This window comes from Phocoena phocoena, chromosome 6, assembly GCF_963924675.1.
Source record: "Phocoena phocoena chromosome 6, mPhoPho1.1, whole genome shotgun sequence".
Lineage (NCBI taxonomy): Eukaryota > Metazoa > Chordata > Mammalia > Artiodactyla > Phocoenidae > Phocoena > Phocoena phocoena.
Window position 1 is genome coordinate 85,049,907 of NC_089224.1, and position 288,358 is coordinate 85,338,264.

The following is a 288,358-nucleotide window of genomic DNA, read 5'->3' on the forward strand; positions in this document are numbered from 1 at the left end:
TTCTCAATGCCAGCCCTACTAAGGAGGCCTCTGACAAAAATACTATAACCACTCTGAACCACCTAGCCAATAAAGGATGTAACGTGCCCCCCACAAAAGGCTCAAATATCACAAACTAGGGTGACCCACCTAGGCTTCTTTCTCACAGAAGGTCAGAGAAGCCTACGCCAGGAAAGGAAAGAAGCCATTTGAAGCCTCACCCTTTCTAAAACTAGTAGACAGCTTAGGGGTTTTTCCTGGGGATGGTCAGGTTTTGCTGCATCTGGATCCCTAACTATGGTCTAATAGTTAGGCCTCTACATGAAAAGTTGAAAGAATGATGATCTTTTTGAATGGAATTCAGAACGCAAAGGAATCTTTCAAAAATTGAAAAAGCAATTACTTCAGGCCCTTACGTCCCTTTCAGATTTAGCTAAACCTTTTGACCTCTACATTAATGAGAGAAGGGGAATCGGTCTTGGGGTATTAGCTCAAAAACTGGGACCCCTTACTCCGGTGGTTGCTTATTTCTCTAAACAATTAGATCAAAATGTTAAGGGATGGCCTCCTTGCCTACAGGCAGTAGCAGCTACTACAGCCTTGCTAAAGGCGGTTGAAAAGTTAACATTTGGTCAGCCAATCACCATATGGACTTCATACCAGTTGCAGGGTTTAGTAAGTTCGAAGGAAACAAAATACCTATCTCCCAAAAGGTCGATTCAAGTTCAGGCTATGTTTTTAGACAAGCCAGCGGCTACCATAAAAATCTGTCACTCACTAAATGCTTCTACCCTGCTATGCACAGAAATGGGACCCCTGGAGCATGATTGTGTAGAAATCATAGAGATGATCTTTTCCATTCATCCCGACCTAGGAAGTGAGCCTCTCCCAAATGCCAAAAAGGAATGGTTTCACGGATGGGAGCAGTTTTATGAGGGAGGGAAAAGGTATGGGGGGATATGCAGTGACCTCCCACACCTAAGTCATAGAAGCAAGCCTACCCGCAGGGACTTCTGTCAAAAGGCAGAGCTGATAGCCCTCACCCAAGCCTTAGAGCTCAGGACAGAGAAGACTTTAAATAGTTTACACAGACTCTTGGTATATGTATGCCATCCTACACACACCTGGGGCTATTTGGAAGGAAAGAATTATGCTTATTGTGGAGAATAAGCAGGTGAAACATGGCTTAAACATATTGAGACTCCTAGGAGCAGTGCAGCTTCCTAAAAAAGTGACAGTGATTCACTGTAGGGGTCACCAAAAGGGGACGCAGAGGTAATAAAGGGAAACAGTAGGCAGAGGCAACTGCCAAAAGGATGGCCCTAGAACTACTAACTTGGCAATTACCACTCATACGTAAGAGGCCAGATCCATCCAATTACTCCCCAGTCTATACAAAGGAAGAATTAGACACAGCCCCCAAATGGGGCTTCAGTAGAGATCTAGGAGGCCCTGGGTGGCTACTTAATGACCATTGGGCAATACTTCTTTCCCCAAACTGCAGCTTGTCAAGCCATCAGGGAGGATCATCAAGAAACTCACTATGGAAGGGAATTCTTATATAATTGGTTAGTTGGGGTCATGATAACTTCTGGCATGAAAAATACAATCGGGCAGATAGTTGAGACATGCCTCACCTGCACAATGAACAACCCCAAAACCAGACCTCCCAGAGACCCCTAGATAAAAGGCCAATTCAGACCAGAGGGACATATCCTGGAGAAGACTGGCAGATTTATTTCACTGTCATGCCAAGAGTACCAGGCAACTTCAGCTATCTTTTGGTGCTAGCAAGACACATTTTCCAGGTGGAAAGCATTCTCTGCTAGAACTGGAACCACAGCTGAGGTGGCTAAGGCATTACTAAAAGAAATAATCCCCAGGTTTGGGCTCCTAGGATCCCTACAAAGTGATAATGGTCCAGCATTTGTGTCTCAAGTGACAAAGGGGATGACAAGTGCCCTGGGCATAAAATGGATCTTGCACTCAGCCTGGAGACCCCAATCACCAGGGAAAGTAGAGAGATCCAATCAGACCTTGAAATGGGCCTTAGCCAAGCTATGTTAGGAAACTTAAGAAAATTGGATTAAGTTGCTTCCGATTGCCCTGCTCGGCATGCAGTCAGCCCCAAGGGATAAGTTAAAGTTAAGTTCATTTGAACTCATGTATGGTAGACCCAAGACTGAGAGAAGGGACACCTTAACCCTCTTGAAATGGAACAACTCAAGCATGCCCTCCAGGTAGGAGAAACCATGAAAGCTGTCATGGAACATGGTAACCAAATGCTGCCCACACCCACCGAATTGGCGCTCTACCCGCTCAAGCCAGGAGACTGAGTGCACCTAAAAACCTGAGAAACCGGTAGCTTGCAAGGTCAGTTCACTCCTAAGGGGAATGGACCCCACCTGGTGATCCTAAATACCCACTCTGTCCTGAAGTAGCAGAGAATCACTCTGTGGGGACATTACACTCAAGTGTAGAGGGTCCCTGAGCCCCAACCTCCAGAGAGACAACCTGGGGCAACAGACCCCCTTGACTATTTGAGAGTGAACCTCTCTGACCTGAAGCTTCTCTTTCAAAAAACTACAAAAGTGTAACCAGAGAGATTCAGGCCACGGCAGTGAGCCTGCACATTAGGGCACACTTTTGCCTACAGGCAAAAGACCTAGATACCTTCATGCTAGGAAAATATGACATGTGGCAATTATTCTCTTGCTAATATTTGGGCCACATATCTTAAATTGTCTGGTGTTCTTTGTCTCTAAAAGGTTAGACAAAAGGGGGTTGCTCAGGGATACCAATGCTTAGGGCTGAGCCCTGGCGACAATCAAACACATCTAAAGGTGGTTGGGGAAAAGTTCTGCCCCTCTCCCCGGGGTTATAACTACATGCCAATTCAACAGGAAGCAGTTACAGAAGACAGACCTGCGCCTCTCAGCGCCCCTCAAGAATGAGGGGCGGAACTAGCGATGGAGGCAGGATTTGTCATCAGCAAAGCCCATTAACAATTCCCAGGAAGTAAAAATAGAATCTGGGTAATTAAATAAAATCTAACCTTTTTTTTCTTTTCCTTTGTGCTTAGTCTAGTTTCCCTTGCTCATAAGGTGCTGTGTGTAGAGGCCTCACACCCAGCACTTCAGACCACAGTTCCGAGTGAGAAATGGCTGTCCAACACTTCAGCTCAGGACCACATGCAGCAGCTGCGCGACACTCAATTCAAGATGGCGGCAGCGGGTCGTGTGCAGAGATGCTCCTCGCGCTGTGAAGTGGAGCGTGAGCAGAGCAGCTTCACCGGACAGGTGAGGACTCCACTTCTGCCCTGCTGTTGGGAACCCAGTAAAGCAGCACTGTCCATGGCTTGTGGAGATGTGAGAGAGTGTGTGCTCTAGAGCACAAGCTCACACCCTCCATTCTTTGATCAGATTCAAGCTTTCCTTGGTCTTGTTCAATTGCCGGCCGGAGAACACCTGTTGGGATATGACTCAAAGGGGTCAGTAACAAAATCTCCTAAGATGTGCATCTACTGGCAGAAAGATGTTGAGTGTGTGAAAGTTTAAAAGTGTTTCTACTGACTACTGTACATAAAATTGATAAGTGGCAAGGATTTAATGTGTAGCACAGGGAACTTTACTCAGTATCTTGTAATAGCCTACAATGGAAAATAATCTGAAAAATAATATATATATATATATAACTGAATCACTTTGGTGTACACCTTTAACTAACACAATATTGTAAATCAACTATACTTCAATATTTTAAAAAGTGCTTCTACTGAATGTGGCATGTAGATTCTTAAAGGGGAACCCATGGCAATTTCTTTGGTTGCTTTGAGTTGGAGGGCAGTAGCAGAGAAAGCTCTTAAAGAGGGAGTTCTCTAGCAACAGGGTCTAGTTGGCTATAGTACCCAATTGGTCTTCTATGGTCCCCCTATTAATGGACTAGGATGCCCAAGACATTTCCTTCTCATTCACAGATGAAAAGGGAAGGGGAGGGCTTCCCTGGTCGCGCAGTGGTTGAGAGTCTGCCTGCCGATGCAGTGGGACGCGGGTTCGTGCCCCGGTCCGGGAAGATCCCACATGCTGCGGAGCAGCTAGGCCCGTGAGCCATGGCCACTGGGCCTGTGCGTCCGGAGCCTGTGCTCCGCAACAGGAGAGGCCACAACAGTGAGAGGCCCGCATACCGCAAAAAAAAAAAAAAAAAAAAAGAATACATGACAAGGGCCTTCCAATCTATGCTGGAGAGAGTCCTTTAAATGATGTCTTTTCCAGTATATATAATCTCCTGGTTGTAGGTTGGTTATGGGGTATCTGATCTTCATCCAAAGATATTTCTCTCTTTGATAAACTTCAGAAACAGACTTATAATGTCCTTTTAATAATTCAATTAAACTTTGCTATAATGCAATACAGCAATAAGGAGCCATCTAGGAAGTGAGTTTAGGCTGTAATTGCCTAACCTGAAATACAATTACAGCACTAGAACTTAATATCCACTAAAACATATTTTTTTCTCTAAAATTACTTTAATTTCCACCAAACATAGACAAATTAAGACTAATTTATTTGCAAAATAAGTTTGGTTTCAGTAAGTTTGACCTGATTATTTACGTAAGTGTAACAAGAATGGCAATTGATCATGTAGGCTTCTGTAAATTTACTTCGATAGAACTTTTTATAAGGAATCTCAGATTGACTGTTGAAAGACTCCTGAAGCCAGGAACATCATTCCAAGGACTCACCATGAGATTTGACTGTAATACTTATAGAGTTGCCCCCAAATACTTATAGAGTTGCCCCACATGCCCCAAAATATCTTTAGGTTCTTACACCTGCCAGGAAGTGACCTTTCTTAGTCACCTGGTAAGATTGCTGGGAACTCTGTAAGCAAGGTATCAGACTGTTTTTTTCTAAGGAAATGGCTCCATAAAGTCCATCTTAGTTCTTTAAGGCTGTCTGGTTATATCTGATTCTATGTAATTCTCAAACATGACATTCCAGTCAAAGCCTTGGTAATATAACCAATGTTCCCATTTGTGTCCTGTTATAAGGAGAACACATTTTTATTGAACTTATGCAAATAACTATACTGCCATAAAAATAAGAATACTCACTAATAATTTCAAACTCTGGAGAGATGTTACAGAGAAAAAGACAAATGTTTCAATTCTGCTCACAAAGGTGTAATTTACCAACTACTCCAAGTTACAGTTAGCTTAAGTGGGAAATTTTCCTTATATCTGGAAAAGGAAGATTAAAAGACAGTAATATTTCAGACAGAAAGTCATAAAAATGATCATTCAGCCCTTTGTAACTAATTCTTGTTGATCATGATTTCCGTTAACAGTTTATGAAGTCATAAAGTTTTTCCATTAGTGTTCTGGAATTTCTTACCCAGTTCAGTGGTATTATCTAAAAGTTATCAGAAACCTGCTCTTGTCAAAAAGTCCTTTTTATTAATCTTCTTGAAGAGTTTCATCTTTGTAAAGACATCAGAGTAAAACAATAACTGTCTGTAAATGACAAAAGACTTTGAATGGCATGGTTAAAGACATGACCACAACGCAATTGAAAAGGAAATTTTGATATTTCTGTGACATACAAAATTTTAAGATAATAACCAGAATTATGACTGACAACATACCAACACATATCTGATTTTTAGGAATTTCATATAACTTCTAGAACATTTATATTAATAATATTTGCCCATACAATATAATCTAAGAAAATTTATCATCACTCATTTGACAATGCTTCCGACATAATTCAGCATACCAAAATAAGCCTCACTAGTTTAATACCTCTCTTTGAGATGTTTCAGGGAACCTCTGAAACACCCCAAAGTTAGCTAGAGGTCAAAAGGACTTCATTCAGAATCGATTTGGGGGGTTTGTCAAAGATATCAAAAGGTTTTAAAACACTTGGAAACACTTGGTCAAACAGAATCAAAGTCACTGTGAAACAATACTCAGTTAATTATTTAACCAAAGTGACACTAAAAGATTTCAAAGGTAAACTACAGAAAGTTATGAAAGGGAACTTAAAAGGTAAAGAAACTTTACAATCTATTATCAAAAGCAGATCAATACTCCAAGAAAACTTTGTCCTATTAACAGAGAGAAAACCAGACTCTACTTTTGTACCAGCTTACTTTTAATATTAAAACTTATTCACTCAATTAAGTTTATTCCAGTGTTAGCCAGTCCTGATCACATACAAAACTCTTTTCTCAGGGATTCTGTTCCACAAACCTGTAACTTCCTTTTTTACCTTCAGATTTTGTCCCATGCTTTCCCCTTTTCTCTATTTTTTAACTTCTCTTAGGACAAAATTACTTTCTTTTCCCTTAACGAAATGCATTTACGATCCTTAAACTCTTTTTTCTGTTGCATATGAAGATGTTTTCCTTATTAATTTTAGTAGTCCCAATTATATGTATTAATTGTATTCTTAAAACCCCTAATCTCTAGAGAAAACCAAGAAGCAAGCAATTGTGAACTGTCATACTAGCATTTCCTGATTGGAAAACTTATGAACATACTCCACAACCTCTAGAAACACAGATTTTCTCATAGCAAAATTTCTCTCCTTAATGTGGTACGAGATGTATGGGATAAACCCAAACATCTTTGGCTTCTTAATCTTATAAGAAGATAAAAGTAGTTAAACTTAGACATGCTCAACAATTAATGTTTCATTATTTTATCTTATTTGGAAATGATCTGGATATTCAATAAACTTCCATCATTTAGCTTACTTTAGAAAAACTCTAAAGTTTTAAATTACCAAAAAGATTTGGAGAAACTATTTAAATAGACATATCATAAAACATAATTTATTTTTTTAAAGACCTCAGAAAGATTTTTAAAAATTGAAGTAACATTGGTTTATAACATAATAGAAGTTTTATGTGTACAACATTATGTTTCAACTTTCATACACACTTACAGTGCACCTACCACCAAAAGTTTTCTTTCCACCCATCACCATACAGTTGGTCCCCTTTACCCATTTCACTCTCCCCCTGGTGACCAGTACTTTGGCCTCATTATCTATGAGTTTGTTTTTGTTTGGTTTGGTTTTATATTACTTTTTAAATATTCCACATATGAGTGAAATCATACGGTATTTGTTGTTCTCTGTCTGATTTATTTCACTTAGCCTAATATCCTCAAGGTCTATCCATGTCATAGCAAATGGCAAGATCTCATCTTTTTATAGCTGAGTAGTATTCCATTGTAAATATATATATATACACAAAACATCTTTTTTTCTCATGAATGCTGTAATTTTTATTGAGATATAACTCACATGCCATAAAATTCACCCTTTTAAAGTGTACATTTCAGTGGTTTTTTCACAGAGGTGTACAATCATCACCACTAGTTCTATCACCCCAAGAAGAAACTCTGTATCCATGAGCAATTGCTTTCCATTTCCCACTCAGTCCCTGGCAACCGCTAATGAGCTTTCTATGGATATGCCTATTCTGGATATTTCACATAAATGGAATAATTACAATATGTCTGGGTGCCAGCAGTTTTTACTTTTAAAAAGGCTTCTTTCCCTCTTTTTTTTCTCCCTTTAGATTTCAGGTTCTACCTGATTGAGTTAACTAGGCTCAGTCTCAGGCCATTTTGGGCTGTGTTTATATTTCTGATCTTGCAAATACTTGCAAGACAAAGACAGCTGCTTTCAATTTCCCAAAGAACTGGGGTGCTGCCTAAACGATATCAAAAGATTGACTTGCCCAAATCTTACTGAGTCCAAGCTCATACTGCTCACCACATGACAGACCAATCAGTTGAGAGACAAGATGTTTGGGCAGAGAATAGCAACATTATTTGGAAAACTGGTAGACTAAGAAGATGGTAGACTCATCTTGCCATAATTAGAATTCAGGCTTCTTTTACACTAAAAGGGGAGGGAGTAAAGTCAAACATTTCCTGCTTCTGGTCAGCTTCCAGAGGGGATGTGTTTATTTCTTCCTTCCTGCAGTCATTCACAGGTGGGCCTGGTCAGGATGTTTCCTGTGAACTAAACAAAGGTATTTTAGCTTAATGCTCATTACCTGGGAAGCAGCGTTCCCAGAGATGTTCCATTATGTATAATTTAACTTATAGGCAACATCCCTTTAGTGATTAACTTGTAATAGATTACAAAGGTTCTTCCCTATTACACAACTATATTTAAAAAATTTTTGCTTCCTTATATCCATGAGAAGATTTCCCACTAAACTGGAAATCAAAAGAGTTCCATGTTCTGGAACTCTAAGGTTCAATGTATCATGCTTTCAAAAGTTTGCACAAGGCATTCAACAAAGGCCCTCTTCCAAGGGACACAAGTCAAACCCAGACCAATTAACCCAAGAGGCAAAAGAATCTCCATTACTGTTTTTATTAGCCCCTGAATATTAGCCCCAGTTTTTACCTCATACTGTGTGGGCTCCAGTAACCCTACTGGTTCCCCTTTATTATGTTAAATTAACATTGCCTGGGGGGCAGATTTATATGCCCTGTTTTATCATAGCAGGTGGGGAAAGCATTCAACAGTTGAGACATAATGTCTATCTCCACAATATAATCAACCAAAAGAGATGCACCCGTCTTATATAAAACCATTCAAATAAACCAACTTTCTTATAAACTTCATCTCAATTCTATTAACTCTTACCCCCTTAACCTTAGCATCCATTAGGACCCCATTAACAAAGTCTTGGTCTCACAAGGAGCCCCGGAAACTTTTTCATCCCCTGGCAATTTTATCCATTCCTGTATAAAAAGGCTCTGGGGGGCTTCCCTGGTGGCGCAGTGGTTGAGAGTCCGCCTGCCGATGCAGGGGACACGGGCTCGTGCCCCGGTCCGGGAAGATCCCACATGACGCGGAGCGTCTGGGCCCGTGAGCCATGGCCGCTGGGCCTGCGTGTAAAGGCTCTGGGGTCTCTGGTGAGGGGTGGAGCCAAGGGACCCAGGCTTATTTGTCAATCTTTGACTTGATTAATTGGCCTAACTGTTGCCCCAAGCAATTGCTGGTCAGGTTTCTCAGTGTAATTTTATCTTCCAGCCTTTTAAATTTTTCTAAAGTGAAAGCGTAGACTTGTATCAACAACAACGACAAAATTAATCAGTTGATCTAAGAAAATAAATGGAAATTTTTATTCAAGCCAAATTGGTGATTATAACCTGAGAACAGTTCTCAGAAAGCTCAAAGCACAGTTACATAAGTGTTTGAGACAGAGGGTTGTCCATTAAATGATGTATTATTGACAGTTTACACAATCCAGATCTAAAGAAAGTACAAAGCAAGGAGTGCATGGGTCATCAAGCCCTTTACAAGATTAAGAAGGAAAATTATCTCCTGAAGAGCTGTGAGCCTAGATGAAGTTAAGAAATGTTATCTCCTCAGGAAGTCTGGTAAAGCAGATGCACAACACACACTGAAGGGGAAGGAGGAGGCCCAAATGGGCAAAGAAAAATTCTATGCTTAATTTTTTCTTGTCTTGCCAGAAAATAAGAATTTTATTTCATCAATTGTTTGGGGCCCTTTAATGTTGGAGGACCAAAGGGGCTCCTTTTGGCTCATCCAACTTTAGGCAGTGCTGTATTCCAACCCTTGTTTTAATCCCATCAATGTGTTTTATCTATTCGACTTCTTAATGGCCATCTAAAGACTTCCATTCTGCTGGGACAAGTCCTCTTAAAATTTTCCACCTTGTTGGAAAGAGTCTCTTGACTTTCTTTTCAGCTTTTTATTCCCTTGTTAACTAACCTAATTAGCATTAACTTAATATTTTTATTAACATATGTAAGACCCATTGAGGGGAAGGTGAGATCACAATTTCAATAAGTCTTCCCAAACCATTTTGTTTCTTTAAAATAAGGGAGTTCCTAAGGTTAGCCATTTTGTCTTTGTATCTACCTTTTAATTTGGTCTTAACATAGGTACCAATAAACAGTTATTTATGATGAGAGCTCTCTAAAAATTTTCCAGTTTAGAAGTTTATTACAATTTAAAGCATCCCTCATCCAGAGGATCTTAATAGCAACTCAAATCAACAACACACAAGAGGTGTCCCCACAAGAGAGTGCAAAGGATGTAGCCCTTACAAGATCTAGAAAGTTTACTCCCCTTCAAAAAAAGTCTGGAAAGTAAAAAGTCTTTTTTGTACAGGTGGATGCAATGAAGATTGAAATGACAAAGGGTCCCTGGTGGACTGGGACCCCTTATGACAAATTTTCCTGAGAGCTGGCATGGCCAAAGAGACTGTCTGGAATCCCAGTGTATTTGATTGGCTGCCAAATGTACACCATATGCATACCTTTCAGATGGCAGAGACCAAAGAGAATTCTCTCACTGGTCAACAAACCAAAGAGCGTACCTCTTTCCTGAACAGCCTAAAGTTCAAGGAAACCCTACTCCTTACAGCAAGGAGTTTATCAACCACCAGATAAAACTCAGGATTATCAACCAATATGGGAGGTCTGAGACCCAGGAGAGATATACCCAGGTGTCTGGACTCCCTGAGGAGGCAGATGGGTACAAGGGGCCCTTCCTGGTACCAAGGCTCTGGATCCTCATAGAGCTCAGTTGAAGGAGAGAATCTGCTCAGTTCCCTTCATGGTCACCCAAACTGTCCACTGAAAGAAAAACAGACAATCTAAAAATTGTTTCAGTTTTACTGAGGGAACTTACTGAGGATGAGAGGCTGGGCAGCAGCTCTGAGGAACGGCTCCAAAGAGGTAGGGGAGGAGCCAGCATATATATAAATTTTGGGGGCTAGGAAATACATGTAGTCAAGCACAAATCTTTGTAAAAGATTACTGCTAATCACAAAGAAAAGATATCTCAAGTTAATGAATTTAGTGCTTTTCTGTGTATGGGAAGATGCAAGAACCTGGGATCCTTGAAATTCTTCCTCAGATACGTATCTTAACTATGTAGGGACCCATTCCAAAGCACAAAATGCTTCATCCTGTTTTTCCATCTTGATTCCATTCAGGGTGCACTGTTGTTGGGCAACTGCAGTGGGTTTTGACTTAACCCTTTGTGTAACTGGATGATAAGTGACACCCTTTGTTCTTTCTTTGTTCACAGAGGTTTTAGTTCAATAAGTAAGGCGTAACAGCTTAATCCATATGAAGGGGAAAGGTTACCTACCAGACTATGCTTGGGAGGAAGAATAGGGAAGGGATGTCATCTGAACTCTCTCCCACCTGCTCCAAATAAGATCATGTGTCTCCTGCTTTATAAATGTCTCCAACAGGAAATATTATCATCATCCCACAGTAAAGATCAAGCAAACTGCAAATGTGAATGAGTCACTTGTGACAGGTAACACATCAGCTTAAATTCACTATAGTCAGTATGTGCATGTGCAAGGTCAGAGTGTTTCCTGATGTTCTGAGAAGGAGAAGAGAGAAGAGAGTTGGCTGAGGTATCACGGAGGTGACGGGAGTAGGAACAGAGCTTTGAGGACTTTACAAGAGCTGGAATGCTGGAGGGAGTCTTGGCCGACTTCACAACTCTGTAGTAACTGTAACGGAGTTAGTCATCAGTGTTGTCAGCCTTATTCTTCCTCTGAGGTGGAGAAGGAGTGCCAATAAGGCAAGATTCTAAACATCCATGGGGTCCTGGCCATATATTGATACTACTACTACAAGATCTCCTTTCAGCTAAGTTTGGCCACATGACTTCAAGCCCCAGAAGTTCGTAACTGAATATATCCAAATGAATGTGAGTAACATCTTAATACATGTAGTCTGTTAGAATCAATGAATATTTAAATTGATATACTATGCTAGTTATATTGATATCAATTCTCCTTTATTGATCTCAGAATAATTTAAAAGATAGAGAATGGGGCTTCCCTGGTGGCGCAGTGGTTGAGAGTCCGCCTGCCGATGCAGGGGACGCGAGTTCGTGCCCCGGTCCCGGAGGATCCCACATGCCGCGGAGCGGCTGGGCCCGTGAGCCATGGCCGCTGAGCCTGCGCGTCTGGAGCCTGTGCTCCGCAGCGGGAGAGGCCACAACGGTGAGAGGCCTGTGTACCGCAAAAAAAAAAAAAAAAAATAAAAAAAAAGATAGAGAATGAAAAAGACTAGAAATAAGTAATAATCATGAACCACACAAGACATATATATACAATTAAATAATAAATAGTATTTTTCAAACTTAAGTGATGTACAGATCCCTGTCTAAAGGAAAATAAACTTCTCATGGACCACCTAGTGCTTACGTAAATTATTTTTATTATAATGTTTGGTAAAAATATATCAACATAATCATGGTATAAATGCCTTATGCTTAAGCTATAAAACCAAAACATGTTTACAAATTCAATATAAATAAAGTCAAATAAGCTTCACCTGAGCAACATTTGATGTGACACTTGATGTCGTTTTGCTGAAATTAAGATCCTACCCAAAATGTGAATATGGTATGATATAGATTCTTTGGAGTTCAATGATCCATCTCATAACTCTTGACTGTGCATTGGGGAAGATGCCTGACCTCTGTCCATGTGGATTCTCTTGAGCCTCCTATAAACTCCAAGGGCGGGGACGGGGAGTTGTGCCTGGAAACCTGACTGCCCCAAATTTGTGCTTAGAGGGGTTGAACTGAACAAGCAAGCACAATTACCCTGGGCTGGGATAATGATTATTGCATTATAAAAAAAATTTTTGGGGGGGGTGGTGAGAACATTTAAATTCTACTCTTTTAGTAAATTTTAATTATAAATATGGTTTAATTTTTTTTTCATGAAAATGAGAGCATACTATTCATATTGTCATGGTGTTTCATATTAGCACTATAAATTGAGATATGTTTTCCATTGTGAAGCTGTATCATTATTTAGCCAGCCATTCTTGATATGTACTGTAAAAATAATACATCTAATCCTGCTTGTTTTCATTCCAGGTTCACAAAGTAGCCTTCTGATTATCTATAAATGTGGCTTCAAGCACACACCAGCTACAAGAAGAGAAATTAATAGCCAGAGAATGAAAATTCTTGTCTTGTTGAAATAATTAACAAAAGGGCATTTTTGTTAGAACATTACATAGAAGTTTGGATGAGTGTTTTCTTTACTCCCTGATCACCTTTGGGGGTCCTAAAACTCTAATCAGTTTTGTGTTTGCCCCAGAATAGGAAATAAAGTGATTTCACCTACATACCACCTGGAGAGATATCTTTATGCTAACCAGCCAGTCTTCCTTAGGGGATGCCTCCTTCTTGCATTGCATTTCAAGTTTTAACACTACCTTCATTGTCAGAGTTGGTGGGTTTCAGCAGCAAGAGTCTGGGACATGATCTGGAAAGTCTTAATCAAAGGAATAGAGATTTGAATTGGGCCTTAAAAGACAGATATGATTTAGATGGGTGACCCAGATGGGGCATGTTGATTAATAAATGAGGGTCACATCACACAAGCAAATTCAGCTGTCAACTTCTGAAAGACAGTATGTAAGGTGATTGGCATGGACTGAAAACAAACATGGTGGGAAAATACATGTGGTGGGGAAAAAAAGCATGAGGGAGGGAATCTTCAGTATCATCATTCTCTTCAAAACATAATGAGATGATAAAAGGAGTATACATATTGAAAAGGAAGTAAGACAACTATTATTATTTGCAGATTATATGGCTGTTCTCCACCCAAAAAAAGGAAAAGGAATCCAAGAGAATCAATAAGAGAGTTTTGTAAGATAATAAGTCAAAAGCTATATATACGTATATATATATGTGTGTGTGTATATATATATGCATATGTACACACATATATACATATATAATATAGCACTGTCCTATATAGCACTTATAAACAATTGGAAAATATAATTTAAAAAGTCTTATTCTCAATAGTAGCAAAACCTATGGACTACCTAGATATAAACCTAATAAGTAATGTGAAAGAGTTATAAGAAGAAAAACCATGAAATTTTACTGAAACATAAAGGAAGACTTGAGAAAATGGAGAGATATGATATGTTCCTGGTTGAGAAAAATAAATACTAGAAAATGTTCATTTCTCCCTAAATTAGTCTATAAATGTAATGCATAATACCAAAATCTCAATGGAATTTTGTTTGTAAAGTTTACAGATGGTTTTGATTCCCTGCTCCTGCCGTAGGCCCCATCTCCAAATACCATCACACTGGGGGACACATACCATCACACTAACAGTTTGAGGGGTGCACAATTCAGTCCATAGCACTGGGTTATTGGAAGTGTTGGGAAATGTGCTCTTCTTCCATTTTTATCTCTGCAGGAATAAAAACAGAGCCATAATTTCAGAGTAAAATATAATAATCTCCATACAAACCATCATCTGCTGGGATCAAGGAAGTACCTATATGCTAGGAGTTAGACCACTTTTCAGCAAAGACACCACACTTTCTTTTGCAGAAAGACTTGCAGAAGTCAAGTGGGAGCCCCCAACCTCTGTGTCTCTTAGAAGACTAAAGTGACATTCTTTCAACTCTCATAGCTCTAGGACCTCCAGCACTGATTACCCCATCCTTTGCTCAACCAGTGGATGCCATGGTGTGCTGCCAACATCTTCCCCACCCCTCTTTAGAACTGAAGAACTCATTTTCCCCAGCTGCTGGGAGTGTTGGACGTTGACAGCAGTGAGTTGAGTTCCCCTCCAGAGTTTGCCCTTGGCTGAAGGAAGCCACCTCGTTCAAGCTCCTGCCCCCTTCCCCAGGCCACCCAATATCCACATCCAATGACTGATTGATGTAGGGGTATAAAACCCTGGCCTCCGTGCCTCAATTCAGGGCAACTCTGAAAGGCTTTCCCAGTTCTAGAGCTACCCATCCTACCAGTAGAGGCCTTTGTTGTGAAAGCAACACAGTCCAACTTCTCCTTCTCCCCAGTCCTGCTTCCTTTACTTCCCTTAGGTATTAAACCTCTTGCACACACAAATCTCCATCTTAGAGTCTATTTCCTGAAGACTCCGATAAGGAACAATCTCTTGCTCCTATTTGGCTTTGCCCATGGCCTTTATGTATCCTTCCTTCACCCCTCTGCAGTCTTTGAAATTCTTTCTGAGTGCCTTCTGGAATTCCTGATCAATCAGCAAAAATCTTTATATGACGGTTTGAGACAGACAATTTTCTTTCAGTCCCTTGGATGTTAGAAGAGTTATATCTAGTTCACTCTTTTGGGGAGGGGCCTGTAATAGGCACCCAACCTTGATAGTTCCTGGGCTTTGTCTCCTGCCCCACCTTGCCCTTCCAGGCCATGAAAACCTAAGTTCATATTTGCCCAGTGTGACAAATACTGTGCTGCTGGAAATGAAAATTCCAAAACTCACCTTTGTAATTATGCTCTGTACCCCCACCCTGATGTAAGTACAGTACTCTCTGCAAGCAAAGTTTTACAAGAGGAACTGGGGGTGGAAGCATGTTGCCTGCTGCCACCTGGTGCAGAACTGTATATTTGACGAAGACAGGCAGCAAGTCTAAGACTTGGGTCCTTTGAGAAATATTCATCAACTAGGAAAAATCACTTGCAATCTTTATGACTCTGTTTGCTCCTTTAAAAAAAGGACTATTACCATATTACTTAAATTATAATGTTGTTGATACAAGCAATTAGAACTTTCGAAGACAAGTGGTATAAAATAGCAAGTATTCTTATAGCACAGCAAACGTTCTGCCATTTAGTAGTGAGGGCCAAAATTATTTTTCCAGGGTTATTCTTTTTTTCTCTTGATTACGATCGTGAACATGTGGTAGCTGATCAGAAACTGGAAACATGGTCAATGAAAGAGGTCTCTGCCATCCTCCATTTCATCTATTCCATTTTCCCAAATCTCTAGGGTTAGGCTATCTCTTTGGATCAGGACAGGCTATTGGGAAGGTGTCAGATGACTGTGGCTTTTGGAAAAGATAAATCTCACCAGTAGCTGAAGAATCTGGTTATCTACATGGTGAGAATTGAAAGGTTCTATAAAGGTCTGCTTTCTTCTCAATATCTTCTCCAGCACTCTGAAGTGTGGGTGGAGTAGGGGTGTCCTAGCTGAGTTGATCTGGTGCCTATTCCCTGTTAAAAAAGAAATAACAGGCCCAAAATGGAGTCACCTGTGCTAAAAGGAAGACTTAATACCTGACCTTACTGCAGTTACAACCTTCTCCAAGAATGTAATCCAAACTGGTCAGTGTGGAATTTTCCAGTCAGTACCAATGAGGTAATCCTTTCCATCCTCCAAAAGGAAAATGAGGTAACCTGGCACATAGATCCCCTTCATCCCATATAGATAGATTATCTAAGCCTGAAATAATCTTTATGTTTTGCTTTGTTTTTGCCTTCCTTGTCTTACCTTTAAAAACTTCTCCCTTTCTATAGCCTTTCAGAGCTCCCCTCTACTTGCTAAGTGGGATGCTGCCCAATTCATGAATCGTTCAATAAGCTAATTAGATCTTTAATATTTACTCAGGGTTTTGTTATTTAACATCCCTGAGATTCTCTTTCATCTCTGTGTTGGTTTCATTATCAAGCCGGGTAGCAAGAAGGCTCCAACAGTTTCAGGCCTCACAAGAAATTCAGAAGATAAGTAAACTGCTTCAGCCTTAGTATTCCAAGCAATTCACCCTGATTAAACTATCCACTGTTTAGACTAGGACTTTGGCTTGGGGAATGGGACTTACTATTTAAATTAAGACAATCCTTGGAGATGGAAGTGAAGTCAACTTCTTTCAAGACATATAGAAAATGAAGGGGTCTAAATGGATATAACTAATCATATGAATAAAATCCTGGTTGTGTTCTATTAAGAAGGTGAGAGGGGAAATGGATGCTGAGTAGGCAATCAACAACGTTCACTTAGTATCAGGGATTGACTTAGCACAATACAACACACAGGTGATAATGTTCAAATGAAATTCAACTAGTGTCAGGGAATCGATAATGAATAGTGGTGATCACAGCAAACAGGAATAAAAGAACAACCCAATTCTAGGCAATGTGGCCACGCAAGAATATAAACCCAGTGTTACTAGATCTTCAACATTTTCAAGAGAAGTTGGTAATCTGGATTTTTATGTAAAATATCTTATTTTAAACGTTGGCAACTAAGTCAGTTTTTGTTTTTAACCGTAGAAGGCAGCCGATACCGTCCAAAATAAGCAAAGCATACCTGTTGGCCACATACAGCCTGTGAACCTCAAGTTTACAAACGTTGGGCTAGAATCATTGCTTGCCATTCAGTGGCTCTGTGGATGCAAGGGTTGCCGAGAGCAGAGCAGAGCAGCCAAAGGAGGGAAGTCAGAGAGTGTCATTATTTCATACAATGCTTTTCCGTGGTGGGTCCCCAAACACGGTTCTCAGGCTTCTGCTTCACCTAACAAAACGTAAAGTCCATTTGGAGCCAGTTACTTCTTTCTAGGCTAGGCAAAGTGTGATAGTACCAGGAACAGTGAACACTTGTATCCCATTGTTTACGTTCTGACGTTATTAGGTAGTCTTTCATAGCTCTGCGAGGCATACAGCTTTTTATCAATACATTAGATTGATTACCTTCCTATCATTAAAACACATTTAGTTTAATTGAGCGGGAAATAGCAGTTTATTAACTATAAAAATCAATGCTTAATTAGCTTAAAATAGGCTAATGCTGAGATCAGAAACTACTTATTGATTTATTGATTTTGAAGCAATTTCTGCTTCAAAAGAAGCACAAAAGCAACTGTCAATCCCGTTTGCACATTAGAATCTCGTGCGGGTGCGGGAGGGCTGGGGAAATGCATTTTAAAGAAGTGTGGATGCTCAGGCCCTACCCTAGAGGGTACAGAACTCCCCGGGTGACTCTAATGTGTAGACAGAGCTTTTATACATTTCCCTGTAAGAAAAGTCTACAAGCTCCGAGACCTACCTAATCTCTTGGTTTTTCTCCAGAACCCTTCATTTCAGCAAGGGGCTAGAAGTAATACTTTCCCCAGGTGTCTGAAAACTCGTTCTTTCCCCTGGAGATTGACGGGGCCATCAGCCAATCGGCAATCTAAGGAGAACCCATTGAGTCTCGGTAGAACCAATAATAGGCAACAAAAAAATAGGCACTTTAAGTAAACAGGCACTTCGTCTCAGTAGAAAAAGCAGGTCTTACTAGCAATGGCCAACAAACGGAAAAAAGCAGGGGCACCCTCTCCGGCGTCAGCGAGGCCTCGGGACACCTGGGGATCTGAGCTGCCGCCGGGTCCCCAAGCGTTGCTAAAGAGACGGCGCTTACTTCTGTGCCGGGGCGCCCTGGAAGTGCGTCACTTCCGCCCGGTTGGGTCTTGTGGTCCACTGTGCCAGGTTGAAGCGACTTCCTCTTTCCTTTCCCTTCTTCCTCTCCCTGGCCCCGCCTCCCGGAAGTCTCACTTGGTCTTCGCTTGCGGGTAAGGGGTGAGAGGTGGGAGTGCTACGCGGACCTTGGTGAATAACTGCCCAGAGTTCTGCTCCCGGGCGGCGCAAGTTGGAAGAACTCAGGTTAGATCTCTGACAACGGTGGGAGGGACTCTGCAGGCAACGGGATCTCCGCCCTCTCCCGCTCCCAGGCCTCCCTCTCCGGGGCCTGCAGTTGGCCCATCCGAAGGCTGGGGTCCTTGGCCCCTCTCGAGTAGGATTGAGGCCCTTGTCCTGCTCCTCTCTCTCCAGGCGAGGTCCCACTCAGGTTGCTGCCACCGATACCCGTCTCCTGGAGCTTGAATTGGAAGCAGAGTAATTCTGATGGAAGTAGTAAAGTGCTTTAGCATCTATTCCGCCTCCTATGAGCTCCGAAACCTTGGGAGGCAAGCAAGGCAGACAATATCTGTTCTCTTGCATTGTGCATATAGAGAACTCACTCTTCCAAGGCAGCATGGCTCCCTAAAAGTTAGAACTGGGATTCACACCCAGGTCTAGCTTCCACAGGGTTGCACAAATTCGTGGGGAGAGCGTTTGGAAATAGAGAAGAAACTGCAAATATATAAAGGAGAGCTAGCATTTCTGAGTGCATACTTCATGCTAGGCATTATGCAGAATTCTTTCTGTACTTACTTATTCCTTATAAGGAGCATAGGAAGCTTATATTGTTGTTATTTCTGGTTTAGGAACTTGAGGCTCAGAGATGATAAATGACTTGTCCAGTATTAATAATTTAGTAGACATCTCCCAGGTCTCTTTCAGCTCTCTGATTCTCCCAACACTATAGAATTAACTTCTTTTCTAATCAAACTGAACTTTTCAGATGTTGACATTTCAGGAAATGAGATTCCTGAAATTTTTCTTGGTCTCTTCACCCTTTGCCCATTGGCTTATTTCTTAGCAGCATCCTATTTAGAAATTTGTAGTTCCGTAAATTCAGCTGTGACTCTTACTCCACAATTTTTCTCTTTCCAAGAGAAACTTAAGGATCATGTTGCTGAGTGTGGAATTGATGGATCCAGGTTAAAGGACTGGCCAGAAAAACTGCTAGTTTTTACATCACAGGTGGACCCTCTTTAGTTCTCTTTGCAAAACTTACCTAAGTTTCTGTCTTTTTTTTCTCTCCAGGAAAACAGCTATCATCTTGTGCCAAGATGTCAGGAATTGGAAATAAAAGAGCAGCTGGAGAGGCTGGCACATCTGTGCCTCCGGAGAAGAAGACAGCTGTTGAAGACTCAGGGACCACGGTGGAAACAATTAAGCTCGGGAGTGTCTCTTCAACGGTATGTGGAAACAATGCTGTGAGAGTGTGTTTTTCTTCTGTCCGTGGCCGCCTGAAAGTAATAATTTACGGAAGCCTTCTGGAGTAAGGGAAATTGATTTGAAAAGAAGAGGGAAATAAAACAGCCAGAAGTAGATGAAATGATGCATTGCTCATTTCTGAAGAAGAAATATATTGACATTTGATCTTTATTTTTAAAGGTATGTTTATATTCTCTGAAGATTCTGGTCCCTGATACAGCATTGAGGTATTTAGCATTATAGGTATTTAGTGAGGGAGTTATACACTGATTTTTCATTCATTGAAAACTTAGGTGCCAGGTACTAAGAAGCAATGTAGCAAAATCACCGAGAGAGTGTCTTCTTATTCACTGGGTTTTTGAGAGGATGAAATGAAAGAGTTCCTGCTAAGGAATATTACCTTTAACATGGTAATGTACTATTAATAGTTTTTATTGGGCTAGACATTGTGGCTATAATGGTGAATAAAATAGATATTGTCCTTGCTGTTATGGAGTTTGCAGTTTTATTAGACTGTTATACACCAACAGCTTATAGTAATGTTATATGTCCATTAGACATCAGAAGCTCACTATAATAGGTCAGGAGTCTGTATTTTGGAGCTCAGCCATGGTGATATGGTGTAAAAATACTTCACATTTGTATAGCCTACAAAACCACATCTACTCTTTGAAATTGAGGATCAGAGAGAATAATAGGAACATTCAGAGTAAATTGTTGATAAGTATCATTTCTGAAGTTGTCTGGGGTTCATCAGCCTCCTGTTGCCAGGAGGTGATTTTTGTCTTGGCACTGTCTCATGTCATGCATCCCAAGGACATTTATTCATTCAATAATAAATATTTGCTGAGAATCTGTTATTTGCCAGACACTGTGCTTTACCCTAAGGACAGCCCCTGGACTTCAGCTTGTAGGTTGGCACTGAGAAGGGAACAGACTGTCATAATAGAGTGGGAAACGTGCTCTTCACAGGGATAACCACATGTGCTAAGGGAAGCACTGAACACACGTCCCATTTTGGACTTTATCCAGAAGGCCATGAGGAGCTACTGGAAGGTTTTAAGCAGGGGAGTAACATGCTCTGACTTAGGTTTGGAGAATAGACTGTAGGGGAGCAAGGCTTGTAAGCAGGAGTTCAGTTAGCAAAATTGTTTCCTCATTCCTTCTCCCTCTCCTCCCTCCCACTCTCCCTCTCTAAGGGTGGGAAGCTGGTGCATGTATCCACTGATCCCTGCCCCAGTTGGTTGAAGGTTGCCCTTGAAGGCAATAACTCCTCCTTTGCACTTTGAGGTTGCTGTAGTAAACAAACTGAGATTGTGGAGCAAAAAACTTTGAGACTGCAAGGTATGCTTGAAGTGGGACACTGGTAGGGTGACTGGAGCTGTCCACCAGAGGTGTGCTGAAGTCTGGAAGGCTGACAGATCGTGGCATGGGGCGCAAAAGTGTCTGCTACGTGTAGGAGGCTGTTGCCGTAATCTTGAGGGATCACAGTGGCTTGGGCCACTGTGGAGGTAGTGTCGACAAGATTTGCTTGTGGATTGGGTGAAGTATATGAGAGAAAGGAGGCACGATGACCCCAGGATTTTGGAAGTATGCAGTTTTCACTAACTGAGCTAGGGAAGGGTATGAGAGGAGCAGATTTCTGGGAGCTGTGGGGGATGAATCATGAGTTTGAAACTGGACATATAAGTTTGAGGTATTTATTAGACCTATGAGTGGATAGGTAGTTGGATGAGGTGATCTGCAGTCTGTGGAGAGATCTGGGCTAAAGCTGTACATTTGATAATCATTATTTTTTTAAATGGTATTTAAATCCATGAGACTATAGGCTCTCCCATAAGGAATGAGCATAGATAAAGAAGTCTGAGAACAGGGCCCTGGAGCACTGCAACCCTTCACGTCAAGGAGATGAGAAGAGACTAATTGAAGAGGGACCATTGAAGTAGGAGGAGAATAAGAGAGAGTGGGGTCCCGGAAGTCAAAAGAAGAAAGTGTTTCAGGAAGAGGTTGATCAGGTGCTCCTGATGGGTTGAGCAAGGGGAGGACTGAGACTTAGATTTAGCCTTAGAAATTTCACTGGAGGCTTGACAAAAACCGTGTTGGTGGAGTGGTGGCAATGGCAGCCTGACTGCAGTGAACTTAAGAGAATAAGAGAGGAGGGAAAAGAGGGCAGAGATGTTGCTTTGGAGGAGTATTGATGTAAAGTAGAACCAAGAAAATGGGGCCTTAGCCAGAGGGAAATGTGGGGTTGAGGGGAGGTTTTCTTAATTTGTTTTTTAAAGTAGGAGATATTACAGCATTTTTATTTATTGATGAAATGATTTGCTAGAGAGGGTAAAGTTGATGATGTAGCAGAAAAAGAAGACAGTTACTGGTGTGATGTCCTTGAATAGAAGAAAGAATGTAATACGATGCACAAGTGGGAGAATGGGCCTTAACTAGGAGAGGGATGGTTTATCGACAAGAAGGAGGGCAAGGGATGTGGGTTCAGATGTAAGCAGGGCAGTAGTGAGGGTTGTGGGAGATGGAGGTGGACATGCTCTTCTGATTGCTTCTGTTTTTTTTCAGTGAAATCAGAAGCAAGACTCATCTGAGAGTGAGGATGGGGGAGGAAGTTTTGGAGGTGCGAAGAGACAGGAGAAGGTAGGAAGTAGTCACCTTGAAGAGAGAACGGACTAGAGAGAGGGAGTAGGGCTGCTGGGCAGCACTGAGGACCTACCTGAGTCTGTGAGCATGAGTTTAAAGTGAGACCAGTCAGCATGGTGCTTTATTTTTTCTAGTCACATTTAGCTTCATGGATGTAGGTGGAGAGTTGGATGTTACCAGGATCGGGGTTTTCAGCAGGCAAATAGGGAGCAAGGGAGGAGAAGGTTATAAAACAGTGTGACTGGTCATGGAATTTAAGTTTGATAAGGAAGTGAGGAAGTGAGAGGAGTGAAAGACATAGGTACAGGACGAAGGTATAGGACCAATGGATTGTATAATAGATCCTGGAGGAGTTGAAGAATTGTTGGAGTTGATAAACTAGAGAGAGTGAGCTGGAAAAACAGGTGGTAACTGTAGAGAATGGGTTGTTTGAAATTGAGTTTATAGAGAACATCCAGGTACAGCTAAGACCACGAATAGGAATAACTGGGAGTTTGGTGACTGAGGGAGGTAAAGGACAAGATCATTGGAGGAGAGGAGGTCAGGATATAGGATCTGAGATACAGGAACGATCATCTATATGGGAATTGAAATCAGTAAGAAGTACAACATGAGTAGTATTGGAGAGAGTGATGACAAGCCAGGTGCTAAATCTTCAGGAAATGTGGGGAAGTGACCTGGGCATTTATAGGTGAGTGCAGCAAGGCAGGGTGGCAGGTGGTCCAGACCAATGGCATGAGCTGCAAAGCTAGGAGGTTTTAGGGAGCAAAGTGGATAATGGCTTAGTGGCATTGGAGGGCAAGGAGGACACCCACCTGCCTCCAGGCACAGGGCTTCAAAGCATGTGGGAGAGAAACAGCCATCACTGGAGAAGCCTGCAGGGAAACAGTGTTCTTATCCAGGTTTCAGGTGGAGCAAAGAAGGGGAAGGTGATGCTCAGAAAAGAGGTTAAACATATAGTTTATTAATAGTATTCATAAACTGGTACAGTTGGGAAGCTGTTGACTGTTTTGGTGTATCGAGACTGTTTAACCAAATGGAAGAGAGGAAAGTAAAAGTGAAACGAGAAATTCGTGCTCTAATAAACGGTTCTTACTTTAAAATATTCATTAATTTCTCAGTAAAGTAAAAATGTAATCATTTCGACATGCTGTTTCTTTGTCTGAAGTTCTCCCTCCCTCCCCCCCCACCCCCCATCCCCCCACCAGCTTTTCTTAGAGAGAGGTTAAAGATACTGAGAGGGGTACACAATTACTGATGGAGTGACGTTTTTGCAGAAACAGGAGAGAATGGGATCCTCAGCACAAGTTGAGGTTTTAAGAATATGGGCATAAGTTGGTAAGTTGTGTGGATGGGTTTAGAAGATAGGAAATTGAAGAACTTTCCATCTGATGGTTTCTGTTTTCTCTTTAAAACGGAGGCCAAGTCACCTGCTTAGTGTGATGTGAGAGGAGTGCCTCAGTGTAGAAAAGGAGCTAGATCACTTGATCCAGAAAGAAACATTTCCGGACAAATGATAAGATCTGCTCAGGTTAGAATTCATTTTATAAAGGCACCAGTCTCCCTGGTTAAATGACCTTATCTAGAAGTCTCAGCATACTGGGTATAGGAATGGAATAGTCTAATACGTGGATTAATTCAGATTGGGGTTTGTTCACAGAGGTAGAATAAAAAGATTAAAGGCAGAGAACTTGAGGAGCCTGATAGGCAGGAGTTTGAAGGAATGTATTATAGGGTATAGTCAAGGTATGGAAGATAGTGGAGACAGAGGAGAAAGGAGAAAATTCAAAATTTTGGAGATCCAGATGAAGACTGGTATATTGAGATAAGAGCATGAGCTATCTGGAAAGATGGTTTTATTCAGAGAATGGAAAGTTGGAATTTAAGATTTCAGATGTGACACAGTTCCAGATAATGACAAAAGTCTAGGATGTGGCTTTTGAAATGTCTGGCTGAAGCACAGTGAAGGAAGTAATCATTGGAGTTAAGGAATTCAAAATGCTGACAGTGTAGATACTAGAGGATTGGATGGTTTGTCCACACAGGTACATGTCCACATGTATATTGAAGTCACCAGATGTGTTGACGGGGACTGGGATACAGAAGGACCTGGTTGTCAAAGTCTTGAATAAATGACGGGCAGTGGTTAGGAGATAGCTGATTGATTGGGGAAGAGGGTGATCTAGCTGGATGGTGGAGCCTCACAGTAGCAGTATTTTGTGGATGTACATGTGACTAGAACAGTGAGCTGGGTGAAGTCAAGGTTCTAGTGTATATGTGTGTGTCATTCTTTCCTCCCATCATCACAGACCTTTACCTTTATTTATTTCTTCTGCTTCTACTTCTTATCCCATTATTTGCTGTAAGATTTTATTAATAAATATCCTTTTTCATAGGAACTAAGTAATGCACATATTAGCCCCTGTTGAGTTTAACCACTGATTTGTCTAATTTCTTTATGGAGATTAATAAGACTGGTTTCCTGGGGCAGGAGGAGTTAGACATTCGAACACTGCAAGCCAAAAATCGCAAACTGGCAGAAATGCTGGATCAACGGCAAGCCATTGAAGATGAGCTCCGTGAGCACATTGAAAAACTGGAACGAAGACAGGCCACCGATGATGCCTCACTATTGATCGTCAACCGGTACTGGAGTCAGGTAGCTAGCTTGTTTTTATCTGAGCATTGTAGTTCTCCTTAGCAGACTCTTTATTTCCAAAGTTGTTTCCTTTTGTATTTTCGTAACTGTACCTTCCCTCCTCCAGTTTGATGAAAACATCCGTATCATCCTTAAACGTTATGATCTGGAGCAGGGTTTGGGAGACCTACTCACAGAAAGAAAAGCCCTTGTTGTGCCTGAGCCGGAACCAGACTCTGATAGCAATCAGGAGCGGAAAGATGACCGAGAGAGAGGTGAGTGTTGGTGGCGGATTTGCCACTTCATGCTTTCTGGCTGTTTGAAGTAGAGCTTCGCTTTGAGGCTCTCCATTTGAGGGGAAAAAATAGATTTTGATATTTCCAGTTTTATAACATTAGGGGCTTCTTTTTTCCCCCTGTGTCCTCAGGGGAAGGGCAAGAGCCAGCTTTCTCTTTCCTTGCTACTTTGGCCAGCAGTTCCAGTGAAGAGATGGAATCTCAGCTGCAGGAGCGCGTGGAGTCCTCCCGCCGAGCTGTGTCGCAGATTGTGACTGTCTATGATAAACTGCAAGAAAAAGTGGAGCTCTTATCACGGAAGCTGAACAGTGGAGGTGAGGCAAAAACCAGGAGACTGGAAGCAGAGGGGGAGAAATAGGAACTCACCTTTGTATGCTAGTTTGTAGTTTTCAGACTTACATATTTATTTTTAATTAAATTTCTTGGAGTCAGTTTTAATATGTCCTTGTTTTTTGTTTTTCTGTTATCTCTAATATTTCCAAAAAAAGTTGACTCAGGCTTTAGAATTGTTAGATTTTAGTGTTTAAAAAGATAAAACAAAATATTATAGGGATGGAAAAGTGTCTATTTGAAATAAAAGTATTATTTTATGTTAACTAATTAGATTTAATGCAAAAATTTATATTTGTTCAGTGTAGTTAAGTATTTGTGTAGTTATGTTGCATCTTCTTTTTTGAATTTATTTATTTTTGGCTGTGTTGGGTCTTCGTTGCTGCGCGTGGGCTTTCTCTAGTTGTGGCGAGCGGAGGCTACTCTTCATCGCAGTACACGGCCTTCTCATTGCGGTGGCTTCACTTGTTGCAGAGCACAAGCTCTGGATGCACGGGCTTTAGTAGTTGTGGCACGCAGGCTCAGTAGTTGTGATGCGTGGGCTCTAGAGTGCAGGCTCAGTTGTTGTGGTACACGGGCTTAGTTACTCCGTGGCACGTGGGATCTTGCCGGAACAGGGCTTGAACCCGCGTCCCCTGCATTGGCAGGTGGATTCTTTTTGGTACGCGGGCCTCTCACTGCTGTGGCCTCTCCTGTTGCAGAGCGCAGGCTCAGCGGCCATGGCTCACGGGCCCAGCCGCTCCGTGGCATGTGGGATCCTCCCAGACCGGGGCACGAACCCATGTCCCCTGCATCGGTAGGCGGACTCTCAACCATTGCGCCACCAGGGAAGCCCCAGGTTGCATCTTCTTAAGTGCCCTGATTTCATGCTTTAAATAATAATCCTGGTCTAGTTGTAATATATTAATTTCTCTGATTGTCATTAAGATGTTTAACCTTTCATTTCTGAAAGAAATATGTCAAATGCGATGGAGGTTGAACCATTGGATGGGAAAATAAGAATTTTCTTACTCTGTAGTTTTGTTTTTTAAGATACTTGGGCTAAATTATCAATAGAATTAAAAGAAGAGGCATATTAAAGACCTGTGAATATTTTGTGGGCAAAGGTTTCCTTTGCTTTTCCAATAGGGTGTTTGTGTATTTCTGTATTTTATTATTTGGATAACAGATACTTGTTTTAAGATATACAAATCAGAAATCACATAAAGTACACTACACAAGTCCTTCCATCTTACTTTCCAAAGACAGCCATTGTAAACAATATTATTCATGTCCTCCCAGACTTTTGTGTTCATATATTACATCTACTTGTGTGTTCCCAGCTCAGCTGTGTCTCTTGGTGCAGTGCCTTGCCTCACTCTTCCTTGTTTCTCCATTTTCTAGCACTGTTTCTGGTGTCTAGTGGGTGCTTACATAATGGTGAATGAATGGCTATAAATCTTCCCTGTCACCTAATGTAAACTGAGCTGTATGTTACTCCTTTCTCCCTTGGCTCCACTTGAATAGTTAGAAGGTATTATTAAACATTAGTAATATGCCACACGGATATACCATATGCATTATGATTTATACAGTATGCATGGTGTACCAGATAATATGCTATATGCAGAGGCTATGTCGTTATGAAACTTGATTTTATAAATGAATATCAAGTAAAGGAATTGCTGTATTTAAAAAGGAACTAAAATGAGTAACACATTAAACAGTACTTTAAAATTATTCTTTTTTTTTTTTTTTTTTTTTTTTTTTTTGTGGTACACGGGCCTCTCACTGTTGTGGCCTCTCCCGTTACGGAGCACAGGCTCCGGACGCGCAGGCTCAGCGGCCATGGCTCACGGGCCCAGCCGCTCCGCGGCATGTGGGATCTTCCCGGACCGGGGCACGAACCCGTGTCTCCTGCATCGGCAGGTGGACTCTCAACCACTGCGCCACTGGGGAAGCCCTAAAATTATTCTTTTTGATGGCATGCATTTTAAGGTAGGATTTGAGTTAAAAAATAAAAACATTCATTACAAGTTACAAACTGCTAAGCTGCTATTTATAACATAAAAGGCAATTGCCATTGATAAGCTGAACGTTCTAAGAGATAAAAGGTGTATAAAGTATGAATTGTAGCATCAACTGTAACTTTTGGCGGTTCATTTTTTTCCTCATGTTTATTTGGTCCTTGATTCAAAAGAATTACATTTATGAGCTTGTTTATTAATTCACTAAATATTTATTGAGCTCTTATTGTATTCTGGGCCTTATTCTCAATATTTTAAGATATTAAGAGGACTAAAATTCAGCCCCTAGTTCTTAGCTTGGGTTATGAATCAGAATCATTTTGAGAGTTTTCGGAGCATACTCTTTTTTGGCCCTGCCCATGTTTATTCTTATTTAGTAGGTATAAGATGGGTCCTAGGTATCTAATTTTAGAGGTTCCACAAGTGATTCTGATGGGTAATGTTGGTTGAAAACCATAAAAGCCACCGCATGGCCAACCTGTATTGTTTCTAAGAGTGGTGCCAATTTTACTTCCTGATAACTGTCTCTAGGGGCAGTATATAACCCGAGAGTATGTGGTTTCATTTACTAACATTTGGATTTCAGCTACAGTGTCTGTGACTGATTTTAAACATACTAATTTGGTATGGTAAGTTCTGTAGATTTACTACCTTCTTTGTAAATAACACTGCATACTTTGGTTTTTTTTATTTGTTTGTTTTTGTTTTGTTTTTTTAACATCTTTATTGGAGTATAATTGCTTTACAGTGGTGTGTTAGTTTCTGCTTTATAAAAAAGTGAATCAGTTATACATATACATATGTCCCCATATCTCTTCCCTCTTGCGTCTCCCTCCCTCCCTCCCTATCCCACCCCTCTAGGTGGTCACAAAGCACCAAGCTGATCTCCGTGTGCTATGCGGCTGCTTCCCACTAGCTATCTCTTTTACATTTGGTAGTGTATATATGTCCATGCCACTCTCTCACTCTTTACAAGCTTACCCTTCCCCCTCCCCATATCCTCAAGTCCATTCTCTAGTAGGTCTGTGTCTTTATTCCCGTCTTGCCCCTAGGTTCTTCATGACCATTTTTTTATTTTTCACACTTTGGTTTTTGAGCCTCAGGAGTGCCTCTGGCATAGTATACCAGAATATGATAAGTAATTCTATGCTCTTGTCTTTATTCTTCATGATTTTATAGGTGCTCATTTGAACAAGGAAATTACTGCTCCCTGCCCTGCCTTCCCTTCTTTCCCAACAGAGAGATGCTTCACGTTGGTGTTAGTGAATAATAGGAATTTGTGACAGCCTTAGAAAATAGAATTTTATTGCTATTAAGTCTGACATTGATTAGAGATACTTCTGTCTTGTCTACAATTCTAAAATGCAGGTTTTTTTGGTGATTGTGCCTTATCTGAATAAAGTTATAGGACCTCTCCTTTTCTTTTCTCAAGGCATTTTAATTTTATAGAAAGGGATGGGCGTTACGTGACCTTGCCTCTGTGTCTACCTCTACAGAAGCACAAAGTTGACTAATTTCCTTAAGCAAGTGCTTTAACGAAGGACTAAGTCCTCTACGCAAGCCTGGGTTCTTAATATGTCATGTGAAGATAATAAAAACCAGCCTACTTCTTGAAATTTTCAGGAAAATAAAGTGAGATAGCACGTTAATGCTTTGGTGGGATACACAGTTGTAAAATCTGACACTATAGATGCTAACTAAACTAAAGTACAGTTCTTCTCCCTCAGATAATCTGATAGTGGAGGAAGCAGTGCAGGAGCTGAATTCCTTCCTTGCACAAGAGGACATGAGGCTACAAGAATTGACAGACCTCCTTCAGGAGAAGCATTGCACCATGTCTCAGGAGGTACTTGACCAGAAAGGAGATGGCAGTTTCCAGTGGCCTGTGGCAGACATTGACTCAGAATACTAAGTGCTTCAAACATCATCTTACTCTAGAAAGCCTGTTTTTATACTGAAGAGCATGCAGGGCAGGTTAAAGCAACCACCTCTGAGAAATCAAAATCCGAGTAAAGGTTAAGGGAAGGAAATAATTGAACGTTTCTCCTTGACTCTGCCTCTGTTTAAGTGGACATTTTGGGATCTTAGTTTTTAGGAAGAATTACCATCATGGAGATTTGCAAAACAACACACCAAACCCCCAAATATTAAATTACTCCAAATATAAAAGACCATGTACAGTGTTACTGAGGAATAGGTTGGTAGAAATTTATCTGAGAATGGAGCAGTAGGAAATACTGCATTTATGATGACCTATGAACTTGAGGAATGTGGGTTTTCAATCCAAACTTGGCCACACATAGTGCCACGACCAAACTATGTCAAGATTTGGGTGTTTGTTTATTGTATAAAATGATTGAGACAATGTGGTGATAAGCCTTCTGCTGAAATTTGACCTACCTTAGCTTGGCCACCCAACTCTTACACTTATTGGTAAGTTAATAGTTAACCATTTACTTAGTGCGTAGCACTTAAGTACTTTACAAATATTATCTCTCATGGTCAAATAACTCTCATTTTACTGCTAAGGAAACAAATTCAAAGAAACTGATGACTGGTCTGAGGGCACACAGCCAGAAAGTGATTGAACTGTGATTTGGATGTAGGTCTGTTCAACTTCAAAGCCTATGTTCTTCATTATGTCCTCTTTCCTAAACTCCAGTGCCGGGGCTTCCCTCATGGCGCAGTGGTTGAGAGTCCACCTGCTGATGCAGGGGACAGGGGTTCATGCCCCGGTCCAGGAAGATCCCACATGTCGCGGAGCAGCTGGGCCCGTGAGCCATGGCTGCTGAGCCTGCGTGTCCGGAGCCTGTGCTCCGCAACGGGAGAGGCCACAACAGTGAGAGGCCCGCGTACCACACACACAAAAAAAAACTCCAGTGCCAAGGTGCATGCTGGGCTGGTTGCCTGGGAATCATTTGGGAAGTTTATTAATACTTCTCATCAACCTTCAAAGGGGTTAGAGTATAGTGGTGCTTATAAAGAAATTGGAGTGTAGTAAAAAAATCAGTATAACTTTCTGTCATGTTTTAAGGCATAAGCTAGGTGCTACCAAGATGAAAAGGTCTTCCTTTACCAGCCCTTTCCCAAATCTCATTTAGCATTACTAAGTTGGAGAGACATATTGCTCTGCTCAGCTGAGCTGATATCCAAGACGGCTCTCATGGCTGGTTGTTTTTTTTTGTTTTGTTTTCTCTTGTTTTTTGGGGTTTTTTTGGCCATGGCACATGGCTTGTGGGATCTCAGTTCCTTGACCAGGGATTGAACCTGGGCCATGGCAGTAAAAGCACTGAATCCTAACCACTGGACCACTAGGGAACTCCCGACTCATGGGTGGCTGTTGACGCTGCCTGTCAGCTAAGAGCTCATCTTAGTTGTCCACTGGAGTGTCGCCTCTCCAACATGGATGTTTCAGGGTAGTTGGACTTCTTACATGGCAGCTGACTTCTTCCAGAGAATGAGTGTTTCAAGAATATCAGGCAGAACCTGCATGGCCTTTCAGACATAGCCTTGAAGTTATGTAGCATCATTTCCACTGGGTCACCAAAGTTGACCCAGATTTAAGAGGAGGGGACAGTGACCTCACCTTTTGTTGGGAGGACTGTCAAAGTATTTGGGGGCCATATTTTAAAACCAACACAAAAGATATGTGTAGATTAATGTGGGCATGTAACAGTTTTATAATTAAAGTATTAAATAGCATTAGCTGTGTACATCTCCTAAATAAGCAGAGAACAACTTAGATTTTTGTATCTTTATAGCATCTGATTCTAGATTGCCCTGGGCTCAGCTTGAAAAAGAGAATGGAAGTTTTCCTTCCATTCTCTTTGGATTATCATTTGTTGGAATATGGGAAGGGAAAGTAGAGGGTAAAGATAGCTGTCTTTTCTAAATAAATATTTGAATTTTTATCTCCTAAAATATTTGTCTGGTAAAATCAAGGATGTTATCTTTTGTCTCTTAAAAAACATATTTTCTGATGGGTTTGTGGTCTATATAGGGAAATGGTGCTTCTCAGAGGTAGAAAAATTATTGAATCTTAAGTAGTCTTTTCTTTGTGAGAGTTCTTATAGACTTGTACAGTTTTCATAATTGTGACTTACCCAAACTGTTAAACCTGTGATTTCAGTTTTATACTCATGTGTTGGGAAGAGGGTGAAATAGCTTTTACTTAAACCTTTTCTTTAATGACACATAAGCAAGGGTTAATTTTGTGGGATTTGGGATATAAGGCATTCCTTTTCTAACCTGGTCTTTTTTTTGCTGTATTTTTCTGAACACCTGTGTTTGGGATGTAGTTCGCCAAGTTGCAGAGTAAAGTGGAGACAGCTGAGTCACGAGTATCTGTCCTGGAGTCCATGATTGATGACCTGCAGTGGGATATTGACAAAATTCGAAAGAGGGAACAGCGACTCAATCGACACTTAGTAGAAGTCCTAGAACGGGCAAGTGCTGTTTTATTCATAGTTTGAAGACTAGAATCATTTTAAGGAGTCTACTCAGAAAGGATGAACTTGGGTAGTAGTACTTGAAGAAAAAATGGACTTCTTTGAAAGTACTTTGGTTATCAGACTAAACTTTTAGGGCCTCTCACTAAAGAATCTTTGTCTTCTCCATAGGTGAATTCAAAAGGTTATAAAGTATACGGTGCAGGGAGCAGTCTCTATGGCGGCACAATCACTATCAATGCCCGGAAGGTAAAATCACGACTCCCCGAGGGTTTGTTTCTTTGACCTGGTGTCAGGAATTGTGTTAGGTATTGTGTTAGTGACAATGTGGGGTTTTGCTAGAAGAGTCGATCAGTGGAGCTGGAAGCTTAGGAATGGGAATGATTTAGAAATTCCTTTTCTTTACTCTCATTTTGCTATTTCCTCCTTTTCCCAGTTTGAGGAAATGAACGCAGAACTTGAGGAGAACAAAGAGTTGGCTCAGAACCGTCACTGTGAGCTGGAGAAACTTCGGCAAGACTTTGAGGAGGTCACTACGCAAAATGAAAAGCTGAAGGTAGGAGACACAACTCTGAGGGGCAGTAAAATGAAACTTTTTGCTGATAACTCACATATGTGTTATGAACCGTCATAATTTATTACGGAAAAGAAAAGTGTAAGTTTTGTTGCTATATCCATTTATTTAGTTATATATATACTTAATATTGGTACCCTGCCTTTTCTGAAAAGGATTTAAAGCAACCTACAAAAATACATTGGCTGAATCAAAGTGCACTAACTTAAGAATTGTTGAGAAAAAATGAGGAGTAGGGTGAACTAGGGTGAGGATCCAAAGTGGGTTTTAAAAATGGGGCTTGTATACAAGATACATGCAAGAAGCATGTAGCTACAGTACGTAGGCCACTCCCATGTCAGTAACTGCCAAATGTGGGCCACAGAAGTTGCTTCTGCAGCTTCTAACTGCCAAAACAGAGAAAGAAACATGGTCAGTGATCCTGTTGGTTTTCAAACCTGCCCATTAGAATTTTCTCTCCCTGGTTCTTGGGGAGAAGAAAGTAGATTCCGAAAGTCTTCCCACCCCTCTTTCAGTCACAACCACCTATCTTTTATAATTTTATTTGTTTCTAGGTAAATATATGAATAAAGATGTTTGAACTGAAAAAAAAAAGAACAAAAACAACCTGAGTTGAATCAGTTGATGTGTTTGGGTAATTAAAGTAAACAGTTACTTAGGAGAAGCATAAGTTGTTTTTTTTTTTTTTTTTTTTGTGGTACGCGGGCCTCTCACTGTTGTGGCCTCTCCCGTTGCGGAGCACAGGCTCCGGACGCGCAGGCTCAGAGGCCATGGCTCATGGGCCCAGCCGCTCTGCGGCATGTGGGATCTTCCCGGACCGCGGCACGAACCTGTGTCCCCTGCATCGGCAGGCGGACTCTCAACCACTGCGCCACCAGGGAAGCCCCATAAGTATTTTTGATACAATACCAAAAATTTTTTTCTCTGTGACTGTCAATAAAAAGAACAAGTTAGTGGCTAGGGTCCTCAACTATGTTCTTAAAATAAGTATCCTGACAAATTTCGTAGTGCTCTTCTCTGTCCCTAGATCTGACAGATTTCATAGGGCTTTTCTAGTGTCCTTGGATCTAGGTTGACACATAATGTAAAACATGTATGAATTAAAACAATCGTTGGGTGGAAGAATACAGGTACCAGGTACCACCTCTTGGACAGTCTAATTTAAGTTAGGATAGATTTTATTGTAACTAGAGGAATAGGTAGATAGATTTCATAAAGTTTGTCTCAGTTGCACAAGACGTCAGAGAGTTTAAGATTTTATTTCCAGGCTAGCATCCTAGATTCTGCTTCTGACTTTTCTTTTCTTTGGGCCCTCCTAAGGTGGAATTACGGAGTGCTGTGGAGGAAGTGGTCAAGGAGACTCCAGAATATCGCTGCATGCAGTCACAGTTCTCTGTCCTGTACAACGAGAGCCTGCAGTTGAAAGCCCACTTGGATGAGGCTCGGACCCTACTTCATGGCACCAGGGGTACCCACCAACGCCAAGTTGAGCTCATTGAGGTAACAGCCTAGCTTTGTCTTCTGTATATAAGCTTCCTCCCTCATAAATTTTATAATTTTACTCTCTTCTGCTCAATCTTTTATTCATTCAGAAAACATTTATGGAGTGGCTGTAGGTCTTTACTCTGCTAGATGGTGGGCATCCTGCCATCAGAGATCTTAGAGTCTAGTGGGGAGAACAGTATCCAGTAGAATGCAGTGTGTTGCAATAGAGTATATCCAAAAGGTACAGTGATAAAGGAGACAGAACATCTGATTTGACTGTGGAGCCGTCCTGATTCCACTTGCCAAAGTGCAGTATGACTCTTAAGGATAAATACAAGTTTACTCGTAGATAAAAATAGGAGAAGGGCATTCCCAGCAGTGAGAACAGCAGATGTAAAAAAAATAGTTTAGTATGGCTGGAGTCTTATGTACATTGGGGAGAATAGTGTATAGAAGCTGTATCACTGCTTACAAGCCATTATATCATATAATGGCATATGTAAATAATTTTTTTAAGGCAGAAACTTTCATTCATGTGTTCACTTCTGTATTTTCCATTGCCTTTAAGGTTATGTTTATAGTAGTTTGTCTTTTACTGTGTGTCTGCCAAAGAGCTGAGTATATCTTACTTTACTGTTTATATACTGTTTTCTTCTTTAGTTCTCCAACCAGATTGTAATATTCTCAGTTAGGAACCATTTCCTGTATTTCTTGAGTCTCCTGCTAGTTCTCAGATCAGTGTTTTGTAGCTGTCTGGTGCTCATTAAGTATTGATTGAATTGGAACTTTTCAGAGTAATCCCTCCTTTCTTGATGTTTTCTCTTTTTCTCCTTAGATCCTTATAGATCAAGGATCTATATACGTAGATAAGGATCTTGATCCTTATAGATCAAATTTAGGAAACAATAATAGAATATGATGACATGTCCACATTTTGATAAGAATTTTTGATTGGTTCCTTTTTCTGTGTGTAGCGAGATGAGGTTAGTCTTCATAAGAAGCTGAGGACCGAAGTGATCCAGCTAGAAGATACACTGGCCCAGGTCCGCAAGGAGTATGAAATGCTGAGGATAGAATTTGAGCAGACCCTTGCTGCCAATGAACAAGCAGGTACAGTTACTCTGGCTCCACCCTGTAGTTCGTCTGCTACACATGCATTCCTTGAAAGACACAGCGTGGTCACCAGGGTTTGTTATGGAGCTCAGAAGTCCTAAAGAACCTTAATTCAAATCCTGTCATTCATTTTGGTTTACAGCCTGGGTGCTTGTTTTTTAACTCAGATTGGCCAGTTTTGTTTTCATCTTCTGAGAAGGAATCTTCCTTTTGTCAATTCTCCCTGTTTCTCAGAGGTCCCTCATGTGTTCTACACTTTCTCTCCTTGTGCCTTTGCCCTTGTCACACTTCTTTCTGACATTGCTATTGCTGTATTTAAGGCCCCATAAACCGGGAGATGCGCCACCTCATCAGTAGCCTCCAGAATCACAATCACCAGCTGAAAGGGGAGGTCCTAAGGTATAAGCGGAAACTGAGAGAAGCCCAGTCTGACCTGAACAAGGTAACCAGGAGGAGGAGAATAAGTATTATTTTCTGTTAAGTTTGCAAAGCTGTCTTGGGGTGAGGAGAGTGGTGTGGTCACCACTAAGTGACCACTAAGTAAGTGTGGGTGCTGCTTTCCTTTCTCTGCCCTCCCAGACACGGCTGCGCAGTGGAAGTGCCCTCTTGCAGTCTCAGTCCAGTACTGAGGACCCTAAGGACGAGCCTGCAGAGCTAAAACAAGATCCTGAGGACTTGTCTGCCCAGTCCACCGCATCGAAGGCATCTCAGGAGGAAGTCAACGAAATTAAGTCCAAACGCGATGAGGAAGAGCGAGAACGAGAAAGGAGGGAGAAAGAGAGGGAGCGAGAAAGAGAGCGGGAGAAGGAAAAGGAGAGAGAACGAGAGAAACAGAAACTAAAAGAGTCAGAAAAAGAGAGAGATTCTGCTAAGGATAAAGAGAAAGGGAAACATGATGATGGAAGGAAGAAGGAAGCAGAAATTATCAAACAATTGAAGATTGAACTCAAGTAAGAGCAATGTTTAGAGTAACTGTTTCTGACTCAAAAGCTAAGGTTAGGACATCGTGCATGAAATGTTTGAATGATGGCATGGCTTATTCAATAATTGTAATGTATCAGGTGTAACTAAATGTACAATTAATGTACAATTCTTGATCAAGTGTACGACTTCAGTGGCCTGCGTAGCTATTGTATACTCTGGTTCAGTGATCAGGTCTCAATAAACCCCATTGTTGTAGCCTTATTCTTCATGAATCCAAATTAAGGAAAAGGATGTCATGATTGAGGTAACACTCATGAGAATTATTGGAAGTAAATACTGCTGTTTACTAGATTTGGGCAAATTGTTGGCATGAATTATAATTTAAATTATAGTAGGTAGAATATGTATCGCTATAACTTGAACAGTATTGATCTCTTTGCCTGGCAGTTAAGTAGTCTGTGTGTATATCAGATCATTTTAAGAGATTTCTAGGAGGTTTACTCCTACAGGCATTGAGACAGACCTTTAAGTCAAGAAACACTGCCGTAATCTCACATATCGCCGCTTCTCATCCTGCTCAGCCGTACCTTTTCTGATAGAACCGGTTCCTTCTTGCTCCCCATTGGTCATGGTAGAGTGTTTATTGATGTTTGGATTTAAGGGACTACTGTGCTCAAAACATTTGAACTTCTTTGGTATATAAAAGGATAGTTAAGAGGTTTGAAAATTTAGTAAGATAAAGTTTTAGCCTTTAGCCGATGGTTAATCACTCAGTTGTCAAATCTAGGATTAGCAGTATATTTTAAACTTAGAATTTTCTCCCTTTTTTTCTCTCTTCCTCTTGCTCTCTTTAAGGCAATTTTTTTTCCCTCCAAGTGTGGTATCAGAATTATTTGGGTGACTTACTTAAAATACATTCCTGGACTCCATCCCAGACCTACAGAGTCTCAGTTTCTAAGAGTGGCACCCCAGAACTTTGCCTATTTAACAAGTGCCATAAGTGTTTATTTTAGAACTATGTTGGAGAACTTGGTCTGACGGGAGAAATGAGTCTTTTATACAAACTTACTTTTCTATACTTTCTGAGTGTATCCAGAAATCTCTTGATAGTCTGTGCAAAAGTTTTGTCTTTTAGATGTGTTATGTAAAGTGTAAAATAGAACTGTTGTAAAATATTTTGCATAATTCAAAATTCCCCTCTCTGATGCCCTTTGTTTTCTCATTACACCATTCCCCTCTACCACCCTCATCATAGGAAGGCACAGGAGAGCCAAAAGGAGATGAAACTATTGCTAGATATGTACCGCTCTGCCCCAAAGGAACAGAGAGACAAGGTTCAGCTAATGGCAGCTGAAAAGAAGTCTAAGGGAGAGGTAATCTAATCTGCCATTACCTGTCATTCTGGTCAAAATCTTCCATTTGTGGGATTTTCCTTCACACTTCTGAAGGCTGTAGTTTCTTTAAAGTTAGCATTTAAGACTTAGCAACATTTTCTTCCCTTTCAAAGACCATCTAATATAAAGACTTCCAGATTTTCCACTAGGTGGTAAGGTATATCAGAATTACGGGGAATAGGAGTAACCTTTTCAAACTTTTTGTTCCCCTTTGTGCCATATAAATCATCGTCATACTGATTTTCTTTTTCTGGTTACTTTTGGGAAGAATGCCTTGTTCTTTTAAAATTGGGAGCCTAGGAAAAAAAAGGGTGAGGACTATTCTAAAGAAAAGTACATTTGCGCTCCTCAAAAATGCCGCTTGCAGGGCTTCCCTGGTGGCACAGTGGTTGAGAGTCCGCCTGCTGATGCAGGGGACACGGGTTTGTGCCCCGGTCCGGGAAGATCCCACATGCCATGGAGTGGCTGGGCCCATGAGCCATGGCCGCTGAGCCTGTGCGTCCGGAGCCTGTGCTCCGCAAAGGGAGAGGCCACAGCAGTGAGAGGCCTGCGTACCGCAAAAAGAGAAAAAAAAAATGCCACTTGCAGAAGCGTGTGACGTTGGAATGGAGTGATGTTAAAGCAGGGTTGTGATGTGGTGCACTAGTGTATCATTTGTCTCCTTCCATAATCCTATAAAGGTTCTTTTGGTGTTATGGGCCCTCCATCTGTGCACAGTATTAATTGATTTTTGAAATTGTATTATAGCTTTTTTGTTTTTCTTTTCGTGTGATTTCTTTCCTCCTATAGTTGGAAGATTTAAGGCAAAGACTCAAAGATCTGGAGGATAAGGAGAAAAAAGAGAACAAGAAAATGGCTGACGAAGATGCCCTGAGGAAGATCCGGGCAGTAGAGGAGCAGATAGAATACCTGCAGAAGAAGCTGGCCATGGCCAAGCAGGTGGGCATACTTTCTTTATTTAATGAGCTTTTTAAGTAAATTTTACTTGATAAGTAAGTTATTGACAGCGAAATTTGCCCTGTCATTCCAGTCTTTTTTTTTTGGTTAATATTTTTTTCTCCTATATGTTTGTTTTTACACTGAAGTCTCTCATCCTTCAGTTACTTTGTTTTGTGTATTTGTGAGGAAGGAAATTTACTTCTATTTTCAAATGGATAGACAGTTATTCAAAAACTGTTTCTTGAGGGATGTATCGTTTCTCTGCTGATCTGCAATCAGGGGATGTAATGAATATAAAATTTTATAAAAAGATATAAAATTTTATACACATTATGATTATAAATACATGAAACCAAGAAAAACATGTTCCCCAAATAGGTTACAAATAAATAACCAGTATGTCAACTGTAGTGGTTTCTGGATCATAGAACTATAGAGACTTGTCCCCTTCTCATAAGGAACATATATTTCTTTATTTTTAAGTCCCAATGGATTTTATTAACTTTTGATAATAAAGATACCAAAAATGGTTGGAAAAACCATATAGGTACATAAATAAACCAAAGTACACATGGGTATTTAATATGTGCAAAAGATATAGTTTTAAATCAGCAAGAAAAAGGAAGATGATTAAATGTGGTGGGCAAAAACAAAATAATTTTGGAAAAAAGTTGGAGATATATTTGAACACTCTACACTAAGATAATTTCCAAATGGAACATATATATAATGTTAAAGAAATCCATAAAAGAACCAGAAGAAAACAGATACATTTCTTTTTAAATTTTAAGTGGAGAAGACCTTTCTAACTATTAGTAAAAGTCTAAAAAGTATGAAAGATAAGATTGATAATTTTGACTTATAAAAAAGACCACACAAAACTTCTTCTACACGGCAGCAAAGCAAAAGGGTAAATGAGAAACCTGGAAAAAATATTTCTAACTCTTATCATGAAAGGGCTTATCTTTCTAATATATATTAAAAAATCCCCAAAAAATGATAGGGAAGAAAACTCAAAAGCCCAATAGAAGAACAGATGAAAGATATTAATAATTCATAGAAAAACAAATGGCTCTTAAACATATGAAAAGATGCTCTGTAATTTATAATAAGACAAATGTAAATTAAAACTAGTTTTACGTTCAGTTTTTCACCTATCAGATTGTTATGAAACAGATGTTTTCAGAGTTGAAAAGTCTGTAGATTCAAGTCAGTATTATAATTGTGGAAAAGTATGAGAAAATGTGAGGTTTTATGATAGAAATTTTCTTAACCAACTCCTACTTGATCAGTTTGCTAGATTATGGTGTGTATAATTTTAGTCTGCTTCAGCTGACCTCAAATACGGACCAATTAATGAGCATCAGACCAACAATCAATGCCAATGGCTTCAGATTCCTAGGGCTAACCTAGTGACAAAACTAAGCTTCTTAAAACTGTCTTCTCTGTCACTAGGTTATTTCCATAACAACAGTAGGAAAGTTTAGTTTCCTGTGTGCATTTCTTTGGAGTTAGAAGATTCCATTAAAATGAAGGTTCTTCTTCCTTATTTTAGGAGGAAGAAGCTCTCCTCTCTGAGATGGACGTCACAGGCCAGGCCTTTGAAGACATGCAGGAGCAAAATATCCGTTTGATGCAGCAGTTGAGGGAGAAGGATGATGCAAATTTCAAGCTCATGTCAGAACGTATCAAGTCCAATCAGATCCATAAGCTGCTGAAAGAAGAGAAGGAGGAGCTGGCAGACCAGGTTTTGACTCTGAAGACTCAGGTAACTAGAATGAAAAAAGTTTTCCAGAATCCTGTTGAAATAGGGTGCTTTCTACACGAAGATACAAGTAAAAAAAAAATGATTATTGTGGCATTTTTTGTAATAGGAAAAACTCCCCAAAACTAATGTACATGATTTGGGTGCCGGGAAATAAATTACACATCCCTACAGAGGAGCACAGTGCAGCTGTTTAAACAAAAGTGGATCTGCTAATAAGGAAGAGTGTTTAAATATATCATTGAGGGATTCATCTGTTTATCCCTTCTGTGTTAAAAATGTGTATGTCTTTGTGTGCACGTGCTGTGTATCTTAAAAATTTCTGTAAGGCTGCATGAGAAGCTGTAAGAGTGGTTACCTGATTACTTCTGGACGTTGGGATGAGAGAATTACCATAGTCTTGCATGTAATTTGAAAGGTTCATGGATAAAATCAGTAATAGTTCGAGTTTTCTAACAGATTCTCTTTTGTGGGCCTGTGGATTAACAGAGCCTATTCAATTTTTTGTGTTTTTCCTTCCTGCTTGTGTTAAAATGTGATTTTCTTTTTCTAAGGTTGATGCCCAGTTACAGGTAGTGAGGAAACTGGAAGAGAAGGAGCATCTGTTACAAAGCAACATTGGCACAGGGGAGAAGGAGCTGGGTCTTAGGACCCAAGCCTTAGAGATGAATAAACGCAAGGTATGATCGATTACTCTGTGGTCTAAAGTGACAGTTAGTCTTCAGAGGAACAAATAAGTTTAACACTGATAAAATTACAGGTTCACTTTATTCCTTGGGCGTGGTAACGTTTTGTCTCACTGGAAATAAGTGGTGATAAGATAATGTTGTTCATACATCCCTCATAGGCAATGGAGGCAGCCCAGCTTGCAGATGACCTCAAAGCACAGTTGGAGTTGGCTCAGAAGAAGCTACATGATTTTCAGGATGAGATTGTGGAGAACAGCGTCACCAAAGAAAAAGATATGTTCAATTTCAAACGGGCCCAGGTCAGTTGTTTTTTCTTCACTTTTTGCCTTTTAGGTATTTTCTGAGCTCTAAGATGACCTATGTTACAAAAGAGTCATTGGTCTGTCGTATCAATGTGTCATTTCCTATTTAACTGTAAGTTCCTTGAGTGAAGAGATGGAGTCTGTTTTCTTCACTGAAAGCTATCCCCAAAGCCTATCGTGGTGCCTGCCACCTAATGGGCATGAAATAAATATTTATTTATTTAAATGAATGAGTTAGTGAAATCGTAAAGAAGTAGCAGCAAAAAAAAACACTAGAGAATTTTAAAGTTCTTCTTTAAATTCTTCTACAATTTTTTCTATTTTTTGCATGCCAACTGTTCCTCATGCTGCCTTTCTATAGTTATCTATAAGTCTGTAAATTCTGATCCAATCTATCTTCAGCCTAAAAACTAATTGCCTTAAAATAAGGTGGCCTATCAAGTTTTCATCTTTTTTTCTTTTTTTAAAATTTAATCCCTCTAAACTTAGACTGGAGTTTCGCAGAACTGAACTGACAGTAGTTAGATGCAACTGAAGTTTGGTGATATGATTGTGGTTGCCTGTTCCGAAAAAAAAGAAAATAGCTTGTCATTTGCAATTCTCTACATTCCTAAAATATAGTTAGGCATGAAAGGACAGAAAGTCCTTTCTTTCTGCAACAGAAAGTTCAGGTTGGAGCAATTAATTTTTCTCAAAAATGACAGATCTGGGGGAGTGTGTAATGGGTATGCTATCCCACCACAGGAGGACATCTCTAGACTTCGAAGGAAGCTGGAGACCACAAAGAAACCAGACAATGTACCCAAATGTGATGAGATTCTGATGGAGGAGATTAAGGATTACAAGGTTAGAAAAACTGCCTCAGTGATTTGTGTGTGTTTTTTTGTTTTGGCCTACAGTGGCCTACTAACAGATTAGGATAATAAATACTGAACCTCTTTACTTGAAGGTAACAGAGAATGCTTTATTATGTGTGTGTGGTGGGGGCGTGCGGTGCTATTACTGTCTTAGTGCTTAATGGATTTTTTGCTTATATATAAGAGCCATTTGGGTCCTAAACCTTTATGGTTGCTCTGACTGTGATTTCTTTTTTTTCTAGGCACGCCTGACCTGTCCATGTTGCAACATGCGTAAAAAGGATGCTGTACTTACCAAGTGTTTTCATGTTTTCTGCTTTGAGTGTGTGAAGACCCGCTATGACACCCGCCAGCGCAAATGTCCCAAGTGTAATGCTGCTTTTGGTGCCAATGATTTCCATCGCATCTACATTGGTTGATCCAAGCCAAGAGAAGAAGAGGGGCAGGCTGGACAGGCACTTAGTCAATAACCACCAAACCTCTACCTCTTCTCTCCTTGACTGTCACCCACAGGGCAGTTTGTCCGTCAACTCCCTTTCCTTCACAGACCTTACGTCCGGGTTCTCCTCACTAATTCCTAGGTGACTTCGGGAGGAAAGGACTGGTAATGCAAGTCTTGGGTTTTAGAATGAATTAGAAACAACTTTTATTTGTCTTCCCTACCAGCTTTGTGTATTTCCTGCCTTTAGACTTTTCAACATCTTCAGGCTTTTACTGTATAATCTTGGATTGTCCATTCCTCCTGAAGAAGTCAAATTGGTATTTTTGACACAGAGAAAGAAACAAGAGTAGAGACACATGGCTACTTGCAGTGGGCGGTGATCTTTTAGAAATAAGCTGTCTGCAGGCATAAACAGTACTTGATTTGGGCAGTAAACTTTTTGTAAACTTGGATTATAAAATGGTATCATCATGCTACTTATTCCTGGATAGTTTGAAGCCTTAATGAAATTTATGTCCAGGATGATTCAATCCATTTCCTGTTCACTAGCTAAGTAATTTGTTAAGGTCAGCTGACCTTGTTACAGTTACTTAAGTTTTGAATGTTCTACTCATTGATGCCTTTAAATTTCTCGAGGCCAGAATAATTTCAAATTCTATAGCCCCTTTTATCTTATAATGAAATCAAGATTGGAGAGGATGGGGCACGGGGCTGCGATGGTGAAGAGATCTTCTGGGTACCCTGGGGTCTCGACACAGGGAGGCCTTGGTGAACTATGAATTACTCTCATATGCCTCTCCACAGGGGTTGTTGTCACTCCTGTTTTCCAGAAGATTCTCTGTAATGTTTCTGTAGGACTTTATACTCCACAAGCTTCAATTAAAGCAGGATTCAGTTTGCTTTTGTGTTCATGTTTTCCTTTGAAATTTTTCTATTTGTCAATATTAGTTGATTTTATACCTGCTGTTTTAGAATTGAATTCTCTTGAACAGAAATAATCAACTTAGATTAAGGGGCTAGCTCTGTTTAAAGTATTTATTTCTCTGATTAATTGAAGCACTTTTCTCCCAGTTGTTTTATTGAATCTGTTCTGTGGAGTGATTATGCCTAAAATATAATGGTTTATTTGACTATTTAGTTCTCTCTCATAGTTCGCTATGGGGGTAAGAGATTGTGATTTGTTTTCCAGAGGGTATCAGACTGCCTGGCACTTTAGTTTTAGAGTTCTTGAGGTATAAGATTTATAGTAACCAGAAAACCAGAGGTTTTCTATATCTCTGGTAAGGGGTTGTGTAAAATGGATCCCTTCTTGATCACTACCTGTCCTAGAAGAATGGGTTAGGACAAATTGCGTGTCCTTTTATGGTCACTACCTGTAATTAGAAGGACTTGCGATGGGTTCTACAGAGTCATGTGGAATGGGTTAATAAATGAGTCTAACTGAGAAACCTTACAGTGTCATCAAAGAGGTCACAGGCCTCTCGATCCCTCCACCCCCCTACCCAACACACACACAGAGCCATAAGGGGGTCTGGCCCTGCTTCAGGGTACATGGTGCCTTTGCATTCGTTAATAGGGCACGTCCCCCTTACTGTTCTCGTCTTATAAGGAAACTTGTGAGGGCAAACAGACTATTTGGGCAGCTAGTGGTTTGGGTTTGGATATTAATTGTTTATGACACTTGGCTAAGAAAGCCAGCTGCCCAGCATCAGGGGACCCTGGAGCCTGTGGAATGTTGTGGAAGGAACCAGGAGTCCAATGGGAAGCTGGATTTAGGGGAAGTTCCTCTAGCTGGAGAGAGCAGGGAGCCCCTAGTCCCAACTAGCTTCAGGTCCAGGCAATACAGGAGGAGCTCTTAAAGTCATTTTTAGATAACGGCCAAAAACGGTGGTGACTTGGTGCACTCCGGCTTCTCATTAGAGAAGAGGTCAATGAATGGGCTTCAGGAATACCCACAAATGGTATATGAAATCTTGTTTGTGTGTGTGTACATTAGTCATAGCTTTTTTCAGATCCTTAAAGAATCAAAATTTCTTAAAGGAATTTTGAAACTTAACAAATACCAAAAAGTTAAGAATCACTGCCCTAGATCCATAAGATTTTTTTGAGGATTTCTTTAAAGTAATGCCTATAAATGCCAGTTTCAAAGATTATTGTAGAAGTACTAGAGTCTCTCTCTCTCTTTTTTTTAAACATTTCAGGTCTTGTAGAGATGGTCTCTTATTCTTTTTTCTTTAGTTGTTACCTTGGAAATTATCTTGGCCATTTGGACCACAATCAGGGTTGATGTGCTCTAAGGCATATATCTTAACTGCATGGCTTGGCTCTTACCTTCTTACCTACTCTAGGGATCTTTTTCAAAGGTCTTTGGCTGTTTCTGCTAGTGGTTGCATTCTCATATGAATTTACAGTGGGATTTCTTGGTTTGTTCTTTTTAAAAAAAAAAAAATTATTTATTTGGCTGTGTCGGGTCTTAGTTGTGGCATGAGGGTTCTTGGTTGCGGCATACATGTGGGATCTAGTTCCCTGACCAGGAATCAAACCCGGGTCCCCTGCATTGGGAGCGTGGAGTCTTATCCACTGCACCACCAGGGAAGTCCCTAGGACTACGTTTTATTCCCTTGTTTAATGAGAGTTCCCATAGCGTTTTGTTCTAGCGTAGAATTGAACCAAAAGGATCTTAGATTTCTCCTTGCTCACCCAACCCGTTTATGCATTTGTGGAGTGCTTATTGTGATTCCAGGCACTATGCTAAACCTATTTCTCACGAAGTCAGACTTGGCTGAGTATGGCCCAACTGCTTAGCAAGTTACTTCAGCTCTCTCTGTTTCAGATTCTTCATCTATAAAATAATAAATACTTTGTAGGATTGTTTTGAGGATGAAATGAGACAATATAAACAAAACATTTAGCCCAGTGCTTGCACCTAGTAAATGCTCAAGACAGCATTTTGCAAATAAAGAAATTGAGAGGTCAATTTTTCTTTCTTCTGCATTTTCTTTCTAGGAAAAACAAGACTGACATTTTCTTTGGAATCTAGGCCATGTGTGTTTATCTGTGTCTGTCTGTCTCTAAGTCCACCTGTCCCTGTTAAATGATGCCATGGCCAAGTCATTCCAGAACAGCAAAAGGTTAATAACTTCATATGCTCACTGCCCTACAAACAAATGCATGTGAATGACAGCCAGGTCCTCACCTAGTGGTGAGGATCCCGATCTTTTCACAAATCCGTTTTCAGCTTAAAATCCTTGAATGGTTCCTATAGTCTTTGGGATACAAATCCAATTTAGCACAGTGATCTTGTCTCTGCTTTTCTCTTTCCAGGCCTGATAGCTTGCTACCCACCTTGTGCTTTATGTTTCTGTCATATTGTACTATTTGATGTTCCTAAGTGCCTTGATTGCCATAGTTTCCCAACTCCGGAACTGCACGTGCTGGTTTTTTTTTTAACCTGGGATGCCTATTACCCTCCACTCGATTTCTCCACTGCACGCACACACACACACACACACACACGAAAAAGGGAAAAAGTGTCTTCTTTGCTCCCGTAGTACCGGATGTGCATTTCTTTATCAGAGTACACGCCACATTTTTTTCCCAGTTTGTGTCTCCCCACTAGACTGAGCTCCATGGGATCAGAATCTGCTTTATGTCTTTCTATCTCCAGCAGCCAGCCCAATGCCTGGCTCAGAATAAGCATCTAAAAAATGAATGACTTAATGATGCTCAACAGCCTTGGGTAAGTTGGTGGTTGAACTAGGTTATATAGTTGGTCTATATTTTTGTAGGATTTGATTTGGGTATATGCCAAAAGATTGTGTGGGAAGAATGCATCCATCCAACTAGCAGATTCGTGACAGCAAGTTTTCCAGCAGCTAATCACAAAACGCCTGAGACTGCAGGACTGCTGAGTGATTTGCAGCTGTGTTTGCACCAGCTCTTGGTTGGACTAGAAAGCAAAAAGATGCCTGAAACAGTATTTCTGTGCTACTCAAGGGCTGCAGTGTGGAGTTCAGTGGACCATGGCAGGTGCAGTTACCACGTGAGCTTTCTGTGGAGCTGGGGACCAGGCTGAGGCATGGGCAGGAGGCAGTATGGCAGAAAGACTAGAGAGGGGGAGGGTTAGAGGAAGAAGGGGAAGTTGTAAGGAAATAATCAGTATTCTGACAACATAGTATGGTTGTTCTGGAATTGCACTGCTTGCGTATGAATCTCTGCCACTACTCTTATTAGCTGTGGGACTGTGGGCAGCTCACATAATTCCCTGACCCTTAGTCTTTCCATCTATAAACTAGAGGTCCAGCTTATCTACTCTAGACTAGGTCTAGAGTACCAATCTCACGGAATTTTAATGGAGATTAAATGAGATCACAGTTACTAAAATACGTGCTCAATAAGTGTCAGCTATTATATATAGTAGTATCAGCTTACAGGCTGTGAAAAGGACAGACGAGAAGGTCCTTGAGGTTAAAGACCATGCCCATCTTATGATGGTCTCCAGCACTTGGCACATAAATATAAATTCTTTAACAAATGTTTGTTGAATTACTAAATGAGGTGGTTGGAGCAGAGTTTTTTAAAGATCTCTTAATAGTGTGGCTTTTCCTAGAATGTCTCAGACGAAGCTATTTCAGTTTAACTGCATGATGCCAGGGCTCTGAGTTTGCTCAGCACGTTTTGTGTCGCTTTGGACTATACCAAAGAAGTAAGCATAAGTCACAGCATCACTGGGTCTCCTGTTAGGAAGGGGCTGGTATCATGTCAACATTTGAGTCCCCAAAGACAATGCCAGCAGTACATCTGGAAGTGAAGTTTTTATCTCAACATTTATTCCACAGTCATAGAAACTGAAAATGGAAAAGGCCTGAGGACATCTAGTCCATCCACGTGGTTGTACAAGAAAAGTGGCTGGAGCAAAACAGCCTGTTCACCTCATGCTCACAAGACAGCATTTCAGTTCGTCCTGGAACGGAGCAATTGCAAACACATTAAAGTGAAGACACAATGCAAACACTTTACAAACCTTAAGAAAATACTTATAGGTACGTTATTTTCATAAAATGATTAGGAACGAAACTTAAAGAATGAGGGAATCCTGGATTAGATGGGTGTGGGTGGGTGAAGAAAGGAATAAGTGAACAGTGCAGAGTGAAGTGGTTTTGATGACTAGAAAGCAGTTCCTTCTGAAGACTGGATGGATTTTCTGGTTTGCCTATCAAATATATGAGTTGGGAGGAAGAGAGGCTAGTGGTTTCTTTCCTCTTAAGTCTTTATCCATACCGAGGAAGTGGTCACTAGCTCCAAGGCTCTAACAGACCCAGCACCATCACTGAGAAGTCTGTTGCCCAGATGACATAGGTCTGTCCTGCTCAGCAGCTGCTCCACTTACGGCTTATCTGGTTGGCACAGAAGCAGCAGCTCCCATATAAGGTTTGTGCAACAGCAAGATCCGTGGATAATGGAAAGTCACCTCCAGGCACTTTAAAGACCTCGAATGGTTGGGTCCCTGTGGCTGCCTCACTTGTCTGTCCCAGTCATTCTTCCAGCTTGTCTTCAGTTGTTGGAGGGATCCCCCTGCTCCTCCACCTTGGGCATCCGCACTCTGGGGCCCTTATTTTCATTATTTACATGAACCAATAGCCCTATCTGTTCCAACTTGCCCAGTCCTACTTTATTATATGCTTCCTGTGCCAGGAATTCCCCCTTGGAAAACAGGGTTGGGTGGTGTGATAGTGGACTTGTCGTGCACCTGATTTCCTAGCATCAGAGCTTGGAAAAAAATGGAGGTCTTTTTTCAGCACTGTGGCTCAGTGGTTAAGAATCCGCCTGTTAATGCAGGGGACATGGGTTCGAGCCCGGGTCTGGGAAGATCGCACATCCCGCGGAGCAACTAAGCCCGTGTGCCACAACTACTGAGCCTGCGCTCTAGAGCCCACGAGCCACAAATACTGAGCCCATGAGCCACAACTACTGAAGTCCCTGCGCCTAGAGCCCGTGCTCCACAGCAAGAGAAGCCACCACAATGACAAGCTGGTGCACCGCAACGAAGAGTAGCTCCCGCTCGCCGCAACTAGAGAAAGCCCACGCACAGCAATGAAGACCCAACACAGCCAAAAATAAAAATTTAAAAAAAAAAAAAAAAAAGGAGGTCTTCCTGATCTCATGGAAGAGAAGCCCACAATAGGAGGCAAGGTAGCATCCCTTTTCTCCTTCTTTACCAGAAAACCACCCTCCACCTGAAGACTTCTCTGATCCTTGTGTTTCTTGAGCCTGAGGGGAGTTGAGAGAACAGAGGTGGAGCAGAACAGGAAGGAAGGTTTTCAAAGGACCCACCATTTCATGAAATCTTTTTACAAAACACAACACACTGTTTCACAAATTGCAAAACACTGTTCAATTACCATTCCTACTTAACATGAAGACTGCATCATTTCAACACAAGCGATTATGCTTTGTTTTTCTTTGTCCAGAACATGGGGGCATTTCAAGCAATGCTGACGGCAGTAAGCCTGCTTTCAGCTCCTGCTGCTTCTGGCCACATCCTGGCCGCAGTTTTGGCCAAGTAGTTCCTCAGAAGATATTCGAGGAGCCGTGCCCTGGTCATCTACATGTTTGTGGATAGGCAGGGTGATCTGGCATGTTATCACCACTGCTCAGAATGCCTCAGTAGAGAAGCTTAAGGTAAACCTGATATACAAAAATCCAAACTTACAAAACAAATACATTACGGGATAATTAATTGCATTACAAAAGGATTCTTTACAAAAGAATTCACCTCTGGGTTCCTTTAAGTAGCCAACTTCTCAAGTACAGTCAGAATCTGAGCTGAGTTATAAAAAATGTCCAGGTACGACATTAGGGTCATGGCTGTTACGTGAGTTGAGGTACACCTACACGTCAGCCTTCCAGGCTGCGCAGAGGTTAGGGGTGCAGAGCATGATGGCAGAGTCTCTAGAGCATCCTTAGCTGTTGCAGATGGGTGGGGATGGCTAAGGGGCATGCTCTTCCAAAGGCAGTTGCAAACCTACTTTTGTGTCTGGGGTGAGAACATGGGAGGATGAGCATTTCAAAGCAGAGCTGTCCTTTCTGTTTCCGGGGATCACTGTTGCCTCATTATTGAACTGTTTCATCTGTGAGGTTGATGAAGTCTAACCTTAGAACCCGTCCACCTCCCTCATCAGAATCTCTAAGCCTATATCCACCCCAGCGTTTTCTCAGACAGCTAATTGCTGGAGTCTTATCTAATTGCAGCTTAAAGTGTTATCTTTCCTTGGGGGACTGGGCAGCTCTTGGTGGAAATGCAGGGACTGCATCCAAAAGTAGGGGAAGAAGTTTTGTGATTGAGGAGCCTTCCCAATGATCTGCAGCTTACAGAGCACGGTGCTTGGCACAGTGCTGAGAACTCTTTGTAGGCCTTCAAACTGATGGGGGCGGAGCAAAGATGATAAGCAACTGGGAAGATAAAGCGATTAATTGATAGACAAGGAAGTCTAGTCCTACATGGTGTCCTGGGGTGGGCGTGGCTGTGTGGACCGTGAATCATCAGGTGTGTGCTGAAGCCTTTTGAGAAACTCTCAGAAAGGCTCTTCTCAATTCTCCCCATGCCTGGAGCAGCCAAATTTCTAGAACAATGTTTCTTGAAGAGTAATTTTTAGGCCGCATGTCAGTCACCTGGGAGTGTTGGTAACAGATTTCTGAGCCCACATCCACCCCCTTTCCCATCTCATGCAGTCAGCATCCCTAATGAGTTCCTAGGTGACTGAGAACTGAAGTTCTGTAGTTCACGTATTCTTTCCCTTTCTGCGTGTCCAAGCCTTTGCACACCGGAAAAGGGATGCCTAGGCAGAGGGGAAACAGCTTACTCACATCAATCTCTTGGGGGCATTAGATGGGGTTTGGGGGAGAATCAGAGGGACCAGTGCCTGTTCACTGTTTCTCACAGATGAGGGGGTGTGAGGCTGCAAGACTGACTTGCTAGTGATCCACATAGATATGGAAAGCACAGGGCACATTCCTGAACCTTTAAGCTTGTGGTGTTCACAGGCTTGAAGCTCACTTCTGGGATTCCTATAGCTAAGACACAGGTGACTGCTGATCTGAAAATAGCCAAATATATGGCTTGCAGAACATCGTCCCTTAACTCACAGTGGCAGCTCACATGTCCTATGCAGGCAATTAGCAGGAATATCCCAGTTTCATCCTAAGGCCACATCCTTGCCTTGCTTTTCTCACTTTCCTTTCTGAAAGGCACACACTATAGTGGAGATGCTTAATTAGATTAGAAGTATGGGCCTATTCATTCCTCAGCGAAATTGCTTTTCTGGCCCCGAGCTTTTGTTTGAAAAGCATGGTATACATTTTAATGCCTCTTCTGCCTGTGCTCTTTCTGCTCACCACATCCCTGTTCCCTTTCATAGTGGCGTGTAAACATGTTCCTACCAAATGTTAGTCAGGATGATGTTGGAGATCCAGGACCCTTTCAAAAACATGGCTCTTGCCTGATCCAATCAATCCTTGGCCTGCTATGATGTGAATTAGGTCAGTTAAGTTTTCTAAGTACCCACCTTCCTGTCCTAAGTTTCTCTAGCTCTTCCCTGGCTCCCCATTCAGACTGTAGGAACAAATCTACACTGGGGAGTTATAGCAAAAGTCACAACCCTGAATAATCCCTCTCTATACTAAGATTAAAACCAACGACCCAGTAAGACACAGGTATGAGTAACAATTTTATCTCTTGTTGATAGTGCAGAGAAAGGGCTAAAAACCAGAAATGTTACTGTGGCACCAGGTGAAAAGATTAACAGGAGCTGGGGTTGTCTGGTTATTCACAGATCCCTCACAAGGTGTTTACTTCTGACGAATGTAAGATTCCTGCTCTGAGGAAGACTCCTACCCTGGAGACCTAGGAATGAGCTTGAGAAGGCTGGCTGCTGCTTTGCAGGCTAGGGAGAGCAGACTTGACCTCTAAGAAGACCCAGACCTCAGCTTCCCCCCACCTTGGTCAGTAGTTACAAAAGAGCATTACAAAGTGTCTTAAGGGCTCAGAAGAAGGCCAGGAACTGAGAAAAGAGAGCAGCGTGGCCACTTAGGGCTCACAAGTCCGATTTGTCCTTTGGTACTCTTCCAGCTCCGTTTTCCTGCTCACAGCCAGCTGCAGCTCTTGCTGGATCACCTGAATCTGCTTCTCCAGCTCTGAGAGCTCCTGCATCACTGAGTTCCGAGCCCCATTTAGGGAGTCTGCTTTCCCATTGGTGGTCAGCGAGGCAGGAAGCTCTCTTCTTCTTGGTGGGAGAGGGATGTCTTGGTGGGTCCGGAGGCTCAGCTGGTTTTGTCCCCCCTCATCACTGAAGATGTATTTTCGTCGATTGTCATGACTCAGATTGGACGTATTCCACACAGTGAGCTGACAGGGTCCCACATTGGACCTAGGAAACCAAGAGACACTTTAGATTGACTTTCTACTCTGCAGCTCTCCCCATCTTTTAGCTACTTCCTTGTGAGTAATATGGAACTGGGTACGCAGATAGAGATGGAGTCACAAAACCACGGACAGACTGCCTGCTGGAGTGTCAGGGGAATAAAAGGAGCCAATGCAATTCTTTTCAACTGATGTTCAGTGATTCATCAAGTCTCATGCTGTCCTGAAACTGGAATGCGTGTTGCACCTGGAGGGCTGATGGGCCAGGGTATGGCACATTCTTTCATGAAGAACCTTAGATGCTTTTCTATTCTCTTCCTGCCAGTGAGGCTCAGAAAGCCACACTGACCTGAAACAGTTCATGGCTATGAAGATGATGCTTCAGTAGAAATGAGATTCTGTTTATTCAGCTGCTGGACTCTAAGCATGGTCCTGCTGGTGGATACTCTAATATGACTCATCCTTAGCCCCACAGGACAACCCTGATGTTTACTAGTTGAGTTTGAGGAGAATAAAAGCATACAAGCTGCAGGTTTCAGCCCAAAGTGTCCCATTATAGGGATGACTTTGTGAGTTGAGAATGACAGTTGAGGTCTGAAGCTTAAAAAAAATAAAAGACCCAAGAAAGCCTCAAGTTCTTGCTGGAATCATGAAAGTCAAATTGAAATAGATCCTCTTTCAGGATCCTCTTTCAAGCTCGTGTCGAGCCACCTACCACCATCCTTGAGATGGCTGTAGACAGCAAAAGAGTTATTGCTGACCAGGCACAGGAAGAGGGGGTCTGGTTTCTGAAATACACTTTGACAGATGCAACGAGAAGAGCTTCTTGCTATAAGAACAGATTAGAGCCCTAAGCACATGGCTGCTAATTTCTTCTAGCCTTGTTGAAGGAGAAGGAGGAAGAGGAGGCAGAGGGGGATTATGACCACTTTTGCAATCTACCACAGGTCAAAACAAAATAGAAACACTCTATTAAGTCCTTGTGTCTTTGTTCCCATCCATGTAACTGAATCAAGAATTTATTCCTGGACTCTTACTAACCAGGAGGAGAAGGGAAGGACCTGCAGGGGAGGGGAAAAGGGAGAGATAATTAAGTGTTGATTCAGTTACATGGATAAGAACAAAAACACAGGACTTAACTAGGGTGATCCTGTTTCATTTTTCTGTGGTGCGTTGCAAAAGTGGTCCTAATCCTTCATTCTTCCTTTCATCCATATCCCTCTGCAGTGTGACTTAGCAACTCACCCTTATCAAGGGGGATTCCACAGGAAAGTCTTCTTTCCCTCCCCCTTGAATTTGGCCTGGTCTCATGACTTGTTCTGGCCAATAGAAAGTGGTTCCAAGTCTTGCACACTTCCACTGCCTCTATCAGAACCCTACTGCTACAGTGGAACCAGTCCAGACTAGTCGGGTGGTTGATAACAGACCATCGGAGAGAGTCCCCAGTCTTCCCTGTTGACCAGCTGAGGTCATCCTAGACCAGCCAGCCCTCTGCTTCTCCCTCCTTTCCCCAAGCTGGCTGTAGACACAGGAGCAAATGTGACCATGATCAGCCAAGTTTGGCCCAAATCAGTAGCCTGCACAGCTGACACATAGATTCATAAGCAACTAGCTGTTGTTTAAAACATTATGAACTGAGATGATTTCTCACGCAGCAAAAACTGATTGATACGTGCTCCGAGCCATTAAAACACACAAACACATTCCAAACCACTCTGCAGTTCTTTAACATTTCTCATGGTTTAAGGCCCATATAAATGAGCAGGGAGTACCACAGCCCAGCTTTCCTGTGCCCTGGGCTGGGTAAAAGTTCTATAATGAGCTCACTTACAGCTCCATTGTCTTTACACTGGGTCAAAGGTGTGGTTATAATTTTCCTTCTAGCCTTACAGTTCCCTTTAATTCTTCCTTCAAATCTTTTACTATTGAGTTTGAATAATTTCAAAACAATCTTGTTTGTGGCATGTGTTATTTGTGTATATATATATATATATATATATATATGGTTTACAATTTTTGTATATCTTGAGGTGAGAGGAAAAAGGAAAGAGGAGGTGTGTTGGAAACCCAGTGGAGTGAAGGACAGACCAAAATTTACATGAAATCACATGTTGAATAAACTAAGGACTATATATATAGTCTTTTGCAATATCTACCTTTTTCCTCTGCTTTAAAGAAAAAAGGAGCAAAATCTTTTCATACCATGGCCCATAATTTCCCCAGGCCTTTCCTCAAACCCATATGTTAGTAATTCATTCATTTATCTATTATTTTATTCACTCAATAAATAAGAAACATAGGGGAGGGATGTCAAGTTGCGGCAGATAAAGGTATTTGCATAGATATTCTTCCAAAGAAAAAAGAGGGAGAGAGTTTTTGAGCCAATGGACCTAACTCTAGGATCATGGAATGATTCATAGTGGGGAAAACCTGGGAGTTAGGCATCAACACATTTTCCTGGAATGTCCAGGCGACCTCAGAAATCAGGCAAATAGAATTAGCCAATCTGGTTTTCTCCAGAGCTTTGTACATATATCTGGGAATATAATATAGGAGAATGAGCAAAAGCTGGTTTCCATGACATACTCCAGGTGGCAGCATCACAAGTGCTCTGATGATTGACATGCGCCTCTGAGCCACCTATGAATGCAAGGTGATAGGTGCTGAATGCCAGATATGGTGTCTAATTGGAAGAAATGAACATGTTGTATTGTTGGCCTCTACAGTGTTTTGATTGTGGTTTGCAAGCTTTCCTCAGCCTTAGAGTGTAAGGCGACCAGTGAGTTAACTGAATTTAACACTAAAAAGCTTTCACAGGACAATTTTGTAACGCTGAGTTTCAATACTCCACTAGACCATTCAGAAGAGATGTGAGAGCTGTGAGCCCTCAAACACTCACTGTGTTTGAAAGGTTATAGGTGGGTGTTGGGTTGTAGGGAGGTACCACAGGAAACATGGGCCCAATAAGCCATGAGGGTGTGTTACCTTAGCTCCTTCTCAAAATAAGGTATTTCAGAAGGGAATCTGCCAACAAAAATGGATAAGCTGAGTGAAAGATGCATTTGGTTCTGAATTTAGGTGAGAGAAATGCTAATAGGAGTCATCTCACAGTTGGAAATGCGATCACTGGCAGCTCCCTGTTTCTATTATGGCTGGAAAACAAATGCTTTGTTATTATGAGATGGTGTCTTTGCTGCTATGTCTTCTTGTGTTCCTCTCTCATTAAAAATTTATGTTAAAAATAATTATAGGGCTTCCCTGGTGGCGCAGTGGTTGAGAGTCCGCCTGCCGATGCAGGGGACACGGGTTCGTGCCCCCGTCCGGGAAGATCCCACATGCCCCAGAGCGGCTGGGCCCGTGAGCCATGGCTGCTGAGCCTGCGCGTCTGGAGCCTGTGCTCCGCAACGGGAGAGGCCACAACAGTGAGAGGCCCGCGTACCGCAAAAAAAAAAAAAAAAAAAAAAAAAAAATAATTATAGAAAAAAAATATATGTAACACGACATAGAACAGCTGTGACCTGATTGGTCTGCAGCTTGTTGCTGATGGGGCCGCAGTGTGATACAGGAACACCACAGACCCTGAGGGAGAGGGGGGTGTGCTCGCTGCCTGGAAAGAGAGGCTGTAAGAGATAACGGAAATGATTCTGACAAGCTCGATGCAAATTGCAGAGAAGGGGACCGCAGCAGTCCCCAAGGAGGTAAAAACAATGAAAAAGAATCATGTTTTCCACCCCCTTTTCCTTGTCCTCTATTGTGAATAAGAAGTGTGAGTGTCAGGTTTTAAAATTACCCAGAAAGCCAAGCTTGGAGCTGAGGATCTGCCATAGATGACAGAGTTGCTTGGAGGAAATGCTGTAAACCGAGGCCTCTGGACATAAGAAAGAACCAGGAGGCTGTCTTAGGCAGCATGAAACAGAGGCCAGCCAGGTACTAGACCCAAATACTTCTAACATCTTTAGCCACCATGAATGAGGCAACAGTCTTCCACAGGCTGGATGTGGGGAAGATGCAGAGTTTCAATTTTCAAATGTCAACTATGCATTTAATGCTTGTTGCTTCCTATTAATGAGATGCTCTTTTCTGGGGAGCTTGTAGTAACAGTGCCGGGAAATGGGTTAAACAGAACACGTCTGTTGCATATTTCAAATATTCCTAGAAGTGCTGGAAAGGAGTGGGGAGTGGAAACATGCCAAAGGGGCGATACTGCATGAAACTGCCTGTGGTACTTATGAATTAAGTCTAACTTGTATTTTGTACACAATAATAGCTAAAATAGCTTTGTTTTCAGGGCTTTAGATGTGTTATCTCGTTGAATTCTTATAGCATCTCTAGAAACTAGGTACTCTATTTATCTAATTTTCACGAGTGAGGAAATTGGGGCATAGTGAAGTTAAATAAAGGACTCGCCCAAGACCACACATATTGTAAGTGTCAGAGTCAGGATTTGGATCCAGATGCTTGACCTTAGAGATCACACCAGCACTTAAGCCACAACATATATTGCCTCTACTGCATTTCAGTGTCCATCTATGTACAGATATGTTTTTTATTTTGTCTGTGCTACTTCTATTTGAGACCACGTATTTTTACTGATGGTGTTTATCAACAACTTGGTCCCGATTTGATTCATTATACATAATTTCCCTTTTGAGCATGAAGTTTCAGTTACATCTCTAAACTTTTAACAAACATAAATGACACCTGGAACCGGCCTCTTCTTACCTCTTTTCCACACGCTTAGTCTTGAAACGCTGCCGCTTTTCCTCCACGAATGATGTGTTTAGTGCTCTATGTAATCTCTGGCAGAAAGAACAGATGCACACACAGAGACTGTTAGAAACACGCAACCAGGGGACAAAGTACCCCCTGAGATTTAATCTCTTCACTACAAACCTAGGCCTCTTTAAACAACTTAACAATGATGCCGGAAAAAAGATCAATATTCAGTCCCAAATCTCAAGACAGCACAAATTCTAATTCTAAGTTATTATTCTACCTGGAGGAAAGAAAAGTAATTTGATGGGAAGCTTAGAAATACTCTGAGTTGTAAAAAGTTATGTGATATAAAGAAGAGTTGTCATAATCAACACGTGGCAAAGGGCCTGGCACAATTGCTAAAGGTGAGTCAAAAACTTAAGTCTGACTTCTTAACAGCCAAAACAAAGAAGGTAAGAACTCCTGATTAATTAAATTAATCATGCTAACATACAATGGAGAGGATCAGTTGTCTGCAGAGTCCTCCTTAGGAGACCAAATAGGTCCTAGGATGAAAGTAGGAACAACAGGGTTCACATGTAACCAAACCAATGATAGTGACCTATCTAGAAAAAAAGTACTGTGTTAACAAAGCAGCGAGTCAGCATAACAATGCAGGGGGCAAAGGTGGCAGAACTGGCAGCCTCACTACTGAGAAGCTGAGATAGTGCACTGGGAAGTAGGAGGGAGTCGTCGGGAGGTCAGGATGGCTCCTCCGGCCTCGCTGGACAACATGCTGGGCGGGGGGCGGGGAACTGCTGCCTTTGCTAGAGCTCCTTCATCAGTAAGAAGCCTTCGGAGTACATTTTGGCTCTCAGTGCCAGTTTCCATCAGGGTGAGATGTGCAAAGGAATACGCTTGAATGGTGGTCCGCCTGACATTTTCAGTTCTCTCTGTAAGTGAGTGTGTAGGTGTCTGGATTACATGAAGGAACTTTGATCCTGTGAACTCGGCCTTGGCACCAGTGGACTTCGAAGCTCTGGACCGTTGAAATGCAGTGAGAACAGGGGCTGGTAGGTTCATCTAAAGGGAAATGGACTTCAAGCTCATTTAATGGGTTTCAATTTTGGCAAGAAAAGAGTCTATAGGGGGCTTCCCTGGTGGCGCAGTGGTTGAGAGTCCGCCTGCCGATGCAGGGGACACGGGTTCGTGCCCCGGTCTGGGAAGATCCCACATGCCGCGGAGCGGCTGGGCCCGTGAGCCATGGCCGCTGAGCCTGCGCGTCCGGAGCCTGTGCTCTGCAACGGGAGAGGCCACAACAGTGAGAGGCCCATGTACCGCAAAAAAAAAAAAAAAAAACAAAAAAAAAACAAAAAAAAGAGTCTATAGGAAACAAATCTTTCACATCATCTCTTCAGACTGTCACTAAGAGAAGCCAGGTTAAAAGCGATGCTATTGCTTCCACTCTGAGCAACAGTGGAGAGTTATATGAAAGGCACGAGCATTATGGGATAGCTTAATTTAAGGGGCAAGTGAATTAATGGTATAGAGGGAACTCCATCTTGTACATTGAGAGTGTCTACGCAACCCTGGTTCTCTTGGTAACCTGTCATTTGTCAGTCTGACTTGGGGCCCTGGATTCTCCCATTACTGGGAATTCTGACGTTTAGGAATATTGGAGGAAATGCCTGTGGCACTCACCTGACTGGTGTGGAGCCAGTATTGCAGCCTAGATTTGTTCCTGATGCGTGGGAGCAGCAGCCTGTACACTATGTGCTCACCGATGGTGGTCAAGACAGAGAGACCAAATCCAATGCACAGCAGCACGAAGAGTCCAGAGAAGTGTTTGATGCCCATTTGCAAAGTCTGTGGCAGAACAGGAAAGGAAAGGCCATGAATGTGATGCTCCATCTGGTCCCACGATTGTTCACTCTTAGATGCAGGTTCTTTTTTGCTGGACCCAAGGAAAGCTGGAGACTGTTCCTCTGCGTGCTCCGCAGACATCACTAAACTACACTGTGAAGGGAATCCATCCAGGACTGAGGGCTGCTGCAGGGCACAATTCCTGGGGTGCTACTCACATACAGTCCTATTGTATGAATGGTTTCTGGAGTTGTGCAGAGGCCCTGCATCTGGACTACCCTATGGTCTCAAGAGAGACACAGAGAGATAAGACATTGAGAGAGACTGAGAATTGAAACAATTTAATATATCAAAACATTAAATAGTTATCAAGGAAAGAACCTCTCTCAGGGACAGAGAATGAGTAGATTTAAGGGGAAAAGATGACGAGTTCAATAATTTTGACATTTAGATCTGCCAGGGAACATGGAGATCATCTAGTTGAATGTCCTCATTTTAAAGATGAGTAACCTGGGCCAGAGAAGTGAGGGGAATTGAGCCAGGTCACAAAATTAGACAGCCACAGAGGAGAAAGAGAAGGGACCGATTTGTTGATTGCTTACTTTTTTTTTTTGCGCCGAGATAGGTATGATAACTGCAATTTATAGTTGAGGAAACTGAAGTTCCTGCAGCATTTAAGTGACAAAGCTGGTCTATTAGTCAATGTTTGTTTAGCTCCAAAGCCTGGGCTCTTTCTACTCTACAACAAAAGAGCAACAACAACCATAAATATAATAACTTTAACACCTGTGACAGGCACTTTGCTAAATGATTTACACGAAGTCCTTATGAAATACGCATCATCCAGTCTACGACGTCGATGACCATCAGTCCCGCAGAAAGAAAGACATTTGACACCTTGAGTGCCTACTATGTTCCAGGCACTCTCTCAAGTACCGGGGGGTGAAGATAGGAGGGTTTTGTCCCTGCCTTCAATCAGCTTGAATCTGGGGAGGAAGCAAACATTTATACCCTGTGATAAATTGATCCACGCCTCCTGGGTTTTGCAGAGAAACTGGCTCATGAGATAAGACTTAAAGTAAGGGAGGTAGAATGTGGAGGCTCGGGTGGGAATGTAGCACTCTAAGCTGAGGGAAGCAGAAACAAAGAATGTAACAAAGACATGAACTTCCAGCACAGTGATCTGGGGGCTTGTGAAATAGAGAGCTGTGTTCAGGGGTAGGGTGCAGGAGGCCTGTGTCCTGAGGGAGAAACAGGCCCGCACTAGGCAAGCCTAGATTAAGCACCTCACCCAAGATCACACAAACCAATGCTAAGGAGCCTAGGTGTCATTCCTTTGCTGGAGGCTTTTGGTCACCATCATCATCGACAATTATTTAGCACTTAACATGTGGAAAGCACAGTTCTGAGCTCTTTATCAATGTAGCAACTTGCTCAATCTTCCTAAGGACCTATGAGAGAGGTAATGTTACTGCCTCCATTTTACAGGTGAGGAAACTTAGGAACAAAAGAATGAAGTGACTTGTCCAAGGTCACATAACTAGTAAAGATCAGAGCTGGAGTTCACACCCAGGTAGTCTGGCTCCAGAGCCTACACTCTTAACCACCTCATTTGACTGACATGAGTGATCCTCCCATCCTCTTGATGGGTATTCCTTTCTTTCATTCTCCCCACCTCTACCCCCAGTCCTGGAGAAGCAGCCATTTGGGATGACTCAGACATGGCTAGACCTCCATGGTATGCCAGGAAGTCTATCTGGGGGCCCAGACTCAGAGGCAGAGTTTGGAGATTTCAGTCTTTGGGGAGCCTGGGTCATGGAATCTCTTTTCCTCCATGACACTACATCTGGCAGTGGCTCTGGACAAAAGATGGGTGCTAGGATCCCTGAAGAAGAAAAGACTAGAGGTGAGCAGGGGCATACAGTATGCATCAGGTTTAGGAGACTGGGACACAGGCAGGAAAACTAGCAGACACCTGAGAATGAAGGAGGAAGCCCAGCCTTAGGGAACAAGAAATGCTGGTCTAGGAAATGTGAGAGGTGTATCGGACCCTGAAGGCTACTCGGGTACGAGGGCTTTTCCTGGGACATCTCTGTACAAGTGGTGACCAACCTGACCTCCAGAAAGTATACACAAATGTGTTTGAAAACCTCCCTTGGCCTGGGCCTGTTGTAATGTATAGAGGATACGGCTATTACAGAAGGATTCAATTACTACTGCTGCGGATGAAGAATGCACTGGGGAAATTAATTTTGGACTTTCACACTAACAGCATCAAACACTCAGCAAAACACTAAACAGACTGGTGTGGCTTTCTTATAAGGTGCTGCCAAGATGAAGAAGAAAAATGTAACTTACGGTGAATCGTCCTGCTTTTAAAAGCATGATGTTCCCTGTTTTTTTGTGCATAACAGTAATTAGTCTCATTTTCCTCTTATTATCCCAGTAACAAAGAGGCTGTATTCAGTTTATTTTATACATTTCTTTCTTTAAATTTCTGTTGTTTACATCCACATGCTAACAGACTAATAGAAGTAGTTGCTGTGTTTTTTTTTAATTGGACATCTGTGTGCCAGACACCATATATGCATATTATGATCTTATAATAGCATTGTAAGTTAAGTATTATTATCCCTATTTTACATTTGAGGAAGCTGAGGCTCATTAACGACCATACCCAAGATCATATAAGCCAATAAATGGGGAAGCCAGGCTATGGATCCAGGATTGTCTGATGCCAAAGCCCGCACTGCCTTCAAGCGAACACCATTCACAGGTACCCCTTGCTATCTGAACTCTTACTATTCCCTGTTACAACTTGCAAAAAATTTTATTCAGAACACACCATCTGAATAGAAAACACTATAATCTGCCTTTGGGCACCAATGAAAATGTTTATACTGTGTCTGGGTCTCAGTGATAAGATGTACCGCTGCAGTTGTAATTCAGCTGTCCCTCCCCTAGGACCACACTACTTCAATGTGTTATGCTTTACATATGTGCATCAGCCCCACGTTATCAAGTGAAAACTTTTTGTCTGATAGAGTGGAACTTGCTCAACTTGACATTTATCACTTGTCAGAGGAAGAAGAGGAGCAATGAATATTCAATGTCAATCTTTAAAATAAATTTAAGTGATGCAGACAAAATAACGACTGCAGGTGCAAGTGACAGGAGCAGAAACATCTCATTCAAAAATGTAATCACAGCCCAGTCTCACGTTGTCAAGAGCTGTATCAATGGAAGCAAAGAAATGTAAACAGACATAAGTTTTTTATTTTCTTCATCCCATTACTTTATCCCACTTGGTAGCTCACAGCCACACACTTCTGGAGTCTCAAGAGCCAAGGAGAGAAGACTGTCCCAGGATTTAGCCGCAGGCAAATCTCAGGCATTTATGGCTTCACTTAGTCCTTCATAGGCTCACTCTAGCCCATCCAATCTCACTCCATTAACTCTTTAATCAATACGTAACCACTCAAAAAATTGTCTTGCTTGCTTATTTTATTTTGCTAAATGTTATTTATACTTGTTATATTTCTTTAATATTTTATTTTATTGTTCATTTACATTAATATATATCCACTGTACTGTGGTGGGAAAGCATACTCTGTATTATGCACACATGAATAACCACTGATTAAGCATTGAAGAACTGGTGTTTTAAATGCTTCATATTATGCAGAAATCATTGGTGGATTGTCATATATAACAATCCATGCATTGTGCATTAGATATTAAACACTAATAAATGTCTAAGAATGTTTTAGTGATATTTAGGGAAACTGTCTGGGCTTTTTGGATAAGGTGGGAAGACTTTATTGTTCATCTCATACAAGATAACAGAAAGAACTCCTACCATCTGGAAATTTACCAGCCAACATATTTCCAGGAACAGACTAGATTCAGATAAAGGGTGATGCCTGTACTATCAAAGGTTCTGATTGGACTCTGCCTAGATCATCAGTGACATGTAGAGGCCAAGACCACCAATTTTGTTGCTGCTAAACCCTCCTTTGCATCTTGCTCAGATGTGGACCCTTGAAACATCTGACAGCTGTTTAGATAACTGACTAGGTTCTGAAAACTCCAGCAAGGAATGCAGTTAAAGAATTTCAGTCATCATTTGCCTCAGATGTTACTGGTTAAATCTTATGATCTAAGCCTCCCTAGCCCCCACTCCACATCACCCACTCCACAGCAGCTACCGATTTTCTCTGATCCTCTAAAGAGTCTGTAATCATTGCTTTCAATTCCTCTCCTAGATACTTGGAAGCAGGATGAGGAGCAAGCAAATGCTGTTTCTAATTTTGAAGACATGATTTCTTTTTTTTTTTAACACCCCACTCACTATTTTACCCAGAAGAGAAAGTAGCTCAATAAAATTTGGCAGACTCGTTGTGTCTGTACATATAGCCCTTTGTCTGGGCGGGAGGACGGGCACAGAAGATGGAGACCTCGACCTGCATGAGGTGTGGGCTCCAGAGGTACCGAGGACAGCTATCGCGGGAGAGAGTTTGCCTGGCTGGAGACAATGGGGTAAGATTGTGCGATGTAATCATGTAGGATTTCTAAAAAATTGTAACAACAATCATGAAAAGGGATAAAGAAAACATTCACTCATAGAATCTGAAACTTTCTCATCAATGAAGACTGAAAGACTGAAAGATTACATTTAACAAAAGAAACAAAAAATGATTTGCAAAATCCAGGGAGACACTGCATGAGTGAAGTTAACAGTGCTCACACATTTGGATAAGAAAATAATCTAGATGGACAGTAAAATTAGGGTCCGCAGGAACTTCCCATCACATCCCTGGTCCTGGGGGCTGTGGCACCTCTGTCTCTTCTAACCTGCAATCTGCTTAACAGCTCCTCAATATGGCACAGCCCAGGTTGCTGAGGAGATGCCCCCTTTCTGTTCCTTGTGCTCCCAGAGCCCCCGCCCCTTCTAGGTTTGGGAAACCATCTTTTAGCCTTGGACCTGGTGCTGAATGTGCTACATTATCTCCACTGTGCGGTCTTTTGAAAAGTCTTAATTTATTAATAAAATAACTCAGAAAAATATTTCTAAAAATTAAATTTGAGGTGATTACCATTATCCTTTTACTATATACTTTCAATTCTTCATTTTCTCTTCTGAACTACAACCATATGCGCATATATTTTCCAGAGTTGTAAACTCTGTTATATGTTAATATAACAATTATGCTTTTTAAAAAACTTAATCTAAAAATTTATGGATTTATACAGTTATTTTAGTTATTAACTTTAATAGCTTTATATTATCAGTAACTATTATTTTATCGTAATTGAGTTTACTCCCAAACTGTCAGGTATTTAATATTACTTATTATATATATATAATAAATATTGCCACAATAAAAAATCTTTTGCATATAGCATTTAAAAAGTCATTTTTGATCCTTTCTTTGAGATATATATTGCAATGGGTGGGATTACCAGGTAAGATCATATAACCGTTCTGATGCCTTGTGATGTGTGAAATTGTCCTCAAGAGTGTGAAAACCATTCCAAGTGATACCCAAGATGCCCCATTGCACAGGATGCTCACATCCTCTCCAACCCTGTTTTGCAACTAATCATTTTTTCCTGTTTTAGGTATTCTGATTTATATTTATTCAATTTTTCTGGCTACTTTTTCATGTTTGTTTTTCCTGTTGCCCCAGGTATGTATTATATATTTATATGATTTGCCCAATTATGCATTTCAGAAAAGGCATGGATTTTTACTGAAAAAAGCTATTAACCCCTTTCCTAACACATTACATATGTGTCTCAATTTTTAAGTTTTCCTGTTAGCTTTGTTTTGTTAGATTTTATTATACAGGTGTTTGAATTCTATATGGCTCTATTTGTTTTGATTATTGGAAACTCTTCTGTTGTTCAGTCATTAGAAATAGCAGTTTTGGGGATGTTTTATGACCAATTGCTTTATTTCTGAAAAATAATGAACACTTCAGTCCATCTTGAGCTTTTTTAACAAGAGTGGAACATATTGCTTTGTCTTTATTGAGACTTTTGATTTCAGCCCCATGCTGCAGAGGTACCTTAGCCAGTAAAAGGCCACTCCCATCCCGGGGTGGTTTGCATTCCTTTATACTAATTTTGATTTTTACTTAAAATTCTATTTTTAAAAAAAATGTTGGCAACATACCCATGCACACACACATACACAAAACATTGTGAGAACAAACACCATGTAAAACTAACAACAAAACAACTTATTTGTGTGTCAGATTTAGTCTAAGAGCTGTCAGATTGTATCCTTTATCTACACAGCTTTTATTGCTGCTCATGTCGCTTCAGTGTTATGGTTTTTCACTATGAATCATCTAGTGCTTTAAAGCTGACACATGGTTTGTCACTATTTACACAGTCACCAGCCAGTGGAAGAGCTAGGGCAGCCAATAGGAAAGGAGAGAGGTCCAGTTCCGATTCTCAGTCTAGCGACCTGACTCCTTTATCATGATGCCACCTTGTCTTAAAAAACATCCAAGCCTCTCCCTTTTCAAGGCATGCAAAATAGATAAAACATAGTAGCCAGACTCAGGAACCACTTTAAGTCCTAACAGAGAGAATCAATAAGCATAAGTGAAGAATGGAATTTGTAATAAAAAAAATTCCTGAAGGTTTTTCCTTGAGAATTCCTCTGAAGCAAGATAGATTTAGAGAATAAACCAACTACGCTAAGGCCATATTTTTTCCTACATTTCAAAAAAAAGAGAAGTGTCTAGTGGTTTGGGGATTGCAACATATGGTAGAGGGCAGACACAATCCATTAATATATGATTCACAACAACGTAGTGTTACTGGTGTCTACAGCCTCAAACATATTGGTTGCTGTTACCAGCTTAATCTAAATACTGTCACTTATTTCTCAAGATGAGATGGAGGTGGATGATGATGTAAGACTGCCTTGCCTAATACTTTTAATTTTTAATTTTTTGCACTGTATAGAACCAAAGAGGTAGAAGCTGCTTGCTCCTTGACAAGAAATTCACCTCTTTGTAAAAACTGAGGCTTGGTTTGATTATATTAATCAGACTATCAGGAATAATTTGAGGCAGGTAAATACAAAAACCATAAAAATAGGAAGCAATGGAGTGAGGTGAAAAAAGCTCAGCATTTGGGGTCACAGAGCCTGGTTCAAGTCCTCACTTTGCCACTTACCAGCTGGGATATCTTGGAGAAGATTCTAGATCTCTCCATAGCATCATCTGTAAAACTGAGATGATAGCACCCACCCCACAGTGTTGTTATGATGATTAAATGATACAACAAATGTAACAGGACCTGGAACAGCTGTTCAATATGCATTAACTACTATTATTACCCCGAGGAACTGTACAGAACTAGATTTGTTGGCAACTGGCAATTAACAAAGAGAAGAATCAAAGCATTCTAATTTGGAAGTAAATGTGATCTCTCTTCCCAAATATTCATACAGTCAGATCTTTCTAGTTGCTGAAGCTAGAAATAGGCTCACAGTTCCAGGTCACTGCCACAAAGACTTGGGTAACTATATTAGGTAGACTGATCAAGTAATTAGCTTGTGAATTCCAGCCACTCTAGGAGCTGAAATAGTTTTCCTCCTCTTGTTAAATTTGAACATGTAATCCAACATGTTTCAAACTCTCGGTCCTCATTTTTAATTTCCATATTTTAACATGCACATTGCAGAGTATACAAATAATGTCTCTCTTTCAGAAATCCTCTTCCCTGGCATTACACAAGCTCACTTTTCTCATGCAAGGTTTCCTCCACAAAGTCAAATAGGTTGGGCTAGAATGAGAGTCTCACTCTTTTAAACTTTCTCCAGTCAAGACATCTGTTATCCCCTCTGCAAATGCAGGGGTGGGGAAGATCTTGACATTATTTCCATTGTTTCCTTTCTGGATTAGGATCACACAAATGTCCAGCTAATCTGAGAGTGGGTGTGGCTAAGTACTAAGTAAGCGTTAGAAAGGAACCAAGAGGCCTCCTTCTCCCTTATATATTGATCTAGTAGAAGAGGACGAAAGGGGGAAGGGAAGGCCATGGGTAGCGTGAAAGTTTTGTGCTCTAGCACTTTACATGTTTAATCTTCTTGAATCCTCAAAATAACCTGGAGATGGATCTTCATTTTAATCAGGAGAAATGACACAAGGAGGTTAAGTAACATGCTCGTGCTCGCACAACTAATGAGAAGTGACTGTGTTAAAAACCCAGTTGTAACTGCATCCAAACCCAGTCTGAGTCTTTGAACTATGTTACCCTGAAATGCGGGTAAGACTCATATAACTACAGGATTGGGAGCATTTACTGATCATTAATACATTTATTTTAGGACTGCGCAGGAGGTTAAGGGGTTGGATACCTATTCTTTGTGGTTCATAAGTAATTTATTAAATAAAAAGTATGGCAGCGTGCCTTGGTAGATGGGTGCTCGGATAGTAACTCAATTTGTGGATTTACTTGTCCCACTTTTGGGTTTTATTTTTGCGGGGGGATGGGGGGCAGGGAAGACTAGCTACCAGCCTCTTCGAAATATAAGGATAATTAATCTTGAAACAGATCTTTCTTGTCCTGAGAAAAATCACCTGGGTTTTGTCCCTTGGCTTAGTACATGTAGGGAGAGTACGTCTCATTGTCCTGGTATTCTGAGAGCCTTAAGCACCTTCTACGGGGATTGGACCACTGTGAGAAACAGGCCTGATGTAAAGTGGCAGACATTGGGACCAGTCCTGTCCCAGCTCTTCTGAGGACAGCTTGTTCTCCGGGATCTGACAGTAGTAAGTTGGACCACAGAGAGCTGGTAACATCTAGGGTGCAGGCAGCAGTGTACTTACTGGTACACTGGCTCTCCAAAACAAGCAGAAGCAAAACAACTAAAACTTTCTGCTTTTTTCTGTGAGGTAGTTACTACTCCCACTATGGCTGATTTCAAGCGATCGACATGACATCACTGAACACGGGGTTGGGGAGGGATGTACACGCTTTGATTGTCACCCAGTATGAATAGGCTCCAGCACACCCCTTGGCTGCAGGTTTATTAGGGTGTGAGGGACTCTGGGCTGACTGTTACATTAGAGAAAAGGCTTCCCACCACGGGAGAGCTCTTGCCTTCCCTGCCAGGTGCAGGTCTGATTTTAAAAAGTAAGCTTTGTTAGTGTAGACAGCGTCCACCCCTGCTGCAGAGGTGTACCTGCTCATCTCTGCATCTTCTGAGTGCCAGGAGCAACACCGCTTCAGCATCCTAGGGAGAGTCCACTGCAGCTGGAATCTTCACTGCCTCTGCTTGTGGGAAGAATGACTCTGAATGTGGCCTATTCTCTCCAACTGGAGTGGGGCTGAGTATTGGAGGTGAGAGAGCTTCCTACGAAGTTCTCTGCCCTGTTTGAGTGGAAGCCCCATTAACTGAACTTAACACTGGAGTGGGCAGCCAACCCTTAAAACCCACCTTCACTGAGACTGATCGTTAGACTGGGCATTTAGTCCAGTCTTAGCATTTCTTACAAGAGCCCTGAGTTTCTGCTCTGAAAAGAAACTGTTCAGGAGCTGGAGCCATGAGATAGGAGGAGCCTAGCTGGATTCCTAACCCTCAAGACATGCTCGGGGATTTCTGGATGTACCATGGGGAGTGGGCTGCGGCTTTCAAAAGCGAAAGATGGGTTTTTGTTGCCCAGAGAGAGGTGATTAAAAGATGCTCAGCCAAGAGAAATATATTCATCCCTGTTGCTACAATAAGTAGATAACAATCTGTCAAAAGATGCCTGAACACCACAAGTAAATGAAAATAGTTCACCTAACACCTTTTTGGAATTTTTCCCCACATATGAAACCATGAGAAGTAAAGGAAAAGATGTATATTTTCTTATTTTTGAACTTTAAAAGTTATTCTTCACTCTTTATAGTTTGGCCTCTGAATGAAAACAAAGAAGAAAATACGTTCATAAAAGCCATTTCCTTTTCTTCCCCTCCATGCTCCTTCATTATGTTCTCCCTGACTTAGGGCATTCCCAGGAGAATGAATAACACTGAGGTGGGCAAGAGGTTGGTGTTAGAAAATGTTGCTTCACAAAGAGAAATACTTCCCAGCAGGTCAGAGAGACGGGTGCTGGGCCTCTTGAGCTGATCTTTGAGAAGAAAGAAAAAGTCGTTGTTGGGTGGTGCTCTTATAAAAGCTCACACAATTGTCAGCAACTTCTTGTGGCTCTCCAGGCTTCCGACCGCAGCACTGAATTCCTGGAAGGATATTTTCCCACCGCGATCCTTGCCCAGGACGATGATGGTTTTGTCCACGAGCTGCTGTAACTGCCAGTCTTTCAGGTTGTCCCCCACCATCATCGTCAGCACCTGGAAGGGCTCCCTGCTGGAAGTGTAGCCGTCTTGTCCATGTTGTAGATGCTGAAAGCAAACCTCAGCTTCTGCTCCTTGTCTCCCTTGACACTGAACTGGGAGGTCCCCAGGATGAATTCCCCGAAGTCCACCTCTCTATTTTTATTTATTTATTTAACATTTTTATTGGGGTATAATTGCTTTACAATGGTGTGTTAGTTTCTGCTTTATAACAAAGTGAATCAGTTATACATATACATCTGTTCCCATATCTCTTCCCTCTTGCGTCTCCCTCCCTCCCACCCTCCCTGTCCCACCCCTCTAGGTGGTCACAAAGCACAGAGCTGATCTCCCTGTGCTATGCAGCTGCTTCCCACTGCTATCTATTTTACGTTTGGTAGTGTATATATGTCCATGCCACTCTCTCACTTCGTCCCAGCTTACCCTTCCTCCTCCCCGTGTCCTCAAGTCCATTCTCTAGTAGGTCTATGTCTTTATTCCCGTCTTACCCCTAGGTTCTTCACCACCTCTCTATTGCCGTCTGTGTCGAAGACGACTGTCACTCGCTGCGCCAATGGGTTCTCCTGTAGCTCCGGCAGGGACATGAACTCCTCCACGCTCAGAGCGCCCGAACTGTCCGAGTCCAGCTTCTTAAACCGCTTGCCCAGCCGTTTAATTTCGTCTTGGTCAAAGTGGCAGCACATTTCTAGTGGGTAACTGGACTCATTTCCCATTGTGGAGCCAGTCTGCTCATAGGGTCAGGGGAGGGAGCAGGGGCGGTGGGCGCACGCAGGGCTGGAGAAGGACTGTTACGCCGCCAGGTGGGGGGGGCTGGGGGGGCGGGCTCGTGGGACCCCCCAGCACCGTCTCCTCTCACCCCTCCCTACCCGTTCGCACGACCAGGCAAGAAAATGGGCAGTTCTGGGAGCCAGGCGGGGGAGTGGGTGAGCAGGGGGAGAAGAGGGGGTGGGAGGGGGGAGTTTGCGGGGGTGGGGGGGTAAGATAGGAAGATAAGTAGGAGAGGGGAGCTAGGGGGAATGCCCGGGACAGGCTAAGGGCAGGGATACCTGCTTTCTTCCTTCTCTCGGTACCTTAACCCTTATCTCTCCTGCCATTTTTTTTTTTTCTCCTGCCATTTTTAAAAACTTTCTCGTGTCACTTTTCCTTCTTCCCTTGGAAATTAAACCCCAAGGGGGCGGGGCCGCAGCTGTATTAATCACCACGGTATCCCCAGCATAGTGTCTGAAATGCAGTATGTGCTTAATATATGTTATATGACTGTGTAAACGGCAAGCAGGGGCTCTTGATGCTTATTTGCAGGCCTAGTGTAAGGACTAGATGAGATAATACATCAAAGCATTGATGTCTTGTATACATCAATAGCTGACCCTTGAACAACATGGGTTTCAACTGTGTGGGTCCACTTATATGCAGATACTTTTCAATAGTAAATACTACAGTACTACAAGGTCAGCAGATGGTTGAATCCTCTGAGACAGAACCGGGGATACTGAGAAAGGATACCCAGGGCTGACTATACAAGGATTTTCCACTGAGCAGAGGGTTGGCACCCCTAACCCCCTGGCATTGTTCAAGGGTCAACTGTTTCTCCTAAATTTTCTGGGAGGGGAAGCCAGGATTGACATCCTTCTGGTACAGTGGCCAATGACCTTTTTTGGAACATGGGGTTCAGGGTCTTTGTAAGAGACCACCCAGATATTACACAAAATTTCTCACATGGATCATCTACAGACAGTAACACATTCTTGAGGACTATACACAGTGCTGAATTCAGGGCCCTTTTCAAGAAGACACAGGTCCCAAGACCATAGCCTCTGTCACCCTATTACAATACTTCAAATCCATCCTCTCATACCCAGTCTTTATCTTTGTTGGGCTAGTGCCTGGTGGCTGTCCTGCAGACCACTTTGGGGAATGGCTGTAATGTGTCCTGAGAAGCCTCTGCCATATTTTCAGAGTAAAAGTGGTCCCTAGGCTGTCTCACTCTTTCCCTCGTTGCTTCAAGTGGATTTGTCCTTTTTTGTTGAAGATGAATCTCACCCCTGCCTCCCATATTCCTTCTTCCTTTAGGAAGACATCAGTTACTCCAAATGCATACGAAATACATTTGGTACAAGAACAATGCAGCTCTAAGGGACTTGGGGGACTCCCAGGACACTAAATCAAACTGAAGGGGCCACACCCTCTCTCATTTAAAAAAAGGTGGCCACCTTTTCTGTGCTTTAGTTCAGCCAAAATATCAGCCTATAGGTAACCATGCTGAAACTGGCACAACAAAGCCATGGAATACCTTACCATTAGATCTACACAGTTAATTCCTGACTGAATTAACTAGGTCTTAAAGAAGCATGGTAGGGTGGAAAGAATTTAGAATAGTATAATAGGGGCGGGGCGGCGGCTGTTAGCGCGAGACCGAGATGGGTAGCGCGAGACCTCGAGACCGCGAGACCTCGAGACCGCGAGACCTCGAGACCGCGAGACCGTTAGTTTTTGGCGATTAGAGGTCTCGCTCTGCAGGCAGTCAGCCGCGCTGTGGTCCCCATGGTAGAGAGTGCGGTGAGAGGCGAATCGCGGTCTTCTCTCAGGGGCCCTCCCTTCCAGGCCCTCTGGCCTCGAGCTGGTGGGTGAGCCGGGGGGCCCGCGGACAGGCTGAGGGCTGTGTCCTGCAGAGCTCCAGAGCCCTCGCCATGGCCCCCTACTGGCCGGGCCCAGGCCTTGAGGCAGCAGCGAACCTCTGCCCCATCCCCACCTGCGCCACCTAGTGGCGGCGGCAGTCACCGTGGGTCACCGTCCGTGGGACCCGGCCCTCGTCTGGGGGGCCTGAGGAGCCTGAGGGCCGGCTTGGTCCAGGGCTCCTGGTTCCCTCAGTGATGACGGCTGCGCAGGATCTGGGGACCTGGCCCTGAGGATGCTGCCAGCTGAGCTCTGCCTCTTCAGTCGGGCTGGGCACTGGCGGGAGGACCCAGACTGAGTGCTGGACTAACGCTCCCGGGCAGGGTAACCGGCCCCTGCAGGGACCCACTTCCTCTTAGCCAGGGCCTGGGCCTCAGAGGGCGAAAGTCGAGCCTTGGGACCTTGTAAAATGAGGGGTAATGATGTTGCTTTGCTTACAGAATTTGTTAAGTGTTAAAAGCCGCAAGGAGGCATGGAGACAGAACTAGATGCCTACCCTTCCCTTTCTTGTCAGAACAGAGAATAGCATTTGTTTTGGTGAGGTTTACCGGAACACCATGACCTCAAGAACAAAGGATCTGACACCAAGAAGTCTGCATCAACTAACCACGCCCCTCCCTCACCTTTCCTATAAAAGGGCTTTGCTGAAAGCTTTCTGGGAGTTCGGCGTTTTCAAGGTATGAGCCACCCGTCTCCTTGCATGGCCCCGTAATCAACCTTTCTCTGTTCCAAATTCCAGTGTTTTGGGATTGTTTGGCCTCACTGCGCATGGGGCACACGGACTTGCATTCTGTAACAATAGGGCAATCAAATCTTAACTGTCCACTTAATAGCAGTAAACAACTTGGAGAAGTTGCTTAATGTCAGTTTTCCCCATCTGTAAAATAGGGCTAATAATATATTTTAAACAGTTGTATGAGGATTAAAGCTGTTACTAGCCAAAATGATAAATCATTATTATTGTTGTTATTATTACTATTTACCCTGCTGGTGGAGATGAAGGCTTAAAGAAAGAATACTTGGCAGCCTGGGCACTTAAGTGTATGTGCATTCATTTAATGAACACTCCTTGTGTACCGTGTACAATATGCCAATCGCTGCTCTAAGCCCTTAGCCAGCATTAACTTCAGCTCCTCCAGGGCACTGTTCTTTGGGGACTGATGGCAGATTTTCCATCGCAGGCTTGAGGAATGCAGTGACGGACCTCACTCGTACTCTTATGGAGTCCTCTTGGTTTTCTCCTGAGTAATGCCTTGATGGTTGTCCTTTAGGAAGGAGTCATCAGTGTGGAAACTCTTAAGTAAGTGTCTTCCTCTATACGGTGTGGTATTAGGAGGTAGCGAGGGGCAGTGGTGAGAGCATAGGAATTAAATAGACCAGGTTCCAGTCCCTGCTCTGCCCCATGAGCTGTGAGCTCTCAGAGGAGCTGTTACTGTCCCAGCCTCACTGTCCTCATCTGTAAAGTGGTGATAATAATCACCTGCTTTATATATTCTAAGAGTGAGATGAGGGATTGCATATAGAAATATTATGTAGAAGGAGAAATATCATCCCAAGAGTTAGCTAATTTAATGGTGAAACAGATATTACCAGGAAGATGGTACCACTTCTTTGAAATAAAATGGTGCACAATCAGAATTGCTTTACTCCTGCCTTGTAGAGGAGGTAATGTGATGCTGGATCTGAAATTTTAGTCAGTGTGAAGTCGAGTTCCCCATTGTTCCACATTTTATAAACTTTGTAGTTCAGCATTATTATGGGACTCAATGCCATTGTTTCAGTTTTCTCCAGCCATTATTCTTAGTCATTTCCATGGAAAACACTATTTGTCACTCTTTCCATTTATCACTGTGGGGGGATTTGGATTGCTGGACATTCACTGCAGGAAGCACATTAAAAGGACTGGCTGATTGTTTTGGAAGAAATCAGGATCCTGACACCACTTCCATTTCAGTAAGCCATTTTTTTTTTTCCTCAAGAGTTTTCAGGAAAAGGGCTGTGAGGGGTTACATGCAAATACAACTGACACTGGAAAATAAAATAGAAACAGAAGTAATGAGAATTGAGGCTCATATAAAGCTTCATCTTCCAAGTTATTCAGCAGAACAAGTTTCTGAGTAATTCACACAGTCACTCTGGGAGCTTTACAGTTGGAAGCCCTCACCTTTCTGTGATTTGCTGGGCACCATCTTTAACATCTGTTTGTATTGAGGTAGCCACTGTGTAGACTGTGGAACCACATTGCCGTGAGTTTAAAAGCATTCATGAGCATCAGAGTTCTCACCTGCAACTCAGAAATACTATAATGTGTCATATAATGTTATTATAGGTTTAAGTGGGATGACATCTAAAACTTAAAAAAAAAAACACAACTAAAAGAGCACACCAGCGCACATTAGGGGCTCAAGAAATTTTACACCTTGTCTCCTTACTTTTCCCTTTCCTACTCCTTTATTTGCTTTCTCCAAAGCAGAAATTTGACTCTGGCTCTATGTGTTTTATCTTCCTTGGATGTGACAAACCTTGTTTGAAGTTTAAATCCATTTAACAAATATTTCAACAACATGGATGGACCTAGAGGGTATTATGCTAAGCGAAATAAGTCAGAGTGAGAAAGACAAATACAGTTTTCACTTATATGTGGAATCTAAAAAATAAAATGAATGAATATTATAATACAGAAACCGAGTCACAGTTACAGAGAACAAACTAGTTGGCTCCCATTGAGGAGAGGGGTGGGGGGAGGGTCAAGGGAAGATAAGGGGATTTAGAGGTACTACTAGGTATAAAATGAGTAAGATTTAAGGATGTAATGTACAGCACAGGGAAAATACGGGCAATATTTTATAATATCTTTATACAGAGTATGATCTATAAAAATAGTGAATCCCTATATTGTACACCTGAAACTAATGTTGTAAGTCAACTCTACTTCAATAATAAAACAATCCATTTAACACATATATATTGAGCACCTACTATGTGCCAGGCCCTGTGCCAGGTAATGGAATTTTCTGTGGTGAACAAGACACAGTCCCTTGAGAAATCTACAGTTTAGTAAGTAGTATGGCTTTAAGGTTGTATCACTATTTGCTCAGTCTTTTATGTTTATCATGTATGTTCAAAAGGATCAAGAGTAATATGCTTGATTTTCTTTTGTAATTCTGGGATGGTGTTTAATATGAGCTTTGGAATATATGGTTTTTCAATCATAGTTTTGCTATTTAACAACTCCGTGATCTTGGGCAGAGTTACTTATCTGAGCCACTGTTTGCTCATGTGTAAAACAAGGATACAATTGCTAACTTATAGCATCATTTTCAGAATTAAATGAGATAAAATGCATAAAGTATTAGACTCAGTGCGTAGCACATAGTAGGTACAAATATGGTAGATATAACAATTATTGCCTACTGGAGACTTGTCTAGAAAATTCTAATTCTAGTAGATTGTTTGTATATATACACATGCAGATATACTCAAGTACTTATTTGTTTTCTACACAAATATCTATTGAGCATCTGCAATATGAGAGGCATATGGTAGTGACCTAAGACAGATACTTTCCCAGCTATTTCTGTCCTCATGGAGCTTACCGTTTTTAGGGAAGGTGCACATGAACCAAATTATCATGCCCATAAATGTACAGGGGCACCTGTGGTGAGTGTCACAGATGAGGAGTAACACAATAGGAATTTAATCTTAATCTAGTCAGAAAGATTAACAGAACTTTAATTGGGGAAGTGATGATTGAGCTGAAATCTCAGGGAGAAGTTAACTGGATGTTTAGGCAGGGATGCGTGTTCCAGGAAGAAGGACTTCCATGTGCAGAGGCACTGGAGCAGGAAGAGCATATCAAGTAGGACAAACTTAAAGCCAGTGTGGCCAGAACAGGGAGGTCAAGGGAGAGCGTGGTATTAGATGAAGTGAAGAGATGATCTGACCATGCCTTAGACACTGAAGAAAGGGCAACATTTATTCAATCATTCCTTTACAGGGCATCATTTATCCAATTATGTTTTGACGTATAAAGCATTGAGGGCATTCAGAGATGGTCCCTACTCAGAAAGCTTACCTACTGCTGAGTGAACTGAGGCATTAGAGATTGTGATTAATTACAGCACAAGATGGAAAAAGAAAGATGTCATCAGAGAGGTAAGGGCAAAGAGCTATAAGAATTCAGAGAACTGAGAACTTGTTGAGAACTTCCTAGAATTCTTGCTGGGGACAAATGGAGGAAGATGTTTTTCCCCAAGAAGTATTGTTTGATCCTGATGAAGACAAGGGTGACAAATACCATAATAATAGAAGTAGGAAAAGGAGTAGGCATAGATACCAGCAATTAGTTTAATGCGGCTGAAATACTTGAGCAAAATATGAGGTTAGCTGGAAGGAAACAGATCAAGGGGAGTTTTGAATGTTTGGCTGAAGACACTTGGTTTCCATATGACAGGGAAAGGACAGATGAGTGACCAAATCAGAATTTTATTCTAAAAAGATCAATCTGGCATTGTTAAGGGTGAGCTGAACAGGGGGAGTGCCTGGCAGTTGGGAGAGCGGCCAGCAAACAATGACAACTATGCATGTTTGTCTGGAATATGAGAGCCTGAGCTAGGATGAAAGAGGCACTAGAGGTGAAAGGTGAGGTGTATTCATTTGCTAGGGCTGCCATGACAAGTACCAGAAATTGGATGGTGCTTTCAACAGAAATTTATTGTCTCCCAGTTCTGGAAACTAGAAATTTGAAATCAGGATGTTGGCAGGGCCATGTTCCCTCTGAAACCTGTAGAGGAATCCTTCCTTGCTTATTCTTAGTTTCTGATAGTTTGCCAGCAATCTTTGGTATGCCTTGGCTTGAAGCTGCATAAACCCACCCTCTGCCTTCGTGGTCACATGGTGTTCTCCCTGTGTGTCTGTCTTTGCATGCTAGTTGTCTTCCTATAGGGACAGCAGTCATTAGATTAGGGACTCTCTCTACTACAGTGTGACTGTTTAATCTCATCTTTGATGACCCTATTTTCAAACCGGGCCCTATTCTGAGGTACCTTAGGACTTAAACCTATCTTTTTGGGGGATACAATTAGACCCATAACACTAGGCCCGGTGTCTTACTGGACAGAAGGACAGACGGAGGAAGCAAAGGTGAGACTCCAAATGTGACTGCACTGGCTTCCCAGGCTGACCAGTCCTGTGCTTGGATGTTGCAGGAAGCCACCTCTACTGTGTGATGAAGGGCTCACATGGTGTGTGTAAGGGCTCCAGGGCTCCTTGCCCCACACCCCCGTACGATACTGGCTTCTTATCCAACTCCCACAGCCACATGGGAGGAAGTGTCTTCAGAGGAAATGTCGGGGCAATTTCTCACATTCTTAGACTTGGTTAATACCATCTGTGAGATAAAAAAGATGGTTTTCTGATATTTTGTGACACTTCACATTATAGCCACTAGGTGATGATCTTCACACATTTCCTTCCCTTTTTTTTTTTTTTTTTCAAGCTGGAATCTTCAGAGCCTGGAGAGTTAATTGTTTAGCACTGGGAATAATTAAGGAGGAGTCCCGTTTCATGTGATTCCCCCACAGATTTCAGTGTATGGAAATCTAAAAAAGTGGAAGGAAGACTGTCTCTCACAATAGTCCTAATCAGTCTGAGCACTGTTCACACCTTTTAGTTGCATAGTAAATAACATTTCATAAATATTCACGAGTTCATTGAATTCAACCAGGGGAAAAACAAGGACTATTAACAGTATGCGATCATGGGTTTAACGGATGCTCGAGCATTTCTGGTATATAAAAGAGGAGACCCTTATTCCATGTTATCTGTTTAATTGCTCATTAGCATGGGTAAAGCGGGACACTTGCTAGACTTAGTTTTCACTGTATCAGAATTAAAACTTCTGTCATTTATAGTAACCAGAGAGCAACAGAGAAGCAGTCCTAGCTTTGTGATGATATGGGGTGATGAGAAAACAAGACTAGAGAATTGTAGGTCTCCAGCTTGTGCACCCAGCAACTGGACTTTGAAATACCATTGACCACATTTAAAGAAAGTAGTTACTGTTGTTTCTTTAAAGATCTGTTTTAAGTTCAGGCTAATGGTTTGTATAAGCCACCTTCATGTTTTCCCACTCAACCTAGAAGCTGAGTTGGACAAAAGGAATAACATGATACTGTAAATGCTGGTTAATCCAGCACATTGCAAAACAGAAAATTCCAGAATCATGTATTTCTCAAGTCCTCCCCCCAAAAGTCTTCAGTTCTAGAACATGTAAGTAATATAATATAAAAGAACATTTATGTTGGAATTATAAGGTGTTTCTGATTTTTTGGAGATGGGTCCAGGAGTAATATTTTGCATGTGTTTATTATTTATCAAATATTTTTTCTTCTATGTGCATAGCTCTGTACTCAGGGAAGGAGGGGGGAACATTTGCTAAGCTAGGTGTTCTCCATAAACTATCTCATTAAATACATTTTATTACTTACAAGCAGACTATTATTATCCCCAGTTTTGGGGTGAGGATGTGAAGTTTTAGAAGTTTCATGGCTTGCACAGACACAGTGATGGAGCCAGGAGTCAAACCCTAGGATGTCCACTTCCAGAACTGAAATTCTTTCCATTATTCCAGACTGCCTTCCATACTAGAGAGGATGTCCCTGCCCTCGTGGAGATAATGGTGGGCTCCAAGGTAGAACACAGGAAAAGTCAAAGACCTATAATTTATTCCTGGGTCTAGCTGTGGCTGCATAACAAGTGGGCCAGGGAAGGTGGCCACCTGTAATTTTAGAATCCCTGAGGAGGGCACCACTAAAAGCATGTGGAGTCCTGTGCATCCAGCATGGTTTGGTGCGGTGTCTCTGGAGGGTGGGGCCAAATTGCATTGCTTTTAATTTGGTGCCTTGGTGTCTTGCTCACGCTCTGACCAGAGGGCTCTTCACTCTACAGGGGCTTCCCTCTTCCAGAAAGCCTTCTCTGATTCCTACTTGCTCTTCTGTGAGTGAGCCATGGGCTTGCCTGTGTCACTGTTCCACCTTGCATCTTCTTCTACTGCTGCCCCTGTCGGGTGTGGTCTAGGGCAGGGGTCCCCAACCCCCAGGCCACAGACTGGTACTGGTACTGGTCTGCGGCCTTTTAGGAACCAGGATGCACAGCAGGTGGTGAGCAGCAGGTGAGCCAGCAAAGCTTCATCTGCTGCTCCCCATCGCTCCCCATTGCTCACATTATCGCCAGAACCATCCCCCTCACCCCAGTCCTTGGAAAAACTGTCTTCCACGAAACCGGTCCCTGGTGACAGGGGGTTTCTTCACAAGTCTGTCTCTACCTGCCTGTGAGCTCTGTATTCATCTCTGCATCAGCTGCACCTGGCTTGGAGCTGGCACACAGGGATTCAAGACATGTTTGCTGACAGATGAATGAATGAATGAATGAGTGAATTTGTCCTGGTAGCAGAGTAAGAGAAGGTGAGGCCTTTCTGGGACTGGGCTCCCTTTCTTCATGCACAATTCCACTCCACATCATAAAAGGACATAGGTACAGCTTTGTGTTTCTTCAGGTTTCCAGAAAGCGCTACCTGGATAGGTTCCATCTGACCTTATGCTTGGCTTAAATACTAAACTTAATTACTTAGGCTTGTCCAAGGGAAGCACTCAGCTGTCAAGGTGGTTCTTGACTTACACAGGTTTTCAATTTAAAGCAATCTACAGTCATTAACTCTCCCTGCCTCGCCAAACTTTCATCAGGTTGAAGAGCAGACAGTGACATTTTAAATTGAAAAAGGAAGGAGTAGGGATGAGAGAGGTGCAGGAGGCTGTTGAGATGTGACCTAGTTGTCAAGAGCAAAAAAGGACTGCATTAAGACTCCCCCCTCCCCCACTCGCATACCATTCCCTTTGGGTCTTTAAAAACAAACTGCAAAGAAAATTGACAGGCATTGAAGCTTCTTGATGGGACTGTGTGATCTCTTCAGAATTCAGTGTATAGTTGACTAACCCATTACTCCTTCCCACAAAAAATTAACAGAGGGAAGAATGGGTCTGCTGTGAGAAAGCGCCATTTTCTCAGTGAATAGATATTAATAGGTTTCACACTAGATGCACGTTTTGGTGGTCTGGGGCAGTGGTCAGGGATGGAGAGCCTACACTGGAGGCCAGTCAGTTCATTGTCTTCCTCTGTGCCCCAGGATCCAGATCTTCAGCTGGTTAGGTTGCGATCCCTCTAAACGCACCTGCTTGAGAACCACAGCACTCTCTTAAGCTGGACATGATGCTCGGCTCAATCTTAAGGGCAGGAAACAGGCTTCAGAGAATTTAAGTGATGTGCTGAAGGTCACTCAGTTGGTTCATGGCAGAGTCAGGACAAATATGGTAACTTACCATTCATTCAGCACCTACCACATGTCAGACACTTTTATGTACATTATCTCTGTTCCTTACACCAAGGCGAATCATCAAATATTCTCTCCATTTTGCATAGGAGGAAACTCAGAGAGGTTAAGTAATTTGTGTTCATGATGTTTTGATGTACCTTTTACATGTGGATATTTTGACACCGTGGTTGTTTTTGCATTTGTATCTCTACCGTGGTCCTAGAAACAGACCATTTACACTTCAGCTTAAAAAAATGGCCTAATAATGAGCTTCACAGACATCTTCACTCCACCCCTGTTCCATGGCCTCATCCCTTACTGGATGGAGTTCAGGAATGGGGAATGCCAAGGATGGGTAAGATTAAGAATGAATTAAAGGTCAGGTTGGGGTTGGGTGCCAGGAATGGGGTGAGGTCAAGGACTGAGTAAGTTCAGGGATGGGGTGAGGGTCAAGTTGAAGGTGAGGTCATGGGTGGAATGGGGCAGTTTCTTAATGTGCACTTTCCTTAGTAATAAAAGAACACTGAAAAGATTAGTGATTTATTTTTAGACTATTTCAACATTTCCTTTTCCTTTTCCCTACCCTATGTAATCGAGGTCTCTGGATTCCTGAAATAGAGCTCTCTCCAGTGCAGTGTTCCACTTCTTGCTTAGTACGTATTTGTTTCCCTAAATACGCAGTGACAACACAAGGAGACCCATGGATTCAGAGGCAGAAAACCTTGTAAAAACCCAGGAAGATATGGACTCAACTGAGGCTCACAGAGATTCAGTAACTTTCCCGAGGACATAAAACTGCCTCCTCACAGTAATGATGGGGCAAGGGTGACTCCCAAGACCAAGGTCATTCCAGTGGCCTGGTTGTCCTTCTCCCTTCTTCCTGATCAGTGCAAGGCATGATCTCCCTCCCTGCCGGTTGGACCTCTGCAGTTGTAGAAGCTGCACATTCATAGATGGTCAGGCTGCCAGTGCTTTCCTTCAGCTGGCCCCATCCCCACCTCCATCTGCCATGAGGGGCTGTTCTGGACATTCTTTTGCCCTTCCAGATCCACTTTTCACCTCTTCCCATCCTCCTTTGTGCACTGGGGAGGTCCTGTATGGACCCCATTGACAGGCTTCCTTTGCTTAAGGCAGTGGTGGAAGATGGAGGGCCAGAGGAGACTAAGGTCAGGTATTTACTTCCTGGCTCTCTCTCAGCCAGGTCACTGTGGCATGGCTATGTCCCTAACCAAAGGCTGCAGCTCCTATTAGAATGCCCTCTCCTGTGCCTCCCTGGGTTCTAGGAGTGGCTCTCTCCATTTTTCCCTTTGAGCTAAGGTGTGGTAATGGCTCCTTCACTTTACCTGCCCTGAGAGATTGCACTATTTCTGTTGGTTTCCTTAAACCATACCTCTGCCAAGAGTTTCTTGAAAACTCTCCTTAGACTGTTTGAGTATTCTATCCATTCCCTGCCCAAACTGTTTCCTCTTCCTTCTTGACTATTCCCAGTTGGTTAAAAGGCACATTATTCAACCCAGTATTTAAAGGAGACTTTCAAAAAGAGGTATCATCATATATCTTAATAATTCCTTGAAGAATTTTGGGAGTTTCCTAAGCTGTGATCTGCTGCCTTCCTTTTCCTGGTTTGTAAATAACAGATTTCACAAAACTGTTGCCCTGGAACTCTTAAATTCAGTCAGTGACTCAAAAAAAAAATTACATTTTTTTGCTGAGTCAGAGGGAAATGAAGGCAATTTAAAGCCTGCCATATATGTTCCCCTGTGGAATCGATCCATGAGTCCACTGTGGGAAGAGGCACCGCTATGCTAGGAGGATCGTGAAGAAACATCTAAGGTCAGTTTAAAATTCCTCTCTGAAAATTGCTGGAGTCTGGCCTGCAGAATTGGACCTGCAAATATCCTAGGTGACTCTGGGAGCAGATAAAGCCCTAAAATTTTAAAAAATGAGTTTATCCTCCAGAGAGATTGCAGCTAGACAGCTCTGGTGTTGCCAAGAGATGGGAGGTGAATAGATCAAGGTTCTGACAGGGGACCAAGTATTAATGTCCAACTGTGAGAAACAGGTGGAAAAAAGCATCTTTCATGTCATGTTACTAGGTGACCATGTATTATTCATTAGGCAAATGAGGATATTTTTTTCAGAGTGAAATTGTTTAATTGCTTTGTGACAACATACATGGACTAGGACTGTACCTGGAAAATGGGAGGTCAGAGGAATGTCTTTCTCAAGAGCACCTGTTGGGAGAGGTACCCTCCAGAACATACCTGCTTCTGCTGTGCTGTGCTCTGCACCCCTCCCCCTGGGGAGAACGAAGGAGGAGGGATGTGTTCATTAAACTACCATTTTATTAACTCTTCACAAGAAGTTACTGAAGAGATGAAGAAGCTGAGACTGAGGTGGGTTAGTGATTTTTCCCAAGTCAAGTGGATGGTAGAGGCAGGCTTCAAATATGGCTTCTCTGATTTCAAATCCAGTCCTACTTTCTTCACACTAATAGCCCAGCAACGTATGACATTTGAGGCAAAAGGGATGGCAAGCAAAGTACTGACAAGCATGCTTCCTTCTTCTGACCTTTTCTGGGAGAAAGCTAAACCGCCCACCCAAACAGCAGGTAGAGACTCATGGACTGAGTGATAGAAAATCCAGCAGGCACAGGGCCTTCAGAGGAGACTAAGCTCAGCCAGTGAGCTGAAGACGGGTTTCATTTAATTACATTGTATCTTTAGGTTCTGTGAGGGTGACATCCTGAAATTCTGTCTTAGGTTGTTCAAGACAAACATGCCGGTCAGTGCACAAGGATATGCACTCCGTTTAAATGCACACAGGTGAGCAACATTGCAAAGCAGATTGTTACTGCACAGACCAGAATATGCAGTAGTGCAGGCCACCATCGCTGAGAAGTGCTCCATACATGTTCTTAACATTCCCTGAAGCTGGGGGTGGCACCCCCATCTCTACACACACATGGATGTTATCATAATTTTTATTTTTGTCTCTGAAGTTCCAATTAAGGGTACACCTCTCTTCCATTCTCCTCATTCCTACCTCTCGCCCCCTTCCAAATTCAGCTGACCTGGAAAATGGGGCCAGGGCTGTCTTAACAACCATAACTTGATCCTGATATCAGCCTCTTATCCAGTTGCTTCCAGCTCACTACATCCAGAATTTCCCAAATGCCTCTCCCCTGAATTTGTCCCGTTAAAAACCATGGTTGAAAAAATATGTGGTGTGTTTTGCACATATCATCTGAACAGTTTATGGCTTTTGCTGATTATTTGTTTGTTTTTCAAAATCTGCCTTCTTTTTTGTCCACACTTAATTTGGTTTCGTTTGAAATTACTGATAAATCCATACAGCCCTGGAACAGTTGAAACCTCATCATCCTTAAGGATGTAAGTTACTTTGTGGTTATCATATTTGAGTATAGGCTCAGTATTTTATAAGCATTAATTATCTGCCTTAATTTTCACCACAATCCTATAAAGTAGACATTATCACCCCAATTTGCAGAAGCTGAGGCTCAGAATGGACAAGTAACATGTCTTGTATCACATGGGTGGTGGCGTTCAAACCTAGAACTGTTTCCAAAGCCCATGCTTTCAACCATTATGCTATACTGTAAATATATTAAATATTCTAATCTCAGGATGATGTAAAGGAAAGACTGTAATCACTGTATCAAAGGTGGGAGGGCTCTTGCATGTGATTAAATCCAAATACCTCATTGTAACGATGACTAGAAGTGGGTGGGATGGGAGAGAGTGTAGAAGAGGTGGTTGGTTGCCTATTTAGCATTCATTCTCCTGTCTCCTTCCTAAGGGAACCCTGCTTTCATTTCATTTCATTTAGAGAACTCCATTCTCTACGGGGCCATGTATTTCAAGGGAAGCTGCCCCTGGAGCAGCTAATAAATTCTGGAGGATGAGTCATGACTGGCTAATCTGTCATGGTGATCTCATTCCCCTCACCACTGATTGGCTTTAGACATGGACAGGTGACATAATTTTGACCAATGAATATGAGGAAATCTGGAGAATTTCTGGGAAGGTTTCCTTGTAAATAAAGCTGCAGAAAGATACCTGAAGATATCTGTGAACCCCAGGAAGTTCTCCTGATGGAAGGAGAGGAAGTATTAATATTTCTATTATTTACTATGCCAGGTTTTTTACTTGGTCTCTCCATAAATGACCTCTTATTCTCAGAACAAAATGACAAGGCAGGTTTTATCATATCCATTCATGGCTGAAGAAATTCAGACTTAAGAGCAGTTAAGTCACTCAGTTGTTAATTGGTAGAGCCAGGATGCAAGTCCAGAAATGTATGTCTTCAAATTTATCATGCTTTGTGTTAGATATTTTCACACTAGAATCAATAGATTTATGTTAGTGCTTGTTAGTCTCCAAAAGTATGTTCCCCTGTATGTGCCCAGGTGGAGTTAGGTTCTGAAGCTGAAGAGCCCTGCACCCTCAGAGGCTTGCCCTGGAAGTCAGTCCATCCAGCTGATGTCTTGGTCTGATGGTCCTCTGAAATGCAACAGCCTAGAGGTATGTTTGTGATCAGGGAGGTGCCAGTCATTCTGTATTGCTGGCTTTGGGGGCATGACGAGGAGGCTCCCTTCGTCTTGTCTAATGTCTTGCTGTCAACTTTGAATCACTTGGAGATTTTGGTTGGAGTTAACCATGGTCACAACAAATGGTAGGACACACGAAATGATTGTTGCTTTCTTTGCACAGTTTAAGCAATTGCTTAGTTTATTTTCTTGGCTGAATTAATTCAGCTGACCAGTGTAAGCCCAATTTTATTTCTTTTAGGAAAAGCCATGAAAATATCTCCAAAAAAATATAAAAATGCTTGCCTTACAGGGTTGTAGTGAGAACCAATGAGTTAATGTCCCTAATACAGTTTTTGTCATGTGATAAGAAACAGAGCATGCTAGTTCCCTAATTTGTTATTTTCCTCTTTGCTTTCTTTAAATCTTTGCTCAATGACCATCTTCTAAATAAGATATAATATGAGATTATAAAGGGAGATATGATTCAGGTTGTATCAGGGACTATGGGCAGGCTCTGAAGAAGGGAGATTTCAGCTGGGAGTTTATAATGAGAAGGCATTAGCTAGGTAAATGTCGGGGGGTGGGGAGAGGAAGAGTATCTGGGAAGGAGGATGCAACAGCATGTGCCAAGACCTCAAGGCAGGAAAGCCACTGGTGTATCTCCATCTGGAATGACCATTGTGGTGGGGTGTAATGAGCCAGGAGGAAAGTTGCATGAGATGAGGCTGAAGAAGTAGGCAGGGTCAAGTCCCTCAGGGCATTGCAGGCCATGTTCAGCATTTCAGATTGTTCCCTAATTAACATGGGAAGCCATCGCAGGCTTCTAAGTAAGAGAGTGATCTGCCACGTGGAAAACAAATTGGAGAACGGCAGGCATGAAAACAGAGAGACCAGTTAGGAGACTTTTGCAGTGGTCCAGGTGAGGGATGATGGCTTGGACTAGAGTGATGACAGTGGAGATGACAATGGGCATATTTGAGACATATTTTATAGAGGAAAAGATATGGCTTGTTGATGGATGCAGAAGGTGAGATGTGGGAGGCATTAAGGATCCCTGCCAGTTTCTGGAATGAGATACTCGACGGACAGAGGTGCCATTATCCAAGATGTGATGCACAGAGAGAAAAGCAGATTTAGGAGAGAAGAGCAGGGTTCAGTTCTGACAAGTTAAATGTCAGATGCCTGTAAGATATTCAAGTGGAAATGTCAAATAGGAAGGTAGATATATGGTTCTGGAGCCCAGAAGAAGAGTTGGTGTTGAAATACAAATGTGAAAGTTGTTGGCGAAGAGAGGCTATTTGGAGTCATTATTGTTGGCTTTAGATTTTTTTTTTCAAATGTCAGGCAGACCTCATACTGCTTTATTTGGCTTCTCTTTTAAATACTGGAGCCTGTGGCTCTTGTTACACCTTTTAGTCTCCTATCTTAATCATCCAATTTCTGGCTCACTTTGCAGGTTTCCTTCTAATTACATCATAAAGGCAGAGCATTGCAATAAAAAGATGTAGATTCTGACTGTTTGTGTGCCTTGGGCAAATCACTTAGCATCTCTAGATATTAGTTTTCCATCACTAAAAGAAGGGAATTGGTTGTTTTCAGTTTAAAAAATCTAGGATTATCTAAGAATTACCAGTTATAAGTTAATATCTATTGCTGTAAGCGGGATTCATCACTGGACCACTGGGAAGTTAGATCCTGAGAATATTTTGAAGTCCACATTGTGACCAGCAACAGTTAAACCAAACACTGTTAATGTCAATCTCAGATACTATTACTGTAATGCAGAACAGCATTTCTTCTGCACTTGTGGATATAACATATAGGCAAAAATAGAAATTCAGACATTTACTCATCAAAATAGCATCACAGTTAAATCCAAGACAAATCTGTCTTATGGAAAATTCCTATTGAATAGCCATCCTTCAAGTGAAATTAGGAGTAATCTAAATACCATGGTGAGTCTTAGGAGATGTAATAGCCTGGATTATTGGCCACATATGACAGCATTTCCTCATATTTTTCAAGGTAAATCTGTACAAAGCATCAACATTATCAGCAGATTTTCCCTTACCTCAGTGACAGCGAAACTTCTCTTGCCACAGGGAACCACCTTGTACCACTTGTCATGTAGCACATCCATAAACCCATGTGACTTGTATTGACTGATTAGCTCGGATATATTGGAGGTCAAAGGAGAGTTGGGAGGGAGACCAATGCCGTATCCTAGGAGAAAATATAATCTCAGTTGAGTGTTTCACCTGAGAGGTTCCTGAGATGTTGCCACCACGCTTGCGTGATATTGCTGTCAGGCCTGGTAACAAGGGCATAGTGAGCTTTCACCATCTTTCCTTCAAAGGACTCAAAAATGTCCAAGGTATATGGGAAGGGGGAAGGGTAAGCTGGGACGAAGTGAGAGGGTGGCATGGACACATACACACTACCAAACGTAAAATGGATAGCTAGTGGGAAGCAGCCGCATAGCACAGGGAGATCAGCTCAGTGCTTAGGGACCACCTAGAGGGGTGAGATAGGGAGCGTGGTTGGGAGACGTAAGAGGGAGGGGATATGGGGATATATATATACGTATAGCTGAGTCATTTTGTGATACAGCAGAAACTAATACACCATTGTAAAGCAATTATACTCCAAAAAAGATGTTAAAAAGATGTCCAAGGTATGATTACCTTGGACCTGCTACCTCTCTGAGTAAAAGAGATGAGTCTGGAAAGGAGAGGAATAAGCTGTGTACTGTGTACTGGGGTACATTGTATTCCAAGGCTTTCTGCCCTTCCCTTCAAGATATTCTTTCGAAGCCATCTTTGAGGTCTTTACCAGGGCTAGGATTCCCTATCTACTTCTCCCAGAACCCCCCCCCTGGACCTTAAATACACAAAATTAGATGAATTACAATCCCTGGTTTATGAAATACTCTTATCATTGGTCATGCATGACCCTTTTTTACTTTTATTTTATTTTTCAATAATAGAATGAGACCATGTGAATGTACAATATAGCATAAGTACTAAAACATCAACAAAAACTTGTCAAAAAAAGGGAGTCTGATAAAACCAAGTGTTGGTACAAATGTAGATCAATTAGATCACTTATTCGTTGCTTGTGGGAATGCAAATTGATGTACCCACTTTGGAAAACTGTTTGCTATTACTTTGTATAGTTGAAGATTTATAAGCTCTAAGACAAGCAACTTTAAATACATTCCTAAAGAACTCCTCCATAACCACACCAGGAGATATGTACAAGAATGTTCTCAGAGGCATTGTTCATAATAGCAAAAATTGGAAACAACCCAAATGTTGACAAGAGAATGGGTAAATAAATCATGGAATGTTGACACAATGGAATATTGTATAGTGTGAAACATATGAACTAGAATAACATGGAATAATATGGATGACTCTTAGCAACACTGAATGAAAAAGATCAATCCCAGAAGATTATAGCCTGAATCCATTGTGTAAATGTAAAAACATTCAAAACAAAACACTGTATTTTTAAGAATTCATATGTATTTGATAAAAGTATATTCAGAAAAAAATCAAGGAATTGATAAACCAAATATCTGTGACAATGGTTATTCAAGGCAAGAGAGGAAGGGGAAAGGATGAAGGAGGAGCATAAAGAAGATGTAATTGTTGTCAGAGTTTTATTAATTAGCTTGGACTCTATCCTCACTTAGTATGGGGCTTTACTTGCTTTCCAAACTGTTAATCTCTTTGAAGAGCCATGTGAAAGAGCTAATTACCTACATTTTGTCTGTAGCTATTGGATAGCATAGTTAAAAAAAGATGTATTGCCCTCAAGATGACTGAGGAAGACAAACTGAAACTATAGCTAGCTCCTTTTTTCACATATAAAGACCAAAAGGCTGTCAAGAATCCTAAGATACTTCATGGAAACAAATACTTGCTATAATGATTCCATCTTACAATTTATTTCCAAGGACATTAGTTTTTGTTCTTTTTTTAAATTACCGATACACAAATCCTTTTTTAAAAAATATAGGGCTTGAGATATGTGTATAACTAATAAAAGAGAGGAAATAAGTAATACAGAAAAAATTTTTGCGTTTTAAAGAGCTATATGTTTTTCTCCCCCTGGTAATTTTGTTTGTTCCTTAACAATGGCGAGTCAAGGAAATGATGACAGCGTCAAGAGCATTATTAGAATTTTCCATTCAAAGAGCTATTTTGAGTGCCTATTTTGTGCCTAGTAGTTTTGGTTTGAAAGGCAAGACTGACAATAAAAGACTTTACACAGGCAGTCTGTTCTTCTGCTGATTCTACCATGAAATAACATTTTTTTAAAGTAATGGGTAACTATAAGGAAGTAACTGATTTTCTTTAGAAACTTTTATTATAATGAATGCTATTGACAAATTCAGTTGCATAGATTTTCATTCAGTACCTATTTACATGTCAGGCACAATACTAGTCATGTGTATGATAATATTCACTGACTAATTCACACATTTATTCATTCACTCATTCATCCATTCAACGAATATTTATGAGTGAATAGGCACTGTGTTAAGTGGTTGGGATTTAGCAGTGAGCAAGGTAAATATGGTCCCTGCTGTCACGGAGTGTACACTCTCTTAGGGAGACAATGCACTGCATAATGATTATTTCATTACAACTGAGACATCCCAGCTTGTACCAGCTTGAGGGAGAAGAACTGGGACATATACAAACAAATAGTAGAAGATCTTGGAACTATCTGGTGGGTATGGGTTGATGGTCAGGATCATTAGGCCAGGTTTGCTGAATATTTTATATTTTTTCCCCTGGAGGCAATAATTTTCAACAACAACAATTTCTAATACTTATAGAGGGCTTACTATACACCAAGTACTGCTCTATAATAAACTTTTTACATGTCTTACCCCACTTTGTAGATCATGCACTAGTCTAAGATTGCATACTGGAGTGTGGCATACAGGTTAGTTAAATCACTCTGGGATTCTAATAATGAGAGCTAGAACATACTGAGCCCTACTGAGTGCCAGATACCATTCCACATGTGTCTAACCCCTATGTGAACCCATGCAGAATAGAAACTTAAAGATTGAATAAATATACAGCCGAAGTTCACACAGCTCATAGATGGCAAAGCTAGCATTTGAAATTAGGTCTGTTTGAGTCTAAAACCAATGCTCCCTCCACTGTATCCATTATAGCATGTGACCAAGGCACAGGAATACTTGACCTATTCCTCCCCTTCAAACAGGCCCTATCACTACAATCATATTGATATAATCTCCCTAAACCAGGCAATGCAGTAAAAAACTACAATCATCTAAACTGGTGGTTTGAATTCAGCAGACACAAATATATATTATTCACGGGCAGATTTTGTCATAAACTTTTCAATAAGTTGTGTAAATATAGTATAAGTACAGCCCCAATTGGTATATGATTGTACATAAATGACGAAATTAACTAGCAAGGACCCTCCCTGACTATATTGTGTCTCCTAAAAATCCCCTTAAAGCCGGTAATTCCAGCACAGGTTACTGTAATCATGGCAGAATTGTTTTCATTTGATAAGCATTTATTGCATTCATCTATTCATTAATTCCACAAATAGGGGTTGAATGCTATTCTGTCCCAGACACTCTGCCAAGTGCTATGGAATTTACCAGGTTAAATTAGACACCAAGTCTATCCATATGAAGCTCATGGTGGCACGGAGGAGATGAGGCATACATGAATAACTACACAGCATGGTAGGATGTTATAGGACTTTGCTTGAGAAAAAAAGAGAGGTGAGTCATAAATTCAATAAACATAAAATATAATGACAAAGATGCAATGAAGAGGATGAAGAAAACTGTTGTTATGAGGAGAGAGATTGCTACCAGATGAAATGATGAGAGAAGGCATCTTGGAGTGATTCTTGATAGTGGTATTTTGGATAGATGAGACCAAAATGCATGATAAGAAAGTTTAAAAATTGGAAATTAATATTTACGATAAATTTAAATATTCTTAGAATTTTGGCACTACAACAAAAGTATAAAAATTGCCATAGGGAAAAAGCTATGTTGAAGTTGCAGAGACATTTATAAAAAATTGCTACATAGGAGATAATAAATATTAAATCACTCCATTCCATCATGTCAAGGTTAATTTGTAATTGACCACTAAAAATAGATTCCTGTTCTTTAAAATTTTCTATGTTAATACATATATTAAATATTGATATTTTAATAATTATTGGCATAAATTATTATTATTATTATCTAATTAAAACAAACTATGCATATGGAACAAGGGGAGAAACAGAAAAACAAAGTTATGTGGCAATTAGAAGAGGTACGTGTTAAAAGACATAAAAATCAATTTTATTCAGAAACATAAAATAGTAAAACCATTTTTGTCCTCTTTATCAGCTGCTTTTCAAATTTGATTGTGTTCATTGGTCAAAGAATTCTTATTTTTAAATTGCTGACTCAACTTAGCAGCCTGAGTTGCTTTCATTATCATTAGAAACGTGGCTTTGCAATAAAGACGAGGTTGACTATTTTGTGGTTGATAGATGAAGCAAAATGGAATCCTTCAAGCCTAGAGATGAAGGCTTCAGGCACCCTTGAAATTGGATACAGCTTAATAGCCCAAGAGAACAATTTTCAGAATAGAATTCTGATCTTTTCCCCATGGGTAAATCAGCTTTACTCAGCTAAGAGTGGTGGAAATATATTTTGGCTAGCAAATGTATAGTTAGAAATTCATAGATTTCAAAAATCGTCCTGAAATGTGGTTGGAAAATAGATATTTTTAAAATAAAATCTTAGATAGGGTTAAAAAGACTTCAGGAAGAAAAATTAATTTCGTTTTACGGTCTGGCCTTGGAATACCATATTTAGCTACTGCTGGGCAATGGTTGAGAACATATTGGAATAGTCCTAACCTTAAAGGAGACTTTAAAAATGGGTTTCCCTTACCCCCAGCACATCAAAGTGGAGAGAGAAGTATGTGTGAGAAGCTGAGATATATGAACACTATCTATCCTAGGATAATTTATAATGAATTGGTCTCAATCTATTAATTCAATATAATGAATAATAATAATCATTTATCGGGCACTTACTGTGTGCTTCTACATGCTTAACATACATTATTTTACTTACTCTTCATGACAACTCTGTCATAGATGTACTATTCACAAATCCATTATGCAGATGAAGAAGCTAAAGAACAGATTAAGTGACTTGCCCAATGTAGCACAGTTAGTAGCAGAAACTCTATTCTAACCCAAGTACTCAGACTCCAGAGCTAGTGCTCCAAGCACTGTATTAAATAATTAGTGGAAAGCAAGTAACAGAACAAACTCAAAAACACGCAAAGTCTTCAGCAGAAAGGTCACAAATCAGTACTGTGCAGTTCCATTACTCTTTCTTCTCATTTGACCTTTACTGTCAGCTAACTCCAATGCATAAATTTGGGACATGTATTCATTTATCACAACACTTTCTTTTTTTCCAGAGCACACAATATGTCTTCTTGTCCCTGGTGTATGGTTTTTAATATGACCAGAGACTTTCCACATGCTCTTGAATTCTTAATTTTGGTTTGCTGCACTGAAGACTTACAAAAAGGTTTCAAACTCAGTGTGGACTATTATCTTTCATTTGTCCCACTTGACCTTTAAGCCTTAAATAAATGCAGGATGGTGAAGTTGGGAGGGGTATTCAGTAGTCACACCGAGTTGATATAATGTCATTACTACAGAGAGCGAATGTATATTCAGCATGAAGGAATCAATGGACTCCGTTTTCTTTCCTAAGTTCCCAAAGTCATTTAAGCACTTTGGAAAGTGTATGCAGACCTTCAGGGTGCTTTTGATTATCTACAATAAGTGAATTAGGTACTTATTTCAAATACAACCTAATGAGTTATATAATACGTAATACATCATTTATTACATAACTGTTATATGCTTTGCATTATACTAGGTCCTATGATAGGATTACAGATCGACATATGAAACAGTCCTGAAAGCTAAATGGGTAAAAATTGTTCATAAATTGCTTTTATGATATATTTATGCCTATGAAGTCTAATTAATTAATAATAAAGTCCACATTTTCATAAGTTCACAAATTCTAAATGTTGCTAAAGGAAAGCATATAATATTTTTAAAAAATTTCATGAAGAGAGAAATATTCCATAAAAATCTATGAGATTGACTTTTTTGTTAAAAGCAGCAATCAAGACTTTTACTAGTATCTCTATCATGTTGTTTTTCACTTACGTGACCTCGCTTTGTGTTTTACAAAGTTCTGCTTTTAGGTTGTAAACTTGTTCACAGAGGCAGTATTGAATTAAAATTTCTGATTTGCACCTCACCCAGAATAAACCTGCAATGTTTTTTTTAGAACAAGCCAACAATGATGAGACCTGTTCTCTGTATTCAAATCTGTAGTCTCTCTGCTCTCTTGCAGAGAGAGCACTTCCTTGCGCCATTTTGTATTTATCCCCTTTGAAAACAATGTGGTATCTGGAGATGATGGGAACTGAAAGACACAAAGTCTCAGGAGCACAGATGGAAATGTAAACAGGAAACCAGTGGGGAGTTAATTGTGTGGCATCTGGCACTGGGGTCTAGCAGAGGCAAACAAGCCATCTCACCACTGCCTTTTGACAAGATAGAGTTGGCCCCTAAGACAAAGGTGGAAACTAGAGTCCTTCATTCTTTTGCCCACTACAAATAATTCGTTGTTAACAGCTGCTAATGGCAAAAGGGACCTCAATTACCCAGTGCATCTAGGACAGAAAAAAAAAAGTAACATCTCTTCCATATCCCTAGATGCCACAAAAAATGGGAATTTTCCCATTGTTACATCAAAATGAGGTTATATAATGAATGTTCTTTGGTTTTCTAGTTTTTCTTTGGCTTTTCTTTTTGTGCCCTGCTACATCAGACTGTCATCCTTTTTTTTTTTTTAACATCTTTATTGGAGTATAATTGCTTTACAATGGTGTGTTAGTTTCTGCTTTATAACAAAGTGAATCAGTTATACATATACATATATTCCCATATCTCTTCCCTCTTGCCCTCCCCCCCACCCTCCCTATCCCACCCCTCTAGATGGTCACAAAGCACAGAGCTGATCTCCCTGTGCTATGCGGTTGCTCCCCACTAGCTATCTGTTTTATGTTTGGTAGTGTATATATGTCCATGCCACTCTCTCACTTTGTCACAGCTTACCCTACCCCTCCCCATATCCTCAAGTCCATTCTCTAGTAGGTCTGTGTCTTTATTCCCATCTTACCCCTAGGTTCTTCATGACCTTTTTTTTTTTTTCTCTTAGATTCCATATATATGTATTAGCATACAGTATTTGTTTTTCTCTTTCTGACTTACTTCACTCTGTATGACAGACTCTAGATCCATCCACCTCACTACAAATAACTCAATTTCGTTTCTTTTTATGGCTGAGTAATATTCCATTGTATATATGTGCCACATCTTCTTTATCTGTTGATGGACACTTAGGTTGCTTCCATGTCCTGGCTATTGTAAATAGAGCTGCAATGAACATTTTGGTACATGACTCTTATTTTTTGTTTGTTTTTTTGGGGTTTTTTTTTTTGCAGTAACATGGGCCTCTCACTGTTGTGGCCTCTCCCATTGTGGAGCACAGGCTCCAGATGCGCAGGCTCAGCGGCCATGGCTCATGAGCCCAGCCACTCGGCGGCATGTGGGATCTTCCCAGACTGGGGCATGAACCCGTGTCCCCTGCATCAGCAGGCGGACTCTCAACCACTGCGCCACCAGGGAAGCCCACATGACTCTTTTTGAATTATGGTTTTCTCAGGGTATATGCCCAGTAGTGGGATTGCTGGGTCGTATGGTAATGTTTTTTTAAACATCTTTATTGGAGTATAATTGCTTTACAATGGTGTATTAGTTTCTGCTTTATAACATAGTGAATCAGCTATACATATACATATATCCCCATATCTCCTCTCTCTTGTGTCAGACTGTCATCTTAATAGAATATCCCTACCACTAAATCTCTCTCTTCCTGAGTTCAATTCCTGGTTCAGGTGGAGGTAGCTTTGCCTGGAGAGGGGATTGATTTCTCTTAGGAGAAGGCTTGAAGAAACAGCATCAGCTGTTACATTCTCATTCATCACAAAAACGAAGACTGAAGTAAAAAATTTGCTGATGTGTTTAGGGGAGACAAGGACCAACTGTGGTTGGGGAATTGGAATCTGAATAGTCTCGATATACTAATTTACATACAGGAAAGTATAGTTTTCTGGAAGTAGAACTTGGGCACCCCCGTGGGATTGTTTCAAGTCAAAGTGCTTTCTGACAAGTGAGTATGGCTTCTTTTGGGAACCAGCATGTACTGTCAGAGGAGGGAAGCTGGGAACTGGGAGATGTGAAATTTGCTGGTTCAAACTACCAGCTCCATATATCAACTGTTGTCCAGGATGCAAGGAGCTACTGACAAAGCAATCTTTCTTTGGTCCTGAAGTCTGATTGATTGGTTGACCAAATTGAAAGCAAAAATTTGCTGCCAGTGGGAAGAAAGACAAACTCAAGGTCCCAAACAAGGTTTTGTTTAGGACTCTTAGAGGTTACTAAACCACAAAAGTTGATTTTTTTCTACTTATTTTTCAACTAGTGGAAACATTTATTTAAGGACCATGAGATTTGGATTCTAATTCCAGTATTATCATCTAATTGTGTGATTATGAGAAAGTGGTAAAATGTCTCTGGGTTTTCTTGTGGATAAAACTGAGTAGACTGGATTAAATCAACACTGGGGTCCTTCCAGTTATAATGCAATCATTCTAGTTTTAGCATCAGATTCATTACAGGATTTGGACATTAGAAAATACAGATTAAATTAAAACTGGAGTCCCTATTTATTATACTGTCACCACTCCCAGATATCTAAAGCAACATTGTTTGGATAACAATGGCGTTTTGGTTGTTGTTTTTCTAACAATTGGATGACAATATGTTGGTGGAGTAGGTAGAAAATAAATACCTAACTTCAGCAACTTAATAGCTGAGTGCTTAAGAGCTGAAAATGAAAACAAGGGAAGATGAATAGCTCTTTGCCTCTGACATTGGCATTTGTGACTTTCTAGGTTGGCAAACTGAGCACATTCCGAGTAAAAGTGAATCAAGAATGACTGATTAATACCTTCCATGGCAAATGGCTTCCCCACAGTTAGAAGTTTGCAGTCAGCGTCTACTGACACTTCATAATCCAGAAGGGCTTTGTCCATGATGAAGGCATCTAGTTTCTCTGGATCATTCCTAAATTTAAGACGAAGAGAAGAAAAGTGAAAAATGATTCATTAATAGACAGGAAACACTAAGGCTGACAGCTGGCTTTTGTTTAGGGAACAGAAACCTGGACAATAAGGGCAGTACAAGCTGGGCAGCTGCTGGCTCTGCCTTGCTGACATCTCACTGACCTGCAGAGAATAGACCAGGGGAAGCAGACACTCTTATAAGAGAGCATGACATCTTTCCAGTGGATTCATCTACCAGTTTCTTTCATTACTTCTAAATCCAACAACAAAACCAGAGCGACTATGAATTGAATGGAAAGGTAAATAGTCAAGGTTCATTTCTCTTACAATAACTGAATGACTTCTTTGTGTAAGCATTGTATTTATTGTTCTCCACACATTTTACCCCTTATAATAACCTTGAGGGGGGGTGGTAGTATCCCATTTTAACAGATGGAAAAATTCAGGCTCAAAGAGTCAAAGTAACTTAATCCAGTCTACATAGCCAGTAAGTGTTGGAGCTGGGGGTCTCATTAATCATTGTGTGAAAATTCTTAATTCTTTCTGTCATGATCACTATTATATTCTTCAGAGATCAGGCGTTATTTCATATTTGGGAGTACGTATTAAGGAAGTGCAAATAAGAGATCCAGCACTCTTGGGGAAAAGGGAGTTCAGGTCTCTTTAAAGTCCATAGACTGGTGTTCAGTAAATGGAATGGGAAGCATATGTAATAGATCTTTATAATCTGATTTATTAATATATCTCCAGAGATTCATGTTTCACTCCCATCCCAGGAGGCAGTTCAGGCAAAAATCATTTAAAGGCAGTTGTTTCTGGACTATATCAGTGAGTCGGCTGTAGGCTGGGCTCAAGGTGCCAGCAGACATCCTTGTGCATCCTTCACGTGTTCTCCCCAGTCTTTGGTCATAGATACAGAGATGGTCCCAAGGAAGGCGGTCAGCACTGGCTCAGCTCCACTTACAAAGGTGGCAAGGGAGGATGAGTTTCAAAGGGAAATGTTTAAGATGTATGCAATGGCTCTTGTTTTCAGCTACCTCAAACTTTTTTTGGAAAGATATAGGACATACATCCATTTAATAAGGGCTTTCTGACCCTCAGTGCCGTCCAAACAGCTTAGCAAAGAGAACAACTCTTCTCTATCCCATCTGGGTCCAGTCATTCCTCTCTTAGAGCCAAAAATGAGGCTGTTGGAATTCAGTACATAGCAGTAGCTTCTAAACTCAGAGGAGAACATGGCTAGGACCCATCAAAAATCTAAAAGAGAAAGACACCTTTAGACATCTCTAAGATTCATCATTGAGCAGCAAGTACCTTTTTGATGGCTTTTTCTGAGCCACACATGGACACACATTAAGTAGGTCAACATCCCTTCTTGGTGCCAATGACCATTGCTTCCTCTCTCTACTCTTTTAGGAGGTAAAATAGGCACTTCAAAATAAATCTCTTTTCCAGGGTTATTGAATTTAAGTTACAGTGAGGCCTATGTTTAACTATAGCCAAAATGAAAAACATCTCCCAGGTCCAGAGCTGTGGGAAGCTTCTAAAAGGGCTGGGGATAAGAACTGTCTCCTGGAAGCTGAAGATGAGGAACCTTAATGGAATCCTGGCAGTAAGATAAAAGTCAAGCTGAAAGATGCTTCTCCAGTCAAATCTTGACTGTCACAGTACCAGAATGTACCTTGTGAGCTACACAGGAACAAGTTACCATTTACTAATGCTCTGCAAATATTTGTGGCAGCAATAACAATACAAAAAATTAGGGCTCAGTTTTTCTAACCAGTATTTCCTGAGGTCCATCTCAGTGGTATCCCTAAATAACTCCTCATGATTTTGAATTGCAAAGTGAAGTTATCTATGGCAGGTCTCTATTGCATAGTAAGGCAAGAAGCAATTAGCTCACAGACTCCCATGGGGCCCTGAGTCACTGGTGAGGAAGTGGCAGTGTTTGATCCAGGTATAAGGACCTTCTAGACTGGTTGAATCATCCTTATAGTTGGCACAGCCATGGCCTACAGTTGTTTCTCCCATTATAAAATCATGCTGTCTTTTTGAGCATTCATTTAATAACACATATACCACAAAAACCATATAAACATACTAAAAGTAATTAATACTTTACTAGGGATTAATTTATTGGAATACTGTTACCTCAGAAAGCAGGGCCCTAAGTGAGTAGGATGAAGCCCAGGGGAATTCTGATGGGAGAGGGGAGGGACAGGTTTAACACAGGAACCTGTCTTTATAGGCGACTCCAAGGGTTGTGCTTGCAGGTCAGGGCACTGGGATGTCAGGGGGTAACTTGAAGACTGGTTCTTTGGAGTGGTGGCTAAGAGCATAGGCTTTATCTGGGCCAAAAGTAGAGAGAGAAGCCCAGAGAGAAGAAGGCAGAGGGCATTGATGATAAGCTCTGTTCCAATTTCACCTCAATCTATGAGTCACCTGGGGAGCTTTTTAAAATTCAGATTCTGGGACAGGGCCTGACAGTTTGCATTTCTCACATGCACCCAAATGCTATCTGGTACGCGGATGCTGCTGAAACATGGACTGTTTTTTGAACACCAAGGACCTACTTTCCAGTTTTGGTTTCCAGACTAGCCTGCAGCAGTGGTTGGATTCTAGAGACCTGGTTCTAGTCCTGACCCTGCCACTTGCTAGCTGTATTTCCATGGACAAGTTGCTTCTTTAGGAACTCAGCTCCTTCATCTGTGCCTGTTTTCCTACCTAACAATTTCTCCTGAGGCTAGAGGAGGGCCAACTCTGAGCACTTGGGCCTTCTAGATGAAGCCTCCAGAGTAAATGAATACCCTGAGTGGAATGCAACTGGAGACTGCAGCAGTGGCTTATCTCACCCTTTCACACTGCCATAAGCGCCCAGTTTGTCAGCCATTACTATCTAGTGGGGAGCTATTGCTGTCTCCCTGCCATCTTATTCTTTTTCTCAGCCATGAATTTCCCTAAAGGAGAGGATAAAGAGGAGGAGCTGGGAGGCAAAGGAACACTAAACTCTGTGTCAGAGAGGGACTCTAATGTTTTAATGTTCTTGCAAAATTGAAAGTGCCATTTCATAGTGCTTCAACACTATATATAACTCTGCAAATCTGAGAACACAAGGTTTCCTTTCTAGACTCTAGCTTAGTCCATAAAATTGTTTTAGGGGCTGATTACTAGCGCTCTTGAGAAACACTGAGCCTCTATGTCCCATAAAATTATTTATTTCCCTTTCTTAAAAAAAAAGTTTGAAGTGCCAAGTCTTGTTGTCCTTTGGGGAGATTATTGTGTTTGACAATAGAGAAACCAGTTTCCTGGTGCTGCACAATTCTAGGGACTGGAGTTTGAATGTATGTCATTGTCCTGAGACCATCAGGCAGGAGGGAGAGGACTGCTTGCCTGCATGCTGTGGTGCTTATCAGGAGCCATTCATCGCCTTCTCCCAGGCAGACTAGATGAGCAGACCTGTAACTGCACCAACCTCTTTTGCATTCAGCTTCACTGAATTACAGGCTCTGATAATCTGCCATGGTAATGTGATTGCTCTTGATTGCTTCTCATAAATGCCGATGAGAAGGATGCAGGCATGGGAATCATTGCCTTTTATCTTATTTTCTTTCTACAGGAAAGGTCTAAGATAAAGTCCACTTCCTTGTAATAAGAGGAGACAGTCCACATGCTTAGAGATTCACTGTGAAGGAAAGGGTTGCTTTGGGGCACTTTGTCCTCTGGCCACATTCCCTGAGTGTTTGATCATTTCAGCACCATTGTTTTCCCAAGTGATGTCGAAACAACATTTACTTCCCCCACCATCTGCTACACTAATGACTGCACTGGCACTTTGATCAAAGCTACGGCCAACTTGGGACTGTGCAGGAACTAGTAAACTAGGTCACATAATTAAATGCACACTTATTCCATACTGCCTCCTGGATCTCACATGGTGTGAGATATTACTGAGCACACAATGGATATATTTAGCTATCATTTTAGAAAACCGACAAACACTACATCAATAGCAAGGCTTCTTTTTCATTGAGAACTTTTTGGATGCAAGAGGTTGACGCTCACTTCAGATACTCCACTCCATCGGGTGTGGCTGGTACATTGTATCTTCTCATATACTCATGCATCTCTGGGAAGCTTTGCCTCACATAATCTTCAGCACTGCTTTCCCGGACAGTTCCAAAGCGGAAACCTTGAGAGGGATGATGTAGCTATGAGGCAGAAAAAGAAGTGTCTTTAATATAAATTCTTAGAGTTGTTTTCAAAATTTTCTTTTCCATCATTCTTTGGATTCTAATAATGACTTAGGATTTTTCAAATGCACACAGTCATAAACAAATTTCCATGTGTACATGCTCTTTCATACAAGCTTTCACATAAGTAAATGTTCTATCTTCACATAAATAATTGTTCTATCTTCAGAAGCAAACAGATGGAAACAACAAACACAAAGTACAAAACAGCTTTCTCCTTTATATTGAGAACCTGTCAGAATTCTTTAGAAACTATAAAACGGTGTGTAGAATCAAACTTGGTATTAAAAATTGCTTATCAGACAAAGCATAAAGTTAAGATAATAAATTAAAGATTGTGCCTTTCCTTAGTTAGAACTACACAAAGGCCAAGTTAAAACCTTGCATCCTGAGATTGAAATGTACATGACCCCAAAGAGTGAATACATCTCTTTTATGTTTATTGGTCTTTATGCTGCAGTATATTTTAAGTTTGTTGAGTTTGTTTTTGGTGTAATTACAAGATGATCTCTTTCCTTTAAATAACTGTATTACCAGTCATGCTGTATATTTGCTCAAATGGAATGGTATGTAAGACAATTAGGAGCAACAGAGGAGGAGGGTAGCAGGAATAGATCCAGTAATGGCACAGTTCTCTAGAATGTAAGACCTCACAGTGAGGAGAGGCAGTGTACTGGGAGTCCTGTAGAAGCTTTCTGTCACTAAGGATAATAAAAATACAGCACATGAGGCAGTATAGTTCATGGAAGTTGTACAGAAGTGTTAATATAGAATCTAGACTTATTTAAAATATAAGAATGAACTGGGATTGAGCTGTATTATGAAAATAGTCGAATGTACTGTAGTAAGCAGTATATTAGAGATTATACTTCTCCACAATTGTTATGTTAAAGTTCTTTAACTTTTTTGTTCTGCTTCGTGTTAACATATTTGATATCATTGGTTCTGACTGAAGCCTTGGGGACAGGAATTCACTGATGGGCTTCATGGAGTTTATAAGTCTCCCGAAATTCTAGGCAACATTTTATGTAAATATGTGTTTGTAATTTTCTTCTATAAGGAAGATAGTACAGAGTTTCATATTTTTTCAAGTTGTTTATAGCCCCTACAGGTTAAGAAATCACTGAATTTGGTAACAAATAACTTATATTTGAAGATTAATTAGTTTTGACACACACCAAAGGTCTAACAATATGGCAATAGTTAAATAAATTATATGCCACATCCTTATAGAATGTTATCTAATGTATAAATCATGTTTGTGAAGCACATTTAATAAAACAAAGCAAATGCTCATATGACAAATTGAGAAAAAGCTTTGTTATGGTCTGATCAAAATTAAATATGTATATAATTATTTTAAATGCTATGAACCCCCCCACAGATATCATATATGTACACACACACACACACACACACACATCTTGGAAAAAAATATATCAAGATATTAACAATGGTTGTTCCATTGATGGTGAAACTACAGGTGTATTTATTTATTTATAGATTGTTTATAGAAGCATGCCTCATGTTTGTAAGTAAAAAAACCCTTTATTTTACAACCAGTGAAATAAATAACTCATTAATTTATTCAGTATTTTTGGGGGGCAACTTTGTATAATTTTCAAAGTTACTGGGCCCACAAAGGTAAATACCTGCAATCATTGCCACAAAGGGACTCACCACTTGGTTTGTGGTATTTCTTTGGATATCCCACTGTTGAGCAGGTGATATGGCAAACCCTTGTGTTCCATACACTGAACAAATTCTGATGTTTTATGCCAGCATAACCTTAATGAGGCATCAATAATAATAATAGCTAACATTTATTGAATATTATGTGCCAAATATGTTTACCTGCATTATCTTGATTAATCCTCATAAAAATTTTATGAAGAGGGCTCTATTAATACTTCCTTTTTAAAGATTAATCAACTGAAGCTCAGAGAAATATAGTAAGTAATAAGTAAGAGTAAGTAATAAAAGTAATAAGATCACACAGCTATAAGTAGAAGGGACTGGATTAGAACCCATGTCTGTTTGACTTCAAAGCCCATGCTGTTACCGACCACATCACCCTGCCTTCCAGCTCATGGCAGCAAATGGAGAGAAGATGTTTATTAGAATGAACTCACTAGTCTTTTAAAATATTCTCCTTAAGCCTTAGGCCTAGGCTGCTCTCACAATAGCAAGCTGCAGCCCTATGGCTTGAGCAAGGCAAATTTATCAGCATTCTGTTTGTCCAACACCTATTCATTTTTTAAGGCCTAGAACAAGACTCTCTGTATGAAGTCTTTGGCCTTATCTAGCTTCACCCTCCTATCCAGGAAGAACAAAAACAAAAATAATTTACTGCTTATTTATCTGTGCTGATACAGCACCTTGAACATACAGAATATGTAGGCTAGGTACTTATTTAGCCATCTTTCACACTTTTCATGCCTACCTCCTTTGAGCCTTCCAAGAAACTTATGAGGTATTTCTATTATCTTCCTTTTACAGATAAAGAAACTAAAGACTAGAAAGTTTGTTATTTGCCCAAGGTCATAGAGCTAGTAAATGTTGGATCTGGAATTTGAACCCAGATAGTCTGATGGAAAATAGTGAGCTCTGAACACCATGAACAGAGCTTCTGACACTATGTCATACTGACTCTGGGTCTGGTCATTACAAAGCTTGCTACTTATGTGACAGGCAGTGAGCTAAGGGCTTTGCACATTTTGAATTCTCACAATAATCCTGCAAGATAGATGTTATTTTCTTATTTTACATATTAAGATGCTGAGGTTCGGGCAAATTAATAATCAAATTCTCGTAGCTAGCCATTAGCAAGATTCAGCTTATTCTTTTCCCTAATATGCAGACCAGGTTTCATTCATCTGTGGACCACAGTTACCTATTACGACGCTTGGCACCTGATAAGGGCTCTATACATGTTTGTCAAATCAATTAATTTTACCACTATTCTTCTATCCTCTCTTCACCCATTTAACTTCTATTCATCCTTCTTTTCTCAGCTCAGTAATCACGTCCCTAACTTGCTGTCTAGGCCAGATGCTCCTTTCCTAAGCCCTCATAGCACGCATACCTTTCTTTTGTAGAACTTATTACAGTTGCATTTTTAAAATTTAATTGTGTAATAGTTTAATGTCTAGACTGTCAGCTTATTCACTGGACTGGAAGTCTATGTAAAACATTTAATTAACTGTTGTATTCCAATGCCTTTTACCACGTAGTTGCTCAATAATATGCTTGATGAATGACTGACAGATTCTTTGAACCACAGGGAGATGAGAGCTTTGTCATCCCACTAAGCACAAAAGGGACTAATGATATAGCTTACAACTCAAGCTTTTGAAACGAACCCTCCTTTTAAGGTAAAAGGGTCTTAGGTCAGTAGTTAGAATACTTTTGTCTTACCCATGAAAATCATCCTTTTTAGAAGTTCATTTTTTCACATTATGCTGTGACACTATCTTTATGGCCCATGAACTATTTCTAGGCAAACTCTGGACCTCTTTTCTTTGCTGAGTGCATCAATACAGCACTCCTTCCCAAGACACTGGAGGGAGTTGTGAACCAGCAGATCAAAGCTCGGAATTCCAGAGGAGGACTAGCTAGCCCTTTGTGTTATCTCCTTTTCGTGTTTTCCCGCTGCCTTTTGCCCATGGGCTCCCACATCTCCCTGACATGGCTCTCATGCCTGTGAAGGAGCAGTTTTGAGAATGGAAAGTTCCTTCAACATTAACATAAATAACTAGGTTCTATGGGAGGAAGAATTTTGTTAGTCTGACAGGAACCCCACTCTAACCTGGAGATGTATTACAAACACTGCCACTTCTGCAGTCCAAGCCACCATCGTTTCTGCCCTCTGCACGTTCCCTCTCTTCCCCTCCAATTCAGTCAGGGTCATCTTCTTAGAGCCCAAAACTGATCATGTCACTCACTTGCTTCATACCTATCAATGGCTCCCCATAGACCTTGGGATGAACTCGAAATTCCTCACGTGGCCTCAGCATGATCCTTCTCCTGCCTTCTTCTCTCCAGCCTCTTCTCCGCACTCTCCCCCTGGCCTCTAAGCTTTAGCCAGTTCTCTCAGTTCTTCCAACATATACTTTTTGCTTCATCAGAGCTCTTGCCCATAGCCTTCATTCTGCCTGGGATGCTCTATCTCCTCAACCCTAACTTCCCTTCGTGTAGCTAACTCTAAAATGTCACTTCCTGGAGAAGGGTAGAGGGAAGGGATAGTTAAGGAGTTTGGGATTGACATGTACACACTGCTATACTTAATAAGGATAACCAACAAGGACCTACTGTATAGCACAGGGAACTCAGCCTAATGTTATATGGCAGCCTGGATGGGAGGGGAGTCTGGGGGAGAATGGATACATGTGTATGTATAACTGAGTCACTTTGCTGTGCACCTGAAACTATCACAACATTGTTAATTGACTATATACTCCAGTATAAAATAAAAAGTTAAAAAAAAAAAGTGTCACTTCCTCAGAGAAGACTTCACTGACCTCTAAACTAGATTAGGCCACCTGTAGCACCCTCCCATTGTACCCTGCAATTTCATATTGCGTTACTAACATTTGGGATTATTTGTTCAATGCCTACTTTTCCTGTGAGCTTATAAGCTTCCATGAGGGTTGGGCCTATGCCTGTCTCATTCGTGTAGTCATAAGTCCTCAACAAATGTTAGCTGCTATTATTCTCATCATCATCATCATCATCATGCAGCAAACACAGTGCTTGGTACAGAGCAGATGTTTGATAAGTATTGGTGTAATAAGTCTTCATTATTAACACAAATTCTCTTAGGTTAGATACATTACAAACTAGATACTTTTGTCACACTTCATGTTTTCTTTCTTTCCTTTTAAACATTAAATTTTTTCCTTTAGTTCTTATCTTAATTCTTTCAAAACAGTATGTTCTTTTTTATTTCTATGTGTGAGTTCCAATACCAAAAAAAGCATGAGCTACTGAGCAGTCACAGAATAATAGAATCAGAAAAGGGATCTAAGAAGCTATTGATACAATTGGATGGACTAGCATAGTCTGCCCTTTGTGTCCATGTGATGTGTAATTCAAAGAGCCAAGGATGTCAGAAAGCCTGCATCCAGGAGGGAGGATAAAAGTATACAAAGAGCTAAAGCAGTTGAGCTGCAATACAAGCATCACCAGGAAGTTCCAGAGAGAGAAAATTTTCTTTAAAGTTTCAGCTAAATATTTCACCAGCTCTTCCAATTCTGTTTATATTTGTGTCAGCCTCTTCAGGCCTTGCGGAAATATCTAAGGTTAAACCACGTATTTGTATGTGAATTGTTCGGTATTAATGGAGTACTGAACTCTACCCAGAGCACCTGTGTGGAGAATAATCAGATAGACATTTTGCAGAAAGCAGAGAAGTGGCTCAAAACAAGATGGAAGCAAACTCAAGAAATAATCAAGCTGCTCTGTCCATGGTAGATATGATGATTTAGATTCAAAAACAATCTCAATATTGAGTATTTTCATTTAAGCTCTACATTTGTATTTATCTGAGATTGTTACTTAAGTATGAGTGGAATGTAGCCACTAGATCTGATAAAATGTCCTTTGGAGGTGGGTGGAAAAGGCCATTCTTAATTTCATCAGTGAAATGGGATATACTAGGTATTGGGACCATAGTTCATCCCTGTGCCAATATAATGTCCAGTTAAAACCTATGGACTGTATAATGGAGGGTGGTCTCAGAGTTCGGAGGGGCTTTAAAAGTCATCTACTCTGTTCACTGATGCTTGAATCTTTGATAGCAAAGCTAAATATATTACTTGGAATTTCTTCAAAATGTAGATTCTGACTCATTAGGTCTGGGTTGGAGCTTGAGAATCTGCATTTGTAATAAGCTCCCAGGTGATGCTTATACCTTGGTTCATGGACCAGATGTTAAGTAGCAAGGCTTTACTTATAATGTCACTATTATTTGCCTGTTAAGTATCTGCTTGAATGTCTCCAGTGACAAGGAAATCACTTCTCTTGAAGCATATCTTCTGTATAGGAAGGATGCCTTTGTGTTCCATGCAACAAATCTATCTATTTGAATATGTAATAATAATGATAATAATAAAAAAAAACAGCTAATATCATTTTTGGTTATTGTGGGTGTTCTGTTCATAAAAGGTTAAAACAAGCTTGATGGATCGGCCAAGCTCCCTAAAACAAGCACATTCATCCTTGAGTCCCTGGGGGTCCAATACTTGTGTTCAATACCTAGCTGTCTTGGGAGTGGCCATAGGAGAACTGAGCCCTCCCCACTCCTTCCTCCCCTTGCTGGCATCACCACATCTTCACACACATCTCTGCTGCCACACTGGCCATCTTAATGCTTCTTTTTTCCACTTCGCTTGGGTACAGGTGGGGGCTAGGGACTGAACTTGAAGAGAGGTATCAAAGTCAGGGAGGCTGTAAAAATAAGGAGTCCAGACCTCAGGAAAGATGAGTAGCTGCAGGAAATGCTAGAGATCATTTAGTCCATTCATTTATATATATATCTTGCATTTATTAAGAACTTTCCATGTGTCCAGCATTGTGCTAAAACTTTCACATGGATTGTATATTTTAAGCCTCATAGCAACCCTATGAGGTATTTATTATCATCTCCAACTTTCACATAAGAAGTAAGGTATGTGTTTAAGTAACTTGCCCAAGATTGCTCAGCCAATATAGGAAGTTTCTGAACTTAGTCGGACTGCAGAGACTTTGTATGTAAACATTCCACTGTACTACTTCCTGATCTATACGATAAGGAGACTTACGCTCTGATGAAAAAGGTGAACAAGAGACTTGCTCCAGGTCACACAAATAATGCAAAGGTGAGCTTGAAAAACCTGAACTCAGGCCCAAGTAGAATCCTGTTGAATGTATAATCCCCTCCCCAAATGAGTATGGCTGATAAGAAAAATTGTTCTTTGTTTCTTCTTTATAGTAAGCTATGTTCAACAACACTTTCCCATCTACTATTTATGAAACCACAAGTTTCCAGTCTTTATGTCCTTCTCTAAAAAATAATTTCCTGAGTTAAATTTGCTCAGCAACATCCATAAATGGCACTATGGTACTCATTTACTAGGCTTTTGGAAGTCCTTGGTATTTCTCTGTCTCATGTATAGTCATGCAAGGGTAGGGTCTGTTATCATGGTCTTTGTAGTGTCTAAAAGCTAGATATTATAGGATTTCTAGAGGGTAATTATCACTATTCTGCTACAAATGTTCAATCTCTGTCTTTGTTGACTGTTCCCTTTCTTTGATGAAATTCACGTTGTTTTGCTTCTTCTCTGACCCTGGTCTAATGTGTCATTCTATTCATCTGGAGCAGGCTACCCTTTTCAGTTCACTGAGACAATTCCAATTTATTCAAAATCCCCTTCAAATCCCATTTTATGCTGTGTGATCTTTTGGAGCTATGTCCATTTCTCCCTTATATGCCAGATTAATTATTTCACTACGGGTACTGTAACACTACTGGTGTTTCCAAATACAGAGACATAGAATAATAATAATTGCATTGATGGTGATGATGATGATGATGTAGCTCACCCTGTGCCAGGCATTGTTTAAATACTTTGGACATATTAACTTTTATAGTCCTTACAACGATCATATGAGGTTGATTCTATCATTATATCCATTTTATAGGTGAGCAGCCTGAGGCGCAGAGCAACTAACTAACTTGTCTCAGCTTATGGAGCCAGTAAATGACAGAACTGGGCAGTCTGTGTGGCTCCATTACTTATGCTCTTGACTACCATTATACATAGCACAAAAGTTTTTGGCTTTACCAGCTATTCCCTTAATTGCTGTGAGACTCAGTTCCCTTATATGTAAAGCGGCTAACTGAAAGAGTTCAGCCATTGTACATGTAGCCCAACGGCCAGTGGGGGAGCTTAATTAGTCCCTAACAACTTCTTAATACTAGTAGCTATCTGTTGCATTGATTACATGCATGGCCTTCCATACTCATAATCTCATTTCAGCCTTCCTATATCCCTATGAGGTAGGTTCTATTAATAGCTCTAGTTCATGGTTGTGGGCAAGCTCAGAAAGTTGAAATAACTTTCCCCAGGCTCTTCAGCCCATGCTGTTGCTATACCCACTTATCAGCTGACTCTAGAACCCAGATACAGGTAAAATTATTGTCTTAATGGGATTTTCAAAGGTAATTATTATCACAGTGCAATTACTTTAGAACCATAATTCCTCTAAAGATGTAATTCCACTGTGACAGAATTGAAGTTTGAACCAGGTCAGCTGAGGCCAGAACCGACACCTCTTATAGAAAATGGGAGGATTCCATTTAGCTCATGGCATCAGAACAGCCCTGTCTTTTTGTTTATATAATTGACTTGCTATCCAGCCAAACTTCAAGGTGAAAAATGACCTGTGGACTGTGGAACTCAAACTTCTCACTTGAGTCATTGCACATCACCAGCAGTACTGTACCCTGCAGACTGAGCAGGCAGTAAGGTGCTTGCTGAACCTAGACTCAGCAATTCTGGGCTGATTAAATGCAAATGAATGAAAACAGCTATAAATTTACCTGCAGTCTAGTGATGTAAGCTTTTTGGCACAACTCTACCCAAATCCTTATGGCACAGGGACTTGTTTTAATGCCAGTTTTTATTTAATTATATAACAGAATAATTAAATATTAAAGTATGTCCAATTGGGCCTTCATTCAGGGTGGGCTGGATACGAAGGTACAGTAGGAGGTTTAGCCCAAAGGTCAGTAATCCCACAGCATCGACCCCAGGAAACCAGCCTCTTAGAGATCCGCTAAAGCAAAGCATCAAACAAGCAGAAAGACAAGCTACTGAATAACAGAAAGAAGAGAAATGCTTTCCTCTTGCTTTAATTTTCCCTTAGGCTAGCCCTTAGTGGTGGCTGTATTTAATAATTTTGTTTGCCATGGCTGAAGAGTCAATCTGTCTTTGCTCTAGAGTGCTCAGGGAATCAGTGATTGAGCCATTATGATGGAGGGGCCCGCAAAGATTCAAGCATCTATCCTGAATATGTGCATCCAGGAGACAATATCTCCTCACTCCCCCTCCTCCGGGGCAGCCTGCCTGTAGCCTTGCTGCCAGCTTTTCCATTTCAGACCATCTCCCAGTTTATGAGTGAGCTGGTATTTGCTTATCTTTCTCTTCTGTTCAGCACACTTGCTCCTGTTAAATGAATCACAAGAGCAGCACAACTAAAGTAGCATTTTTGCTTTGTGAGCCAAGCACCAGCGGGTAGCAGTCAGCTGAGTTAAACAGGCATTTTCTTTCTCCTCCTTTTGCAAATTTCAGAAAATTTTCATGCAGCAATAAAAATGACATGCAATGATTCATTTAGTTTGCGGTTGAGAAAAATGAGGATCAGCAAGATTAAGCAATTTGACCAAGATTAGATAGCTAAGTGGAACTATGTCATATACACATTTAACAGATTGAACTTGTGTGCTGCCTCTAGAATTTAACCTGAATGCAAGTTCTAAATTCCACTATCTTGAGTAATTCTCACAAACAAACTAGGAGCATGAATTGAGTTTATAATTCATATGCAGAAACTGGCTTGATGCAAACTGAAAAAGCAGGTCCAGGAGCTTTTCTAGTGTCTACATAGTAGCAGTAAATGCTTTTAAGTGTTTGATGAATGAATATGCCCAGAGTGGAAGGAAAAAACAGTTTGCTCAGAACCAAAAATTCATGGTGTTAATTAATCTACACTGAGTTTAAAAAGATAAGTTTAATGTATCTCATCAGTTTAGAAGTAATTGTAAGTGGAAGCTATTTGATTGTTTTAAGATCATCTGTTAACATCAGTGTACATTAAAAAGTAGTAAAATATTTTTAACTACAAATATTGATTTATAAAATTTGGTCACTTATTGAACTCTGAATTAACTCTTCCTCTTTTTTTGGGTTCATATTCTGAAGCATAATTTTCAGATAAGTGGGCTTATCTAAAAATATAGACCATTTCTTCTGAGAACTATAGAATGTTAGACCCAAGGTGATCTTAGAACCATTTAATTCATAATCCTTAATTTGCAGATGAAGAAATAGAGTTGATCAGGGTTAAATGACTTGCCCAAGGTCAAAGACTTGATTATGGCAAAGTTGGGACCAGAACCTAGTTCCCTGGACTTTTGAGATAACATAAGTCATATTAATAAAAATAAAGCATGACTAAATAGTAATATTTAAGGATGAAAATTGAACAGAAACAACCTTGAATATCCAGATCAATGTTTAAGCTGTTGAAATGGAAATTATGGAAAAACTTAACCAGTTTCACTTTATGAAAAAAACATTCATTTACTTAATGCCACAACAGAACATGAATCTATTCTCACTGTAAAGTGCAAACAGAAGTTTTATAGTATAGAACATTATAGTAGCTCTTTTTCCTTCCTGATTCTACAGCCTCCTCCAGAAGTAGCTGTTGCTGATATTTTAGTTGTCATCATGCATATTCTTGAGCTTACCTCACTCTCTAAGGGGCAGAATTTGGTATTCAGATGTCCTTTTCTGATTACAGCCTGGAAAATGTTCTAACTTGTTTGAGACTACTGTTTTAACGAACATGAAATAGGAGTTTAAGCCTAAATATGGAGTTAGCTGGCATGCAAGCCACAAACAGAGTGACCCCAATCTCTTAGATTTCTATAGTAAGTTTTTTTTTTTGTATTTGTCTATTTATTTTCAGCTAAAGAACTTCAAAAAAGCCTTCCATACATTTCCTCCCAACAATCCTGGGTGTCAGGAGGAAGGAATTGTTGTGTTCTCCATTATAGAATAGGAAACCAAACTCTGGAGAGATTAAGTGGGTGCAGTCTATTGATTGTATTAATGGCTCCAATTCTTCTCCCCTCTTTGATTCACTTCCTTTGCCATTTCACCATGAGTGCCCTCCCTCTTGGACTCTGGTCCCGAGCAGGTGACTTACTTTGGTCATTGGAATGTTAGCAGACATGGTGTTAGAACAGTCTCAGAAAAGTGCTTGTACCTTTCTGCTTGTGCTATAACTCTCTGCTGTCACCACGAGAAGGACATGCCTGGTTTACCTGCTGGATGATGAGACATGTGGAGTAGAGCCAGGTCACCCCAGCAAATATTAAAGCCACCCCAGACCAGTCAACAGCTACCTGCCCCCAGATACATAAGTAAGCCTGTACTAGGTCAGCCAAACCTTGCAAACTTGTGAGCTATATAAATTTTTTTGTTGTATACCACTGATGTTTATGGCTGCTTGTTATGTGGTATTACTGTAGTAACAGGAAATTGACACAGTGGTAATAACTATAAATGAGAATCCAGAAATTTAACTAAGACTCTGCCTCTAAGCCTGGTGCTCATGTCATTTGGCCCAATCTTGCCTTTTTGCATTTACACATGCTATTACCTTTGCGTGGAATTCCTATTTCTGTTCCTCATATTCTTCCTTTAAAATGCAGATTAGGTACCATCTCTTTTCAGAAGCCTTCTCTGATCTTCCCAAGAAAGAGTTAACTATCCTTGTGGGTGCCACCTCTCCCTTTTGCATATTTTTATTATTTCATTAATCTCATTGCAGAGCAATTAGTTGTTTATTTGCGTGTATTTCTGAAGGGAATATGATTTTATTTGAACTCTTTTAGAAATCATCATATTGCCCTCATTAATCTTTTTAGAATTATAGTAATTGATAGAAGAACATGATAGAAGAAAGGAATAATTTCTTGCTGAATGATTTTAAGCATATTTCTGATTTGGTTTTGCCTGCTATCTAAGTTAGGATCCCTAGGTCAGGTGAAGGTTCAAGAACAAAGAATCCATTAATTCAGCACATATATATTATGTATACTGTGTACCATTACCATGAGTAATATAGGACAGGTCTCTACTCCAATGGAAAAAAAGATTAACAAAAGGCAAACTAGATAATTACAGATAGTGACACATTAAAGAAGGAAAGAAAAAAAATGGTATGATGAGATAGAAATTCAGGTGAGGTGGTCAGGGATATTGACATCCTCACTTGGTACTTAATGGTGAACACGCCTCCTTTCCTGGTTTTACTGCAGGGTTTAATCTTAACTTGATTATGCATTTTCTGAGAATAAAAATTGGGTGCAATGTTCTTTACATCTTACATAAACTCTAGGCACAGAGAATAGCTTGCTGGCTGATTTATTAAATTCATTGTGTGTGTGTGTGTGTGTGTGTGTGTGTGTGTGTGTGTGTTTGTATGGTGTCTTCCCTTCAGATTTTGAAATTTATGCTATTTGCTTGGAGGGTTATTATAAGTCTGTAAATTCTACAAATAAATTTCATATTCCTTGATAATACTTCTGGGCTTCTTCTGAGATTTCCCATTTGGAAATGGTCATAGGCTTTATTTCGAAGATGTATGTCAAAGCATAAATCCTGAATGCCATGACTGTTGGCTATAATTCTTCCTGGAGAAGTCAAGGATGCAGTTGTTCTTCGCCTAATGTTAGAGGTATGAGAAAAGTAGCTAGAGTGGATCCTCAGCTCTTATATTAGATATAATCTGTTCTTCTTCATTCATCTGGTCATCTGGGATTATGGTCATCTACAACTCTGGAGAATTTAGATTTAACAAATAATTACAGAGCACTGATACTGGCCAGCAACTGTGTTCAGAAATTTTACACACATTATCTCATAATTGCATAAAGACAGGGCTATGAGTAGGTACTATTTTCAAGTCTATTTCTTAGGTGAGGAATCTGAGGCTTGGAGTTTAAGTAACTTGCCCAGGATCACAAAGCCCAGTTATTTCCCAGAGACAAGATTCAAATACAAGTTTTCTGACTTGAAACAGGATTTAGAGGTCTTTCATTTTTGTCAGGAAATGTTTATCAAGTACCAGGCTCTGTATACAAAAATGATCAAAATGGCATGGGGAAATTCCCGTGAGATGATTTTATGTCACCCCATAAACCTCCGAATAAGAGAGGGAGAAGAGAAAAGGAAAGAGTGGGTTTGAGGGGTTCTGTGTGGCAGTTTGTCAATTTAGAAGAGAATTTTTGCATTGAATTCCCTGGAGAGCCAGCAGTTCCCAATATTCTGTTCCCACAGAAGACACAGTCCCCTAGGGATGGAACTGACCGGCAGTGGGTTGATCAGGCATCCCAGGCAGTAAGCCTTGCGTCATGCTCCGTGACTGTAGTTTACGTGCTTTTTCCAACCTCCTTGGACCAGGGGACACCTGGGACAAACTGGCTTTCATATTTTCCTTCAAAGCAAACTGGTCAAGTAAATTTTTCTTTTATGAGGGTTGGTTTTCTATCAGCATTTAGTTTTTATGTATTCAGACTTTCCTCTAATATGCATAATTGCTGAAAGAAAAAGGCTGTAGAACAGCCATGAATTATGGCTTTTAGGGGAATGAACATTGCAGTTAATGTTGCAAGACAGCTTCCATTATAATCCTGTTTTCACATCCTTATGATTTTTTAGGGGGGATTAAGGGGAGGTAGAACTTTCCTTTGAGCTAAAATTTTCCATGGTTTGACTCAGCCCAAGGTGATTTTCAAAAATGAAACATTTGCACAGATGCCTCCATTTATTTCTTGAGTTATTGTATTTGGAAAATGCTGTTCATTTTTACTCCAAGTATTAATGCATAAAATATTCCAAGTATGAATGGCTATTAAAACTTCAGTCATCACATGCCACTTGTCTCAGGAAAGACATCTGAGTATCACTGTAAAAGAATTATAATCCCCAAAGGCTAGATTCTCTGTATAACCATATTATAGCATTTAGTGCAAAACTGGTTAAAATATTTCATTATTTTCAGAGTTTCACTGTAATGCTTGGTTAGCACACAGCTTTTCACAGTGGAAATAAATATTTAGGTTACTTTGACTACTTTCAAATTTATAATGAACTCTAAAGTGACAAAATACATTTAAAAATAATTTCTATACTTTTTGAACTATATTAATCGTGGTTTTAATTCTTTAGCTTAGATCTGTTTTAAGTGTGTCTCTTGTAAATAACACAGTATTGAGACAAAAAATATGAAACCAACTTTTGGGGATCAGAATTACTAATAATTATCATAAAACCAAAACCAATTCTTCCCGTATCTGAGAATATCTATTTAGAACTTGGGACACGTACGTAATAGTGTTTTGTTCTATTGGTTTGTGTCTCTAACTTGTTTTTCTCTTCCACCTATTATTGGTATAGTTTGATATTCTGAAACATAATCTTTTTTGTGGCTATTTTTTGTTTTATGTGTATGACTTTAGATAATTTATTTGTTTTACCTATGCTAAAATACTGCCAATGTACCTAGTGACTAAGCTGAGAAAATATTAGGTATATTGTAAAGTTTGGTACAAATGAAAATTGTATTATCACTTAAAATAATAATACAATTAATTGTTTGCAATGATATTGAAATATTGTTGAGAACCGTCTTGTATGGTCAGCAGTTCTTTCTCAGCTTTTCCACTTGGTGACAATCTTTACATTCATGTCCAAAATGAATGACATTTTCATTAGGTAAATATTTCACATTGAATAACCTCTTGGTCTCTTTTAGAATTTTGTACCTTTATTCTGTTCAATGCAATATTTTATAAGCTTATCATCCTGATTAGTTATCCTTTGAATATTATCTCTATAGTCTTTAAATCTTATTCTTTTCTTTTGTGACTGGAGATCAGGCATTTTATAGAAAATGGCTAGGTGTTTTCTCATTGCAAATTCTGTTCTGGTACATACACACGCACATATATGCATCCATACACACATATATGAAATATACATATATCATAGACTGTACTATATATACTATGTTTCTCATTATATACACATATATAATATGCAAATATTATACACAATATATTATGACCTATACACACAATATATAAGCATATAACATATATATTATAAATGTATATATAACAAGACATATATATCATATATTAGCATATGGAATATACATATACCTAAGAAATATGTATATACATATATATTATATATTTTATATATCATTATGTTATATATGTGTATACATATTTCTTAGGTATATGTGTATTATATATATAATATAATATGCATATTTCTTGCTAATGTCTAGGCTACATTATTTTCTGATTCTTTCCCCCTTTTTCCTGTAGCATATCCACACAGCCGTTCTCATCATCTGGGAGGAGGTTAGATTTCTGTGTTCTCCTTTCAAGGTCTCTTTTTTCTCTCTTACTCTCATTATCTGCTTAAGAATGAGCTCTCCTCTCCTCTTATCCTTCATAGTTCTGTTTCATCATTCAGAGTTCATTTAGCTCTATGTTTACTTCCTCAAGGAGGCCTTCTCTGATTATGTCTCCTGTTCCCCCCACCCCCAAGTTGGTAAGCTTCCTGTAATATACTGGCATAGCACTCTCTGTTCATCATCATAACGCTTATCTCATAATTATGGTCATTTAATGTCTGATTCCCCTGCTAGAATGAAAGTTCTCCAAGGGGAGGCTTTGGGATTTGACTTGTCTGCTGTTGTAACCCCAGGCCTTATCTTAGTGGCAGACTTAGGGTAACATACATATTTATGGAATGGATGGATGAATGAATCGCCTGCCTGCCATTCTCATTTTAAAAAATAATTTCTATATTTAAAGTCATTAGTCAGTATGACTAGTCATTTAATATAGTTTTTCCTATAATTGCTATAGAGGACAGGCTAGTTATGGTACTCAATGTCTGAAAGCATTTCAACAACTTTTGCCCATGGGGAACTATAATTTCACCTTATGATATCATAAACCACTCAAGGATTTCATGTAGTTACCAGAACCTTGGGGTAAAAGTATAACCCTGAAAGCTCTTGCTGCCTATTAGTCATTTGGTACATGACACAAAGCAAAATATATTCTGCATTCTCAGACTTCAGTTTGGCTCTTAGTATATTGCCTGCTCGATTTTATATTTGACCTGCAAAATATTCAGCTCCCTGAAAGCATAATCCATCTAAAAATCTAAGGTAATTTGCAAGTACTAGATGCACCTCAAGCGGTAATTAAGTGAACATATTATGAATTTCTTATTTGTTCTGATAATTATTTTTCTCAAATTACATTCCTGAAATGCTGAGCAGAGCTTTGGGAGCTACGAGCATTACTACCCTTGCATGCTTAAGAAGTTTTTTTGTAAAAATTAATTAATTTTTGGCTGTGTTGGGTCTTCATTGCTGCGTGTGGGCTTCCTCTAGCTGTGGCGAGTGCGGGTTACTTTTCCTTGCGGTGCGCGGGCTTCTCACTGCGGTGGCTTCTCTTGTTGCGGGGCACGGGCTCTAGGTGCGTGAGCTTCAGTAGCTGTGGAGCACGGGCTTAGTTGTTCTGTGACATGTGGGATCTTCCCGGACCAGGGCTCGAATCTGTGTCCCCTGCACTGGCAGGCGGATTCTCAACCACTACGCCACCAGGGAAGCCCTTAAGAAGTTTTTGAACATAGTTTAATAGGAGGCAGAACGTTGTGCTGAAAATTGTGATGGATCTGAAATGAGGAAACTTTGGTTCAGGTAGCAGCTTGAACGTTCAAAAAATCACTTAGCTTCTCCGAGCCTCAGTCTTCTCTGTTATTAAATGTCTTTTCTGCCTTCCAAAGACATAAGGGATAAATTGAGGTGCTGGAGTGAAAGCGTTTGGGAAGCAATGGAGAGGTTTAAAAATCATTTGTATCATTATTATTTGTCATAGTAGTGAAGCAAAATAGTCATTTTCTAAAACCATGTAAAAATGAAAAGAAAATCACTGGATCAGGCTAAAAGCTTGTATTTCCTACATGTAATACTTTCTCTTCTTTCAGCACTCAATTGTAGATAAGAACTAGTGCGGGCCTGTGCCGATGGCAACCTTATGTGAGTTCACGGGCATCTCCTTTCATTCCTCTAGGTTAGCTGGAAACAATGATTTGTCCAGTGATTTACAAGATGTGAAGAGCAGGGTGAGAAATAGGTTAATAATGGTTCAAAGAAGAAGCTGATAAGCCGGTTGCTATCTCCACAGAGGAAAGAACAAGCGTGAAAAGGCTCACAAAGCAACACAAGGAAGAGCTTCTTGGCAGTGAGGGTCAACGAGTGACAGAGATGAGGGGTTCTTTTCCAAAACTCATTAGAAGATGGACTTTTGTGCTACTGGTTTGGCTGGAAGGTGCAGAAGCAGCATAGGTCAGTTTGACAGTGGGGAAGGGAGAATTCTGGGTGGACCATGAAGAACAAAACTGTTATAGGTCCATTATCCAAGATGTCTACCAGCTGGGCTAAAATTAAGGCTGGGGCTCTGAGTCAAATCATTGCCCCAATGCTGGGAGAGGACCAGAGCTAAACAGGATCACAGTATGAAAGTGACTGGAGCCTTAAACTAAGGCACCACTTATAAGTTGGAGGTAAAGTTTAATCCTGGAACATGTCATGATTCAAGGGTAAAGGGCCAGGAGCAAAGTGACCTGATGCTCGCTCATGTGAGAACTGACCTACAGAGATGGTTTTTCAATCTTTTTTAAGAAATTTATCTATTTATCCAATTTTTTCTTCCAGTTTTATTAAGATATAATTGACAGACAGTACTGTATAAGTTTAAGGTGTATAGCATGATGATTTGACTTACGTATATCGTGAAATGATTACCACAATAAGTTTAGTGAACATCCATCATCTCATGGAGATACAACATTAAATCCTTCTCCAATTTTATTGTACAAATGAAACACCTAGGGATCTTGTTAAAAATGCAGATTTTGATTTAGTAGGTATGGAGTAGGGCTGAGATTCTGCATTTCTAACAAGCTCCCGGAGATGCCAAATCTATTGGTACTTGGACCACACTTCTGGGGAGAAATGATTTAGATAGCACAACTTAAATTCTCCCTGAATGAAATTGGGATTAGTTCCTGAACCTGGTTGGGGGAAAGATAAGAAAGAGGGCTGTGCCTGAACGTGAGGGAGAAGTGACCTCAGCTATAAGAAGTAGAGATAGAGGGAACTGATCTTGGCAGGAAGCTATGCTGGCTGCCTTTTCCTTTGGTCTGTTCCACAAACCCGATGGTTGGTGTCTTCTCCCTAAAATTCATCTAACTGTGCAGTGGTACATATGTTCCTTGCTCTATGTAAGCAGAATTATCTAGTCTAAATTAACCCATATAAAAAACCAAGAGAAGTCTCTCCCCTCCTTCAGGGAACAGGTCTTTTCTCAAAATATATGCAGAATATATAGGGGCCTTTTGGAGGAAATTTTCTTAATACGAAGAAATGGCTGATGGGAGAATTTCAGGACCTGTGGCAGGAAGAAAGATTTGAGGTGCCTCTGATATTATTCTTTCTAGGGGTGAGCAACCCTTTTACATGAGTGTCAATTCAGTAAAACTAAAAATGTTAGTAGCATGTTTTTACTGTCTTATTTTATATACATATTTTGTATAATCTACTTTTTTTACTTGATGATATTTAATATATCTAGTTCATTTTTTTGTTAACAGCATCATTATGTATCAGCCTCCTCTTAATGACTATGAATTATGTCTAGCCTTTAATAGTATAAACAATAGCTTGATGAATAGAGACTGATTTAGTCTCTTTGAACAAAATTTATGTGACCTGAGCAGTGCTGAAGGTGGAGTGGAGTACCAGTTTGAGGGATTTAACAGGGGGATGATTAATTAGCACCAGAGTTCATAATCAGACACTACAGCTTCATTTGGAGCTTTCCAACTGCAGGCTAAGAGGAGAACTTAAGTGATCATTTCACAGGAAGCGGAGGCAGGGGAGCAGGGCAGCATCTGAGACTGTGACCTTATGCCACAGTGGTGGTAGATGGAAGACACTCTGCAGATAAATAGCTGCTTCTTCTTAGTGTATGAAGTACCCAGGAGGGCATAGTCTTGCTGCAACACTTCCCTGGGTAGGGTTGTAATGATACTGATTGTGAGGGTGGGATGGGAGTTAATCCTTCCTGGATCTGTGTCTCTCTTACTTCGTCATCACATACTGAGTCACATACTATACTGTGTGTGCACAAATTCAAATGTCACAGCCTCAGCAGCTGTCTCTGCCCTTGAATCATCTTTGCACATGAACAGCTTTCCCAGACTAAGTCCAGGGGTGGGGAAAGGGCTGGTTGGAGTAAATCAGGTTGGGGAGGACATTCTTACTGCATGTATAAATGAAACACTGAGTGGGAATAATTCACAGTCAGATATTGTTGGAAATGAATCCTGCCTCTACCATTTATTACCTATATGACCTTGGATAACTTACCTAATTTCTTTTAGCCCTGTTTCCTCATTTGTATGGATGCAGTAAAGTTTAAATGAGAAAAATCCATGTAAAGCAATTAGCATAGTCCCTGGAACATAGCGGGAGTCCAATAAATATTATATTATTTATTGATGATATTTTCAGTTCCTATTCCTGACGTTATGTCTGTGGTCTTATTATGAAGCTAAGTAGTTCATATATGACCCTCAGGATGCTGATTGATCATCATTTTAAACACATAAACCACAGGAAATGCACATATTTATATACCTACTTTCACATTCTTATCTACAGTAAGATTCACTTCCATTAATTCTATGTCTTTAGATCATGCATGAGAAAAAAGCCTAGTTCAAATATAACTTAAATAAACATTGATAGGTTCTGTTTTGGTTGGCACAGTTAAAGTTTTACTGTTTTTTGGCATTTTTTAGGCAGCAGCTTTTTGATAAAATGTGATGGTAAGTGCACTTCCAAGTTTGAAAAATATGAATGGATTCTGACAAAATGTCTGTCTGAACTTCAGCTATGCATAACATCATCTATATTATATGTATATATATATGATATATATAGTGCAACTGAATCTATATTATATAATAATATATTATTATATAATATTATATATATAGTGCAATTGAATCTATATTATACACACACACACACACACACACACACACACACACACACACACACAGTGCAATCAAATTGGCTAGAGCAGGCTTATATGCAGTTGCAACTGGGAAAAATGAGCCCCAACTGGCTGAATATCCCAGACTGAGTTCATAATAGAAGTGAACTCACAGTTAAGCCTCCTGACTTGCCACTGGATACACTGGTGGTTAGATCACATAGCTTCTGATTTGATAAAGAACCAAAATGTCAAGTTGAGACTAAATCATAAAAATCCAACATTCACCTTAATTCACATTATTAATGGAACTAAAATATGTATTTTAGACATAAAAGGAGTCCCTTTGGGGGTTGCCACATAGATATTTATTGAGGATGAAAATGAGATTTTTCACAGGGCAAACCATCAAACTTAGCATCAAACATCTATCTATTCAATATCAGGACTTTGCCTTTTGTATCACAGTACCTCACCCCCTACCAGGGCTCTCCATCTATCCATTCCATAACATTGAGTATGGAATGGTCTGAATGCTTTGAATGATTGGGAGACCAAGTGGTGAGGTGTGGTCAAGATGAGTCCAGTAGGATGGAGACAGAGGGTGGGAGCACCTCTTACCTGCAGTTGAAGGGTGTAGCCAGGTGATTTCCACATTATGTCCAGCAGTGACCTGGAGTAATTGTTCTTTCTAATTACAAATGTGTGTGTCCATTTAAACTGTTTTAATTTTTGTATAATATAAATGTATGTGTGTGAACATACATACAGTCCATAGACATGTATATGGATAGCTGTTTATAACTACAAAATATATATGTGAATATTTACAGATATCCTAGGACAGATTCATTGATTTAGAAAGTATCTATGTATAAAGACAGTGCTTGCTAAGTAGATTAATAATGTAAACAAAGTTATAGGCCAATTTTCCCCTAATTTAAGGGAAGGGTTTGCAAAAATTTGGCATGTTTTCTGTTTGTATTCAAATGAAGGAAGTGATGTTTGACATTCATTAAAGAAAACCCAGCAGGGTGTCTAATTGAAAACATTTTGCTGCTGTTAGTATGAATTACTGTATTTGAAAGTAATAAAGCTGCAGTTATTTAAAAAATTCTATAAAGATGCCGTCCCAAACTTATTTTGGTAGTAGGTAAGGAAATAAACAGATTGCATGCTCATTTGTTCAGTTTTCCATTTATCAGCCTGAATTAGCAAACTCTTATTTTTTTTTAAAGTTCCTTCGATTAAAGAATATTCAGGAAAGGAAGAGAAATATCCATTTTTCAAAACTCCTACTAAGTGTCATGTACTGTGTATCTGATCCTTACTGGACCATTAAATATTTCTGACCTAACTCCACAATCTGCTGCCAGGGACCCAGAACCACCTAGGCTGTGGCAGCATTAATCTGTCTTATGTTCCCATTCAAGGATCCCATATCTCTGACCTCTGGCTCCACTATGGGCATCATGGTCTTAGGTTTTCTTTGCTTTGATAATCTGCTTATGTCAATTCATGGCTCAAACACTATGGGTCACTCTTGGATTTGAAACTCATTTGGGTATACTCTCCAGCTGCAAGTGAGAGGTGCTCCTGCCCTCTGCCTCTTTGCTGCTGGACACATGCTGGTCACCTCTGCTTGGGCTCTTGGCCAAGTCCATTATCTGAATGAGTGGTTGACATATGCTTAGGCTCTAGGAATACAGGTGCGTAAGATAGATCTGATTTCTACTGTCATGGAGTTTATAATCTAGTGGTGGATGGAATAAGAACTTCAGACAGATATTTTACATCCATTATCTCCTGTAATCCTCTCAAATGAGGATACGGAGGCCATGGCAAGTAACCTGCCAAACTCCACACAAACATACATCAAATTTAGATTTGTTCAACACCAGGATTTTGCTCTTTGTATCACAGTACATTGTCCCTTACTGGGGGGCTTTATTCATTCCATAGCATCTAGTATGAGAACGTTTTTGTATGGTCTTATCAAAAGCATTTGACTGATTGATTGATTGATCGATTAAAAAGTAATCCCTGCATAATGCTATAGCCCTATTCCTATGATGCTGCCATTTTTCATTCATTTATTAATTGAAGAACATTTGTAAAATATTTACTGTTTCCCCAACACTGTGAGGATCCAGTGATGAGCAAGACACAGTGGGACAATTAACAACTAAACAAATAGATAACACGACAATTTCAGTTTGTGTTAAGTCCTATGAAAGGAATAAACTGGATGGGAATGAAAATATGCTTCCGCAAGTCTTTGTGAAAGCATAGCGTCTTAAGGATGTAAAGATTTTACTATGGAAGTGCTACTCGGTGAGGAACTCATTCTACCTGGACTTGAAATGCTGCAGACAGCAGGAGGGCATGTGTAGCAAATATTGCTGTTGTGACTATTGTTATGTCTGAATTATTCCCATTCTCACTTGGCTTATTATGTACTTTCTCATAACATAAACAATACATGAACATTGCAGAAAATATGAAGTGGAAATAATAAAATAAATATTTTCTGTAATTACACTGCTCAGATACCAGTACTGTTAACATTGTGTTATATTTCCTTCTATGCATGTTATATTTCCTGTACATATGCATGTTATAAAATTAGATATATATGGTTTTGTATCCCAACTTCTCACTTAACATTATATTTTGATTTTTTGACATTTTAAAAGCTCTTCAAAATCATCTCTACTGGATGCATTTTTATAGCACATAGGAACATTGTAATGCATTAACTGTGCTGTTGCTGGACATTTACGTGGTTTCCAAGTTTTTGCTGTTTTGAGAAAGGTTGCAGTGAATCTTTGCAATAACCTGTTATTTATCAAGTTATTTTCTTTGGACAGATTCCTAGAAGTGGAAGTCAAGGGTGAAAGGGCATGAACCCTTTTAAGGCTCTTGATATAAATGGCCAAATTGATTTATGAACATATTGTAACAACTTACAATAGCAGTGTATGCTGGTGCTAGTCTTAATGTGCTTCCATCAAGATTTAGAACTATCAATAGAAGACACCTATTTTGATAGGTAAAAACATCATTTCATTACTGTCTCAATTAGCGTTTCTTTGATTACAAGTAAGATTTAATATTTTTAAAAATTATTGGTCAATTTTGTTTCTTTTCTGAATTGCTCTTAATATTCTTTATTTATTACTTGATTTTAACGTTACTTATTGTATACATTCCTTTCTTCCTGGAAAGATTTAAGGCAGCTTAATGGTCACATAAAATACAAGATAGCATAAATTAAAATAGGGTGAAGTAGAAAAAGAAACTATATGAAGCCAGGAATGATGTTTAAAATGCATACCACAATGACAATAAATCTGCTATTAGTGCACAAGAATTTTGCCTCCAAGCTCTGTAGAACTGAGCTCAAAAAGAGAATCTTGCCATTTATCCGGTTCACATTGGCAGTGAAAGAGAGAGAGAGAGAGAGAGAGAACTAATTGTTCAAGATAAATATAATTAATATTGGTATTAAAATCTGACAAGAATTTTAACTATTTTTATTATTATTTTGTGCCCCCTAGTTGTCAGACACTATGCAAGTTGCTTTACTTGGATTATCTTAATTTCTATGACTATTTAATGGGGGCAGGTACTTTATTAATGTCATTTACAACAGTGCTTGGCATATAGGAATGGTCAGTGAGTATTAGCTTTTTCTCTTATTATTACTAATATTATTTCAATATTTAGAACAAAAAATCCCTTGAATCTTCTTTTAAAATTATATATATATATATATATATATATATATATATATATATATGTATAAATTTTTTAGAAGATTCGGCAACAATCAAATGGACAAAAAAATCCTTTGGGATTTTGATTGGAATTGCTTTACATCTATAAACTAATCAAGGAAAAATTCGACATCTTAAAATATAATACTCAGTCTTTCAGTTTGGTAATATGGCAGTTAGGAATTTATTAAAATTGCTTTATTAAGATATAATTCACATGCCACACAATTATACAAGATATAATTTATTAAGATATAATTCACCCATTTATGATTCAGTGGTTTTATTATATTCACAAGATATGTGCAACAATCAGCACATTCAATTTTTTATCCAAACCATCTTTTATGTTTTGTACATTAAAGTTGTTTTCTTTTAATGCAATTCTTATAGAGGACACTTCCCTGATCTATCATGAATTTTTGTTGCTAGAGTGATTGGGATGTTTCTCCTGTTATGTTTTCTATCTAGAAGTACATGGAGCCCATGGGAAGTGCCGCTCCACTCAAACTACAGCATTTCTTACATTTTTCTTCTTTTGAGAAATTTTCTCTCTAGAATGTCTGGTAATAAAACCCTTCTAGTTTATTGCTTGACGTATTCTTGTTCCCCTTTTCTTGGCTTTCCAATCTTGTGGCACATGATGGAGGGTCACGACTACACCCTCTCCCTCCAGTCTTGGGGCTTCTGCACGGGCTACCATGTCACCCTGAGATGGTCTTATCCTGACATGCTCTAACACCCTACCCAACTCCTCTTTTCTCATTTCCCTCCTTCAGGTCTTATCCTTCAGATCTCAGCCAGACTTTCTCTCCTCAGGGTGGTGGTCAGGGAGGGGCTTCTCTGATTCTCCATTCAGATCAGGTCTCCTGCGAGGCTCTCAGATTCTGATGTATTTTCCTTCATAGTAACTAACCACGGTTTAAATCATTACCTGACTTATGTGTTCCCTTGATTAATACTTTCTTCCCCTGTTGCAAGGACAGTGTCTGTTTTGCTGACTATTAAATTCCCAGCTGCCTAGCATGGTGCCTGGAACAAAAGTTGCTGTTATTGGATGAATTAAAGGGAGAACAAATAAATGGTATGATGTAGTTTAGTTTTCTTCCCTCCCACCTCAAACTCCATTTTCAATGTCTTGTTTGACCTAGAGTTCTGGCACCCCTCCCTTCTTTAAGGCCAGCTTTTATTATATGAATTCATGTGTTTTATTGGGCAGCCACATGCTGTTATATGAAGATCAATGAAGGTGGTTTTTATTATTTGGGGAAAAGCTTATCATTTCATACTAGGGCTGTGTGAGTGTCCTTTAATGTTTCTTATTAAAGTTTATCTTGCCTTCATAGGCAGGACTGTTTAATTTTTAATATTTACTTGAATGTTCACCAGGACTCTTTCTAAAGCAGCACCATCATTTGCCTGTATAAAAAATGACATTAGTCTCCTAATCCCTCTAAGGAGGTGACATTTTTTTATATGTTAGAGACATGGGGCTAAAAGGGGCATTTTATATGAGAAGCTGGAAAAAAACAACTAGAAAGTGCATTAAAATCAGCAAATAGTTCATTTTAACTGCTCATGTATCTTTCAAATGGGTCAATTCAACTCTATGAGGGGACGCAGGGCTTTATTTTTCAGTGTACCTTATGATTTATGAAGTGATTTTCTTATCTCTTATACTTCAGTAGATTGTATGTCAATGGCTAGAATGTTCTAAGAATGCCCAGGTCTACTCCTCAGACCATAGACCCAGATGAAGAGCTCACTGTATAAAAATAATGCTGCAGGTTTTATCCACCTGTCAATCATCCCAGAAGGCTAAGAGTAAATGACTCTGGATGATGAGGCAATGGGTGCTTGCTTCCATCTGTCTACATTACTCTATTTTCTGCATTGCCTATAGTGAGTAGTGCTAGTTTTATGCCAGAGACATATCCATATAAGCTCTATTAAATATATTACTCACAAATTCATGCTTTCATGGTCTCATGCTTCAAGAGCCCACCCGCTTTGAAACACGGAGCTTGCTTCCCAGAATTGTTGGTGGGAGGCTGTGAGAAGCTACATATATTACTTTTAGTGTAAAGTAAATTATTCTGGCAAAATAGTTTAGTTAAGTGAGGATAGAACTGTCCTCTTGAATTTCATTTGTACAGCAGGCCATTCCCTCTCCCTTGGGGTTATCTGTAGGAGCAGCCAGCAACAAGATTATTTCTTCCCTCCCACACCCTATCAGAAAAAGAAAAGCATTCCAACTTGCCTTGGCTGCTGTAACATATAGTGAATCATAAATTGGTCTGTCCTGCACAGCCTTTTGCCTTTAATTTTATTTCTGATTCAAAGTGGTTAGTTGAAGCCAGTGAATCTCAACTCTGAAAGGGTGATAAAATGTTCACACTCTTAATGCTTAACAGTTTTATTAATTGTGTTAAATATGTAGCCAGCATGTGAAACAATTATGTCCAAGAAGAAAAGTGGAGCTATTACAGTCATCGTAAGTTATCTAATATCATGGTTACAGATGCGTATAAGCCAGGACTCAATTTTCTGATGGATTGGGTATAAATACAGATCATAAATCTTACTTTTTAAGTCAATAGGTTTTCATCCAAACACATTTCCCATAGGAATATTTTATAAGTTTTTTTTAGATACCAAGACTGATATCAAAAAACTATAGCCAAATTTTTGGGCTAGAAATAGATACTATTTACACGAAAATAAGAAAACACTATCTCTATAATTTGAAATATTTTATGTAACAGACAAGTAGTTTTAAGGAAACAGTAGATGGAACTCTTGGGAATCTCGTTTTAGGATGGGGCTGCTTAGATGGCCTCTAAGAGCTGAAGACATCAATTCCTAGGAGCACATTTCTTTTTTGTTTTTCTTTTATTAACATATTTATTGGAGTATAATTGTTTACATTGTTGTGTTAGTTTCTGCTGTATAACAAAGTGAATCAGCTATACGTATACATATATCCCCATATCTTCTCCCTCTCGCGTTTCCCTCCCACCCTCCATATCCCACCACACTAGGTGGTCACAAAGCACCCAGCTGATCTCCCTGTGCTATGCGGCTGCTTCCCACTAGCTACTTTACGTTTGGTAGTGTATATATGTCCATGCCACTCTCTCACTTCATCCCAGCTTACCCTTCCCCCTCCCCATATCCTCAAGTCCATTCTCTGTGTCTGTGTCTTTATTCCTGTCCTGCCCCCAGTTTCTTCAGAACCGTTTTTTATTATTTTAGATTCCATATATATGTGTTAGCATACAGTATTTGTTTTTCTCTTTATGACTTACTTCACTCTGTATGACAGACTCTAGGTACATCCACGTCACTACAAATAACTCAATTTCGTTTCTTTTTATGGCTGAGTAATATTCCACTCTATATGTGTGCCACATCTTCTTTATCCATTCATCTGTTGATGGACACTTAAGTTGCTTCCATGTCCTGGCTATTGTAAATAGAGCTGCAGTGAACATTGTGGTACATGACTCTTTTTGAATTATGGTTTTCTCAGGGTATATGCCCAGTAGTGGGATTGCTGGGTCATATGGTAGTTCTAGTTTTTTAAGGAACCTCCAAACTGTTCTCCAGAGTGGCTGTATCAATTTACGTTCCCACCAACAGTGCAAGAGGGTTCCCTTTTCTCCACACCCTCTCCAGTATTTATTTGTAGATTTTTTGGTGATGGCCATTCTGACTGGAGTGAGGTGATACCTCATTGTAGTTTTTTTTGTGTGTGTGTTACACGGGCCTCTCACGGCTGTGGCCTCTCCCATTGCAGAGCCCAGGCTCCGGACGCGCAGGTTCAGCGGCCATGGCTCATGGGCCCAGCCGCTCCGCGGCATGTGGGATCTTCCTGGACCAGGGCACGAACCCATGTCCCCTGCATCGGCAGGCGGACTCTCAACCACTGCGCCACCAGGGAAGGCTCCCTCATTGTAGTTTTGATGTGCATTTCTCTAATGATTAGTGATGTTGAGCATTCTTTCATGTGTCTGTTGGCAATCTGTATATCTTCTTTAGAGAAATGTCTATTTAGGTCTTCTGCCCATTTTTGGATTGGGTTGTTTGTTTTTTGGATATTGATCTGCATGAGCTGCTTGTAAATTTTGTAGATGAATCCTTTGTCAGTTGCTTCATTTGCAAATATTTTCTCCCATTCTGAAGGTTTTTTCGTCTTGTTTATGGTTTCCTTTGATGTGCAAAAGCTTTGAAGTTTCATTAGGTCCTCTTTGCTTATTTTTGATTTTATTTCCTTTTCTCTAGGAGGTGGGTCAAAAAGAATCTTGCTGTGATTTATGACATAGAGTGTTCTGCCTATGTTTTCCTCTAAGAGTTTGATAGTTTCTGGCCTTACATTTAGGTCTTTAATGCATTTTGAGTTTATTTTTGTGTATGGTGTTAGGGAGTGTTCTAATTTCATTCTTTTACATATAGCTGTCCAGTTTTCCCAGCACCACTTATTGAAAAGGCTGCCTTTTCTCCATTGTATATTCTTTCCTCCTTTATCAAAGATAAGGTGATCATATGTGTGTGGGTTTATCTCTGGGCTTTCTATTCTGTTCCATTGATCCATATTTCTGTTTTTGTGCCACTACCATACTGTCTTGATTACTGTAGCTTTGTAGTATAGTCTGAAGTCAGGGAGCCTGATTCCTGCAGCTCCATTTTTCTTTCTCAAGATTGCTTTGGCTATTCGGGGTCTTTTGTGTTTCCATACAAATTGTGAAATTTTTTGTTCTAGTTCTGTGAAAAATGCCAGTGGCAGTTTGATAGGGATTGCATTGAATCTGTAGATTGCTTTGCGTAATAGAGTCATTTTCACAATGTTGATTCTTCCAATCCAAAAACATGGTATATCTCTCCATCTGTTTGTATCATCTTTAATTTCTTTCAACAGTGTCTTATAGATTTCTGCATACAGGTCTTTTGTCTCCTTAGGTAGGTTTATTCCTAGGTATTTTATTCTTTTTGTTGCAATGGTAAATGGGAGTGTTTCCTTAATTTCTCTTTCAGATTTTTCATCATTAGTTTATAGGAATGCAAGAGATTTCTGTGCATTAATTTTGTATCCTGCTACTTTACCAAATTCATTGATTAGCTCTAGTAGTTTTCTGGTAGCTTCTTTAGGATTTTCTATGTATAATATCATGTCATCTGCAAACAGTGAGAGTTTTACTTCTTTTCCAATTTGGATTCCTTTTATTTCTTTTTCTTCTCTGATTGCTGTGGTTAACCTTCCAAAACTATGTTGAATAATAGTGTTGAGAGTGGGCAACCTTGTGTTCTTCCTGATCTTAGTGGAAATGGTTTCAGTTATTCACCACTGAGGACGATGTTGGCTGTGGGTTTGTCATATATGGCCTTTATTATATTGGCCTTTATTATGTCATATATGGCCTTTATTATATCTATGCCTACTTTCTGGAGGGTTTTTTTTTAAATCATAAATGGGTGTTGAGTTTTGTTGAAAGCTTTTTCTGCATCTCTTGAGATGATCATATGGTTTTTATCCTTCAGTTTGTTAATATGGTGTATCACATTGATTGATTTGCGTATATTGAAGAATCCTTGCATTCCTGCGATAAACCCCACTTGATCATGGTGTGTGATCCTTTTAATGTGTTGTTGGATTCTGTTTGCTAGTATTTTGTTGAGGATTTTCACATCTATGTTCATCAGTGATATTGGCTTGTAGTTTTCTTTTTTTGGGACATCTTTGTCTGGTTTTGGTATCAGGGTGATGGTGGCCTGGTAAAATGAGTTTGGGAGTGTTCTTCCTCTGCTATATTTTGGAAGAGTTTGAGAAGGATGGGTTTTAGCTCTTCTCTGAATGTTTGATAGAATTCACCTGTGAAGCCATCTGGTCCTGGGCTTTTGTTTGTTGGAAGATTTTTAATCAAAGTTTCAATTTCAGTGCTTGTGATTGGTCTGTTTATAATTTCTATTTCTTCCTAGTTCAGTCTTGGAAGGTTGTGCTTTTCTAAGAATTTGTCCATTTCTTCCAGATTGTCCATTTTATTGGCATAGAGTTGCTTGTAGTAATCTCTCATGATCCTTTGTATTTCTGCAGTGTCAGTTGTTACTTCTCCTTTTTCATTTCTAATTCTGTTGATTTGAGTCTTCTCCCTTTTTTTCTTGATGAGTCTGGCTAATGGTTTATCTATTTTGTTTATCTTCTCAAAGAACCAGCTTTTAGTTTTATTGATCTTTGCTATTGTTTCCTTTATATCTTTTTCATTTATTTCTGATCTGGTCTTTATGATTTCTTTCCTTTTGCTAACTTTGGGGTTTTTTTTTTTTTTTTTTTCATTCTTCTTTCTCTAATTGCTTTAGGTGTAAGGTTAGGTTGATTATTTGAGATTTTTCTTGTTTCTTGAGGCAGGATTGTATTGCTATAAACTTCCCGCTTAGAACTGCTTTTGCTGCATCCCATAGGTTTTGGGTTGTTGTGTCTCCATTGTCATTTGTTTCTAGGTATTTTTAAATTTCCTCTTTGATTTCTTCAGTGATCTCTTGGTTATTTAGTAGTGTATTGTTTAGCCTCCATGTGTTTGTATTTTTTACAGATTTTTTCCTGTAATTGATATCTAGTCTCATAGCATTGTGGTTGGAAAAGGTACTTGATATGATTTCTGTTTTCTTAAATTTACCGAGGCTTGACTTGTGACCCAAGATATGATCTATCCTGGAGAATGTTCCATGAGCACTTGAGAAGAGTGTGTATTCTGTTGTTTTTGGATGGAATGTCCTATAAATATCAATTAAGTCCATCTTGTTTAATGTGTCATTTAAAGCTTGTGTTTCCTTATTTATTTTCATTTTGGATGATCTGTCCTTTGGTGAAAGTGGGGTGTTAACATCTCCTACTATGATTGTGTTACTGTTGATTTTCCCTTTTATGGCTGTTAGCATTTGCCTTAAGTTGAGGTGCTCCTATGTTGGGTGCATAAATATTTACAATTGTTATATCTTCTTCTTGGATTGATCATTTGATCATTATGTAGTGTCCTTCTTTGTCTCTTATAATAGTCTTTATTTTAAATCTATTTTGTCTGATATGAGAATTGCTACTCCAGCTTTCTTTGGATTTCCATTTTAATGGAATATCTTTTTCCATCCCCTCACTTTCAGTCTGTGTGTTTCCCTAGGTCTGAAGTGGGTCTCCTGTAGACAGCATATATATGCGTCTTGCTTTTGTACCCATTCAGCGAGTCTGTATCTTTTGGTTGGAGCATTTAAACCATTTACATTTAAGGTATTTATCAATATGTATGTTCCTATTACCATTTTCTTAATTTCTTTGGGTTTGTTATTGTAGGTCTTTTCCTTCCTTTGTGTTTCCTGCCTAGAGAAGTTCCTTTAGCATTTGTTGTAAAGCTGGATTGGTGGTGCTGAATTCTCTTAGCTTTTGCTTCTCTGTAAAGGTTTTAATTCCTCCATGGAATCTGAATGAGATCCTGCTGGGTAGACTAATATTGGTATAGGTTTTTCCCTTCCATCACTTTAAATATGTTCTGCCACTCCCTCTGGCTTTCAGAGTTTCTGCTGAAAGATCAGTTGTTAACCTTATGGGGATTCCCTTGTATGTTATTTGTTGCTTTTCCCTTGCTGCTTTCAATATTTTTTCTTTGTATTTAATTTTTGATAGTTTGATTAATATGTGTCTTGGCATGTTTCTCCTTGGATTTATCCAGTATGGGACTCTCTGTTTCCTGCACTTGATCGACTATTTCCTTTCCCATATTAGGGAAGTTTTAAACTATAATCTCTTCAAATATTTTCTCAGTCCCTTTCTTTTTCTCCTCCTCTTCTGGGACCCCTATAATTCAAATGTTGGTGTGTTTAATGTTGTCCCAGAGGTCTCTGAGACTGTCCTCAGTTCTTTTCAGCCTTTTTTTCTTTATTCTGCTCTGCAGTAGTTATTTCCAGTATTTTATCTTCCAGGTCACTTATCCATTCTTCTGCCTCAGTTATTCTGCTGTTGGTTCCTTCTAGAGAATTTTAAATTTCATTTATTGTGTTGTTCATCATTGTTTGTTTGCTCTTTAGTTCTTCTAGTTCCTTGTTAAACGTTTCTTGTGTTTTCTCCATTCTATTTCCAAGATTTTGGATCATCTTTACTATCATTACTCTGAATTCTTTTTCAGGTAGACTGCCTATTTGCTCTTCATTTATTTGGTTTGGTGGGTTTTTTACCTTGCTCCTTCAACTGCTCCGTATTTCTCTGTCATCTCATTTTGCTTATCTTTACCGTGTTTGTGGTCTCCTTTTTGCAGGCTGCAGGTTCATAGTACCTGTTGTTTTTGGTGTCTGCCCCCAGTGGGTAAGGTTGGTTCAGTGGGTTGTGTAGGCATCCTGGTGCAGGGGACTGGTGCCTGTGTTCTGGTGGGTGGGGCTGGATCTTGTCTTTCTGGTGGGCAGGACCGTGTCTGGTGGTGTGTTTTGGAGTGTCTGTGAACTTATGATTTTAGGCAGTCTCTCTGTTAATGGGTGGGGTTGTGTTGCTATCTTGCTAGTTGTTTCACATGGGGTGTCTAGCACTGGAGCTTGCTGGTCGTTGAGTGGAGCTGGGTCTTAATGTTGAGATGGAGATCTCTGGGAGAGCTTTCACCAGTTGATATTATGTGGGCCTGGGAGGTCTCTGGTGGTCCAGTGTCCTGAACTCGGCTCTCCCACCTCCGAGGCTTTGGCCTGACACCCGGCAGGAGTACAAAGACTCTGTCAGCCATACGGGTCAGAAGAAAAGGGAGAAAAATAAATAAATAAAATAAAATAAGTTTATTAAAATAAAAAAATTATTAAACTAAAAAATAAAGTAATTAAAAAAAATAGAGCAACAAAACCAATAAATAAATCCACCAATGATAACAAGCCCTAAAAACTAAACTAAGAGAAAGATATAAATTAGAAACTAGTCAGTCGCATACAGCAAACCCAAAGTCTACAGTTGCTCCCAAAGTCCACTGCCTCAATTTTGGGATGATTCGTTATCTATTCAGGAATTCCACAGATGCAGGGTACATCAAGTTGAATGTGGAGATTTAATCTGCTGCTCCTGAGGCTGCATGGAGGAATTTTGCTTTCTCTTCTTTGTTCACACAGCTCCTGGAGTTCAGCTTTGGATTTGGCCCCGCCTTTGCATGTAAGTTGCCCTGTGGCGTCTGTTCTTCACCCAGGCAGGAGGGGGTTAAAGGAGAGGCTGATTAGGGGGCTCTGGCTCACTCAGGCTGGTGGTGGGGGGAGGGAGGGGTATGGAATGCGGGGCGAGCCTGTGGCAGCAGAGGCTGGCCTGATGTTGCAAACAGCCTGAGATGCGCCGTGTGTTCTCCTGGGGAAGTTGTCCCTGGATCACGGGACCCTGGCAGTGGCGGGCTGCACAGGATCCCGGGAGGGGAGGTGTGGGTAGTGACCTGTGCTTGCACACAGGCTTCTTGGTGGCTGCAGCAGCAGCCTTAGCATTTTCATGCCTGTCTCTGGTGTCCGCGCTGATAGCCGCGACTCGTGCCCATCTCAGGAGCTTGTTTAGGCAGTGCTTTGCCTTCTGTATGCAGACTAGGAAGGAATCCCCTCTCCTCACACACCCCGAAACAATGGTCTCTTGACTCTTAGGAAGTTCTAGACTTTTTCCCAGACTCCCTCCTGGCTAGCTGTGGCGCACTAGCCCCCTTCAGGCTGTGTTCATGCAGCCAACCCCAGTCCTATTCCTGAGATCTGACCTCTGAAGCCCGAGCCTCAGCTCCCAGCCCCCACCTGCCCCAGGGGGGAGCAGAGAAGCGTCTCAGGCTGGTGAGTGCTGGTCGGCACCGATGCTCTGTGCAGGAATCTCTCTGCTTTGCCCTCTGCATCCCTGTTGCTGCGCTCTCCTCTCTGGCTCCAAAGCTTCCCCCCAACCCCCCTGTCTCCACCAGTGAAGGGGCTTTCTAGTGTGTGGAAACTTTTCCTCCTTCACAGCTCCCTTCCAGTGGTGCAGGTCCCGTCCCTATTCTTTTGTCTCTGTTTTTTTTGTTTTTTCTTTTGCCCTACCCAGGTACTTGGGAGTTTCTTGCCTTTTGGGAAGTCTGAGGTCTTCTGCCAGCATTCAGTAGGTGTTCTGTAGGAGTTGTTCCACATATAGATGTATTTTTGATGTATATGTGGGGAGGAAGGTGACCTCCACGTCTTACTCCCCTGCCATCTTGAAGGTCCTCCAGGAGCACATTTCTTAATAAAATTCTTCTAGGGAAGTCTGGGAGTTGTTATTCTCAAAGTTTTCAGGCACACAATATAACAGGAAGACATGGGGAGATTATTCCAAGATAACTAAAGAAGAGTTAGAGAAGGGAAAGAGGCCGGTGTTTAAGAGCATTAATGTGGAGGCACAGGGAAATTTGCCTGGGGTGAATTAAATGAGCTGTGGGAAAATGGAATGAAAATGGCAGCATAGTACAATGGGACCTGTCTTGATACCCAGTAATTGAGGGGGATGAAAAGATATGAAAATAAATGAGACTGTGAGTAAGGGGCAGAAGAATTTTCACAGTGTGACCAACATTCCATATAAATCACCTCTCATTCAGATGTAGGAGATTTTTACCTTACATGGAAAAACAAATATCCCAAGAGAACCACAGGAGATCTGTGACTTCTATGTAACTGATACCTTTTCACTCCTCAGCTAAAATGCTATGAAAATGGAATCTTGAAAAATACCGGAAAAAAGCAAACCACATATACCCAGTTTCATCAGACATTCAAAGACACACACATGCTAATTCTCATGGTTTGGACTGGGCACTGATCAGCCTTTGTCCTATTTGATAACTGCCTTGGCAGATGGGATAATATCACTCTTTATCTCAAAAAGTTAAAATTCAATCTACAGAGAGGCATTCAAGGGCCTGCATGACTTTGCTTCAAGGTACTTTTTTCTCCTCACCTTCTACACCTCATCTCTCCACAAACCCATATTCCAACTTTATGCCTGCTGCTTCTCCTCAGACAGTAATTTTTCTCCCTACTGCCTTCTCCCTTGGGGATCTCATACTCCCCCAGTGCTTTAATACGCAGTGTCACCTCTCTGCCCAAGATTCCCACCAGCTTCAGTGTCACTCCTGAGCTCTGGCTCCATGTTTCCCAATGCCTGGTGGATTTCACCTGGATGTCCAATACAGCTTTTAAGATGCCCAGTATGAAACTGACCTGATCATCATATTTTCTAGCTCTTAAACTGCCTTTTCTGCTTCCTTGAATGGTACCATCCCCTCAGACACTTGGGCCTGCAACTTTGAAGGTGTGACTCTTCGTTGCCTCTCATATCCAATTAATTGCCAAGTCCTACTGACCTGGTCACCACAATGTTTCTTTACTCTTTCTTCTTTTTATTAGTGACAGTAGCTATAACTTCAACTCTGTCCACTGTCTTTCTCTTCTAATCGTGTTTACGTGCTGCTGCCAAAAAAACCATCTTAAATGGATTCTGCTCCTCTGTGCTACTCCACTGTTCAAAAATGTCAATGGACCTCTAGTGTCAAGTATTCACTTTCCTTAGCCTGATGTCAAAGATCCTGTGATATCTCAACCGAACTTACTTTTCAGACTTGGATCTTCTCTTTCCTTTCATGCTGTGACTAAAGAGAACTCCTCAAGATATCCTGACTGTGCCTTATACTTTCCACCTCCAAGTAGTTCATTCTGTTCTTTTGCTTGGAATGTCCATTCTTCTTTCCTTGACACACATGTCCAAATTCCAAGTCTTCTTCAAGAATAAGCACACATCTTATCGTATTAATTAAGCCTTCCCTTGAAGGTGATCACACTTTCCTTGAACTTTACATATTTGTTTCTAAACTTTGCCATGCTTATAACTTTATTTTTTGTAGTTCTACTTTTAGTTTTTTGAGGACCTCCAGACTGTTTTCATAGTGGCTGTACTAATTTTCAATCCTACCAACACTTATAACTTTCTAAGTTATTTCTCCTTGTGTTTTAATCTTTTTTATCTTTTCTCCCCTACTTGACTTATTCACTTCTGAATTTCTCCACATCATTTAGTGTAAAAAAAGGATAGAGTCACTCAAAGAATTGAGCATTGGTAGGAGAGAAGAGAGCTCATGTGAGTGAGTGGAATATACTTAAGAATGAATGCTGAGTGACTGAAAGGGTATGGAAATTATTTTGATCATACCTCTCCATGGGAAGGTGAGAACATTATGTCATCTGCATAATACCATACATCTGGATGAAAACTGAACAATTCTGTCACCAACATTATTTGCCAAAAGCCCAGATGTCGAGTATTGCTTAATCAAATAATCTGGGTGTCTTTATATGAAAAAAAAAGTGAGAGAGTTTAATATAGAAACAACATTAGGAAAGAGAAATACATTTTGGGGAATCTTAGTGGATCTTCATTTATTATCTAAAGTTGAAAATGTTTTAGATTTAGGCTTGTCCCACTTCTTTAAGACCTTACTAGATGTAACACAAAGTTGACATTGTCCATTTCCTTTCACTCTGTCTTGTGGGCTGGGTTAGATTATAAAAATGTCACCTTTTTATTCTGGTGGAGTTGGGGTTGGAATGATTGTTTCTTTTTGTTTAAAAAAACTTTTACTTCTGTGTATGGTTTATCTTTATGCTTTCTTTCTAATCCCTAAAATAATCATTACTTCAGGTTTCTCATGCGTAACATCCATAACAATTTTGGTAATCTTTGGTTCTGATTAATGAAACTCTAGTCAGTATTGTGTTCATCTTTTTACATACAATAATGGTCTGGAATCTTCACAACAACAGGCATATATATTAGATTGTTTCTTATACTAGATTGGATTGAATGGTTTCCAAGACGAGTTTGTAATTTAAGTATCACATTGCAAGATTCTTGCAAGAGAATTTGAGTAAGCTTCTTTTAAGATGGTGAACCTTTGGGAGATCTATAGGCCTCTTGGGGCAAAGAATAAATAGAGGCTGCTAATACCAGTGCAGTGTGAAGCATCACCAAAATCTCTCGTCAGGGTAACACATGTATTTATACTACAGAACTTATTTGTATTCACTAAACTCCAGCTGATAACCTAAAGTCCTGAGTGCACAATAAGAAGTGATGCAATTCATTGCCTAGTCAATGACCCATTGTTTGTTGAATCCTTTCATGAGGTTCACGTCTCTTACGAGGAAGTTTTCAGCATATGGGTCAAATTTCTCATGTTCATTTGTTTGCAAAACAGACCATATCCTAATCCAAACCATTTATGAGAATTCTCTAAAGCTGCCACCAGCCTTCTGGGCCACTCCATCATTTAACAAAGACAGTTGTAAATGTCCTATTTGTTCATGCTCTGTGTAATTAATTTTAAATGTTTGATAAAAATATGTAGTAAATGGTTCAATACCATGAGATTTGATGTGAAAAGGGATATTTGAAAAGGCATGGTGAATGTTTCACAGTTTGAAATGCTCAGCTTAGCTCAAGTTGCTTTAAACACAGTGTGTCCTGGGGATGCCCACTGAATTGCAGCTTTCTCCAGTCTCTCCTAGATGGGTCTTACACATTGGTATACACTTATGCTCTGGATCAGCATTCTGTTCCCCATTGGGACTGTAGTACTCCCTGGAGTCCTATTCTAATTGCTTTGAGCCCTGACAACCCTCTCCTCTCTACTCCCACCAGGTTGGACCAAGTTCTCCATACTCCCAGTCACAAAAGAGGTCTTGTTTCAATCCAGAGAGAACATAGACATGGCTGTCCTTACTCAAGTATCACCACTGCTTTACCTGCTTATCTGAACTTCACCCCCTTCCTCCCTTCTACCCTTACAGTCAGATGTCTAGGATATCAAAGGAGGCCTAGAATAGATACAATTTTCTTGAATGTTCTTGGATGTTGTAATGTGACTGCTGGCACACTCCTCCAACCCCAAGGTGATCAGTTTTCCTTACTCTATAAGGACACCCTGTTCCTAGCTAACCTTGCCACCTCAGTTAGCTCAGTACTCCTTATCTATACCCATTGGGTTTTCTAGCATCCGACTTTGGGTGCTTATGATAAAATGTTAGTTCTTTCCATTTTACAATTTTTCATGGTGAAAAAAAGTTTCTTTACAATTTAAAATATGGACCTTACTATTTATTTCCATTAATTCCCAAGTGAAGTAATTAATTAATTTTGAAGTTTACTTTAGGTGAAAATACTTTGTAAGACTGCTCCCTGATAGCTATTCTGCCAGATGGTTAACTAACAAAGGAAAAACTGCACAAATAGATGTTTCTACCAGAAGGACTTTCTCTGGAACAAACATCTCCTAAAAACATCCCTCACTCTTTTTGTTTCATTTAATAAAACAATGAAATATTTAGTGCAACCAGGCAACAGGCTTTTTTGGACTAGTCTCTATGGATGGTTCAGAGAATATTCTTCTGTTAGATGAAAGAATATAGACATACTACAGCATAAAATACAATATATGGAGTTAAAATTGACAATTAGGAAATCTAGAGTTAAAAGAAGTATTACCTTAGGGTCATGTATTCCAGAAAGCTCTTCATAGATCTTCTCACCTACCATGACAGCAGCCAAATTCGCCGTGTATGTAGAAAGGCAAAACATACAGAAAATGGCCCAAAGGTTCATCAGAAACCTTCCAGTCCAGCATTTTGGGGGTTTGATGGCTGCTGTTCTACCAAACAAGAGGGCATAACAGACATTCAAGGCTGAAGAGAAGGAGAAAACTTTACTTCTGTTCCGCCCCTTGGGAGTCATACCAAAGGGGCTCTTCCATTCATAGAGAGTGAGGAAGATGGCAGTGATGTGCAGAGCCACAAAAATCCCTAGCCACATTGTCCAGTGGAGTGGCCACATGAAGGCTCCAATGGGAGCTGCTGTGTCTCGGGTCCTCACTAAGATGCCCAAGCTGGTGGAGAAGAAAGGACTGGTGAAATCTATCACCTGGCTTCGTGCAGTATTGATGCTGAAGGAAGTGACTGCCATGTGGGCTGACCCACTGAGGAGTTCACCCACCAGCCCAGTCCAGTGCCCATTTTTCCAGGCTCCATATTTGCCATCCCCAACAATATAGAGATCAAAGTCAAAGTTCATGTCTTCTGCTAGCTTTTCCAGCAGATCAATGCAATATCCATAGCAGCACTTCTTGAATTTGATGGGCACTGTATCATTACTGCTATGAAGGCTGCTAAAAAGGCTGTCCAGTATGGAAGAATCATTAGTCATGGGGTCTAGACAGAGTTGGCCAGCAGGGCACAAGCCTTCATCATCTACCTCCCGTGTGAAGACAAATGGATGTTCGATCAAAGTAACCACTCGCAAGTGTAGCTTACTTGGGTGTTGGAAGTGGGTTTTGTGCCTCTGGGCTTGCTCTGGCCATATTCCATAGTCCATGATAATCTTCCCCTGCTGCCAGCTGCCCAAGCGTGTCCACATTGGCTTTCCCAGGGGGTCATGTTGCAGATTCCAGATGAAAAAGTTGTTTTCTGAGCTGATGATAGTGGAACCTTTTACTTTGATGGAACCACTGAGGCCTCTGAAAGTGGTGTTGGCTAGAAACCTGGCAAAGAGGAGCAAAGGCAAAAAGTGAGGAAGAGAGGTGAGGCCAAAGTCCGGAAGCAGTGCTCATCTTTTCTTCTCTGTCTTAATAAGAAGAAACTCTATTTTTTTTTCAAAAGGCACTGCCTGTAATTACTTTAGGAATTAATAAGCTGGACTCTTTCTAGGACAAGAGTCCCTATTTCATTGAGCAAATGAGATCTCAACCTCAGGTTCTAACACTTGGGCTGGGTGCTTGACTTGTGGTCTTACTCCAAATCTTTATTCCTAGTTAAGGAATGTGTTAATTGTTTTCTGTTGTAAATGGTTAATTATATATTCTTACAAATTTCCAAGCTATGAAGGTTCTCAGCATCTTTAACATGTCTCATTTCTACTGCTGACCACATTCAATCACAAATAAATCAGCTCAATAAATATATTCTCTTTGGTGCAAGGAATAAGTTATAATACATATGTATATACTTTTATGATTGCTTAAAATTATATTCATAATTCTAGAAAATAGCCAAATCTTGTCATCAGTGTTTAGCGTGGAAACAATCAACATGTCTGTCCCCATGAGGCCAGTCTAAGCTGCATGTTGGATACCATCCATGGAATAAAGAAAAAGATGATAAATAGACTTGCAGTTCCCAGGACAGCCTCAGGCTAACCTCCCTCTAAGTCATTAGAGAAAAACAATTGGCTCTGGCTCTAGAGAGAGCTTCTGCCAGAAGTCAAAGAAAGGAAAATTACCAACTGAATGATATACTGATTCCTAACCCTGGGAACCAGGGCGCTGTCAGTATATGTTCTGCTATGGACAAGGCAGGGAAATGCTTGGTCAGTCTCTGTCTTTCTTGCGTTTGGGAAGATAAGACAATAAGAGGTAGTATATGAGCTCGAGGCACCTCTGTACTGTTTTTTTTTTTTTTTCAGTATGCGGGCCTCTCACTGCTGTGGCCTCTCCCGCCGTGGAGCACAGGCTCCTCCGCGGCATGTGAGATGCGGGACCCCCCCGCCCGGGGCACGAACCCATGTCCGCTGCACCGGCAGGCGGACTCCCAACCACTGCGCCACCAGGGAAGCCCCCTCTGTACTCTTAATTATGGCCTTGTGTCAGAAATAAAGCCCACACTTTGACATCAAACACACCTGTATTAGAATATTGGTCCACCCACCTTCTAGTATTGTCCTTGGACACAAATTTACTGAACTCTAAGCTTCAGTTTTGTCATCAGCAAAATGGGGGAGGTAATTACATTTTTATTTTTAAATTATTTCTACTTCAAGGGTTAGAAATAATGCATGTGAAGTATATACCACACCTTTTGACATAGAACAGATGTTCCAGATATGGTAATTATTATTTAATGTCATTCAAATTTTTTCAGTCAAGGCTGTCCCAGGTCACTTTTCCTAGTCTTTTAATAGAACTTTTCTAGTTGGAGGCACAAAGTACTGCATTATGATAAACTCATAGAGGCTACTCAAGACTTATTTCAAATTAAAAGAAATTAAATTGAAATGTGGACTGTAACATAGAAGATTTTTATGAGGAGTTGGATGATACAGAATGTGTTTCTTCATGAAACACATTCATCCATTGCTTGCCACAAACATTACTCTGTAATTTATAAATGCAAATACCAGTAGTAAGAAGTTGTGCTGCCATAGAAGAAACAGAAAAATCAGAAAGTGTGAAGAATATACTAATTTTCATTAGAGATATAAATGTAAATCACATTTGAAGATGCTACTGTCACTAAATGCAATGAAACTGCTCATTTTGGTAGATTGCATATAATAGTAATTATTCATGTTAGCTCTCCCCAGTGGGACTCTACCACTTAAAATGAATTCTATTTAGCAACAAGTAATGAAGTCTCAGTTATCTTAGACTTTCAAACAGTTTTCTGCTTCTTTAGGGAAGTAGGGAACCAAATCATTAAAATATACAGATTAATCAACTGATAATTACCTAGGTACTATAATAGAAGGGTGACTACAACTGTGTTTCTAATGAGCAATTTACTGTTAGATTTGTTAAGACACACACACACACACACACACACACACACACACTGACATAGCCTAGGGAATAAAACAGTTATTAGTAAATAGTTTAATTTTATTTGGTCAATTTAGTGATCAGGAAAGTAAAGTTAAAGTAGTAGAAAGAGAAGCCCTTCATTATTTTAAGAATAGTTGGGGCTTAATGATTATAGACTTTTAACTGGATGGACCTACGAAGGACTACCACTGAGTAAATATATACTAAAATCATCTCAGAAAAGTGGTCTTCAGGAATCTTTTAGAGATTATATAACTCCCTCATTCTAGTAAAACCTATTCCTCATTATCAATGTTAAATAGCATTCAGCATGGCCATGACTAAAGAACAATGCTCAGTTGTCTTTGAGGCACTCATCTATCACAGAAAGACATATCAATCAGGATCTAAATGTCTTTCATTTTCCCAGATTGGAAAATCCAGTGTTTGTTTCACTATGAAGTTGGCACCAAGAAATTGGGTCTCAGAGAATCCCCGTTAATGATGGATTATTTTTATTTTCAGTTTTACAGAGAGGATAAATTAAAAATCTCATTAATAGCTTTAGTTATTGTCACATTCACTATGTATTCTTTGTAATGGAATGACAATGCATAGCCAAGTTTGAATATTCACTATGTTAGTTAAAAGATTACAGTGTTGAAATCTTGCTTTTGCTTGAAGTGATTTCTACCATGTTCCTTTTTGTCTTGCCCTGGACTCTTCTTGGATGAACAAGAAAAAGGAAAATCAGGAATAATTTTATTGGCAAGATAAACTGATACAAATACCAGGCACTGTTCTTAGTATGAGTTATAGAGATGAAAGACACACTCATTGTTTTCAAGGAGCTCAAAGTCTAGTGATGGGGAGAAAGAAAAGCGAACAGGCAATTCTAAACCAGTGTAATAAGCATTCTGATGGAGGTAGAATTGGGTGCCATTGGAACAGAAAGCAAGGGCACCCACAGTCTAGGGGTGACAAGGAAGGCTTCTGAGAGGAGCAGGTGCGAGAGCTGAGTCTTGAAGAAGGAATTACAGTTAACCAGGAAGAGAAGCTGGGGCTTGATGCTGTCAACACAGGGAGACGCATGTGCAAAAGCCAGAGACAGAGAGAGCAAGCTGCGTGATGGTAAGTGGTGAGAAATAAGGCTGGAGATGAGGGTGGGAAGTGAGTTACAAAAGGACTGAGGCCGCGATGAAGCTAATGGAGAGCCATTGAAAGAATTTTTCTGAGGAGGGACAGGATCATCAGATTTGATTTTAGAAAGATGTTGTTTTCCTGCTAGCTATATAGGAAATGGTTTGGAAGGAGAAGGTGGCTGAGCAGTTTCAGCTGTGAGGAATAATGCTCCTTTCCGCCTCTTGCTTCCTCTCTTCCTCTCTCTCTGCCTGTTTCACAAGGGCCTTAAGGTGACAAGAGCTAAGGTAATAGCAGAAGTGGAGAAGATGGCAAAATCAAGAGATATATAGTTTCAGAAAGAAAAGTAGTGATTTTGAGAGGGTCAAATGCACATGATTGCATTTAATTCACAAACTGTATTAAGAATGTGTAAAACTCGGCTTGATGGAAGGTGATATAAATAAGACCTGGAGTATTTAAGTTGATTATGAGCTAAATGAAAGCCCACAGAGCACTGTGGGAAAAAAAAGAGAGAAAAGTAATCTTAAATTCTTTTAATAGTAGTTTAGAGCCTGGGTCACAGGGACCAATAATAATACCACTACATTCTGTGCTGATCATACTACTGCTCCAGCCTAGCTATGAATTCTCAATAAATCTTCCAGTTCAAATATCATGAGGAAAGGTAGGAGGTGGAAAATTTAACAAGGGGTAGTAAGTATAACAATCTGATTGGACAGCAGAGTAGAAACATATTCAGGTTGCAGCTGAACTCTAGAGGCTTTGCATGTCCATTTTATAAGGCTGGATTTTATTTAACAGGAAAAGGGGAGCCATGAAGATTTAGAAGTAGAGTAATGATGTAACCATAAGTCTGCATTGGTAATACTGCTCTGGCAACAGGTACAACGTGTCTATAGGAAGGAAGAGATAGTGACCAGGAGACCACTTCGCAGACTAGTACAATAGCTCTGTCATGGTATGATAAGGGTCTGAATCGCACTCCATGAGTGAGAATCTGGTTGAGCACTGTGCCTTGTGCATAGTGAATGTTTAACAAAGCAGTTCAGGTATACATCTTTCTTATCAGCAGATCTCCCAAGATACCATTCTGCTTGAAAGGATAAAGGTCATTGGTTAATCTGCTTGGAGGTAACTTATTACTTCAGTAAAATTCCCAATTATGTCACTAACTAAGAATATGTGTTGATTTGAATAGGAGCTGAGATAAAATCTGAACTTTTCAAATTATGTAAAAAATGTTTTTGAGACAGTTCACAAATATAAGCAAGATCAGTGTTTAATGTATTTAATATATTTTAGAAGCCACATTTGCACACAAAACTTGACTTAATAATTAAAATATTTTCTTATGCATTAAAATAAATGAACAGAGATGTTAACAAAACATCACCCAATCAATCATTTATTCATTCCATAATACTTACTTTTGCCAGGCACTATTCCAGATTCTGGGGGATATAGTAGTGAACAAAACTCTATGTAGCTTTTAGTCAATCGAGGGAACAGAATAAATATGATAAGTAGGGAATATGAATGGGATGTTAGTGCTAAGTGCAAAGGAGAAAAAATAAAGCAGAGTAAGGAGATAAGATGTGTCAGGGTTGGTGGCAGTAGGGTGGAATTTTAGATTAGAGAGGCCAGGAGAAGGTGATATTTGAGTAAAGGGTTGAAGAAAGGGAAGGAGCTGACCAAGAGGATATCTGGGTAAAGAGCATTCCCTGTATAGGGAGCAAGGAGTCCAGTGTCCTTGAGTGTGACTGTACCAGGTATGTTTGAGAAATAGCTAAGGGAGGGAGGGGCAGGAGAGTTAAAGATGAGGTCAGAAAAAACTTATGGGGAGTGGGAGGTGGGGAAAATAGGATTTTGTAGGTCACCGTAAGGACTTTGTTTCTTCTCTACGTGAGATGGTTTTGAGCAGAGAAGTGGTAAGATAGGACCTACATTTTATTTATTTATTTATTTTTTGCGGTAGGCGGGCCTCTCACTGCTGTGGCCTCTCCCGTTGCGGAGCACAGGCTCCGGACATGCAGGCTCAGCGGCCATGGCTCACGGGGCCCAGCCACTCTGCGGCATGTGGGATCCTCCCAGACCGGGGCACGAACCCGTGTCCCCTGCATCGGCAGGCAGACTCTCAACCACTGCGTCACTAGGGAAGCCCATGACCCACATTTTAACAGGCTCATCTCACTGTTGTGTTGAGAATGGACTACAGAGAGACAAGAGCAGAAGCAGAAAGACCAGTTAGGAGGCTGTTTCAAATACCAGACAAAAGTTGATGATGGTTTAGACTGAGGTAGTAGCAGTGGAGGTGAGAAGAATTAGTTGGATCTTGATAAATTTTGAAGCTGCCACTGACAGGATTTGCTGATGGCTCATATAGTTGCTAGGAAAAGGAAACATAAGGATGACACCAAAGTTTTTTCCCTGAGTGATTGGAAGGATGGAGTTGCCATTAATTAAGATAAAGAAAACTGTAGAAGAATCAGGTTGTGAGGTGGGTGAGAACCACCAGGAGTACAGTTTTGCTAATGTTAATTTTGAGATAATTCATAGATATCCAAATGCAGTTGTCAGGTAGGTAGGTGGTGATCTTCCGGAGTTCACGAAGTAAGTCTGGACTGGAGGTACAGTTTGGGAGCCAAAAGTCTATATAGGGTATTTAAGGAGATCATAATGGTAATTGTAGTTGAGAAGAAGTTCAAGGAGTGAGTCCAGGGCACTTCAACATTTGGAGGTGTTGAAGGTGAGGAAGAACTAGCAAAGGAAACTGAGAAGTAACCAGAGACATAAAGCGGGCTATGTTGTGTTCTAGAAGCCAAGTAAAAAGGATTTTTCAAGGAGGGGACACTGATCAGCTGTGTCAATGCTTCTAACAGCTCAAATGCAATGAGGACTGAGAACTGACCGTTCGCTTTAGAAACATGTAGGCCACTGGTGACTTCATGAGAGTAAGTTCAGTGAAGTATTGGAGCCTAATGTTTCAAGGGAAAATGGAAAGAGAGAAACTGGAGATAACTCTTCAGAGAGTTATGCTATAAAGAGGACAAAAATGGAATAGTGGTGGAGAGGAAAAATTAAGTACATATATAAGTATATATATATGTGCAGGCTTTTATGATGATGGGAATGATCTAGTAAAAATAGAAAAATTGTTGATGTAGGATAGAACAGAGAGAATTCCTGGGACAGTTCCCTTGAGGGGCAAAAGGGATTGTGCTCTAAGGTGCAAGAGGGGGTGATGCTCTTTGCTGTGACAAAAGAGGAACATGGACATGAGAGAAGGCAGAGAGAATACAGGGTCCAGAGGCAAGTAGGTGGGTGGATATGGACAAGAGAGCTTGTGAAAGTTCTCTCTTGATTGCTTTAACTCATTTAGGGCATTTAAAAAGTAAATTATAGAGCTCATTATACTCTCCCCCTTATAATTCATTTGAGAGAAGGTTTATTGTATTACTCTCAAAATGAGACCGAAGGCACTCTTAAAAATGCAGAAAGCAAATAACTTTCATAAGAAATGTATTAGATCAATTCCAACTAAAATGTTTATTGTTTTGTTTTCCCATTTGGGTTTGCAAGAGTAAGTTGTAAAACTACCTGGGCCTACCACTTTCTAAAAAATTGTAATTTTTCAATCACTTTTTCAATCTCTTCTATTAAACTTTCTATTTCTCTGGGTCCATCTTGGCAAATGATATCCTCCTAAGAATTTGTTGCTATGGAACTGTATATGATATCATTTATACTAATCTTAGGATTTCTTCTAATTAATTAACTTGGGTTTTGTTAATTCCTTCTTTCTAGATCTCCTCCCACCTCTCTCTTTTCTGGATTTTTGGAAGATGAAATATTTGTGTTCATATATTCTTTAATAATAGAATGTTAACTGCAGTATTTATCTTAATTTATTGGCTTAATTACATATTCATGTATTATTTTTACTTTTTAAAATCTTGCTCTAAAATTTACTAAAGTTAAATAAAAATCTCCTACTGTAAATGATGTTGCCATGTTCTTAAAGATTTTAAGACCTGTTGCCCCTGATTTTTCTTCTTATTCAGCATATACATTTTTACTAATCTTATGTTTTTATATTCATTATAAATTTGGTATCTTTTCTTATCTTGAACTAGTTCTATCATAATCCCGTTTTTTCCAGTCTTCATTTTGGAGATGTATGAATCTACTTTTGCGTTGTCTAAATGCATCATAATCCTTATGTGTCTTCTTCCATGCCCGGTTGTTTATAAGTCATATATTTATTTCTACTTTGATCTTTTCTTCACGCATCAGCTTGTCTCTTTGCATGTCTATTTCTCTCATTTGTTTTTCATTTCTTTTAAAATTGCCCTCTTATCTTTGCTTTTTCCCCCTGTTATAGTTGCCTTCCATTAACCATATCTGTATCTGGGAATATCTGTTTTGCTCCATAAATCCTTAAAATTAATTTTTCCCTTTGGGGAAAATTGTATCTCCAGTCCAGACCTCCTTCCTGAACTCTGGAAGATCACCACCTACCTACTTGACAACTGCATTTGGATATCTATGAATTATCTCAAAGTTAACATTAGCAAAATTGAATTCCTGGTGGTTCTCACCCACCTCACAACCTGATTCTTCTACAGTTTTCTTTATCTTAATTAATGGCAACTCCATCCTTCCAGTTGCTCAGGGCAAAAGTTTTGGTGTCATCCTTATGTTTCCTTTTCCTAGCAACCACCTAATTGCAGCCAATTAACTCCATCTTTGACTTTTTAGACTGTAAGATCCTCAGCGGCATGGATTTTGACATTCTCCACATTCTGAGAGCAGTCTCTTCCGTACAGTTGCTGTGAGGAATGAACAAGTCCTCCCTTTCCCACTGCTCTGCTTCATAACACTGCAGGCTGTCCAGCTGAGACTTCAGCGTTCATCTAAGCATCTGTCACACTGAGTCATCTTTGGATCTTAGGCACAACACGGTACCTGGACAGTATAACTGCTCAGTGATGTTTGTGGGATAAATGCAATTAAACACATGTTTCCTGCTCAAATCAGACATGGGTTTCTTCAAGAGCACTTCCTCACATTGCCAGAAGAATGGGACTCAATCAGCCAGGAAGTATTGATATTGTATTTGCAATTTATAGATTATTCAGAGCATTAAAATTCTAATACATTTCTCCCTGAACAATGGAGAGTATCAAAAATAGAAATTAGTTCTATGGGAAACCTCTCTAACAATAAGGAATTTAATAGGAATTGGAAATTGCTAAATTTCAATCTTTAAAGCAGAGGCCCCACATTGTAACCATTGACTATATCCTCTTTTAAAACAACTTACAAAGCTCATCTTTTAAAATAGATTTCCATCAGTTAATGAGCAAACAGCAATTTAATAACATATTAAATGTACATACGTACACCCATGGACCATTGGGGTCTGTTTTGCCAATAAGTGAAACTATAGAGTGGAAGGAGAGCTCTTGTCCTTGACTTTTTTCCCAAGAGGAGAAAAATATCAATACTAATCTTTGTGATTGAGTCATATTTGAATATACTTCTTGGGCTGTGTGTGTGATGTGATGGGATCACTAAGTCAAAAAATCAGACACATAGACATAGTGCCCTATTTTTCAGCTTTCATGTGGCACAACTGGCAAGCTGGTACTTCTTTTCTTTCTGTGTTTTTCTCCCACAGTAGTTAGATTTGTACCATATTCTTATGTTGTTTTTCTTTCCTTTCATTTTTTGATATAAACCTTGACTTCTCTCCACAATTATGGCCTGTGCCCATCCCTTGGATGGCTCCTCTTGCTTTGTGTAATATCCAACCTTAATTCCTTCTAGCTCTCTAGATCTGGCTCCAACACTAGTCCAGGTGCTGATATCCCTTCCCTTAACATAGCCCTGTCAATGGGACACTATGTAGTATTTGCCACTGGAGGTTGAAGTGGCCCTGGGATAGATGTAGAATTCAGAGTACCTCTTTTTTTTTGACATATTTCCAAATTTTATAATAGATACATACAAAGTAAAAAGTATTCAACAAAGAATATAATCACAATTTCTACTCAGGCAAATAGAAGCTTGGAAGTTCTCCTAAGGTGGGAAATTTCCACAGTTTAAAACCTGCTGGAAGCTAGATTAAGCAAATTTAAGCTGTATTCTTCAAAACAGTGTCCTGAGGGGATACACATCTTTTACTGTTCCTTGTTTGAGGCCTCCATGACTTAGAGAAGATTTTTGACACAGCTCTTGGCAGGACTTAAGTGACATAGAGGGATGGGCAAATTCAAAGGATTTAGCCAAATTAGTCCAGTGACAGGAGTTCTTACTGGAAACATCTGGAAACATAGACCTTAACTGTTGTCCTTAAGATTCATGACACCGAAGCATGTGTTTTCTAGAAGTACTGACTCCGTGGTAGCCTTGCAGAGAAAGTTAACTTAGGAGTAACAGCTGGACACAGTAGGTCACCCCACAGCAATGGGTTCTCCTTGGAGACCCAAGGAACCAGTGTTAACATCATCCAACCCGTGGCTTTCAGGTTCAATGCAACTGCATTTCTTTTGAGTACATGTTGAAACACACAGGCTAACTAGTTTGGCTCAGTAGAGGTCTTTAGGACAAGAACACTTATACATGGGTAGTCGCACCTCCTGATTTATATAGCTTTTGGCTGAAAGAATATGAATGACAAAGTAATGGGATCCCAATTAAGGAAAGTTTATATTAATTCTGAAAGAGCCTGGAACTTGGATTTAGACAGTTTAAACCTTCCCTTGTAAAGTACTAACTGAATGACCTTAGGCATACCACTTAACTTTTCAAGGTAGGAATCCTTATAATTAAGGAAATTAAATTTTCTAGAGATTAAATAACTTTGGCAGGGTCACAATGCCAGTACATTATTGTAAAGGTGAATGGGAATACCCCAAGTTAGAATTATATCATGCCACCTCAAGTTCTCCTGGAACTCTTCTAATATCCAGCAATGAGACCAGGAACATCATCAGTTTATACCTTGGGACTTTTGAATGGGTATTTGTTTTAGTCTTTTTTTTTCTGAAGCTTCCTAGTGCCTCATAATACATGGCACATATATGTTCTGGATAATACATGCAGAATCAATAAATAAAGCAACATTTACTATTAATGAAAGGCCAGTGAATCTTGGTATTGCTTGACCATGTAAGCATAAAGATGAACATAGCCTGGAGGGGAAAGAGTCTCTCTAGCACATTGAACCATTTTTCAAGGACAACTGAGGAGCGAGCCTAACAATGCCAGCTAATGCCAAAGGATAATCACTAGTAGAATGGGTGTTGTCTCAGTGAGGAATGATAACCAAACTGCTAGGTCAAAAAAAAATGGATAAAAAATATGGATAAGTGGAGGAGCATATTGTCTCTCACTGAAAGAACAAAAGAAGGGGGTTGTAAGGTTCCTGGGAGCAGGGCCCCTGTTTTCTATTCTTTGTGTCTCCAGCATTAGCCAAGGTCCTAGCCTAATATAAGTAAGCTTCAACATATGTTAGTGGATGAATAAATGAATTAATCACTGCCCACTTGATACAGAACTGAATTGCAGAAGCTATTCCAAGAAGAAAGGCAAGATTCCATAGATTCCATAGCCTGCTGAGAAGCTAGAATAACTATCAGGACTATGATTAATTAGCTAAAGGGTCAGAGACTTATTAGGCCAAGGGGAGCAAGGTGTCTATCGATGTCTAGGGTCTTGGAATTACTAAAGGAAGGATAACTGCCTTTGACTAGGCTATGAATAACTCAAGGGGCTCTTTCTCCAGAAACATAGATTCATTACCACCCAGGGCCTTCAGATAAGCATGGGCAAATCCTAACCCTAAGAACAGCAGGGAAGTCCTCAAACTCCTATTCATTTTCAACAGTCTGTTGTTTAGAATGCGGTAAGGGAGTAAATGTGGGCAAAGCTAAAACAGATTTGGAGAAATAAAAACAAGTTTTTATATCTTAATGGTTTTTAAAAAATTAGTCACAAGGATTTTATGCTGTATTACTTTATTTGGTTAATTTGTTACAGGATCATGATTTTATAACTATGTCATGCCTAATGTTCTGCCATTCAAGTGACATCCAGAATGCATATAAAATGCATACTCCTTAGCTTGGTATAAAAGCTCTGTGTGGTATGCTATCAAATTAACAACTTTTCCAGAATCATGTCAGATTCTCTTCAGATGCAATGTACACGCCAACTGTACTAAATTTCTTTCAGGTCTTGGTAAATTTGCATATGCCATTTCCTGTGCCTGTGAGGAAATGTTTGCTCCAAACCAGAAAACTCCTATTCATTTATCAAGATCCAATTCCAGTATTTCTTCCTCATCATCAACTCTCTGAGAAGAGTTAATTATTTCCTCCTCTGTGTATTTGAACATATTTCTATTTTTAAGAACAACGTATCCCTTTGTTTTATAACCATTTACTTACTTTTCAACTCATGCACTAGGCTGTCAGCTCCAAAATGGCAGGATGCAACTCTTCATTTTGTCTGCCTCACCCTAGTTCAACAAATAGTCACTGACTGCACAGAAACACCTTTGCACATGTATTTGTGACGTTATTGCCAAATAATAGATATCATTGCTTCAAAGTAATTAACATTTAATAAAACAACTTGCAAATAAATTGTTAAAGATCACAGTATGAACTTGGCCCCCACGTGGTTTTGTCTACATTTAGTTATGATGGATGTTTGCTCTGGCATGTGGGGACCCAGGAGGAATTAAATCCTTTTTACCTGTTATTATGTCTATGTAGTCTGCCATGAGAAATGATTTTTTTCTAGTCTAAAGGCATATGCTGAAAAAGCCACGTTTTTGGTGATTTCATTAACATTTATAAATGTTAACAATTCTGTCAGCCTAAACTGAAAGTGACTGTGTGAGAAATGAAAGCTTGCATAACTCTGACACTCGATATTCATGGCTCATTATCCTCAGGACTTTCATTATGCAGTGAGGAAGTAGGGTCAGCCTCACAAAATTTAGGAATAATTAAGAAAATTACTATATGGAAATGTGACTTATGGACTGAGAATAACGAACTTTCTAAAAAGACTGTATTCAACAAAATAAATAAGGATGATGAAAAATCCACAGATGTTTATAGCTTAAGGCAGCTTTTCAGTTATTCATTATAAAGACTCCTTGAAGGCTTTTCCTCACTTCCCTTGACCCTTTCCTGAACACTTTGAAACTTTCTCTTGACTATATTCCTCAGGGAGTTTAAGAAGTCCTAGGCGTATTTCCTGAAGTTCTTTAAGTTCATTCTCAAACACATCCACAGAGATGAAAATATTGTTGCTGACCTGTATACACTGTGAATTGCTTCCAGGCTCCAAACCTCACACTCATCTTTCACAACTTTCCAAGTTTGTGGAATAATCATGTGGAAATAGCCACAAGGGCAGAGGTTATCTGCTAACCTAACATTCTATCAAAAAAAAAAAAAAAAAGGAAAAGAAAACCAGATGGTATCTAGGTAAGTTAAAAAAACTGTTTTTAATTTAGACAAAATTTTATTTATCTGTTAACCACCCATTATTCTTCTAGAGCAACAGATGGTGTAGGATGTAAATATAATATAAAATTTCCTTTTCTTTCTATGTTAATTTCAATAAATGTCTATTAAGTAGCTGCTATATGCCAGGCATCAAACTAAGTTCAATAGTATCTCCACTTAATAGAATTTATATTTTAGTTCAGAAGTCAGACACAGAGACAAATAATGATGATGGAATAGACTAAGTACCATCATATAATTTCATGTACAAAGTGCCATGGGATCTTTATAGAAGGAGGCACATAACTTTAACATAAATTAAATTTTGAGGAGCCAGAAAGATCAGTTTGATCTTGATAAAATGAACCCCTAAAGTATATACAACCCAAGTCAACAAATATTTCTGTAGCTTCTAAACATTTTTAGGATCCAAACAGAATTATTTTTCTTGTGCTCTCCATTTTATATGAGACAGAAAGACATTAAAAAATTTAATATAGTTTTCACAAGTGGTTTTTCCTGTCTATTGTTTAAGATTGTCCTTCCAAAATAATGACTATTTGAAATTATAACTAAAGGCTTTGCTTATATTTTTGTTATGAAGGAGGATGTTTCTTATCCCAGATAAAGTCCTGAGCCTCAGTGAAGTGCTAGTTGAAAAACAGTAGATTAGGACTTCCCTGGTGGCGCAGTGGTTAAGAATCTGCCTGCCAGTGCAGGGGACACGGGTTCGAGCCCTGGTCTGGGAAGATCCCACATGCCGCGGAGCAACTGAGCCCGTGTGCCACAACTACTGAGCCCGCGTGCCACAACTATGAAGCCGGCGCACCCTAGAACTCGTGCTCCGCAACAAGAGAAGCCATCACAATGAGAAGCCCGCACACCACAACAAAGAGCAGCCCCCGCTCGCCACAACTAGAGAAAGCCCGTGCACAGCAACGAAGATCCAATGCAGCCAAAAAAAAAAAAAGATTAAAAAAAAAACCAGATTAGTTCTGGATAGTGGCTATAAAATAAAACATGCATAGACCTTATTTTTTTTTCATAGACTTTAATCTTGAGGAAATTCAAATACATTATGGAAAAAATGGAAAGTTCAGTTGATGATACGACATCTAATTTTATCATTTATAGATTCCTAATAAGTGAGTTTTTGAGATATTTTATTTTATTAACATTCTTTAAGGAGTGTGTAGGCTGTGCTTAAACTCTGCCATATATATGGCATTTAGCATGTTGCCTTGCGCATAGTAGGTTCTCAATGCATACATGTGAAATTAAATGTAAAATGCTTGGCACCTTCTGATCTTTCCTCAAACGTTCATGTCTTTTAAAAGGCAAGACACCATGAGGTTACCTTGTGCTCCTCAACACAGTCAGATGGCCCTGTTCCAAGAGGACTTCCTAAAATGGGGCCAGACTATAGCTAAGCCTTCATCTCTGAAACAGCAATAATTCTCTGATTTGGCTCTCTGACCATAGGTAGTCCTTTTCAGGAAAAAAATCTAGACCCCTGTAAAATATCCTTTAAGGATTTCTCCTTTTTCCAGGGATCATGAAAACCATGTCTATAGGATGAATTATTCTTTAACTTAAACAGGCTTTTTCATTCTAGATTCTGAACCAGATTGAGGAACTGGAAAAGAAAGGTAGCTAATTTTAAAAAGTATATATATATATATAAAAAACATAAAAAATATATATATACATTTTACTCTTGTGGAACTCTTAGTTCTATCTATCTATCTACTTACCTATCATCTACCATCTATCTATCACAACTCCTCCATGGATAGTAGGATCTACTGTTATATCTTTTTACATAAATGGGTATAGGACATAGGAAACTAAGGCTCAGAGAAGTTAAATCACTTGACCAAGTCATGCAAAGCTAAAATTCAAGCATAGGGAGTCTGGCTCCAGGGTCTATGTCTTTAGTCACTTCTCTATTCTGCCTTATTCATCATAGCCTGGGAGTAGAGAGAAAAGTCTATCTCCAGCGTGACTAATTTTTTTCTCTGTATAGATTTAGAGAGATTTGTCCAAGTCTGTTGATATAGGAAAGAGTGAGCAGGGATGGAAACATTTGTTGTGCATCTACTATGAGCTGAGCAGTGTTAGGTACTTTTCATATAGAATTTTGTGGTGTCTTTATTATAATATATCAAGCTATTTAATATTATCTTAGTTTACTAGTGAGAAAACTGAGGCTCAGAGTTTTTAAATAGCTTGCCAAGAACACATAGCTAGTATGGGACTAAGCCAGGATTTAAAAGTGGGACTGAGGATTCCCCACTATATGCCATGTGCTTTCTGCAAATGGGATAGATAGGGAGATTTTATTTCCTATCACAGTCCTATGACTGGGGATGTAAACCAGGTCTTGCATCCTACCTTGATAAATATTGTCCTGAAGTGAGATTTGCAGTTTCCACATCCATGCAGTTCATCGTGCTGGGAATGAGAGCAAGTTCTGGCTGGATCATGGTGGCTGTGGCTACAGCTCTTGCAACCAGTTCCATGGCATCTTGTACATAGTACTCAAAGACAGACTGTGTTGTTTTTCCATGAGCAATGAGCCCTAAGGGCAGACCTTCTGTCCTCAGTTGCTCAACATTCTGGGAATCCCCCAGCACCCAATGAAGCTCAGGGGCTGCTACCCCAAACTGGGTGGTAATTTCGAAAATCCGCCGGATACTTTCCATGTCGCAGCCAAACATCACCATTGTGGGCGTACTGTTCTTAACGCTCTCAAGCTGGACCTGCAGGAAGCTCAAGAGGTCCTCAGTGGAGGAGAGGTTGATGGTGATGTTGATGATAGAGCCCAGGTGGAACTTGGAATTATTCTGGGTAAGGACGAGGAAGTCGGTGATGTTCCAGTCTTCCTGGCACAGCAACAAGCTAAAATTGTACCAGTTGTTCATGGTCAGGATTGAGACAGTGACATCAGCATCAGAACTTAATGAATTTTCTAAACTCAGTTGGAGGTGAAGGGGATTCTGTATTTAAAGATATGAAAAAGAAGAATTAGAAAGTAATGGCCAAAGATTATAATATAGGGTACTTTTGCTTTCTTATGAGGCTTCATCTTTTATTTTTCCCTATGATATTCAACTGCCTCTGGGATAAAATTCCCATAATTTTGAAAGCTATGTTTCCTGTCTAATGGAATTGATTCCTTACAGCTGATTTCCTTATAATTTTTGCTCGGAGTACCAGAGGGCAGATGATTCTTGGTGTAAATGTCAGGGGTGACACAACTATACATTTAATCTTAAATTTTTATCAGGCTTGTCTACTTCCTACAGACAGTCTCCTTTAGGCATCCCATTTCTGACTATCCCTCTTCTTAACTCATGTGTTCAATTTTCCTGTCAGGTGAAATAATTTAAAGAAATTACTTTTGCTTTCCTTTAAAACTACTAGTAGAAAAATCTTAAAACAGTGCAGGTGCTTGTATTAAGGATGGTGTGGAAAAAGGATGCATCATAGTTTCCCAAACTTCTAGCCCCTGAGGAAGGCACATTTAATATATGTGGTGCTATATTTAAATGTTTATGTTCCCCAAAATTCGTATGTTGAAATCCTAATCCCCAATGTGATGGTATGAGGTGATGGGGCCTTTGGGAAGTAATTAGGTCATGCGGGCAGAACCCTCATGAATGAGATTAATGTCCAAGAGGCTCAAAAGAATTCCCTTACCCCTTCCACAATATGAGGACACAGTGAGAAGCTGGCAGTCTGCCACCATGCTGGGACCCTGATTTTGAAATTCTAGCGTCCAGAATTGTGAGAAATGAAATTCTGTTGTTTACAATCTACCCAGTCTGTGTTACAGCAGCCTAAATACACTAATACATATGGAATAATTAACAATATACTTATAAAAATTAAATACATAGTCTAATATTGAAGGTTTGATTGCATTTCTGTATCTACTGAGACTGGATTCTTGCTGTGAAGGGTGAAATGTGTGCCATTTAAACACATTTATGTAACTTCCACCACAATTTCATCTACTTATAGAACTCACCAACTCAATGAAAGAAAAGTATCTTATTTGAAAAATCACAAACTATTAATCATATAGATGATGTGGAAATAGTCCTCTAATGAATGAATCTGTTAATTGTTCTGAGAGTAGACATTTGACACATTTATCCTTTAACACTGACATCCTGAGGATGGTTAGCACAATGCTTTACACAAGGTAGTGTACAATAGACACAGTCCAAATTGACTAAATATGGTCCTATTTTGGAGCTATTAGACTATTGAACTATTTTTGAGAACTTGCCAAACATTCAAGTCAATAACATGAGGAGGGCTTTCGCAGTAAAATTTCATGCCCTTGTACAAAAGGAAAGAAGTGTGGCCTTCCTTTATCTACCAAAAAGTGTATAACAAGAAATAGAGTTTGAGCTGAACTTTGAACTCTTTGAAGGGTTAAAAGCATTCTGATATGTGTAGAATAAGGAGTGAGGATTCCAAAGGAATTTATGGGAGAAGAACTATTACCAAAGGCAGTAAATGAGAGTAATCATAATGGTAAGGAAGAGGTAGTCTTAAAAGTTATTTTGATAACTTGACTTTTGTCCTTCTAAATTAAGCTTTTGAGCAGGACTTGTAATGATAAAACCAGAGCTTTTGGAGGATCATCTATGGGTAGTATTCAAAAGGGAGAGGGAAAATAAGCCTTCTAGGATTTCGATAAGGTGCTAAGGGTTTAAGCTGGAAGCCAGTGTTGGTAATGATAGGAAGAGTGATTAAAAAAAAGGTTTTTTTAAAATTAAAATTTAGTGACAAGGTCAGATGTAAGAAGCAAAAGGAGAAAGGTGTCAAAAAACCAGGAGGTAGGTAGTTCCTGTTTCTAGGCTTGGGATGCCATATAAGATAAAGGATCAGAAGCTTCATTTCCTCACTTACTACTGATGAATATAAATTGCTCCAGAGAGTTCTTTCTTTCCTCCTCTTTTAACTTTCTTCCCTTCCTTCCTTTTTATATCCTCCTGTGCCTCAACCCTCTTCCAGAGTCAGTGAGCAATGGAAGGCAAGCTATACATTTAGCTGGCAGGAACAAATTATTCCCAACTGTTTTCTTGGCCTCAGTTCCCTATTCTGTTGCCAGTTTTCTTTCTAAAACATAAATATGACCATATCATTCTTCTGCACCATAACCTCTGAATCACCCATAGGACAAATTTCAAACTTCACCTGTAACACTCCAAACATGTACCCCAAGACAGGTCATAGTAGACAAATTATTTTTCTTGTGTCAGAGTGAGCATGTTCACATCTACACAAATTTGATACGCTAAATTCCCCACCTGTGAATGTACTTGCCTATATTCATATTCAGCCTAGAACTCAACTCTTACATGCAGATTTCCAGAAATTAGCTTACGTTCCACTTACTACTGTTTCTGCTGCTGAGCTTTTTTTCTCGCAGTATTTTTGCCCTTTTGATTTCCTGCAATGGTGAACTGGGTTTTTGTTTGACTGCCTCTCTGACTGTTGCCCAAGCAGAATTAATCGTCTCATGTCTGTGTCTGGGTTTCATTTTGTTCATCCCTTTATTACAGCACCCTTCATACCGTAAGTTAGTTATTTGGTTAAGTGCTTATCTCCCACACTAGACTGGAAGCTCCTTTAGGATAAGGACCATATCTCAATCATCTCTTCTAACACAGTTATTAGTTAACCAGAGATAGTACTTATCAACTGGAATTTTCTTTTGTCCATCCTGGGCTATGATCATAATCTTGTCACTGAAAGACTGAGAAGAAAACTATTTCCAGCAGAGCTGTACGACCCAATATTTTGCCCCCAGTGGGGACAAAGGCCCATCTATCCACTTCCTACAGAGAGATTCATTAAATCAGTATGTGAGGATCATGTTCTAATGGAGGCAGAGATGAAAATGTTCTCCTCTTGCTAAATAGGGAAGTAAAATTAGCTAATCACATTGAGCATTCAGCACCAGAGAGACAAATGCATTTGGCATGAGAGAGTGACAGAGGAGTAAAATGAAAGCCCCTCCCTGTGGATTATGTGATCTGTATAATCACACTCATCCCTACAAACAATTCTAGTAAGAAAGTCTAGATGTGGAAGTTAATCCTTACACAAATCTAAGGAACACAATTCTTCAAATAAATATTTATTAAATAATAGTTTAGAAACATCTAGTGATATTATATTTATCTGGCAGCCTCAGAAGCAAAATCTCCTAATTTCTCTCCATATAATAATCAAGGGAAAGGTGCGTGTACGTGTGTGTGCATGACACACACACACAGATATGGAAACTTAAAACAAAAAATTCAAGCCTAATAGTAAAACTTTCATCAAAATCTGGGACAAAAATTAAACCAGACCTATCAAATGAAACTGAGAATCAAAATCTATGTCTGAGAGATAGTTTGCTGTTTGCAGAAGAACAACCCATGGCCTGAAGGAAGGTATAATTTAAAAAAAAATTTCTACATTGTTTATCTCCTAAATCAGAGATCCAATAACAAAACAACTTGAGTCAGGAAGCCTCTCTCAACCATGCTGACAGTAAAAACTGCTTCATAAGTGCATTCAATTTATATAAATTAAAATATATAGGCTCAGGAGGAGGTAGGGGGAGAGAAAAATTAAGTAGTACTGATAATTCTAATTATCCTAAGTGAGTGTATTCTTTATTACCTATGACTATTATATATAGGTATTATGTATTATAATAAATACATGTTATTGTACACAGTTATATACACAAAATCATGTATGCCAAATTAAATAGGTAATTTTTAAAAACTGAAGTATAGTTAATGTACAACATTATGTCAATTTCAGGTGTGCAACAGTGATTTGACATTCAAATATATTATGAAATGATCACCATAATATGTCTGGTAACCATCTGTCACCCTTCAAAATTATTACAGTATTATTGACTACTATATTCCTTAAGCTGTCTAATACTTTCTCATAAGTTATTTATTTTATAACTGGTAGCTTGTATCTCTTAGTCTCTTTCACCTATTTCATCCAACCTCCACCCCAACCTCTGGCAACCACCAGTTTGTTCTCTTTATCTATGTCTGTTTCTGCTTTGTTTTTGTTTGTTGATTCGTTTTGTTTTTTAGATTCCACATATAAGTGAAACCATATGGTACTTGTCTTTCTCTGTCTGACTTACTTCACTTAGCGTAATACCCTCTAGACCCAACCATGTTGTCACAAGTGGCAAGATTTCATCCTTTTTTATGGCTGAGTAATATTCCACTGTGTGTGTGTGTGTGTGTGTGTGTGTGTGTGTGTGTGTGTGTGTGTGTCACACATCTGCTTTATCCACTCATCTTTTGATGGACACTTAGGTCATTTCTATGTTTTTGCTAACTTAAGGAATTTTCTAATGTAATTTTCCTATACTTTGAATTGAGTCTTTATTTCTAAGCAAGATAACACGCATCTCCACTCCACTGAGTTTTAGGGTTTTATTCCCATCATAATCTGCTTCTACATTATTTGGGGGCTGACATTCCCAAAAGTATGGGCCAGAAGTGTGGATGGGAAATGGCCATGTTGAAATGCACTCATGGAATGAAATCTCAACAAGTCAAGTGCAGAGCTGGAAGGAGAGAGGAGTTGCCAAGACAGCAGTGCAGTTGCCAGTGTCAGAGAATTGCAGAAGTGTCAGAGATTTATTCAGTTGTGTAAGGGAAGATTGCTTTAGCTGTTATGGAGCATAGTGGATTTACAACTAGTAAAAGATTAAAATTCCACAGAAACAAAAACCAGGCGAGAAGGGTAAGAAAATGTGGAAAAATAAAAAGATAGAGGGGCTGTGCCTTAAGAGATATTAGAACACAACAGAAAATGCAATTTTTATATAACCATAATAATTAAGACAGGTAAGTATTAACAAAAGGATTAACCGGTAAATAAATAGAACAGATGTTAATGCACATTAAGAAGTACATTGATTTAATATACTATATTAATATATTGAATACTATACACTGAAAATTATAAAGGAATATAGAAGAAACATATGAAGTTAAGAGTTGAGAAAATAGATTTTTTGGGAAAATAAATATCATTCAAAGTCCTAGTTCTACCATATATTAAAAATAAATTCCAGGCCATTTAAGAGCTAAAAGTACAATGTCAAATCATTAAAAGTTAGAGCATATAGGTAAATGTGTCAGAAATCACAATGATAAAGAGAAATACATTAAACTAAATATTACAATATGCTTTATTTCCAGCATTAAACACCTCTCATAAGCAAACAAACAAAAAAATAAAAATATGAGAAACAAAAGAATATTTGCAACATATTTGACAGAGTTAATGGTCACAAAATGTAAAGAACATTTACTAATCAATCAGGAAATAGAACCCATGACTGAGCATTCATTCAATCAAGAAAATTAATTTTAAGCTCCTACTGTGAGCCATACTCTGTAAAAATTTCCTGTTGTCTATACAGTGGGTGAGAGATAGACAATTTACAGATAAGTAGACAAACACTTAATATAATTATAATTATGGAAATTACTGTAAATGAAACTAATAAGGTGTAGCAAGACTAGGAAAGGGGAAAGAGTATCCCAGGAAAAGTGTAATAATTATGATTAGTAGGGTAGGTGGATGCACATATTTGCACTGTATAAGCACTCTCTAACTGGGACTTCAGAAAAAATAAGGGATGTGTATAAAAATGATTAATCACTATATATAGGTAAACACAAATACTGATTTTTTAAAACATACACATTTAACTAAAAATGTAGTTTCATTTTGACCATCCATTCCTCTTTGACTAGGTACAATCTTCCTAGTCCCAGATGAATGGTTGGAGCCACTACCTGCTTCTACATTCCCTCTGCTTGATTCTTTTATTTTAAATTTTGTTTATTTATTTATTTATTCTTGGCTGCATTGGGTCTTCGTTGCTGCACGCGGGCTTTCTCTAGTTGCGGTGAGCGGGGGCTACTCTTCGTTACAGCTCACAGGCTTTTTATTGCGGTGGCTTCTCTTGTTGCGGAGCACAGGCTCTAGGTGCACAGGCTTCAGTAGTTGCAGCATGCAGGCTCAGTAGTTGCGGCTTGTGGGCACTAGAGTGCAGGCTCAGTAGCTGTGGCACAGGGGCTTAGTTGCCCGCGGCATGTGGGATCTTCCCGGACCAGCGCTCGAACCCGTGTCCCCTGCATTGGCAGGTGGGTTCTTAACCACTGTGCCACCAGGGAAGTCCCCTCTGCTTGATTCTTTACCCTCCCCTTTTGCAGTATCTTCAATGTTCTTGCTCAAATCCTAAACTGTCCCTTCTGGCTGGACCACTGTCTTCAGTCAGCTGAGCTTTTCTCTCCTTTTGTGGGACAGTAAGTATTGTGCTTAGGACTTAGTAGTCCTAGCAACCTATCCTTAGCTTCTGGCTCCATCATTTACAAGCCATGTGGCTTTCAACAAGTCACTCAGTGTCTCTGAGTCATAAACTTCTCATCTCTAAAATGAGGAAAATACTACCTCCTACCTTACAGGTTCATTTAGAGAATTAAATGTGAGAATGTGATAATGCATGGAAAGTAACTGGCCCAGAGTGAAGGCCCAGTAAGTAACAGTTGTTACAGTTTTCTTAGAGTTAAGTCATTGTGTTGGACATGCCTGCTAAAGTGATTGCGATACAATTTTTTTCTTTGCTATTCTTGCTCTTTTTCCTTTCTCTTTTCACCCAATGGTCCCTGCAATAAATATCTTTTACAAATACCAATTATACCAACTCCTTAGCAGGAAAAGAGCAACTCCATCTCAGGATGGGAGCCGCTATTTATTTGGAAGACATCATATTCACAGCAGAGCACACCCCCCCACCATAAAAAATCCCCCAAAGCAAAAAACTTCTTTCTTTGGTAACTAGCTCCAGTGTGACATCACGAGTTAAGGAATTTTGGGCGCCAGTTGCTGGAGATCCCCCATCAATCTTTGTTCTTCCCAAGAGCACAGATTCAGCTATTTTGGGGATCAGTAAAAGTTTCAAAAACAGAATTCATTGCAGCAACGAGCTTGTCAGATACTTTGAGATATTCCCTGACAGAAGAAAAGAGGTAATGAGGTTGGGTTTGCTTCAAGAGAGAAGAAAAGATGAAATTCTCTCAGCTCTTGCCTGGGCAAGCAAACCCATTTAGTTTTGACTTCTAGGCCAAAGCTCAGAAAGCTCAAGTGAGCATAATATTTCCACTACTTTTAATGAGATGAAATTCCCTTCTATTCCTAAGTCTGCTGATTGCTAAAGGTGTTCAAAGGGCTCAGAACCGCTTCCTACACTGCTATCGCTTCTCCTCAGCCAAGGAGGCTGCAGGAAGTTTGCTGTTTCTCATTACTGCACAGCTCATTTGACCTATATTATATAGAAGTCTTTTTCTTTCTGAAAATTAAAGCTTATTCCTTTAGAAGCCCAGGCTTTTAAATAAATTAACTGTTTTTGCGGTTGCATTAGGGATTCAGGCAAACATAAGGCATAGTCCCTGCCCAGTAATTGTAATCTAATAATAATACAAATGAAAAGCTAATACCTACCAATGGCCCTAGTGCTTTTTGCATATTGTCTTATTTTATCCTCACAATGACCTCATGAGGTGATTACGATGATTAGCCTCCTTTAACAGATGACAAAAATGAGGCTCAGAAAGAGTGAGTAATTTCCCCAAGGTTGCACAGCTACTGAGAAATAGAGCCTGGGTCCAAAATCCAAGTTTGTAAGACTTGAAAGCCTGTGCTTTGGGCCAGTACTCTATACTGCTCCCTCCACTTGGTAAGAATATAATGTGCATTAGTCTTGACATTTGTAGATTAAAATTTATAGCTCCAGTTATTTGCAAGTAATCCTAAAAGCCCATGGAATCAAGTCCCTTTTTTTTTTTTTAATTTATTTTTAAATTTATTTATTTATTTATGGCTGAGTTGGGTCTTCGTTTCTGTGCGAGGGCCCTCTCTAGCCGTAGCAAGTGGGGGCCACTCTTCTTATTGAAGTATTCAAACTATTGTTATAGACACTCTCTCAGTGACAAACTGCAGCATATTTTCTTATAATGGGAACTGTTGGAATGTGCACCAGATAAACTGTCTAGCATGCAAGTTAAATTTCCTATGGAAATTTGATTATTTTATGTCAATGCAGCTTGAAACTATTATTAAGAGATGGCTTATGTCACATACTAATTGGCTTTATTATACTAAGAATGAAAAGTCAGCTAAATGTTGATTATTTCTATTAACTGACACCACAGTTGACATAAACTTTTTTCTCGATTCTGTAAGCCATTTTTTAATTGATACAAGTACATGTTTTGTACATTTAAACCATGGTTCAACTAATTGTGATGTAACATGGCTTTCGTATATTCTGGTTTAGCATTCCAGATTAATTTCTATAATATCATAAAATCTATAAAATCAATTTAGTCGCATAATGGCTTCTTATTTCATTTGAAAATTTTGAAAAATTAAATGGACTCACATTCATTGCTTGCTACCTGACACTGACCAGTTTAATACTAGAAATAGTATTAGCATGACCTTAAATAGTATCTAAGTAAATTTCCATCTTACCACCTTATTTCAAAACTTGTGATCTATTCATTATGATTAAGCTTTGCTGCAATACATTTTATTTCACTTGCATTAATAGGCACACATTAGCATTGTTAATTCTTTGTACCTTTCAAATCGTGGTTCAAAATAAGAAGGCATTAGAAATATTGAATTTAGTTTCAAAGTCTCTGGTCACAGAGGCAGTGTTTTCTCATGAATTAGAGGAAGTAGAATTAGAGCCTTCAAACTCTTAAAGCCTCTATAAGCAGTTCTGGTGACTTCAGGTCCAGAATGATGAATCCTGAATGAACAGACCTATGTTCATTCAGGATGGTCTATGTGAGCATTGTCACTTATTATGAAATGAAAAATGAACTGTTTGGTTAATTTTCAAACTTAAGATTTGGATTGCATCTGGCCCTGTTGTGAACTCACTTGTCACATCATTGCCTGTATCCATTCAAGCCTAGTGATAATCAGATAAGGCAGAAATATTAAGTTTGAAGGTCCACCAAAAGCTAATTAGTGCACTTATGATTTTATCATTTGGTTTATAAGGGACCTTAAAGCTCACTTAATTCAAACTCCTGTACAGTTTACAGAATGCCATGTATTAAGGTGCAAGAGTGAGTTAAAGGTCTTTCTCGTTCTATTTTGAAAGTTGATAATTTGTTTAATTGAGGTGGTCTGTCTTCCTTACAGTCTTTTGTGAATATGACTAAATTTTTAATATTTATGAATATAGCTACTTGTGTTTAATTTTATTTTAAAGGAAAGAGTCAGGCTCAGCCCAAACTTGCACACTCTAATATCTCTCTGCAGTCCTTAAACCACAAATAATTGCTCTTTATAAAAGAGGTATAAAGAGTGTACTGATTTATGAATTCACTAATTTTTCTTCTCCACTGTGACAAACATATACAATCACATCATGTCTTGAAAGGGAAACATTAATCGCTAACATATCTAGTGCTAAAAAGAATTAAATCAAATTAAATGGATTTTCTGGGTTTCCATCCAACTTACTATATGAACTCTGGAATAATCTCTTTCTGGAATTACTTACTGTCCATATATATTCATTCTGTTAGCATTATTTAGCCTCCATTGGCATTTTAATTTTTTTTAAACTCTCGCATATCACACCAAAGGCCTTTGGGCTTTAAAATGAGAAGAACCACCAAAGATCATCATCTTTTCTAAGTCAGTGCAGGGAACATAGACCCACAAAGAGATCAGGGACCTTGAGAGGTCTTTACTGTTTCCAGAATAAAAGAGAATTGATAACCCAGCCTTTGTAACCCAGTCCAGCATCTCAAAGTGCTAAATTCACAATGTTGATGATTTTCTCTCTCCCTCTGCCTGTGTCCTGGGTGATCCTGGAGAGTCCTGATATCTTATTTCTTGCCTCCCTTTCCAGATTATGCAAGATCCATCAGAGCTGACTGTTACATCTCTGTTTTCTAGCCGTCATCCTTATCTCCTTTGAAGCACAACAGGGGTGGTACTGTTTGTTCAATTGTCTAAATATATCTTAGTTTCCTTTGATCTTGGAAGCCACTTCAAAAACCTTGGAATTCGCAGCTCTCTTGCCTCTACATCCATGGATCATTTTCTCTGCCCAGAACACTCTTTACCTCTCTTTTTGCATCACTAACTCCTAGTCATCTTTCAAGGCTGTGCTCAGGTTTCTTTTCTCTGGTTAAACATTGTTACTTGCTTCACCCTCAAGTTGTATTACTTGTCTGTCTTTTATCTGCAGCCCCACCATATTTTGTACCTTTGCCTCTCATTTATTACATGGCATAATCATTAGTTTACTCATCTCTCTCCTTCCCTGGAATATTTGGGGGCTAGAGATGTTCCCTCATGTAGTGAAATCCTGAGTTACATTGCCCAGAAAATAAGAGACTCACAGAGAAGTGTTGGTTGAATGAATAAACGGTGATATGTAAGTTTAGATTTAGAGGAGAAGTTTGACCTTTAGCTGAGATGTGTCTATTTTTTATGTCATTTTCCTTCCTGTTTGACTAATATGGTGTCTCTCTAGAGCCAAGAATGATTATTATCTGCTTTCCCATAAAATCCTATCCTTCCAGATGACACAAATCTTCTCTGATGTCAATCAGAAAAGTGGCACCTGAATGCCAAGAGGATTGACAGAATTGCTCAAATGCATATTCGCCCCAGGCACTGTTTAGAAATACAAGTGAATCATGATATGCTCAAACTCAGTGTGTGTCAGTCATTTTCTTTACTCTAAAGACAGTTGTGGAGAAATATTTATTGTGCTTTATAAATTATTCGTAATTGAATTTGTTTAAATGCTCAACAGTGATGCATTTAAAACATGATTCAATATACAAAAGTATCAATACTGAGGCAACCTTTCAGTTACCTGTTATCTAGACTGAGGTACCATTATAGAACTGGAGAAATGACTTTGAAATCTCTGTGACCAACCTACAGTGGGATTCTAACAAAGTAACTGGAAATGACAATAAATAAAAACTATGTTAAGGGAAAGAAGAGGACAAAGGAAGATGACAGAAGTCTTATCAGTATTTTAAACCTTAAAATAACACACCTATTATTACTACGAATAACAAAGTATCTTGGAGTTTGCATAAAAGAGAAAGTAATTAAGCTTCTACTTGAGTTCAGAGACACAACTTGGCTTGGAGGATGGGAGAGGGAAACATGGACACCTGAACTACAGTATGAACTCTCCCCTCTCTTTGCCCTGTGTTAGTCTACTTTGCCACTTACTGTAGATGGTGGAAGTATGAAGATGCTTACTCTTCCTCAAGAAAATAAAGTGCAGATTGTTATAAGCTGAAGTAAGGTGGGTCCAGAACTGGTACCTGTAGTGTCTGGCAATTTTCTTTTTTTTTTTTTAATTTATTTTTGGCTGTGTGGGGTCTTCGTTGCTGCGCGCAGGCTTCCCCTAGTTGCGGCAAGCGGGAGCTACTCTTCATTGTAGTGTGCGGGCTTCTCATTGTGGTGGCTTCTCTTGCTGCGGAGCACGGGCTCTAGGCACGTGGGCTTCAGTAGTTGTGGCACACGGGCTTCAGTATTTGTGGCTCGCGGGCTCTAGAGTGCAGGCTCAGTAGTTGTGGTGCACAGGCTTAGTTTCTCCGCGGCATGTGGGATCTTCCCAGACCAGGGCTCGAACCCATGTCCCCTGCATTGGCAGGCGGATTCTCAGCCAGTGCGCCACCAGGGAAGTCCTGGCAATTTTCAATTAGAGAAAAGATGGGTAATTTTTTCTTTCTTCTTTCTCACCTCCCTAATGACCTTGTTCTGGAATTTGCTTCAGCAGTTTCTCTCTCTCCCCTGGGATCTCCCATAAGCTTACAAATATCCTCAATATCATCCACTTTCCTACTCCAGCTACTATTCTAGCTATTACTCCTTTTCTGCAGCACAAGTCTGAAGATGTATCAATACTTAAAATTACTTATTCCTCATTTTTCATTTTTCTCACCTAATCAGGCTTTTGAATTCACCACCACAACTTTTATTGAAGCAGACAATGACCAGATACTACTGAAGTGAAAGGATGATTTTCACTGTATAGGTGACTCACCTCTAAATACCATACAACACAGTTTTTCACTCCCTCTTGAGACACTTCATCTTCTAGGCTTCTCAATTCCATAGATGGGCCTTGTTTTCTTCTTACCTCACCAGTTTATCAGTCTATCATTTTTCTAAATTTGATGCCCCTGGCTCTGTCCTTGCCTCCTGTTTTCTCATCTACGCTACAGCCTACTAAATTTAAGTACCACGTATACCCTTTATTCTCTAACCTGGGCCTTGTGTATTTGACTGCCTTCTTGATATCTCTTTTTGGATTCCTGTTAGGCATCTGAAACCTAACAAGTCCAAAGAGATTCATTGTGTTCTTTCCTCTTACCCCCACTCTACCCCTGCCAAATCCACTTTCTTGAAAGCCCTCCCTAAGTACCATCATCCACACTGACTGCTCTGACCAAAAACTAACAAGTCTTCATATCCCTTATTAATCCATCAGTAAGTCTCATTCACTCCAAAATATATCTCAAATTCAATCACCTTCATCATCTCACTGTTTCTATTTTAAAGATATCTGCGCTCCCATTTTTTTTAAATACATTTATTTATTTTTGGCTGTGTTGGGTCTTTGTTGCTATGTGCGGGCTTTCTCTAGTTGAGGAGAGCGGGGGCTACTCTTCATTGTGGTGCGTGGGCTTCTCATTGCAGTAGCTTCTCTTGTTGCGGAGCACGGGCTCTAGGGTGGGTGGGCTTCAGTAGTTGTGGCACACAGGCTCACGGGCTCTAGAGCACAGGCTCAATAGTTGTGGCGCACGGGCTTAGTTGCTCCACAGCATGTGGGATCCTCCCAGACCAGGGCTCGAACCCGTGTCCCCTGCATTGGCAGGCAGATTCTTAACCACTGCGCCACCAGGGAAGTCCCCATCTCACGGTTTCTAGAGCACGCCTCCTTCCCCTCTGTCACCTACTCTAATGTGACAGCCTCCTCATTTAGTCTCCCTGCCTCTACCACTGCTGGTCCAGCAATCAGTTCTATACATAGCAGGCAAGATGATCTTTTAAAAAAATCTAAAATCATTCCTTTGCTTAAAACACTTTAATAGTTTCCCACTGCAACTAAAGCAAAATGTAAGCTCTTTACCCAGTGCCCTAAATGATCTGGCTCTGCCTATTTCTCTAAATTCCCCACTCTACCTGTGTGGTCTCAAAGCCCTTATACTCAAACCTTGTATCTGGTGTTCCTTCTTATTTTATGCAAAGTGGGAATACTGTTCCCCCATGTGGCTGATTCTTTCTCAACATTGAGGCCTCAGCTCAAATTTCTGGGCTTTCTAACTAACATGAGCAGCCTCCCCACTGCATCACCTTCCTATCATTTTCTTCACAGAACATTATTTTATCTTCTTCAATAACAGAAATTATTGAGACTTCCCTGGTGGCATAATGGTTAAGAATCAGCCTGCCAGTGCAGGGGACACAGGTTCGATCTCTGGTCCGGGAAGATCCCACATGCTGTGGAGTAACTAAGCCCATGTGCCACAACTACTGAGCCTGCCTGCCACAACTACTGAAGGCTGCGTGCCTAGAGCCTGTGCTCTGCAACAAGAGAAGCCATTGCAATGAGAAGCATGCGCACCACAACGAAGAGCAGACCCTGCTGGAAGCAACTAGAGAAAGCCTGCGTGCAGCAACGAAGACCCAATGCAGCCAAAAATAAATAAATAAATAAATTTATTTAAAAACAAATTATCTTATTCATTTGTTGATGAATTTGTTGAATATTTTCTCACAACTAAAACGAAAAGTTTCTAGAGGGCCCAGACACTAGATCCCTACTATCTCCTCAGGGCCTAGAGTATTGTTGAATGGTGTTTATTGGCTGACTGACTCAAGATATCTCTCTATCACATACTAAAACTGAACTTTCTACCAAAAACTTCAAGAGCTCATTTTTTGAGCAATAAGGCGTATCCTAGAAGTTGTCCCAGTAGAATAATTTTGGGGTGGTTAAGTCTATAGAAATCTGTCTTCTTTGGTACCTGTCTCCATCCACGCCTCCACGGTGCTCCCTTTGCCTTTATTTCTCGCTCTGTCTCTGTCTTGATCTTAATCTCTCTATCTTGGTCTCTAACTTTCTTAGTCTAAACATTTGTCTCCTTTGTGGCCCTATCTCTAGCTTTCCCTCTTGTTTATTCTTTTTCTTTTTTTAATTTTATTTACTTATGGCTGTGTTGGGTCTTCGTTTCTGTGCGAGGGCTTTCTCTAGTTGCGGCAAGTGGGGGCCACTCTTCATCGCAGTGCGCGGGCCTCTTACTATCGCGGCCTCTCTTGTTGCGGAGCACAGGCTCCAGACGCGCAGGCTCAGTGATTGTGGCTCACTGGCCTAGTTGCTCCGTGGTATGTGGGGATCTTCCCAGACCAGGGCTCGAACCCATGTCCCCTGCGTTGGCAGGCAGATTCTCAACCACTGCGCCACCAGGGAAGCCCTCCCTCTTGTTTAAACACAAGCAAAGGGCTTCCTTTAAAAGGAACATAATAATGGCAAGTGGCTGTATTTATTGACCATTAGAAACCATTATCATATTCAAACAGCCTGCTGTTTTGGCTATTGTCTTGGAAAGATGAGGTATTTTAGCTGTTATTTAAAACCTCATTATGGCACAGCTCTTTGCTGCAAAATTGGCTATCTGTAGATCAAATCATGTTTCCTAAAATACTATCATACGGTATTTCTTGACAGAATAGGGCTAGTCCATTCAATAAATTAATGTAATGTTGCAGAGTCTCAGTTTAATTCTTTGGTGTCTGAAGTCGTATTCACTTTCAGAGTAACTCATGTTTTTAGGCAATATACTTTAAGTATATTTTTATTTGTTGAAAATATTTGTTGAATTGCTATGATATGGCAAGCACTGTAATGGAAGCGTGATGGGAATGAACAAAACAGACATGTCATCTGTCTCTGTGGAGCTCAGTCTTAAGGGGGAGGTGGATGTTAATAAAATAATACATTAATAAATTAAAAAATAATAGTAGGTAACAGTTATTGGATGAACGCTTACTATGTGCCAGTCAGTGTTTTAAGTGTCTTACAACTGTTAACTCATTTAATCCTTACAACAATTTTATGATGTAGGAACTACTAACATGCTTATTTTATAGAGGACGAAACTAAGATCACATATCTGGTAAGAAACCAAGATGGAATTCAAAATCAGTCTCTAGAAGCCATACTTTTCATCACATTTTCCTGCCTGGAGAGACTTGCTGGAAAAAAAATGAAAGGCAAGAATCATTCCAAGTAAATTCATAATTATAATGATAAGTTCTATGAACCTAAAGTGAACAGTATAAAGAGAGTACAGTCCAGAGTGACCTAGTCTGGGGAATCAGGGAAGATTTTCTTAGGAAAGAGAGGGGGAGGGTTTAATTAATTTACATTTCATTCCCTCCAGCCCTATTCTGCCCTACCTGACACTACAAGAACCTTCTTTTCAAAGGAATTGAGAAGCTCCTCACTGACAATTTGGTAGTTAATTCATTCTCTGACCTTTCCACTTCCTGCAATATCATCAATCTTGGCTGCTGTTTAACGTAGTGCAAAGTCAGAACAAATGAATATAGGTCAGATACACGTAAAAACACCTTGCGTGGCAATGGGGTCTGTCTTAGGATGAATGTGGCACCTTCAATTATAACCCTAACAAGTGAACAATATTAACTCCAATTCTTTTGTGACCCATTCTAGCCACTTGTAGATAAAGCTATAATCCGGAGAGGAATTATTTAAGAGCATCATAATTAGATTATGCAATTAAGGTCCTGGAAGGATTGACACTATTGCATTTAATTTATGACACTATAGTAAATCATTTCAGGGAAATGGCGCCTCTCCTTTTAACACAGGTCATTAGGAAAACAGTCCTCACCGTCCATGTGACAGAGCACTAGAATGTGCTGCCAGAGGATGTCATCGTAGGTTCTTTTTAAGCAACAGCTCATTTAATTCCCACATAGGCCAGGATGCTTCAATTTGTTCCTTGGGTACAGATTTCATTCTTCACCCCAGCACTTATCTAAAAATGTAGAACGTTGCACACAAGGGAGACCAAGAGAAAGAATGAAGATGAATGTGTTGCCAAATGACAAAGTTTTATAGTCTCTCAAATCCAAGAGGATTGATCTCTTTATTTTTTTCACTTGCAGATGAAACTTACAGATTTCAGAAAAGAAGTCACAGACATGTAATGAGGTGGTGAGACTAAATCAGCAAATGAGAAGCAGGAAACATCCCAACAGCAATTCAACAGCCGCTGAAATTTGCAAAATATGCCAGTATCTCCCAGAAGAGTAAACAATCATGATGTTGAAATGTCAGCTGTGGAAATAGTATGTTAAAATGCAGTGCAAAATTTCCCAGCAGTATATTTTGTCTTATGAAGTGTAGTCGTATGCACAATAGTCCATAAGTAGCCCCAGGGTTGTAGCTACATCAGCAGAAATCTCTTTACTTCTCTGTCCATGGTAATCACTAGTGAACGCAACTGGGGACACACTGGCTAGCTTAATTTATTATCACCAGTTAATTGTCTATGTCTAATAAGGTTCAACGATGAAATTCAAACCCAACTCCTATATCACCCATTTGACTGCTCTTCTTGAAGGCTAGTTTATTGTCTGATCCTGCATACCTTTGGCACATTCAAGGAAGGCCTCCCTTTTGGTTGCCCTGGTGATGCTTTCCTCATATGTCTTTTAAAATATCCCAGATGGGCAGCTCCTCAGAAATAAGAAATGGATATAGATGGGAGTCATATCACTTAAAAAGTAAACAAATTATTAATGCACTTATCTTTCTAGTTTAAGCAAACACTGCTTTTGTTTTGATTTAACTTTTTACACTTGCTCCCAGTACTAATAGAGACATTTCTAACACTATACAATATGCCTACAGTTTTCAGGTAATATCAAGGCAATTGTTTTCATTCCTAACTGTGGCATCCTAAGAATTTGGGATTAGCGGACAGTGAATTTTGACTCCCTTCTTGGAATGTTAGGGTAATGTTCTACTCTTTTATATGCTTAATGTTTCTGCCAAAGAGGAGAGTGAAAAGGAGCACAAAGTCAGAAGTTACTCACTGTGCTTTTGATAGTTCTTTGGCAAGCCTTTCCCTTTAATGTTAACCAATTAATTGCCTCTCCCCGATCATTAGGTGAAGAAAAGGTGGAGTCCCTCAATGAAAAAGACTGGGGTAGGGGGCCGTGCTTAGAGGTGCTGCTTGTGTAATAGACAGGAAGAGAATGAGAACAATCCTACCGTTTGGACGAAGAGCCTAAAATGAGTTTGCTGATGAGAGTAAAATATTTGTCATTCTACAGGGTCCTGAGGCCATGTCAGTGATTGAGTGCTGATAGTAGTCGAAAGGTCACTAAGTGACTAATGCAATCCCATTTTAGGACTTGAATAGCTAATTGGATTTTATGATTTTCGAGGATTTAACATTATTTATTATGGGCAATGGGTTGTCCGGTGGTGGGAAGACCAGCATCATATGCCTTTTAAATACCTCTTCAAACAAGATAATGTTGTTTTGTTTTTTTTTTCATAGGTAGAGCCAATTAAAGCATATTTTGCTCCAGCGGCACTAGAGGACTACATGATAGTATTGCTAAGCCAAAGTGGGAGTAGAATGCTCTGTACGAAAGGGAGAGATGGAGTACTGTGGCTTAGCCTCCAGCCTCCTGAAGGTCATAGATATTAATGTGGCCTGGGAATTATCTGTATGATACCTACCATGACAGGGTTCTATTTATATAATTATAATTAATAATGAATAAGTCATTTTGGTTTAGAGACCCAGAATTAAATTTATCATCTGTTCAAGACATAAATCTTCAGAAAGAATGGGATAATGATTTGTCTTATGCATTTCTATGGCTAGCCTGACATTTTTATACCAGATGAGTGAGCATGTAGCTCCAAAGTTATAAAGTCTACACTAATGTCTCCCAGATGTTTATCAAAAGTCCTCAAAGTAACTATACAGACTCTCACATAAAATTTCGCAGTAAATTCCCCAATATATGCATATGTCTTAGGACGTATTTTATGAATCTCACATAATAGCAGAAAGCTCAGGATTAAATTTTTGACTGTTATAAATGTTTTCAAAAAGCTTTGAAAAGGATTCAAGATGATCATAACACACAGGCAATTTCAAAATTCTCCCATGACCCTTGGCAATGGACTTACTCTTTTAACGGCATGTTCCTATTTTCCCAGCCATAACCTGTATCCTGATTCTTTAATTTTTTTTTTCTCTTTTGAAATTGATTTTTTCTAGGAAGATGGGTTGCTTAACATTTCTAGAGGTTGGACATGAGTAAGGGAAGTTAATGGTAAGTATGTTAATATGTATTCAAGGTCAGATAGGTTTCAGAAAATACAAATAATCTTTTCCAGAAAGAAACAAGAGCCATTATTTGTCCATCTCAGCAGCTTCCAATGATAATAAATAACATTTTAAGATGCCAAAGGGGTCATCTAAAGGCAGTTTTAAATAACATACCATTTATTGAAACAGAGTACAGCTACCTGCTTATAGAATCTTTGGTAGAATATCCCTGGTGTTTTGAGGCAGCAGAACCTGGTGATTAAAGTCTCAAGAGAGGAGCCAGGACCTTTGGATTCTGAAGTTGGTGCCAGAACAGCTCATACACTCACTATCTAAGTTCTCAGAAGGAGAATCTCTGAATCTATAGTGATTTAGAAAACAGAGGACTGAACTTAAGGTCAGAAAAATTCATTTTAATACTTGCTTGGTAAATAGTACACCTGAGGCTCAGTTTCTTTAAAACTTCATTTGTAATTTGATGGATTAATATCTTCCTCTTAGAGTTGTAGGGTGTTGTGTGAGGTTATGTGAACTAAAATTATTTTGTAAATTGTAAAAGACTCATCAAATGAGAGTGATTGTTTTTATTATACAGATACAAAAAAAAGGCTCATGCCTTGTCCCCAAGACCTAAAGGGAATGAGACACTCTATCATAACCTTACACTGTACTTATTCCTTCTTCAGTTATAAAAGTCTGTTGGAGAATGTAGGAATGGTGTTTTTATGCTATCAATATGATGGTGTAAAAGGCCTTTCAAAAAGTATTGTTTGGATATGCCAAACAAATTTATTGTATATACAACCTGTCTCTTTTAGTTACTATTATTCTTCTAAATTCTTTTTCATGGAAATATTTTGTTTTAGAGAAATGTTGAGTTTACCTCAGTAATTTGGAAGGCTGGAGGAAGGAACTAAAGTGCTGGCAGTAACAGTCCAGTCTTTAAAAACCGGAGAATTATTTATAGGTAAATGATAATTGAGAGTCTGGGCAGAGTAGGGATGTGCGAGTGGAAACTAGGGAGCTAAGATTATTAAGGATCTAAGTCTCAATTATGAAATAATCTCAAATGACAGAATAGCAATTTTGTATTGAATCAAATTCTCTATGTCAGAGAATTCTTATTATTTTTTTGAGCATCAAGCATAAATATAAATTAAGACAAAAGTTCATTTATTGTTGCATGGAGAATGCCCAAATATGTGCAAATGCTAGTAATCTTTTGCAGTTATCAGTGGATATATTAAGTCTTGACAGATGACCAATGTCCTAAGTCTATTCTCAACCGTAATAATTTATTACCTAAAAAGAGAGCTCAGAGGTGGAGGTCTGTAGTAGGCTGATACTTGCCAATTTCTACCCTGGTCCATAGATCCATATTGTAACTCAGAGATTTATATTTATGGCAAAATTGTATAGTCAGTTTAATCAAGTTGCTTTCTTAATGGAGAGGCTACTGAAGAGAGTCAACCTCTGGTGATGAGGTACCCGAGGGAGGAATTTTGCCAAACAATTACAGTGACCTTACGTGGCATAAAGTCAACTGGCACCTAGGCATTGTCCCAGGCAATCTGAAAGACAAAGTAGATGGCCAAAGCAAATAATTCACATTAATGTATTTTTCTTTAAACTCTGTACTGTCTGATTCAACTATCTGTTTAGTTCAGATGAATTGGAAAATTGCCCAGTCTCCACAGTTCTCAGCACTCATGCCTAACACATGCCTAACATACTATGGTAAATGTTGTGAAATAATAATTTTATTGAGAATAAAACAGTATCAAACAATGTTGAACAAGGAGACATTAATCACTCACAAATACATCTCAGAGTTAGAAGATATCATAGCATCAATGGCATTCACTATAGGCCTAGTCAGAGCTGTGTAGAGGCTTTGGAGCTACAAAGAATGAATATGATTCCTGACTGTGCCTCTTACTAGATGAGTGACCTTAAGCAAGTAAGGTCCTTAAGTAAGTGACCTTAAGTAAGTACTCCCTAATCTCTTTGCCAATAATGTAAGAAGAAAAATATTAGCTATGTGAGAAGATCTGGTGAGAATTAAATATGATAATGTATGATGCCTAGCACATAATAATGGTGCATTGAATGCTACCAATCATTACTACTATTTCTTTGAAATCTGAGTGACACACTGTGTCTATTGTCTCTCAGCTCCAAACCCACCTTCCTCTTCTTTGCTTTGGGATGCTGGAGCTAGTGTACTACAAATCACATTTCTGTTTTGCCAGGGGATTCTGGTAGGCTCTGTCAATAGAGGCCACTAGAGGGAGACTGCAGGGCTGGAGAAGAGAAGGGACTTGCTTCTTGTGGGTTTTCTGCCTGCTGCAGTTTCCATTAAGCATTGCTTCAGTTGAGGCAATGCTTCTTCATTCTTTCAGCAGTTTCTTTCCAGGGCAGAAGCCAAATCCAGTGCAGCTTTTCCGGCACTTGCAGAACCACGTTATCCTGCACACTCAGAGATACCACCACCAACCAGCCAGTTAGAGCTCTGTATCTGAGCCCTGATAGGCCCTCCTTAGAGCTCAGAGGCACTATCACTAGTTGAGCAGCACCCCTTTTTCTCAGATGTCCAAGTTTTAGCTTCACAGGGCTCTTCCTCTAAGCTTTGAAGTATTAGTATTTCTAGCCCCTTCCTATTGTTTCCTCAGCTGCAGGAATGGTAACCCCTTTCAGGATTTGCTATCTTCACACCACAGAGTTCTCTTATTATCCTTCCAGTTACCAGACTGACAACTTTGTACCTAGTTAATTATTTATTGTATTAAATTTCCTCTCTTCAAATAAGTGGTATGGGGGCTTCCCTGGTGGCGCAGTGGTTGAGAGTCCGCCTGCCGATGCAGGGGACGCGGGTTCGTGCCCCGGTCTGGGAAGATCCCACATGCCGCGGAGCGGCTGGGCCCGTGAGCCACGGCCGCTGAGCCTGCGCGTCCGGAGCCTGCGCGTCCAGAGCCTGTGCTCCGCAACGGGAGAGGCCCGCGTACAGCAAAAAAAAAAAAAAAAAAGAAAAAGAAAATAAGTGGTATGGTTTCTACTTCCTGAGTAGCCCTCACTGACACACTCAATATCTGACAGTTTATTTAATCATTTGGACAGCTTAGAAAGATCTCGGTTTTGAGAGGGGGGCCTTTTTAACCACACAGAACAACTTTCTGAATTTCACCAGCTTATCCAGTATTGACATGTTTCAAATAAGGTTACTACTCCAAAGTCCCATAACTAGGTGGAAGTTATGAGGCAGACAAGGCAGCCAGTGGGAAATGGCATGAAGGCATGAATAGAAATGAAATGATTGATTGCTTGTTCAAAGCAAAACTACAGTGATGAATCACCATTCTAGAACTTATCCATAAAATTCCAGTAAAATTCAGGAACTGGTCTGATGCAACATTCCTCAACTTCCTATTAAAATATCAAATAAGACATAAAAATATGAAAGCTCACAATTCTACAAGCTTCTATTAACAATCAACTTATTGCTAGAATGGAAAGATGTTGTACAAACTGCAAGCTAGTGGAACCAGAAGAAAAAAATATGAAATTGATATTGTATCTGAAAATAATAGCTAATATTTCTTGAATACTTAATATATACCAGGCATTTCTTAATACTTTTTAATAAGTTATTTCATTTAATCTTCCTTAAAGCTCAAAATAGGATAGAGATCCTACTATCTCTATCTTATAAATGAGGAAATTAAGGCATAGAGAGGTTAAGTGATTTACCTGGTTACCTTTAGCTAGTCAATGGCAGGGATGGGATTAAAACTCAGGTAATCTGGGTCCCCTCGCTTTTAACTCCTATAATGATTATCACCTCTTTCCTTCTGGCACTTAGCTCAATTAGAAGAGTCACCAAGACCCCTCCATTGCATGAGTTCTGCTTTTTGAGGTAGTCAGAATGACATTCAATTACTTTCCTTCTCTGATTAGTATTTTTATTCCTGAATCTAGATAAAAGAGAAATTGCATATCCAAGAGGAGTGTGTATGGGAGAGGTTTAATGCCCACAAGCAAAGCACCATAGAAGGTAGCAGGATCAAAAATTACTCTAGAAACATGCAAAACCAACTGCTATGGTGGTTTTTTGTTTTTGTTTTTTTCATGTAATTCATTGGTTCAGATCAATGATTCTCAACAAAGAGGGCACATCGGAAACACCTGGGAAATTTTTTACATACACAACCCTATGTCTCTCAAGATTTTGAGCCAAGAGGTCTAGAATGGAGCCTAGGTGTGTATTTTGAAAAGGTTGCCTAGGTTGAGGACCTAATTAAGAGTCACTGGTTCATATTATCGGAAAGTGACTCAGCAAATTCACTGATTCAGAGAAGCAGATTCCAGCTTGGTTCAGCAGAGTCACACGTCACACACTTGATGATGCTAAAGACTGAGGTTTGGTTTAGGTAATAAGCACAGGAACGCCCTGTCTAGCTTTATTTATTAGAAGGGGATTTAGTCAGAACAAAAGTGAACTCAGCGTAAGGCAATTAGCAATCTAAGCAGTCTGTTTGATGGCAGACAGAGGGTAGATAGATTTCTTATTGTTCTAGAAGAACTCCTTCCACCCAATTTAAAAACAAACAAACAAACAAAAAAACAAACCATGGGCCCTATAAATATGCTGTAGAACAGACAAAGGAAAGGAAAGACATAAGTTGAAAATACTTTATTTTAGAAACCAAAGGAAAATTACAGAAAAGAAAAAGCCCACCAAAACCCCTGATTTTTAAACATTAAGATGGATAACATGACTCTATGAAACATGAGTAATTCACAAGAGGAGAAATGCTGAGATGAACAATAATAGAATGGAATGAAAAAGAATAAATGTTAAATGGAAAGAAACAGGGAAATTAAGAATCCAATAACAGATTTCAGATATGCTTTGGAAGCATAAAAGGCATGATAGCTCTTGCAAAGCACTGAATTACTGACATGGAAGACAAAATTTAGAAAACCTTTCAGGATACGGAACAAAAGGATCAAGAACTGTAAATAATGGAAAAGGATGGGGAAGGTGACTGTGCATGTAAGTTTGTACTCATTCAGTTCCAGTTTTATGCTCACTGTCCTATGTAATTATTAACCACTCCCTCCTTTTTCACTTTCAAAATTGTCCTGGTTTGAATATAAATTATTTGATCACCTGACTATGGGGGACAAACCTCAGAGAATTAAATCAAGAAAGCTAACTGCATGGGCTTCCCTGGTGGCGCAGTGGTTGAGAGTCTGCCTGCCGATGCAGGGGACACAGGTTCATGCCCCAGTCCAGGAGGATCCCACATGCCGCAGGGCGGCTAGGCCTGTGAGCCATGGCCGCTGAGCCTGCGCGTCCAGAGCCTGTGCTCCGCAACAGGAGAGGCCACAACAGTGAGAGGCCCACGTACCGCAAAAAAAAAAAAAAAAAAAAAAGATTATTTTTAAAAGTCAATGAATAAGAGTATAATTAATAAAGTAAATATGTATATATACATAAATAAGTATATAAGTAAATGTATATATATGAATATATCAATGCTTATGTAATATACATAATATGTACATATTAAATACATATGTATGTATGTAAATATATGTGTATTTATATAAATACTTACATAAATATAAGTAAATATGTATACATAATAAAATAAAGTAAAAGCAACCTTCCTAGACCACTCTGGCCCAGAGTTCTATCAGCTTTTTCAGAATTATCCACAAGAATTCTGCAGACCATTTGCTTAGCAACTTCCTTTGCACGGGATTTAGAATCACTGAACCCACAGTAGAGGAAAGAATGCCAGTGATGAGATGCAAGGACATTTTTGTATTTTGAAATGAAATTTCTTATGAGTCCCTCTTATGAGGGACTTGAATCACTTTGTCATCACTATCTCATTAACTGTCTCATCACAGAAAAGTTATCAGTTTTCTTTAAGAAAACCCCACAAAATCAAGGGAGTTTGTCAGATTTTTGCCATAAACTTGCTTTTCTTTAATGCCTGTTGAATTTTAGTGTATGGGAACAGAGGTTTAGGGAAAGGGAAAAAAAAGGAACTAGCATATTTTTTAAAAAGTTGAGTACCTACTATATATCATATGATGTTGCTAATGCATTTGAGATAAATTATTCTACTTAATCAGTACCTCCAACACTACGAGTAGTTATCATCTCATTATCTCTATTTTATGAGCAAGGTTTCTCAGATTCATTTATGGGTACACCTGGAATGGATTACATTCATTATCTTTTAGTACCTCTTTTTCCCTCTTGTTCTCTTGCTTCACATGAGGGTGGCCACCCCTCCTTTACAACAGGTACATATTCTAGTTTTTCCTAACTGCACCTTAAAGCTGCTGTACTTATGGTTACAGGCCTATGTCACCTCCTGTTGCTTAGCCAGTCACTGAGGCATTTCTGGTTAATACTTGCCTACTCAAATGCATTAACATTTCTAATCCAGAAGGCTGATCCTCAAGCTCTAGCAGGTCTGCAGGTTATTTTTTAAAACATCAGTTACTTAATTCACTTGATGTATATGTATATCAAATCATCACATTCTGTGCTTTAAATATCTTACAATTTTATTTGTCGAATATACCTCAGTAAAGCTAAAAAAAAAAGTGAGTTGTTAACATTTAAGGACAATTTTACATTAAAAAAAAATCCACACTCTGGCTTCCTTTGAACATTCAGAATATTTGGCAACATCCCATGGGTAACAGCTGGTTGGAGGTGAGTGGTGGCCAGCTGTCTCCTTCAGAAAGGCTAGGCACCCTTCAGGTACCTAAAATTTTTACTACTACCTACTGAATTATTTGGGACTGTTTTTCACATTTCCATTACCATCCTGGCTCCTATATGGCATCTGAGTTTGAGACCTCTGCCCCAGGTCATAGATTCTCAAACTGTACTATGCATATATAGAAATGACCTGGGGGAGTTTCTTTAAAAAAAAAAAAAGCAGATATCAGGCCACGGCATATAACTTAGTGGAATTCAGTGAGTCTAGAATCTAGACTTTAGAGAAGTTACCTACTTGTGATTTTGTTTCAGGTGGTACCCAGTCACAGTCTGAACATTAGGGGAGACTCTTAGGATAACGTGGTCCCCAAAATATACTCGGAATCACCTGTGGACACAATCACCAGCAAAGTTGTTTGGTTTTGGGATAGATTTCTACACTCCAACCCCAGGGATTCTGATTTGATAAGTCTGAGAGTCCATATTTTGAAAAGTTATCTGGGTGTTGCTGACACACAGATGGCCACCACTCCAGGGGCTGAAAGCCTAAGGAATTATACTTATTGATAGAAAAACAGTGAGTACAATGGGAAGCTAGGAATAGAACTGGCTAACCTTAGCCAGATCTGAATTCTTGTCTGATTCCCTGATGTTTTGTTTGGTAAGAGATGACAGGATAAAATACAATTCCAGGCTTTTTCTCTTTTTCACCAATGATTATTTCCAGTAACTTTACTTTTCATCAACTCTGACTTTCTCTAATTTTACATGTCAAGAATTTTTGGCCACACAATATAGTGACATTGGCTGGGGGACGGAGGCGAGAATTTGGGAATGCAGTGACTCAGAGCCAGGAGAAAGACATCACTTTTATCTGGGGACAATGAAAAATTTAATAGCGTGGTAGAAACACTTTTTCTACTTCTTACAAAATCAATTTCCTCACGACCTTACTCTTCCAGCTTTGTTCTACATAACACAGTAAATTCTGGGTGGTCGTGAACTCTATCCACCCAGTGAATGAGAATTTTTTTCATAAAGTGGGACATTTCTTAGGTTCACATCACCCCCACCTTGAAAGATGAGGACTTTCCCACAGGTGTTACTTAGTTCCGTTACACTGGAAAGGATGGAAACGGACCATTGATTCAGTTTGATCAATAGTCACTGAGCATCTCTTATGAGCCACCCACTGTGCTAGAAGCTTAGGGTTCAATTTAGTGGAGGAGAGAGACACATATGTGAACAAATAATTACATGGCTGTGCAACAGATCTAGAGAAGAAGAATGGTCATGGTAGAAATGACACAGAAGTTAAAGTGATAAACTGGGGTAGGGATAGGGTGGGCAGCAGACTGCACAGGTGATATGTAAGCAAAGTTTTGAATGTTGAATAAGAGTTTCATGCAGACACCGGAAAAAGGGCATTCCAGGCAGTGAGAGCAGCATGTGCACGTGGGCATTGCTGAGTGGAGTGCACGGGGTGAGGGTTAGTATCTAGAAGATACGAGAATTAAGCCAGGCTCAGGTGATGAAAGGCCTTGAATATCACACAAAAGCTGCTTAGAATTCATCCTATAGGTGAGAGCTTTGCAGAGTGTCGGGGGTTCCTGAGAGGATTTTAGGTTGCTTGGGGGGCTTGACGTTCAAAAACTCTGAATTGCATAGTGAGAAAGTTAATCCCCTTTCAATTAAATGTTTAATCCCTCTGCTAAATCAAGGAGAAAGCCTCAGTTTGGTGTCAGTGTGTCTTTAACACTTCTCTAACATCTGGAAATTTTCCCTTTAAAAAAAAAACTCAGGCAATTCTACCTAGCCAGAATTACTTTGTTTTCATTGTCTACTTATTTTCACAGTTAACTTCTATTTATGGCAAGGGGTACTGTTTTTTCATTAGTGTCATGATGAAAAGATCTTTAAAAATAAATTTAATTAAAACAGTTAATTTAAAAAATAGCAATAGGTGATCAGAGATACAGCAGAAATTATGAGGGCTGTACATGGATGCCTAAAGTTTGGGAAACAATGCTGTTGTTTTTAGGAAGTAGGGAAGTTCAAGCAGCTAGCGAACTACTCTTCTGACAGCAGCTTGGAGAATATAATGGAGGATCCAAGAATGGAGGCAGAGAAGTCAAGAATGGAGGTGATTGAACTACTGGCAGACGTGGTGTGGCCAAGGTTAGCCTGTTGGTTTATTCCCATTCTCCTGGCCTGAGCTGCAGCTATTTCTTGATGAAGATGCAAAGATCTTTAAGTGGCTGCTGCTCAGCAAGTGTTAAAGGCAGACTTGAAATAAAGGTCAGAATGAGATTTAATTATTTTCCAGTATTCTAACCTATGATGGACTATTATTTAGAAATTGATGCAATCTCAAAACTCTTAACTAATGGATTTTTATGAATATAAGCAGGCAATCTTAGCTTTAGTATTTTTTTTAATTTGACAAATGGTAGTTTCTTTTTTTTAAAATTAATTAATTTATTTTTGGCTGTGTTGGGTCTTCGTTTCTGTGCGAGGGCTTTTTCTAGTTGCGGCAAGCGGGGGCCACTCTTCATTGCGGTGCGCGGGCTTCTCACTATCGCGGCCTCTCTTGTTGCGGAGCACAGGCTCCAGACGCGCAGGCTCAGTAGTTGTGGCGCACGGGCTTTGTTGCTCCGAGGCATGTGGGATCTTCCCAGACCAGGGCTTGAACCCGTGTCCCCTGCACTGGCAGGCAGATTCTCAACCACTGAGCCACCAGGGAAGCCCCTGAGGTTTAGTATTTGCTTTCCAAAGTGTCTCATTCTAATCTGTGTCCTGGCTGTGGGTCTCCTATCCTGTTAGTTCCTCAAGCTCCCTCAGTGCCCCTCAGGTCTAGGACAGGTGACAGACTATGTAGGCGGTTAGGGGGAGCACTGTTTTAGTCCATTTGGGAAGTGGGAAACCCTGCTCCTCTTTCCTCCCTCTCCAGCTGCCGCTGACCATTTAGGAGTTACAGTACAACCACTCCAGTTCAATGCAGGGCGATAGAACATGGGTGGGCTGTTCCTACTGCCAAATGAGTGCCCAGGAAGATGTGCCCTGGCCTTCTCAAACTGAAATTAGAATCATTTTCCCGAAGAAAAAGATGTTTCAATAAAAATGCTTCTCATCTGTTTTTAAAATTTGAACGTACAAAGTGTTTTTATGTATATTAACTCACTGAAACCCTTATCAATTCTTTAAAATAGCATGGTAGGTGCTCAATAAATACCTGTTTAATGAGTACTATTTATAATTTATAATGGAAGAAATTGAGGCTCAGAGAGGTTTCCAAAGCCATTCAGGTGGTTCTCGAAGACAGGTCTTCTGGTTCCCCTCCTCACTCCACATCCCCTTGATCTCAAACAACAAGAGCCTTGTTACAGATAGTGTTTGGTGTCTACAGAACTATAAAAATCAGAGTTCTGCTATATTATGATCAAACAGGCTCTTGTGCCCTGGCCTGAGGTCTTAACAGCCACAGATAACATTGTTTCAATGGAAAAATCAATTCTGTATTAGAGATTAATTCATCTGCAAATCACGACAACTTGGTGCATATCTTTCTATATAGATATATAACAGAGAAATGCTTTTTAATATAATGATTTACATTTATTGATTTTTTAAAAAGTAATCACACACACATTTTAATTCCTAGAGATCTTATGCTTTCTGGGCACCTGTATCTCAACAGAATGTCACCAATTGGAAAGAATTATCTGCACATGTTTGTGGAAGGCCCCGAGGACCAGGTTCTGTAAGATTGCTGATAGTTATTGACCTGTGTTTCTCTGGCTTTAGGGGAGGCATGTCAGAATCTTGGGATTTGGGGATGGAATGCTTTTTTGAACTATATTCAAAAAAGCTAGAGAATCTGATAGATTCCTTTAAGGCTGGTGGATCCTGCTCCAATTTTGTGAATTACTCTTGTAGTGATTGTTACTAAGATATGGGTTTCATCCATCAGGAGTGTTGATGAGTGGAAAAAGAATGATAATATTGCCATAGTAAAGTGTGTTTTGAGCAATGGGGAGGCATTAGACTCAGTGCAGTATACTTTGTGTTTGCTGAATGAAAGAATGAATAAATGAATGAAAGTTGCTTGCTTTAAGAAGATTTATCTAGCAGTGGTGTGCAGAATGGTTTGGAGGAAAGGAACTAGAGATATTAGGGGCTATTCAAGAGTATGGGTGGGAGGAGCTAATGTCCTGTGAAAATTAGAAGGAAGAATAAGGACATGCAAAACATACTGAGGAAGGCAACAGAACCAGGTGCCAAGAAAAGGGAGAAGTCAAAGATGCTAATGAGAAATCTCGTTATAGGTGGGAGGGGACACCATCTCAGGATGTCTTTAAATATTTTGAGTTTGAGGTGAGAATGAGAGATATAACTGGAGATTCCAGTTAGAAATTCCTGGTGTTGCCATATGCAAGGAGACAAAATCAAGAGTCTAAACCTTGGGAAATGCCCATATGTAGGAGTGTACTAAAGCTCGTTTTTGCCTCATTATTTATACCTCCTTCTTTGAAATTGTTTGAACTTGTTAGCAAATAGTGTTATGGATTCAACAAATATTTATTGCTATGCTCATTCCTACCTCAGGGTCTTTGCACTTTTGTTCTCTTTGCTTGTAATGTTTTTCCCTCAGAAATTTGCATGGCTCACTCCTTACTTCAACCTCTGGTCAAATGTCACCTCTTCAGACAGGACTTTGTGACTAACCATCATCATTCTTTAATCCTTTACCCTGATTTATTTTCTCCATTGTACTTGCCTTTACTTAATAATACCATATTATATATTTATTTGTTTGTATGTCTTATTGTCTGCCTCCCTGACTAGAATATAAGTTCTTTAACAGCAAGGGCTTTGCTATTTTATTTCTTGCTGTATTCTAAGCTTTATATTGAGCACTTAACTTGGGAGGCTGGTCACTGCTGTTTGGAGTAAGGGAGGACATATAACTTGGCATGCAGGGGAAACCATTCTATGTGGGTTGAGCCTTTCTGGGTTTATGGGTGATATTAATTTTATTCTTTGGCATTTTATTAACTTTAAGAATTATCTACAAAGAACATAATTTTTAATAATCAGAAATAAAGGAACAAATGATATGCTTAACACAATAATGGCTACATCTTTTCAAGCTGCATCATAAACCAGAGTGATAGTAAATACAGCTGCTAAAAATAATTATCTATCCTACATTTCTAAAGTTAGTCATTCACATTTTCCTCCCAACCTCTCTAGACACACACTCTGAGCTATCTTACTTTAAGGTTTATAACTGCAATTATGGTGACAGAACAGCAGAGATTGTTGGATCTTCTTAGAAGGCAGAAGAAGATCTTTTCTTAGATGGACTAACCTAGATTTCCCATAGTCAAAAGACCAAGAAATGGACTAAACGCTGCTTGGAGTCCTTTCCTGCCTTGAGAGGTTGGATTCTTAGGATGCTCTAACTTAAAGCTATATTTTAGAGACCACTAGATGGCGCTCTGTGCCTGCAACCAGGCGAAGGCACATTGGATTAATTCAGGCTTGCATTTATCATTCATTTCCTTATGTGTATAACACACTATGTGACGTGACTCAAATTAACTCCTTGTATAGCATTAAAACAATAATAGTGCTCTATATGAACCTATTAAATTCACAACACATAGAAGCAAATTCTTTGCTTAATGGAATCCCTGTTTAAGTACATCTGGTTGGGACTGAACAAATAGAATTCCACAAGTGAGCCAGATTGTAATTCTATTAGATAAAGACATGCTGAGCATCTAACTTCGTTTATGGAAATAAAAATTTTTATTTTTAAACTGGAGAGTATTCACCCAACTTTTGTTTGGCTTTGAGTTGAGGCTTTCAATAGAAAATACACCAATTGATTGTATGCAGGTTGTGCAGCCATCAAAGTGCTTGATACTGAAAGTTCAGTTAATGACCACCCCTAACTGAGAAGGAAGTAGTGACAACCCATGTCTAAGTCATTCCTAAGAATGCTACTGAAAGATCCAGACAGAGCCATTGTCTGGAACTGTACAGGCTTAGCACTTGCAGAGCAATGAAAATATAAAGCTAGACTCAAATACAAAGGAAAATACCACCTTTTAATACAGAAATACCATCAACTCAGAATGTCCATGCTTCAAAGCCATGTCAACTCTGACTTTTCAGAAAAAAAAAGATGAATTCCATTCTCCTGTTCTTTGATGCCATCGTCCAATTGGAGTGACAATAAGGCTTCTTTTACTTGGACCCAAGTGTTTCTAAAAATTTTAAACCATTATCCTTGAGAGAATAAAATATATCAAAATGTTACTGAAGGTTATATGAGGACACCCATGGGGTAGTAGCGCATATGCATTACTTTTATAATTAGAAAAGCGATACACATTTTAAAAGTCCCTGAAAATTGTACACATCAAACAATTTTGTTATAGTTAGGATTCAACCAAACAGTCTGCCTTATGGATATCCTTTTTTATAATCCTTAGTATATAACAGTGCTACTGTCTAAACTTTGATCTAATAAATGCCACAAGTCAGTTCCATTAGTATGGATAAAGCCTGCATGAAAAAAGGGAAACTTCTGAACATTCAATCCATGTCAGGTAAGACTCTCCCCTTTCTAACAACCCCTTTCTCCCCTTCTCCCCCAAGAAGTCTAGACCATCAACTGGGTCATGTTTCTACTGCTCCTTTAGTTCCTAGAAGCCTCCTATGAGAAATCAGGGTAGTAGATAAGACTTGTGAATTCCTCACTAATACCGACAGCTAGAAATAGAACACTACTTTTTACCTCTGACATAACTGGTCCAAAGATCCAATCATTTAGAATCCATACAAAAAAAGCAACTAGTTGAAACTGGACCTCAAAGTTCACTTCATTGCTGACCAAATTTACACATACCTAACCTGAGGTGCACCTCAGTGAGTTGGAATTCTAAGAGGGCTTTCAAAACAGCAGAATCTTTTTTTTTTTCTTCCTCAGGCTTGGTCCACTGGAACCAGATCGCTTAAGCCTAAATATCATATACATACAAAAATGCATCTAGAAGTGCTCTGCAGAGAGCAAGCTAGAATATTTGAGTTCTCATTCTGATTTAGTTTTTTTAGTAAGCTACATCAACACTATGTGCTAAAAGCATGATCATTAGAATAAGAATACACAGTGCTCTAGGTACTGTGCTTAGAATTTTGCAGACACGATATCATCCTCACCGTAACTTTATGAGACAGTCATATTTTGTGGATCAAAAATTGAGGCATAGAGACATCAGGCATGTTTTCTCAAGGAAAGATGTCTAGAAAGTTGTAGAGCTAAGATTCAAACATAGGTCTGTGCTTCTCAAAAACCTATTCTCTTCACCCCTACTTTGTATTTCTTCCATCTATATGTTATTATTGTCTGATTTGTAAAATAAATACTGTCTTGCTCACTTCACAAAATAATTGTGAGGATAAAATTGAAATATAGATGTGAAAGGATAAATTTAAACATATACTACAATTAATTTGTTCCTGAAGTCTATACTTTCATATGAAGTATTAAAAGCACTGGTGAGGAAATTTGAAGGTAACTTGTCTTTTTTTCTCTTATTATTTTTAATTGTGTAGGTAATACATACTTATTTTTAGAAAAATATCAATAGAAGCATACACAGGGGAAAATGTGGACTTCTACCATTCAGTTACAATCACATTTAACATTTTTATAAATAAAATTCTAGACTTTATATTTTACAGAAGGTTACACTTTACATACAATGTATACTTTTTTTTTTTTTTTTTTTTATGGTACGCGGGCCTCTCACTGTTGTGGCCTCTCCCGTTGCGGAGCACAGGCTCCGGACGCGCAGGCTTAGCGGCCATGGCTCACGGGCCCAGCCGCTCCGCGGCATGTGGGATCTTCCCGGACCGGGGCACGAACCCATGTCCCCTGCATCGGCAGGTGGACTCTCAACCACTGCGCCACCAGGAAAGCCCCAATGTATACTTTTTATCTCTCTGTGTCAACAAATATTTTCATTTTGAATGGGTATGCAGTATTCCATTGTAAAGATATTGATATATCATGATTCATTTAATTAAACTTTTTTTAATATTTGGTAACAACTTTTTATTCTGAAATAAACACACTTGGTATCAATACTTTATTGAAAAGTATTTGTTAAATAATAAATTTAGAAATACATCTCTGTTTCTCAAGAAAGTTGACAATGAATGTATCTTGTACAGCTTATCAAAATTTGGTGTTCATCATGGAGGACTTTGAACTATCACTTACGACATGTAAGCTAGAAAAAGGAAATTTGTTTAAGAAGTATTGACCTCTACTTCATAATTTAAAAGTCATTGTCAGCAGACTGTGCACTAATATAATGGTTTAATTGGTACAGCAGCAGATGCTACATTTAGATATCATGCTGTAAAGAATGATTTTTCATTTAGATCAAGTGGTTAGTCTTCCAAGTTAATCTTGCACCTTTTTTATTCCACTATTTTTTGTGCATTTAAGAAAAATGAAGACAAAGTTAATATGTAATAAACTTCTATGATTGGATATTTAGTGTGAAATATGCTTTAAACCATGCCCTCAGTACAGGAGAAACACAGTCTCCCCTGAAAGTGTCTGACTCCTTCACTGTCAGGAGATCTGAAAGTCTAGCTGAGGTGTTAGGTTGAGGGAAGGTGGCTGGCTTACTTCTTGTTTACCTTTTCCCCATTGCTCTCTTCTCCCACCTTCCCATACAGGAAAGATCTGAGAAAGAAATGAGTGGCTTAAAGATTGCCATTAGTTTGTTTTTCATGCATTTACTCAGAAAGCAATGTGGCAGACGCTGAGATGTCCTTTCTTCCTTCTTGCCTAGTTTTAGAGATTCTGCATCCCATTTCTAGTGCTGTACTGTTTCTCTACTCTTTTGTGTATGTGAATGGGAGTAGCTAGAGTAGGCAGGAGAAAAGACAATGAGATTCTCATCTCTGCATTTAGTGGTGCCACTAAAGTGTACAACACCTTGTTATGAGAGCTCCACGTATTTGCCTAGGGCAATGATACTCAAAGTAGCTGGTTTGCAAACTGTTGTCTATCCAAGATGAGATAAGGAGCTTGTGCCAGTATGAACCAAATATGAACCAACACACTGCCTTCTTCGTTAAGAAAGACTTGCCAAGAAAATAATGTCAGATGAGCCGAACAGTGGGCTTAGTGGTATGGTAGGCGGAGTTGGGGTAGAGAGGTTAGACTGTGTGTCCATAGTCTCATGAGGAATTTACTATAATTTCTCCTATAGGAGAAATGAGAGAGACCAACATTTCTGAAAAACCTTGGGCATCTTATTGAAGCTTCTATGGCAATACCTAAGGCTCTAGAAACTGCATTGATGATGTACATTTATAAAGATTTGCCATTGGTATAGAAACAGTACCTATGGCATGTCTTTAATCCTAGGCAAGGGTGCAAGCTAGTTAGGAACATAGTTCTTTTTGCAGGTGGGTGCTAAACCCACTTACTTTTTTTTTTTAAGAAAAATAAAATGAGGAAGTGGGTAGAGAGTAAGGTGGAAGATGAAGACATGTTACACTGTGGATCACATTCTATTTTGATTAGTAGCAACTAATGGAGAATTAGTGGTGAATTAGGACTAGAATGATTCTTATCAGATCAAAACCGACACCTCTCTACTGGTTATTTAGCTAACACTATAAATTTTTCCAAAGTACTTCACTTTCTTATTTGATTCACACAACAACTTTGTCAGGTTGGTAAAGTAACCTTCTTTTGATTGACAAGCCTAGATGCTCACAGATAGAGTCACTAAGATTCCATGGCCAGTAAGAGGCAGAGGTACACTGAGTCTTTTTTTGAGTACTGTTTAATATACCTTTCATTATGTCATGCTCGTTTAACCAACATGACTGGAATGTGACCGGAGGTATTCATGAAATAAAATCTAGTGGCACAAAATCCAAGGTGATTTCTGCCACACCAGAAGATAAAACATTAAGGAATTAGACACCAAAATGGGTTTTCAGTTGATTCAGTCATAAGTTAACTCTAAGATATAATAGCCAAGGAGATCAAGACCCAAGATTCTCTATGACTATTCTATGGCAGGCCCAAAGAAAAGGGGTGAGACAGATTAATTGCCCAATGAATGGTGTGTGCTAGTCTCTTCTGCTCTATTTATCTAGAAAAATAAGTAAGCATTGTAAACAAAATTCCCAGAATGGAAATTCCAAATTAATCCCAGGTCTCTGTTTTTCAAGAGGAACGTGTGCAAGATCACTGCTAAGAAAAGTTTTGCATCACTTGACATTTAATTTGAAATCATTTACCTTGAAGTTAGCAACAATTAGGTGCTACTATCAGCCATTCATCATGAATTGCAGAATACATTTCCCCCAGAGGAGAAAGAACAGTGCCTTGAATAGGGAAAGTCAAGGAAAACCACCACAGTTGAGATCAGATGTTTTAAAAATAAATGTCCTTTACTTGTCCCCTCATGAGGCACGTAAGTTATATTGTGATATCACTGCTTTGTCCCTTGTACCATACAGAAGTGGCACCATGTAAGCGAAATTCTAATAAACAGAATTCAGTACTTAGCCCTGTATTATAAAAATGGACCATCCAAAACACTTATATTTCCATGGGAAAAAACATATGCTAATTAGTTAGCATATATGGCTCGCGAGACAGGCACATGGTACATTCAACAAGAGAAGAAAATAGTAGTGTGGTCACCTTTTAATTGCGTGGGTTTGAATCTATAAGCCAATTATAATACTCCATTAACTCTGCCTAATGAAACCAATATGGAATTAACATGAGATACACATTTTAGAAAGAAATGTGTATCTGTCACTACCTCAGTAGGTAAATTTGAGGCATTAACTTTGGAGAAACAATACAAACTCTCAGAAGAAAAAGTAGTAGGGGGAGTGAAGAGAAAGAAAGAACTGGAGGAGCTGAATGTTACTTAAATGTAAATGTTAACTGCATCCATGTGCAGAATCATTATTTGAAGGTCATGGGAACAGAATTTAGTTGGCCTCAAGTGGAGGTTTGGGTGTGATAAAGTCAGAATTTTGGGGGTAGAAGCATGCTTTGACTCTATCCTATATGTAATGTTGTATTAAGCTTTTATTATGTAGTGATAATACACATACGGTTTCCAAAAGTGGGTAGCTAACTATCTAATTTTAATGGATTTCCCTGATTGAAGGAAGTTGGTTCCTTCCAAGCTGATGAACCTATGTGTTTATGTTTCAAATAAATAGTATACTGAAATAAAATGACTATGCTACTCTCAGGGGTTTGATCATATCAGTGGTATCTCTTTCCATTCAGGAGTTGTGGCAGGATGCCATCAAAACCATTATTTACTAATTAAAGGTTTCATATGAAAGAAATCAGTAGCCCAAAAGAAAGTGGGAGAAAACATCGTGGCTGCTCCTGCTCTAAAAGCAAGTTTGATTTGTCTGATTGTGTGGACAAGTCCACTCTCTTCTAGAATCCTTTAATCATGCACTGGCACAGTCAACAAATTAGGTTACTGGGCATAGATTCTAATAAGGACAGTGGCTAAATTAAGTCAATTTGATTTAATGTGTAAAATGACTTCATCATTCTTTTATATTGAGAAAGTTTAAAAAAAAATCACATCATTGTATTAGAGAAAGGTCCACTTTTCAGAAGCCAGGGGAAGATCAGTTATTATTTTTGCTGAAAGCAGATGGTGGTCATATCCTAAAATTACATGTTACAGTGACTTGACATTGAGCTGGACATTTTAAATATAGGACATTATAGAATGACATTTAAATTATATACTAAAAGTAAGGTTAGATATGTTTGAATTTAAAATACAAAGATAAATGAAAGAAAATGTCCTCAGTTGGCCAAACTAGATCTGAGTTAATAAAATAAGCCCTCCCTTTCAAGATGTGTCATGAAAGTAACAATGACAACAGTGATTTAAAATACACTTCTGAATTGAAATACAGAAGTAAATGTGCTTGACATAGAGTTTATTTTATTGTCAGCTTGCAAGGTTGTCCCTGGAGGACTCTTCGTCCTTCAGTGATCCTAAAGCTTTGAAATTTACTTATTCTAGATGCTTCTTCACAGTTTCTCTGGTCTCCAAGTTGTAGTGTGCTGTATACTACAAAAATTCATCATGGAGCACAGACAATTTCACTTCTAACTAAGGAACACTAATTTTGGGGAAAATTCTTGCTATTTAAGACTCTTGCCAAACAATCTACAAATGGAAAGGAGTCTGGAGAATGTGAACACTATTGGCATGTATGAAGTATTAGGTAATAAAGAAGCAATGATGAGAAGCAAGTGATGCTGACTCTTGCATTTGTTAGATCTTATTCTGCATATCTATTAATAATGATATACCTTATGGATGCAATTTCATGTTTATAACACTGGGCATTGGCAGCATTGTGCACCTGTGTTTTCCATGCCTTCCCATCTGCTGCCTACAGTCATTCAGATTCAGGTGACGGAAATATTTCAGATAAAAGTTAATTAGCCTGCACTCTGCAGATCAAATCTCTACAGTTCAGCATTAAATAGAAATCTTCTGGGCAACTGCTGAAAGTAGCCTGAGGCTGCCCTTCCTAAAATTAAAAATGTAAGATTCATTTTTCTAGAAAAGAAACCTTTAGTACTCTCTTTATATTTTACACATAGATTTGATCAAACTTTTCACATATATTTGCTCTTACTCATTTTATTTTTTTATCTCTGTATATATATCGAAAGTAGAAGAGAGATTAGAAATATTTTTTTCCAGCTACAGTGATAGAATGAAAATGATATAGAGTTAGAAATTCTCCCGAGTCTGGACTCTATTATTAGTACACCAACCAATGTTGATCAAGCCCCAGAACTTTCCTCAGTTTCTCAGTTTTTAAAATGGGACCAACACCAACTACCTATTTGTTTCATAAATACTTTGTGCAAGACTCAATAATGCTTGATATTTTATTAAAAAATAATGCACAAAATGCAGAAAACTCCTATTGCTAAAAGGACCCCACCTTCTCTGTAAATATTTATCTTATTGTCAACAGTTAAGTTCTCAAGTAGCTTCCTTTATTGAAACTATATATATATATATTGTTAACCCACAGGAAACTAAATCATTATAGTCTTCTTTACTTCTAGATAATTGGAGCAGAAATGGGCTGAACACAACTAAATATAGCCAGTCTTTGAACCCATATCACATAGAGAGAGAGTAGGAACAAAGAAACAATCCCAAATGAGTCCTCCCATCCATTTTTACGGTATCAGATAATATTTCTAATGCCTTTCAATACCCAAGACTAATTAACCACTCTACCTATTGCTTCTGTACTAATTGCAGATTTTCTGTTTACTCAAAGGAATTCAGAGGGAGGTGTTTTCTTCTTTACACCGTCGCCTAAAGCTCAGGGACATCGTCTAAAGAAGTCGGAAGGGGCAGGTGCTCTTTCCGACAGGTGCTTTTAGAGTTCCTCAGGGGAGTGAAAGACTCTGGCAGTCTGGGATCTTCTATGCCCATTCCCCACGCTAGTCATTAGAACCTCGACTGCTCTCCACGCTCCCGAACTTCGACTTCTATTCAATACTTCCATAGGGTATCCACTATGTTTCTCCCAACTGGTCAAAACGTGAAGATTTTTTCGCATATTCTCCCACTTCCTTACTTCCATCTGCTACTCTACCTCTCATTTTATTTCCATCTGCGCTTTAAAATGTTTTCTTTTACTTCTACTGAGATCCTTCTACCTGTAAGCTACGGATATGGTCCGATCCTTAAACAATATCAAAGTTGCAAAGCCCCACGACCCGCAGGTCTTCACCCGCGTTCTCTTCCTCCGCCCACCCTCCGCCCCCGCTACCACCCCGGCCCCCAGCGGTGCCCATCTCCACTCCACGCCCCAGACTCCTCTCACCTGACTCTCCCGCGGAAACTCGTGGCGCACGATGCTGATAACTGGAATGTGCAGGACGGAGCTGACCAAGTCGAGCTCCATCATCTCGCCCAGGCCCTGGGGGAAGGCGAGCAGCGCCGATACCCCTTGCACCACCACGGTGTGACACACGCTCTGCAGAAAGGAGAAAGGGTCACTGCTCCACGGCGAGCTAGGGGAGGAGAAGGGCAAGAGCGGCAGATCGCCCAGGCCCGCCTCAATGGCCATCACTACTTCCAAAGACAGGTTGTAGGGCAGCAGCCCTTCCACTCGGTTCAGGTTGTCCACGGCGAAGAGGAGGGCATCCCGAGGCCACAGGGTCTCGGCCCGGTCGCCCTCCCCGGGCTTCCGTGCGCCCGGCGGCCCCCGGCCATACAGGGCGCTCCCCAACCAGCGTGCGCCCGGCGAGGGCGCCGGGGACCGCCAAGTACCTGGCTCAGGTTCATCTCGCTGGGCGCCTGTCCGGCTGCCGTCCGGGGCGCGGCTGGCCGTGCGGGGGGCCGTGGTCCAGGGCTGCAAGTGCACCGCGCCCACCCTCACCGCGTGTCCGATGCGCTTGAGGATCTGGCAGGGTTGCGGGTGCGAGGAGGAGCCGGGCACCCCGGCCAGCACCAGTGCGCAGGGCGGCGGCAGCAGCAGACAGACCCTGCTCAGCAGCCACCACAAACTCAATCTCCTCATTACTGAGACCCGCAGGGAGAAAGCGCGCCCCCTCCTGACCCCGGCTCTCCCCCGGGCAGCCTCCGCCTAAGGTCCCCGCCCCCAGGTTCCGCCGGCAGCTCACTCCGCGTGGCGAAGCTGTCCCAGGAGCTGAAGCGGACTCCGGGCCATCCAAGTTGGAACCTAGCGCGCCCTAGGCAGTCTCGGGACCTGCTCCCAAGCCCCTCCGCCTCGCATCCTCTGCCCGCCCGGTCCCTGCGCTGAGCGGGGCGGGCGGCGCTGGTCACCCGCGGCTTGGGTGCTTGTTCCCCGCCCGCCCCATCCGCAGGGCGGCTTGGGCACTGCGTCCGGCCCCGCGGGGAAGCAGGACTGAGAAGCGGCTGGGATTCCTAGGGGGCAACGGTGACCGAGGAGGCAAGGTTCTCACTTGGATTCTTTTCTCGCCCAGGCGAGACCCACTTATTTCCTTGGGGTCGCGCAGGAGAAGGCGTTCACGCCCGGGGTGCGGAAAAGCAGCCAAATCCTCCTTGCTCCACCGTCGGCCACCCTCTCGCGGGCTCTCCCAGCGCTGGCTTCATTTTTCTTCTTCCCTCGCTACTTCCTCTCTTCCTTTCTTTCGTCCTCTCTCCGCCCAGTCGCCGCCGCCGCTGGCTTCCTCAGAGGAGCGACGCGACTGGCCAGCAAAGGGTGGTTCTGCTGGGAGCGCAAAGTTCTCCCCGCCTCAGCCGGCGCCTCTCTGCTGCTGAGCCCTGGCGCCAGCCTGTCGCTTGGCTGTGCTAGACGCCCACTGTTGGTGAGATTCCCGGGTGGCGCTTCCCGCGCCCCTGGCAAGTTCTCTCCCCTCCAAGGCTAGGGGTCATAGTTTGCGAAATTCCTTGCGACCTAAGAGGGAGAATTCTGGATTCGGAGTTGCGCCCGAGGAATCTGAAATCCAGTAGGTTGAAAGAGGCCGTGATTTTAAGAAGCTTCTCTTCGATGTCTTTCTTTAACGGTTTTTCTAGCTGAGGGTATTAAAGCAAGAATTATATACACGTTGAATCTCGGCTTCGTGCTCTCTGGCTCATGGGCCTTTGCCAATTTTTAAGGATCCCAATGTTTTGGGGTTCTCAAAATTATAACTGAATTCGAAGCAATTATTTGATCAAGAAATTAAAGAGATTTAAAATACTTTGAAAGTATACTTTCAAGCACAGTCAACAGCAGTTTGTAGTTTAGACCAAGGGTCCTCCAGATCACTGTTACTAGTAAGTGCTTTCATTTGTGTGGTAATACAATGAGGTCAGTGAGTTATGATTTGATCTTTACCTCCATGATCTGAAAGATCTGGAGTTAGAAGGAAGGAGAGGGTTAAGGGTAGGCCTGTGGTTTCCACACATACAGTACATTTATTTTATTTTATGCCACAGTTTCATTTAGAAGGAGAGTAGCAGAGATATATCCATGGGGCAGAGCAAGCACCCAGGATCAGGAGTTCTGAATCTCAATAACACTTCCAGAGAACCATGACCTTGGCGATTTATTTTACCTGACCTTGCCCTGCTGTTTGGATCTGGTAAATTGTTATGCAAATACACCTAGCTTTTAGCTCTGGAGAGTTGTTTTGATTCATGAGCTACAGTCTCCATCTTGCTTTAAATCCTTGGGATGAAGAGGCTCTAGGTAAATAAAATTCCCAAGAAGCTTGCAAAGTGAATGTTGTTTTCCTCAGCACAGATCTTGAAAGTCATCTCAGAGCTAACCTTACCTGACATTCTAATTAGCTTTTGCAAGACTGGGATGCCGGAGAAAAGACTCCCATGAGGCAAAAGTGGAAATCACAGTAGAGTCTGAACCAGAAGGGAAGGATTCTTCCTGAGGCCATAGAGAGGCTCTCATGCGTGGACGCTGGAACTTTCCTCTTGCTCCAGATGATTCCACTGATTGGGATCTGAATAAGAAAACTATAGAATTTTGTGGTCCTTGCCTTACAGGAAGACTGGGAATCAATTAATTGTGTAGTAAGGAGGTGTGTTTGTCTGTGTATGAGTATGTGTGCGTGGAGGAATATGACATTATGACCATGCCCTCGAGTGATTATCTGAGTACTTGGCATTACATGTATGTTCAAACCAGATTCCCAAGAAAGTAGTCGGTGATGAAGAACAGTTGGATCTCATCTGTTAATGGCATTCGAGAGCCGCTGTGTTACTAACCCTTTCCAGTCAGTCCCTGACAAGGGTCCTACTAACCCGTGTCCTTGGAGCCAATAGAACAGACCAAGTTCAGTTTAGAAGCAAAGTAAAGTTTTTTTCTTTGATCAGAGAACAGAGAGGTGCAGGCTCGCACCCCAGAGAACGTGCTTTCCCTGACAGGCTACAGGTGGGACTACTTTATAGGGATCTCGTCAGTGGGGAGGGGCAGAGTCCTCACCGCGCAGGCACAGCTGTGCTGCTTTTGCCCCAGGCAGAGCACGCAGCGTCTCTGGGCGTGGCCCGCTGCCGCCATCTTGAATTGAGTAACCTGCGCGGTTACTGCACACGGCTCCCGAGCTGAGGCGTCAGTGCAGCCCTTTCTCACCGGGAACTCGGGTCTGGAGTGCTGAGTGTGAGGCCTCTGCACCGGCACCCCATGAGTAAGTGGAACTGGACTTAAGCGCCAAGGAAAGAAAGGTTAGACTTTATTTTACTACCCGGGTTCCGTTTTTACTTCCCGGGATGGTTAATGGGTTCTGCTGGTGCCCGTTGTGTGTTCTTTAGGCCTCTCACGAGTCCTGGACTACTTGGGGGGAATGCCTCCACTGGTTGTTCATAGAATGGAGGATGATTCCCACAGTTCTGAGGACAGTGCTGCCCTGGCTCATGATGAAACCATAGCTGAATCTTTCAAATACTGTTTGAATGGTGAAGAGCGGCCCTTCCTTCTTGTGCTTCCTCTTGTTCCTTTCTGGGTTTTTCAATTATGCTACCCTGATTTCCTTCCCATTTCCTCATGCTGCTCGGTTCTCTTTTTCCATATCACTGTAATCGGAACATCTCTGACATGATTCTTTTCTCTCCTTTCCCCGCATCTTCCTTTTTCTTTCCCCTTTTTCACACTTCAGTGGTCATAATTTTGAAAGCTTTTAAAAGATTCAGTCATCAGTTCAGTGACCATTTATGAAACTCCTACTATGTGCAGGCATTGCTGTAGAACTGTCCAGGGGAATAGATGAATAAACTCTAGTTCAGAGAAGTTGAGGATATTTTTTTCCTCCACAAAGTCACATAGTTAATGAGTGAACAAAATGCTAACATCGAGCTTATATTTTAGTGGGAGAGAGAGACAATAAAACATACAAGTAAGTAAATGTAGGATGTGTTAGTTGATACTGAGGGGAAAAATAAAGCAGCAAAAAAGAAGTATTATGGAGGAGACTGGGTAGTACTTTTAGATAGGGGAGCCAGGGTAAACCCCTCTGAGAAGATTACTTTTGAATAAAGACCTAAAGGGAGGTGAGGAAGTGATTCATATGAATACTTAAAGCAAGAATTTCCGAGCAGAGGAAACAGCAAGTGCAAAGGCCCTGAGGCAGGAGTGTTTCCAGTATGTTTGAAGAGTAGTGACGGGTCCAGAGTTGCTGGAGCAACATGACCCAGTGCAAGAGTGATGGCTGGTGAGGTCCGACAGGCAATGAGGAGGCGGTGGACAAAGTAAGCCAATCATTAACTTTGACTTCTACTCTGAAAGGGATGAGAAGGCACTGGGAAGGAGAGAGTTAAGAAGAACTTACGGACTTAATGTTTTACCAGGACCACTCTAGCTGCTCTGTTGATAAGTAGAGGAAAGATGGGCTAGGATGCAAGTCAGGAGACCAGGTGTGACACAGTTGCAGTAATCCACGAGAGATATTATTGTCAAATCAGAAAATAACTTTATTGCATTAGTGTTATGATTCCCATTCTATAGAATAGAAAATCATATCTGAAGAAAGTTATTTGCACAAAGTCATCACATAGTGAGTGGCAGTGTGGATTAGAAATTTTAAGTTCATCCCAGCTGCATTGTTGGTAGTAAGAATCAGACCAATTTCGAAATTGGCTCACTCAGAGAAGATGAAGCTCTTTTTATTACCAGATTTGAGATGAGAACTACTAATCTAAGAACCCACGTTGGAGAGTCAAACAAAAACAAATCCAAATGTTCACAATTTAAAATGTGCTTTTGTGCACTTATGTGTTTTTTCTGGTACCCGGCACGGGTAGACTGAAAGTTGAGATATTCGGAGGTAGCCCAGGAAAGGCTGCAGTGAAGGATGCTGTGTGAGTCAAGAACCTGGATGCTGTTCTCATCTCTGTTTCCCTATGGATGTGACATTTAACCTCCTGGAGCTCAAGCTTTCGCCTGTGTTCTGGGGTTGTGGTGACAGCTCTTGGTAGTTGTCTGCATGGCAGTGCGTGGACTCCTGTGAACCCTTTCAAGTTCCACAGGAAGAGGAAGCTTCTTGTAGGGCTATCAGTTCTGTCACATTTATAAAGGTTTGGAAAACTATTTTTTTTTTTTTTTTTTGCCTATACCCTGACATATTTCAAGTTCTGCCCATATCTAGCTTTGTTTTTGTAGATGGCGACAATATTAAATGGCATGTTTCTCTCTGGGTCTGTCTTTAATGCAGTAGTAACCGTGTAGGTCTTTAAAATCAATATTCAGATGAAAAGTGTGCTCACCTTTAACTAATAACACACATGAGTCCAATTGCGCCCTCTCCCACGTAACTTCTCTGTCTCTATTGCGAGAGACCTCATGGTTATAAGAAGCTTTCCGGGTAGAAACCAAAAAATATGTGGAGTTGGTACAGGAGCCATGGTGGCAGAATTTGAGGAGGGAATGAATCTAGAGAATCTAGAAAAAAAATAACTCAGTTTAGAGGAGCAGACCCTGAGGGCTCATCCATATAAAGCTTAATTATTCTTTTCTTGTTAACCTAGTTTAAAAAAAAAAGGCTATGTCGACTTGAAACCTTGTAACATTATCCTGTATTCTACTAATTAGGCATTAATTTTGGCAATAGTCATCCTCTTCTAAAAATGCAAATAACCCTCATGATTATGGGACTATCCATCACACATTAGTGTAAATTATTTTACCCCAATTGTTGTAAAATTAATATCGTGTTGGGAAGTTTGGTGGGGGGGAAAGGAATTCATTTTGTATTATAAGGGAATTTGGGGATGTAGAAAAGAACCAGTGGGATTTCTCTAAAGAAGTTTTGGGCAATCTGAGGGACTGGAAACAGGAGAAAAAGAGTATTAGGAACTAAGAAAATGAGTTGATGAAAAGGAAGCAAAAAATTATTAGTCCATCTTGACTATTTCAAATAGTGCTTAAGCTTTGGCCTTATACTGGAAAAATAAAGAGAAATGGCTTCTCTTTTGTACCACATGATCACCTATACCTGGGAAACCAAATTCAGTGCAAAGTTATTACCAACATATAAATTAGGAACTGCCAATAGTTGTCTTTCAGCTGTGAATAAGAACACAGCTGTGGTGTCTTCAGACTAGTTGTTGTCAGGGCAGTAAGTTATCAGCTGTGACAAGAGCGTGGCCTTTTTAACATCCACCAGGATTATTAGCTGAGCGTTTGGATCTCCTGATTCTTGTCCTAAACAACGCACCACAGGGAACTCAAATAGGACTCGGAGAGGCCAATATGGCAGTCTCCCTCCATCTATCTCTCTCTTTTATTCTAATCATTCCAATTTAGTGTTTATCCAAATGAGCTATAGAATAAAACTTGGCCCATTACAGGTTGTGACATTTTTAAAGGACTTTTTCTTGCCCAGTTTGTAGCATGAATTTTATAACTGTAGCCAAAATAATTTGGGAATTTTCTAAAGGCTATTTGCCTTTCTAGATCTCATACCTTACTTACATATGTGAAAAGCATTTTGTTTTTAAAAAAATAGTTTTTGTTTCTTTAGAAAGAGATTTTAAGGGAGGTTTTCAGAGCATGCACAAGAATTGGTAAATCTTCATTATTCTAGAGCTTATTATCTTGAGTGTCTTTTTTATGTCAGGCACTTTGTATACATGATATGCTAACATTTTATAGATGATGAAACTGTTGCTTGGTGAGGTTGAGTCGTTTTCAAAGGACTGGGAGGCAAACCTAGATTTGATTTCTCTGACTCCAAAGTCCATGCTCTTTTAATTTCCACTTTAGCCCTGGCTGACTCTTGAACCATTATCTAACTAATACATAGGGATAAACATAATCACAGAGCTACTTGATTATCACTTGTCAGAGTATATAAATGAAAACTCTTAAAGTTTTAATATTGAAGGAGGTCTTAGGGAATGGTTTTCTCACTGTTTAATAATGCACATAAATAGGCATGAATCATAATTTTCTGTTCTCATATTGGACCACAAAATATCCAGAGATATGTTATCTATTTCAGTTGTGAAATGACACCTACCATGGCTGCAGTTGGAATGTCATTGGAAATTTTATCTCATAACTCATTATCCTCCTCAGGATCTCTGTTCAGCAACCACATAGTCAGGATATCAAGAAATATTTCAATATGTAAAAGTTTAGGTGATTTGGGATGGTGCTTCTGGAATGTTCTTGGGAAAAGTTTAGTCCAAGGGCAACCTTTATTCTCCATAAGGAAGACCAGAGTCTTTTTTTCATAGCCTGTAATTGACAAGAATTCTATCCTGATCCAAAGATTGAAGAGTTGGCTTGGTATAAGTCAGCTCACTCAAAAATGAGTTTGGATATACTTTATATTGTGATGTGTGAGTTTTGGCTAAACAGAGTTATCCTCTGTGCCATTTCCGAGTGCTACAATTGATGCAGACAGAAAAGAAAAAGATCTCATGATTTTGCTGAAGGATAACCTTCTGGGAACTGAACCTCTCTTTGAAATGAGAGCTAGTCATCTAGAAATTGTTAGTGAAAGAGGAATGACCTCTTCCTGAATTTGAAATCCCCTCAAAAAACACTGTACCTTTTTCTTCTGGGGGTGCCATAATTGGGTTAAAAAAATCAATTGTTCCCCTCCCCAGCAGTTCTATCACTGCAGTATACACTATGGAGGGCAGACTGAGAAAGACTGAGACAGTAGCAGCAGTGATTAGCTTACGATCACATGGAATTCTACCAAGAGCTCAATGGGAAAACATTCCGTCCATTAAAGATGCTGGTATAATGAAACTGATTAGGATGAAGCAGGATGAAAATAATAACTACTGTATTCTGGACTGGGATGACACCTCTTTTTTTTTTGAAGAGCTTAATGCATTTTTGCAAAATTAAAAAAAATTTCCAAAGTAAGAAGAGGGTAGACATATTAATATATTTATGTAGTTTTAAATCAATTATAAATAGCTGATGCCTGCAGCAGAGAGTCAATAAATGAATAGCCCAAGGTTCCACAGCAGAATTAAAATCCCATTTCTTTGATAGCAGTAAAAATGGGAGGCAGAATTTACTACTGTGACCACAGATGGGGGAGCTGGTGCTGTGTAGTCTGGTGTTTCTCCTCTGATCTACTCTCAAGCAAAGGGACCCCTATTTGGTTCTGATATTTGATGCCGTTAAGGTGAGGGCTGAGCTTTTCTGGTAATGAAAACACTTGCAGCCCATTTGTTTCTAATGGCCATATCTGCCTTAATCTTCATTTGTATTTTTTAGCTGAGAGGTTTGCAGTTTCCTCCAGCCTTAGTATGGCTTCTTCCTGAAGTCCTTCATCTGGTTGGTGGCTCAGTCATGTTTCTGTGGAGTTTTGAAAATGGTCTTCAGCAAAAACAATCTTCCTTTGCTATTGTACCAGCTATTCAATCTTCCTTTTTAAGACTCCCTGCTAGCTCCCTGCTGGTTTCTAAATCAAGCTGTGATTTTCCTGGTTTATCAGCCTCAACATCATGGGGTTTAAATTTGCTATTAGAGACTTTTTTTTTTTTTTTTTACTGGTATCTTCTCCAGTGCTGAAATATATCATCTTCATTCCAGAAGTGGGTGGCCTGGCAGCATCCACAGTTAGTGGTGCAGGCATCTGTGTGTGTATGGGATACAGTCTGTATGTATATGGGATATAATCTCCCATTGTCTATAGCTTTTCTGCTTTTGCATCCATAATTTTCAAGTGACTACAGTATCTGTAGGTTGCCTGTATATTATTTTGTTCTGATTCTGTAATGCCAGCAAGTCTTTGTCTACGTAGTCAGGAGCTGTGGTTTAAAGAAATGAAACTAGCTAATGCAATCTTTGACTATATTTTTCACAAGGTCAGAAAATATGATGATAATGAAATTACACTGAATCCTATGAGTATATTAGGAAAGTCTTTAGTAATGTATTCATATATAATGTATTATAAAATAGTTGTGTGTATAATAAAAATATAATTTAGCAGTAGGTACAAGTTGAATTATTAATCTCAATTCTCTATTCCCCTGTATTAGTAACATGGCCTCATGCTAGGTGGAATATATATCTCTAGTCCTTGATTTGGGGCTTGGCTAACCCATTGCTTTGACCAATGGAATTTTAGTGGATATGATGCAAACAAAGGCTTGATATGTGGTTGCACAGTTGGACTTGTTTTCTTGAGCTCTCACTTTTCACCCAAAGAAAAATATTCTTTGGATGGCTGCTGGTCCAAAGACCATGAGAGGTATGTAGAACAGACCTGGACCCAACTGCAGCTTGAAGCCAAGTCCAAATGACTTCAGCCTGGATCAGCTGAATTCCAGTGAACAACTGTCTGGTGAGTGGGAAATAAGTGCTATGCTTTATGCTGAGATCGATTTGTTATCTGTTATGCAGCAAAGTGACTGATACACATAAATCTATGGGATTTATAAATCTATAAATCTGTATAAATCTATGGGAAAAATTAATTAGATGCATTGTGTTCACTTTCAGGAGAAACATGGCAAAGATAAACCAGAGATTTATAGGTTAAGAAAAAACTCTCAAACATCTCCATAGTATATCCTGGGGTTAGCCCACATTCAGTCCAAGCCCTTTCATTTATTGGGTTGGCCAAAAAGTTCTTTGAATTTTTCCCTAAGATGTTACAGAAAAAAAAGAATGAAAGTTTTGGCCAATTCAATGCTTCTGTAACCTTACACCGTGAATACTCACACTCTTTTCATGACCCAACACAATGAAGATATTGAACCATCGTGAAATTGAACATATTCAGCAAGTACTTATGAAAAACAATTACATAAATTCATATAGTGCCTAGAATAAGCATTATCAAGGTTAAAATGAATACATATAGTCACAAAATAATCTTAAAATAACATATACTTTATTTACACTTTTCAAATAGCATGAAGAGAGATACATACAGTGTAGTAATATTAAAATTTTTTTATCTTTCCCATTCATTTCCTTTATTCATTGCAACTTTTCCACATTTCTTTCATTTTAAATTGACCTTAAAATCTCCTTTTCTCTGTTCCAAGATTTTCTCAGCCATAGTCTGTTTTCTCTGCTTCTAGCATTCTTCCTGGTTCTGCATAACAAACCCTGAGAGAACTGAGCCCAATCCAGCTGTCAGGAGACTGAGGACTTCAAGCCAGAATCTTCTTTAGTTCCCAGAGTTAGGATAAAGGCTGGGAACACTCATAATTTAATAACTGTTGACACATCACTTGTGGAAACGAAATCAGCTCTGTGTTAGGGATATGATAAATGTTTGGTGTAGAATGCAGACACAAGTGAAAAGGTCCCTGCTTTGGTGTTAGAGAATTTTGTTGTTCTAACAAAGCATTAAAAAGATATGAGAAATAAAGCTTGAAATGGAAGATACCTCCTGAATTGCTAGTGAGTTCTTTGTAAGAATATCAAACATAAAGGAATCAACAAAAAAATGTTAGACAACAGAAAATACAATATATGCCAGAAATCAGAAAGTGGGCCTAATAGGATAAAATAAAGCCTAAATATATTATTAATACACATATATACATATAAATATTGTTTTTAATTTGATATAGTAAATATAGGGGTTCCCAAATTTTATGGTCTCCAAGTCAGTGGCATTTTGGGTTGTAAAAGTGCCACTTTACTTTCTATAGTTAAAATTTAATACAGCTTTCAAATTTCCATTCCTACTGATGGTGAAAAACAAAATAGGCCAATTTAAGGATATTCAATCTATTTGATTTAACACAATCCCTTAGGGTTCTTTCTCTCCCATACTCCCTTCTTCCCTTTCCTGGGGTGGAAGTGGACTTATGAATTGTCCTCGTGTTCAGTGAGGGGAGTTAGCTTTGTGGGCACCTCTCTCTCTGTTCTGGCTTACACTGGCATCTCCTGATGTGGGCTGCATCTTCTTTTGAAGCCTTAAGCAACATGCCTCCTGTGTCCACCTTGTTCTAACTCCAGGATTCTTTGAGCCATTGGCTTTTCAGCCACTTCTACACATCTCTTAAGCAGCTATGAGAATTTTCTGATGCTTGTCCATACAACACTGGGCAGTGTGGAATATGGGGAGGCTGCCCTCAGGCCTCTATCTAGGTGCTGCCCTCAGCTACTATTCAAATGCTTAAGGGTTTCTCTGCAAGGCTTCCAAACCCATAAGTTATGCTCCAAGTTCCTAGGGGATAGTTCTTCCTTCTGTGGGATCCTCTTAACCTATTTGGGGTTCATATAATCAATCTTTCTCCCCCTTAAGGATTTCAACCCCATATTGGTTTTCTCTTGGTGGTAATAACAAATCACCACATATTTAGCTGCTTAAATTAACACACATATTATCTCACAGTTTCTGTGGGTCTGGAGTCCAGGCACGGCTTACCTGGGTCCTGTTATTAGGGTCTCACCAGGCTGCAAGCCAGGTGTTGGCCAGGCTGTGTTCTCATCTGAAGAAAGACTGGGAAAGACTCTACTTTCAACTCATTCAGACTGTTGGCAGAATTCAGTTCCTTGGTGCTGTAGGACTGAGAGCCCTGGTATTTGACTGGCTCTCAGCTGTTGGCTGCCCTCAGATTCTAGAGACCACCAGTAATTCCTAGAAGCTGCTCGCTGTTCCTTTCCATTTGGGCTTCTCCAAATTGGCAGCTTATTTTCTCAAGGCCTCAAGGAGAGACTCAGCTAAGATATCTTATGTAAACATAATCAAAGGAATGACATCCCATTACCTTTACCATAAAACATAACCTAATCATGGGATTGACATCCTGTTAACTTTCCATATTCTATTGGTTAGAGTCAAGCCACAGGTCTTTCCTTTACTCAAGGGTAGGGATTATTTAAGGGATTGGACACAAGGAGGTAGGGATTATGGGGACCACCCTGAGGTTTGTTCATCACAGACCCCAAAATGAGGTAGAGAGCTGGGTACCTTCAGAGGCCCACTGCAGAAAAGTTGTAGTCACATCCCTTCTACTTCTCCTTTTCCTGTCAGCTGGTAATGTTTCTGTTTCTTCAACTAACTCTTACATCATCGTGTACCCTTTTCTAATCTATCTATGGATAAAATTTATGACCTAAGCGTTGGTCTGTAGATCTTTCAAGTTTTTAGAATTCCAAAATGAAAACAAAGATTTTCTCTCTCAAGCCTGGCTCTTGAAAATGTGGGCTTTAAGAATGACCTCTGCTATAATTTTGCAAAAATCTACTCAGGAGCTAAAAAGCCAAAATATGATTCTATCTTTTCTCTTTCTGACTTAAATTATGCAATAAACCTCTTTTCTCTGTCTAGCTTTAATGATGAGATAGATGCAAAATTAAAAACAACTTAATTATCAAGAAGGAAAAATAGATCAGGTGATATTTCAAAATATAATTCTTGTCCATAGGCCTGAAAACAGTGCGGAATGCTATTAAATGACTACTTCTTGAAAGCTTGCATATCAACATTGAGAAAGCTCACTTTTTACCTAATATAATTCAGTTGGATTAAAGAGCTGAGTATAATCACATAGGAAAGTTAAAATATATAGATCAGAGTACTTAAGGCTACATTGCTGATGCTTTGAAGAAATAAGAATATTCCTGTGATGATTATAAAATCAAGCTATCAACATATATGGAGGGCTGCACACATTTTTGATAAAATAATCTGGTACATGGAAATTAATACCAAAAAACAAAGAAGAAAAATAAGAAAGGAAGAAAAACTAAAAGTTGTAAATAGAAAGATATTTTGCAGTACAATTGAAACACTGTAGAAACCTGGAAAGCAAAATAAATATTTAACGAGAGGAGTGATTAAGTTATTTATGGCATATTAATTCTATGTTATTTCATTCAATCAGTAAACATGATGAACCTGAAAATTTTAGCTTTTAGTAAATCACCTACAAATATGAAAAAAAAACTGCCTATGTATTGCATATACTTTGCTTACAAATCTGTATACGGACTCCACATGTTACCGAACAAAAGTTCCTGTGCCTGATGCGCAGTGAGGCCAAACAAACCAAAAAGTCGGAGTTTGGAGCAGAGAAAGGTTTATTTGCAGGGCCAAGCAAGGAGAATGGGTGACTCATGCTCAAAAAACCCTGAACTCCCCAATAGTTTTCTGGGGAGAAGTTTTTATAGGGAAAATTTGGGGTGAGGGCTGCAGGGCATGTGACCTTCTTCTGATTGGCTTGGGGATGAGGTAACAGGGCAGTGCTCCCAGCATCTTGTGCTCAGCCTGAAGTTGCCATCCTCTACCTGGCTGGGGGCCTTAGTTCTGCAGAAGAACTCAAGATACTGTTACGTATATTCCTTGAGGAGGAACCAGGACCCTGCCCCAAGGCTGCACTATTGTTTCTTGATTGCTCCTCCCTTGTCTCTATTCCCTCCCTTCCCTGATTAGGAACTGTTTGAATCTGCCCTTTGGAACTCAGGGAAGGTTACGGAGGCTGAGTGAAGCCTATTTCCTACAAACAAGAAATGGGGGACACTGAAAGTATTTGTACCAGCGACGACCCCACAGGGTTCTGCTCCATTTCATACACATTGATAGAAATTGGAGAATGTCAGAAAAATTAATATAACTTAATGGTTATTATTTCTTTTAAATTAGTAGTGCCTCCAAAAATAAACTCAAAATGGATTAAAGACCTAAATGTAAGGCCAGGAACTATAAAACTCTTAGAGGAAAACATAGGAAGAACACTCTTTGACATAAATCACAGCAAGATCCTTTTTGACCCACCTCCTAGAGAAATGGAAATAAAAACAAAAATAAACAAATGGGACCTAATGAAACTTCAAAGCTTTTGCACAGCAAAGGAAACCATAAACAAGATGAAAAGACAACCCTCAGAATGGGAGAAAATGTTTGCAAATGAAGTAACTGACAAAGGATTAATCTCCACAATTTACAAGCAGCTCATGCAGCTCAAACTCAAAAAAACAAACAACCCAATCCAAAAATGGGCAGAAGACCTAAACGGACATTGCTCCAAAGAAGATATTCAGATTGCCAACAAACACATGAAAGGATGCTCAACATCACTAATCATTAGAGAAATGCAAATCAAAACTACCATGAGGTATCACCTCACAGTCAGAACGGCCATCATCAAAAAGTCTACAAACCAATTATACTCCAATAAAGATGTAAAAAAAAAAAAGTCTACAAACAAATGCTGAAAAGGGTGTGGAGAAAAGGGACCCTCTTGCACTGTTGGTAGGAATGTCAATTGATACAGCCACTATGGAGAACAGTATGGAGGTTCCCTAAAAAACAAAAATAGAACTACCATATGACCCTGCAATCCCACTACTGGGTATATACCAGGGTGTGGAGAAAAGGGACCCTCTTGCACTGTTGGTAGGAATGTCAATTGATACAGCCACTATGGAGAACAGTATGGAGGTTCCCTAAAAAACAAAAATAGAACTACCATATGACCCTGCAATCCCACTACTGGGTATATACCCTGAGAAAAGAGTCATGTACCGCAATGTTCATTGCAGCTCTATGTACAATAGCCAGGACATGGAAGCAACCTAAGTGTCCAATCAACAGATGAATGGATAAAGAAGATGTGGCACATATATACAATGGAATATTACTCAGCCATAAAAAGAAAAGAAATTGAGTTATTTGTAGTGGAGTGGATGGACGTAGAGTCTGTGATACAGAGTGAAGTAAGTCAGAAAAAGAAAAACAAATATTGTATGCTAACACACATATATGGAATCTAAAAAAAAAAGGTTCTGATGAACCTAGGGACAGGACAGGAATAAAGACACAGACATAGAGAACGGACTTGAGGACACGGGGAGGGGGAAGGGTAAGCTGGGACAAAGTGAGAGAGTAGCACTGACATATATGCACTACCAAATGTAAAATAGATATAGCTAGTGGGAAGCAGCTGCATCACACGGGGAGATTAGCTCAGTGCTTTGTGACCACCTAGAGGGGTGGGATAGGGAGGGTGGGAGGGAGACACAAGAGGGAGGGGATATGGGGATATATGTATACATATAGCTGATTCACTTTGTTATATAGCAGGAACTAACACAACATTTTAAAGCCATTATACTCCAATAAGTATGTTAAAAAAAATTAGTAGTGCCTCATTTACATATTTTACAGTGAAAAAGTAATATGCAAATTAAGGTTATAACTAATCTAGCAAGTGATTACCCAGCTACCTCTCATATTTGAAACATGTTTAGGAACCAGAAAATAAGCAAAAACATATCCTAAGAGCCAAAAAAGAAAAAAAAATATTGGGAATGCTGATGCTCCGAAGTTCACACATTTTATTTATAGAAAAACGCTTCCAACTGTTACTCAGAACATTCAAACCAGCCTTATTCCTATATCACTGCAGGTTTGAAGAGATGGTCAGAAGACAGGGAACAAACCTCAGAAAACTAATGATAATAATAAAATCCATACAATATCTTGTACTATTTATAAAATGCGTCTACATACATTGTTTCATTTGATTCATACAAAACTTTTGAGATACTATTTTTAGAGTGTGTCCAATTTACAGAAGAGGACATTGAGACTTAAGTAGTTAAGTGTGTTTGCCCAAGATGGTGAAACGTGACATCTGTCTTCCAACTTTTCAGCATAGTGGGTTCTGGATCAGTCAGACTTGTTATGCCTCCTGGCTTACCAGCTTTGTGACAATTCTTAGCCTCAGTTTCTTTATTTATAAAATGGGGAAAACATTTATTGGGCTGTTGTGCTAATTAAATGAGAAAATGCAGGTAGAGTGCTTGGCCTAGAGTCTAGCTAGTAATATGGAAAGTTTTAAATGCCTACACTAAACGTGTACTTCAAGTTAAAACAGAAGTTGGAATAAATTGAAGAGACAGATTACTGTCTATTCACTTTGGAATTTGACATTATTTTAAGGCAAAATGGCTTCATTGGCCACATTTGTATGGATGTTGGTTCTTTTCTTTTAGAATATCCTTGTTACTCTGAATCTTCATCGTTCTCTTAGCTTCCATGGTTTTCATTCTAATCATGAAATTAAAAAGTTAGGAACACTGTGCTTTTTCAAATGCAGGTAACAATTTTCCTTCCAGAAAATCTTAATGACTGGAAATACGTAGAATTCTACCTGATGTTACTTTATATCGTGGATTTTTAGAAGGAATACAAGGCCCTGAAAAAATGAACATCAAAAACTTCCATCATAAGAAAAGATTTCTGTGACCTGTAGAAACTTGAGTCAAGTGGTACTCCTTTGAAATGAGCTTGAGGCATCATGTTATTCTTTCTCATGCTGTCTTTTGACTTCATGAAGTACTTAATATATTTTTTAAAGTCCTTCTGGCCAGATTAATTGATATTTTCTAGATTATCTTGCACCCATAAAAGGGCCAATCAAGGAAATAGTATTGGTGCTGGTAATTTTTTCACACACACACACACAGGCACACACACACGCATACCACACATCCTTGGCCTCGACTATCTTGACTGCCCTGTATCGAATTTCTGTCATGTCTTTTTTTTTTTTTTTTTTTTTTTTGCGGTACGTGGGCCTCTCACTGTTGTGGCCTCTCCCGTGGTGGAGCACAGGCTCTGGACGCGCAGGCTCAGTGGCCATGGCTCATGGCCCTAGCTGCTCCGTGGCATGTGGGATCTTCCCGGACCGGGGCACGAACCCGTGTCCCCTCCATCGGCAGGTGGACTCTCAACCACTGCGCCACCAGGGAAGCTCTATGTCTTTGTTTTAATAGGTAAACCTTTGAACCCAGGGAAATAGGCCCGATTGTGTGTATAAAAAGATAATGGGATCTGCTCTTTCTTGGGTCATATATATGCACTTAACTCTTTGCTACCTCTCCAAAATTGCTTATGGTACCAAATAGGTGTGCAATAAGTAGCGGCGAATTCAGACTTTCCTACTTCCAGCAGACCAGGTACTAGCTGAATTAACCATATTTTACTTGCCTTCTAGCAGTCAGAAGAATAGATGTATCACATACTGGGATGAATGAATAAATGGCAGGGGCCACGGAAGGTTTCAGCTCTGGTCCTCCTTCCCGCCCTCCACGACTCATCCGCAAGAATACAAAAGTGATTCATAAACACTTCTGAAAAACAAAACAATAGAACAACAACAAAACAAAAATCCTCATTCACAAACAAAGAAGACAGAGAAGCACCTGGTAGAAGCTACTGGGGTTAAGACCTACAGATGGAGACAATCTTTCTAAAATGCCAGTCTGTGTCCTCCCTTTTGTGATACATTTGAGCTTTTGACTGTGGCCAATTAGACTAAGCCACAGCTGGGATCAAATCTTAGATTGAAATGTTCTAATACATGTTTCTTTGTGTTAAGGTGACGACTGATGGGGAATATTACTGGTGATTTTAGAAAATTCACAAAGAGAAAGTTAACCAAGTGGTGTGTAGAGGGAAAGGAATGGATTGAATATCAACAAGAGGACCTAGCATCTGAGTAGGAAAGAAGGCTCAGATTTTTAATGGAGAAACCTTTCTGAACTTCTGAATTGTCACTCTGGCGCATACTGTGCACTCAGTATTAACTGTAATTATTACTGACTGAAAACAAACTCTATATACCATGAAAAAAAAAACTAGAAAAACAACTTTGAAAAGCATAGGGTTTTAGTATATAGGCAAGTTGTATTAGTCTTCGAAAGCATCTCTGCATTTCAATAGAGTACTGTAGACAGCTGTTTATTCTCTTTAAATTAGATTGAATCATCACAAACCTGTACACTTGGATTGCATTAGTTTATTCCTTTGAAGAACTGCATGTAATGAATTTTATTTAATATTACGCACTTGTCTTTTTTTAAAAAGAACTTTATTTTTATTCATTTATTTTTGGCTGCATTGGGTCTTTGTTGTTGTGCATGGGCTTTCTTTAGTTGCGGCGAGCCGGGGCTACTCTTTGTTGTGGTGCGCAGGTGTCTCATTGCGGTGGCTTCTCTTGTTGCGGAGCACGGGCTCTAGATGCATGGGCTTCAGTAGTTGTGGCACGTGGGCTCAGTAGTTGTGGCTTATGGGCTCTAGAGTACAGGCTCAGTAGTTGTGGTGCGTGGTCTTAGTTGCTCCGCAGCATGTGGGATGTTCCTGGACCAGGGCTCTAACCCTTGTCCCCTGCATTGACAGGAGGATTCTTAACCACTGCACCACCAGGGAAGTCCCGCACTTGTCTTTTATTTTAATTGCTATGACAAGATTTGCTAAGCATTTTCTGAAAATAAGGTTGAAAATTTTCTCTACTACCTAACTTAGTTGTGGTTATATAAAATTCTCTGAGTAATTCTTTTAAAATAATTCATAGAAAAATCTTGGTTTCCCTTTAAGAACTGTGATACCCCTTCCTTTCCAGAAATGAGAAATATGATGTGTTCTAATACCTCTTTCACTGTCTTTACCAGGAAGCTCGGTAGTACCAACTTAGAAATTTAGCTAAAGCAAGCATATTGACATTTTTGTAGCCTTTTAAAATACCAATTTCTTGATTTTTGTGTTTTATATCATTTATATTCCACTATTACATTTCATGCTTTTTTTTTTTTTTTTTTTTTTGGTGGCCTGTTGTCTCAAATCCTTTGTGGAAAATAATCACAATTATTTGTGATCAAAATTTTTTTTTTTTTTTTAACATCTTTATTGGGGTATAATTGCTTTACAATGGTGTGTTAGTTTCTGATTTATAACAAAGTGAATCAGCTATACGTATACATGTGCTCCCATGTGTCTTCCCTCTTGCGTCTCCCTCCCTCCCACTTGTGATCAAAATTTAACCACTGGGGCTTCCCTGGTGGTGCAGTGGTTGAGAGTCCGCATGCTGATGCAGAAGACATGGGTTCGTACCCAGGTCTGGGAAGATCCCACATGCCACGGAGCGGCTAGGCCCGTGAGCCATGGCCGCTGAGCCTGTGCGCCCGGAGCCTGTGCTCCGCAACGGGAGAGGCCACAACATTGAGAGGCTGGCGTAACACAAAAAAAAAAAAAAAAAATTTAACTATGCAATTAATCAGTTCCACCAAGTTCTGTGTATTTTGTTTGAATTAAGAGAGAAGTGTGCAAATGATGCATTTAAAATGGACACATTATGCATTTATCTAAATTTATTAAATTTGACAAGGGAAATACTTAGCCAAAATGCAAACAAAGAACTTCTAGTTGTTAGACCCTTAGGATTGAAAGGACTTCGGAGGTCACCTAGTTACACCTTCAGTCTCTCAGCTTTTGCGTTCCTATTGACATGATTTTCTGAAGATTTTGTAAAGCTCAGTGTACAGTTCTTCCATTCTTAAATCTTGTGATAAATAAACATTTAAAAAATACACTCAAATTAAGGTAGTATTGTTTAATAATGATAATGTACATCACAGCATATCAAATAATTTTAACTAAAAGTGAAAGTATTTTGATCTCTTGTTTTCCTCATAATTTATACATTTATAAATATCCTAAGGCTCATTCAAACCACTTGTTTCTGAATTATTTATATTCATCTAAACGCTAGTAAGAGTTATCTTCTATCTAAAAATAACATCTAATTTGTGCCTTTGTAAACTTTTCTAAGCTTGAAAACAAAGAGAAAGCAGTTTATTTCATTTTTATTTAAATTTGGGTGTGAGCTGAAAACATAGTAAGTTTTAAAAATGTAGAAACTTAATAAATAGTTAATCTCAAACACAGGGATCTGTATACCCTTAGCTGTAAAGAATAACAAAAGTGAATTGTAGTTTCAGTCAGTAACCTACATCCCACCTCACCCAGCACTCTGTCAAGTTGCAGACAATATGGAAAGATTGTTTAGGAACCCTGGAAAATCTAACTGAGGAAATGGGGACATCTGAATCATAAAAGTAGCTGCCAGAAAACCCCCCTGCTAGCTATGGTTGGTTTTGTGTAGGAATGGGCAGTCATCACAGCTGGGGTTGCTGGACTGTGTTGAGAGAAGAGGTTCCCACTAGTTGTTGTGGTAGTATCCTGCCCATAGAATCATCCACTTTCCTGATTCAGTGAGCCTCTTCCGATGCTTTGTCTTGTGGAAACATTTCCTACTAAAAAAACTTGAGTCACATGCAAATGGTTGTGACGTTCCCTTTCCCTGAAAAGGAAAAGGAGAAAAGCTTCACTCATTTACTTTGGGTAGACTTAAAGTACTCCTTTGGGTGCCTAGAGAAGACTTCTTCAGAGGTGAGAACCCCGTCTTAATGTGTTTAGACTGCTTATAACAAAATACCACAGGCTCAGCAGCTTGTGAACGACAGAAACTTATTTTTCACAGTTCTGAACTGGAAGTATGATTTCAGGGTGCCAGCATGGTCTTCTGGGTTGCATACTTCTCCTGTATCCTCACATGGCAGAAGGGGCTAGGGAGCTCTGTGGGGTCTCTTTTATAAAAGCACTAATCCTTTTTCTGAGGGCTTCACCTTCATGACCTAATCACTTCCTAAAAGCCCCTCCTACAAAAGCCCCTACCATCACATTTGGGGCTTCGGATTTCAGCGAATGAGGGGGTGGGGACACATTCAGACCATAGCAAACCTTTTACAAAATGTCCCTTGTTTCCTCCAATTTAAAAAATAGGCTGAGGGCTTTCCAAATGGAAGACCATGGGCATTTCTTCATGGGCAAATGCTGCATTTCCTTTGAGGATTGCATTCTTGGGATGACAGCTTGTGTTTGCTCTTTTCTTCCTCTGATGTTTGTGCTTTGTTAGTATCACTTCAGCACATCACATGTTCAGTTAGCCAATTAGTGTAAAATTATTGTCCTATATCCAAGTGTTTGGATATAGATAAAAACACACAGGCTTTTTGTTTTCAAAATAATGGCCATACAAGGTCACTCAAATATTAATATTCCAACCAGACTTGATCAGCTGTCAGGTGAGACAGTATCACTAGCCAGAGCATTGCAAGTGGTCCACACAATTCTTCTGCTAGAATTCAGTGTGGATCATGATGTTTTTATACTCAGGCATTGAAAAATCATGAACGTCTTTTTCCTTATTTCTTTTTCCTGATTAATTCTATTAACCTATACATAATTTGCGTGGAGAAGCTCTAGTCAGAAAAGCTCAATTCAGGCAATGCAGAGTATATAAAAGTGCAGCCTCACTTGGGTTCCATCATGGAATCATCTGAGATGGAGATTTTGTTTTTACAGTAAAATTTAGGGAAGCTGTAAGATTATTACCACTTTTCTGTTAATGACTTGAATTTTTGAGTTACATGACAGCTGATCTTTGTGTGTAAGTCATGTCGAGATTATGTTGAGGATGACGCCCCAATTTAGGCATCAAATTTAAGAAACATATAAGGACATTTAAAATTGGATACAATTTTAGATGTCCTGGGAAACTCTAATTTTGGCATGTTTTAATGTTTTAATTTATTTTCATTATGCTTGATTAATTGACCCCATACTTGTTAAGTACTTTTATGTATTTTTATCATTGGTTTTGCAATGAAAAAGATGATGACAGATTCAACATGGAAACAGGAGAGTAGAGAAAGCTATGTATCAAGAAAGGTGTTTGGGCAGGAATGTAACAGTCAAGGAAAGATGATGCCAGAAACAGAGTGGGCCCATCATGGGTAAGTCCCACTCTTCATGGTCTGCAAGAGATCTAGGATACAGTTTTCTGTGAAAAACCAAGCACTTGTAGAGCATCTTGTGGTTTCAGGTAGCTGTGAGGCATTGTGGAGTCTTCTCTTGAAGTCCTAGGGCAGGTTCTCCAGAAACATGAAGAGTTGAATATATGAAGTTTACTGGAGGATGTGCTTGGGAACAGCACCTGTGGGGGTTGAGGAATTGGGCAGAGAGAGAAGGTGATATAGTTGCAGCAGAGTCCTCAATAGACCCACAGGGATCCCTGGAGCAGGGCTGGCCTCTCAGAGCTGTCCCAAATTGAGGCAAGGGGACAGGGCCTTTGCTCTGTCTCCTCCGACCTCCTCCAACCTTCCCTTATCAACCAGGCATTGGAAGAGGGCTGCCTCAAGAGGGTGTGAATCTTGGGTGGAGTTGCTCCCTTTATTACTGGGCATTTGCCAAAGACTGTCTTGGTCATGAGCTATCAGCTGTCAGTACTCCTGGTAGCTGGGATAATGAGGTCTCTTTTCTGAAGGGGGATTATGGTGGCCTGACCACAGCATTCTTTGTGATTACCAGGCCCTGTTGAATGTAGAGAATGCAATGATTATATTACTATTGTTATTATTAGTGATCAAAGCTAACATTTATTGAGACCTCTTCATGCATTGGGTACTGTGCCTAATGCTTTGTGAGGCTGGTCACTTTAAGCATGACCTCATTGTGAGGCAACATAGAGCAATGGTTACAAACACAAGTTTTGGAGTCAAAGTGTTTGGGTAAAATGCCAGCTTGGCGTTCTTTTTTACCTGTGCAACCCAGAACAAGATACTTGAACTTATAGATGCTATCTCCCAGAGCACCTTGAAATATTAAAATAATGAGCTTAATTGTATAATGCATTTAGAACAGTGTCGTCATATAATTTATACTTAAAAAATGTTAGTTATAAGTATTGTTTATCCCACTTTACAGATGAGGAAACTGAGGCTTGGAGAGGTTAGGTAAATGCTAAGGCACATGAACTCAGGTAATTTGACTACTGAGTCCATTCTCTTACCTTTATTGAGCACTTTCTGTAATAAAGTGCTAAGTATATGTGATAGGTAGAGGTCCAGGAAATCTAATAAATTGTGTTTTCCATGCCTTTGGATAAGAGGGTCCAACTGTGTGAAGATTAACTCCATAAAATAATATGAGAAAATAATCATTTATTTGTTTATCCATTCATTATACAACGAAATGTTTTTTGAGTTGGGCCATAGTGTTTCAGCTGTTCTGCTGGACTCTGGGATTAAAGTGGTTAGCAAGACTCATTGTTCCTCCCCTTGAGGACTTATGACCAAATCAGAATAGCACACTAAATTTTATAAAAGATAAGTATAAGTTATGTGGATATGAGAGGAAGAGCGAGTTTCAGATTTAGTTAATACTTAAGAACCTACTACATTTATGGCCAAAACTGCCACTCTCATACTCATAACCTACAAGAATCACTAATGATCACCTTATTTCCGCCTGACCCTTGATGTGGCCTCACAGCATGTAGTAGAAGCACATTACATGTGCTCAAAAGGAAAATTAAAAAGTGAAATTTTCGTAGTACAGGTGAGCTATTTCATTGAACGGCTGTATGCCCTGGAGAGAGCATGAAATGGGAAGCATTAGTTTGCTGTTCAGTCAGTTGGCTTCGGTTTCCATTTATTTTCTATGATATGAACACTTTATCGAGCTGAGCATGATTCTCATGTTAAAGACACTTACTTTGCAAAAATATAGCCTCTAAACATTAACTATTTAATCTGTGCTGAATTGAAGAAACAGCAATCTGTTCTAATCCTGAAGGAAAAATTTCTGGTGTTGAATTTATTGGTCTCCAGTGTAGTATAAAATATGCCCATGTATGGCAGGCATGATCTGTGATTACAGGGATTTTTAGTGGTAGTTTTGATTATATGCAACTTTTGCCTTGTATGTTGACTTTAGAACTTAACCCTTGAATATGATGTGACTTCATATAGTATTGTCCTTAAGTAAATGGATCCTGCAACCAGGTAAACTTGGGTTCAAATCACAGTTCCCACATGACATTTGTGATATTGGGGAATTCAGTTAACTTCTCATGCTTCATTTTCCTCCTCTGTAAAATGGGGATAATCTTACAGCATAGGATTGTTAGGAGAATTAAATGAGAATAGATGTAAAACCCTCAGCACAGTTTATTGAGCCATAAGTGGCATTATTAAAAAAATCCTTGTGAAAGGTAGAACTCTAGAGAGTCAGAGTTGGCACAATAGCTAAAGGTTATTTTTGTGCTGATACGTGTATTAGGAGCCAATAAAACATGGCAGAAAGTAGTGTATAAAACAGTGATTAAGTTTAATTTTGGAGTTAGTGCTGAGCTTGAAACTCCACTTACTACACTTAGAAGCTTTGTAACTTTGGGCAAGTTATTTGACTTCTCTAAGCTGCTCATCTGTAAAATGATGCAACTAAGAATTCCAAACTCACAGGGTTGTTTTGAGAATTAAGTGAAATGATCCATATGAGGCCCTTAGCTGAGTTCTGGCACATAAGTATGCCCTCAAAGGTGTTAGCTGTTATTATGGGAAATTTTCATACACGGTAGCTTTTTAACTCTCACAGTTTTTTTTTTTTTTTTTTTTTTTATGCGTTACGCGGGCCTCTCACTGTTGTGGCCTCTCCCGTTGCGGAGGACAGGCTCCGGACGCGCAGGCTCAGCGGCCATGGCTCACGGGCCCAGCCGCTCCGCGGCATGTGGGATCTTCCCAGACCGGGGCACGAACCCGTGTCCCCTGCATCGGCAGGCGGACTCTCAACCACTGCGCCACCAGGGAAGCCCCTCTCACAGTTTTTTATTTTACAAATGCAAGAAGGGAAGTTCAGTGATTTGTGTAGCTAGTAAGTGGTGACGCTGTCTCAGTCATGGATCGTTTGACTCCCAAGTTCAGGGCCTTCCCCACAACCTGCTTTCGGTCCCTCCTCATACTCCCTTTCCCCTCACCCCCAGCCCCACACCTTGTCCTAACCTCCCCAACAAAACATGGGTAAGATGCTGTTACAGTTTATGCTTCTGATGTAATTGTAATATAATTGCACAGACCTGATACTCAAAATGGATCCTAAAACTAAAATTAAACTCATGGAAAATCCCAGCAAGGTTTCAGTAACATACAACTATGTCAAACTGTGGAAGGCCACAATACCTGAATGAATCTCCAGAAATAATTCAGAGGATATGTCAAGTTTAAATATTCAGACAGAATTTTAAGAGGAAAACTAAAGATAACTTTCTGTAAATACAAAGCACAGATTACAAGTGGCAGAAGAGCATGAAAGTAAACTTTTCATTGTGGTTGTTTTAGTTTAGGAAGGATTCATGATAATTGTACTTCATGGTTTAGAAAATCAAATAGAATCTCTTGTTGCCTCATTAAAGTCCATTTTTTTTGGTAGTTACAGAAGTCTTTTAATATTTACATCTTTAAATGGATAAAGAAGATGTGGCACATATATACAATGGAATATTACTCAGCCATAAAAAGAAACAAAATTGAGCTATTTGTAATGAGGTGGATAGACCTGGAGTCTGTCATACAGAGTGAAGTAAGTCAGAAAGAGAGAGACAAATACCGTATGCTAACACATATATATGGAATTTAAGAAAAAAAATGTCATGAAAAACCTAGGGGTGAAACAGGAATAAAGACACAGACTTACTAGAGAATGGACTTGAGGCTATGGGGAGGGGGAAGGGTAAACTGTGACAAAGCGAGAGAGAGGCATGGACATATATACACTACCAAACGTAAGGTAGATAGCTAGTGGGAAGCAGCCGCATAGCACAGGGAGATCAGCTAGGTGCTTTGTGACCGCCTGGAGGGGTGCGATAGGGAGGGTGGGAGGGAGGGAGACGCCAGCGGGAAGAGATATGGGAACATATGTATATATATAACTGATTCATTTTGTTGTGAAGCTGAAACTAACATACCATTGTAAAGCAATTATACTCCAATAAATATGTTAAAATGAAAAAAAAATTTACATCTTTAAAATCCATTTTAGTGTTCACATTTATCAACTGGGAGTGCAGCGTTTTCTTGAGTGGAAGAAACAAGTTAATGCTGGATGTCCACTGCTTCAATACCTAATAAAATTGACCCATGTCTTTGAACCCTGGAATCTAGTGTGATGAGCAGGTCCTTAACATCATATTCAGAGACATTAGGGTGCCTACTGCATATCGTGTCTGTGGCATAAAGGAACATTATACAAATTCAAGGCCATGATGGTTTTAGTCTAGTCAGTCTGGATCACAGTGATTCTCCACTTCGTTTAGGTGTTGAATCCTTCTAGCTTTTGCATTTAAGCCTACCTAACATCCACTAACTCAAAAGTGAGGTGTGTAGTTTCAACAAGATTGACACAGTTGTCCCACTTCCTCTTCTGTTTTTCTATTGCTGCCTGTTCTCATTCTGACTCAACTCCTGTTCAGTTCCTGGCACCGGACTGAGTCTCTCCACCTCTTTACATTGTGTCTGAGGAGCTCCTGACTTTCGTGTCACCCTCAGAGATTTTTGACTTTTACATTTTACTGCTTTGAATGTCCTCTGTTAGGATACCCTGCCCTAGTTTGCTTTCCTTCTCCTAACTTACTTACCTACCTACAGTCTAGGAAGATAATACAACCCAAACAGCTGGTTGGCGGCATCAGGCAGACTTCTTCAGATACTTGCCCCACTCTTGGGGGATTTCACAGTTATCACCACCCCATCCCCCAACTCACATGATAAGTCCATATATATTATATACAATTCTTGAATTGCCTTGTACACCACCATTTCTTGCATAAACTGCTGCACTGCACACGTGTGGTATTCACACTTTTCCTCCTGGAAATTATAATAATAACTAATGTTTATATAGCACTTACTGTGTGCCAGGTACTATTCCAAGCACTTTATATACATCAAAGCTTATTTAATCCTCAAACAACTCTGTTGGGTAGGTAATATTATCTCCATTTTACATATGAGATAACTGAGCTGCAGAGAAGTTAAGTAATTCATCAAAGGTTACCTGAAATATTACTAAATGAAACTTATACAGTGTTCTAACTACGTTAGTACATTAAGTCTACTCAATCACTGACAGTATTGACTCTTTATCCCCAAGTGGGATACAATAAAAAAAAGTGGGTTCTGGGTTACAATATTCAGTTACAATGTAAGATACATTTGTCTATAGGGTTTCTCATTTCCCCACTGAAGTACCGTCCTTCGCTTCAAAGCCCAGTTCTTTTAATTGTCTTACTAGGAGAAAATCCTAATAGAGCAGTGGTCCCCAACCTTTTTAGCAGCAGTGACTGGTTTCATGGAAAACAGTTTTTCCACGGATGGCGGAGGGGGTGTGATTCAGGTGGTAATGAGAGTGATGGGGAGTGGCAGGAGATCACTTGTGTGCCGCTCACCTCCTGCTATGCAGCCCAGTTCCTAACAGGCTGCGGACCAGTACTGGTCTGCGGTCCAGGAGCTGGGGACCCCTGTAATAGAGGATGTATAGTAAAAAGTAATGTGATTCAGAAGAAGAAATGTAAATGCTCCATAAACATATGAAAAGATGCTGAACCTTACTAGTAATCAGGAAAATGCCAATAAAAACAAAATATTTTCACCTAACACATTGGTGAAATATTAATCATGATACAGAGTTGTGGGAAGTCCCATTTATGCTCTGCTGCTGGAGGTACACGTTGGTGTAGCCTTTTTTGGATGGCAATTTGGCAGCATTTTATAGACTTAAATATGTATAATCTTCAAGACAGCAATTCCACTTTTAGGTATCTGTCTTAAAGAACTATTCAGATGTGGACATAGTAAGTGGAAGGATGTATACCATAGCACTATTAGTAAAAGCAAAATCCACAAATTGATAGTAAGTTAAATAAATTGTGGTACTTGTATTCATAGAACATCACATATGTAGCAGTTCCAAAAAATCAGGTAAATATTGGGTTGACCAAAAGGTTTGTTCGTTTTTTTCTGTAAGATGGCTCTAGTAGCACTTAGTTGTCTTTAACTTCATTCAAAACAATTTTGTTAGATTGTGTGTGACAGATGTCATATCAGCATGCATTTAAAAGAAGACATCAAAATTGGTGAATTTCTGTGTAGCCATTTTAATATTGATAATGGAAGAAAAAAAGCAACATTTTTGGCATATTATGCTTTATTATTTCAAGAAAGGTAAAAATGCAACCAAAATGAAAAAAAAATTTGTGCAGTATATGGAGAAGTTGCTACGACTGATCGAACATGTCAAAAGTGGTTTGTGAAGTTTCGTGCTGGAGATTTCTCACTGGACGATGCTCCATGGTTGGGTAGACCAGTTGAAGTTGATAACGATCAAATCAAGACATTCATTGAGAACATTAACGTTATACCATGCGGGAGATAGCCGACATACTCAAAATATCCAAATCAAGTGCTGAAAATCATTTACACCAGTTTGGTTATGTTAATCACTTTGATGTTTGGGTTCCACGTAAGTTAAGCGAGAAAAAACCCTTCTTGACCGTATTTCTGCATGGGATTCTCAACTTAAATGTAATGAAAACGTTCCGTTTTTAAAACAAATTGTGATGGGCGATGAAAAGTGGATGCTGTACAATAATGTGGAACGGAAGAGATCGTGGGGCAGATGAAATGAACCACCACAACCACCCCAAAGGCTGGTCTTCATCCAAAGAAGGCGATGTTGTGTATATGGTGGGATTGGAAGGGAGTTCTCTATTATGAGCTCTTTCTGGAAAGCCAAACGGTTAATTCCAACACGTAGTGCTCCCAGTTAGACCAACTGAAAGCAGCACTCTAGGAAAAGAGTTCAGAATTAGTCAACAGAAAACGCATAATCTTCCATTATGATAATGCAAGACTGCATGTTTCTTTGATGACCAGGCAAAAACTGTCACAGCTTAGCTGAGAAGTTCTGATTCATCCACCGTATTCACCAGACATTGTACCTTCGGATTTTTATTTATTTAGGTCTTTACAAAACTCTCTTAATGGAAGAAATTTCAATTCCCTGGAAGACTGTAAAAGGCACCTGGAACAGTTCCTTGCTCAAAACGATAAAAAGTTTTGGGAAGATAGAATTAGGAATTTACCTGAAAAATGGCAGAAGGTAGTAGAACAAAAGGGTGAATACGTTGTTCAATAAAGTTCTTGGTGGAAATGAAAAATGTGTCTCTTATTTTTACTTAAAAACTGAAGCACTTTTTGACCAACCCAATATATATGTACTGACATCTGAAAAGCTCCAAAATACATTACTATGCAAAAAGGCTATTTTAATTTTTTTATTTATTTGTTTATTTATTTATTTTGGCTGCGTTGGGTCTTCCTTGCTGCGCGCGGGCTTTCTCTGTTTGCGGCAAGCGGGGGCTTCTCTTCATTGCCGTGCATGGGATTCTCATTGCAGTGGCTTCTCTAGAGCTTCGCAGAGCAAGGGCTCTAGATGCAAGGGCTTCAGTAGTTGCAGCATGTGGGCTCAGTAGTTGGGGCACGCAGGCCGTAGAGCACGCGGGCTTCAGTAGTTGTGACACGTGGGCTCAGTAGTTGCTGTGCGTGGACTCTAGGGAACTTGGGCTTTAGTAGTTGTGGCTCGTGGACTCTAGAGCGCAGGCTCAGTAGTTGTGGTGCATGGGCTTATATACTCCGTGGCATGTGGGATCTTCCTGGACCAGGGATTGGACCTGTGTCCCCTGCATTGGCAGGCGGATTCTTAACCACTGTGCCACCAGGGAAGTCCCAAAAAGGCAATTTTTAGAAAAATAAAGGTACCTGTTAATCTAAGAAAGACAAAATTACACACCTCTGTATGAACATGTATACCATATGCATATAAACCAAATAGAGTAGCAGCTATATTGGGGAAAGCTATCTGGAAAGTGGACATACTATTGTTTGAAGTTTTTATATATATACACACAAATACATTCATGGCTTTCTTTTTGTGTGTACGTTTAAGGAAAACAGATAAATGTATGTCTTTTTACAAGGAGTTTGTGTCTACCATACTATTCCTTCCTGTTTTATTTGCTTTTTTGAAGAGGACTGCAGAAGAGGACTATTCTTTGATCGTTTTCTATCTACTCATAAGAGGCTATCCTATGATCAAGGCAGGTTAACATCAAAAGTTTCCTAGTGTTTGTATATCACCTCCAAGGCAAAGTAGACTTAAATGACAGGGGGATAGCAACAATCATTTAGCACAATTCATTAGAATTTCCCAAGGTCCAAACCCCACTGTTCTTATCCGTATTACTCAGTTGCTCAATATTGCCACCTAACTTGACCCTCTAAATGTTGGGTTTACTCTTTTCCCTTTATGTGACTAGCTCATCTGGATGCCAAATAGGCTTAATCCTTGGATTTCAGATGTTTCAATGATATCTTTGTTTTTTGAATTGAAAAAAAATTTATTTTTTTCTTTTCCATTGTGATTTATTACAGGATATCAAATACAGTTCCCTGTGCTATACAGTAGGACCTTACTGTTTACATTATATACAGTAGTTTGTATCTAATCCCAAACTCCTAAGTTATCCCTCCCCCAACACCTCTCCCCTTTCGTAACCATAAATTAGTTTTCTATGTCTGTGAGTCTGTTTCTGTTTCATAAATAAGTTCATGTATGTCATATTTTAGATGCCACATGTAAGTGATATCATATATTTGTCTTTCTCTGTCTGACTTCACTTAGTGTGATGATCTCTAGGTCCATCCATGTTGCTGCAAATGGCATTATTTCATTCTTTTTTATGGCTGAGTAGTATTCCATTGTGTGTATATACCACATCTTCTTTATCCATTCATCTGTCATTGGACATTTAGGTTGTTTCCATGTCTTGGCTGTTGTAAATAGTGCTGCTATGAACATTGGGGTGCATGTATCATTTTGAATTATAGTTTTCTATGGATATATGCCCAGGAGTGGGATTGCAGGATCATATGGTAACTCTATGTTTAGTTTTTTAATGAACCTCCATACTGTTTCCCATAGGGGCTATACCAATTTACATTCACACCAGCAGTGTAGGAGGGTTCCCGTTTCTCTACACCCTCTCCAGCATTTGTTAATGATGGCCATTCTGACTGGTATAAGGTGGTACCTCATTGTAGTTTTGATTTGCATTTATCTAATAATTAGCGATGTTGAGCATTTTTTCATGTGCTTATTGGACATCTGTATGTCGTCTTTGGAAAAATGTCTATTGAGGTCTTCCACCATTTTTTGATTGGGATGTTTTTTTGTTATTGAGTTGTATGAGCTGTTTGAAAATTAAGCTCTTGTTGGTCACATTGTTTGCAAATGTTTTCTCCTAGTCTTAGATTGTCTTTTTGTTTTGTTTATGGTTTCCTTTCCTGTGCAAATGCTTATAAGTTTGACTAGGTCCCATTTGTTTATTTTTGCTTTGATTTCTATTGCCTTGGGAGACTGACCTAAGAAAACATTGGTATAATTTATGTCAGAGAATGTTTTGCCTATGTTCTCTTCTAGGAGTTTTATGGTGTCATATGTTGTATTTAAGTCTTTAAGCCATTTTGAGTTTATTTTTGTGTATGATGTGATGATGTTGTTCTAACTTCATTAATTTACATGCAGCTGTCCAGCTTTCTCATCACTGCTTGCTGAGGAGACTGTCTTTTCTCAATTGTATATTTTTGCCTCTTTTGTTGAAGATTAATTGACCATAGGTGTGTGGGTTTATTTCTGGGCTCTCTGTTCTGTTCCATTGATCCATATGTCTGTTTTTGTGCCAGTACCTCACTGTTTTGATTACTGTAGCTTTGTAGTATTGTGTGAAGTCTGGGAGGGTTATGCCTCCAGTTTTGTTCTTTTTCCTCAGGATTGCTTTGGGAATTCTGGGTCTTTTATGTTTCCATATACATTTTAGGATTTTTTTTTTCTAGTTCTGTGAAAAATGTCATGGATAATTTGATAAGGATTCCATTAAATCTGTAGATTGCTTTGGGTAGTATGGCCGTTTTAATAATATCAATTCTTCCAATCCAAGTGCATGGGATATCTTGCCATTTCTTTGAATCACCTTCAATTTCCTTTATCAGTGTTTTACAGTTCTGAGCATATAAGTCTTTCTCCTCCTTGGTTAGGTTTCTTCCTAAGTATTTTATTTTATTTTATTTTATTTGGATGTGATTTTAAAAGGGATTTTTTTTTTTTTACTTTCCCTTTCTGATATTTCATTGTTAGTGTAAAGAAATGCAACAGATTTCTGTATGTTAATCTTGTATCCTGGTACCTTGCTGAATTTGTTTATCAGTTGTAGTTTTTGTGTGGAGTGTTTAGGGTTTTCTATATAGAGTTTCATGTCACCTGCATATAATGACAATTTTACCTCTTCCCTTCCAATTTAGATACCTTTTATTTCTTGTCTGATTGCTATGGCTAGGACTTCCAATACTATGTTGAATAGAAGTAGTGAGAGTGGGCATCCTTGTCTTGTTCTGGATTTTAGCGGGAAGGCTTTCAGCTTTTCACCATTGAGTATTATGTTGGCTGTGGGTTTGTCATAAATAGCTTTTAGGTTGAGATAAGTTCCCTCTGTACCCACTTTTGTAAGAGTTTTTATCATGAATGGATGTTGAGTTTTATCAAATGCCCACCCCAGCCACAGGAGCACCAGTGTTCCATTCACATGTACCTCAGGCACTGAGTTTACCAAACAGCTGTGGCGAGTAAATCCGTGGATCTCACAGTTGCTGGGAGACTCAGATTTCAGCCGTGCTCCCAAAGTTGCTTGGTCCCTGAAGATCCGGTCAGGTTTTAGCTCCACCTCTGCGTGCGGGCAACCTGCCAGTGCTTGCGTGCTACCAGAACTTGTAGAGGCAGAGCTATACTCACTGGGAGTGCACCTAGAATGAGGCTGCTATGGCAGACTCTGCCCCTCCCTTCAAGTGCACAGGTTAACAGTGGGACTTCAATGGCATACCCAGGCTCCTTCCTGCGCACAACCCTGGTTGTGGCCCGGAGCACACTCCAGCCCCTTCAGGCTGTCTCCATGCAGCCAATCCCAGTCCTCTCCCTGGTCTGTCCTCTGAAGCCCACGTTTCAGCACCCAGCCCTGAAGCACACCAGCAGATGTATGTCTTGGGCTGGAGAGTGCAAGGAAGTGGCTAGGACCCTCTGTGCTATTCTCTCTCTGTTCTGCCTGCTGCAAACCAGCTGCTGCACGTCCCTCTGAGCCATTGACGCTCCCTTTATCCTGGCTGGTCTCCCTGCCAGTGCAGCAGCTTCCCAGTGTGAGGAAACTCTGCCTCTTTCATAGCTCCCTCCCAGGGTTACAGATACTGTCCAGATTGCTTTTTTTTTCTTTCCTCCTACCTGGTTACATGGTGATCTTTCTTGTAATTTTAGCTTTATGAGATCTGCCAGCATTCAGCAGGTATTCTGTGAGAATTGTTCTATGTGTAGATGTATTTTTGATGTATTTGTGGGAGGAGGTGAGCTCCACATCCTTCTGTTCCACCATCTTGATCTGCCCCTTCCCCCAGTGATATCTTTGATAGCTCTCAGTACTTTTTCTAATGAACTCACTGATAGTCTCTCTGATTGCCCATAATCTTGTGCTTCCAACCTCTGGCAAAACCATGATCCTAAAATGGACTAGGCAGGCTTCTGAATATTGTGGACCTCCAAAGGCTACTATGAAGGACTTCAGCTCCTTGAAACTGGGAGACATGGGAGGTCAATATGTAAGAAGCAACCATTGTACTTTGGTCCCCTGTCCAAGAGGCAAAGTAGGGATAATGTGAGTTGTGCTTCCCAGGCCACAGGCCAGAAGTTTCCTGGGAAAAATCTATGAATACAGTGAGAGAGATGCCAGAGACTGGATGAGGGAACCACAAGAAACATGTGTGGTAATTAAAAATAAGGACATGGGATATAGTTGCTAAAGTGACCTTGTTCTGCTAAATGATGCACGTTTTTCTCAGACTCAGTGTGGTCATGGCACACTACTTACAGACATTGCTTAGACTCCTTCATTCATGCTCCATTAAGCTCTTCATTGTGGTCTCCTCTTTCTCCCGCACCACCCCCTACCTGCTGCCTGTCTTTTGTCAATATGATGGACAGTGTCTTTGGTGATAGCAGGGTTGCTGTGCTGAAGGCATCTTAGGCCCATAATCCTGCTTTTTGTTTCTATAGGCAACCAACAATCTGCCCAGGTACCCTGGGGATCTAGTATAATGGAAGCAAAAGGACGAGGTGATGGCAACATGTTGTTAGGCTTGCTTGGTGTAAAAGGAGAAGGAAGAGCACTGGCTATAATAGGATCCAGACTGCAGCCTTTGTAGACTCTATGCTTTCTCTTTACACTCAGGAGTATTTTGAAATCTCTCAGCCTGCTTAACTATCCTAAAGAAATAGAAGAGAAGAGTTATCATCTATTCCTGAGCCAGGGCCTTAGTGAAAGAATAGTACAATCTCCAAAGACTGGTGTAATGGTGGCTGCAGGAATCCAAGGGTGAAATTCAAGAGGGAAAGGCAGAGCCTAAGGAGAACCTAGTTGTAATCTCTTGGTCCTGTTTGGAGGTATATTCTAAGGTTCTGCGCCTAGTTTAGGAGAGGGTTTCAGTTATCTTTAGCAATAGTAATTTCCTTGCCATTGGGGGTGTTCAGACAGAGGTAGGGTGACTGCTCCTCCGGCTTGACATTGAGAGATTAAGGAAGCAGGTAAAATAGAAACTGTAGATGATACCACAGGAAACTGGCAATCTTAGGATTTAGAGCTATTGAATTCTTGGTATTAGTCAAACATCATATGGAGTCATGAAATATAGCATAGTTTATTTTGAATTTTTGGCAAAAGAAATGCAATAGTCTGTCTTTAATTTGGGTAATTGATCCTAGGATAATCATTTAAGTGATTAAACTGATACCCTAAAAGCTCACAAACAAATTCAGTAGAGGCAAGCATTTATTTATATGGTATTCTACCTAATTGTGAAGATCTTATTCTTATAAAAGTTTATTTCTTAAATCAACATACATGCACATATCCAACGAAGACATTCTTTGTACTTCTCAAAATCAGTAATTTAAGAACAAATATGTAGAAAATGTCTTCATGTTATTTGTCTATATGATCTTTAAAATAACTAAAAGTGTTTAAACCAGGGCATTCACCATACTTGTTTTTCTGTCTACAGTCACTGAACTTTTTTTTTTCCTCATTTTGATTTGTAAGATTTGGCCCAACACCCAAGTCTCTGAGTACACATGTTAACATGATTTGGAGGTAATAGAGTGCTTAGAAACCGTAGTGATTTGTGTTGTTAAAACAGATTTTTAAAGTAATAACAGCTCTTGAACTTAAGCTCCACTCTGGCAAAGGCTTGATTAAAAAGAAAGCATTTGCAGTTTTCAAATCAACTTATTATTTGTGCTCTAAGGACAATGAAAAGAAGCACTCAACATAACCAACCATCTTCCAAACTTAATGAAATGCCATGAGAGTGAAGCACAGTTATGCAATGTATCACATTCCTAGAAATTTAAACGCAATGAACAATCATTGTTCTCACAAAATATAACTCTTTTGATCATTCCGTCTTTGTCCTTATTGTTTCTATCATACATTTACAGGGTCATTTTTCCATGACAATGAGAGGAACAAAAATGAATTTTTAGCCCCCACTAGGAGACACCTCATCTTAGCCCTGATTCAATTGCAATGCGAATCAAATAATTTGCTCTTTGTACATAATTTACGTGCAGCTTTTTAATATGATGTGTAAAGTGTCTAAATGCTTGGCTTGGCTCGTCACTGTAATGGAATATTTGCAGTTCAGAGACAGTAGTAGTAATAGTAATAACTAATAATAGCAGCTAACATTTATTGAATGCTTCCTATATGCCTATTACTTCCATTTATAGAATATATGTACGTATATATATATATGTGTGTGTATATATATACACATATACATTTATTTTAGCAACTGACTCTTTGGTTCTGGCCTCTCTAAGTTGGCAAAGGCTTTCTTCCTGAGAATTCCTCCTCTTATTTCCAGACTGGGTCCCATAAAGTTGAACTTATTAAACGTGCACTCACCCTCTGGTAGGTGACAGGCACTTGCATTATCTACTGAGAGTTATGAGGGTAACAGTTGCACATTGTGATTTATAAGAAATATATATTTAATCTTCATCCCCTTTTCTGTCACAAAGCTTCTAAAACCCTTGGAATTTCCTTAGTGGAGAGAGCAAAATGGTGTGTTTTTTTATGGTATGAGGCAACTTTTGGAACCTATGGAGGGATGGGGGCTGGTTGCCAGGAGAACCAGTTATGTGATTGGAGGGTTAAAACGTCTGTTCCCACACTCCTGATCTCTAGAGAGGAGAGGACTGTAGATTGAATCAACTGTCAATGGCCAATGATTTAGTCAGTCATGTCTATGTAATGAAGCCTCCATCAAAACCCAAAAGGAATGGGTTCAGAGTTCTTCCAGATTGGTGGACACATAGAGATCTTGGGGAGAATGGTGCCCTTTCCCCATACCTTGCCCTATGCTTCTCTTCCATCTAGCTGTTCCTGAATTATATCCTTTTGTAATAAACCAGTGATCTGGGCTTGTAACTGGCCTCTGAAGTCAGAAGCGGGGGTAGGGGGATGCGTGGGTGGGGGGAGTCTTGTGGAACTGAACCCTTAACTGTGGAATTTGATGCTATCTTTCAGTAGATAATGTCAGAATTGAATTGAATTATTGGAAAACCAATTGGTGTTCAGAAACTGGCTTTTTGGTATGTAGAACTACCACCCGCAAAGTGGAATTGGGTCCCAGAACCTAAAGACATATGGTCACTGCCCGCCATGAATACCTACTTAGGTGCTGTATATTAAGGAGGACATACAAGCTGTTATATGCTTAATACTGTTTAGAGGTATAGCTTTTTAGTTGACTGTCTTTCTGGTTAAACAATAAACTTCTTGAGTTTAGAGACCATTCTAAGCTGTCTAGTGTTGCATATCCAATTCCTAGCATAGTGCCTGGCTCAAAAATTGTTTGCTGAGTTAATGGTCTAGTGGAGGAGATAGAGATATACACAGATAATATGATAAATGATATAGCAATAAGAAGTGAGATAATGATGAAAGCAGAGATTGAGATCACAAGTATTATCCTTCTCCTTTAATATATTATAGCAATATGGTGGAATTCTATTGTTATATCTTTAATTTGATAATGACAGTAGTAGTATATTAGGTATAATAATACCTGAACCACAGTATATGGTTTATGTGATTTCACATCCTGAGAAAATATATTTTCTCTCATTCTTTAGGTATGCCTTTTCATTTTTTTGGTTGTTTCTTTTGCTGTGCAAAGTGTTTTAGTTTGATGTAGTCTCACTTATTCATTATAATCACGCCATATTTTTGGAGTAGGTAAAAGTGTCATTGCCCTCATTTTGCAAATGACGAAATTGAGGTAAAAAGGGTTTTTACAAATGCTGTGTTTTCTAAGCAGCGTTGCTATAGATACAATCTGTGCCCATTGGCTAGTCATATTTTAAACATTTATTTATTTTTCCAGCTTTTTGAGATATAATTGACATGTAACATTGTGCAAGGAACTCATACAACTGAACAGTAAAAAAAAAATCCAATTAAAAATGCGCAGTTCCACAAGACTCCCCCCACCCACGCATCCCCCTACCTAAGTACAGTGTGTTGATTTTATATGCTTATGTATTGTGAAGTGATTACCACAGTATGGTTAGTTAACACCTCCATCACCTCACATAATTACTCTTTCTTTTTTATTATGAGAACACAAAATTTATTCCCTTAGCAACTTTCAAATATATAATACGGTATTGTTAACTATAGCCACCACGTTCTACATTAGATCCCAAGAGCTTATTCATCTTATATCCAGAAGTTTGTACACCTCTGACCAACATCTCCCCATTTCTCCAACCCCTCAGCCTCTGGAAACTACCATTCTATTCTCTGTTTCTATGAGTTTGGCTTTTTTAGCTTCCACATATAAGTGAGATCATACAGTATTTGTCTTTATCTGACTTATTTCACTAGCATAATGCCCTCAAGGTCCACCTGTATTATTGCAAATGGCAGAATTTCCTTCTTTCTTGTGGCTAATACTCCATTCCATTGTATACACACACACACACACACACCCCACATTTTCTTTATCCATTCATCCATGGATGGATATTTGGGTGTTTCCATATCTTGGCTATTGTAAATAATGCTGCAATAAACATGGGAATGCAGATATCTTTTTGATATAGTGATTTCATTTCCTTCAGTTAAATACTCAGAAGTGGTATTGCTGAATCATATGGTAGTTCTATTTTTAAGTTTTTGAGGAACCTCCATACTGTTTTCCAAAGTAGCTGTATCAATATAGATTCCTATCAACAGTGCACAGGGATTCCCTTTTCTCCACATCCTCACTAACACTTATTTCTTATCTTTTTTTTTTTTTTTTTTTTTTTGTGGTACGCAGGCCTCTCATTCTTGTGGCCTCTGCCATTGCGGAGCACAGGCTCTGGACGCGCAGGCTTAGCGGCCATGGCTCATGGGCCCAGCCGCTCCGCGGGATGTAGGATCCTCCCGCACCGGGGCACGAACCTGCGTCCCCTGCATCGGCAGGCAGACTCTCAACCATTGCGCCACCAGGGAAGCCCTATTTCTTATCTTTTTGATGAAAGTCATGCTAACAGGTATGAATTGATATCTCATTGTGGTTTTGATTTGCATTTCCCTGATGATTGGTGATATTGAACATTTTCTTTCATGTACCTGTTGGCCATTTGCATGTCTTTTTTAGAAAACTGTCTATTCAGTTCTGTGCATTTTTAATTGGATTTTTTTTTTTTTTTTACTGTTCAGTTGTATGAGTTCCTTGTAGTTTTTAGATATTACCCCATTATTAGATATATGATTTGCAAATATTTTCTCCTGTTCTGTAGATTGCCTTTTTATTTTGTTGATGGTTTCTTCTGCTTTGCAGAGCTTTTTAGTTTGATGCAGTCCCACTTACTAATTTTTCCTTTTATTTCATGTGCTTTTGGTATCATATCCAGAAAACGGTTGCAAAGACTGATGTCAAGGAGTTTTTCCCTATGTTTTCTTCTAAGAGTTTTATGGTTTCAGGTCTTATTTTTAAGTCTTTAATCCATTTCAAGTTAATTTATGTGAGTGGTGTAATATAGGGGTCCAATTTCATTCTTTATCTAAAGTATTCCCTTATCCACAGCTTCATTTTCCATGTTTTAAATTACCTGCAGTCAACTGCAGTCAAAAAAACATTAAATGAAAATTTCCAGAAACAAACAATTCATAAGTTTTAAATTGAATGTTCCTCTGAGTAGTGTGATTAAATCTCATTCCTTCCCACTCCATCCTGCCTGGGCTGTGAATTATTCCTTAGTCCAGCCTCTCTTGCCTGTTAGTCACTTAGTAGCCATCATCTCAGTTATCAGATCAACTATCCAATTTATATCTAATTTATAAATTAAGCTTTATCATAGGTCAGTATGTGTAAGAAAAAACATATTATATATAGGGTTTGGTACTATCTGCAGTTTCAGGCATCCACTGGGGGTCGTAGAACGTGTATATCATGGATAAGGGGGAACTACTGTATTTTTATGCCAGTACCATACAGTTTTAGTTACTATAGCTTTGTAGTATAGTTTGAAATCTGGAAGGACAGCAGTGTTTTTTGATATCAGGCGTTATGCCCTTTGGACATAGCTGATGGAATTAAGGGATAACCTTGATCCAAGGTCAACCAATGTATAAGCTGGTGTGATGGAAAAAAGATAAATTGAGCCTATCTGATTCTATCTCTGGAGAATACTGAGAGAAAATAGCAGAATCATGGAAAGCTAAAGTTATGAGGGAACAGAAGTAATAGACACAGGATAATAGATATAGGGTAATGGACACAAGATGGGTGGCAAAGCTGGTAGAGAAGCAGGGAGACATTTGAGGAAATAGATGTGAGGTCCCCTGAGCTGTAGTGGACTCAAATTAAGTCTCCAGTTTATGCTGTTCCTGAGGCCAGATGTTCAGGTTTTCATATGCCCCTCTTGTAGTTTCCAGGAACTTGAATGAATTGTTGTTTTTGTAACCCTACAGCATAGGAGAATATTGTTTATAGTGCCAAGGTTTGACGATCAGCTCAAAGGTATTGCCAGTGCCAGGCTGACCCCCAGGCCCAGCAGAACTGGCTACCTTGATGGGAGTCCAGTATAAGACTCAGCCAAGGAGTAAAATGGCAGTGACCCATTATTCACACCGGGATATAAGGTTGGAGTTGTGACCATGGGGATGTGAGTAGAGTGAGTATAGCAGAAAAGTCATGCTACCAGTCAGTGAATCTTTGCTTTGAGGCCTCCTCGCTCTTCCAGGCTGAGAACAGCAATGGCTTCTAGTTGCTAGGATCTACTTGGATCCAGTTGTAACTCTGCAGTCTCATCTCATCTGTCTTTGCCCTTACTCGTTAAATTTTCTAGCCACATCGGCCTTTTTCAGTTTCTTAAGTGTTCTAATTTTTTCCGCTGACGCCCTTACTTTCTCTTCATTAGTAATGTCTACTCATTCGTTCAGTTTTGGGTTAACTGTCCCTTCCTCTTAATGCCATCCTTGACTAATAATTTTAAATACTCTAAAGTAATTTTGTACCATCCCTCTACTTTATCTCAGAACAATTTGTAGTTTTTCCTCAGGGCACTTAACAAAATTTATAATTATATATTTACTTGCATGTTTATATGTTAAATGTATGTTCTTCCCACTAGACTTATACCTCACAAGGGCAGGGCCTATGTTTGCCTTAGTAACTTCTATATCCCTAACACCTGGTACAGAATTAGACTTTAATAACATCTGATAAATGAATAAGTAAATATATGAGAGTTAAAGAAGTGTATGGGTAGGGAGTTGGGCAGTCTATTATTGAACCAAGTGTTTGCTTTCCTTCAATACAAGATCATTACCGTTACCTAATGATAATTTTCTTCTTACTATAAAACTGCCTTGTATTTTTAGTGATTTTTAGTCTCTCTGAATGCCTTTTTAAAAAAAAGCATCTAATCAAGGAAATTTCTTTTCTCAGGTGAATTTCTTGGTGTTAATGTGACTGACATATATTGAGTGATACTATTAATGACAGTCTTAAATAGTTGCCTTTTAAATAATTTTTCAAAAAGATTTCCAAAAGAAAGTCACAGAATACACAATGTCATTTGTAAATGATGTCACCCTTTCCTTAAAAAATTCTGCATTTTTTATTTCAGTTGGAAATCTGAATATCATGACATTTTTCTTCTTTTAGAATGAGAGTTTAATCCTGATAGCCTAGTTTTAGCTGGCCTTGTAGAATTTAGCATGTCTAAAACAATCTTACCTGTTTTTCATATCAGATTCTAAAGCAAATTCACAGTTGGATCTAGCAGAAGGGAAGGCAGGGATGTCAAAGAAACAGATGTTGGCATTGTAAAAGCAGATGCTTTGTGCTTAATTTTACATGCCAAAATTTTCTATTATTAAAATTCAACATCTGTCTTTTTAGAGGAATTACTCTCAGCCAGGTTGAAAGTAAGCCCTAGTATTCAATTATAGGTATTCTGTGACTCTGAACATTATACTTTTGAAAATCAAGCCAATAAACCAGATGAAAACCTCTTCCAATATTAGAAGGCCTTCCAGTGATGTATGCAAGTAGATTCCGACATGAAAAGTTTTTTATATGATTTGCATCTAATTTCTGCCCTCTGAACACTCCCTTGTCCCTTGAAGAACCTGGCAATGACAGGGATACTGGTGTAAGACTACCCATTAGAAGGAAGACGAAAAGGAACTGAAATCTGAGCCCAGGAGTGTTCCTAGAGAGACTTTTGATCAGTAATGAAAGGAGGCTTATCTAAGCCTGGGCTTTGAAATCCTGCATCCTTGATAAGGTCAAAGATACAGAGCTGGCTGCCCTAGAAACCTAATTAAAGCCCTGCCTCTCTGAGAGAAATTAAGCATCGGCAGGAAGGAAGGCACCAGCAGCTGTCAGGAGGCCATTTCTTCAAGGACAACCACACCTTGACAGTATTTTAAAAGTGTTTCCCTCATATGCTCTGTGAACTCCTAAAACTCAGTCCTTTCATCTCTGATTTGACAGGTGGCCTTGAACAACTTAGTGAGTCTGTGCTGCTTTTCCCATGCAGGAAACTGCATTCATGCACAGGCCTTCTCATTTGTGGCAACTCAATGAGTTGTAACGATGGGACAACGTGTCTCTGGATGGCCCATTCATTAGGAGGGAGGTGAAGGGGAAGCATCATATTAAACAAGGAACCTGAGTTCCCAGGGTCATGCATTTCTAAATTAGACAGTTGGAGTTTCAGTGCAGCTTTTCACTTGGCCTTTAAGGGAGAGCGTTGGAGAATCCATTTAACCCCACAGAAACTGGATGGCACAAGAGCACTTAGGCACTCAACATGTGTTGATCTGTTTTCAGACATTCTGAAGTCTTGGAGGAAAGTGTGTAACACCTTGTAGGTTTCCATAATACTTCCCACCGTGGGTTCTGTAAGTCCACTGCAATTCCCATCAGGAAATGCCAGGAGGAAAGTTCTTTTCACCTGTGGATTTGGCATCTAGATATTGATGCTTGTAAGAAGGATTTGGGTTTGACAATGACTAGGGGATGAGAAAATCCACAAGGGGGTTTTCTGAGCACGAAAGAGAGGAATCAAAAACTTGTTAGGAAAGGCAGAGAAAAAATACATTTCTACTGCAAGAAACCATCAAATATATACTTCACTGGTACTTCATACTGGTTGAAGACTGAATTTGAAACTTGGGAAGCACGAAATTGATAAATATGCAAGATTCTGAGGTACTTGAAAGAAATTCACTTGGTAATGACGTTAGTGGGGAAGCATGTCTCTCAAGACCATTGAGAGGGTCTAATAAGAAATCTGTAGCTCTCCAGGATAGTGTCTGTTACATAATGCTGAGATCAGCATTAAAAGCAATAAATAAAAACAAACATAAAATATTGTACAGCCATTTCTTTTAGCAGTTGATACTTTAAAGCTCCCCTTTTGACTCGTATATGCTGAGTGTTAGGATTGGTTTGCTCTAGCATGCTGGCTTTTGACTTTGACCTCTTTGAATGTGCAACTGATTCTTTCATCCAGCTTCAACTTGAGCTGGAGTAAACTGAGACAGAGTGACAGTACCAGTATTTTCTCTAGTATATAAAGAAACATAACAGACACCAGAAGTGTGCATTGTTTTCTGATCCTTCCAAAGGATTGTGGACTCTGACAGCTTGCTCTGATTCCCTCTGATGCACGGAGTACTCAGATCTTCCTGGGTGAATGAGAGAAAGCTTCACAGAGCTCCTGTTTTGGATGAGATCTAAAGTAAAAGTTTGAGATCTGAGTAAAAGTTTGCTGAAGGTGTAAAATAGAGAGGAATAGGCAAGCGTGGTATAACCCGATACCTATAAATTCTGCTCCTATATTTGGTTCCTGTAATTCACTTTTTATCCAGTGGCTGAAGTACTCTTTTTGAAACATAAAAATCCGGTTACATCACTCCCCTGCCTGGTACCCTCTGTTGGCTTCACAATGCCAAACCTCTTATTTCTCCTGATCCATTCTCCCCCTGCCCATGACTTTTCAGACACACTGGACTTCTGATTCTTGAACCTGTCAACCTTTCTCCTCAGTCTTTACCCTTGTTCCCTGTGCTAGAAAGTTCTCCCTCCAGATTTTCAAAAGTTGGTTTCTTATTATTCAAGCCTTTCCTGACCACCTTCCCAATCTAGCTACTCCTATAATATTTTTCTGTTATATTGTATTCATAGCATTTATCCCTTTCTGAATTTATTAATTTTGCTACTTACTGTTTCAGTAAAGAGAACATAGTACCATGAGACTAGGGACATATCATCTAGCTTCAGTAAATTTGTTAAGACAGAATTGTCACAAGTGGTAGGTGCTCCACAAATGCTTATTGAATGGATGAATGAAGAATGAAAGAATGAATATTTTTGTAAAGTTGAAAAGCAGTGAGTGTCAGAAAATGAAGCTTAAGAGGTAGATAGACATCTGACAATTAAGGCTGAATGCTGTGTTAGGAACTTTAAACTTTATTCTGGAAGAGTATAAAAGGCATTGAATAATTTTGAGAAGGGGGTTAATATCAGAATGGATTTGAAAGATGTGAAAGGATGGATTGATGAAGAAGGCTGGAAATAAGGAGATGACTTAGACATGTGTTCCAATACCCTTCAAAGGAAGGGTGGTAGAGGGAGGATGTGTGTCATGGTGATCAGTTGTGTAAGCTGTGAGGTCACACTGCATGGGTTTGAATAATGGCTGCCTATTTTTTCTTCTGTGAAATCATGGCAGATTACTCACAGCCTCTGAACCATTTATGAAAATATGCCTTTCAGATCTTTGACTGCAGGGAGAGAAACAGCCTCAGCTGCTGCACTCTGAAATCGATCACTGCATTCCCACCGAGGCCGTATTTCCCTGAGCTGCTCCTGGCTAGTGACTGAGCGTGCTGGGGACACTAAGGCAGGTCCTTTCCTGGGAGCTGTGGGACTCCTCTGAACAGTGAATTTACTTTGAGGGCTCCCCGTCTGCCTTTCAAAACTTTTTTAGGACTGCACTGCGGTCTAAGCAGTTCCAACTCAACCTTTCTTCCTTCCTTCCTTCATTCATTCACATAAGTTAGATCTGGATCGTGGTTAGATTCCTCTTGCAGCCTCCTCTGGCTTCCATCTACTTTCCCCTCACGTGTGTTCCGCAGTAAGCATCTTGCTAATCCTGCCTTGATGCCTGCTTCTTGAAGACCTGAACTGACACACCTTTAGTCTTAATTCCCTGCTGTTGTTGTTTTTATTTGAAAGGCAATTTTAGAGAGAATAGATACAGCTTGGTGATTGCCTGGATGTTTGTAATAAAGCAGAAGGAAGAGTGTACTCCCAGGTTTTTGATCACGTGATCTTAAGTAACTGAGGCAAAGGTGTTTACTCGCACAGATAAGGAATACAGGAACTATGTTTGAGGAAAAAGGGAAGAAAAATGGGTTTTGTTTGGACATATTACTCTTGAGACCCCTCTAAAACATCTTGAATAAATGCGTGGTTGGTCATTTGGTCCATGGATCTGGAGCTCAGAGAAAATTTGGGCTAGAGATTATGAGGTATCGTGTCATCAAGGTATGAGTACAAACCATGGGAATGGACGAGACTGCACAGGAAGAGCAGGAGAGCTGAGAGAGCTTCCAGGAACAGTAATTCTTAGTGTGCAAAGGAGGAGGAATCAGCAAAGGACAGAGAACAGACAGTTGATTATAAAGCTTCAATTAAGTTCAAGAACAGAAATATAGGTTAATGCAATAACAGAAAATTCAGGAAATGGCCTTGATTTACATAATATATTTTTATGTGACAATACAGTGGAATTGGAAAGATTGTAGGAATCTGGGAAAATATAATTCAAATTCATACCTAACATCATAAACCTAAGTTTATGTGTAAGTACATAGATTAAATAAGTATAAGTCAAACAAAAAAAATTTAGATTATCATATACCCAATTTTGATTAGAGTTGATAGAATTACTGAATTTTGGAGAGTTGATACTTTTCTATGTATTACATGAAAAAATACCAGATTCAATTAAATAAACATTTAAAATATTTGTAAAATTAAAATAAATGTAACCAAAGCAAAAATGGGAATCAACAAATTTAGAAACATTTAGAAAATTTACAAATCTTTAAAAAATATTAAAACATTTAGAAATATTAGTAAAATGAGAGACAAAGGATTCATACCAACAATATTCTATAAAATATGAAAAGTTCAATAAATAAATTGGCAAAAGACATAAAGATACAACTATAAGCAAGCATATGGAAGATTTCTACCTCCTTAGTGATGAAACATATGGATGGGTGTTCAACCTCTTTATTTATCCAGGTATAAAAATTAAAAATGTTTGGAGGTACAGTTTTATACCTATGAAAATAACAAAATGAAAAATAACTTGCCAATTATTATATTGAATAGATTCCTTTATTTCATTTCTCATATTTTATCAATCATTAAATTTATTTACTAATTTAGAAAATATTAAATAGCACCGAGTGCTAGATACTGCTCTAGGGACTAAGGATAAATGGTGGTTAAGATAAGGTCTTCCTTAATATCACTCATTAGAACATCCTCTCCTTTTTGTCTCATTAGTATTGCCTTAAGGGTTTATTCATCCTTTTTTTCTTGCTTATGGTGGTAATATTCTGAATCTACTGGGTCCACACGTTTTTCAATCAGTTTTTTACCTTGCTACCAGAGTGATATTTTTAAAATATATTTTTGTGGACTTGATTATACATGTCAAAGAGTATATAAAATATGAAGCTTAGATTTGATTTTAATTTGCATTTTATTATTACTAGTGAAGAAGAACATCTTTTCATCTGATTAGGGGCCACTTGTGTTTTCTTTTCTATGAAATGCTTATTCAAGTCTTTTCCCCCCTTTTGGCCAATTTAATTGTCTTTTTCATAATGATTTGAAGGTTTTTATGATTTATACCTACTAATCCTTTGATACTTGTGTATGTGTGTAAACGCCCCCCCCCCAAACACATACATAAGTACGTTTCTTTCTCCCTGATTAGCAGTCCTTAATTTTAATTTTAACGTGGTCAAATTTACCAATCTTTTCCTTAATGGTTGTTTGTGCTTTTTGAGTCTTTTTATGAGATATTTCCTAGTATACATTTATTTATTTATTTTTTTGCGGTACGTGGGCCTCTCACTGTAGTGGCCTCTCCCGTTGCAGAGCACAGGCTCCGGACACGCAGGCTCAGCGGCTATGGCTCACGGGCCCAGCCGCTCCACAGCATGTGGGATCTTCCCGGACCGGGGCATGAACCCATGTCCCCTGCATCGGCAGGCGGACTCTCAACCACTGCGCCACCAGGGAAGCCTCCTAGTATACATTTATAAAGATATTTTCCTCGATTGTTTCAAAGTATTTTATGAGTTTATTTTTCACCTTTATTTTTAATTATCTGGGAATTGATTTTCATCTATGGTGTGTGGTAGAGATCCATTTTCATTTTTTTCCACATGGATAAGCAGTTGTCCTAATAACACCATTTATTAAATAGTCTAGCCTTTTCCTACTGCTCTATAATACTATCTTTGTGATAAATTAGTTTCAATACACATGTGGGTCTGTTTTGGTGTTCCATATTCCCTTGGTCAATTTCATTAGCCCTTACAATGCACCAAACTGGCTTAATACCCATAGCTTTAAAATAAAGTATTGGTAGTAAGTAGGGCAAATCCTCCAACCTTGCTTTCTTCTATAGAAATATTTTGTGTTATTTGGCTCTTTGCTCTTTCACATGAATTTTAGAATAGCTTGCCAAGTTTCATGAGAAAAAAATATCCCGTTGAGATTCTGACTGGAATTGCATTGAATCTATAGATTAAGTTGAGAGAATCGACAGTTTTATGATTTTGAATGTTTCTATCTAAGAACATGGTTTGTCACTCTATTTGGGTTGTATTTAATACCTTTCAATAAAGTTTTATAGTTCTATTTATAAAGGACCTGCACATCTTTTGTTAGATTTATTCCTAGAAACCTTATATTTTAGCTGCTATAATAAGTGGTTATATTTTTAAAGCTACATTTTCAAACAGTTGCCAATGTCTAGAAATGCAGTTGTTTTTTTGTGTATTGATTTTATATTCAGCAACATTGTTAAAATCTTTAAGAATTTCCAAACATCTGTCTGTAGTTACTTTTTAGGGTTTCTACAGAGCCAACTATAGCATTTCCAAATATTAGCACATTGGTTTATTCATTTGTTATCCTTATAACTTTAATTTATTTCCCCTAAGCCCTGCATTAAAGAACTTCTAATACAATGCTGCATAGAATTAATGATAGATTTTTTTTTTTTATTTTACAGTATGGGGAATGCTTTCAATATTTCACCGTTGTGTTTGAAGTTTAAAGTAGGTTTTGGTAGTTACCCTTGATCAGGTTAAGGATTATTCTAGCCTTGTCTTCTATGTTTTTTAATATCATGAAAGGATAATACATTTTATCAAAAATGATTTTCTCATCTACTGAGATTATCATATAATTTTTCTGCTTTAATCTATTCATGGTGCATTACATTTTTTGATTTCTAATTTAAAACTAACTCGCAGTGTTGAATATAGTAAACCAATTTGGTCACAATTTAATCCTTTTAAGTGTTATTGGGTTTGGTTTAATAAAGTTTAAAATTTTTATTTTTTGTCTATATTCATGCATGAAATTGACTATTATTTAATCTTCTGGTTCTGTCTTTGTTAGGTTATAATAGCCTCATAAAGTGAATTGGGAGAATTTCCTCTTTCTTGTTTATTTTCTTTTTTTTAAATAGATCTTTATAATTGCTTCACAGTGTTGTGTTAGTTTCTGTGGTACACCAAAGTGAATCAGCCATATGCATACATATGTCCCCATATCCCCTCCCTCTTTTTTTATATTCAAACAGAAAGTCACAAAAATTATAATCATCCTCATCAGTTCACTCAGTCCCATGTAATTAATTTTTTTTTCATCTTGGTCTTTTGTTAGCACTTTTATGAATTCATCAGTTTTCCATTAGAGTTCTGAAAATGCTTATTCATTCAGTTCAGCAGTATAGTCAGTTACCAGAAACCTGTACTTGTCAGAGTCTTTTCCATGAATTGCTTGAAGATGAAATGCTTTTATAGGAACATTTTTGCAACAGCATCAGAGTACAGCCAGAACTGTCATTAAATGATAAAAGGCTTAAAAATGACCACGGTTAAAGATTTGATGAAAGTTCATAATAATGCAATTGACAAGGAAATTTAGTCATTTCTGAGATATTCATTTTAAAGTAATAATTAGAATTATGACTTATAACATTATACCAGAACATATAAGACTTTTAGGGATTTCATGTAATGTCTGAAACATTTATATTAACATATTTCCATACAAATAACCCAAAGAAAGTTTAGTATTAGTTTTTTAAATTAATTAATTTTTTTATACAGCAGGTTCTTATTAGTCATCAATTTTATCCACATCAGTGTATACATGTCAATTCCAATTGGCCAGTTCAGCACACCACCATTTCCACCCCCCCACGGCTTTCCTCCCTTGGTGTGCATACCTTTGTTCTCTACATCTGTGTCTCAACTTCTGCCCTGCAAACCGGTTCATCTGTACCGTTTTTCTAGGTTCCACATACATGCGTTAATATATGATATTTGTTTTTCTCTTTCTAACTTACTTCAGTCTGTATCACAGTCTCTAGATCCATCCACGTCTCAACAAATGACTCAATTTCGTTCCTTTTTATGGCTGAGTAATATTCCATTGTATATATGTACCACATCTTCTTTATCCATTCGTCTGTTGATGGGCATTTAGGTTGCTTCCATGACCTGGCTACTGTAAATAGAGCTGCAGTGAGCATTGTGGTACATGACTCTCTCTGAATTACGGTTTTCTCAGGGTGTATGCCCAGTAGTGGGATTGCTGGGTCATACGGTAGTTCTACATTTAGTTTCTTAAGGAACCTCCCTATTGTTCTCCATGGTGGCTGTATCAATTTACATTCCAATCAACAGTACAAGAGGGTTCCCTTTTCTCCACACCCTCTCCAGCATTTGTTGTTTGTAGATTTTCTGATGATGCCCATTCTAACTGGTGTGAGGTGATACCTCACTGTAGTTTTGGTTTGCATTTCTCTAATAATTAGTGATGTTGAACAGCTTTCATGTGCTTCTTGGCCATCTGTATGTCTTCTTTGGAGAAATGTCTATTTAGGTCTTCTGCCCATTTTTGGATTGGGTTGTTTGTTTCTTTAATATTGAGCTGCATAAGCTGTTTATATATTTTGCAGATTAATCCTTTGTCCGTTGATTTGTTTGCAAATATTTTCTCCCATTCTGAGGGTTGTCTTTTTGTCTTGTTTATGGTTTCCTTTGCTGTGCAAAAGCTTTGAAGTTTCATTAGGTCCCATTTGTTTATTTTTATTTCCATTTCTCTAAGAGGTGGGTCAAAAAGGATATCGCTGTGATTTATGTCATAGAGTGTTCTGCCTATGTTTTCCTCGAAGAGTTTGATAGTGTCTGACCGTACATTTAGGTCTTTAATCCACTTTGAGTTTATTTTTGTGTATGGTGTTTAGGGAGTGTTTTAATTTCATTCTTTTACATGTAGCTGTCCAGTTTCCCAGCACCACTTATTGCAGAGGCTGTCTTTTCTCCATTGAATATCCTTGCCTCCTTTGTCATAGATTAGTTGACCATAGGTATGTGGGTTTATCTCTGGGCTTTCTGTCTTGTTCCATTGATCTGTGTTTCTGTTTTTGTGCCAGTACCATATTGTTTGATTACTGTAGCTTTGTAGTATAGTCTGAAGTCAGGGAGTCTGATTCCTCCAGCTCTGTTTCTTTCCCTCAAGACTGCTTGGCTCTTCGGGGTCTTTTGTGTCTCCATACAAATTTTAAGATATTTTGTTCTAGTTCTGTAAAAAAAAATGCCATTGGTAATTTGATAGGGATTGCATTAAATCTGTAGATTGCTTTGGGTAGTATAGTCATTTTCACAATATTGATTCTTCCAATCCAAGAACTTGGTATATCTCTCGATCTGTTGGTATCATCTTTAATTTCTTTCATCAGTGTCTTACAGTTTTCTGCATACAGGTCTTTTGTCTCCCTAGGTAGGTTTATTCCTAGGTATTTTACTCTTTTTGTTGCAGTGGTAAACGGGAGTGTTTCCTTAATTTCTCTTTTAGATTTTTCATCATTTGTGTATAGGAATGCAAGAGATTTCTGGGCGTTAATTTTGTATCCTGAAACTTTACCAAATTCATTGATTAGCTCTAGTAGTTTTCTGGTGGCATTTTTAGGATTCTCTATATATACTATCATGTCATCTGCAAACAGTGACAGTTTTGCTTCTTCTTTTCCAGTTTGTATTCCTTTTATTTCTTTTTCTTCTCTGATTGCTGAGGCTAGGACTTCAAAAACTATTTTGAATAATAGTGGTGAGAGTGGACATCCTTTTCTTGTTCCTGATCCAAGAGGAGATGCTTTCAGTTTTTCACCATTGAGAATGATGTTTGCTGTGGGTTTGTTGTATATAGCCTTTATTATGTTGAACTAGTTTCCCTCCATGCCCACTTTCTGGAGAGTCTTTTTTTTTATCATAAATGGGTGTTAAATTTTGTCAAAAGCTTTTTCTGCATCTATTGAGATGATCATATGGTTTTTATTCTTCAGTTTGTTAATATGGTCTGTCACACAGATTGATTTGCGTATATTGAAGAATCCTTGCATCCCTGGGATAAACTTCACTTGATCATGGTGTATGATCCTTTTAATGTGTTGTTGGATTCTGTTTGCTAGTTTTTTGTTGAGGATTTTTGCATCTATATTCATCAGTGATATTGGTCTGTAATTTTCTTTTTTTGTAGTATCTTTGGTTTTAGTATCAGGGTGACGGTGGCCTCATAGAATGAGTTTGGGAGTGTTCCTTCCTCTGCAATTTTTTGGAAGAGTTTGAGGAGGATGGGTGTTAGCTCTTCTCTAAATGTTTGATAGAATTCACCTATGAAGCCATCTGGTCCTGGACTTTTGTTTGTTGGAAGATTTTTAATCACCGTTTCAATATCATTAGTTGTGATTGGTCTGTTCATATTTTCTATTTCTCCCTGGATCGGTCTCGGAAGGTTATACCTTTCTAAGAATTTGTGTATTTCTTCCAGGTAGTCCATTTTATAGGCATAGAGTTGCTTGTAGTGGTCTGTTAGGATGCTTTGTATTTCTGCGGTGTCCGTTGTAATTTCTTCTTTGTCACTTCTAATTTTATTGATATGAGTCCTCTCCCTCTTTTTCTTGATTAGTCTGGCTAATGGTTTATCAATTTTGTTTATCTTCTCAAAGAACCAGCTTTTAGTTTTATTGATCTTTGCTATTGTTTTCTTTGTTTCTATTTCATTTATTTCTGCTCTGATCTTTATGGTTTATTTTCTTCTGCTAAGTTTGGGTTTTGTTTGTTCTTCTTTCTCTAGTTCCTTTAGGTGTAAGGTTCGACTGTTTATTGGAGATTTTTCTTGTTTCTTGAGGTAGACTTGTATAGCTATAAACTTCTCTCTTAAAACTGCTTTTGCTGCATCCCATAGGTTTTGGATCATCGTGTTTTCATTGTCATTTTTCTCTAGGTATTTTTTGATTTCCTCTTTCATTTCTTCAGTGATATCTTGGTTATTTAGTAACGTATTGTTTAGCCTCCACGTGTTTGTGTTTTTACGTTTTTTCCCCCTGTAATTGATTTCTAATCTCATAGCATTGTGGTCAGAAAAGATGCTTGATATGATTTCAATTTTCTTAAATTTACTGAGGCTTGATTTGTGACCCAAGATGTGATCTGTCCTGTAGAATGTTCCGTGTGCACTTGAGAAGCAAGTGTAATCTGCTGTTTTTGGATGGAATGGCCTATAAATACCAGTTAAATCTATCTGGTCTATTGAGTCATTTAAAGCTTCTGTTTCCTTATTAATTTTCTGTTTGGATAATCTGTCCATTGGTGTAAGTGAGGTGTTAAAGTCCCCCACTATTACTGTGTTACTGTCGATTTCCTTTTTATAGCTGTTAGCAGTTGTCTTAGGTATTGAGGTGCTCCTATGTTGGGTGCATATATACGTATAATTGTTATATCTTCTTCTTGGATTAATCCCTCGATCATTATGTAGTGTCCTTCCTTGTGTCTTGTAATATTCTTTATTTTAAAGTCTATTTTATCTGATATGAGTATTGCTACTCCAGCTTTCTTTTGATTTCCATTTGCATGAAATATCTTTTTCCATCCCCTCACTTTCAGTCTGTATGTGTCCCTAAGTCTGAAGTGGGTCTTTTGTAGACAGCATATATATGGGTGTTGTTTTTGTATCCATTCAGCAAGCCTCTGTCTTTTGGTTGGGGCATTTAATCCATTCACGTTTAAGGTAATTATCGATATGTACGTTCCTATGACCATTTTCTTAATTGTTTTGGGTTTGTTTTTGTAGATCCTTTTCTTCTCTTGTGTTTTCTACTTAGAGAAGTTCCTTTAGCATTTGTCATAGAGCTGGTTTGGTGGTGCTAAATTCTCTTAGCTTTTGCTTGTCTGTAAAGCTTTTCATTTCTCCATCGAATCTGAATGAGATCCTTTCTGGGTAGAGTAATCTTGGTTGTAGGTTCTTCCCTTTTATCACTTTAAGTATATCATGCCACTCCCTTCTGGCTTGTAGAGTCTCTGCTGAGAAATCAGCTGTTAACCTTATGGGAGTTCCTTTGTATTTTATTTGTCATTTTTCCCTTGCTTCTTTCAATAATTTTTCTTTGTCTTTAATTTTTGCCAATTTGATTACTATGTGTCTCGGCGTGTTTCTCCTTGGGTTTATCCTGTATGGGACTCACTGTGCTTCCTGGACTTGGGTGGCTATTTCCTTTCCCATGTTAGGGAAGTTTTTTACTATAATCTCTTCAAATATTTTCTCTGCTTCTTTCTCTCTCTCTTCTCCTTCTGGGACCCCTATAATGCAAATGTTGTTGCGTTTAATGTTGTCCCAGAGGTCTCTTAGGCTGTCTTCATTTCTTTTCATTTTTTCTTTATTCTGTTCCGCCGCAGTGAATTCCACCATTCTGTCTTCCTGGTCACTTATCCATTCTTCTGCTTCAGTTATTTTGCTATTGATTCCCTCTAGTGTAGTTTTCATTTCAGTTATTGTATTGTTCATCTCTGTTTGTTTGTTCTTTAATTCTTCTAGGTTTTTGTTAAACATTTCTTTCATCTTCTCGATCTTTGCCTGCGTTCTTTTTCCAAGGTCCTGGATCATCTTAACTATCATTATTCTGAATTCTTTTTCTGGAAGGTTGCCTATCTCCACTTCATTTAGTTGTTTTTCTGGGGTTTTATCTCGTTCCTTCAGCTGGTACATAGCCCTCTTCCTTTTCATCTTGTCTGTCTTTCTTTTAATGTTGTTTTTCTTTCACAGGCTGCAGGGTTGTAGTTCTTCTTGCTTCTGTTGTCTGCCCTCTGGTGGATGAGGCTATCTAAGAGGCTTGTGCAAGCTTCCTGATGGGAGGGACTGGTGGTGGGTAGAGCTGACTGTTGCTCTGGTGGGCAGAGCTCAGTAAAACTTTAATCCGCTTGACTGCTGATGGGTCGGGCTGGGTTCCCTCCCTGTTGGTTTTTTGGCCTGAGGCAACCCAACACTAGACCCTACCTGGACTCTTTGGTGGGGCTAATGACAGACTCTGGGAGGGCTCATGCCAAGTAGTACTTCCCAGAACTTCTGGTGCCAGTGTCCTTGTCCCCACGGTGAGCCACAGCCTGCCCCTGCCCCTGCAGGAGACCCTCCAACACTAGCAGGTAGGTCTGGTTCAGTCTCCCTGGGGTCACTGCTCCTTCCCCTGGGTCCCAATGCGCACACTACTTTGTGTGTGCCCTCCAGTAGTGGAGTCTCTGTTTCCCCCAGTCCTGTCCAGGTCCTGCCATCAAATCCCACTAGCTTTCAAAGTCTGATTCTTTAGGAATTCCTTCTCCTGTTGCTGGACCCGCAGGTTGGGAAGCCTGATGTAGCGCTCAGAACCTTCACTCCAGTGGGTGGACTTCTGTGGTATAAGTGTTCTCCAGTCAGTGAGTCACCCACCCAGCAGTTACGGGATTTGATTTTACTGTGATTGCGCCCCTCCTACCATCTCATTGTGGTTTCTCCTTTGTCTTTGGATGTGAGGTATCTTTTTTGGTGAGTTCCAGTGTCTTCCTGTTGATGATTGTCCAGCAGCTAGTTGTGATTCTGGTGTTCTCACAAGAGGGAGTGAGAGCATGTCCTTCTACTCAGCCATCTTGGTTCTACCCCTCTTTCTTTTTATTCTCTGGATGAATTTGTATAAGATTAGAATACCTATCTTTGAATGTTTGGTAGAAGTTACCTAAATTTCTATCTGAACTTCCTATTTTTTTTTTTTTAACATCTTTATTGGGGTATAATTGCTTTACAATGGTGTGTTAGTTTCTGCTTTATAACAAAGTGAATCAGTTATACATATACATATGTTCCCATATCTCTTCCTGAACTTCCTATTTTCTTGATAAGATTTAAGCAGGTTCAGTTTCTTTAATTGATATAGGTGTATTGGGATGTTCTATTTCTTCTGGAAACAGTCTTGATATGTTATATTTTTAGGAATTTGTTCATTTCATATGTTTTAAAAACAGTTGTTCATAATGCCTTATCTGTTTAGTCTCTGCTACATCTGTGGTTTATTTCCTTTTTCATTACTGGTATTTTCACTGTGTTTTCTCCTACATGCTCTAATTTTCTCTTCATTAACCTTTTCTCTTTCTATTTATCTTTATTAAAAAACCCAACAGTTTGCTCTGTTGATCTCTTTATTTCATGTTTGGTTGCTGTTTCATTATTTTCTGATCTAACCTTTATTTCTTTTCTATGCTAGCTTTGGCTTTATTTTGATGATCTTTTCCTCATGTGTTACTCTGCATGCTTAGTAGATCATTGATTTTGAAGTTTTTTCCCTAATGAAAGCAATTAAGGCATCATATTTCTAAATACTACCTAGCTGCATTCAACAAGCTGTAGTAGGACATGTTTTCATTGTTCACTTATAAATATTTCCAGATTTCCATTATGATTTCTTCTTTGACTTATGAGTCATTTAAAGGAATGCTTTTAAATTTCCATGACTGTGTAAGACTGAATAGCCGTATTTTTATAGTTGATTTTTAAAATTTATTGCATTGGGTTCAGCAAATGTGTCTGATTGACACACTTCTCCAAATCTTTTGAATTTTATTTATACATGTGTCTTAGTAGTTGGTCATTCTTCATAAATATTTTTACTATGATTGAAAAGATGTGAAGCTTGCAACTCTTGGTTGAATCCTGTGTATATGTCTGTCAGAGCAAGTTCCTTTATTTTGCCATTCACATCTACATCTTTGCTAGTCTTTGTCTTCTTTCTTTTCCATTGGTTGAGAAACATAATAAAGTTTCCCACCATGCTTAGATAAATGGCTGATTTTAGGGCTGGGGCAAGGAAAATATGGCATGAACCTGGAGCATCTTACAGTGCCAGAGAGTAAGGAAGTACTCAAAAAAACGGGAGGATGGGACCATGTTAATGAGACACAGGAGCCAACCTGAAAGAGCTCCCAAAGGCCAAAGCCAGAACATTTTGAGCAAAAAAGTAGATAATGTGGTATTGTATTATAACCAAAAGTATAAAATCCATCTGTGTGAGTATAAACTGATACAAATAAATGATTGAAATAAGTAAACAGCATTGGAGAAACTAATCTTATGATGTGCCAAGCACAGATATGGACATTGGAGATGTGTCAATAAAAAAAATAGACAAAAGTTCTTGCCTTCCTTGTGCTTATGTTATGGTACAAGGAGAAAAACGATTTTAAAAATAAGTAAATTTCATAGACTCTTGGGAGGTGAAAGCTTCTAGGTTGATAAATAAAACAGGGAAGAGGGAAGGGAGTGCTGTTGCAGTTTTAAGTATATCAGACATCATGCAAAGGTGACTTTTGAGCAGACACAAGGAAGGAGTGGAAGAGTTATGCAAACATCTAGGGGAAGGGTGTTTCAGTGATAGAAAACAGAAAATAGAAAGGCTTTGAGGCAGGAGCATTCCTAGGTATTGAAGGACTAGCAAGTAGGTTGTAGGTGGGGTAGAATGACCAAGGGAGAGAGTAGAAGGAGATGAGATTAAAGTAGTGTATTAATTTCCTAGGCCTTCCATAATAAAGTACCACAAAGTTATTTTTCCATCCAGTTTTTATTGAGCTATAATTGACATACAGCACTGTGTAAGTTAAAGGTGTATAGCATAATGATTTGACTCACATACATTATGAAATTATCACAGTAAGTTTAGTGAACATCCATCATCTCATATGGGCACAAAATTAAAGAAATAGAAAACAGTTTTTTTGTGTGTGTGATGAGAACTCATAGGACTTATTCTTAACAACTTTAAAATGTAGCATTCAGTAGTGTTATCTATATTTATCATGCTGTACATTACATCCCTAGTACTTATTTATGTTATAACTGTGGAAGGCTGTGCCTTTTGACTGCCTTCATCTAATTCCCCTGCCCCTCACTTCCCCTGTTTCTTGTAACCACAAATCTGATCTCTTTTTGAGTCTGTTTCTTTTTGAAGTATAACTGATCTACAATACTATGTTAGTTCCTGTTATACAACTCAGTGATTTTTTTCTATACATTTCAAAATGATCACCACGGTAAGTGTAGTTGTGATATGTCACCATACAAAAATATTACTTGGTTATTGACTATATTTCCCACCCTGTACATTTCAGTACTTGTGACTCCTTTATTTTGCAGCTGGAAGTTTGTAACTCTTAGTCTCCCTATTTCTTTCCTCTCCCCAACCCCCTCTCCTTTGGCAACCACTTATTTGTTCTCCTTATCTTTAACTCTGCTTCTGTTTTGTTATGTTTGTTCATTTGTTTTGTTTTTTACATTCCAGATATAAATGAAATCAAACAGTGTTTGTCTTTCTCTGACTCATTTCACTTAGCATAATGCCCCCTAGGTCCATAAAGAGCATGTTGTCTTTTTTATGGCTGAGTAATATCCCATTATATCTATGTATGTAGATATAGATATATATCTCACATAATCTTTATTCATTCATCTATTGATAGGCGCTTAAGTGGCTTCCATATCTTGGATGTCTGTTTCCTGTCTCGGGTTAGACAGATTTTCAGCTATTAAGTCTTCAAATATGTTCTCTAGCCCTTTCTCTCTCTTCTCCTTCTGGGACCCCTATATTGCAAATATTAGTATGCTTGATGTTGTCCTAGAAGTCTCTAAACTGTCCTCATTTCCTTTTATTCTTTTTTCTGTAAAGCTTCAGTGATTTCCACTACTCTGTCTTCCAGCTCACTTATCTGTTCCTCTGTATCATCTAATCTACTTTTGATACCTTCTAGTATTTTTTTTTTTTTTTTTGCAGTATGTGGGCCTCTCACTGTTGTGGCCTCTCCTGTTGCAGAGCACAGGCTCTGGACGCGCAGGCTCAGCGGCCACGGCTCACGGGCCCAGCCGCTCCGTGGCATGTGGGGTCTTCCTGGACTGGGACACGAACCCGTGTCCCCTGCATCGGCAGGCGGACTCTCAACCACTGCGCCACCAGGGAAGCCCTAATATATTTTTAATTTTAGTTATTGTATTCTTCAGCTCTGGTTTTTCTTTATGTCTTCTAACTCTTTGTTAAATACTTCTCATGGTGTTCATCCATTCTTTTCCTCTGTTCTTTGATCATTTCCTTTAATTCTTTATCAGGTAACTTGCCTGTCTCCACTTCACTTAGTTCTTCTGCAGTATTATCTTGTTCCTTTGTTTAGAATATATTCCTCTGTTGCCTTATTTTGCCCGATTTGCTATTTTTATGTCTATATATTTGATAGGTTGGTTACGTTTTCTGACTTTGGAAAAGTGATCTTTTATAGGGGATGTCCTATGCATCAGTGCACTCCTCTCTTGTCACCAGAGCTATATGCTCTAGGGTACACTCTGTTTGGGCTGTGTGAGTCCTGTTACGGCAGGCTGACTACTGTGGGCTATCTGGTGGGCGTGGCTGGCCCCCATTCCCGTTAGATGGTTGGCAGGCCCTGCCTTGTGTGGAGGCTGCCAGCTGCTGGTGAGTGGGGCCAGATCACAAGGTTGCTGGCTGTGGGCCCCCAGGGGCCCCAGGGCTAGTGCTGGCCGACTGGTGACCAGAGCCACGTTCTGGAGTGGGTGGCTGTGGGCCTGGGGGTCCCAGATCCCCCAGATGTCAGACAGCTGGTGGGTGGGGCAAGCTCCTAGCATGGCTGGCTGCAGGGTTTGGGGTGTCCCAGAGTTGGTGTTGGCCAGCTTGTGAGTGGGGCTGGATCTTGGGGCAGCTGGCTGAGGGGTCCACAATGTCTCAAAGTGGTGTAGACCTGCTGATGGTTGGGTCCAGGCGCCAGGGTGTCCTGGGGCTAGTGCTGGCTCACTGGTGGGCTGAGCCAGGTTCCCGGGTCTTTGGCTACAGGTTCCTTGGGAGCCCTGGAGCTGGTGTTGGCCCCCTGGTGGGTGGGACCAGTTTCTAACACGGCTGGCTGTGTCATCCAGCATGGCCCAAACCTGGTGTTGGCCTGCTGGTGGGTGGGGCTGAATCCAAGATGGCTGCCTGAGAGGCTGTGTTTGTCCTGAGGCTGTTGTCTGCCTGCTGGTGGGTGGGATTGGGGCCTAGCGGATCCTGGGGCTGGTGCCCACCCGCTGGTATGTGAGGTCAGTTCCTGGAGCTGGTGCCTACCACTGGTGGGTGAGGCTGGTACTGTGGCCAGTACCAGCCCACTGGTCATTGGAACTGGGTCCTGGGCCTCTGGCTGCAGGGTCCTGGATGTCTTGGTGTTAGTACCAGCACACTGATGTGCGGGACTGTGTCCTGGGGCATCTGTGGGCTCAGGAGTTCTTAGGCAGCAGGCCTCCTGGTGGGTGGGGCTGTGTCTCTGCTTGGCTATCTGCTTGGCCTGAAGTGTCCCAAAACTGGTGCTGATAGGCTGGTGGGTGGGACTGGATTCCTGTGCTGATAAGCTAGAGGGAGGATTCCAAAATGGTGCTTATCAGCCCCAGTGTCCACATAATAGGCGCTCTACCAAATGGCTGTCATTGGTGTCTATATCCCCAGGCCCAGACCCAGTTGCCTTCTGCCTCTCTGGGACACTCTTCAAGATCAGCAGGCGGGCCTGACCTAGGTGCCTTTCAAATGACTACTTCTGCCCTGAACCCCAGAGTGTGTAAGATTTTGTGTGTGCCACTTAAGAGCAGAGTCTCTATTTCCCACAGCCCTCTGGGCCTCCTAAAAGTAAGCCATGCTGGCCTTGGAAGCCAAACATTCTGGGCTCCTCTTCCCAGTGCATGACCCTGGGCTGGGGAGCCCAATATGGGGCTCAGACCACTGGCTCCTGGGGGAGAGCCTCTTGCGATTATAATTACCCTCCCCTTTGTGGGTCACCTACCCAGGGTTTGTGTCTTGACTATACCGCTTCTCCACCCCTCCTACCCATCTCATTGTGATCCCTTCTTTACATCTTTAGTTGTAGATCTTTTCTGCTTGTCTTCCAGTTTTGCTCATCAATAGTTTTCTCTATAAATAGTTGTGATTTTGGTATGCCCATGGGAGGCAGTGAGCTCAGGGTCTTCCTACTCCACCATCTTGACTACTCCCCACCCATCACAAAGTTATTTTAAGGGTGGCTTAAATCAACATAACTTTATTCTCTCATAGTTCTGGAGGTTAGAAGTCTGAAATACAGGTGTCGGTAGGTTGATTCCTTCTGGGGGTTCTGAGGGAGAATTTGTTTCATGTCTCTCTCCAAGCTTCTGGTGGTTGCTGGCAATTCTTGGCATTCCTTAGTTTGGAGATGCATGGCTCCAGTCTTTGCCTTCATGGCATTCTCTCTCCACCATCCCCTACCCTTGTGTGTCCATGTCTTTGTTTTCTTTTTCTCTTCTTATAAGGATATCAGTCATTGATTAGGGCCCACCCTAATGCAGTGAGATCTCATCTTAACTAATTGCATCTGCAAAGACTCTTTCCAAATAAGGTCAGAGTCTCAGGTTCTAAATGGACATGATTGGAGGGAGAATACTATACAACCCACTCTAAGAAATAACACGGGCTGAAATGGTTTAGGTCTCTGTAGACTATAGTAACATGTTTGGCTTTTCCTCTGAGGGAGATGGGAAGCTGTATGAGGATTTTGAGCCCAGAAGTGACATGACCTGTTTTAAAGGGTTATTCTGGCTGCTGCATTTAAAACAGACAGTAAGGGGCAGGGTGAGATGAGGGGAGACCAGCTGGGAAGCTGTTGCCTTCTATTCTTACTAAAATAATTCAGATGCCAAAAGATGGTGTTTTGGATTAGAGTGAGACCAAGGAAATGGAAAGTGGTTATATTCTGGATGTTTTGAAAGTAGAGCCAACGGGATATTCTGATGGATTGGAGGTGGCACGGGAGAAAAAGAGAGGAGTAAAGATTACTCAAGGTGTTTTACCTCAGCCACTGGAAGAAAGTAGTTGCCACTGAATGGAGATTAAGAAAGGCTGTGGGGCGGGACAGGTTTAGGGGAAATATTGGATGATTCATTTCTGATATAATTTCAGAAGCCAGTTAGATATGGAAATGAATATGTCAATTAGGTAACGGACTATGTAAGTCTCAGTGAGTGCAGTGAAGAAGACTTGGAAAGAGACATAAAACTGAGAGTCATCAATATATAGATGGTATTTAAATCTATGAGATTGAATGAACTCACCAAAAGAGTGAAGATGGAAGAGAGATGAGGCTCAAAGACTGAATCTTAGGCCACTTCAACAAGATCAGAGATCAGAAAGAATAGAAGAAGGAGCTGCTGGTAAGGGAATACGGAAATCAAGAGGGTGGGGTGTCTTGTTATCCAAGTGTAGAAAGTGTTTCAAGGAGGAGGGAATTATTAACTCTGACAAATGCTGGGAGGAACATGAAGGAGACCAAACACTAAACATTGAATTAGCAATGGGGAGGCCATTAGTGACCTTAATAAAAGCACATTTAGTAGACTGGTGGTCATGGATGCCAGCTAGGAAAGCCACGAGAAAACAGGAGAAGAGGAATTGAATGGAGTGGAGAACTTGGTGTGAAATTTTGCTATAGAGCATTGCTTACCGACTAGGGCAGTTCTTCTCAGGGGAAATTTGGTCATGTCTGGAGACATATTTTAGCTGTCACAACTGGGGGCGGGGGTGCTACTGGCAACTAAGTGACAGGGGGCAAGAATGCTGCTAAACATCTTACAGTGCATAGGATATCCTTCACTGAGGCATCCAGACCATTCTCCATTCTTCCTCACAAAAACTTAGCTTTGAAACAATTGTCATCTCTCTTTCATACCCACTCTCTTTATGCTATAGTTATCTAACATCCTGTAATTACCCTTCATTTTTAGAAAATTTAAACTTGATTCACTCTCACCCCTTGAACAATTCCCATCTTAATTCTTATTGATTTCAGTATCCACATGGAAAATCTAGCAGTTCCCCAGTTCCTTGAATTTCCCCCGCTTTTGGTGAGCTCGTTCTCCAGTTCATCACTTCCACAGTCTTCTCAGCCAGGGTCTTCGTTGTTGCCGGTCACTACAAGCCCTCCATAAACTGTTTCAAGCAGGCTACTTTCTGACCACCGCCTCCTATCTTCCCAGGCTATTCACTGTTCTGGTTCCATTCATGTGATTTCATGGGGTCCTAAAATTTATTTTCTATCACATTTTAATTGTTTTTCACGCGCTTCATGTTCTCACTTTTCTCTTTACCTTGCCAAATCATTATCATTACTCCATTCCGTACAACTTTTTCTTCCTTATTTTTATATCAATTCCTTTCGTTTTTTCACTTTGCTAAAACCTAGTCTTCTCTTCCTACTACTTTCCTGTACTTCTGAAGCTGAATTGTCTCACTTAAATTTCGTGACCAGAACCTCAAGATTATTAGTGTTTCTAGCAATCATTCTATCTTTTCCTACTTTATTTACTCTTCTGACAATTATTCCATAATTTCTCAAATCCCCAGATTTCCCCACCAACTTCCACCTTACTCTCCATTGATGACTTGTTCCCTATTTCATGGAGAATTAGTTCTCAGAATAGAACTTCTGGGACTTCCCTGGTCGTCCAGTGGTTAAGACTCCACACTCCCAATGCAAGGGGCCCGGGTTTGATCTCTGGTCAGGGAACTAGATCCCGCATGCCACAACTAAGAGCCCGCATGCTGCCACTAAAAAAGATCCCACGTGTCACAACTAATACCTGGCACAGCCAAATAAATAGATATTAAAAAAAAAAAAAAGAATAGAACTTCTTCAAGCTTCCTCTGCCACGTCTACCCACCCACCAACATTTATACTCATATCCTTGGCTTTCCCCTCTGGTACTAAAACTGAATTTTCTGAACCCCTCAGTTTAAGGCCAACCATTTGGATGCTTGATCCCATTTATCTTCAATTTCTAATTGCTTTATAGTTTCTCTTTTAGAGGAGTTTTCATTTCATGTCTATTTGTAGATTAAAACAACATCTTCAGATTTGTTATGCTTATATTGGATCTATGGATGATATCTTTCAGTAATTCTGGAAAAAAAATTTCTGTTATCTCTTGGATCCATAGAAACTATGGGTAATATCCATTATGCAGACATCCTGGAATTGTTTTTGGATAATTATTACAATTTATCCCTTTGTCCTCCACCGTCACTTAATGGCACTTTAATACTTTTTTCTCTTTTTCTCTATGTACAGCATTCTAGGCAATTTCTTAAAATCTGCCTTACTGTTCACTAATTTACTCCTTGCCTGTTCTCTAATCTTCTGCATAATTCTTCACTTAGTTTTTTTTTTTTTTTTTTTTGTGGTACGCGGGCCTCTCACTGTTGTGGCCTCTCCCATTGCGGAGCACAGGCTCCGGACGCGCAGGCTCAGCGGCCATGGCTCACGGGCCCAGCCGCTCTGCGGCATGTGGGATCTTCCCGGACTGGGGCACGAACCCATGTCCCCTGCATCGGCAGGCGGACTCTCAACCACTGCGCCACCAGGGAAGCGCCTTCACTTAGTTTTAAATATCAGTTTGTTAATATGTTATTTCTTTTAGAGAAGCGCAGTGGCCAGCCTCCTGCGTATTTTAAAGTTCTAGACACCCAAAAGTCTGTATTTTTCTCCAGGGTATCCTAGTGACTTGGTGCTTGCTTTTCCTTCATATGTGTTCACACTGATCCTAACTTTACCAGATTCCCTTACTTTCTTGTCAGCTCATTCAATTATTTAAAACATTTCTTCCCCCCACCCCACCCACTTTCAAATTTTAGCAAGCATTTTCACATGTTAGTTTCTGAATGTTTTTAGCATCTCTGTTCTGCCTTAGTGACAGAAATGGAAGTCCCATAAATTCTTTCCAACAAGTAATTTTTAACAGACCCCCCCCGTGCCCCCGATTCAGTGATAGAAAAGAAATACTAATACAGTGAGCCATGGTGTTGAAGGCTAGGGCCAAGGGGCCAGATCAGGTCCACTGCCTCTTTTTGTATGGCTTGTGAACTAAGAATAATTTTAACATTTTACAAGAGTGAAAAAAACAAGACCAGTACTTCGTGACACGTGAAAATTACATGAGATTCGAATTTCAGTATTCATAAATAAAGTTTTACTGTAGTACATTTAAGCCCATTTGCTTATGTGTTGTCTATTGCTGATTTAACACTACAGTGGCAGAGTTGTGACAGATAGAGCATGGCCCTGAAAGCCTAAAATATTTACTATTTAGCCTCTTACAGAAAAATTTTTATAGACCTCTGCTGTAATGCAATGCCTTTCATGTTTACCTAATACAGGGAGTTGAGAGAGAGAATTGCTAAGAAAGGGAGAGTTCCTTTGTGATCTATGAGTGTAGGTGTTTATTTACTCCAAGTTTTTTCTCGTTCAAATGCTCCTCAGATTCTCTTTGCCACTTTGGCACTGATGATCAATACTTTCATGATACAAATCACATTATTTTTAATGTGCTACTCTCCTTGATATATGTTACTGCGATTACTTTTGCCATACGGTAACAAATAGAGCTCAGGAATTTCTAACTAGTTTGCTTCTCCCATTTACACTTGCCATTTTTAAAAACAGAAAATGTGAAAGTTCCATATAGTGTAGGAGTTTTCCATTTACTCTGCAGAAGCATGCTACATGAGGAGGAAATAAAATCTACAGATGATATGCGTTAAAGCAGCTTCCTTTATTTCTGGGAGTTAAAAACATTTTGTCACATAACTTAAGGTAACCTTGCTCTTTTGGTAGAATTGCACTTCCAGCAGCCGATAGTAAAGCTGATATCTGGAGGAGGGAATGATCTGTACAGTTTTTGTGAAACATTCCCAGTCATCAGCCGTGTTACACATGTGCCCGAGATCATCTTCCATAGTATATTTTTAAATCCTTCACTCAGCCTAATGAGATTTCTAAGTTAATCTGTGTGGAGAAACTTAAATTAAGGAAATTAAATAACCTCTTTCTTTCCCACACATTTTGAGTTTCCATTAAACAATAACAGTAGTAATTTAATAAGATATTTCTAGTATAGAGAAGAGACCCTGGAGGAATTCTGAACCACGACTATTGAATGGGAATGCCACATTCTTCTGTACTTAGGGTCACATGAGAAAATTTAGCTGGAAGAGGGTTGTTTCTGGACGAATCGGAGGTAATTAAGCAGTGGGCCAAAGACAGCCTCGGAAGAAGGAGCCAAGGACAGGATGAATTTGCAGGAAGATCTGCAACAACATTGCAGATCCAAGTTAAGAGAGGTTATTAAAGACATTTCAGAGGCGAAGAAAAAAAAAAAAACCACATGGCTGTTCACAGCAAGGATTGCAGGTAAAAGCCGTACATGCAGTGCTGCTAGCAGTGAATATTTTGTACGGGCCATGATCCAGTTGTCTGCTTTTGCTTTTTGAGTCTGGCTAATTTAGATGAGATTTATTCCTATTAGTAAACAGGCTGTTTGAGAAAATGCCACAACAAAAAGTGAATTCTAATAAGGTCTCTGGTAAAAGTTAGGACTATCCTGGCACAACTGGGGAGGGTGGAGACAGAGCAGGAATCCTGGCAAAATCCCAGTAAGAATTTCCTCTCATTATAACTATCTCTTCCATTTCTTTACTAAGTAGTTAGCCTCATCTAGACCAGAGGTTCACAATTCTGGTTGTTAGAATCACCTGTGGAACTGGCCCGCGGGTGTGCGTGCACACACACGCACGCACGTCTACCTCAGACCACTAAGGTCTGATTTCTGGGTGTGGGGGAGATCCAAGCAGCATTGACAGTTTTAAAAGCTCCTTAGGAAATCCTAATGTTCAGCCAGGGTTGAGAACTGTTGATCTAGACAAGAGTTTATCCACCTCAGTACTTTTGACATTTTGGGGTAGGTAATATTTTGTTGTGGGATTGTCCTGTACATCATAGGATGTTTAGTAGCATCCCCGGTCTCTCCACTAGATGCCAGTAGCACTCTCCTCCCCATTAAGTTGTGGCAACTAAAAATTTCTCCAGGCGTTGTCAAATTGCCCCCAGTTGAGAATCTCTGATGAAGACCAAATGAAACCAGGAATAATCAGGTGCTCTGAGATGCATTCCAGTTCCTTTGAGGAGGAGAAGATACCTTACATAAAACATTGTAATAAATTCAGTTACACTGAAAATTAGTATAGCCACTATGAAAAACAGCATGGAGGTTCTTCAGAAACGTAAAAATAGAATTACTGTACAATCCAGCAATCCCACTTCTGGATACTTATCTGAAGGAAATGAAATCAGGTTCTTGAAGAGATATATGCACTCCTGTGTTCGTTGCAGCATTAGTCACAGGAACAAAGATATGGAAACAACATAAGTATCCATCAGTGGATAAATGGATAAAGGAAATGCAGTATACATACAATGGAAAATTCAGCCATGAGAAAGAAGAAAATTCTGCCATTTGCAGCAACGTAGATGGACCTTGAGGACAATATGCTAAGTGAATAAGTCAGACAGGGAAAGATAAATACTGTATCATCTTACTTACTTACATGTAGATCTGAAAAAGCCAAACTCGTAAAACCAGAGCATAAAATGGTGGTTTCCATGGGCTGGAGGGTGGTGGAAATGGGGAGATGTTGGTCACATTGTACAAACTTCTAGTTATAAAACGAATAAGTTCTGGGGGTTTAATATGCAGCTTGGGACTATACTTAACAATACTATATTATATACTTGAAAGTTGCTAAGGCAGTAGATCTTAAATGTTCTCACCACACACACACACACACACACGCACACACACACACAAATGGAAATTATGTCAGGCAACAGATGTGTTAACTAGCCTCATTGTGGTAACCATTTCACAGTATTTTATATGTATCAAATCATCACATTGCACACCTTAAGCTACACAATATTGTATGTCAATGCTACCTCAATAAAGCTGGAAAAAAATTCAGATACACTGAATAATATGGATAATATAGACTCTATATTTTTTCCTCATACTTATATATTAATCTATTAATCTGCAAAGATAGCTCCTTCACTTGAATATATTCCCTTAGACTTGGCTCATTTGAAGTAACAGGGTAAGCTGGGGTATGTATGTATTTGGGAAAATTTAATATTAAACTTTACATCATACATTCTATTTTACTTATAGTGTTATATTTGTGTGTGGTATTAATATAGAACAAGGATTCCTCATTATCTAACCCATGAGTCAAGTGATCAACTGATATACTTTAAAAAGAAAGCTCATCAGAAACTGACCAATGGGGGGATGGAGGACAGAATCGCATCCTCCACAACCGTTTTAGGAAGCAAAGTGGGACATGGTGATAATGATGAAGAGTATGTGTCAAGTACTGGCCTAAACCCTTTACATGTTTTGTCTTTTTAAAACATTCACAAATAACCCTGTGAAGATTAATGCCATCTCCTGGTAAGAACTACATCTATATTTACAATGAGTTTGCCCTGCTTGGGAGACACTAGTATAATGGGAAGAAAACTTTTAAAATTAGAAACACCTGAATTTGAATCCTAATTGCATCAATTGTTAGATGTTTGTTCTTGGGTCAGTTATCCATTTTGAGCTTCTCTTTACTAATATTTGAGATGAAAACATCTTGGCTATTAGTGTGATAATTAGAAATCATGCATATAAGAAACATAAATAATATCTGGCAATAGTTGGCATAAAATAAACATTAGATTCCTTTCTTTGTCTCTTTCCTTTTTTTACAAAGTACTGACTGTTCTAGGTGCATTTTTCTCCTTTAATCCTCACTACAGTTGTGTCAGTTAAATATTATTATTTTATTTTACACTTGAGGAAACCAAAACTTAGAGAAATTATATAAGTTGTCTGAAGACAGGTGCTAAGTCACAGGATCAGACTTTGAACCCAGGCAACCACCTGGGTGAGAACACTGAGATAGAACACTATTTACCTGTTAGGTAGTATCCTTAATTCCCTTTAAATAGGCACATGGATACTTTTTTTTTGGATGTTCTACTGCTGATCACTACAGGATGGTATACAGAGAAAAATGGAAATATGTATGGGAATTAAAGACATTTCAAAATTATATCCTTAATCATTATAGACTCCAAATAGTACCAGGACTGAGTTTTTCTTAGCCTCTTTCTTGACTTACTTTTTTAGATTATTCAGCAGAAATCCTCTACATCCCCATTCTTGCAGTTTTATTCTTAAGAAGGGTGGAGAGAACTCTTCAGTTTTCCCCCATTTTTTCCTTTCTCTCCACAAAATCTCTTGTTGGTTCTCAAAGGAGAAAATAAGTATGAAATTATGGCAATTAAGAATAAAATCCATGACCAAAGTCCCACTTTTTCTTAATATTTGCAAAAGATAGAATTAGTTCAGGTAGGTCCATAAATTTCAGATCAGTGATCAAGTTAATCTAAGTCTTGAGAATAAGTCAAGATGTCTAAAGGAAGAGTGATTCCCGAATAGATAACCGTATCTCATTATGATTAGAGTTTGTTAATTGGCTATCACAAAAGACAAGAATCTCACAAAATTCCCAAAGCCCAAATGAAAGCAACTTGCAAGAAACAACAGAGGAACAAGCTGATAAAAAGAATAAAGGGAAAAAGATAAAGGATGCCAGGTTTTCATAGATTATCTTTTTACTGTTTTATCGACTATAATCAGGAAACCTGATAAGATGGTACAGTGCTTTTTTTCAAAGACTTGGACAGTTCACTCAGTTACCACAGAACTTCCCTGTGCCTCCTTCAACAGGTCCAACTGTAGTGATTACCACTGAAGCATGCGCACCCTCAATTTTCTCACTTTTACCAGCAATTTAAATTTCAGTGTAAACTCAGATATTTGTGTTTGGTTTCCAGAGCTGATACATTTTGCCTGCACATTTTGGAAATATTACCATGGAAAATAACTGATAAAGATTAAATTAGTGGTAGAAATTATAATGTGTGTGGTGATATAGTCTGCTCAAAAATGTCTTAAAAATAATGAAAGTAATTTTAACAGATTTTAAGAAGTAAATTTCTCTCTCTATATATTTTAGAAAGTGAACACAGCAAAAATTAATTATAGTTACCTTTGGGAGAAGAACTGAAGGGACAGAGGTTTTGGATGAGAGGAATAGAGAAGGAATGCTTAAATTTTTTTAATCTTTATTGCTCAATTTTTTAATCCACATATATGGATTTTTTTTAAGTCAAAAGTACAGTAGAATTCTGGGGACCTCTTTTTCTTTAAAAATTTCTTTACTAAGAAGTAACTAATAAGTAAGATATTGATATTATTTAAGGATTAAGCGTAGGCTATAGAAATCTTACATTTTCATGTGACAAAATCTGTCTGAAATTTACTTAAATTCATAGAATGTATTAAGTTAAATGTTTTGTATGGCATATTTATGGAAACAATGGAATATTTTACAGTAGCTACCATATCAACTGGTAGAAACACCCAGTGAGTTATTTGGTATAATAATTGCATACATGGCCCTTGCCCCTTAATCCTAATCTTGTTCTGTTGTAGTTAACTGACAACTTCATTAAATCATTCTTATTACCTTTGGGTTTTGCACTGCTGAAGCTGGAACTCGTGTTCTCCACTGATGTGTTAACAGTCTTATCAGCAAATCTCTCTGCTCTGAGAAGAGTAAACATCACCATTAAATTTGTTATTCACCCATGTGTGAGGACTTCAAGCTCAAGAATGTCATGCTGAAACCTTACCATTATAACACAAGGAATTCCACAGGAAATGACTTTCTGATATTAATAGTTATAAAAACCCACGATAACACTAAAATACAGTTTTATTCAATTCTTTTCCAAAGTCTTTGAGTCTGTGAAGCAAGAATGTTTTCACAGTTGCTTAGAAGTGATCTGGCAGTGATATATGAAGGTTAAGAGATTGGGCTTTTTGGAGTTAGACAGACCTTGGCTCTGTTCTCTGTTTACCACTTGGTAGCTGCTTAACCTTGAACAATTTATTTAACCTCAGATTCTTCATCTATAAAATGCAGATAATATTACCTTACTTTAGGGCTTCCCTGGTGGCGCAGTGGTTGAGAGTCCACCTGCCAATGCAGGGGACGCGGGTTCGTGCCCCGGTCCAGGAAGATCCCACATGCCGCGGAGCGGCTAGAACCGTGAGCCATGGCCGCTGAGCCTGCGCGTCCGGAGCCTGTGCTCCGCAACGGGAGAGGCCACAACAGTGAGAGGCCCGTGTACCAAGAAAAATTAAAAAAAAAATTAAAAAAAAAATATTACCTTACTTTATAGTGTTGAACTGAAGTTAAATGGACAATTAATTTAAGGCACTTAGCATTCAATTATTATTGCTATTAATATTTTCATTGCTCCATACTTTCCTCATATTGTGAAAACTTAGTTTGTACAATGAGGAAGTTTGCCTAGAAGTATAATCAAAATAGCTTAAAACTCTGATTATGATAATAGCTAACATTCATTGTACTTTTTCCAAGCACTTTTCTTTCATTATCTTATTAGATTTTTCACAACATTGGACTTATTCTGGCCAAGATGGACTAGCAAAGATGAGATTTACCCTTCTACCTAAAGTAACTAAATCAAGACATTGTACATGAGGAGGAGAGATATCTCTGAGAGATAGGAAACAATTGCAGTGAGCCCTACAATTTCCCTAGCTTACTGACTTGATAGCATTTCCATGCCATGGTACAGAGATGGGGAGGTCCATGTCTACCCCAGGAGACTTCCTGAGCTGAGAAGACAAAGATGAGAGTCTGGTGAGATCAAGGTAGCTAGAGTTTACAGAGCAGAGTATCAAAGAGGAGGGAGATGTACAGAGAACTGTGGAAATCTTCAGAGATACCCTCTTCAGTATTCAAGAGAATACTGATTAGCACATGCATATGAAGAAACTACTGAGGCATAGGAGAAAGAACAACCTGAAAGGATTACAGGGAAGGGTAGCTGGCACTCATATAGGGCCAGCAATAGTGCCTGTTCCCACTAGCCAGACCTTATAATTCATGAGACATTGGATAGAGCACTCAGAAAAGTCTTGCCCCAGTAGTGAGAAATCATTAACCCTAGTCTAAGTGTTGCTCTGGTTCTGCCTGACAAATGTTAAAAGCAAGGTCCAAAAGGGTCTAATTGTTTCCAAGTTCACTCTGGACAAAGTACAAGAATAGTTTTTGACATAAAAAAAAAAATCTAGCACCAGACAAGATAACATTCACAAAGTCTGACATCCAGTAAAAAATTATAAGGCTTTGGGCTTCCCTGGTGGCACAGCAGTTAAGAATCCATCTGCCAATGCAGGGGACATGGGTTCGAGCTCTGGTCTGGGAAGATCCCACATGCTGTGGAGCAATAAAGCCCGTGCGCCACAACTATTGAGCCTGTGCTCTAGAGCCCGTGAGCCACAACTACTGAGCCCACGTGCCACAACTACTGAAGCCTGCATGCCTAGAGCCCATGTTCCACAACAAGAGAAGCCACTGCAATGAGAGGCCTGCACACTGCAACGAAGAGTAGCTCCCGCTTACTGCAACTAAAAAGAAAGCCCACCTGCAGCAATGAAGACCCATTGCAGCCAAAAATAAATAAATTAATTAAAAAAAAAGTGTTTAAAAGAATTATAAGGCATATAGCAGGAAAGTATAATTTGTAATGAGAAAAATCCCTATATTAAAACTAACCAAGAACTAACCCAGATGTTAGAATTAGCAGAGGTTGACATTAGAACAGTTATAACTGCATTCTGTATGTTCAGAAAGCTAGAGCAAAGATTAAACATGTTAAATACAGACATGAAAGATATTTTTAAATATCCAAATTGAACTTCTATAGATGAAAACTACAGTGTCTGAGATGAAAAGTACACTGGATGGAATTAATGACAGACTGGACATTGCAGATGAAAAGACTAGTGAATTTCAAGACATAGAAGTAGAAAATATCCAAAATGAAACACAGAGGGCTAAAAGGGAATAATGATATTATTATTATTTAAGAGTACATTAGTGAGCTGTGTGACTACTTTAAGTATGTGTAATTGGAGTTTCTGAAAAGGGAGGGCCAGAAAAATATTTGAAGAAATAATGAAAAATTTCCGGTTGTGTAAACCCACAAATACAAAAAGCTCAGTGTGAAGAAAATGAGAAAATGTTAAAAGCTGCCAGACTAAAAATATATTACATATAGAGGAACACAGATAAGGATTACAGTAGATTTCTCGGTGGAAGCAATGCAAGTGAGAAGATAGTTACGTGACATCTTTACTATACTGAAATAAAAAAAAAAACTGCCAACCTAGAATTTTACACCCAGCACACATATCTTTCAAGAATAAAGATGGTGAAAAAAAGACTACTGTACTCCAAGAATATGAAAGAAAGTCCTTCAGGTAGAAGAAAAATGATACCATATGTAAATGTAGAGCTAAACAAAGAAATACTTTAAACACCCCAGTTAAGAGGAGGAATTGTTAGACAATAAAAAGACAGGACTCAACTATATGTTAACTACATAAAATGTACTTTAAATATAAAGACACAAATGGATTAAAAGTAAAAGGGTGGAAAACAAGAAACCTGATAACGATAATCAAAAGAAAGCTGAAGTGGCTATATTAATATCAGTCAAAATAGATATCAGAATAAAGAGTTTTACAGCACTGCTGGAGAGAGAGAAAGAGGGAGACAGAGAGAAAGAGAAAGAGAGATCTTAAGGAATTGAGGGCTGGCAATTCCACAATGTACAGGGCAGGCTGGCAGACTAGAGACCCAGGAGAGAGTTGGTATAGTTTTGAATCTGAAGGGAGGCTGGAGGCAGAATTCCTTCTTTCTTGGGGGGATCTGTCTTTTCTCTTATGGCTTTCAACTGAACGGATGAAGTTTGCCCCCATTATAAAGTTTAAATGTTAATCACGTCTAAAAAAATACCTGACCAGACAACTGGGTACCATAGCCTAGTCAAGTTGATATATGAAACTAACCATCACAGGTGGTTAATATTTTTAGCCTCCTTTTTTAGATGAAATAAACTAAGGCTCAGAAAGATTAGATAACTTGCTCAGGGACACATGTTTAGTAAGTAGCAGAACTGAGATTCAGACTCAGGGAAGCTGCCTCTGGAAAATATCCGATTAATCAGTATGTTACACTGCTGAATTTAAATGTTGCAATATAGAATTATCTCCTCCTTTGGTACAGACTCTATTTGACCAAAATCCTCTTTTAGGTGATATATAGACACCTTCGTTGAATCTCTGTATAGTATACATTTGAGGGCTAACTTCTATCCCTTAGATTAAATTTGTTAAGTGAGATCAGATTATTCTACTCTGAGGCTTACTAGAATATGAGTATTTGCTTAGCCTATGGATGAGTGCAGCATAAATGTGAACTCATTGTGATAAAAATATCTTACATTTGGGCTTCCCTGGTGGTGCAGTGGTTAAGAATCCTCCTGCCAATGCAGGGGACACGGGTTCGAGCCCTGGTCCGGGAAGATCCCACATGCCGCAGAGCAGCTCTAGAACAGCTCTAGAGCCTGTGAGCCAAAACTGCTGAGCCCGCGCGCCACAACTACTGAAGCCCACGTGCCTAGAGCCTGTTGCTCCTCAACAAGAGAAGCCACCGCAGTGAGAAGCCTGTGCACCGCAACGAAGAGTAGCCTCCGTTCGCCACAATTAGAGAAAGCCTGTGCACAGCAACAAAGATCCATCACAGCCAGAAAAAAACAAAAACAAAACCCAAAAAAGAAATCCCCCCAAAGAAATCTTACATTCATTATGCATCTATTATGAGCAGACACATTTTGCATGTATTATATTATTTAATCTTAGAACATTGCAGGTTATCTATAAACTTTATTTCCATCATAACATTATGGACCAAATGTTATGAATAAATGGTCACATTATTTAGGAAAAGTATTCCTTTCGACTTTGTATTGAAAGATTTCTCTTGTGTCTTTATTTTATTAATAAAAATTATATATACTTAAGGTGTACAACATGGTGATTTGATACACACACACACACACACACACACACACACGCACACACACACAGTTAAATGAATACTATAGCGAAGCTAATTAACGTATCTTTTCCTTACATAGTTACCGTTTTTCCGGGGCTTTTGTGTTTGTTTGTTTGTTTGTTTTTTGGTAATTAGAGTACCTGAAATCTACTCTCTTAACAATTTCCAATATTCAGTAAATATAGTGTTACTAACTATAGTCGTGCTGTAAATTAGAGCTCTAGATTACATTAGATCATATTCATCCTACATAACTGCAACATTGTACCCTTTGACCAACATGTCCCTATTTCTCCCATGTCTGAGCCACTGGTAACCACGGTACTACTCTCTGCTTTCATATATTTGACTTCTTTAGATTTCACATGTAAGTGAGATGATTAAGTTTTTTTCTTTCTGTGTCTGGCTCCTTTTGCTTAGCACAGTGTCCTCTAGGTTCATCCATGCTGTTGCAAGTGACAGAATCTTCTTTTTTTTAAGGATAAATAATATTTCATTGTGTGTGTATATATATTTATCTCACAATTTCTTATTTGTCTGTTGATGGACTCTTCCCTTGTGTGTTTTGTTTTTCTTCACATTTATTTGAACTGTAAAGTAAATACTAAAAGATTTTCAAACGTACTTCATAAAAATCTGCATTACAAGACTGTACTTTTGTTTTTCTCTCAACCATAGTTGCTCAGGTTTTCATATGTGCTGTGGAATTCATGGAGCTTAATCAGCATCATGGGTCTTTATATCTTTTATGGCATTGGGCCCCAAAGAGCTGAACAGCAAAATTCCGGAGCTAATTTATGCAAAGAAAATGTTTAATAGTGAGTTACACAGGAAAAATAGTAGTGACCTTATTTCTTCTCAATGTGTTACCCATCTTCAGCTCAAAGCCAAACTTGATGACCCTCTTCCTGCCAGAAAGAAGTGGGGTAACCCCTGTTCATCACCACAGAGCAGAATACTGTTTCTGTAGAACACAGGCAGCTTAGCCAGAGAATAAAGAAACAGGGGAAAAAACCTGTTCAGCCTTACAAGAGAAAAAAACAGAAATAATTCCTGTGGAAAGAGAAATCAGTTGCAGACATTTATTAGGTGGTACTGGAAGGTTTATAACATAAAATTATCAGGTAGAGAATGAGGCTGAAGCCTTTCTGCAATTAGTAATGGGTATCTGATGCAAGGATGCAGTCATCTGATTACAGACTAGGACGAGTAGGTAATGGGGTAGGACACAAAAATCAGAATCAGCTGAAAGTGAATGAAGGGGCAAAATCCAAAGTAGACAGAATCGAAAATGTTGTCTTAACCAAACCAGGTAAGAGTTTTTCTGGTTCATTAGGTAAAATGTACAAGTTAATCATTCACCAAATATTTTCTGAGCACCTAGTCTTTGCCAGTCCCAGGACTAGATGCTGGAGAGAAAATAGAGCAAAGCAGATATGGTTCTTCCCTTTTTGGAGATTACAGTCTAAAGAAGGAGGCAGATTAATAAAATAATCAAAATGTAAGTGAGAAATCACAACTGTGAAAAGTCGTCCCATCCTAGGGCTTTCAGTCATGCTGTCTGTCCTCTGCCTGGGAAAGTGTTTCCCTCAGCTGATCGTTTGATTAATTCCCTTACCTCTTTTCAAGTGGTTGCTTAAATGTCTTCCAAAAGAAGACTACCCTGATCATCCTATTAATATTACATCTTCTATCCACCTCCCTTCACTGGCCCTTTGGCCTACAGTTTTTTTCCCCGTAGGATTTATTGTCTTGTAACATACTATGTGATTTACTAATTTACATGTTTCTTGATACTGTGTCTCCACTGCTCAAATATAAGCTTCTCGAAGGCAGGGACCTCTGTTTTGATAATTGGGTTTATATCCCAAGTACCTAGTACAGTACCTGCACATCAGAGGTGCTCAGTATTTGTTAAATGAGTGAGTAAATGAGGCTATGAGAGTCTATCAAAACATCTTACAGTGGTCAAAGTTGTTATAAATTACTATACCTGACTTAGCTCCATTATAAAATGTATACTGTTTTCTTTTAATATAATTCACGCAGGTTTTTCAGTTTTCTCAACTGATTTCTTCATGAAATCCCAAGAATTAGTAAAAAAACAAAAACAAAAAAGGAAAGTCAAGCCCTCCCACTCTTCATTTCAATTCTGATACTCAGCTTGTGCCAACCAGAAACGTAGCTTCTCTGCAGAATGTTGCTTTAATGTGATTTATTGCTATCTGATTTACTTTTATACAATTTAACATTACATACCTAGACATGTGTGATGTGGGTTAGTATGCATTGTGTTCATGGTGTATCACACAACTTCCTTGGCCTCTGATTTCTCAAATCTTTTCTATTCTTAGTCTTTTAATGTGTGTCATTTTATTGCAGTGTTTACTTCATCTTCTCCATGACTATTTTGATAAAAATTATAATTCATTTGTATAACATTTCTATGGTTTAGAGAGAATGTTTGACATCATATTTGTCCTGGAGAATTTAGGTTACCTGGGCTTAACCCCAGTGAGGGATCTTCAGCCTATAGTTAAGCATTGATTATGTGCCAGAATCTGGGGATTTAAAAATGAGAGGACATAGAAGATCTTCAAGGAGTTGCTTGGTTCTGTTATCCTTGGAATTGAGCTATTAGAGATGGTTCACTACAGCCTAAATTCTGGGCCAATCACGTGTAAGCATTGTCATAATTTAAAGAGCCTGGTGGAGTTAAATTTTTCTTGTTAATGTTTTTTTTTTTTTTTTCTTTCTGTCTAGTGGCCCCCTCAGGACTTATCAGAAGTCTCTGTAGAAATCAAACCTATGTGTAACTGGCACAAATCTAGGGTTCACCGACATGGGTTCCATTAGAAACCTGTATCCTCCACCATCAGGCACTTAATAAGGACGTCTTCTAGTCTTAGATGCAAGTAGAATTGTACTTGTGCTAAGAAACTTGTTAATGTTGTCTCATCCTGAAGTACGCCACCCAAGTTACTAAGCGTGGTGAGAAGAACGAAACCACAGGTGAGAGGAATGAAAGATGAGGCTGGAAAATTAATGAGCCAGCTCAGAAGAGAATATTATTCTATACTGGGGAGTTTTAACTCCATCCTGAGGCAGAAGGCTTCTATTTAAGTGTTTCATTTTTTTAAGTCAGAGGAATGGTATAATCAGATTTGCATGTTTGGAAGATCACTAGGGATGCAGTTTGAAGAGTGAATTGGCGTGGCAGGATGAGATGCAGGATAATCTACTTGAGGGATCATGGTGACCTGAATTAGAAAAATGGCAATGGAAAAGGAAGAAGTATAGAGATGATCTTGAGGTTGGTGTGCAGAGGAACCGGAGAGGGAAGAAAAGATGAAACCCATATTTCTGGCTTGAGTATATAGGTGTCACTTTCAGGACAAGCAGCTCTTTTGGATTAAAGATGATGAATTTATCTATGGACTTACTGAGTTTAGCTATCTGTGGGCCATCAAAAATGTCATCTGTTTAAACAGGTATGTGTCTCTGGTGCTCAAGAGAGATACTTGGATGGAGGTCAAGATTTGGTATTTATTAGCACATAGATGTCACTTGAAGCTGTAGTTGTAAATAAGGTTTACCAGGGAGAGGGTGTGGAAAGAGGAGAAAAGAGAGCCAGTACTGTGATTTACTATTATAGGGATATATGGAGAATGGAATTTGGTAAATGATACTGAGATGGAGGTGTCAGAGAGTAAGAAGAAGATTATGTTCATAAACAATGGACCCATTTTAGCTTCCATCATCTAAATGGATCTTGTAAGTTCCCAAGGGCAAGAGCAGAGTGGAGAGGAAGACAGTTATTGCCAAGGTCTTTAATGAAGAAGCAGAATGACCAGGTGGTAGTAGATAATGGTGACTGATGGTGACTAGGTAGGGAGAGTGTGGCTGAATGAATAGATGCCTCACAGCAATAAGAACAAAGAGTTTGGGGTGTGAGAGAATGAGAAACCTTCCTTTGAGAAGTTTGCAGGAAAAACAAGATTTTGAGAGGAGTGCTATAGACTGAATGTTTGTGTCCCCCAAATTTATTAGGTTAGGAGGGTGAATCTCTTATGAATGGGGTTAACATCCTTATAAAAGAGACACTGGAGGGCTCTCTCATCTCTTCTGCTATGTGAGAGGAAGGCTGTCTGTGAACAAGGAAGCGGGTCTCACAGTACACTGAATCGGCCGACATCTTGATCTTGGACTTCCCAGCCTCCAGAACTGTGATAAATAAATTTCTGTTGTTTATAAGCCACCCCATTTATGATATTCTATTATAGCAGCTTGAAATGGCTAAGGCCAGTTTAAGTTAAGGCATGAGAGGGATGAAGGAAACAGTTAAAAGACTGTGGATATAGAGGAATTTAGTATATAACTCAGGACTTAGGATTCTAGAGGGCACAGTGGGAAGGTTTGGCACTGGGGAACAATAGGTGGTGTGTTAAGGGGAAAGCAGCACAGAGTATTATGGGGTGGTGATATGGTAAATGATAGTAAGCAAGAAGGCTTTCCTTGGGTGTTGCCTATAGATAGCAGGGATTTGAGATGAATGGGTTTAACTGTTAGTAAAGTTGCTAGATAATCAGTCTTGACTACCTGTATGTGGCTGGAGTTCTTAGGTTTCTTAGGAGTCATTCTTGGCCATCAGAATCCTAGTTTTTTTTTTTTAATTAATTTTTGGCTGTGTTGGGTCTTCGTTGCTGTGCGCAGGCTTTCTCTAGTTGCGGTGAGCAGGGGCTACTCTTCGTTGCTGTGCGTGGGTTTCCCATTGCAGTGGCTTCTCTTGTTGCAGAGCACGGGCTCTAGGTGCACGGGCTTCAGTAGTTGTGGCATGCAGTCTCAGTAGTTGTGGCTTGTGGGCCCTAGAGCATATGTTCAGTAGTTGTGGCGCACGGGCTTAGTTGCTCCGTGGCGTGTGCGATCTTCCCGGACCAGGGATTTAACCCATGTCCCCTGCATCGGCAGGCGGATTCTTAACCACTGTGCCACCAGGGAAGTCCCAGAATCCTAGTTTTTGACAGATGAGATCTTGAGGCAGAATGAGTGACCCAAGGTCTGGATTGATGGCAAGTGCTATGTGAGTGACCCAGGTTTCTCCAAAGTGGCCAACCATGTTGAGTTCTATGTGCCAACCTTTGTAGTACGTGGAACACCCCCACTCTCATTTTCAGGTCACAATTGAGATCTGAAGACTTCTTTGTCCCTTGGGTCATAGTTATGAGCTCCTTTTAAATACTTCTATAGCATTATATAACTTCCTGATCATAACACTGGCCAAAACACATTATTGCCAGTTTATATAGCTATATCACCCATTAAACCCTACTTTTTAGAGGACAAGACATTTCTGATCTACTGATCTATTTCCAGAAACTGGCATAGTGAGGGAAATATTTCCCTACACACACACACACACACACACACACACACACATATACTGTACATATATAGTTTGTGAGTGCGGCTAATATACCCTGTGGGTATTGTACCTCTCTCTGAGGAACTGGTATGTGCCTGTGCTCAGGGGAGGTGTTCTATATTAAGGTGGAGTTTTTCTGCCCTCAGTGTCTAGGGGAATGTGTTGAGCAGAGAGGCTGAGTTGCTTGTCATCCGCTCACATTGATCATGGCCAGAAGAGGGCAGCAGAGAGGCACAGATTGGAGGTGATTTGACGTGGTGCAGAGACTGGGTGTAAGAGAATACAAAAGCAGGAGGGAGAGTTTTGGATGCCAGAAACAGGGTGGTTCTCTTTACGGAGCTAGTACTAGGAAGGGGTAGGTTTAGCAAGTAGAGAGTTAGGAAATTTCCAGGTCTAAAGAGGATATTTAAAAGAAAATTAAAACCTCAAAACCAAGGAATGAAGCAGGAAGTAGTAAGGTATTTACATCTTGGTTAGGAGGTAATTTGTGATCATTGTGTTTTTACCGACAAGAACGTCCTTTGAAGACAAGGTCAAGCCTCCACTCTGTTTCTTATGTGACAGATAGAGGAGTATGACCCTGAAAGTGTGGCCTGTCAGGCATAGGAAGGAAGGGTGAAGGGCTGAGGAAGCTTAGCCAAGTGAAGGGAAGCCACGGATGTGCAAGAGAGACTCTTCAAGTAAATGCTGGGAGGCCTGCCTCTTAGAGACAGGGCAGGTCCATGTGTTCTGAGTGACCCAATGGGAGAAAAGCTGGGACTAATGAATGGGACTAACTAAAAACTAAAAACTGGGACTAACTCCCTGGGAATGACAGGGAGAGGGATCTCAAATTCAAAACTAGAACTGCCTTCTCTCTAGCCTCATCTGATGCCAGTCTCCCTCTGGTCTGCCACGCTAGAGCCACCCTGGCTTCCTTTCAGTTCCTCACACATACCGAGAAGTTTCCTGCTGCTTCACTACTAGCACAGTTGGACTTCAAATCCATCATCTCTCAAGGCTCTATTGAACTGCCATTTCCTAAGGGTCCTTTTCCGACTATCCTCTGCTATTCTCTGTCACATTCACTTCCTTTTGAACACCTGTAACTATTCATCCTTATGCATTCCTTTATTTCGCTCATTTATTGTCTACCTTACCGTGAGGGGTAAGGACCGAGTGTGTTTTACTCCCCATTGTATACCCAGCATCTAGTATAATGCATAACTTGTGGTAAGTGGTTAAATACACATTTGCTGGACAAATATACTGAACAGGTTGCCTTTGGAGGGAGTTGTCCATGATAGAAGGTATTTAATATAGACTGGACATACTGTTGGCCAAGGCATTGTATAAATGATTCAGGAATCAGATGGATTTTTACTTAAAGTGGCACTTGAAGTTCCTTTCTGTCATTTGATTCTACTATTCCAAGAAACGAAGTATGTAAAATTAATGACTCTAAAATGGAGGCAGTGATGAGTTCATTGCTTATCAATGAAAAGGAAAGAAAAATAAGTATGGCTGATTAAAGAGTAACGAAGATCTTGTCAAGCTATTAATAGAAGTAGAAAATATAATTTGTAGGAGATGTGGCCCTTAAATCAGTCAGTAGACTGGGGTAGGTTCCTAGGAAAATATTTAAGGACTGATACAGAAACAGATCTACAAATAACTACTTATTCTCTTTGTATCTTTAATAACTAGCACAGTATTTGGCACATAGTAAATAAACAATAAATATTTACTGAATAAATAAATAAGGGAACTTTTAAGAACCACACCACCGTACTTTTTCATAAAGCTATCCAGCTATAGATTCTGCATTAGCTCATCTCCTTTGCTTGATATTATTTGCCCATTTACAGCTTAACACCTTCTTACACATGATATACTTACAACATATCATTAATGTGGAGATAAAATAATGCCTCCATGAAGATAGTCATGCTCCTCATTGTTGAGTGTTGATGTAGAACAAAATCGTTGCTGAAAACATTTTCAGTTTTCTGAAATTGCCTGTGAGCTGCTGGTATGTTTTTGTCAAAATTGATCTTTAAGTAAATATAATAATAATTAATGCTCATTAAGATGGTAGACATGATTTAGGTAATTAGTTTTTAGGGTTTTTTCACCATGCTTATGTCACTGATTGTCAAATATTAATACTAATTAAATATATATTTATTTTAATATTAGCTATTGTGGTGAACAGACTTTAAGGTGGTCTCCATGACCCCCAACTCTTGGTTCATATACTTTAGTAATCTCTGCCCCTTGAGTGTGGGTGGGATCTGCATCTTGTTTATAACCAATAGAATACAGAAAAGGTGATGAGATGTCATTCCTGTGACTGCTAAATTATATAAGATGCTGTCTTGCTAGTATACTTGGTCTAGGGCCTATAAGCACCAAATGACTTAATAAACAGAACTGTTTCTTTTGAAACAGTTGTTTCTTCTGGCCTGTTTTTTCACAAGACACTAAGTGTATCGTGAATGGAGAAAACTTGGAAACTTTGCATGGAGTGCTTAGATAGTGCTTTAGGATTTGTATCTCTACTAACATACTTCATAAACAAACCAATATTCCAGTCATTTGAAGATTATAACGCTTGTTATTGACTAAGTATCTAGGTGTACTATTAAAATGTCATCATTGGCAGTAAAAGCAAAAATAGACAAACGGGGCTACATTGAGCTTAAAAAATTTTGTAAGTCAAAGGACACATCAGCAGATTAAAAAGGCAACCCACAAAACGGGGGGAAATGTTTGCAAATTATATATCTGATAAGGAGTTAAAATCCAAATATATAAAGAATTCTTACAACTCAAAACCAAAAAATCAAATAACTGGATTAAGAAATGGGAAAAGCACTTGAATAAACATTTCTCCAAAGATGATATACAGATGGCCTACAAGCAGATGAAAAGATGTTCAACATCACTAATCATCATAGAAATGCAAATCAAAACCTCAGTGAGATATCATCTCATGTCCATTAGGATGGCTATTATTATTCAACATAGTTTTGGAAGTTTTAGCCATGGCAATCAGAGAAGGAAAAGAAATAAGAGGAATCCAAATTGGAAAAGAAGAAGTAAAACTGTCACTGTTTGCAGATGACATGATACTATACATAGAGGATCCTAAAGATGCTACCAGAAAACTACGAGAGCTAATCAATGAATTTGGTAAAGTAGCAGAATACAAAATTAATGCCCAGAAATCTCTTGCATTCCTATACACTAACAACAAATAATCTGAAAGAGAAATTAAGGAAACACTCCCATTTACCATTGCAACAAAAACAATAAAATACCTAGGAATAAACCTACCTAAGGAGACAAAAAACCTGTATGCAGAAAACTATAAGACACTGATGAAAGAAATTAAAGACGATACAAACAGATGGAGAGACATACCATATTCTTGGATCAGAAGAATCAACATTGTGAAAATGACTCTACTACCCAAAGCAATCTACAGATCCAGTGCAATCCTTATCAAACTACCAATGACATTTTTCACAGAATTAGAACAAAAACTTTCACAACTTTTATGGAAACACAAAAGGCCCCAAATAGCCAAAGAAATTTTGAGAAAGAAAAATGGAGCTGGAGGAATCAGGCTACCTGACTTGAGACTGTACTACAAAGCTACAATAATCAAGATAGTATGGCACTGGCACACAAACAGAAATGTAGATCAATGGAACAGGATAGAAAGCCCAGAGATAAACCCACACACATATGGTCACCTTATTTTTGATAAAGGAGGCAAGACTATACAATGGAGAAAAGACAGTCTCTTCAATAAGTGGTGCTGGGAAAACTGGACAACTACATGTAAAAGAATGAAATTAGAACACTCCCTAATACCATACACAAAAATAAACTCAAAATGGATTAAAGACCTAAATGTAAGGCCAGACACTATAAAACTCTTAGAGGAAAACATAGGCAGAACACTCTATGACATAAATGACAGCAAGATCCTTTTTGACCCACCTCCTAGAGAAATGGAAGTAAAAACAAAAATAAACAATTGGGACCTAATGAAACTTAAAAGCTTTTTGCACAGCAAAGGAAAACATAAGACAAAAAGACAACCCTCAGAATGGGAGAAAATATTTGCAGATGAAGCAACTGACAAAGGATTAATCTCCGTAATTCACAGGCAGCTCATGCAGCTCAATATCAAAAAAAAACAAAAAACAAAAACCCCATCCAAAAATGGGCAGAAGACCTAAATAGACATTTCTTCAAAGAGGATATACAGATTGCCAACAAACACATGAAAGGATGCTCAACATCACTAATCATTAGAGAAATGCAAATCAAAACTATAATGAGGTATCACTTCACTCCGGTCAGAATGGCCATGATCAAAAAATCTACAAACAATAAATGCTGGAGAGAGTGTGGAGAAAAGGGAACCCTCTTGCACTGTTGGTGGGAATGTCAACTGATACAGCCACTATGGAGAACAGTATGGAGGTTCCTTAAAAAAACTAAAAATAGAACTACCATATGACCCAGCAATCCCACTACTGGGCATATACCCTGAGAAAACCGTAATTCAAAAAGAGTCATGTACCACAATGTTCATTGCAGCTCTGTTTACAATAGCCATGGCATGGAATCAACCTAAGTGTCCATCGACAGATGAATGGATAAAGATGGTGTGGCACATATATAAAATGGAATATTACTCAGCCATAAAAAAACGAAATTGAGTTATTTGTGTTGAGGTGGCTGGACCTAGAATCTGTCATACAGAGTGAAGTAAGTCAGAAAGAGAGAGACAAATACCGTATGCTAGCACATATATATGGAATCTAAAAGAAAAAAGAAAAAAAAAGTTCTGAGGGACCTAGGGAGGACAGGTATAAAGATGTAGACATAGAGAATGGACTTGAGGACACAGGGAGGGGGAAGGGTAAGCTGGGACGAAGTGAGAGAATGGCATGGACTTATATACACTACCAGATGTAAAATAGGTAGCTAGAGGGAAGCAGCCACATAGCACAGGGAGATGAGCTTGGTTTTTTGTGACCACCTAAAGGGGTGGGATAGGGAGGGTGGGAGGGAGGCGCAAGAAGGAGGAGATATGGGGATGTATGTACCTGTATAGCTGATTCACTTTGTTATAAAGCAGAAACTAACACACCATTGTAAAGCAATTATACTCCAATAAAGATGTTAAAAAAAGAAGAAGTTAGGAATATAGAAAGAAAAAAACAATAAAATAAAATAGCAATTATCTATTCTTTTTATATAAAAAGACTAAAAGATGTTATTAGTGAATGTTTTTGATCTTTGTAGGAATCATCTGAGAAATTGCATACAACTTTCATTTTGCTACATTTTCCAAATTTAGAAAAATACTATAAACGTATTAATTATATATGTAGAAAAAGATGAAATGGTATTTAGTTAAAAAAATTTGTCTTTCAGATAAAACTTTGAGTTTAAAAATAAAGTTATGAGAGACAATGAAGGTAATTCATGAAGATGCTTGTGAAAACTATTTAATATTCCACTATTGTATGTACTCAGAATTCTAGCTGCTGTAGGCAGGAGAATTTTACCACAGAATTACAATTGATGAAGAACCGTGAATTGAGAATGTTACTGGCCATAATTGCATAATACCTTTGCAATATGTTATTGTTGTTTGGAGGGCACTATGGTTTGTAAAAATTAAAAAACAGAAACCTCAATTAAATAGAGTCAGAGACCAGAAGGGGGACCTCTCATACCCTAGACCAACAGGCAGAAAAAAAGACTCCCTCTTCTCACCTGGCAAGGACTTAGCCAATGAAAGACACAACTCTGCCAATGAAAAGCCATGAACTCTTTGTTTACTGCAGCCCTCCCAACTTCCTTTCCCCTTTATAAAAGAGTTCTTCTCTCCATCTTGCTGGGGACTTGCACATGGCTTGCCATGGTTGCAGACCCTGAATTGCTATTTTTTGCTGATCCTGAATAAACCCATTTTTGCTGGAGAAGTAACTGGCACTCTATTTGTTTTAGGTCCGTAGGTAGGTTATTCTTCAACTAATCTTCAAAGCCTCCCAGTTTTGGAATCTTAGAGAATCTTAGAGAAGGAAGGAAGCCTGCATCATTTGGTTTGATTACTTTTATTTCACATCTGGGAACACAGGGACATTATATAATCTCCTCACTGAAACAAAGCCAGAAGGCAGTGTAGTCTCTTATTCTTCCCTTCTTCTGTAGTGTGCTATGTACATATATTTATACCTTGGCTCTGCTGGCAAACAGCCCCTATGCTTAGGTGCTTTCCAAAAGTCACTTCGTTAGCATAACAAAAGACACCTTTACAACTCTCAACGTTAGGAGATTCCAGGGGTTTTAGAGCTCTGCCAAGAAAGGAGAGGAAGACCAAATAAGTATTTTTTTTATTATAAGTCACAGTATCACAGTAGGCATTTTTTTTGTGGGGGGGGGTGGGATATTAGATCTTTAATATTGTACTAATTGCAGAAAATGCCCCGTCTCAGCTGTAAGATTTTAAGTGATGTCCTCATCAATTCTTTATTTAACCCCTTAGCTCTTTTAATTAGAATTGAGGAGATCAATTTTCCTGTGATACAAACTTTGAAAAGTTCTTGCTGGAGCGACCTTTAATCCGGAATGGTTTCTGTCTCCTCTTCCGTAATATAACAGGACTTTGTAGACTGCACTAGCTTTTGATTAAATGAGAACGACTTCTAGTTGAGTATTGGAAAATGTTTTGCATCTGATGTAAAAGGTATTGGCTCCATATTCCTTTCTATTTTATGTTATTAAATATCACCCTCAACCTTAGAAATTCTTGGAATTTAACTTAAATTATGCATGCCTATTAATTACTCTTACTTAAATTTTTCACTATGTATAAGCTACATATGTCCCCTGATTGCTAATGTGGTGAACATCTTTTACTAAATATATCAAATGAAAATATTAAGAAAACAAACAAATGAAATTCGTATGAAATTCAGAGAATAAGGTATGTTGATTTTCTAGGTTTACAACGTTGCTGTATACAGTAGGGATCCTGGCTGTAGTTTAGGAGAGCCATCCAGTGGTTGATTTATTACATTCCAGGGTTTAGTCTTCAGTTTTACAAGGCCAGAAATTTGGTCTTGTCAGAACTCTGAGATAATTAGACCCTAGGAAATTGCTTCATTTCAATAAAAAGAGGGAGATGTATAAACTGGAATATCAATTTACTCACTTGTAATGAGAACTATAACTAGCTAGGACTGAATCACACTTGTTAGCAGATGAGCATATTCTTTCCCTGTGGGCAATAGACAAAGGCTACAACATTTAATCGGAAGGCTCATTTGATGAAAATAGATTTGTTTAATTTTAAGGAGTGCCTTTCCTAAATTAAGGGTAGATTAAATTAAGATTATAAGGATAGTCTTACCCTCTAGAGGATAGACACCTATAGAATCTATTGGCCTACAATTTCTATCCCTTGAATATGCACTCACTGTGTTTTAGAGCTTGTCTCTCTCTTAGCCAATTGCTTTCTCTAGGCTGTTATGTCTACCTTCAAAATTCCATATCATATTTTTAACCTTTTTAAACATTTCTAATGTTATTTTAATGTTCCATACTCTAGCACTGAATATACTTGTATAATCTCATTTCTTCACTGGTTACAATTGTGTAAGTTTTTGCCTAAGTAGATGTTTTGAACTCAGTCTTCTGGAGTATTTCACTATATGCTTTATATGAACTTATAACAAAAGCATAAATTATGTTTTCTAGATCAAATCAGTCTAGGGGTCAAACTAGGTTCCTCAATATGGTCATATCTATATTTTTTTAGTTTACTTGCACTCACTATGTGAGTTTTCCATTCTTACCTTAAGTCTCTTTGCAACTACTTCCTGAAGTCCCTGGAGGGCGTTGCACTTTTAAGCAGCCTCATGCCCGTGAAGGAAGTACTGCACTCCTGGAGATGCCCATCAGTGCAGACAGTGCAGCTGCCCCTGTTTGATGTCACTGGCCCTGGTTCCTGCCCTGAGAATGCAGTCTTCTGCTTGCTGCATGTGATACCTGGCATCAAAGCCAAGTCTGTGTCCCACTGCTGCAAGAGCTGTGGCTCATAAGCCATGCTGCCACAGAAGCAGAAGCAAAATAATGGGGTTAAGATAAATCATGATAATGGCCAACACCAAAATAAGACACTTCTGAGTAAAGTCAAACCCTGAGGCAATGGAGTCAGCAGGGGTCAAGAAAATATGTGACAACCAAGAGAGTTTGCCTTAGAAGAGAAGAGGATTTTGGAGGTGATTAGAGAAAGAAGATGAATGAAAATTAAGCTATCATTGTAGGTGGGTGGAAGAGACCTGATGTTTGCCCATAGGACGCCTGTAAGTGAATGTAAAGAAAAGTGCCCCGTCTTTGTGGTAGAGGCAGTCACTCATCAGGGAGCATGACTTGAAGAGATCAAGGGCTGGATTTTTCTGTTTTCATACCCTCTTGGCCAAGTGCATTTATGCAGGGGACATATCATACAACTGCTTAAAGAATTGATGACATTTAACAAGAATATTGAAAAATGACATAATTAAGGGAAACTGGATATTTTTAAGAATACAAACTTTTTTGGTGTTTATCACTAAGATATTTATCTTATAGCAAGAGTTTCTTCTTAGTTGTCAGTAAAAGGAAGGGACGTAGGTTTGAAGTACTAAATGTAGATTAGGTTAGTGTTGGTTATCTAGTTTATGTTGTATTAACCGCACGATTCTCACTCCCAAGTGCTTTGCAGATTCAAATTGTGAGCATTTTCATTTGAGGTTAAATCTGGAATTGACTTTCAGCAGTGTGTGCTGGAGGTGTGATACAATGGAAGAGTCCCTGGTGGGAATATGGCAATGGAAGAATATTAATATGGATGTGTGCAAATAATAGAGTCATAAACCTTGGCAGAAAAACAACTACTTCACTTCTTAGCAAACTGATTTTCTGGACTCATCTCAAATCAATTTCTAAAATCACTGTGGCCGTTTTTGGCTTCCCAAACTCCTCTGCATATCCCCTTCCCCCAACTTTTCTCCAGCTAAATCCTCCTACTTTTCAGATTCGAACCTATTATCCCCTTTTCTTCTTTGCAGTTGTCCTGTCATCCATTCTACCCCTTGGGTATCTGCCTCCCCAGGAACTGGCCATGAAGTGAAACTGTCTCCCTAGCCTTCCCAGTAGGCCTCTCCACTCAACTTATTTTCTTGTCATGTACCAAGATGGCAACTAGAAACTGCTGGCTTTAATATCTCAGCTGCTTGCTGATCATCCTGAAAAAAGGAAAATAAAAAAATAACACATGAAGAAGACATACATGTCTGAGATCTTAAAAAGTTCCTATAGGCATAGTCCTTCATCCTGAGGTGGCATCTGGTGGACTAGGTAAACACCTGTTATCTTATTCCTGGGCATTAGACTACTAACAGCACCCCACTTTCCAGCTGCCAGCTATAATAATTTTTGGTGAACTCTTCCCTTAGTGTCATAATCATCAACAACACAACAACAACAAAATAAGCATGGAAACCATTATTTTTTGTATCATCAAATGAATTTTATTGCTGATAAATTGTTATCTTATTTCTTCAGACTTAGACAATAATAGAGATTCTTTTCTACATATTGATTTATTCTTGTTCCTTCCTTTTCTTTTTTGGAACTGGACTTCAGGTGTAGTGACTTGTTTTGAATAGAACCGTTTAAACAACCTGAGCCCCTGGATCTGAAACCCTGGGAAACATCTTTTAAGATCCATGAGCCAAAGTACTGAGTTTGCGATTTCACCCTTGATCCCATTTTCTGTCTTCTCAACACATTTAAAAATTATGATACAATAATACAGATTCGAGCTCTAAGTTGCTTATATCTGTAGGACTGAACTGCTCGAACTCTATAGCCCATATTGAAATTAAATATTGAACATTTTCCTGACTATTGGTCAGATTATCAAATTTCATCCTGCTAGGCTTGTACTAATCTATATCATCCACCAACAGTTTATGAAAGTACTACTTTTGTTACATAATCTTTAGCAATAAAATATCATTTGAAAAGTATTTTAATATTTCATTAAAAGGTACTTTGTCTTTGTAAGAATATTAATATTTCATTACAAAGGGTAATTGGTCTTTGTAAGAATTGTGATTTTGTAAAAAAAAAAAAAAAAAAACAACACAATCCTTATATAATAGCATTTGAAGTATGAAATGTCCTTTATCTCTTGCTCTCCTCCAAGGAATTAAAATGAATGCTCGAGACTTAAAAACCACATCATCATTGTGAATCAAATAGGAGGTAATATTCCCTGGTATTAAATAACTTATGAAAACTAGCATAAAGAATATAGCATGATGAAAATTAGACAAGGTAATAATGAGGTTCACTGTATGGTTTCCCAAAATCCATAGAGAGGAAGTTCAATGAGTCCTAGTGGCAGAATGGACTTAGGGATCATATAATCCAACCACCCACTGTGCTGGAGAGAAAACCGCAACAAAATAGTATACATGAGTTTCTTAAGGCTTATTGTTGGCACGTAGGGATGCAGCATGCAAGTCTTCTAACTTCCAGTCTTAAGAGTTTATTAAACCATGCTGGTTGTAATCATAATGCCACCAAAATTTTGGCATCTTTTTCAGCCTCATCATTATTACCATGAAATATATCTGTTGACAATGAACTTCAGTCACTTAAAAATATACTTCGTTGTTATACATAAAAAAATTCTTAGAGGAAATCTTATTTCCTTTAAGCCTTGCCTAATTTTCACATACACAAATGCTTGTTATTACGATTTGTCCTGAAGGAAAACATTTTAGCACTGTGCTGTTGCCTGTGTTATTCCATAGTGAAGCTGCTCCTGCATTTCGTGTGAGTGTCGTTATTATTGTAGAGAGGGAGGAGTCATTTACTGTCAATCTGCGTGTCGGAAAACTCTTCTTAGTGGTTGTATTAGGGTTCTCCCAAGAAACAGAACCAACAGGATGCATATAGATATTTAAAAAAAAGGATTTATTATGGAAATTGGTTCACATGGTTATTGAGGGGAAGAAGTCCCACAGTCTGCCATCTGTAATCTGGAGAACTAGGAAAGCTGGTGGTATAATTCAATCCTGGAGTCCAAAGGCTGAGAATAAGGAGCTCTGACGTCCAAGAGCAAGAGGAGATGGACATCCCAGTTCAAGAAGACAGAGAGAGAATTTGCTCTTCCTCTGCCTTTTTTGTTCTATTTGGGCACTCAGTGGATTGGATGATGTCAGCTCACCCTTGTGAGGACAGATCTCCTTTACTCAGTCTACTGATTCAAATGCTAATTAATCTTTTCCAGAAACGTTGTCACAGACAACACCCAGAAACAATGTCTTATCACCTACCGGGGAATCCCTTAGCCCAGTCAAGTTGACACATAAAATGACCATCAGAGAGGTTATGCTTTTTATTTTCAGAAACTGTCATTGATTGAGTATAACTCTGAATTCAAAATTCTAGTGTCTACATTGTCCTATAGTTGAAAAATAATCTACCAATGAATCTACCCTTATCTCAAATTTTGTGTAGCAGTTCGGTTTGCCTGTCACACCATCAATCAGCATTTTCATATCTGCAACGATTCAGCCAATGTCATTCTAAGTCAGAAGGAAATAGTATTACCCCCAGGCATTATTGCAATATGTTTCAAAAAGTATAAATCTACAGGTGATGTGAAACATTCTTCACATTTATAGCCACTTAATTGTTAGTTCAATAGTGAAGTTAGCCTTGACTATGAACTGGATCCTTTTGAGAGGCTTATTTATGAAGAAGACAAGTTCCTCTTTTCAAGAATTCTGAGGTGCCAGTATACTTTGATTGGCTTTAAGTTGCTCCTAACTGAAGATCTAAAACTCAACATTAAAGAAAGAATTTTAGTTTTTAATGAAATGTGGAAATTGATGACCATATATTTTAGCACTGTAGAGTTTTTCCATTACCTTTCTCTTTAGAGAGTCTTGCCAATGGAAACTAAACAACATGCATCATCTGGTGTTTTCCTCTAAAACTTACACTGCTAACAGAAAACGGCATGTTCAGAGTTTTCACAGAAAATTATTACGTTCCCTCCTTGTTTCCTTCTTCCATTTCTGAGGGTAATTCAACATGGGAAAAGGGGCAGCCTGACTTACCCATAAGCAAAAATATTTGCCAAAACCTCACATTTCTTTAAACAGTTACCTTTCCCAGGTCTGATAAAGTAACTGAATTAAAGAGCTATAGAGCATAGGGAATGACATTAATCCAGTTATCTCTCAGAGTGCAGTAAGAAAATCTGGATTCGATTTTTGTAATGGAAAAATGAGTACCTCATTGAACCCAATATTTGTGATGACTATTACACTGAATAAAAGAATTAGTTCACTAATTAGCTCTTGGCAGTTCACCTCAATTGATTTTCAGCTTTGAGGCAGAGCAAGTAAATGTAACTTTGAGGCAGAGCAAGTAAATCTGTTAACTGGAATGAAAGGTTTGAAAATAAAACATAAATGTATTCCTTTTTTCTTTTCTTATGTAAGCTCAGTTGTAAATCATCTCTTACCTTTTGTCAATCCCAAATCAATTTTGATTTCTCTTTTTTATTTTAATGTTTATTTATTTATTTTTGGCTGCACCTGGTCCCCGTCACTGTGCGTGGGCCTCCTCCAGCTGCATCGAGAGGGAACCACTCCTCATCGCAGCGTGCAGGCCTCTCACCGCAGCAGCCTCCCCTGCTGCGGAGCACGGTCTCCAGGCACATGGGCCTCAGCAGTTGGGGCTCACGGGCCCCAGAGCGCAGGCCCAGAAGCTGCAGCGCTTGGGCCCAGCCACTCTGTGGCATGTGGGATCCTCCTGGACCAGGGCCCAAACCCATGTCTCCTGCATTGGCAGGCAGACTCCCAACCACTGCGTCACCAGGGAAATCCCTGATTTCTCCTTTTAATTTTAATTTCTGTAACAGAGAACTCAATCAAGCTGACATCATGTTCTTCTAGCTTTATGAATCAAGTGATATACCTACTATCTGTATCAGCACTGTGTCAGGCACGGGGAGAAATACAAAGACGTACAACATGTGTAACATGGAGTTTCTGTCTGGAAGGAGGTGGCAATTTAACTGGAGGGACAAGCAATGCACACCCAAAGTTTCAATAACAATTTGGTAATTAAAAACAATAGAGTGTGAACTAATGGAATTTGCATTTATCCAGTTTACAAAAACAGTAAGTAATCTGATTGACATCCTAACTTTTATTTTTGGAATACCTGAGGCATCATAGTAATTTGAAATGGTTCTATCTTTCCACAGGCAATAAATTCAGCTTCTATGAGTGTATATGTATAGGCCAGACATGGTTAGAGGAAAGAATATATTTGGCATCAGAAGACCTGAGCTTCTGACTCATCCACATGGCTGATTTACCTTGAGTGAATTATCTAACCTCCTCAAGTGTAAAATAATAAAAATAATAGCACATGCTTGTAGTTGCCTGATCTCATTAATGACCATAATTAATGGCATCCCTGTAATGTCTTTTCCCTCATACTATAACACCAGGGTCAGCCATGTGACTTTCTTTGGCCAATGGGACAGTAGCAAAGGAAGCAATATGACAATATATTTTCTCTTGCTCTTCTCCCTTTAATCATGAGAACGTGCCCCAAACTAGGGGATGAGTCATGTAGAGCAGAGTTAAGACAGCTCACTTTGTCCATCTAAGGCCCAAGGCTTGTGAGAGAACCAAGGTAAGGTAATCATAGTTGTTTAGGTGACCTGCCACTGATTGCAGGTGCATGAATGAGCCGCGCTAAACTCAGGTGAACTGTGCAACCAGTGCCATCAACTCTTAAGCAAAGATAAGTGATTATTGTTTTATGTCACTGAGGTTTGCTGTTGAATTGTTACACAGCAGTAGCTAACTGATAAAATACTTCATTGTTACTGTGGGAATTGAATAGGACAGTGTATGTGAATGAGTTTTGCAAACTGTGAAGCAATATACAAATAAGAGTTAAAACTTTTTTAAGATCAATGGTTTATTGAAGATGAGGACATAGAGAGTGATGAGATGTAGATGTTAGTTATTTCTAGTATCCATCCAAGTGTCCAAGTCATTCTGTCAATTTTTGTTGTTCAAACTGATATAAATTTATTGTGGTCACCTATTTATTTGTCCAATGGCTCAGAAGTTCCTATCACTTATAAATAATTATTTTAAAAGGATACAGTAGGGGACTTCCCTGGTTTTCCTGTGGTTAAGACTATGTACTCCCAATGCAGGGGCTCCAGGTTTGATCCCTGGTCAGGAAACTAGATACCGCATGCCCCAAGTAAGAGCCTGCATGCTGCAACTAAAAGATCCTGCATGCTGCAACTAAAGATCCTGCATGCTGCAACGAAGACCTGGTGCAGCCAGATAGATAGATAGATAGGTAGATGGATAGATACGGTAGAGAAAAGCCCAATTCTAAAACGCAGATATGGGAAAAAGTCACATGATTGTGTTCACTTAAATCATTTAACTACATAAAATTTTCATTAGCAAGCAGCCAAGATTTTTTTCCTTAGCAAATTATTAATAGTTTGGCTTGACCAAAGTCAGGGCAGATAAGAATCCAGGAAGAAAATTATGTA

At 39.5% G+C, this 288,358-nt stretch overlaps 3 protein-coding genes across 4 annotated transcripts; 1 reads left to right on the top strand and 2 right to left on the bottom strand.

The window, feature by feature from the left end:
* The first annotated feature begins 18,349 nt into the window (after positions 1–18,349).
* Positions 18,350–43,421, top strand: RNF20 (ring finger protein 20). Of its 2 annotated transcripts, none has more exons than XM_065879665.1 (20): positions 18,350–18,401; positions 19,500–19,654; positions 24,811–24,978; positions 25,085–25,232; positions 25,385–25,567; positions 29,317–29,435; positions 31,888–32,034; positions 32,209–32,286; positions 32,474–32,593; positions 33,932–34,111; positions 35,071–35,206; positions 35,530–35,651; positions 35,789–36,159; positions 37,389–37,506; positions 38,317–38,466; positions 40,022–40,234; positions 40,786–40,911; positions 41,079–41,219; positions 41,967–42,068; positions 42,322–43,421. In XM_065879665.1, exons 2-20 carry the CDS (start codon positions 19,526–19,528, stop codon positions 42,496–42,498), a joined length of 2,928 nt encoding a protein of 975 aa, XP_065735737.1. In that variant the 5' UTR covers positions 18,350–18,401; positions 19,500–19,525; the 3' UTR covers positions 42,499–43,421. The 2 variants fall into 2 exon arrangements, with proteins under 2 accessions (XP_065735737.1, XP_065735738.1); XM_065879666.1 differs by having other exon boundaries at positions 18,397–18,455.
* Positions 43,422–51,247: 7,826 nt separating this feature from the next.
* Positions 51,248–194,908, bottom strand: GRIN3A (glutamate ionotropic receptor NMDA type subunit 3A). Its single transcript, XM_065878977.1, has 9 exons — positions 194,210–194,908; positions 154,373–154,977; positions 138,227–139,274; positions 99,818–99,963; positions 95,641–95,756; positions 86,524–86,675; positions 58,336–58,500; positions 56,662–56,738; positions 51,248–51,946 (listed from the first exon to the last, which is right to left on the bottom strand). Exons 1-9 carry the CDS (start codon positions 194,906–194,908, stop codon positions 51,607–51,609), a joined length of 3,348 nt encoding a protein of 1,115 aa, XP_065735049.1. The 3' UTR covers positions 51,248–51,606.
* Positions 68,686–69,572, bottom strand: PPP3R2 (protein phosphatase 3 regulatory subunit B, beta). Its single transcript, XM_065879479.1, is given in 3 exon segments — positions 68,686–68,891; positions 68,894–68,990; positions 69,366–69,572. Coding segments are annotated over 3 exon segments (510 nt in total).
* Positions 194,909–288,358: the final 93,450 nt, after the last annotated feature.

Excerpts from the sequence above, each read along its gene's own strand:
- RNF20 (XM_065879665.1), top strand. The coding sequence starts at position 19,526 with ATGTCAGGAATTGGAAATAAAAGAGCAGCTGGAGAGGCTGGCACATCT. Across the intron at positions 25,233-25,384 it reads GAAAGATGACCGAGAGAGAG|GGGAAGGGCAAGAGCCAGCT; the intron begins GTGAGTGTTGGT and ends CTGTGTCCTCAG. Across the intron at positions 40,235-40,785 it reads TTTTGACTCTGAAGACTCAG|GTTGATGCCCAGTTACAGGT; the intron begins GTAACTAGAATG and ends TCTTTTTCTAAG.
- GRIN3A (XM_065878977.1), bottom strand. The coding sequence starts at position 194,908 with ATGAGGAGATTGAGTTTGTGGTGGCTGCTGAGCAGGGTCTGTCTGCTG. Across the intron at positions 139,275-154,372 it reads TCAGGACAATATTTATCAAG|GTTTCTAGCCAACACCACTT; the intron begins GTAGGATGCAAG and ends CCTCTTTGCCAG. Across the intron at positions 95,757-99,817 it reads GATGGAGTGGAGTATCTGAA|GAATGATCCAGAGAAACTAG; the intron begins GTGAGCGTCAAC and ends TCTTAAATTTAG.